This window comes from Microtus pennsylvanicus, chromosome 15 (assembly GCF_037038515.1).
Source record: "Microtus pennsylvanicus isolate mMicPen1 chromosome 15, mMicPen1.hap1, whole genome shotgun sequence".
NCBI lineage: Eukaryota > Metazoa > Chordata > Mammalia > Rodentia > Cricetidae > Microtus > Microtus pennsylvanicus.
The window spans coordinates 9,727,555-10,014,189 of NC_134593.1; the positions used below are offsets into that span (position 1 = coordinate 9,727,555).

At 47.8% G+C, this 286,635-nt stretch overlaps 1 protein-coding gene across 2 annotated transcripts; it reads right to left on the bottom strand.

The window, feature by feature from the left end:
• Window positions 1-17,085: 17,085 nt before the first annotated feature.
• Samd4a (sterile alpha motif domain containing 4A) lies at window positions 17,086-237,150 on the bottom strand. Of its 2 annotated transcripts, XM_075949971.1 has the most exons (12): window positions 236,600-237,150; window positions 103,160-103,678; window positions 68,650-68,913; window positions 57,261-57,370; window positions 54,606-54,692; window positions 46,565-46,883; window positions 43,209-43,294; window positions 37,371-37,489; window positions 33,060-33,261; window positions 31,800-31,926; window positions 24,725-24,808; window positions 17,274-19,785 (listed from the first exon to the last, which is right to left on the bottom strand). In XM_075949971.1, the coding sequence occupies exons 1-12, from the start codon at window positions 236,793-236,795 to the stop codon at window positions 19,757-19,759; spliced, it is 2,142 nt and encodes a 713-aa protein (XP_075806086.1). In that variant the 5' UTR covers window positions 236,796-237,150; the 3' UTR covers window positions 17,274-19,756. The 2 variants fall into 2 exon arrangements, with proteins under 2 accessions (XP_075806087.1, XP_075806086.1); XM_075949972.1 differs by lacking the exon at window positions 68,650-68,913 and having other exon boundaries at window positions 17,086-19,785.
• Window positions 237,151-286,635: the final 49,485 nt, after the last annotated feature.

Here is a 286,635-nt window from a genome sequence, read left to right on the forward strand (position 1 = left end):
ATAAGCATGGCAATTCCCAGACAACCCCAACAGATGAATAAGAAGGCACGTGTTTGGTTTGAAGGGTTGGGGGCTTTGTGGAACATGAAGCCCTGGCCACTTTGTCCAGGAAAAGGTCCAGGAGCAAAGGTGAAGCCAGGCCAGAGCTGACAGCTCTCGACTGAGGTCCTGGGGGGCCAGGCTAACTATAAGAGTAGTAGGGATGTTTGTGGGCTTACTCAGAATTCTACATCAACTACAGCATCTTCCAAATACCTGGGGAAGCCTCCACCCAAACCATCCACACCGAAGAGGCCCTGGAGGCTGAAGCTCAGCAACTCTGGAGGATAGGGAGTCCTTGCTGGATGGAATAGATTTCCTAGGGAATGAATCCCACCCTTCCTTCACCGTGGCCCACCCATCAAACTTGTTCAATCTCGGAGACAAATATCAGAAATTGCATGACGCCTGATACCAGGAACAAAGAAACAAATTGGGAACACGATGTAAAAAAAGAAAAGATTTTAATAAAGATTGAGCCGGCTTAGTGTGTCGAGCTTGCCGCTCTCTTTATTATGATCCCAACAATGATGAAGAACAAGAATGAACAGACCTCTCTGATGTGAATCACATTCCTCAGCCACACTGGAGCACTGATAAGAACAGCAGCTCTTTCCCTGGGGGCTGCTCCAGGGGGGCTTCCGCCCCTGACTCTGCTGGGCAGCCCAGGATCCTGCAGCTGAGGACCCCTGCCCATCGGAGGTTGATGAAAGCAGGTTCCTGGGCCTTTCTTTGATCTTCATTCTGCACATCTAGTGAGGCACTTGAGGATGTGAGCTTCTCCGCAGGCTTCTTCCTCTCATTTCCTCTGCTCCTTTTTATTTCAAAGGATTATAGGCATGTACGACAATAGAATGGCGTGATGGACCCCGTGTGCAGCCAGCTTTAGTGGTTCAAGACACAGCCACCTCCACTGATGTCTTAGTGTTCCTATAGCTGTGATGAAACTTCATGATGAAAAAGCAAGTTGGGTGTACCGCCTGCCTGTACTACGTGACAGTACAGTACTACTCCTGTATTGCGGCACCTGCACTATAGGACCATTCACGAGCCAGACAAGGGCCTGGAGATTTAAACATACACACAGACAAAGACACAGGTCATCCTTGAATGCCCCCTTTATTGCGTCCAGGGGCAGCGTATATAGGGATCCTTAAATGGTAGCCACGCCCCAACCAAACCCACCAGAAACCACCCCCCCTGCCATCAGGAACTCCTGAGGGTCTTGTGCTCAGAGCAGCTGCAAGCCTAACACAGTGTTTACAAGAAATTCAGGATCTGGGGTTCACAGATCCCAACAGTTGGGGAAGAGAGGTTTTATTTGGCTTATACTTCCATATCACCATTTATCTTCCAAGGAAGTGTGGACAGAAACAGGGCAGGAACCTGGAGGCAGGAGCAGAGGCCATGGAGGAGGGCTGTTTACTCGCTTGCTCCCCATGGCTTACTCAGCCTGCCTTGTAGTAAAGCCCAGGACCACCAGGGCAGGGACGGCACCCCCATCACGGGCTGGGCCCTGCCCCATCAATCACTAATGCTCTACAGGCTTGCATACAACCCAATCTTATGGAGGCATTTTCTTAATTGAGGCTCCTTCTTCTCACACGACTTTAGCTTTTGTCAGGTTAACATAAAACTATGTAACACAGCTCGCCCACACCTACAGCATTGGAGCTAAAGCTCACATAGTGCTCCATTCGTAGACATGTCAGCGGGGATGACTGAGACGTAAATGGGGTTTTGCTTGTTTGTTTTACGGCATGGGAGATTGAACCTCCTGCTTCAGCCTCTCAGGCACTGGGATTAGCGATATAGATGACCACAACCCTGGTCAAATTCATTTTTTAAAGTTGATTGTCTCAAGCATCTTGTAGTTTCGCCACCTGTGTTACAAAGAGAAGAGCTCTTCTCCAGGGAGCTTCCAAGGTCCTCACCTGAACTAAGGACAGGGGATGACATCATACTTGCCAATGGGCTAGATGCCAGGTAGACACATTAGTGCTGGCCCCGAGCTTTCCCACCTCCTCTGCTCACTGAGGTAGCTGTAAGCTCCACGTTGGCACACAGGATCCCAATTCTCCATCTCCCCCAGATGCTGACTGGAGGTTAGCTGGGGTTCTCTGACACCCAGAATCCAAGGCTGCTGGGGAAGAGAGTTCTGGGTTCTGCTGGCTCCTTGTTCCACCTGCCCCGGGGTGAGACCTCACATTCAGTCAGTGACATGCTCCCAGGCTGTGTTCTGTCTCCTGCGGGGAGTGAGCAGCCAGGAGGAAATCAGCATCTTCCCCGCGGTCTGTTCCAAAGTTCAGGTGTTGCTGTTAAAGCTGTGAGGAGCCAGGAGGGGAGCTCGAAAGGCCACTCGTGACGCTGTCCCATGATGCGAATTCTTCCCTCAGCAGGGCCGGAGTGAACATGGCTTCTAGGTGGGTGACCAAAGGAGGGTATGACACTCATGGCCTGGATGTCCAAGGCTCCTTCTCTGCCTCCTTGAGATGAACACCCTGCTCTAGGGCCAGCCTGTCCAGGAATGTCTGCTCACTGACTAGACAGACATTGTAGCCCCAGAGTCATGAAGGCACCCTCCTGCATCACGCCTGGCCTTTGCGAGATGATTTTCAAGATGATTTGTGGGCAGCAGCAAAGACACTTGGCATTTGACTAACAAAGTCCCGGTCATGAGTTTGAGGACTTGGTGAGGGGCGTGTACTGTGATGTACTCCGTCCTTGGCTTCCGAGGGAGTCAGGAGGTCCCAGGTTTCATGTCCTCCGTCCACTGGAGGGTCAGCTGGTACGGCGATAAAAGAGATGTTTAATAACAACCCTCAAAACCACAACCACGCATCCTTTAACTCAGCAGTTCCGCTGCGTGGAAGGGTGCGTGTACCAGGAGACACCTTCACTGCCGTGGGTTGATAATGGCAACCAACTCACAGCATCAGTGAGAAGCTCACACGGTTAGTCCATACAATGGACTCTACGAAAGAATGGGGCAGCTGCAGGCATCTGTGATTGCCGAACGACCTTCCATGGTGTTAAGGAGTAGAAAAGAAGGTTTCTGATGATGTGTAGTATCTACCTTTCATGTTTAAAAAAAAAGTAAAACCAAACTGATATGTGCATAAAATATGCATAGAGACATGGACAGGAAGCTAACAAGAGGTTGCCCCTGAGGCATGAGGGTGGGAAGATGTGTTTCAGTGTAGACGCTGCTGTAAAATTTGAATTTGTGACCTATGTATGCATTTAAAGTAAACTGAAGTCAAATCACCTGCATTTATAAGTGGTGTGAGGGAATCACACTGTCCCAAGCCTTGGCTGTAAAATCAGGAAAGCTGTAAGCTGGTGTAGGGGTGAGAAGGGAAGACATGAGTCGGAAGTGCCTTGGCAGGTCATGGGCGTGGGCGTAGTAAAGGATTTGGTGAGTGGGGGTATCCAGGATGGCTTACTAGCTACCTACTAGGACAGGCGCACAACCCAGACTAGACAGCACTCTGGCCTGAGAAGACCGTAATATCTCCAAGGCACAGACATCTTCCTCATCTTGGTTCCCTGCACAGCAGGTGGGATGGGGCCCAGCTAACTTGGTCAGCTTCCAGCAGAGCCCTTTGCAGCCCCCTCCTGGAGGAACTGAGCAGGAGCCAGGCCACACTGGCCACCAGAGGGCACCCTTCTTTCTGGAACGTCCTTCTAGGCTGCCCAATGGTGACATTTGCCATTAGACATTTTCCTTAATTGGTCTCTGTTAGTCCTGGAGCGCCTTGTCATCACAAAAGGAGCTGCAGAACCGAAGGGCTGGGCTGGAGCTCAGTGATGGAGAGCGAGTCTTGCAAGCACGGGGCTCTGGAGTTCCTTCCTCAGCCCTGTGCGGTAGCAGTGGGAAATGCTACCGCAGAACGAGCATGGCAACCGTGGGCTGGGTCACCTCTTGTTTATCTCGGTCAGTCCTAACACACTGTGTGTGCATGCATTGTAGATATTCCTCTGCTACCCCGCGCGGCTGTCTCCAGCTGATGCTGTTCCTCCATCCCGCCGCACCTTCCTAATGCCATTTAACTATTTCTCCATGGGCAGGAGAAGGAAGGACTCCCTGATAGATGCCATAGCCAGGCTCATTTCTCTCAAACGCTCTTTCTGTAGGATGGTGTCCCTCCATCCCCCACCGCCCCTGGCATTCACAGCCTAGTAGTTGCATCCTCTTATAACACAGGGTGGTGGTGTGGGCAGAACTTCCTTTGCAGCTCCCATGTGACAGTATCAAGGAAGTTAGCTCATGGCTTCTGGGTTTCAGCTCTAATCTGCAAGCAGGAACTACAGCACTATTTGTGGCTTCTGAGGGACGCATAGTCTGTGCACAGGCTGCCTGGCCATCGTGGGGGCCTCTTAGATGAGGAGACTGTTGGGAATGACTTTGTAGCTCATGTCTTTGGCCACTAACTACTGATGTGTGGACTAAATAGCTCTTGGTGTTTGCAGCCATGGTGACTAATGTACATTCAGAAAGACATCCAGTATCGTGCTGTTCTAGGTGCTCCGTCTACGCGAACTCTGAATGCCCACTCCACGGTGGGTACCACTGTTTCAGGCACGAAGAAAGCAGCGTATAGAAGGGCTGAGTCGCTCATCCAAAGACCCATGGTGATAGGCAGCAGAGCCTGGGCCTGAACAAGGAAACTGGACACGAGGGATTTGAAGCCAGTTCGCGCAGACTCGCGGCTCTTCCTCCAGATGTCTAGGTAGGAGAAATATTCATTACACAAGAGGAAGCAGACAGATTCCAACACAGACAGCGTGCGTCTGGTCTGCGGGGCTCTTTTGAACAGGCAAAGCAGGCTCAGGATTAATGCTGAACAGAAATGTTAAAAGCAAACCACTTTGATAGAGTCTGTGAGTTGGGGTGGGGTTGGGTCGCATCTGGGCAGGGTGGGGTCTTGCCTGCCAAGAATCTAGGAATCCAAGGACCAGGATGGGACTGGAGCTGGAGGAGCTGTATGTATGTGTATTTGGTGGTGTGCCTGTGTGTGTGATGAAGTATGGTATGATGTGTGACTGCATGGTATGCTGAGATGCATATGTATTTGGGGGATGGTGTATGTTGTGTGAGTCTGTGGTATGGTGAGCTATGGTGTTGTGTTTATGTGGTGAAGTGGGATACGGTGTGAAACTGTTTGCAGTGTGTGTGGTGTGATGCACCGTGGTTTGGTATGTATAGTAGGGTAGGATATCGTGTGTGTGTGTGTGTGTGTGTGGTCTATGTCGGGACCGTGTTATGCCCCACACAGCTGGTGGCTGTGGTGAGAAGCAGCGGCCAGTGCCTCCGCACTCTCTTCCATCCCTTTCAGTGTAGTTTTGTGTGTGTTTGTGTGTATGTGTTTGTGTGTGTGTGTGTGTGTGTGTGCGCATGCTTGTGTGGTCTATGTGAAGGCTGGGTTACACCCCACACAGCTGGTAGCTGTGGTGAAAAGCAGCGGCCAGCACCTCCACACTCTCTCCCATCCCTTTCAGTGTAGTTTTGTGTGTGTTTGTGTGTATGTGTTTGTGTGTGTGTGTGCGCGCGCGTGTAGTCTATGTCGAGGCCATGTCACGCCTCACACAGTTGGTGGCCGTGATGAGAAGCAGCAGTCAGCACCTGCACACTCTCTCCTGTCCCTTTCGGTGTAGTTTTGCAGGCAGCCCTCAAAGACTCAGGCTTGCTGGCTTCCCGTAGACGCTCCAGTGAACCTGCCTTTGAAGGGAAGCCTGAGTCAGAGCAGGAGCGGTTTCTCAGGGCACACCTGCAGGCAGGGCATGGCCCTTGCCAGTGCCTTTGAAGACCGGAAGCTGCAGGTTGTAGGCCAGCTGGAGAGGTGCCATGAAGGAACTTGATGCCCAGGCGCTGGCAGAATCTTACAGAGGTGAGGAAGGGAGAGGGGCTGGAGGTATCACTGCATGGTATAGGTGAGTCAGGTTCTTAGGACATACCTCGTTCAGCGAAGGCACAGTATACTCCCCCAGACCCCAATGACATTCATGTGTGCAGAGAACCGGTTTGTTCTGTAACAGGACAATGTCCACAATATCAGGGATGGGCCTGAGTCAGACGGGAACCCTGGTCCCTCCTCCGCTTTGAGCATCCATGTGCCTCTGTGGAGAGGAAGGCGTCGATGCTGCCCAGCAACCCCAAGTCCCTTTCTGGGCTGGGCGGGCTGTACTTCCCAAGTCCCTTAGAGATTGTTATGGCCTCACATTGTTTTGGTGGTTGAGGTGTGAACAGAAGAGGCACATTCACTTCTGTGGAAGCAAAGTCTTCTTTCCCCCGCCACGGCAAATGGCAATACTCCCACTGATGGCAGCTAGAACAGCTCGGGTCACAGCTGGCATGGGAAGGACGTGTTGCCCAAAGAGAGAGACAAACCTTTTGTGGTTTTGAAGCACTGGTGTTTCAGGAGCAGCCGCTGACGGAGAGGAATCTGACTTCAGTTCAGCTGTGTGGACTCGGGCTAGAAATTCCAGTTAAGGCATCACCCAGGGAGCATGGGCTATACATTCCGGGCAACAAACTCGCCAGGCTCATTGAAGTCCCAGACTTTATAAGACAGGGTTTTTGTGGTGGGAGAGACAAGCTCCATGGAGAGTCAGTGGAAAGAGAAACTTGAGAGGCGGACTGCTTGTCTGGTTCTGCCGAAGATCCTGGAGGCAGGGTGCCTTGGAGCAGCACAACCCGAGAGCTTGGTCTTCATTCACAAACAGAAGTACAAGTGTTTCCTCTTCCCCCGCGTCTCTCGAGGCTGCAGAGGCATTTCATCTCACAGACCGCTTCAAGTGGTTCTCAACCTTCCTAATTCTGTGACCTTTTACTACAGTTCCTCATGTCATGGTGACCCCCCCAGCCATAAAATTATTTCCATTGCTACTTCATAACTGTAATTGTGCTACTTTTATGAATATTAATGTATATGGGTTTTTTTTTTGAGACAGGGTTTCTCTGTAGCTTTGGAGCCTGTCCTGGAACTGTCTCTTGTAGGCCAGGCTAGCCTTGAATTCACAGAGATCCGCCTGCCTTTGCCTCCCGAGTGCTGGGATTAAAGGCGTGTGCTGTAATGTGATGTGCAGGATATTGTGAATCACGAGTTGAGGACTGCAGCCCTACAGGGTGCCTGGCTCTCACATCTGCTGCTTAGTAGAGTCACCTGGATGCCTAGCACCCTGGCACCAGGTTGCAGAATAATTAAACAAAAATCCCTGGGGACAAAGCAATGGAAGCTTTCTTCAGCAAGTTCCAGGAGGGGCTGGGTGGAACCCACTGCTGTATGGCTTCCGTCCATCAGCTTGGGCTGTTTTTGACCAAATGTCCCCTCACCCCCCAACAGACAGCTTGCAGGGTCCTGGTGTCTTTGGCTGCAGTGGCAGTTGGAAAGGGGAGGCTGGGACAATCATGCCAGTGTCATGGTACCCAGAGTACCTATGACATCCCCAGAGCCTTGGGCAGCCTGCCATAGTCACTTCCTGCAGAGTCTGGGACAGACATACCTGGATGCGAGCTCTGCGGATTCTAGGATCTTCAGCGAGTCGCTTAGTGGCTGTGGATTGTTTCCCCGTCTGCACAGTGGAGGTCATCTAATATCCGCCTATCATTTTCTTGAGTTTTATTCCTGTTTTTCCTAGTTCCTTGGGGTTGAGTGATGGATCACTCACTGGAAACCTGCATTTCTGATGTAGGCTCTATTGCTACAATTCCCCTTCTTTTTATTAGGATTTTTAAGACTCAGTGTATGATGTATTAGATACCAAAATGACATTTTTGGATAAAGTGTGCTTTGTAATTCCCCTTGTTTTCTACTTGTAACTCCCCCCATTCCTTCCCTCTTTTGTGTCTCACTGGTCCCATACCTCGTCATCACTTCATGCCACCTTCGCACCTAAGCCTCCTCTAGGAGCTCCCTTACTGGATCCCGCTGGTTTTGCTGTGATGTACCTCCATTCTTCATGGAAAATTTAAATTTCCTTTCTAATTTCTTGTTGATACATTTGTTGTTCAGGATATGACATGATTTCAAGTCTCTAAAATTTGTTAAGGCTTGTTTTGAGGATTAACATATGGCATAACCTAGAGAAAGCTCTGTGTTCTGCTGAGAAGAATACATATTCTGTAGCTGGATGGGATAGTCTGTAGATGCCCGAACAGTCCATTTGGTCTAGGATGTGGTTTAATCCTGCTTTTCTTTTGTTGTTTTCTGTCTGCATGACTTGTGCAAGGTTGAAAGCATGATGCCGGGCCATTGGATAGTACTTATTCCTTCACTAAGATGTATTAACGTTCCTTACTAGGTTTTAAGCACACATACATTTACAGTGCTGTTTCCTCTTGCTAAGGCAACCTATTTATTTCTAATTAAAGGCCTTCCTGGGTATCTTTGTATGCTTTTGATCTGATATGATAGGGCCAGGTCCACCATTTAGTATTCCATTTGTGTGGAATGTCTTTTCTCACACCTACACTTCAATGTGTATAGTCCCCGGGGGTGAAGTGAGTTTCTCATAGGCAGCATGTATTTTATTCATCTTTTTTTTTTTTGATTTTCGAGACAGGGTTTCTCTGTAGCTTTTTTGGTTCCTGTCCTGGAACTAGCTCTTGTAGACCAGGCTGGCCTCGAACTCACAGATATCCACCTGCCTCTGCCTCCCGAGTGCTGGGATTAAAGGCGTGCGCCACCACCGCCCGGCGTCTTTCTTTTTTTAAAAAAAATATTTATTCTGTTTTTATTTCTGTGTCGGGTTGTGTATGGGAGTTCTACAAGTGCACGAAAGGCGGCACCCGATCCCCTAGAGTGCTGGTCTTCTGCAGGAGCAGCCAGTTCTTCTCAGGACCAAGCCCTCTCTGCAGCGCCTCTTCTTTATTCTCTTCCTTTTCCAGCAGTGGGTCTCAAAAAGGGTATCTTTTCCTTCACTGGTTCCTGTTTGATTTATTTGTTATTGTTGCCTTTTGTTTTGTTTTTAACTTTTCTGCTCAGGGATTTCCATTTAATTATTTCACAGTTATTTTCAAGTCTCCTGTGTCTCTGGTCAGAAGGCCACATCATTTCTTTGGGCTTTCTTTAAGCAGTTAGTTTGGCTCTTTAAGCATTTGCATGTATTGTTTTATGATTAGTTTCTGGAATCTTATTTTGCCAACAGATCACATTTCCCTGCATATTTATTTTTAATTGTGTGTGTGTGTGTGTGTGTGTGTATTTTGGGGGGAGGGAAGGAGGGAGAGAGAGAGAGAAAGAGAGAGAAAGAGAGAGAGAGAGAGAGAGAGAGAGAGAGAGAGAGAGAGAGAGAGAAAAGAAGAAGAAGGAGGAGGAGGAGGAGGAGGAGGAGGAGGAGGAGGAGGAGGAGGAGGAGGAGGAGGAGGAGGAGGAGGAGAAGAGAAAGCAGGTACCCACAGAGGCCAGAGATGTTGGATCCCTTGGAATTGGAAGTGGTTCTAAGCCACCTGATCTAAGTGCTGGAAACTGAACTTGGTTTTGAGCCATCTCTAGCTCCTCCCTGGACTTCCTTGTTTTTTCTTTTTTCTTCTTTTGAAGACAAGGTACCTCTGTGAAGTCCTGGATGTCCTGGAACTTAATATTTAGATCAGTCTGGCCATCAGACTCACAGAGAACTCATGCCTCTGCCTTCAGAGTACTGGGATTCAAGGACGATTTTGATGCTGTTGGTGTGTGGTGTTCTCTGCACATCAGAGGGCTCTGTTTGCTCCTGATTTCCTCATCTGGCCTTGCCTGTGGCTTTCCTTCCAGGGATTTTAAGCAGGATGCTTATTTTTCTTCAGAGCCTGCGGTCACTTCTGCTGTTCCATCACTAGATGGAACCTTAAGTACGGGTTTGTTACAAGCCTATGATCAGCTGTTGTCGCCATTTCACTAGTAGAGGACACTTTGAGACCAAGTTTGTCACACATTGCTGTTTGGTGTGCTTTTCAGTGAGTGTCTAAAAAAGGGCCCCTTCTGAATGTGGGCCTGGGTGGGCCCAGGTGCCTTATCACAGGCTCTGGCCTGCAGTCAGGTGCTGTGGAATTTTGCCTGGCTTTCCAGCTCTGATAAAGGTTCTGCACGATTCTGGCTTTCAGCACAGTGTGCTGACACTGAGTTCCAGGGTACAGTCCTGTTTTTCTGTTGTACCCGTTAGGGAGCAGGGAGTCTGCCTCTGTCCCAAGATGGAGGGCCAGTGATGGGGGCACCAGGGATAACAACATAGGTCTGGAGGTTTGGTCAGATCTTGGCTCTGCTTTCCAAGTGCAAGGCCTGGATATTCCTCTTCTCGCCTTCCCAGGTGGGAGGAGTCTACACATTGCATTGCTGGGAGCTAGAGGAGGAAGGACTAGGACACCTCTTTCCTTCCTGCCTCTTCAATGTGTTGTTCATTCGTCTTTTGCAGAATCCAGATTTGGTACATTATCATCTGGTTCCCTTCACACTTCTGAGAGCTTGTGCCCAAAGATCCATTTAAATAGGCGTATCTATGAGATGGTGAGAACCTGAGGGTCTTACTCGCTGACCATCCCTTAACTATGGTCCCTGCTCTTAGTATTTGGGGTATTACTGTCTTCCAAGGGACAAGGATTGACATCTTCTCTCTGAAGTGAATGAGGGAGCTTTTCAAGGACCCCAAAGATCAGAGCAGAGGTATGTCCATGGCTCCATCTTGACTGTACGGGCTATCATGTCCTACTGGGAGAGTTGGGTACCAGTCCCATTACTTTACCCTCTAACAGACACCGTCCTAGGCTCACATCATTCAAGCTGAGACTGGAGGAATGGGACACGGGTGGTGGCGGCAGCGGTGACGGTGGGTATTCTGAGCAGCTCAGGTTTTGTCATGTGGCCACCTCACTTTAACTCTGAACTTCCCCTATGGATCTGAGAGGACCTTGTTGTTGGTGTTCTCTCTTTCCAGGTGTCTAGCTGGTTAGCATCTCATTCTCAGGATGTTGTATGTACAGGAAAGACTTCAAAGCCCACAGCTAACTCTGTGCCCTGGAATCTTAGCCTTTTGAAGAGCAGGTTAACCATGAATGCCTTAGAAGCAGACCTGGAGAAACTGGACTGCACTGCAGGTGAGCGAGAGAGAACCTGGATATTAGCAGTCACACGAGGTTGCTTAGGAGACAGCCTGGCCCAGTCTGGAAATGTATTAGTTCAAAGAAGGCTGCTGGCTCTGTGTTCTCTGCCCTGGGGTTGGCCTGGTGCAGTTAGCAATGGGTAAAGGGAAATTTTCTGTAAAATGTGTCTTTATGATCTCATCCATGTGTGTGCACGTTTGTGTCTTTATGATCTCATCCACGTGTGTGCACGTTTGTCTTTATGATCTCATCCACGTGTGTGCACGTTTGTGTCTTTATGATCTCATCCACGTGTGTGCACGTTTGTGTCTTTATGATCTCATCCACGTGTGTGCACGTTTGTCTTTATGATCTCATCCACGTGTGTGCATGTTTGTGTCTTTATGATCTCATCCACGTGTGTGCATGTTTGTGTCTTTATGATCTCATCCACGTGTGTGCATGTTTGTGTCTTTATGATCTCATCCACATGTGTGCACATTCTGTCTTGTGATGGAGGAGGGTCTATGTGTTACTTTCATTGGTTAATAAAGAAACTGCCTTGGCCCTGATAGGACAGAAAATTAGGTAGGCTGAGTAGACAGAACAGAATGCTGGGAGGAAGAAGGCAGTGAGGTCAGTCTCCATGAATCTCCTCTCCGAGACAGATGCAGGTTAAGATTTTTCCTGGTAAGCCACCTCATGGTGCTACACAGATTACTAAATATGGGTTAAAGCAAGATGTGAGAATTAGCCAATAAGAGGCTACAGATAATGGGCCAGGCAGTATTTAAAAGAATACAATTTGTGTGTTGTTATTTCGAGTATAAAACTAACCATGCAGGAGCCGGGCGGCGGGACACTGCCCGCAGCTCCTACTACAGTCTTGCAAGCTAAGGACTCAGGCCAATGTTAGGAGAAGCTAGGGGAGGTGCAAAACAAAACAACGAGCATAACACCTCTTTGTACTGACCAGATTGGGGCTAAACCCAACAAGAAATGTAGCGGTAAGGTTTAACTGGACAGATGTGAGGTCAGGGTTTGTGGACTCATTCAACCTCACTTAACTGAGCCTGGCAAGTGTCTATGGTACATGTGCAGGTGCGTGCGTATGCGCGCACACACACTGGAAATACCTCCCAAGGACATCAAAGCAAGCCGAGGTACACTGGCTGTGGTCCTCCAGGAGTGCTGCTGTTGTTTGAAGTCCCATCAGCCCTGATGAGAGAGAGATCAAGTCACTCACCAAGTCTCGGATTTTGTTTCTCCTGCATTGGTCTTAAAACAGTAAAAATTTCAAAACAAAACAAAAACCAACCAATCAAAAAAACAACAAATGTAATGTAGTATTAAAACCAAAAGAAGTCCCCTGTGTCAAATATAAACGCAAAAGTCTTTTTTTTTTTTTAAATGTGTGTAAAGTTAAAGCTTTATAAAGTTGCTAAAAGGCTTCCTGGCTGTTTTTTAAAGTTGAAGTAGAAGGCACTTAAGCGTTTAAAATATTCCACAGAGGAAATTCTCAGACATTGAATTCCCAGGTTGAAAACATAGAGGAGCCAGTGTCTGTGGACAGAAGCCACATGGGCAGAGGGAGTGACTGGCCAGGCGGGAGCCTGGAGGACACACTGAACAATCATTTGTTCAAGCAGAGCCTTCAGCCACAGTGATGTCATGCCTGTCTCCCAGTTTTTCCAGACTACATTTCCTGCTTCATAGACACAGACACGAATGTGTGTGAACATGTACACACACACACACACACACACACACACACCACCCTCCATTTTCAATCCACCAGGGCCAGGCGCCAGGGATGGGAATGTGAAGGTTGGAGGGCGGCTTGGGAATAGTGCTCTACAAACGGGCTTGCTTCCAAAGACTTCGGCTTTAGTGGTGACACACCCACACATCCACTTCCCATTTCCCACCTATTTTGTTTTCAGCTTTTAGAGTGACTAACAGCCTGATTGGTCATCGCTCTTGGGCCAAGTTCTAGGCATCCCTGGGACCTGTGTTGAGAGCATTGCTGGCCTGGCTTTCGTTGGCAGCAGAACCCCGACATCCAACTCCTCTTGATTGTCCTCAGAGCCTAGCGAAGCAGAACACGGTGACCTTACAGGAATTGGATAGAATAATCTGTCTGCTTGATCTCATAAAACACAGCAAGGGGGCCAGTGTAGGTTTAATTTTTATTGTACCTCACAAAAGAGTTGGATTGTGTTAAATGGAAAAAGCCAGTAACCATGTGTTGTTCACAGAAGCCCAGATTAGGGGATCCCAGAGCTACTGCTAAGGCCTAGAGGCTGAAATCCTCATGGAAGGGGAGGGGCTCAAGCGTCAGGAGAAGCGGACAGAAATAGAAGGCAGTGAAGCTTGTACACACCTGTTGTCTCATGTCTTAGTTTTCCTTCCTGTTATGATAAAATACCCCAGTAAAGGCAATTTAAAGGAGAAAAGGCTTAACTCAGTTTGAGATTACAGCCCATCACAATGGTAGTTCCAGAAGCAGCAGCTCATAACACTTCTGCTTCCATAATTAAAACAGAGAGCATAGAACATGTGTGTTACCGTTCAACTCCCTCTACATATGCTGTCCAAGATCCGGGTCAGGGAACGCTCACACACCCAGAGTGGGCAGAACTTCCCGTATGAGGCAACAGGCATGTCCAGAGGTGTCTATCAGGTGAGTCTGAACACCTGTGAAACACTCTCTGCAGGTATGTGGTGGGATGCCAGTGGGCCTGAATTGTCTCTGGGGAACAGAGTTCTTCCCGTGGATGATAGATGTGGCGATGGACCAATAGGACAAACCAAGAGAGTGGACTCCCCAGCATGGCCCACTGGGATATGAGTTGGCTTCTTCCATGCTACTATCATGTCTGTTGTTGTCCTTTCTGTCTGCTTAGTCCTGGTTGATCTAGAACTATGTAGACCAGGCTAGCCTCTGCCTCCTGAGTGCTGGGATAAAGGTTTGCTCCATCACTTCTCACCAGTTGTTTCTTTTAAAGTGTGCATGTGTGTGCACACACATGTGTGCATGCATGTGTACATTTGTGTGTGCATGTGTGTGTGCGTGGTTGGAGGACGCATTGTAGAATCAGCTCTCTCCACCATAGTTTCCCCGGGTAGAACTCAAGTTGTCAGATTTGGTGGCAAGTTCCTTTATACACGGAGCCATCTCACTGGCCCAATCCCTTTTCTAGAGTGGAATTATATATCTGTGGTGCCGGGGCATGGGATGCCCTGCAAGCTTTCCTCTGTGGAGAACATTTGTCTAGAATCGAACACCCCCTTGCAAGGCTGCTGCCCAGAACTGTAACCTTGCTGTCAGGCCAGCTGGGGCAGCACTAGCTGCCTCACTGCCCTTCCCTAATCTTGCCTTTCTCTTCAAAGTGAGGTCCAATATTCTCATAGCTCATTAGGGGTTATGGGGGCATTTCTTCGTTTTCAAGTTCCAATTTAGATTTTTTATGTCTCTTAAGCAACTGAGCCTGGAGAAAGGGAGTAGCAGTGTGGTCATTTGTGATGATTTGAATAAAAATGGGCCCCATAGACTCAGAGGGAGTGGCATTATTGAAGGTGTGGCCTTGTTGGTGGAAGTACATCACTGGGGTGGATTTGAAGCTTTCAGATGCCCAAGCCAGGCCCAGTGTCTCTTCCTGCTGCCTGCCAATCCAGATGTAGCCTGCACAGATCCTTCTGCAGCGCGTCTTCCTACACGCTGCCTTGCTCCCTGCCGTGAATATAATGGACTAAACCTCCAAAACTGTATTTAATCCAGCCGCAATTAAATGTTTTCCTCTCTAAGACTTGCAATGGTCATGCTGTCTTTTCACTAGAAATCCTAAGGCCTCACTGATCCAGTGTTAGGCGGGGCATCCTCGGAGAATTTTGGGGTTCAGGTTACAGACGGGAATAACTGTTATCCCATATTTCATTTTCACTCCTCTTTGGCTTAGAGGTCTAAAGACATCAAGGTTGAATCATCATAGGCCAAAACAAAGAACACTAAAGCCAGACTTCAAACCCAAGCCTGTCTCTTTAGACATACACTTAACCATAGGATACTTAGAACTTATCATGTATGTCGTCATACTGCCATCAGAAGTGTGAGAATGGGATCCTAACCGCATGCAGGTGAAGTCCCAAGACTCCCAGGAGGCTGTGGTAAAAGTGCCCCATGTGGCAAAGGCCATCCAGAACAGGAGAAAGCCATGAACACAGCTGCAAAGGTTCTTTGCTTTTCATTTGGGCAAAGCGTTTATTGACTATTCTGGGCACAGGTCAAACTGCATACATTTTGCCAACCCTTCCCTTGACCGTTTCAGAAAGGAGCACATGGTTTGATCAGCTGAGACTGGTTACAAACCACTCAGGGCTGGTTTCTAAGACTTGTCTTGTTTCATTGTTTGTTTTGTTAATAATTGATCGTGTTTACAGAAGGGGGGGCTAAAAAGACACACACACACACACACCAGTGTTACAAAACCTTGTATTAATCATTTCCCTTCGCTCTCAATATAACCATAGGAAATATAGCCGTGAGTCTTAATTCCGGAGAGGAAATGAATAATAAATACACGGTAGCAAGTTTAGACCATGAGGGTGTTGTCACCGTAACAACAGTTGGAAACTGTACACTTGCAAAGAACAGCATCACCAACCATTAGGATATCTGTATATCAGTAAAGCTTTTACATGTAACAAACATGCTCTTTCCATATATGACAAATTTAAAAAATATGCATTGCTTGGCAACATGAACTAGGCAAAAATATTTCTTTGTTCACTAATTTTATACAGGAAAACAGGACAAAAGGCATGCATGTACAATACAGACGCCTGCACAGGGCATGCGACGCAAGAAAGCCTTTTGAAGGTCAGCTTACGTTAGGCATAAATACGTGAGGGTTATATATTAATAAAGGAGGAAGTCTTCTGTTTGCCATTACTAACATTCCTGCTTTCTTCTTGCTCTTCCCAGAAGGATACACATTCACCTTTAAGTCAAGATAAAGGAATTAAAAATAAAAGTCACTTTGCAAACATCTCTGATGAGTTGTAAAAAAGAAAAAAAAAAACCCCAACATTAGTGTTATCACAGCTCCGGGTACAACTTATCCTTCTGCAGGTTCTGTTTGTAATAGGCACACCTGAGTACCCTGGGCAGGATGCTTCCCCCACTCAGGCTGCAGTGGAAAGACATCCTACGGAACCCACTTTCCGCTCTTCTCTAGCTCAGCCCTCAGCCCAGGCTCTGGGTGCACACATCTACAAACCTGGCATCAGCACTAGCTACAAGAGGCACAGAAGAACAAAAGGCCCGGAGGAGACTCCCATCCTGTAAAAGGCAGCCGACGACACCTCAAAAGAAAATCTGGTTTCCTCAGTGTCGCCTCAGAAGGATGGGAGGTGAGGCCCAGCCGCAGCTCCCATCCCGGGTAGCAGAGAAAGACCTTCAGTTCAACCCAGGATTGAGAGCTTGGTGCAAACAGCAGCCCTTGGCAGGCAGACCCAGCAGCATCTACTCTGCTCACTGGGTTTGTGTTTAAAAAAGTGAAACTCAAAAGCGTGTGGCTGGGAGGGAGAAAAAAAACAAAACAAAACAGAAAAACAAAAACCATCAGCAGCAATGTTTCGTGTCTTGTACACAGTTCGTGTGTTTCTTCCTACTGTTTTCTGGTAAGAAAACACTATGAGTAAAAAGCACCAATAAAACATCACCCATGACATTGTAAAACAGCACTGTCCTTCAGACAGCGCAGCAACACACTGCTTAAATCAGAGCAAGGTGGGGGGGGGGGCTATGCAGTGAAATAGATTTTATTCTGAAAGTTTCAAACCTTTACTATTTAATATAAAACAGCTGCGTGGGGGTGTCAATGGGTAAATACAAAAAAAGGCACTGCAGCTTATCCCGACAGGTCCAACCTCACAGTCCCAGGCATGCGACTGTTGCGGTCTTTTTATAAATAAGATTTTTTTTTTTTGCTTTAGGATTTTTAAATTGAGCTGTATACCTGCAGTCAACACAGGACTCAAAACTAGGTGGGGAGAGGCTCTCAAAATCATCAGAAAACTTAAAAAAAAATGAAAACATTAACATAGCAAACCACAACTAAGTAGATAAATCTATACAGTCGATGAAAAATAAGCTTTCCTTTTTTCTTTTTTTTTTAAAAAAAGAATTATATTGTTACTAATAACAGACTTCATCATGGTTACCAGCCATAGCGAGTTAATAAGTAACATATCCAAAATAATATCTCTAATAATCAGATAACCATTGTTTCTATATTCAATGAAGGAATAAATAGAAATTCAGATTTGCAAATACTCTATGGTCTTCTTTGTAAAAGGTTCACGCTCATGCGATTGTGGTCGCAGTCTGGTTTCCGAGTAGCCTGTGTCCTTATGGATATGTGGCAGATCCGAACTCCTTTTCCTTTCTACGAGAAGAGGAATCCCATTGTTCCTCTCTGCTTATCTCCTCAACATTCCTCCAAACACATCCTCAGACCCTCTGGCCTTACCTTTGGCCTTCGACATTTTGAGCTATTCTGCCTTACCTGTGATCCTCCATCCCAGCTCCTTCCCCAACATTGACATTGTATGGAAAAGGGACATGAGGGATGAGTGTTAATGGCACTTGGTTAAAAAAATTTATATATCTATATATCTATATATAAACATGCTGCCTTCTTCTGCACATGAATTTGCATCTCCAAGACCTGGTCCTCAGAGGAGTGGCCTGAATCTTTTGTGATTGTTGTTGTAATGTGTGCATGGAACAGTGTACCCAAGCCTTCTGTGCTCACTGAGAGCTGTCTGTCTACTTCGGTGCCCTTGGCCTTCTGGACTGTAAAAGGACTTTATGATTTCTGTTGCAGCATGCAAGGCTGGGCTAGGTGGACATTTGTAATCTTGACAGGAAAACAAAGTTGTGTGGATTTTTATTAAGGCCTTTAAAGTCTGAATGCCCTTCATTAACTTGAAAAAATAACCATGGGCAAGGTCCGGCCATTTGTACTGTCCGATCCCTTTAATTTTGACTTAGGCATAACTTTTTTATTTTTTAAAGAGGTATCAGTCTCACCCATTTAATAAACAGGCCTTATATTATCTCCGAGATCACGCCTCTGGCTAGGCATTCACACCATCACATTTGCACAACTAATTTTCCAGTACAGTGCACAATTCCTTATGGATTCTAATATACTCCATTGGATCAAATTCTGAAATATTGTCTTTGCTGCCCTTAAGAAATAGAGCGATGACCCCGCGGAGCCACAGCTAAGCCCTCACCATGTTCATGGGTGCATGTGAGTGTGTTTTCCCTTCCCTGTGTAAGGCTGGATAAATCATCCCAAGATACAGCACATCTCTGACTCATGGGCATGGTTAGCCCCACCATTTCTCTCATGAGTTTAACCTTTCCTGCCTCTGCTTTCATAGCCTGCCTTGGATGCTGGAGCCTCTGCCTCTCTGCACTGATTTGATGCTATCGCTGGACCAGTCTTCTCCAGCAGAGATGGAGTGAAAAGGGATACAGTGCCCAGGCTTAGGCTCCGGCAAAACCTCCATGGCAAATGTTCTGAGTCTGAGCAGGCTAGAGGGACCTGCGTCCTCTTGTGTGTCTGTGGAGTGATCCCAGGGGTGGTAGGATGGAGCCTGTGGGGAGGGTGGGATGCAAATCCAGCCCAGAAGGAGGTTGCAAAGTTTATCATTTCTGGGTGACCTATGAGCAAATCCATAACTGATCACATGGCGCCACCATCTTTGTGTCCTTGCCACATCCTCGCCTTCCAAGTCCATCCACACGCTCCTCCCACCGTTCCTCCCACTGCTCCTCCCACCACTCCTCCCTCCTCACGCTGGGAGAAGGCAACTCGAGGCCTACTTGACAGCATCCTTCTTCCCGAGAAGCAGAGCTTGGCAGCCATTTTAAAACACAACCCTGCTACTATTATAAAAATAGATGAAACAAAATGAATCCATAACAATAATCAGTCTTTTACAAAAAACCATAGTATGAAGAGAAGTTCTACCCAAACGCTACGCATTATGTACCCTTTAAAATTCTTATGTAAACAATACACAAATCAAAGTTTATCCGAAAGTTTGCTGGAGGGAATTTCGTCCTCTTGCCCTTGTTGCCACACAGCCCTCTGTCGACTGTTTCAAGTCGGGCCGCACAGAAATCCAGTCAGGGGAGACACAAACCGGCCAGCCGCCATCTTGCTCCGGTCGCTATATCCTCCATCTTCTGCAGCCTGACGACGAAGCCTGGCTTTCGAGAAGGTTCCCCAGGGCAGGGCTGCTACCTCCCTCCTGTGTGTCCTCTTGCAACTCTCTCCCCACCCCATTTCCATCCAGGAAGCCACTAGCGACCCTCCACCCCCTCCCAGTCCCACACGTCCCCTCCCCACCCTGCATACCGTCCCATCCCATGACAGAAACAAATGACAACATGACCAACCCCAGGTCTACTGATATGTTTACAAGGCTGACCTACGCTCTCACAAAATCAAAATGGGCGAGGGACCAGGGGAAAAAGGCTGCAAAGTGTCTTGGAAGAGTCTATGCAACCCTGAAGATGGCTGACACTGGGCCCGCAGCAGTCGGTTTCACGGCCAGCGCGGTCACTCTCATCTTCAGTTTCTAGATTGTGGAGGTCCGGTCAACCCCGTCTGTGAAAAGGAGCCACAGAGGACTAGATGAGCAAAACCAGTTCCGGGTTAGCCCACCGCCGGCAATGCCGCAGCACCTTGAGCATCCTGGGCTCTGATACAACGTCTTCAGTCACCCACCCACGCACCCACGCACACCCCCCCCCAACCCACTGACATTACTGCCCATCTAACATCTGGTAGTACCTTTTTTTTTTTTTAAATATAGGAACCACATTGAGCCTGGGGCCCAAGATGCAACAGTTCCTACATCCCAAGTACTCACATCTTAGAATGTTCCCCAGTGACATATAAATCAACAAGAATGCTCAGAGTGATGATGGTTCTAAGCAACGTGTTCCCAGAAAGAAGGACCATGGAGGGAAGGATGGATGGGTCAGCCTTGGAAGTCAAGGACAGACTCATAAAGACACAAAATGACTTCTTGCCAATGGTGCCGGTAGGAGTATGCTAAGCAGCAAGGGAGGATGGGTAGGGGACCAGAGAGGTGGAATGACGGGTTATGAAATGCAAGGGCTGGAGGTGACCCTAGGTGTAGGAGGAGGGGGTGGGGACCGAGTGGCAGGAGCATGCCTGTAAGGACAGGGAAGGGGCTTTAATAGGAATGTGAGGGCAGTTGTGGAGCCCAAACCCATTTCTTTGGCATCGTTTCTCTCTTCCTGAAGTTCTTGATGAAAGGCCACAAAGAGACCTGCTCCTGCCCGCAGCTGGGCAATCAGGGGGATGGATATAGCTGATTCAAATTCTCCGCAGCAAGAATAAAGGCCAGAAAAGCAAAGGCAGATGCTGCACACATCCAGATCGGAAGCTTGTGATGATTGCCTCCTTGACATGTTAGAGAATCGGTCACATGGCAAGGTGTGTGTCTGTGGCAGGACATGTGCTTCAGAGACTAGAGGCTGTGAGTGACTTAAACAGCGGAGCTGCCTGGCTCTGCCCTGCTGCCCGTTCTCACGAGGGCTCTAGCACGGTCCGCAGAGGCAGACCCAATCATCTGCACACCAAGAGGAGGACCTTGGATGGTACAGGGGAAACTGAAAACAGCAGAACAATGCAATCTCTTTTTAGCTTGGCTTCTCTGGCTGGTGGTCTGATGAAGGGCAAGGGTAGGCAAGGAGGCATGGATCGGTCATTACAGAGCAGAAAAGATGGTTTCCCGCGACTGCTGGATGAGGGCAGTAGTGGGCTAGCTACAGAGTACCTCCCTGGCTTTGGCAAGATCTAGAGGCCATCCAGTGTGGCTAGTTCAATCCCCATTATGGCCAGCTAGGCCTAGTGGAGGGGACATTTTTAGTTACTATGCAGGGCTCAGAGACAAGACAGGAGTGCCTGAGCATTCTAGGGAAAGTTAGGGACCTAGAAGACGTGGAAAGGTAGAGAGTGAGTCCCCTGCAGGGGTTTCCTGACCTCCTTGCTGGCGGTGTCGTACTGGCAATTCTGCTAGCTTGAACTTGGAGGAGAGTTTTTTGTTGTTGTTGCAAAACCTATTGAGATAATTATAGGTCCACATGCATTTGTAAGAAATGGTCTAGCAAGGTCATATGGGCACCGTGTCAGGTCCTAGAGTAGTGACAATTTGCACAGGCGTAACGGGACATTACAGCGAGGACACTGACCTTGACCTAATTCATCGACCTTATTTAGATTTCCCCAATTCTATTTGTACTCGTGCGTGCACATGTGCATGTGTACAGACAAGGATGGACAAGCATATGTGTAAGCTATGCCAATTTAGGGAGGGATTACTTTAAGAGACAGTGGCCCCGCTGGTTTGGGGTATGGGAGCATCAGCTAGCCCACAGGTATGGACTTCTGATCAACAGCTGACTCTCTGCGGTGTCAGCCTGAGCCTGTGCGTAGGGCTCAACGCTCGTAGAACAGGAGTGTGTGCAGAGGCCACTCTGGCATGCGGATGTCCGCCGATATCTCTAAAAGTAGAGCATACTCTTGCTTGGCTCTCCAGCCCACACATTAGTGCTAAATCTGCAGAGTTGTGAAAGGGAGGAACCAGGAGTGTGAAAATCTCAACTAGCTCAGCTCCAAGGCACATGAACTGTGCATTTCAACCACAGGCTGTGTCTTCCAAGGAAAGGCAGATTTACTATTTGCACTTGTGAAAACTGCACACTGACAGCTTCAGGGAGCGCCTCACCCAAGCAAGCACCATAGGATTAATACTTAGCACTGCAATAAATGCCATCCCAGTGCCTTGAGAAAATAACCTGCATAGGATTTCTGCATCTGCGACAGTGGGGCTGGTGAGGCTTAGGAAAGAGGGGGCTGGGAAGGGGAAAAGGAAGAGGGTGAGAACCCTTGAGAAAGGGCCTCAGACTCTGACAGCAAGCTAGCCTGTAGATCCCGGAACCTCTCTATAAGGGGCTTAGAGGTTCATCACGCATGAATACCTCAGGTGACACACCCTAGGCAGAACAGAGTCTGATGAGAGATTTGCAACCCTCTACATGGCAAAGGAAGGCCAAGAGAAAAAGGGCTTAGACAAGAACCCGAAGGGCAGCAGTTGCCAAGGAAACAGAGAAGAGCAGAGACATCAGAGACACTTAAAAGTTGGCACTGTGGACCACAGTGGATGTCATCTAGATACAGATGACTTGACACCATCCTCCTGCATCCCTGCGTCACCTCACAGGGACTTCTCTTCTCTTTTCCTCCCTTCCCTGTTATATGTCTCATTTCTGTCCGTATGTGCACACGTGCATAAGTGCAAGTGTCTGTGTGTGTGGAGGTCAGAGTTCAATGTCAGGGATCTTCATTATTTTCCATCTTATTTTTGAGACAGTCTCTCCTGAATCTAGAGCTCACTCATATGGCTAGACCTTGAAAACTCCAGGGATCTGCCTGTCTCTACTTTCCTAGTGCAGGTACTACAGGCACATGTGAAAACTACCGTGAATAGCTTTTTATATGGATTGTGGGGATCTGAACTCAGATCCTAAGGCTTTTATGGCAAGCATTTTGCCCACTGGACTGTTTCCCCAGCCCCAGAGGAAATTTAATTGTGCTTTCCTCTTGCCATTTGTCTTTCTATAAAATGATTTAATTTGCTGGCGTGAAGTCCCCAGCAGGATTCTCTCCCCTGGCACCTGGAAAGGGCTGACCCCTAGAAACCCTGCCATAGCTGGAGGCCACAGTGCTCCTGTACTGGGCTAAGCCACCTTCAGTTTGATTTACATCCTTTGCCCCTGAGACTGCTTAGGAGGAGGCTGCCTACAAGAAGGGATTGTTGAGAGAAAACAAAAACAAAAAACAAAAACACAGCAATAAAAAGGCTTAGGAGATTAACAAGATGAAAGCATTAGTGAAATCTCATCAGTTCCAAGAGGTATTCCGAGAAAATGGAAGAACTAGCTTATTAAACACACACACACATACACACACACACACACACACATACACACACACACACACACACACACACACACGCACACAAAGCCAAACACAGGCCTGTTCAATGGAAACTTCTGAATGAAGCATATTTGGCATTTTCACTGCTAATGATAACAGCAGCACTTAACTGTTTGATAAGAGCTTCCAAATGCCAGTTATCCGAGGCCCATCAGGCCCTGCGGGGAAGGTCAGGTTTCCTTGCTGACTCACAAGGCAGTACCAGGCTCCCCACACAGCCGGGCACCGAGGGGCAGCAGTACACTGGGCTGTGGACTTCCTGCCAGGGAAGCTTTCAAGTTTGTCCATGCTGTGTTTATGGGCACTTCTTCCCTGGTAAGGCTGTTACTGTCCCATAAATGGCTACACCACAGTTTGTTGATCCTTGTTTGGGTGGTCTCCCATTAGTTATTAGGGGCTGCTGACACAGCAGGGGAGAGGAGCTGGCAACAACTCCCGGAGATGCTGTGGGATGTCCAGGATCAGTGTGACCAGAGAGGTGGAGCAATGGTTTGCAGATAGGGCTCCCTGGATCCTTTCTGTTTTGTCAGGAGCCCTGTAGTGCTGTGGTAGCCCCTGGAGCTCCCTCCTGACATTTAAGTGTGCTGGGGGAGTTCCAGTTCTTTACACTGCTCCATGCAAACCATTTATTTCCTGTATTGTTTTCAGGACAAGATTATATTTTCACACAATCCTTAGCATACATAGATCAAATATCTAAAAGCCAGGGGTGGAGGGTCCTGGGAACAAAATTTTCAGGACGGCAGCTTTTCTACCCACTTCTGTTAGAGGAGGCTCAGCTGGGCCCTAGGTGTGGCAATGGTCCAGATCTTAGGTGGCCCACCATCCAGGCAGAAGAGGACAGGAAGGGGAGGCTGAAAGGGTAGACAGAGGTCATCTCTTCTGCTCCTACCAATTCTCCACAAATGTGCAGACCCCTGAGCTTGGGCCCAAGAGAGCACTGAAGCCCCCCAGGACAGGCATAACGGGGAACTGCAGGCGGGACTGATCAGAGTAGGGGCACTGACTTGGGGAGCATGCTCCTGGCTCTAGTTAAGATGTGTGATTGGACCCAACCCGTGTCTGTCATGTGGCAAAGGGCACCTCAGCAACTTTGGAGCTCCATCATGCAAGCCACTTGCAACAGGGAGATATAAAAACAAGCAGGGGTCTTTGTTTCAAAAATTCTATTTTTAGAGCATGTTGGGATATGCTTGGCCCAGACTGGTCGATCCAGTGCCGAGAGGGAACATATCCAATGCTGTGGGAGATGCTCCCATTAGAAGCCATGTCTTGTGTGTGTCTGACGCCTCCAGCTCCTGCATTTGGCTGGGACCACCACTGTGGGGTTCCAGTGTGTGCTGAGGGGAGGAGCTTCCAGGGACAGTGTTGGTCTTTTTGGCCTCCAGTTCCCTGACTCATCTCCCCACAGCATGAAGACTGTGCAGGGAAGAGGCACCACAGCACCCCAAGGCTGCTCTCTTCCTGTCCCGCCCACCCTCAAGCTGCCCCAGGTGTGTGGTGAGGACACACTGACCTCCCAGGGCATGCTCCGTCATACTGAGGCACAAGGACTCCAGCCTGTTGTTGATGTCAGGTTCAGTCACAGGAAGCTGGAATTCTGCAGAAGGAAGGGTACATTGATTACTGGGACTCCTGGGACAAGGAGGAAGTATCCACGATGCCACCTAGTTCCAGGGCAAGTGTCTAGTGTGCCTTCCCTAGGAGGACACAAGGGGACCTTCAGGGCCAGCATGAACTGGGACCACCTCTGTGGTCTGGTAGATGCCAAGCCTACTGTAGACATAGGCAGCTGGAGGCAAACTGATAACTTAAATAGTCAGAGCTACAGGCCATCACTCTTGCTTGGGTCATGTGATGGTTTTCCCACAAAAATAAGAGCCAACGCCAGCAATGGTCTGCAAGGTCTCCTTCCATCCTGTCCTCAAACTGCTCTGCTCCTCCGTTCCATCTCAGCCCTCTTCTACCCCGGGCCTTTGCACTGCTGTTCTCTCTGCTTCTGGGCCAGCCCACAAATGTTCTCCCCGCTCACTCTTTCCCTGCCTCCATAGCTCAGGGTCTACTGTCTTCCTGAAAGTACCTTCCCCTAACTCTCTTTCCCCCTTTTCCTTTCTTTGTGTCATTAAGGCTGGATGTTGCACGCATCTGCCCCTCCTACTTTAGGGCTGGTGTCATTGGAGCAGGGCTTAGCAACAGTCACCGAGTCTGAATCCTGGCCTATGGAATTCTGCTTCATGGGGAGGAGCAGGTCCAATACACCCAGCCCAGCACATTCCCCTCTGAGGGAAGGACTATATCAATGCTTCTACTGCACCAGCTCCTTTATTGCCCAACAAACTCAGTCCAACAGTCGGGCTCATGAAGACTGGTAGCCCATCAAGACTAGGTAGGAAGCATAGGGCTAGGAGAAGAGCCATCTTCCTGCTGGCCATGGAGGCTGCTGTACTCTTCACCACCCTCAGCCTCTGAGCACGTTGATGGAGGAGCTGAACCCTTACTCCATGGCAGCTCCCACACAGCCACAGACAATCCATGATCCTCTACCATCAGGTCATTCTCCATCTTTCAGGCTCTACTGTCCCCTCCCCACCATGGAAGGCAGCTCTAGGGGCCTTCTCTTGCTGGCTGGGACTCAGTGTCAGCCCCCTTTCCTCCCTTCTCCTGTGGAACCCCGGAATGCCTTTAAGTGCCTAGGACAATCTCACAGACAGCGACAGGGCTTTGACTGCTACCATCTGACTCTCCTAAAACATCCAGCTCTCTCTTCTACCACCAGCAGCCAAAACTACGACACCCTATGGGGAGGAGTGGAAAAGAAGTCCCGTAGCATATGCTGGCAATAAGGCGTGTGCAGGTGTCTGGGGCATACCGACACTGCCACTCCTTTTCTGTGTGACCTCAGGAGATTGTTCCTTTCCCTGGGATTGACTTCCTCCTGGAATGTGGGCCAAAGTTTGGGCTGTTTGCTTGCTGTTCCACTACTACGCTGGTTTGAGGGACAAATGTCGGTGGGTTGGTGAGAAACCAAGTTGAAGCCATGGTTAAACCAAAACATCTGTTTTCATCTAATTAGCTGTAGATTAGCATCTTTCTCTGGTAGGCGAGATGGCTCCGTGTTTAAAGGGACTCTGCACAAAACCTGCATTCCGAGTTTGATCTCCGAAAGGGATCCTCTAGCCGCCACACGCATGCCATGCCATGTGAGCGCACACACAAACATGCACACAACAATAATTTTTTTAAAAAAGGAATCTTAAAGCTCTTCTTTTGCAATTTGCTTTCCCCTCCATCGGCTAATTCAGAGGCAGGTGACGGTCCCGTCTTTCAAATTCTCAGAGAAGGCTGGCAAAACTGGTCAATGTGAAAAGCACCTAGCAGCATCCAGTGACCTTTCTGTGGCAAGTTGCAGCCTTCATGAGGTTTGTAAGGCAACTGAGCTAACTCCTGAGTGGATGGAGGCCTGGGAGCTTTCTAGAGAAGGTGGGAACCGGGAAGGACAGGAGGAGTTTCTCCCGAGCTTAGGGGCTGCCGCTAAGAGCAGGGTTGGGGCAATTAGCCCATCCCTGGGGGAAGAGTATTTTCGTATTTTCATCCATTCATGTGAAAATCATATGCACGCAAAAATTAGCATCCTTTGGGGTGTGAAACCTATAAAATAGAAACAGAATTTTTATATATAGCTAGTTAGCAAATACGGAAGAAAAAAAAACAAACTTCAGCAATTATAGCCATCCATATGCTCAGTGGAAGAGCGCGTTTACTCTCTAGCGCTCCCTTTTAAACAAACACTGTGGAGAGATTCAGATAAATAAAGACGCTCGACATTTGGCGAGAAGAGTCTCAGCTGCAGGATTTCTTGCCAACACGCAGCAAAATGCCATTTTCCAAGCCTGGGATTGCGTGCTTCCAGGAAGGAGGGCTGAGAAACACAGGGCTCTCAGCTCCAGAATCTCCAAGCCGTCGTCCTGGCTGCTCTTTTAGGTGGGGAGTTGGTTTGCTTGCATTGTTTTTGTCCCCACTCCTCATCCTGATGCTCTGGGGAGCTGTGATCTCCACCCCTCTCAGAGCAGTACTGAAAAATTCCAAGTCTTGGAGAAGCCCATATGTTCACATTTCAGAGAACCTTAGTGGTGTAGCATTTTAATTGTGTATTTGATGAAAAACAGAGCAATGGCATCTTGCCACACACATCAGAGGACCAGGTAGATCAAAACTTCTGACTGGCTAGCACCCTTCAGTCTTACTCTCCCCCACGCCCTCCTCAAATTTAGCTCCAAGGGACAATCAGATAATACTGTTGGCTGGTGACACGTAGGTGTCATGCCACCCATGAGAAGGCAGGGGCAGATCTAGCCTCAAGTCCTCAGTAAACACAAGCAGGACTTTCTTGACCCTTCTTGCTCTTCTTCCCCAGGAGGTCTGTTCCTTCGCCTGGGACCACAGCTCTGAGCTGCTGGAACATGAAAAGCCCAAATCTGAATCCCTTACACGTGGACATGATATTACCAAGACTTTGGATCTGGGTGCATATTAGATGTTCAGATTAGGGTAAAGCTTGTGCAAATTTTCTGGAATTTGAAAAACTCTGACATTTGAAACACATTCCTAGATAAGGAATTTTCAACCTATACCAGGAATTCTTCTTTCCCTCATGGTTAGGCTAATTCAAGGGGTTGGTGAGGATTCTGAAAGCTAAGAGTTCAGGGGTAGGGTGGACTAAAAAATGAAAAAACAAAAAGGATTTATTATTAAAAGTTTACATGAATGTGTCGTGTATGCCACATGCATGCAGATGCCCAGGGAGACCAGAAGAGGGCGTCAGATGCCCTGGCGCTGGAGACACAGGAGTGTGAGTGATTGAAAGAGCAGCAATGAGCTCTAATCAGTGAGCCATCTCTCCAGCCCAGCTTCCGATTTAAATTGTGCCTTTTCAGAAGTCCAGCAAGTCCAGAGCACTACAGTCTCAGGCCCTGTGTCAAGAGATCCTGGGAAGATGCCGCTGTCCTTCTTTTCTAGGGCAATGCTGTGGAGTCCACTTCAGAAGTCCACGGCTTACCCCAGGCAGAAATGGCTGCTGGGCCGTGCCACAGGCAGTTTTACAGCACCGTGGGCCAAGTACAATTCCACTGGGACTTGAGATATGCAACAGGCCGGGCGTTCCAAGAGAGCCTGCATTGCCACCTTGCCACTCTCCACCAAGCCTGCTTTACCACACAGCTAAAAGGGCTTCTTCTTCTTCTTCTTCTTCTTCTTCTTCTTCTTCTTCTTCTTCTTCTGCTTCTGCTTCTGCTTCTGCTTCTGCTTCTGCTTCTGCTTCTGCTTCTGCTTCTGCTTCTGCTTCTGCTTCTGCTTCTGCTTCTGCTTCTGCTTCTTCTGCTTCTGCTTCTGCTTCTGCTTCTTCTTCTTCTTCTTCTTCTTCTTCTGCTTCTGCTTCTGCTTCTGCTTCTGCTTCTTCTTCTTCTTTTCTTCTTCTTCTTCTTCTTCTTCTTCTTCTTCTTCTTCTGCTTCTGCTTCTGCTTCTTCTTCTTCTTCTTCTTCTTCTTCTTCTGCTTCTGCTTCTGCTTCTTCTTCTGCTTCTGCTTCTGCTTCTGCTTCTGCTTCTTCTTCTTCTTCTTCTTCTTCTTCTTCTTCTTCTTCTTCTTCTTCTTCTTCTTCTTCTTCTTCTTCTTCTTCTTCTTCTTCTTCTCCTTCTTCTTCTTTTCCTTCTTCTTCTTCTTTTGGTGAGGGTGGCAAGGTGCTGAAGGGGATGGAGTACTCAGAATAGTGTAATGAGATGAATAAGGAAGAAAAGGGGAGGGTGGCGATAAGGAAAAGATCCAGCCCAGGTAGGGTACAGAGAGCCGGTGGGGCGGGAAGGCTGATCACACAGAAATGTTTATGGGGGGTAGAAGAAGTTGAGTGACAAGCTGCACCTGACACATTGCTGCTGGTGGACGTGGGATGGGGTGGGGTGTGCGTGCTGTGGCCATTCTCTGGGGCCCACACATCTGTGAAAAGTTACAGGATCAGATAATATAGAACAGGACTATCTTACCCAGGTGGCCTCTCAGAGGCAGGAAGCGGGATTTGCCCAGCTGCACTCTCGGCTGGGATTTCCCCTACCTCTCTAAGCCCCAGCCAAGCTGTTTGCTTAAGCTTATCAGAAGGCGGGGACAACTGTTTACCACATACTTTAAATGATCTCTATTCTGGCCTCTGTCTGCAAAGTGGCACTCCTCTAGTGGACTCTAATGACAGCCTCCCTGCCCTCGTTCTTTCTAAAGGCATCGCACACTGAGGAGTGGATGGAGGGCACCAGCCCAGAGGGCTGTGCTCCCAAGTGTGCACCAATCATCAGCCATTGCACAGGGAGGCTTGATGTGCAGGGCAGGTGTCCCCCTGTGAAGCGCTGCTTTCGGGAGGAGCAATCTCACCCATCTTGCACATGGGTAGTCTGGTCCAAAAGTGCTTTGCACGTGGTTTTGTGCAAGGGAAGGGTGCCGTTTCCAGAATGCAGGCTTGTGAAGTCTACCTTGCCTGTGTTTTCCTCATGCATCCTGCTCTGGGCTTCTCCGCCCCTTCCTTTTGGTCCTCGTGGGGTATAAGGAGGCTTCATGGCCTCTGAGAATCAGGCCAGAGCTACTCTAAGATCGGCTCTGACTGAAGCCCAAGGGCCACGGGTTCTGGCTCAACAGAAACAGAACTGCTTCCCAAAGGAAGGATCTTTCTCTAGGCAATTTCTGAGTTTGACTTCCAGGTGGAAAAGAACCCCACCTCTGAGCAGCATGGCATTCTTGCTGGGTGCCGCCTGTGTGTTTAGCCCCAGGCCACACTGGTGTCTTAGTCCTTGTCAGGCTCAGTCCAGGAGGCCCTCTGCTAAGTGGTCCTCCTCATTCCAGCAGAACCAAGACACCTGATGACTGTCCAGGTGGAAACACAGCAGAAAGCTACCACCGGTGGTCTCCAAAAGGGCCTGACTATGTAGTCTGGGAAAAAGGGAAGCGCTTGGTAGAACTGAACGAGATGACAGACCATCAGTAAACACCGGGAGGACTCTCCACACTCTCCAGAGATAACAGTCCATCAGAAGGCAATTATCTTGAAGTTCACAAAGTCGACTCTTGTGTAGACCTTGTTGTAGCTCTCAGGTGTTAGAGACATGGTTTGAAGTGGAAGCTTTGAAGATGCTCAAAAGCCGGGAGAAACACATACCCTATACCCGAGACAAGTACTTGGTTTGGGGGTTCACCATGCCCAACTGCCGCGAGAAATACATACCCTATACCCGAGACAAGTACTTGGTTTGGGGGTTCACCATGCCCAACTGCTGGGAGAAACACATACCCTATACCCGAGACTAGTACTTGGTTTGGGGGTTTACCATGCCCAACTGCCGGGAGAAACACATACCCTATACCCGAGACAAGTACTTGGTTTAGGGGTTCACCATGCCCAATTCATTTTATGTTCACGCTCACTCCTAGCTGTGTGAAGATGAAACCCACACTCTGCTTTGCTCATCCACGTAGTCCAGTCTCCGCACATGCCCAGAAGCCCTGAGAAGTCTCCTTAGCTGGCCATGCTGGGTTCCTCTGACTAGAAAGACCCACTTCTAGGTCCCACCCCTTAGGTTAAGTCTGGCCTGGAGGTAAGAGGCATTCCTGTGAAGGAAGCTGAGAACCCAGTTCTTATGGTCACTGTCTGATTGGCAAAGGCCAGGATGTACACTTAGCAGAGATTCTCCTCAGCTTCTTTTCTCTTCAGTGAGGAATTCTGGATCTTGACTGTGGCTGCCTCACCCTTTAACCATCATGAAGGATTTAAGACCTTAAGGAAGGGTTTGCAACGCCCAAGGAAAAACCTTAAAAAAAAAGCCCAAGAGGTTCTAGAGTTCTAATACTCAAAATAAATTTAACTAAGATTTGTGGGAACACGGAAATCAAAGTCTTCTAAACAATTGCTTTTGGGGCATGGTACTCCAGGCTGTCAGGTGGGGTAAGGTTACCCAAAGGCAGGGTGCATCTCTTGTTTGTGCCTGGCCGGGCATCCAGATAGGTGTAGCCATGGCTTCAGTGGTTTGGTGCAGCTCTGAAGCCTAGAGGTCAGAGGGTTCAGGGATCTGCTTGCTGTATGGAATTCAGGCTACTTGTTTTAGGAAGCATGCTCACTGACACCATGTCTCCCCATCTGGCCTTGATCAGTAAGCGAGGGCTCCACTTTTCCAAGGCAGTTCCACAGCGACAGGGACATTCCTGTGTTCTCTTCCATTGTCTTATCTTCTCTCACCCCATCCCCCGCCACACGGAACTCTTACAGGGATACCTATCTCTGATTTAATCAATCTAGGAATCTAGATATCTGACAAGTATCAAAAATATCCCCGTCAGATTGCATCCAGTGCTGGGACTCCAGGCGCTGGCTCCCGGCCAAGCAGCCTCTGCTCTCGCAGCCAGCAAGGCACAGTTTAAAAAAGGAAAGAGTTTTGGGCAGCTCGAAGGAATGTGTGGTGACAGTTGAGGCTCAGCACTTTCCGGCTGGGTCATCAGGGCACCCTGGCCTCCCTCCTGTGTCTGGGAGAAAGAGGAAAGGGATGGCGTGCTAGCCAGGCCTACCTGGTTGCTGGAACAGCAGCATGTTTCGTGGGGAAGTGTGCACGGGCAGCGAGCGGGTCTTCTGGACAGAGCTGTGGGTCCGGCTGGGCATGCTGTTGCTGCCCCCGGGGTTGGCAAACCAGAGGTTCTAGGGAGGGACATACAAGAGGCGTGCATTAGTCCAGACCCCCTGGGGGAAGGGTGGGGGAAACAGAGCTCCAGCCAGAACTCAGGAGACAGCCATCCCAAGAGAGTTTTGGAAAGGGCCATTGTCACCTATTTGTGGGTTTACAGAGATGGTTTAAACCCCTTGAGTGTTCATTCCCAGGCCTTGCTTTAAGCTCAGTTTACCCTGGCTGTCCATTCTCTCTCATTATCTCCAAAAATCTTTTAACCCATTTGTCACCTTTTCTTTTAAAAAGGGGGTGGGGGCTGTCTTAGAAAAGCTCGTAGAAAAGACTGTAATGACTTTAGCGCTCTTGTTGGATTTTCTCTACGAGAGTCCCCAGTTTAGTCCACATAGAGGCGAAAAGATGACTTGGTGCTGGGAGCAGGCCTGCTCCACGCAGGTCCTGTGGCCGAGGAGGTTATCTCTCCTAGACCTGATAAGGGGGCTCTTCAGATTACCCCTCCCTTTGGGAGGGAATGCCACCAGCCTGGTGCAATCTTTCTGTTCTGAAGTCACCCTCTCTCAGGAGAACTCAAGCCTCACACCTACTTGTACATCCCCTGTCCTAAGATCACCCTCTATAGCCCCATGGGGCCAAGGGAACATTGGGGAAAGGCAGCACTGGGCTCCTGGGACAGAGAAGTCATTGTCTATCTCGCAGCAAGGGGCAGCCTCTCAAACTTAATCCTGTGGACTCTCCATTGCAGCTGGGACTGTGGCGAAAACAGCTATTTGTCACATTAAAAAAAAAAAATCAAAGAAAGCTTATTCAATGGCAAGGTCTTCCAGAACCTCAACCTGGAAGGTGGTGAGGTATGTTGGGGTGGGTAAAGATCAAGCAGAAATAGCCGTTGCATGGCTATCTATGAGGGTCCCTGAGATTAACGTGGCACTAGGCCTCCCAAGCAGCAGCCAAGGGTTGTTCAGTTCCCAGGGAAACCACACAAACAAGTGCCGGTCACCTGGGAGGCATGGGCTCAACCAACCTCCTTGGTTTAGATCCCCTGGGGGGGGCATCGGTTTCCATTTTGGAGATTGTCTGGGTTGGGGTCATCCTAAAGCCTCAGACCCCGAGCTTGGTCAACCTCCCTGATCCCCAGAGCAGAACCAACCTGTCTTCCTTGTTTCATGACGGTGGGGTTGGCAGCGGTGTGGCGCTGGTTGGAGCTAACAAATCCACTGGTGCCCAAGAGACCAAGGCGAGCAGAAGGGACATTCCGAGAGGCGATCTGGTACTGTCGTGGGTTCCGTCTGCCCATGCCGCCGCCCACAGAGCTGGCTGTCGGGAGAGAGTTGGACTGCCCAAAGCCACGACTGTGAGAGCAAAAAGAAAGGACCCAGAGCCTCAGTCAAGTTCCACGAGACACAGCACAGGCTGCCAAGGGGCCTCCTTGGGGCTGACAGTTAAGAGATCTTGGTGGGGGATGCCAATAATTGTCTAACATTAAAACTGCATCTAGTATCTAAAAACAACCGTACAGTACATGCTGGATGTTAGAGCTCACACATTACTGTTAACCCGTGAGACAGCCCTATGAAGTAGGCTCCATAACCTTTAAGGCTAGGAAAAAGTCAGAAACCTTGAGAATTTTGCAATTGTGATACATCCAGAAGGGGGCAGCACCCAAATAGGAGCCCAGAAGGGAAACTCATGTATTCTCTCCAGCCTTCTCTCATTCTGGTCTTGTCCAACATGTGGGTCTGCACACGAGGGCATGGTGCCTTTCAAGAAGCCACAAAGCAAAATAGCAGAATCAGTATCATAACGGGATCTGACTCCGTTCTGGGGCTCCTTCATTAGGGCACGGTTCGTTTCCCATCAGGTTGTCTGTAGGCAGTCTTGAATGGAGGACACCATTGAAATACAAGCTCTTTACAGAAAGAAAGGACGGCACGTGTCTTCCACAGCCCAAGTCAAGGAGTCAGCTTTTTCCACAGTAAATGCTGGGTTGAAAGTGGGCAAAAGTGAATGAATGAGCCGTGATGCTCTCCAGCCCTGAGAGCCGGGGCATGAGACGGCAAGAGCTCTGGACCTAAGACAGTCCTGTCTCTTCACTCCCCAGGCCCTTTCTGCACGACGAGCCTCAAGCTGCAAAGGCTCCGCTCTTCGGATCCACGCAGGGGACTGATCCCAGTGGGTCGGATGAGCTCAGCAGGAAAGCACTCATCTCCTCCACCAATCCTGGTTCTGGGAGGCTTCAAGGAATCGGCACATTCTTTCCAAGGGAGTCAGTCAGCTTTATTAGGGAGGGTGGCGTGGACGTGCGTTGCAGGAAACGGCCACTAGGTGGAGCAGAGTTGATCGGTTGCTAAACTGGGGAGTTTTCGCCAAGCTTGTGAGGAGACTGCAGATGCTTCCTTGAGCCAGAGGCAATCCGGGGGGGGGGGGGGGGGGGCTTCACAATACTCACTTCCTAAACCCGAGATGGTTGCGCGTGAATGTGGGGGTGATAGTATCTGAGACAGCAGTGCAAAAGCTCTCAGACTTCCTAAATTTCCTAGGCAGAGAAGGGGCAGGAAAGAAATCGAGGCAGACCGTCTTCTTCCAGGCTTTTGAGGACAAGAAGAGTGTTTCAGATTCCATTCAGAAGAGAAGTCACTCTCGGGTCCTTGGTCTTTCTCTCATCGTCTCTTCCCTCATCCCCCTCAAAAGTGTAAGGTTTTTAAATTGAAAATTAGGGGGATTTTACACAGAGACCCTCTTTTGTAGGGGAGACAGTGAAGTAAATGGAAAAAGTGTGAGTGAGGGGGGATTTTGGTTCTCAGTTCTAAGAACTCTAAGGTCCTTTGGCTTCTGAAGTCAGAATCTGGGCCACCTGGTGGAGAGATGATCAGTATTCTGCTAAGATTCCCCCACACCCCTTATTTAGTGTGACTAGATTTTTCTCACTTCCCTTTTTGGCTGGATTTTTAAAAAGTTATTTCATATGCAAAACAGTAGTAGATGAGTGTTACTAAAATGATTTGCTCTTCTATGAAAGCAATATTGTAGCTTTTATTTAAAAAAAATTCTTTGTCTCAAAAAAAAAAAAAGACAGAGGCTCACTATGTAGCTAGCACAAGCTGGCCTCAAACTCTTGACTTTCTGCCTCAGCCGCCCAAGTGCTGGGACTACCTAGGGACAGACCTGGTTCAAGACAGCATCAGCGCTGCAGGCTGTCAGGGACAGTTGCTGGAGAAATGGAGAACCTGGAGACTCCTATGAGCTGGAACTCAGCAGTTTGGGGGAGGGGAAAGAGTGTTTCCCCACAGTGGGGCGTGTCCTCGAAAGGTTATTTTTACAGAGCCAGGTTTGCTGAGAGTTGCTGCTGCCGACAGCTGGAGTGAACTCTCGGGTCACTTACGACCACTCCACTTAAGGCAATAATTTCGTTTTCTGAGAAAGAACAAAGAACAAACTAAACTCTCCACTCTTGTGCCTCCGCTCTGAGTGTCTAGGCCTTGCCTTCTCTGCTGTTCTGAGCCTAACCTTGCCTTCTCTGCTGTTCTGAGCCTAACTGATTTCCTTTCCTTGGGATACATAAAAAGTCTTTTATAAAAATAACAGTAAGAAGCAATTAATTTGGGATTTGTGAGATAATTTAAGCAGGGGCTTGCCTGCAGTTTCTTTTGTATGGGAGAAACAGTTTTTCAAAACAAATTAACAGTGTAAAAATATCCCAGAGGTAATATGGAGAGCAGGCTGAGCTTCACTGATTTGGCACCATCCTTCTGAGCATCCATAATTGGTGAATGAATTCGGTTTTATCTAGTCGATAAAAGAGGCTCCTGAGAACTCCGACCTGGCAGGCCCCAGGCTGACCCTGACCAGGGGTGCTGGTGGCAATACGGAGAAGCCGAGCTCTGTCCATGTTCCTCCGCCAGTGCCGTGCTCCGATGCGGATCAAGGATACACCCGGCAAACAGCGGCACAGCACGGCACGCCTGAGTTAGTGATGAGAGGAGCAAAGCGCCTGTAAGCCGTCTCTTCAGCTCCTCCTTCAGAATGACTTCCTCTAGGACTGGAGCTCCACAGGGTATGGCCACAGGGCCTGGAGTCTCCTCATCTGGGAAATGGAGCACTGCTTGTAGAAGCAGACAGCTTGGCAGCAGCACAAGGCAATGGAGTATCAGGCCTGGCCGAGCATCCGGGCCATTGAGCAGCCTCGGAGCAGGAGTGATCTGGCAACCCCCAAGGGCCAGCGGCTGGTGAGCTGGCAGTAGTATTAATTTGCAGGCACATCCTTTCTGTGCATAAGTCTGAAACCAGGACGGCCGCCTGGCTCTGCAGTGGCTGGAAGCGCTCATCTGGGGCCCAGCACTGGCTAACTTGATCCAATCCTGGGTGCCTCTGCCTGTCAATTCATCTGTAAACGGAGGTTAATAATAGCAGTTCTACTTCATAGGGTTGTTGTGAGAACAGAACGAATTCATGTGTGTTTTCATGCTCAGACACCACCGGGCACGTGCTGAAGAAACGTCGGCTTAGTAAATAACAGTGTCGTATGGTGGAATGTGATTGCACCTTAATTTTTAGGTAAATCCGTCCTTGAACACGTTTCACACACTCCAGTTGGCCCTATTTCCTTTAAGTGACCAGGCGTACTTGTGCAAATGAGCACCCCCTAAATTTAACAACTTAACTTCTGTATGCGTACTGAGAAATGAATTCAGAACCTGTTAGGTGCAAGTGAAGAAACGGACGTTTGTATTTTTATGTTTGGAAATCCACACAAAATGCTGATTCTCTCTAGGATAGTGGCGTGGTGGCTCTGATTTCCAAATCCTCGCCATCACTGCTCGTGTGTAAGTCTCCCCTCCTTCACCCTTCGCGTCTACAGCAAACCTCCCCTTTGCGTCACATCGCTCATGCTCCTGGTTTCTCACTTTACAGTCATACTAAGGCAACATGCTCTGAAGTGTGACCAGGCTTATTTTTAAACTGCATCCCGGAGGCTGAGCTACTATGAAACATCGAGAATGGCGCTGCTCGCTATTAGACTGAAGCTCAGACCAAAATAGACGAGCGCCGGGCTCTTCACCCCGCCACAACTATAATTAGCTCGTCTGCAGCCAGGAGGGAGACAAGCATTGCACTTCCACTTATGGACAGAAGATCCACGCAGGTCTTTTCAGAGCCCCACTTTGTGGTTCGACCTTCCATGCTTTGCTACATTTATTGAATCATGAGCCCATGCTTCTAAACACATATCAGTATTCCGACCGTGGAAATTGAGTTACAGCTGCCCAAACTCGGCTCTTCCTCTGGGAATGTCCCTCCTAACAGCCTTTCTGCCACCATAGCCTGCTTAGGCGATGTGGTTGTGATTTGGGTATCCTCATGAATGAGGAGCAAGGACCTGCCATGTTCCCGCCTGGACCCAAGGCAGGCAGTGAGGCGCCAGGGAACACCATGCCTTACAAAGAACAAAATCCCAACGTACTTTCTTTGCTGTCGATATCCTGATATGTCTAGAAGGGTTTTCCGAGGGAAAGACCGAAAGAGCTTCTGCACCTGCTGTTTCCATGACAACAATCTTTTTTTCTGTGTCTCGGTAAATGCCTGCAAAAACAAACAGGACATTTAAATGGTTGATGCAGCCTGACACTAGAGGGGAAACATACAATTAATAAAGGAAACCGCCAGCGTCGCCACAGTAGCCTCTCCCCCCACCTGTTTCCAACCTGGTCCAAACAGCAGTCAGCTTAAATTGGAGCCATCTGTGCTGAAGATTCCAGCTCTTTGGCATTGGGAGCACCTGGCTCAGGCATTAAACTCTTGACAACCGTGTTTTCTGGCTGTATATCTGGAAGACCCCTGCCTGTCTTCCCGTCCAATGACTCCTTCCTGGACCCTATTTGTTAACCAAGGATGAGCTGCAAAATTGATTAGGTATTCTAGCTTTGCAGACTCCCTGCATTTTCATAATCAATGGAAATTCTAAGCCACTCCAAAAATCAATCGACTTGATGGTGTATGGTCACTCTGGAGTGGTCTTCAGGGCTTTCGAGGATGGCCGCATTCTGTGTGTGTGGGCTTTTCTCCTGAGAGTTCTAATTAAATAGCCCTGTGAGCTGTGAAGAACTTCAGTACACCAGTCCTAACCTGAACTTCGCCTAGAGCTGAGGGAAGACAGTAGGCTTGATGGCTTCTTGAGTCTTTTAGTAAAATTTGGAGTGTGGGGAGACATTTTGCCCATTGTCCATAATACAAGTCTACCTCATCATCACCACACAACACACATCTATATTGTTTATAGCAAGCAGCACAAATCTATATCACGTTCCCCGGGATGGTCTTGGCACTCACCATAGCCCAGCATCCCAAGCCTCTAATGCAGGGACTCTCAAATTCAAGTACATTAAAATCGCCCAAGGCAACTGTTGTTTGTAGGTAATAGGGTCTTCTCCGATACCCCAAAGCATGACTGAATGAATAATCTAGAAGGTTTCCAGAAAACAGTTTATAGAAAGTACCCTGGCAACTGTGCAGGTAGAGCACTGTGGACTCATAGTGTCCCGGAAGGATGCCATGTCATAGACGAGTCCCCTGCTAAGTTCCAGATCCGAGACTTGGAGTGTAAGTGTGAGGAAACTATTTGGTCGGATTGGTTAGCATTAGGAGTGACAGGGAACACTCCCAAGGGTTTTGTCAATAAGCCATGGAATCCTATAAGTAGTCATAAAATATCACTTAGAGTAACAGACTATGTGATTGCTTTCTAGAAAGGTTTCTTGAAGATTAAAAAAAGGAACGATGACTTAATTTTCTCCTGAGAATGTTTACTCTTTCAGGGATTGTAAACCCCAGGGACCTCTGAGTGTAGAAGCGAAAGGGTTCCACTCAGCGGTGGAAACGCTGTCCTCAGCATACAGAGCCCTTCCTCCTGGGCGACCTCAGTCACATGCCGCGGAGGATTTTCAAGGGGGTTTGCCCAACTCAAGGCCACAATAAGTCCCTGTGGTTGTGTGGCAGAGGCTCTGGTGGAAGGTGAGCGTGCGGCTCTCCTCATGGTAGTAAGGCCCCTGTGGTTGTGTGACAGAGGCTCTGGAGGAAGGTGAGCGTGCGGCTCTCCTCATGGTCCTCCTCATTTGTTGCTGATGCTCATTGACTGCCCATTGGTGCACAGATACTTAGAACTGGACTCAAGGCTGAGACTGATGCTTCATCAACAAAGGCAGGAAATGGGCTCTCTGATTTTGTTAGCTTATCCAGCTAAACGCAGAGGACACAAAATACAGATTTGCTGGCCAAGAAGACTTGGGGAGGGAGGTTCACCCCAGTGAGTCTTAGGAAGGCAGATGGGTAGGGCTCAAATACGCGAATACGTTGATGTAAGTCCGCTCACCAAAGACGTAGTGCTTTCTGGAAATGTGGGTGACACTCACACAAAAGAGCTCTGTGAGGATGAAATTCATCGGAAGTGGATACTACAGATGTGCTTAAGCAAACAGTTCCATGCATGCTTCTTCCTAATGCCCTAACCAGGGGGCTTTGGTCACACAGATGCACCCTGCAGAGTGGTCCATGTAAGTTCCTCAGTGATGACTTCAATAGCCCTGATAGCCCTGAGAGCCCAAATCAAATGGTTTCATTGTCTTAGAACCACAAAACCCAGTTGCACTGGAGCTTGAAGAACAACTGAGTGTCCAAGCCACAAAGGAGTAAGAGGCTAGATGCCTTCCCAAGGATCACATTATGTTAATGACATCTCTCATGGTGGCACATAGCATCTAAGTAGATATGGTGTGGACATCCTCATCCCCAGGACATCACCACAGCCTTTCATGGGTACCAAGTGAGCAACTTTTCCCAGCTGGGAGGCATACAGCAAGTGAGCTGAAGGTAGTTACCTTCACCTGCTTTCAGGGGCCTCTGAAAATGGAATGCTAGCTCTACAAGGTAGCACCCCTTTGTAAGGAACCTGTTAAATAATGGCCACTGTCTCATCCCAACCGCCTCCCAGGCAGTGAAGGAAGATTCCCAGCCTGTAGACTTTCCAGACACTACCAGCTCAAGTCCTCTGCCCATGGTAGGCCCAGGCCAACTGTCTGGAAGAGATGGCCACTCTGAGTCCTGTACTTTACCACTGGGTGAAAAGTCTCAACGGGGAAAACAGCCCATGGCTGCAACACCACTTCACTACAGTGGAACAGGGAAGCGTAGTCTGCCTACTCAGGAAGCGTCGTCTGAGGACTCAGGAATCGAAGCGAATTGGCACCAGAGGGAAAAGGCAGAACTTCCCTGTTCTTGCCTTTACATTAAGCATGTGGGCACTGCTAGAAAGGAAAAAGGGAAAAACAAAAGAGAAAAAAACCACAAGGCAGGGAGGGCACAAGGGTCAGGAGAAGGACCAGGGTGGCACTCCAGGGCCAGGTTAGACCAATCCGGAGGCATGTGTGCAGTTCCATGGAGGCAGCTAGACTCATTATTTGGTCTCATGGGTCTGAGTTAACATGGGCTGAGGTGCAAAGCACCTTTTCTCCTCAACTTTAGAGGCCTCAGTGCTGAGAGTGGACACAGGGAAGAAAGACAAGTCCCCAGTTTGCTTTTACACAGCCTAGCTCTTCTCCTGACCCACTTACCCAGTCCACCCACAAATGTCCTCCTCCAGGCAGAGCATGGGATCCATCTGAACACACATTGGTGTCAGTAAAGTTGTGTCTTTTTTCTTAAAGATTTTTTATGTTTAATTATGTGTAAGTGTCTGTGCGCACGTGTGTGTGCGAGTGTGCACGGGGGATCTCTGCATGTTAGCACGTACACATTAGTGGGTGCCCATGGAGGCCAGGAGAGGGTTTGAGATTCTCTGGAATTGGAATTACAGGTAATTGTGGACTGCCTAATGTGAGTATTGGGAACCCAGCTCAGATGCACTGCTCTTAAGCACTGAGCCATCTCTCCTGATTTAGAAGTCTCTATCACAGTGGTAGGGCTGGACTTCTGGTCTATCACAGTGCTGGGACTGGACTTCTGGTCTACCACAGAGATAGGACTGGACTTCTGGTCTACCACATTGCTAAGACTGGATTTCTGGTCTATCACAGTGGTAGGGCTGGACTTCTGGTCTATCACAGTGCTGGGACTGGACTTCTGGTCTATCACAGTGCTGGGACTGGACTTCTGGTCTATCACAGTGCTGGGACTGGACTTCTGGTCTATCACAGTGCTGGGACTGGACTTCTGGTCTATCACAGTGCTGGGACTGGACTTCTGGTCTATCACAGTGCTGGGACTGGACTTCTGGTTTATCACAGAGATAGGACTGGACTTCTGGTCTACCACATTGCTAAGACTGGACTTCTGGTCTATCACAGAAATAGGGCTGGACTTCTGGTCTATCACGGTGCTGGGACTGGACTTCTGGTCTACCACAGTGCTAGGGCTGGACTTCTGGTCTCAGCTCTGAGACAGTCCTTTCCGCTGCTTGATAGGAAGTGCCCCGGGTTCCAGTTCACCACTTTGAGTTCTGAGGCATGGAAGGGAACCTCACCAGAGGTCTTATCATCACGTATAATGAATGATATAATGACCGTATAATGTCTAATGTCACCCATAGGCTCATGTATTTGATAGAACTTTTGGTGCCAGCTGTGCTGCTGCTTTGGAAAGTTGTAGAACCTTTATAAAGCATGATCTTCTTGGTTCAAGTGAGAGCTGGGGACAGGCTTTATGGGTCATAGACCCATGCCAGTTTTTACCCAACTTGCCTCTGCTTCCTGGTGTAGTACTGAGATAGAAACAGGGGCATCTCAGGCTCCTCACCTCCACCAACAGAAGCTGCTCTTACCTCACATACTTTTCCCACATAAGAAATGAAGTCTGGAAGTGTTTTTCTTCAGGAGTTTGATCACAGGAAGAGAAAAGTAACTTGTACACCTATTTTCCACTTATTTTCCCTAGTACCCTCATGTCATAAGCCTCTTAGGACAGTGGCTGTGCCTCGCTGCTTCCTAAAAGTGTACAGAATTCTTGCCTTCTCTTTTTTCTGTCTTTTTTTTTTTTCCAAGACAGAAACAAGTGTGACATCAGGATTGTAAGAAGCAAAGGGTTAGTTGGGGCCCACAGGGTATAGTCTTGTCTTTTCCTGAAGGAAGGCCTTCCATATGAGCTTCAGTCATTGTCAGTCAGGCCTTGGTTGCTCTGGAGTTATTAGAGAAATTGTTTTTGTTCAGCTAAAAGTCTAGGACTTTGGACTAATTCTTTCAGAGACTGCCGTGCCTGAGTGCACAGCCTAGACAGCTGATCACTGTGCTCACAGTGGCTGAGGGCTCTGGCCGGGGCAAGGGGCTACAGGAGTTCATCTGCCTAGAAAAGGTTCTATTAAGATGAGCACCCGAGAGAGCAGAGGTGATGGCTGGGGTGGACGTGAAGTCGATATGATGGTTCAGCAGCGTCAGACCACAAGAAGGAAGCCTCCAAAAATGGCAAGAGACACTTGTGCCTCTCGGAGATTGAGTGTGAAGGCAGCATGAGGCCAGACCTTTAGGCTGGGCATCTATCATCCTGAGGGGTTCTGATCACCTACAAGTGAATGTGAGGGGCTCTGGCCATCTCGTTCTCACATCAAACCCCAACAAAAGACTTCACTATCCTATTTATTTGGCATGGTATTTCCCCTAATCTAGGTTTGGCATCTATCACTCTTGGAGGCAGGGCACATGCAGAGTCAGTGATGGCTTGCGTTTGAGTCCCAGCTGCCTTTCCCTGTGTATTACTGAGGAATTGCTACCGTCCTGCTCACAGCCAGGATTCATTCAGGCTTTTACATGAGTCTGTACCCTACCTGCCTCCATCTCCTTCCAAAGGTCAGACTGCAAATACAGCTCCTCTAACAACCACAGATCCAGACGGTCATCAGTATCTGCCCTGGTCATTTTCTTTTGTGTGCTTTCTCTCTCTCCCTATCTCCCCCAGTTTCCCTCATTAAAAGACACAATGTGCGATCACACAGTGGGAAGAGACTCTACGCCATGAAGCTGGGTAGCAGTGCTGTGAGTTAGTCACCCCGGGTCACTTATTATTCTTCTGGAGTTTGAAGTTCTTCCCAGGCATCCCCAGACATCGGTGTTCTCTGTCTGGTGAATTCTGATGCCGCGAGAACACACATGCATTGTTTCAGTCAGAGGTGGCCACGGCCGAGTTCTGGTTGAAGCTGTTATTAATGGCCACACACTTGTCAAGAACCAAGCTGCTGCAGACCAAAATGATCACATCATGGAAACACTGACAAACCTCTCTAAGCAAGGAGTGAAACAAGTTTCAGTGAGTTGCTACTCACCTCATGAACGAGACACTTGTCTAAGAGCTGTAGATAGGAACTTATATTTTCCTCATCGGGTCTGGAGACCAGGAGCTGTGTGCACACTGTGGATTAAGAAAAGATGAATCAGAACAATTCATACTGTCCCAACTTCGGGGCCCTGCCTCTTTCAGGACCAAGGCCTTCTGAAGAACGCATGCCCGTGATATTACATAAGGCTCGCAGAAAACACAGGAGGCTCATCATTCCATTGAAGTCAAACACTCAGTTGCCACGGGAGCCCTCACCCCAGGAACCCCTTGGGTTTGTTCCTGTCATACCATTCTATATTAAGCCCTCAGACACAGGCCTGAAGACAGACACTCTGGGAGAAGAAACAGAGGTCTCAGGCTCTGCTTTTGTAGGTGGTTCTGAGTGATGGAACTTCAAAAGCCTTCTGAGCCCTCTGCCACAGCGGGAGAGCAATCCCATTTTATGAATGAGCCCCACGGCCCTCTCCAGGTGGGAAGGCAGTGGCGTTCGTGTGTAGAAGAAGGAGGCTGGTGCCACATTGTGGCTGTGAAGCATGTAGGTGTGCATGCAGCAGAATAAACCTGCCACTCAGTCATTTGCAGGGATATTTCCCCATGCAACACACACATCCATCCACATATGCCTTCACCTACACACTCAAGCCTGTGCTGGCAAAGACGGGGCAGCGTTCGTCTGTGGGGAGAGAACATGGATATGCTAGGTTTCTTTCTTTTCTTTTCCTTCATTTTATTTCATCGTATTGGTTTTTCAATGGGATTTCTCTGTGTAGCTCTGGCTATCCTGGAACTCGCTTTGTAGATCTGAGACCTCAACCTCAGAGATCCACCTTTGCCTTCCAAGTGCCAGGATTAAAAGCATGTGTTACCACACCTGGCAATATACTAGGTTTCTTATGGTTCATGGCCCACTCTGCCCTTGCCATAAAGGACACCTGCAAAAGGAGTCAGAGAGTTGGGTGTCTGTCAATCAAAGCTCACCAAGCTTGAAAGCCAGGGATCAGACCTCACCCCTTTCCCACTCCAAACATCCTGACACAGATCCGCACCAATTCTGTGTCACTACACACAGGCTTTCAGAACAACAGTGTGTGCAAGAGAAACCTGGAAACAGCCTCAAGGGCTGCCCATGGGGGAGCTTGTTAACTAACTTGGGATTTAGATATACAGCGGGACACCGTGCAGCCTTAAAAAAAGAGTGGGGCTTTCCATATTGACAGAAATATGCAAATATGTAATGTTTATGGAAATCCTACCAAGCTTCAGGAGAGAATCTTAAAGCCTGTGTAAGAATGGGCGATTATAGGCCTGGAGAGATGGCTCAGTGGTTAAGAGCTCTGACTGCTCTTCCAAAGGTCCTGAGTTCAGTTCCCAGCAACCACATGGTGGCTCACAACCATCTGTAATGAGATCTGGCACCTTCTTCTGGCCTACAGGCATATATGCAGACAGAACATTGTATACATAATAAATAAATCTTAAAAAAAAAGAATGGACACACTCACAGATTCTAAAGGTTCCGCAAGGACAACCCCACATTCAACAGGAGCCACCCCTGTTTAATATATGGTGCATGCCGAGTGTCAGTTGGGTTGTGGCTTCTCACACAGGAATTACAATGTCAGCTGAGGTCGTGTGAGGAGTTACATCTCCTAGGGCTGAGCCCCACAGTGATCCCCTATGTGCAGGGATAGGAGGATGGAGCTCCTTCAGGTAGATTCACTGTGCAGGTCTTTCCCAGGACCCAGCAGAGCTGAGGGACCGGAAGGCTGAAAAGGCCTGCTCTGGCCACCAGCTCACCCCCAGCCCAGAATTAAAAGGATTTAGGTCCCTAGAAGAATTGTACCATAGGCGGGGTCCGTTTATCTACAAGGTCCAGGGGTCCACTTATTTAAAGGAAAGTGCTGGCATCCGCAGGGAAAGCAGAGAGTAGCGCAGGCAGGAAGGGCGGTGTGACCCACAGGGCCCACTTAGGGTTGTCCTGCCCTGAGGAGGCCACAGTCTGGCCACGGCTACCGTGCACAGGTCCAGCTCCAGGTTGTGTGAATCAGCCTTCATTTCCCGCACCCTGGCACTTACCAGATACCTATCAGCAGGCAGGCCCCATGTACCCTGTGGCTATTAAAAGTGGCCCGATGGCACTAGTTAATGGGGTTAACAGTCAGGCAAATAGATGGCTGAAGTGTAAGTGTCAACTGAGCTAAGATGAGGAGACCAAGGGGCTGGGAGGGTGGGAGAAGGGTACCTCATGCAGCCCAGAGGCCCCGGTAGACTGCCTCAGGCACAGGAAGGCTCGGCTGTGGCCCTTAGAGGATGAGGAAGGAAAGCCAAGGTGAAGGAACCGGAGGGCGGGAAGGAGTGTTTCAGCCAAAGCTGTCTCGTGCAGTTGTGTATGGTTAAACTGAGGAGCGAGACCACAGTCCTGCCTCCACTCAGAATGGATTCTTAGTGTCTCCTTCAAGCCAGCAGGGCCCTGCTCCAGACACAGGGAGCCCATGTGCCTCACCCGGGAGCAAGAGAACACAGACTTCTGGGAGCTCAGCCGCAGAGGCTGCTGAAGTATGGAATGGAGGTGGTGAGAGCAGCTGCCAAGTGAGCCTTTGGGCTTGGGCGCTACCAATGCCGCAAAGGGGAGCATCGTATGGAATTCAGCCATGCTCGGTCTCCTGATTACCATGGGGCTGGAAGGTGGAGAAGCTGAGGGTTTCAAATCCCTAACTCACTCATCTTGGATTCCTTTTCTGTGAAATGTGGCATTTGGGGTTCACCTAAGTCACCTAGGAGAACCACGGATATACAGGCCTCTGGAACACAGGAATTACCAAGTAACCCCAAGCCAACAGTCCAAGGCCACCAGAGCATCCTGTGAGGTGGATGAAAGGGGAAGGGAGGATGTAAACCAGGAGGCAGAATAAAACAACTTTGTACTAAGAGTTGTCGGAGGCCTGACCACTCTCTGAATTACCAGATGACTGGGAAGCCCCAGGGCCTGGGGACTTGGTAGGTTGTGCCACTGGGCTCTGGACTCAAGCTCTGGGGCTTCACCAATTCCCAGCCACTGCTGCTTTGGGGAAGGGGTCAGTGAGGGTTTTGTATCCTGAAGCATCTTTTCCCTACCTTCTTCCCTGAAGGTTCATGGCCCAATAGGTGCCATACTGGAAGGGCTTAGCATGTCTAGAGAAGTCCACAGGCTGGAGCTGAGACCGCCCATTAGGAAAACCCCCTGTTTTCTCTAGGGGGGTTAATGCTGCTTACGGGGACAGAAAGCTCTTTTAGCTCCCCCGAACCCTGTTCCATCCCTCAGGACTCTTGGTTTTGGCTAGGGCTCCCTAGAGAGAACAATACCTTTTCCCATGACTCTTGTGAACTGCCCAGGGAGGTCCCCCTCCGGCAGAGGGGCGACAGCCAGCTCCCCATCGCAGCTGCTGAGCTGGGGTGGTTGCAGCCCCCCGCTGGCGCCGGCTGAAGCACTGGCGGTGACACTGTTGGCCCCTGCGGCACCATCTTTGCCATCGGTGCTGGGGTTCTCCGGGCCCATCAGTGAAGGCTCATGGCGGCGCGCCTCCGGAGTGGTACTGGGAGAGCTGTAGGCCTTGATGGGTGTCAGAATCATCTGATGCAGCTCCTGGAGGGGGATGCGCAGGCTGCCCCCTTCGATGATGTCCTGAGTTAGAGAGGGGACGGAAGTGAGTTCAGGCCCTCATCTCTACTCTCTGCTCCCACAGAACATGTAAGTGATATGTGTGTGTCTAAGTGCACATCTGTAATCCCAGTGTTGGTGAGAGACAGGCTCCCTAAGTGTCTGACCTAGCAGAACCAGTTAGCTCCGGGCTCAGTGAAAGATCCCATTTTTAAAAATGAGTAAAATAGAGCCAGGCAGTGGTGGCACACACCTTTAATCCCAGCACTCGGCAGAGAGAGAGGCAGGCGGATCTCTGTGAGTTTGAGGCCAGCCTGGTCTACAAGAGCTAATTTCAGGACAGGCTCCAAAGCTACAAAGAAAACCTGTCTTGAAAAACCAAAAGGAAAAAATATGAATAAAATAGAGTGAGGAAGACACCTGATGTCAACTATCAACCTCTGCCCCAGCGTGCACACACACACATGCACACGCGTGCACACACACACACACACATGCACATGCGCACACACCACACACACACACACACACACACACGGCTTGAGTACATACCCATGCATACACCACAAACATTGGCTACTTTATACAAACATTTCTATATTCTGAACATTACTTATTAGAAGAAGAAATGAAAGTGGGTTCTGGTAGGGATGATGGAATTTGGACAAGTCCAGGTGGCTTGGGTACTGGCTGGGGTCATCCTGGTGTGAAGGGTATGATGGTTCCTTGTCACCACGTAGCTCCCAGTGCTTATCAGTTCGATTGGTTCTCTCCGGGACCTAGGAAGGACACTGCCTACCAGGGCCCTGACCACAACGAGGCACTTACTGTCGTGAGAGCTCAGAGGAACAAGAATGTGATTTAAAAAGCTTGACACACAAAAGCCCAAAGCATTTCTAAAGCCCTCTTGTGCAGGAAAAAGGCTTGATGGTGTTAATGAACGCAGACTTGAGGAACAAGAGCACTTCTGACCCCAACCTCTCCAGTTGGTGGACCGGACAAAGGAAAGCTGACGGACACAGGCGTGGGGTGCTCCTCAGCTCTGAAAGGCAGCAGACATTGGCAAGCCAAACTCTTTCACTGGGGGAAGGCCGCTCTTTGGGTGGGCTGTGTGTGTAGAAGCGAAGCGAGAATTGCCATTTGGCCTAGTTGCCACAAGTTTTACTTATGAAGGAAGTGAAATTCTAATTAGCTACTAGAACTATCCTAATCCTGCTCAGAGCCACGTATAGTCTAAATTGAAGAGAAAGTCTACCTGTCTCTGCTCCTCAACCCTTAGATTTCGGAAATGTGGCTCTGTAAAGAGGAAACAGGTGGGGCAAGCCAGGGTCACATATGATCTTGCCATGATGCCCCCAGTGGCCAGTGTCACCCAGGTTAGCAAATGTGTCTGAGACACTGTCAATTGCCAAAGAGCTCTTTCTGGCTTGTATCCCATGGTTCTGGACTTCATGGCATACGTGGGAGCTTTTGGTTACACTCAGAGCTAAACTGATGCAGATACACCCCAACTTTAGCTCCTATGCTCATCTTCTGCAGGGGCGGGGAAACAACCATAGCAAGAAATGAAACCTTGCAGATGGCTCAGTTGGTAAAGTGCTGGTTTTGTAAGCTAAAGACCTGTGTGCAATCCCCAGAACTTACATAAAAAGATAAAATTGATTACTAATTTTCTGCTAAATCACCATACTCATTTCCACAGCGGTTGATGAAGAAAATGTGGTACATTTACACAATGGAGCACTACTCAGCGGTAAAAAAACAATGACATCTTTAAACTTGTAGGCAAATGGATGGAATTAGAAAAAAAAACCATCCTGAGTGAGGTAACCCAGAAGTCTGGTACTCAAAAGTGGGTACCAGACATAAAACAATGACCACTATACAGTTCCACAACCTCAGAGCATCTAGAACCCTCTTGCAGAAGCAGATGGAAGCAGATGCAGAGATCCACTACTAACCACTGGGCCAAGCTCCTGGAGCACAATCCAAGTGAGGGAGGAGCAATTATATGAACAAGGGGTCAAGACCATGATGGGGAACCATAGAAACAGCTGCCCTGATCTAGTGGGAGATCATTGACTCTGGACTAACTGGGGAACCTGCACAGAACCGAATAGGCCCCCTAAAAACATCTGTCAGTGGTGTGACCTGGGCAGTATATGGGGCCGCTGGCGTGGGACCAGGATCTAATGTGTGAATTGACTTTGCGGAGCCCATTCTCTATGGAGAGTCATCTCACTCAGTTTAGGCAAGGAGGGGATGGGGTGGGAGGAGAGGCTTGGTCCTCCCTTGATGAGGTCATGGGACAGACCTAGGTGGCTTCCCCAGGGGAGGCCTTACCCTCTCTTTTGAGTGCATGGGGTTTGGGGTGGAGGTGGGGGAAAGTTGGGGGAGAGGGAGAAGAGGTGTGAGGGAGAACTGGGATTGATATGTTAAAAAAAGTATGGGGACAGACATAAAGGACAGCCTTGAGGGGCCATCGGGAATTACAGAGAATCAGCTGGAGAGATGGCTCAGTGGTTAAATACAGTAAAATGGCTTCTTTATTAAAAAAAAAAAGCCAGGTGTGGTAGTGTGTGCTCGTGATCCCAGACCTGAGGTGACAGAGACAGAAGCCAGGTGTGGTAGTGCACACTTGTGATCCCAGACCTGAGGTGACAGGGACAGAAGCCAGATGTGGTAGTGCATGCTTGTGATCACAGACCTGAGGTGACAGGGACAGAAGCCAGGTGTGGTAGTGTGTGCTTGTGATCACAGACCTGAGGTGACAGGGACAGGTGGGTCCTTATGGCTCACTGGCCAGCTAGCCTAGCTTACTCTGTGAGTTGTAGACAGCGACAGACCCTGTCTCAATAAACTGTGACCATCAGGTTACATTCCTGATCTCAGTTGAGTGTCCACAGTGAGCAGCAAGCCAGGAGGCAGTCTGAAGGGAACCGATCTAGTGTTCTCCTTTAGCTGTGGGAATTAATTTTCCACATTGACACGTCTCTATTGATCCTTCATGCCTCAAATGTAATCCTACATTATAAATACAAAGGCAAAATGAAGCTGCTCAATGACCCTGCCTTAAAGCTGCCCAGCAAGGACTTATCTGAAGGCAGGTGACAGGAAGTCAGGCTCATCGGGTGGCACTTCTGAGGAGATATTTCAGGGGACAAATGGGAGGGAAATTATAGTAACATCAGCCTAGCGCTGGCTTACAAGGCCTTGGAAGGGTGCTTGTTTGGCGCCTTTCCTGAGCATGGTTAAAACCATGTATAAACCATCTGAAAGAGAGCTTGGGGGCAGCCACAGTGCTCCCAGAGTGTTCCTGGAATGTCCCTGGCCCCCTCCTTCCCTCCAGGTGGTGATAATTTGAAGGTTTCATAACATATAGGGTTCCTGTTTCTACCTAAATCTGTGCCCTCTCTTCCTCCATCCACCAGCCAGCAGCTGAGCTCGCCAGCAGCGAGGCACTGTGCTACGTGGGAATATAAAGGCAAGTCCTCATCCCTACCCTGAGAGACTCGACATTCCCAAGACTTTGATGGCAAGATAGCATGTGGACAGGAACTCGGGGACAGAATGGGTGATGTGTGATTAATGAAAGCTCAGATAGAGTAATTGGGGTTCAACCTGAAGACCAGAAAAGCAAAACAACCAGCTACTGGCTCTTACCTCTACCTCAGTCAGAAATGGTGATCCTGCCTCCAGGAAACCTCAGAATGAGACTGAGAGCAAGAGCTGTCTCCTCCTGTTTTATAATCCTCTCTAGTTGTGGGATTAAGGGCGTGCACCACCACACTTCTATGGCAAACTAGTGTGGCTCCTGGGATTAAAAGTGTGTGTTACCATATCCTGGTCTGTAAGGTTGGCCAGTGTGACTGCTTTACTTTTCTGATCATCAGGCAAGATTTATTTATTAACATACAAATGAAATACCACTACAAATGGGCTTGCTGGTTTTCGAGTTCACAATCTCTCTTCTCTTTTTACTCTCTCTCTTCTCTCTCTCTCTCTCTCTCTCTCTCTCTCTCTCTCTTTCTCTCTCTCTCCCCCCCCCCCTCTTGTTGTCTGTCTCCCCTCTCCCCCACCCTCATGTATTTTGCATTACTGGACAAGACAAACAAATACATGAAATACCAAGAGATGAAGGGGAGGTGATTTTGCAGGGCTCACCATGAATCCACTCGCTAGGGCAGGTGCACTCCTCTGAGTTCCATTTTCTCAAAAGAGGCCTCTGTCCTGAATGCTTTGTGAGGAGACTGTGGGGCCAGATGCAACGGTGTGCACAAGACCTCCCTTGGCTGTATCCACCAAAGGTGCCTTGCTGGTAAAAGGCATTGTTCCCTGGAGATATTTATCACACAGTGCTATTGAGTTGAGCTACTGTTGCTCTGCAGTGGTTGCCAAAAGCAGGGTCACAGATGTAACCTCAAAAGGCCAAGGTCTGGAATGTCTGAAGAAAAGGCATAGACATCTAGAGAAGCAGCTTTCTTTCTCTGAGCAGGAATCAACAGAACGTGTGTGTGTGTGTGTGTGTGTGTGTGTGTGTGCACACGCGTGCGCATACACACGCATCTCCTAGCTCCTTGCTCAGCATCAAGGTTACAGGCCCAGAGAATGGTTCTGTTTCAGAACCCAGAAGTGTGTTGAAAAGGAGAGACAATGTATAACAGCACATGGGGACATTTATCCTTGTTAAATATTAATACTGAGAAAAAGCTCTTCTGAATTTCCTTTTCCTCTTCTCTCCGGCAGCTCATGAAGCCCACAACCCGGCGCTTATGCGTCACCACACAGCCACACTCGTGCTGCCAGGCTTTCTGCTCTGGATCTCTAACAGTCTCTGGGAACCTCCTCTCTCCATGGCCGCAGTGCCTGCCGATCGCCAGTGCAGAGGCCATGCCCAGTCTTTACAGTCTATGACACATTCACGGACCTCGTTGTGATTCTTTCGCCCTCCCTGGTCCCTCGAGGCAGGGCTCTCAGATCAGCCTCTGTTAACACAGGTCCTCTCTGATGGCACTCCTTCAGCCCTTGTCACTCAGACACGCTCTTGGGGATGCTCGCTCACAGTTGGGTCATTCGTGGCCTGCCATGCCTAGGACTCAAATTTGCTTTGTGGCTAAACCTGCCATTTCCACTTTGGTGTCTCACAGGTGCCGCAGCAAGCTCAACCCCCTTTCTCCCCAGGCCCCCAGTAAGCCCTATGATTCTGTCCCCAAATGCCACTTCATCTAACCCAAACCAAGTGGGGCAGAGGTGGTGGCATATCCCTTTAATCCCAGCACTATGGAGCCAGAGGCAGGCAGATCTCTGTGAGTTCGAGGCCAGCCTGGTCTACAAGCGCAGGTTCCAGGACAGGATCCAAAGCTACAGAGAAACCCTGTCTCGAAAAACTAAAACCCCAAAAACAAACCAAACCATCCGATCCAAACCTTTTAACAATTTCTGGGCTCCTTTCACATGAGTTCTCCATTTCCACCATTTTATCTGGGCTACAGGGGTCCACAGGACCCCAACAGCATCTGGCATCTACCAAGGTGTTTAGGGAAGCTCTCGCTCTGCCCTCAATGATGGCACAAATCACCCTGGGGTGTGAGCTCAGCAGCTACCATATCTTTGTCGCAGTGCACATTCCAAGATGCCCAGGGGCAGGAAACACATACCACTCACAGTTACCCTGCAAGGATGAGCAAAGTGTGTCCAAACATCTGCTTAGCAAGCGTTCGGTAACTGAATGGAAGGGCTTGGAACATGCAGCCAGCAGCTTCTACTGATTATGAACTAGCTACGGGCGGGGTCCCAGCTATCTCCTTAGAAATGTGGGTTCTATGTGAGGTAAGAATGCCAGAGGCAGGCAGGGGTGGTGACATTTCCAACAGCGTCATCAGCCAGGGTTGTGAGAATGCCTCAGCTGAGTCCCTGGGCCACCAGCAGTGGCAGGTGACTAAGAGTTCCCTGCCTTAAACAGCAGTAAAGTTTCGTGGGCACCAAAGGAGCGAGTCGGGACTCAGCCCTCAAGGATGTATTCCCCTGGGGGGACGGCAGAGCACTCAGGCTCCCAGCACACCCTGGGTTAGCTTACTGCGGTCATCTGACAGGCATGGCTTTCCGGTCTCCGGGAAGGCAAAGAGAATGAACTCGCTTTCCTTTTGCTCAGCTGCAGTCATGGTACATTTGGCCTCTTTTTATCTTTTCTACTTCAGGAGATCATGGAGGAAGCATTTTTGTATAGTCAATGTAATTCTAGATATAACTCTACGACACAGAATATCACTGACTTAACTGATCCCAAGTCAAAGGAACATGACCCCTTTAACACGCACACATGTGTACACACACACACACGCACACACACACACACACACGCACACACACACGCACACATGATACATGGATGTCAGCTCAAGGGTGAAGAGCAAGAGAGAACCCTGCTTCTGCATTCACAGAAGCTATTAATGCATTCCTAAAGGATGTTCCAGAAATGAGAGGGAACAGGCTTACAATTTAATCTTCATTCAAAACACTTTGTGTAGTTTCCAATGGACAATGAGTAAATTGGCTTTTTGAATGTTCTCCAAAAGAGAACAGTTTCTTAGATTAAAAATAGCCATAATCACTCTGTTAGACAAGCTGCTTGGCAGAGAAGTTAGCATAACATTAAGAACAACACCCAATCCTCAGGTTTAGGTGGAGAGCTTGCATGTCATGTCTAATTCCCTTTGTTTAAGAGCATGCTTTACCCAGGGATGTGCATGTGAGTAGTTCCTACCTATCTGCCCATGAAGGGATTTTAAAAAGAAATTTTCTGATGCATTTTTGTATGTCTGTTTTTCAAATACAAATGATGTCTCTTGGTACATACTAAATGCAAGTTAACATGCTGTACATAACACTAAGCACACACATATCTTTGTGAATAGCTTTTTAAAAAAATTCTCACTCCATTAAAACACTTGCTTTAGGAACTTGCTGGAGCCCTGCCTTGTCCCTTTCCAAAGGCTTCCTGGGTTTGCTAAGAGATTCACAGTCTACACTTGTGCTGGCAGCTAGTGGGATGCCAGGCATCTGAAAACCGCTCAACTCCAGAACCAACAGACAACATCACAAACAAGGAACTTCTGCTAGTCCGCAGGCATCTTTCTGAGGAAAATGAGCAAAGAAAGGAACTTGGAGCCCGTGAGTCACCCCAGCATGGTGTCGGGGCTCACGGTTGCAGATTGCTGTTGGTGTCGCACTGCTTTGTGGTGGTTCCTGGCTGAGTCGTGGAAATGTCACCTGCTGTTAAGTTGAAGTCTGAAGCCAACTCTAGCTGTGCCAATACTTTCGACCCTCTCCCCACTGGATCCTAAAGTCTACCTGCTAATGTTTGCCACCCCTGGGTGGCTTTCTCTAAAGCAGATGCTCAGGGTAGACAGCTGGAACAGGCACACTGGCATTTCCTGTGCTGCTCCCTCCGTGCCATCCCTTGCTGTGTGTAGGTTGTCTCACCATGTTCTGTGGTGGCCTACAAGGCAGGTGTTATAGACCCATGGAGGGAGCATTAGTTTCACTTCACCCAAGGCAAGCATGGTAGGTCACTAGCAGCTTGGACCCAGAGGGATTAGTTCACACAGCATCCGGATCTAAGGAAGCATGAATAACCAGGAAGTCATATGGACTCCAAGACCTAATAAATTACATCCTCAGCTGGGTCTCTTTACTCTCTTCCCAGGAAGCAGGTGGAAATGTCCCCTGGGCTAATTGCTCACTTACCCTTTCCAAAGACTTCAGGAGATTTTGTCTTTCTTTGAGCTTCTGAATACTGATTACAATTTTGTGTCTTGCGCCTTTGGTAACATTCTGTAATTAAATGCAAAAAATATATTAGAATATCTCATTTTCAAGAATCAGCTTAGAGACTCTCAGAGGCTATGTATTACTTTGTCTTTTTTGTTCCTGCATGTTCACAAATTGACCAATATGCGTTTCTTCTTGTTGATATCACTGTCCTAAACCTCTCCTGACTCCTCTCCTGACTCCGTCTGGCTATAAGCTTGATCATGACCTTCAGGACAGAGAGGTGTACAACAGCTGATTATCCCATGCAACATGAGATTTTTTTTCACCATCTTAAATTATATATATTATTATATAAATTATATATGTGTATTATATTATTACAATATAAATTATATATATATATTAGTTCAGAGACACCTGTCCTCAGGTGGTGCTACTTCAGTCCCTCTTGTTTCCCTGAGACCCCTCTTTGGTCTTTGCGTGCTCAAGGCCTTCCTGCAGCTGCACATCTGCAGAAGTCGTGAAGCCCAGTGCTGCCTGTGTGCACTAGCACACAGGGAATTCCTGTAAATCTGCAACCTTCCTTTTCACTATGAAAAGTGGGATTCATTTCACTCCAGGTAACTGTGCAGAGTTGTGGATGTTATTTTAAACTGGCTACAGCAGTAAGTGAGAGGATTTCATCAGAGCCTTGTGGTGGTCAAGTCTGCACATTTCCCAGTAAAGGATCCTTTTTCTAACCAGGTCCCTAAGGCAAATTTCTGGGGAATTTCTGTTCAGGTGCCACTATTCCAAAATCCCTCTTAGCCAGGGAGGAGACAAGAGTGACAGTGGCATCTCGTCTGGAAACACTGGGGATGTATTTCTGTTTAGCTGTAATTTTCAGAACAAAACGAATTCAATTATTTAGAAAAGTTTGTGTCAGGCTCTAGCACTGCCCTCTATGTCTTTTCTTCTCTTTCTTCTTTCTTCTTTCTTTCCTTCCTTTCTTTCTTTCTTTCTTTCCTTTCTTTTCTTTCTCTCTCCTCTCTCTCTCTCTCTCTCTCTCTCTCTCTCTCTCTCTCTCTTTGAACAACTGATGACTTAGATTCTCTCTCAGCTTTGACCTAAACACAAATTGCTCCTTGAAATAGTTCCCATCAACCCCTGGGATCTCAGGCAGCAGCTGAGATCCAAGAAGTGGTGGGAGAAACGTTAAGAAGTTGACATTGGTGCTTTTGACTCTCTGAGAATGTTCAGTGACTTCAGGCTTTGTCTGGCTCTCAATACTGGTATTTTGCCGAACCTGTAGAGGGGGAACGGAGGGTACTGAATACGAGGAAAGCCGATGTTGGCAGGAAGGCATGCGACTGGACAGGCCATGCCCACATGCTACAATCTCTCTTTCCTGCAGGAGAAATATCAACTCATTTAGAGCACCGTTTTCTTCAAATCATTGCTCAAAGGAAGCTGGGGTCAGTTTGAGACACAAAACAGCATTTTCAACAGGGAGACAAAAGCATCCATTAGCTCTGTTGGCTAGAGCCTGGCATGGCAGAAACATTCCTAATTTGAGGAGCACTGTTGCCTGGTCTTTGGCATTCACACTTGAGGAATTCTGCCCTTTTAGGACTTCAGAAGGGAGTAAATTCTGAGACCTGGATATCTCATTCCCAGTCATTGTCCCATACTATTTGAGCTGATTAGAAGGAAATATTTTAAACAATTCACTCCAATCTCAACTAAGACTAGCAGGATAAATTTTGGAAAAGTGCCATGGAGTGCTGCTCTCCAGACTGTCATGGAGTGTGCTCGGCTCTCCCGACTGTCATGGAGTGTGTGCTTGGCTCTCCCAACTGTCTGCTCTCCCGACTGTCATGGAGTGTGTGGTGTTCTTCCGACTGTCATCATGGAGTGTGCTCGGTTCTCCCGACTGTCATGGAGTGTGCTTGGCTCTCCCAACTGTCTGCTCTCCAGACTGTCATGGAGTGTGCTCAGTTCTCCCGACTGTCTGCTCTCCAGACTGTCATGGAGTGTGCTCGGCTCTCCCGACTGTCATGGAGCGTGCTCGGCTCTCCCGACTGTCATGGAGTGTGTGGTGCTCTTCCGACTGTCATCATGGAGTGTGTGCCGCTTTCCCGACTGTCGTGGAGTTTGTGCTGCTATCCCGACTGTCATGGAGTGTGTGGTGTTCTCCCGACTGGCCCAGTTAGAAGTTAGTGGATATGTAAGCAGATTGGATAAACAGACAAGGAATCTGTCCCTACCCAAACAAGTCCTGGCTCAGTAGAGGGGCGAAACGAGCTAGGGAGCAACGCTCTTTGGAACATTGAGGCAAGGTCACTTCTAGGCAGTGCTGCAGGTTCTTTCTTAGCACCCAGAACTTTTTCTGGTGTATTTGGATCTGTCTTTTCCTAATGTGCTCTCCCTTCCACTAGCCCATGAGTGCCTACTGATCTTTGTCTTCCCCTGAGCTGTCAAGGCAAGAACTTAGGCTTACTTATCATGGGGCCCAGCTAGTACCAGGCAGGTCCTAGATCCAGGCAAGCTACTGAGTGGCTAGGTAAGTTATGGGTCTAAACAAGTTCTGTTTGGGGCAGAACCTCAAGACCCTGTCTCAGGGAAGGGTTCCCTCGAGCATGCACATACCTGAGCCTCCAGTTGACACTCAGTGAGGGCCATCATCTCCTCGTAAGTCATCTGCGAGAACAGAGCAGCGTATTTGTGCAGGCGGAGGCTTTTCAACCAAGCTGGAACATCTGTAGTGCAAGATGCACAAAAAATGGGGAGAGAAATGAAAGGAACAAGAAGAGGTGACAAAAGATGGGACAAAGGGGTGTCAAAAGGTGACAAAAGGGGGGAGAGGGTGATGGTCAGAGGAAAGAAAAAAGAAAAAAAAGTTATTACTTCATTTGGGCAGCAAATGATGCCTCAGAAAGCTTTGGGCTGACCTGACAACCCCACTGGATCCCTTTATTCTACCTCAGAACAGGCATTGCTAACTTGGCGCTGAACATTTCAGGGCAAACAGGAATTCCACATATATATATATATATATATATATATATATATATATATATATATATATATATATATATGTTTTTATGTAGGCTCTTCCAGAGTACCTTTAAAGTTATCAAAGGAATTCACCATAATAAAAATAAAATGCAAAGGGCCACTGTCTTAGCTGGGCTGTTTTAGTGTTGTCTTGGGAGGAACTAACTTAGAACACAGAAAATAGACATGACAGTCTATATATACCTCCAAGACACTTTCTCCTTTTCTTGGCTTTCTTTTTGGAGGCTCAACACAAATCTCCATACGCTATGCCAGCCTCTTCTAGAAGCAGGAAATATATGCAATGGTTGCACCCCATAAATGCCCTGCCTGATGCTTCCTCTGCCTCCTTAGCCCCCCGTGGGATAAAGGGCATCCTTGACTACTGCATTGCCATTGTTGGGGGAGAGTTGCTAGACACTTTTCCAACCTTTGGGATGCATTTGAATGTGTCTTTGACTTCTTTTCATACCAACCCAATAGATCTCACAACACCAAGAATCCAAATGCTACCTGGACCATAGGATGATGGACAGTTCGAGGCACAACTGAAGCAAATCTCAAGTTCAGTGTTTTAGAGTTAAGAAAATTTCTGGAGGGAAAAGCTGCTGAGCCATTGTTTTGCTAATTACAACGAAAATAAATCATTTGCCCAAAGACTCTCAAGTCAGAATTTTTGAGCTGAGATGATCTTCAAAAATGCTTCCAGAATTGTCTTTCCCTACCCCTATTCACTGTACAGATGGCAACATTTGTGCCATTAAATCTAGATCACAGAATAAGAACATGGTCAAGAGGGGACTAGAACCTAGGTCTCCTGAGTATCAGCCCATTCCTACATTGTACCAAATCCTCACAAGAGCTGCGGAGATTGCCAGCAGGAAGTTAAGTAAATAGAGATTGCAAGTCTCCTGAGATTCTAAGGCACTGGGTAAGTGTTATTCATGCTTTCTATGAGGTATTATTGTAGAATATTATTTTAAGAGGTGTTACATTTGCACACAATGCGGAATACTAGTTTAATGAGGCAAAGATGTGCTGCATTCTTTTATGTTGCATTTGTTTAACTCTGTGAAGCTGTGTTACTTTGCCTGTCTAAAACACCTGATTGGGCTAATAAAGAGTTGAATGGCCAATAGCAAGGCAGGGTTGGCAGGCAGAGAGAATGAGTAGGAGGAGAAAACGAAAGAAGAAAGCTCATGGAGCAAGCAAAGGAGGGGGACTCAAGGGACCAGCCACCCAGCTACACAGCAAGCCTTGGAGTAAGAAGTAAGGAAAGGTATACAGAAATAGAGAAAGATGGGGCTGGAGAGATGGCTCAGTGGTTAAGAGCATTGCCTGCTCTTCCAAAGGTTCTGAGTTCAATTCCCAGCAACCACATGGTGGCTCACAACCATCTGTGTTGTGACAACGTCTGGTGCCCTCTTCTGGCCTACAGACATACACACAGACAGAAAATTGTATACATAATAAATAAATAAATAAATATTAAAAAAAGGAAATAGAGAAAGATAAAAGCCCAGAAGCAAAAGATAGACCAGATAATTTAAGAAAAGTTGGCAAGAAACAAGCCAAACTAGGGCCAGATATTCATTAATAATAATAAGCCTCCGTTTATTTGGGAGCTGGGTGGCAGGCCTCCCCGAAAAGCAAAAGAGCCAAAAGAGTAAAAAACAACGCATCATCCCATCCCTACTCAAATTGGTCACAAGATTTTGTACCATTGATTACAAAGTGTTTCAATTGTGAGGCAGTGATGAGCTACCACAGGCATTCAAAGACGGGAGATCTTCCTCTTTTTTCAAGGTTTAGAATAGATAACTAGGGCTGATGGAAGCCAGTCAACTCTGACTTCAGGCTTTGCCCCCTGGGAAAACCATACCAAGGCTCAGGATTGTGGACACAGCAGGTGGCCACCAGCCTGCTGAGGGTACTTGCAGTGGTGTGAGGAGCACAGATGGGGGATCTCTGAGAATGGAACATCCAGCTCTGTTGTTTCAGACTAGAAATTACTTGATTCCATGCTTGGAAGTCCTTCCATCTACGGTGATAAAAGAGAGTTCCCCTGGGACCATCATGAACTGCGCTCAGACAAGCCTTCTCCAGGTGACAGTGCTAACGCCTTAGTGCGAATCACCCTGGGTCATGACTTCAGGACACGCCAGGTTGGAAGTCTTGTACCTGTCGTGATAGAACATCCTGGAGTCTTTTACCAGGCTTCATTCTATGTCACCGAGTTGCTTTGGTTGGACCAGTGCTAACACGTCTGCAGACGGGGTAAGCCTGGATTGCCATGTTGGCCATGTTAACTGCATCTCCAGGCTTCTGGTGGGCTACACGCCATCACTTTGTCCCCAGGCTTTGTGTTTGCCATTCACACTTTTGAAAAGTTCCAAGCCATTGCTCAGAAAACACAACTGTCATGATTCAGAAAAGTCTGGGTAAGCCAGTGTTACACTTGGACACAATTCTTTTCAAATGAAGATGGAACAATTCCATGGACCATTTTTTTTTAAAAGCCAAGCTCCCTAAAGTTCATGGAAAATCCGTAGCTTTAAAGACGTGCTGTAAACTGGGTGCTTTATAAGCCCCAGCGACAATAGGGAAGCATGAGGGGCAACTCTCAGCTCACTAACTGCTAGTTCTTTTCTAGAAAGCAATTCGGACAGCTAGAATTCCCTGGGATAGGCAGGGCTGGGCAAGCTCGCCTCACTCATTTCTTCAAAAGGCAGGTCACTACGTGTAGTTTTCCTGGGAAAGGTTCCTATCCAACTTCACAACGGGATGAGCTAGGCCTTCCTGATGAGCTATTTCCAGGCGTATTCATGGGAAATGCAGGCTCCTTTGACCTCATATTCCTTAAGGCAGTCAGCGTGCTGGTAGAGCGCCTAGCTCAGCGCCATGTGCCTGAGGAAGTCTCTTTCCTTCCTGCAGCGAGGATGGGTGAACAAAGAGGAGGAAAGCTCAGTTCTTAAGAACACAGCCTCCCTGCTCTACAGTAAGAGCCTGTCTCGACAACAACAATGAATCCCAAAAGAACAACAGAAAAGAACATAGCCTACCAACCGCCCTCTCTCTGATTGGTGGGGAGCGACTTTCCCTTGGCAGGGATGAAAACAGAACTCATTAGAAGGGAAACAAGCAAGAGAACGGAGAGCCTTGACTTTCATTCCCACAAGCAGGAGCTCAGTGACTGTGCTGCCGCGTTCTCTAAGAAGTCAGCCAGGCATGAGCTCCAACCAAAGCCTAGACACCATCTTGCCAGATGCAGTGTTGAGAACCATTTTTATTTCTTAGCTTGGATCCCATTCCTACGTGTGAAGCTGTGGCTATGGTTGGAAGATTCAGGTACATGAAAGTCACAGAGGGTGTTTTTCAGAGACGTGAACTATAAATTTGGAATATATTTTTCTTCAGGGTACTACTGTTTAGCTTCATCTATCTAGTTTGCTTCGGTCGGACGTAGCAATGCAGGTCCCAAGCTAGACAGACACCTTCTCATGCAGTGTGAGAAAGAGAAAGATGCTCCTGCTCCACGTGAGGCAGACTTCCCTGCTGGCTGAGGCAATTCTGTTTGTTCAGTGTTTGCTAGGTACTGTCAGCAGAAGTCAGATTCTGTAAAGACATGCCATTGTCATCAAGGAGCTTGTGATCCAGAGAGCACAATTGAGTCCCATGCGAAAACTAGACTAGCTTCAGTATAAGCGCTGGGAATACCCAAATCCGGGGATAGCACAGAACAATGAACACTCGGGGTTGCCGAGGCTGGGAGAGGAAGCTCCTTGCATCCCGCTGCTAAGAGGATGGGCAGCTTGGAGTTCGTTGAGCAAACCATTGTGTAGAGGCCACCTCACATAGTAGGAACATCAGTAGCGAAAGTCAGGGCCACAGAATAGTTAGGGTAGAGAAAATGCTTGGTATGTGGTGGAGATACTCAGGCAGGGGAGTCAGGTGCCTCAGATATGAAACGTCAAAACAAGGAAAGTAGTTTTTGTCCCGTGGATGAAGAAAAACCATAGAAATATGCACCCTGGAAGCATGGGTTACATCAGAAAGATGGTGGTGATCATGGGAAAATGGCTGAAGCATGGTGAGAAAAGGCCGGGGCATGAGTTGTGCTTGAGAAGCGGGGAGGGGAATGACCGGCTGGCAGCTGAGGGCCCTGGGCTGTCAGGAAGTATAGTGAAGAAAGATGGTTCCTTTGGTTCGTGTTTGGTGAGAGGGAAAACAAGTGGAAAAGCCAGCACACCAAGACCACGGGAGAAGGCTGAGCTGGAAAATGGCTCGCCTTGCCAATCTCCACGCTTGCTGGTTCTGCCATGGAAGTCGGTGCAACTACACAAAGGACACTGAGTGAGACTAGAAGAGAGCTGTGGGGAAGCCGTCGGGTGGCAGGCGTTGTGGGCATGGGGTTTCCATCCTTCCTGAAGCTCCTTCCAGCTCTGGTTGCAGGCCATGTCGGTTTATCTTGGATATTTTGGATATATTATCCCGGTTATTTTGGATAATGAGACTATGCATCCATCTTGTACACGTTCTATGGACACTCACAGGTCTTTAGCAATGGGATCAAATTTTATTTTTTTTTATTTATTTATTTTTTAAATATTTATTTATTTATTATGTATACAATATTCTGTCTGTGTGTATGTCTGCAGGCCAGCAGAGGGCACCAGACCTCATTACAGATGGTTGTGAGCCACCATGTGGTTGCCGGGAATTGAACTCAGGACCTTTGGAAGAGCAGGCAATGCTCTTAACCACTGAGCCATCTCTCCAGCCCTGGGATCAAATTTTAAACCATGCTCGTTTCTCTGCCCTTTAGGGTTTGGATACCTTGACCATGGAGAGGCTTTGTGCTGTGTCCTCAGCTCACACGGAAGCTGGGCTCTAGTGAGGATGTGGGCTACTTTCCCCTTATGCCTGCTGCAGATGCCAGCCAGATCAACAAGCCACACGGTGCCCAACCTCAAACGAGGACAAACAAGCTCATAAGGGAAGCAACAGGAAGGGGAGAAGTTAAGGCAGCTCTTTGTCTAGAAGAGAGAAACGTGAATGAACAGTTCCCCATGAGAGAGGTTATTTGTTGGTCCTCTAGGTTCCTGACGACAGAAATTGACTTATTCCTCACAGAGAGCCAGGCTGATATCACACAGCCTTCTCTCTAAGATGTGGGCTGCATTCTTGCCCTCTGAGAAAGAGAAGAAACACAAAGGATGGGCATGAAGGGACTAATACTTCACTGCTGAAGTCAGAAAGAAAGCAAATCCTTCAAGATCAGAGAGCAGCAGATTAGTGACATTGTAAAGTTTGTCTTTTTTTTCGGCCAGAACAGAATGAACAATTTAGTTCTTCCAGGCCCTGAGCAGAAGGAGGATGCGCCTGCCAGGTCCTCAGGAGCTAGATCTTCTTGAGGGGAACTCCTGGATCCTAAGGAGGACAGAGAAGCCCCTCTCATGGGGACATACCACGAATCTTTGAACAAATAAATCTGGGGTAAACGACTTCAAAGAATTAGATGCAAATAGTGAACTAGATTTCTTCCGGGTGCTCCCAAATCCCACAATGTTCCTTGGTGCTGTTTTTTCAATGTTTTGTACTGTTAAAGGGAAGTGGAGGGAAGGGTGTAAAGCCCTCTAGCTGAACATGATACGCCCTCGGCGAGGAGTGGAAGTTAACAGTCCTGAGACCCTTGGATCTAGGAGGAGTCCTGGAATGCACTTTTCAAAGACTTCAGAACTCTCACCTTATCAGAATTAGCACAATTCCAAGCACATGAGGACATTTGTGCAGTGCAGGTCACATGGCGATGTCAGGGAGTTACACACACACACACACACACACACAAACAAACAAAAAAAAATCCACAAAAATGGTGAATTCATTCAAGTTAACTACATTCAGGACAATACCAGGAAAGGCAACGGTCCGAATCTAAGCCAGTCTCCATGACAGCTGAACCAAAAAGTGTTTCACTCGTGTGCCACACCACGTCCATGTCACCGCTCAGACTTTTAAGACGCTCAGGGGCGCTGCATTCAAAACTCTTTTTCCTACCAAGTTTTCTCAGTTTCCTTTTTAAAAAAAGAGTTCACCTCTAAATAATTTCTCTCATTTCCCCTCTGAGAGGGGCCAAGGATCAAATCTACATTTCACAAACAACTACAAGTCCCAAGCCAGCTGTTTGCTAGGGGACAACATATTTTATTTGCTACAGGGAGAAAAAGTTTACTCAAATTTCAGCTGAGAGACTCCCTCAAAAAAGACAAACAATTTTCATAGTCAATGGCTGTCCTCATTCATGGCTACCACGTGTCATTCAAGGTTACTCCAGGCAGGAGTTCCCTCTTCTGTCCCTATTGTGTCCATAGGCACATAATAACCACGTTCTATTATGTCTGCGTCTTTGCTAACGGGAAGCAGCCTGCTGCAAGCCTACCTAGTTGATGTCCTGTGATGAGCTGCCGCTCCCACGGGAGCCTACAGCACCAGTCTCCACCCCCTCATCCAGGCAACTGCTCTTCCTCCAGCCAAGCTTTTCTACTCCTGGAATGCAGTCCTCCAGGGGAATGTCCAACACCCTTCACTATGCCTAACACAGAACCTGCTCAACTGGGCCACGGTCGAGCATGGAGCCCACGGGTCCACTGAGCAAACCTCCATGGGACTGCTGAAAGTTCCCACATTACTGTGGTCCCTCCTTAAGTCCCAGAGGCCCTGCACTGTAGAGGACTTCTCCGCTAGCCCAGGCAGAAACCTAGGTGTCATCCCGAGTGTCACTGGCTCATCACCATTCACGTCGGTTGTCACCGAGTCCTCTCCATTCTGTTTCTCATGGAGAAATTGAGCCACACTCCTCCGTCTCCATTCACATGGCCACTTGTCCTGACCCAGGTTCACTTTCCCCTGTTGCTGAGAAATCCTCCTCCTCTGCACCGGCTCTCAACACTTCCCCTTCCCCCTTTACTTCCCAGACTGCTGTGCTAGTTCCACTTTCTAATGCGAATCTAGGCAGGCGGTTCTTTCTGTTGTAGAAATTCCCTCAGCAATGTCAGAGTAAAAGGCACAATCCTTTTCCAGGTCAAGGATCTGGTTCCTCCACAGCAAATCAAATTCCTGACTGCCTTTAACACCCTAGCCGTAGGTTATGCCCATACTGCATACAAGTTCGCAGTGCTGTTCCCTCAGCACAAAGAACCTTCCCTCCATCTGTACTGCTGGCCAGCAACCACGCCTTTGAGGCTCTGCTCCAGGCCTCACCTCCTTGCCTTCTCTAGAGACTCTTGTCCTGTTTGCAACAGGGCCCATCTTGGTGCTCATTTCAAGTGGAGACAAACGTCTGAGAGACCGAACATCCACAGCAGCGTCCCCACATCAGGTATCTGGGGCTAACATGAGTCTCTTGAGGCTAGAGGAACCCTTACCTCTGCCTCCCACAGCTCAGTAGGTACAGAGATGTCCAATGGTTTAAGTGAAGACAAAACTGAATCAGATTGTCCCCTATCCCAAAGCCACGCCAGGAACCCTGGCCCTCTGATAGAATCAGATTGTCCCCTATCCCAAAGCTACGCCAGGAACCCTGGCCCTCTGATAGAATCAGATTGTCCCTTATCCCAAAGCCACGCCAGGAACCCTGGCCTTTTGATAGATCTCTGGATTTTGGATTCATCAGTGCAGAGAGATCATCATGCTACTATGAGGAGCAGATACGTTCCTTCCCCCACCAGGCTGCCTTCTTTCTAGGAAAGCAATAATTTAGTGATATGAGACTTCCTTCTCTCTCCTACCTGAGATGAGCGCTAAGCAAGTACATTCAATTCATCTGCTACCTGGAAATGACGGATATTATAACTGAGTACCAACTCAGAATCAAGAGTCCTTCTCCTGGGATAAGTCACAGTGATGTTTTTGTAAAGAACACAGAGACCTGAATTTAAAACATAGCCAGCACAGTTAGTCCAAACATTTCTAAGTAGCCAAGTCCCAAGAGATTGGTAACAGAAAAATGTCATATTCTGGCTCAAGTTGCTGTTTGAGGTTCCAAGCACAGTACTCCAGTCCATGCATGGTTTGTCTTTAGCCTTGGGCCCTACAGTCCACCTAAACCAGTAGGATGAGTGTTTGCTAGAGAAAGCAAAACACAGAGATTCAGGAGGAAGCAATTCATCCTCTGAGGACTTATTCTGCATGCTTGACCTAAGAGGTACATTCCCAAAGGAGGATGGTGGCCAAGCTGGCTATTCTGTCCAGTTGAGAATGTAGGTAAGAACAAACCCAAGATTTCAGCCCTGTACATCAGTTGGCTAGAAAGATGAATGCAATTATAGTGGCTTTTATTTTTTTTCCCAATACGTGAAGCGAGAGTGATATGTGTTCCCAAAGGATACGGGAACTCTTCAAAACTTCTACTCCAGTTTCCTTGTTCTTGCAGATCAGACATTTGAAATCTAGAAAAGGAGCCATTTGGTGATGATCCAAGTGCCTCTGCCCCTACCACATGTCCTGGGCACAAGAAAGTACACATGGGGTTCCACAGGAAGAACCAGCTCTTCTTAGATACACATCACTTGATTTCATAGTCCATTAAGAAAGTGGGCAATAATTTGGAAATTTACATGATCATCTGCTCTTAGGCCTGGAGATCAAATGACAAACCCTTGGGATGGGTGTATTAAGGGTTGCTTCTTAGATGTAATTTTAGAAGGCCATGTTGAGTAATCTTGATATAGAGGAGTTCTTGATGGCCACCTCACAATAGGGCTGGGTAAAGAATATTTGTGCTCAACAAATACTGGCCCTGTGCCACGTCAGAATGTGTTTGGGTGTTTGGACATTTCTACTATCTGATATTATCAGCTGAATTGAAAAAATTTCCCCTATAAATAGAATTTATCATCTATTATGTTCCTTCTCTTGATTTTCCCGCTGTTACTTGCTAGTGTCCTTATCCATTGATTTCTCCATCTACTTTCTTTAAGAAAAGCAAGGTCGATAGATCAAAGCAGGCAGAGACACAGGGCTCCTTTATTCCAACCAGTCACCAAAGAGCTTCTTTTTCCTTGATACCTATGTGTTCACAATGAAAATCTTGGATGTGACATTTTGTCTGTGACTAAGCTTGAGAAGACAATTCTCACCAATTCTAGAGAAAGGAGCCAAGTGAGCTGATCTACAGGTGCCCCTTGAGTTCTGGAAGGCATCTGACTTTTATCCGGAAAGCAACAACAACCTCCCTGTCCCCCAAACCAAGCCTATGGAATACTCATCCAATTTCCCATTTTGTTCACATTTCTTTAGAAATAAATGCATTTTCTCTATTTAATTCTTACCTTAGAAACTTCAAACATACATTTGCCCACCCTGGGAGAATGGGTAAGTGCACAAGCCCACCAAACAAGTAAAGAAACAACAAGAAAGAAAATAAAGTAAAAAGAATGAAGTAAGCATATTCAGACACCAGACAGTGAAGCAGGCATTCTCCCCAGCAAACAGCTTATTCCTGAGCTCACCATGTGGGTCTACATGCAAACAGTGCTCCTCTGAGTTACCAATGGAGCCCTGTCCGGGCTGTCCAGATACTGAGCTTCACTGGGGCGTAGCATCACTTGGGTTTTGGTTTTGCCCATCCTCCAACACTATGGTGCAGTCCCCTGAGCCCTGTGAAAGAGGGTTAGCCACCCTGTATGCCAAAATGACCCATTCCATTCAGCTGATCTTAAAGATCCATTTTTATCCCCAGAGGAAAATTTGAAGACACACCCTACTTCCACAGGTCTCTCATCACATGACCATCATGGGAAGGGGCTGGGACAGAGGAAGACTGGAGGTCAGCCTCACTCCCTAAGGTGATGGGCTCCACTTTTCAGCCTCGCTCTCTCTTATATCGGGCACCTGGGAAGATGAGAACATACTCTCTGTGCTAGGTTCCCATGTTGGCAGAGATGAGATCAAGAGCCTCCTTTCGTATAAGGGGAGGGTTAGCAACAGCAAACATGTCAGGAGTGTGGATTAACAGCAGCACAGAAGCCCCACTCAGATCCTGTCTTCAGCATTGTCCCAGAAGCCTGCCTGGCTATTGTCTCAGTGGCTAACATTGTTAACAGCATGTCTCTGATGAGGCTCTTTCCCTAGGGACTTCTAGCCCTCCAACCACTGGTGTCTAAAAATACAGAACACATCCTTTATGAACTCATTGTCGGTAATTGGAAATCTCTGTCTCCCAAGGAGGATCCGTAGGAGAGGGTACCTTGACAGGCAATGTAGGAACATTTATTTAGGTTGCACAATATTTAGGTTTCTCATCAATATGCAAGTCTACTATCAGACTCAAAACACTGAAGGTTTTCACATCAATGAAGCAGATACAGAGAAATGGGCTTTAAGGTTTCTTTGGCCTTCAAACAAAAAAGTAATAAAAAGAAATATTACTGCAATTCTTCATTGAGAGAAAATAAAGTAATCAAAGATCTTTAGTTTGTTTTTCTCAAGTAGTGACAGGTCCCTGGCCATAGCAAGGCAGAGGGTGGATCATCTTGGCGTCTTCTAAGATGGTTCTATCCAGGCTAGTAGGAGCCCTCACTGTCTAAGAGTCAGTGCACAGAAAGCAGACAGAAGGATGCTGACCTTCCTTGCTCTGGCTTTTGGATAGGGGCAAATGATCATTGATCAGTGATCAAGAATCAGAAATACCAGACCTTAGGACTGTGTATTAATGGCAGCTCCATGGTACTTTCAGAGCCTGCCCTTGGCATTGTCCCAAAAGTCTGCCTGGCTAACTCCCCAGCTAACATCTTTATCAACTGGACAGGGGCTCCAAGTCCTTTTCTCCAGAGCCAGCTCTGGATTTCTGGAGGGTGTGGCTCGAGTGCACGGGCCTAAGAGGAGGAGCTGGGCTCCATTTGTCCTACTGACCACCTCTCTTTCCCCTTGAACTCCAGATCAAGGGAGGGAGGGCTTCCTGGTTCCTCGTGTGGTCACTCACCTTTCATACCACTACCTTCTTCTTGGAATGTGTTACGAGCAGTGGTCTGATCTTCTAAGTGTTCACTCCCACCACTTCCTGAAGAGGCTACACTGCTTTGTGGAGACAGGGGGGCATGATCGGATGGGAGGCACTGGGGTCCTCTAGCTCGTAAGTCCTCATGAGACATCCATCCATGTCCTAGAGGCTGGTTTGGCACATTCATGGGTGGGGTAAGGGAAACAGATCGTTTCAAAGGGCTGTGGTGTGCCTGGCCTGAGAGAACTGGAAAAAAAAATAAAATGAAATAGGTTATTCTCCCCATGTTAGCCTGGGACGCAGAATAACCCACAATACCTTTGCACCCTCAGGGAGACCGTGAATAACTCTTACACTCCACGGGTGGTCACAGCGGGTTGACTCGAGTCTGGGGCTGTCCTTCCCTGCTAAAAAAGGAGGCTGCCTGAACCTACATGTAGGCTAGGTTGTACCCTGGAGCCCAGACTTATGGTGCCCCCACACTGGGTCTTCATGTTTGTGAGTTTGGAACTAGTATTATTCTAATCTTATGAATCAGACTTTGAAGCAGCTGGGCAAAGCTGACAGCCTGAAAGTGGCCATTGGACCAAAGTGAACAAAGTGTGTGCTGGACCATGGTTTTTTAAGGAGCAAGAGTGCTATGCCCCACATTGGTGTGGAGGACTTGCAGGGCAGGCAGGCTGCTCACCATCTGGGATCCTTGCAGCTCGGATCTAGCTGCTGAAATTGTTATTCTACACCGAAGTTGGGGAACTGTCACCTCTGAATGGTGGTGGGATCCCAAGGAGGGAATCCAGCACGGACATGACCTCAGGGTATGGGACAGTGGCAGTCCTGCTGAAAAGGCTAATTCTTTTCCCTTGTCCTCAGGGTTAATGTCAAACTTTATCTGGCAAACACCTTCAGGTAACAAGGCTTTCATTCAGAAGTCAGCAAGGCCCGCCCACTGAGCATGTTCAGTCCTTCCACACAGTGGGCAACATCTACATAGCTCCTTTTTTATTTTCCACGAAGCTAGGAAAAAGCAACAAAATGCATGTAGCTGGCCAAATTAAATGGACGGCACTCAAAGGAGGGATTTGAGCAACATCAATGCTGAGGGAGCCCATGTTACCCTTGGTTGGTTTTGCTGGGTGCGTAAAGCGACTTTACAAAATAAGTCTATTCATAACTTTTCTCTCAGTCTATTTTGATTGCTGCTTTATTAATGTGGAACTGAGCCACGTGCATTTTAAACAGTTTCCAGGGAAGCCATTGAATTTCATCTGCAGCTCTAACCCCTCCAATGAGGCATTTTCTGTTCCTAGTTTTAGTCATATATTTCTTTGCTGGCTAGAACGGTGTGTTTTTCAGTAGGTAGACCAGATGGCCCAAATAATGGAAGGCATTATCTTTAGACTGTAGATGGGTGTTGTCTATATAAAGACCAGAGCAGGTGATTACCATGACCTCATCTACAAAATAAAGACCAGAGCCAAAAGGCAGACTGCTGCCATCAAGCATGTTTGGTATGGTCTCATGTTTAGCTAGCGTCATTTTAAGCTTTAGAGTCTAAGGACAACAAGGCTCAATACTTTTAGGGCCAATGTTTCCATTTGGCCTTGTGTATGAAGGGGGACAATCAGGACTAAAAAGTTCTTTTTAACAAAAAGTGTAAGTGGGGGCGCTGCTGAGTTTAACATTTGTAATCTACTTAGGAAATTTCTGGTTTGAATAGATTCTGTTGAAGGCACGAGCGTTTTTTATCTGCCTTAAAGAAATGTGAATGGGACTTTAAAGAAAATGGCCTTATCATGTTTTTATTTTTACTAGAATAAATAATAAACTATTTTGAAAAAGCTTTCTGGAAAATGCATTACTTCCCAATTGGATGAAATTAGCAAAAAAAAAAAAAAAGAACCAAAACAAACAAATAAATAAATAAATAAATAGGAAACAGCAACAAAAATGAAAAGAGAAATATAAAGAAAAGCTAGACATCCAAGAACTTCATTTCATGCCTATCTAGCTATATAGTATTTATATAAAATTGGGCCGACTTGTCTGGAGCCTCCCTGAGTGCTGCGACATTCTGGCTCAGCTCTGAGTTTTTGAATCTCTGGTGAGGACTTCGAATGCTGGTAGCCAGGTATGAGCATGTTTCCACCTGGGGCCTCTTTCACATAGCCAAGATTCAAATGAGTTTGAAACCACAGAACAGGACTTGCCCGAAAGGTTCTCAACCAGAGTACTGGGGCCTGTGGTCGCTAGAATGTTTAGATGCAATAATAAAGTTGAGAATTATTCAAGATCTATGTCTCATGGTTCATGGCTGCTGTTAATCTGGTATTTTGTGTGTGTGTGTGTGTGTGTGTGTACAAATGCGCCACTGCGTGTGTATAGAGGTAATAAGACAACTTGTGGGAGCTGGTTCTCTCCTCCTACCTTATGGCTTCAGGGATTGAACTCAGGTCGTCAGGTTTCCCAACAAGTGCCTTTACCCCCTGAGCCATCTCGTCAGACCCTCATTTTAATCTGGATGCTTAGAATAGTAAAATGCATCTGGACTGGATGGATTACATTGTTAAATGGAGCCGATTTGTTTTCCTGTACCTAAAATCTCTCCGAATCCATGTTGCCGTTCACTCCTGGTGCAATGGCACACTTGGGGAAGCTGCCATTGTCCCAGAATGCCAGCAGTGAAAGGGTTAGCTGGAGATGCTGCCCTCCCTGAACTGGTTTACACGGATTTGCACTGATACTTACACAACTGTGTTTGTTTTCCTGAGTTTAAGTGAAGACAAAAGGGGGAGGGCGTGAACGTGGCCTTTGCTTTTGTCTAATCAGTCCCTTATAGTTAAGAGGTCAGAGACTATTCCTGGTGACTTCCCATCGAAGGCCACCTCCTGTCCATCACAGAGGGAACCCTCTTATGATTCTTCGGGCTGCCCACATTCAGATCCCTCTGAAGTCATCCTGCTGGGGCAGCCCAACAGAACCTCAACACAAAACTTCTGACATTTAGAGAAGGTGAGGAGTTTCCAGCCGTGCCAACGGAAGGCTGTGCAGGACAAATGTCCTCCTCTTCACAGGAAAGCTGAGTCAGGTGGACCGTGTAGGCCTGTTTCTTCACTCTTTTAAGGTTTATTTTTATTTTACATGTATGAGTTTTGCCTGTCTGTATGTCTGTGTGCCATTCCTGTGCCTGATGCTCCTGGTGGCCTGAAGATGGAGTCAGATCCTAGCGACTAGAGTTACAAGCTGTTGTGAGTCGCCTGATATGGTTGCTGGGACCTGAACCTGAGTTCTGTGCAAGAGCAGTTTGTGCTCTCAACCCCTGAGGCATCTCTCCAGACCCCAGCCCTGGGTTCTGATGTGGAGGAGATTGGAGATGGTGGCAGATAACTTTGAGATTAAGATTAACCTGTAGGGGGCCGGACTGTGGTGGCGCACACCTTTAATCCCAGCACTCGGGAGGCAGAGGCAGGCGGATCTCTGTGAGTTCGAGGCCAACCTGGTACACAGAGCTAGTTCCAGGACAGCTAGGGCTGTTACTAAAATGAACCCTGTCTCGAAAACAAAACAAAGCAAAACAACAACAACAACAACCCCCCCCCCCAAATAAATTAGAAAGAAAAGCAAAAGCTAAACCCGTAGGTTTTTATATGCTGTCGTACGAGAGTGGGTCACTAAGACTGGTACAGAGAGCTGTGGGGCCAAAGAGGTGGCTGGGGCCGATCACCAGCAGGGTCGGCCTTATGGGTGCATTTGTCTTAAGAACTCCTCTTAAGCAGGGCCCAGAGGGAGAGAAGATACGGACATTCAGGAAAAAAAAATAATGAAATCAAGTTTTTGTTAGTTTCCTTCTGATTCAGGGTGGGAGAACAGTAAACCAGACATCCGAGAAGTTTTTCAGGCCGGCTGGTGGTGGCTGCCTCAGAATGACTCCGGCAGAGTCCTTCAACGAATTTGCTAGTGGCAGCTGCGCTGCGCAGTTAATGCTTGCTTCAGAGGGCAGTCCCAGAGTCCTCTTCAAATGCTACAGAATGAAGTGTGCCTGACCAAACCCCCACAAGGATCAGGAACCAGCAAGTTCTACTTGAGCTGAGGCCCCCATTTCTGCGGCATTTGTTACTTTCACAACAGTGTGGAGAGGGTCAGCCTGTTAGGGGACGGTTCCCCTCTAGGAAAACTCACGCTGAAATTTGCCCAGGGGAGCGCGATTGCCACTCTTTTGCATCAAACATTGTACATAGTATGGATTGAATTCAGCTTTAGTTTCAGAAGCTCTACAAGAAATGTCAGGTCTGTACTCGTCTGTGTAAGTAGCTCCACAAACACATGCCTTTGGGTTGGCATAACCTGGGGAATTTATATATTCGAGTGACCTGAAAAAAGCAGTAAGCACTGAGTATGTCTACTTGAAATATGGAGAAAGAGAACCAGCTAAGAAGAATATTGCCCTAGAGCAGTCAGGCAGCATGGCAGTGCTAAGGGCATTCTGACCCCATGGTAAACTCCGTTTTGTCACTTGGGGGCAGCCAGCTACTCCAGCCTCTTCTCACCCCACGGTCTCCTCACCTTCTAGCATCTGGGTGTGGCCCTCTCAACACCCTGGAAAGGAGATACACAACAGCTGTCCATGAGTTACGCTCTAATCATTTTCCTGAAAGTCTGGAATTCAGATTTATTTCTCATTTTTTAAGCATGTTTGACTTTGCCTTCATTTTTAATTATTGATATAAAATTTAGGCAGAAAAATTTTAGATTATTTAGGACTCTTTGGAGAATACTAAGTAAAACTACTGTTTCTGCCTTCCAGAGGAAGAAATAAGAAGGCTTGTGGGGGGAAGGAAGGTGTTGGCTACCGGACCACTGTCTCTTTGGTTCGCTGTCGAGGAGATGGAAGTGAACAGTGAGACTCTAACAATAAACTCTCCCAATGTGAACAGACCTTACACTGTGCACCACACTTACCGGCTCGGTCTCACTCCGTGATGTGTAATTTCAAAGAACATTTTTACGAAGACAGACCCCTAACACTTGAGAGGTAGAGGCCTCCAAGAACACATCACTCGGTAATTTCTAATTGAGAGCCGCGAGGCCCTGAAAATCCGTCAGGGGTGAAATACTGCGCTGTGAATTTTATGAGCATATGAACAATTTTGGAATTAATTTGAGATAAATATAAGTGAAAAAGACCAATGCTGGGTTCGTAGCTATTTTTGGTTTTGACTTCATTTGGCTCAGTGGCTCTGAAGGACCATTACTGTTTTAACGGGCGACCTCGGCGGTTAATATTGATGAACTCACCTGGTTCCTTTGCATATTAATCTAGACACTGTCGGTTGACCACTGCTTATGTCTTTATTGACAGGCACTTCCCGGGGTAACCCAGGCCGTGTTAGGAACTATTAGAGTTCCTCCTGGGGTTCTGATCCCCTCATGGTCAAACCAGCCACGACTCCCCTCTGCTCTCACCGGGAGTTTCTATCTCTCTCAGGGTTAGCATTTAAAATCTAGACCGTTGGGGATGTTGGATGCTTATGCTCCAAAGAAGGCAGTAAGTATCCCCATCTAACCAGCATGGTCCCCTCCCAGCTGACCGGGTAACCTGTGCTCTCACCTCAAGGTTGGGTTCTGGGAGTGCAGTGACACAGACAAGACTTTCGAATATTTGGTTCATATATATATTTGATTTTTCGAGACAGGGTTTCTCCGTAGCTTTTTGGTTCCTGTCCTGGATCTAGCTCTTGTAGACCAGGCTGGCCTCGAACTCACAGAGATCCGCCTGCCTCTGCCTCCCAAGTGCTGGGATTAAAGGCATGCGCCACCACCACCCGGCTGGTTCATATATGTTAAACTCAAGATGTTGCCTGTTTATCACAGAATCTTGTTAACTGTAAACTTTCCCCCTTTATTTTTAGTTATGCTTATGGTGCTTTGCTTGCATGTCTGTCTCTGTTCTATGTGTGTGCAGTGCCCAAAGAGGCCAGAAGAGGGCACTGGGTCCTATGGGACTGGGGTTACAGACAGTTGTGAGCTGGGAATTGAACTTGGGTCCTCTGGAAGAGCAGCCAGTGCTTCTAACTGCTAAGCCATCTCAAATTTCTAGATATCCAGGTGATAGAATTTAATCCAATAGCATAATTAAACTTCATAAAAATAAGTAATTTTTATAAATGGGGGAATATGGTCGTAAATGTATATAAAAGTCATTGAAACACATTATTATGTATGATTAACATATTTTAATAAAAACAAAATATAAGTCATTCTAACTTAGGGATTGGAAAGGTTGGATAAGGAGCCCAAATATTTGCATATTGTTTAAAAATATTAACTTACTTCACAAATGAAAGGCCTTGGGGACACCTGGACTTGGGTGACATACGGTGTGTGCACTTGTGGGTTACAAAGCACCACAGAAGGACACCCACGTAATGCTGCTGAGTTCTCCCAAGACCTGCCCTCCCGCTCCATCCAACACCTCAGGACTCGCAGCACACAGTCTAAGTTCTACTGAAGGAGGCCTGTCAAAACTTGTCAAGTTTAAAGCTTAAAAAGCTCAGCCCATATGAAGTTTCAAAACCGTTACTGTTTGAAAGGAACCGGAGTAGGTGGAGCTTCTCTTCCCCCTCTTAAAGATTTACATCTGCTTAGCAAGCATAGTTAGGGTTCTAGCCCATGGGTTTGTCTCGAGAATATGGTTTTAGTGTGTCTGTGAATACTACTAGAAATTTCCAAGTCAAAGAATAAAGTTCTACTAACACTACTTTGTAAATATAATTATAGGTATTTGTTTCTCTCTTTTCCTTTCTTTCTCCTCCTCCTTCTTTTCCTTTTTCTTTTACTGAGACAGGTTCTCACTATGTAGCCCAGGTTCCAGGCTGCCCTCAAATTCATAGAGAGTCACCTGTCTCGGCCTCCTGAGTGCTGGGATTAAAGGCTCCTACCTCCAAGTCAGGCTAAGCACCTTGACCAAGACTCAAGGGTAAGATGATAAGGTGACATTAGACCCTGGATTATTCTTCTTTGTTTGGATTTGTGGTCTGAGGCCCTGTGGTGGGAAGCTTCAGGGAAGAAAACGTTCATAATACTTCAAAAATACAGTTTGAAAACTACAAAGGCAGAGAATTTGATCAATGACATCATGCAAAGAGCCCCACTAGAAGTCACATTTATGGTCATGAACAGTTAAGTAGGAGGAGAGGAGAAGGAAAGAGAAGATAATTAATTGTTAGGTAAAACCTCACATGCTTCACCACCACGGTGTTAGAAAAACAGATCACAAGCACATCCGGGCAGTCAGAAGCCTCAACTCTGCATGCTTGCCCTCTGCTCTTGCCCAAACGTTTAGAAAACCAATGCTTAGAATGTGGGAACACTTGAAGAAATTTCCCATCAGGCTTCAGACTCCTCTTCCTCTCAGGGGAAGAAAAGAAACATGCCACAAAGCAGAGGTGAGGGTGGTAGATGGGGTGTTCCCAGCAAGCCAAGGGTGGAAGCTGTATGCTTTCTGTGAAGAGAAAGTGCCTGTGGAGACCAGACCAGACCAGACCAGACCAGACTAGACCAGACCTGACCAGACCCGACCAGACCAGACCAGACTAGACCAGACCCAACCCAACCTGACCAGACCCGACCAGACCTGACCAGACCCGACCCACCCAGACCAGACCCGACAGGACCGGACCCGACAGGACCGGACCCGACTGGACCGGACCAGACCAGACCTGACCAGACCCCACCCGACCAGACCAGACCAGACCAGACCAGACCAGACCAAACCAACCAGACCAGACCAGACCAGACCAACCAGACCATACCAGACCAGACCAGACCAGACCAGACCAAACCAAACCGAGACTCTAGAAGGAAGGAAAGCTGTAGAGAACATTACAACAAGGTTGACAGGTGCCTATGGCTTAATCTTTTTTGCTCATTAAATCTTTTTTTCCACACACTATTGAAATCAAAGTGTCCCATGCAAGTATGGCTTCTGGAGGAGTCTTTTCACATCATGAGTTCTTGTCACCGTGTCGGTTCTGATTACCGCCAGACGGTTTAGCCCTTGGGTAGAGCAGAGACGTATGCTCCTGCCTTCGTGCTATCACTTAAATATTTGGTTCCTAAGGACTAAATTAGAGTGTTTCTGGCAGACTTTCATTACAGTCTTCATCTTCGGAACATTTCATCTGTCCCCTTGTCAGTTTCTGTAGCGGCAAAGCTGGGTGCCATCCAGGAGAGCAACCCATCTGAGACAACTGCTGCTTGACATCTCAGCATCGTTAGTTGTGGAATAACTTAAACCCAAAACTAACACAGACATTTTATAAAAGTCAGGAGATTCGCATTTGCAATTTTAGTCTCAAGCCAAGTGGATCTGACAGGAGTCGTCTCGGGGCCTATCACATGGCTCCATCAAAACCAGACAGCAGCTGTAAGGTGACATCACTTAAGTAGGTGTCCTAGCACACGCAAGGGGCCATGGCAGGGTCTGCACTGGGCTCACATACTCTCCTGTGTTTTCTTTTTCATTTCTACATGTCTAACTATACAAGCCACCCTCAGGTCTGCCCAAGAGTTTCTGTTCACATAAAGTGATGTCCAGAAATGAGTTCAGACAGAACAACAGACTCTGACTTGTTTTGTTTATGATGCTGGGCAAAGAAAACAATGACAATAAACAGGAGCAAATTTAACCTTCTAGACATTTCCCTTCTAGCTTCCTTACATACGCATTTCAAAAACCGCTGTTTAGAGAAGAGAGTAACTCGGACAGATCCTTTATGGCAACATTTTCCTTTAAACGCTTTCTCAGAGGACGACTCTCAAAATGTACCTGCCGCTCCCTAGCACACCTGTCCGGGCAGTGCACCATTGATATCTATCGTACAGCATTCATCTTGTGCTTAACAGCTCTTCGACCACGGCCGAGTGCGAGACCAGCAAGGCGATCCATGTTTGTTACAGCAAGTAGTCAGGACTTCATGATTGAGTATCTGTCCCAAGGCCGTGCATGGCCAGAATTGCTGAACACATTATCAGGACCTCTTTTAACACCTTGTGAACACCACCACTTGTTAAGAAAAGCCAGCTCACTGCTTGAAAGGACCTAACAAAGAACATTTCCAAGCCCTGTCTACTGGCTATTGTCCTGATCTGAACCACAAGAGCCCCACAAATTCCATATAATAGGAACAGGTGGCTCTTGAGAGCGTCATTCAGGTAAGGTCGGACACTTAGAGCTTGCCTACATCCTACTGCAGCAGGGCAGCCAAGCACAGCGTGTGTTCCAGGATGTCTCTGAGTCTGAAACACTCAAGTTTGCCTTGACCAATCTGCCAGCCTGTTTTCTTCTTTCTAGCCTTAGAAGAAGGGCTATGCATGATTAGAAATGGGTTATGTACTTCTAATTCTTAACTTAGCTTCTCAATAAGAAAATGAGAATAAGAGTCCCAGCAAGGCACTGGCAGGCCAATTTACTGATTAGGGAATTGGCTCTTGTTTTCATTAAAGCATTCCATCTAAATGTCAAATGCAACAATAACACATAAATGACCATTCAAAAGGACCACAATTGGAGCTTACACTGATAATTAGATGATTTTTTTTTTGTTAATTAAGAAGAATTGGACGCTTTAGCCTCTCCTGGCTTCTTGATTACATTTGATTGAATCGCCACACGATTTCAGACAAGTTATCAAGCGCTACATCCCAGTGCCCATTCTCGTCATCGCTGTCCTTTCCCTGAATGCCAAGCCATCGCAGCCTGCCTCCACGAGTGTCGGACCCTGAAGAGAGAGGTGTGGAGTTCGGACAATTGATTTGCTGCAGTCTGTAATCACACATCAGGACTGGGGCTTTTGACTTGGCATTGCGTTTATCCTGTACTGTTCTTCCCTACCCCAGAAAAACGGGGCTTTCATAACTGCTCTAGACACATCTACTTAAATACTGTCAATCTGTCCTGCAATAAGAGATTTCCCCAGGCTCAGGGTTCCTGGCATCATTCAGTCCCCAGGGCAGAGGGAGAATTTGAAGATCCTCATTTCTTGCTGGATAAAGATAGAGAAGGTTGACAAGAGCCTTCAGATCCTGGCAGCAAAGAGAAGAGGCCCTGCAGGCCGCTGGGGTTGGGCTAACCTCAGGTCCCAGCCCTGATCACGAGGTTGAGGGCTCCCTTTCTTCTCCGTCTGTCCCCTTTACCCGTCCTACAAACCATGAAGGTATCTGTTCATTTATTCACTTAACACAGTTTCTTAAACCGGACCACCCCGTATGAGGTTCTGTAACTGAATGTGGGAGCTGCCAAAAGGTTTGGTAGCATTAAAAGTTTTTTCAACATACAAAGGCCAAAACAATTCAAAATCAAAGAGGGAACACATTGGAAGTGTTCCTGGCAACGCTCAGTCATGTCGCGTCAAACGACTTCACTGTGGTCTTGGTTCTGAGGACACAACAGCAGCAACACATCACACACACTACCACACCACACTATACCAACAAACACTGCCCAAAATACCCAGCTCAGATCAGATCAGAGCATTTTCACTGTTCACACACGGTTTCCTGCTCTTATAGAGTGTAATGGTTTACAGAAAATAGATTTCTAATATTTCTTCTTTCTTCTTCTTTTCTTCTTCTTCTTCTTCTTCTTATTCCTCCTCCTCCTCCTTCCTCCTTCCTCCTCCTCCTCCTCCTTCTCCTCTTCCTCCTCCTCCTCCTCTTCTTCTTCTTCTTCTTCTTCTTCTTCTTCTTCTTCTTCTTCTTCTTCTTCTCCTTCTTCTTCTTCTTCTCCTTCTTCTTCTTCTTCTTCTTCTTCTTCTTCTTCTTCTTCTTCTTCTTCTTCTTCTTCTTCTTCTTCTTCTTCTTCTTCTTCTTCTCCTTCTTCTTCTTCTTCTCCTTCTTCTCCTCCTCCTCCTTCTTCTCCTTCTATTCTTCTCCTTTTCCTTCTTCCTTCTTTTAATGGAGCAGCGTTTCACTGTGTATCCCTGGCTGTCCTGAAACTCACTCTGTAGACCAAGATGGCCTCAAACTCACAGAGATCCACCTGCCTCTGCCTCCTAAGTGCTGGGATTAAAGGTGCACACCACCACTGCCCATTCTGGGGAAGGGGAGGAGGGTTAATACAGGCGTTCTTAGACAAATGTTTTGAATCCTAAACAACTATACTTTCTCTTGTAATCATTCTCACCCTTCTGAAACAGGGGATGGGGTGCAGCCCAGGGCCTCTCTGAACATAAAACCCGTGATATACTTTCCCTTAATCCAGAAACACGGTTGTTGAAAGCACAGTGATTCTCAATCAGAAACCAAAAGCATTCTAGACCCAGGGATCAGCAGTGCTGGCACCTCCCAGGACCTTGATAGAAAGGTTGACTCTTTTTTTGTTTTGTTTTGTTTTAGAGACAGGGTTTCTCTGTAGCTTTGGAGCCTGTCCTGGAGCTAGCTCTTGTAGACCAGGCTGGCTTCGAACTCACAGAGATCCGCCTGCCTTTGCCTTCTGAGTGCTGGGATTAAAGGCGTACGCCACTACCGCCTGGTGAAAGGTTGACTCTTAAACCTTTCTCAGGCCTACTGAATCAGGATCTGTATCTCCTCAAGGCACGGGGTGTGTGTGTGTGTGTGCTCACGTTCTAGGTCAAGATAGACTAATTACACACCCAACTTTGGCTTGCTGTCTTGATACTTTGCTCTGTTGATGTTGGGGTTAGACAGCAAGCAAAGTCAACACATGCTGCTGAAGTGTGAAGAACTTGGGAATTCAACTGGAATTCATGTGGTCCTTTGGTGCCCCCGTCCTCCTCACTAATAGCTATCAAGAGCAACACCATGGGATTGCCTGCAGGGAAATTATTTAATATAAACTGATGTGTTTAGAAATTTTAAGTGCCACAGAACTGTTATACCAGTCAGAGTAAGATTAACCTAGAGAAACCAAAACTGGTTACGGAAGAATAAACTCAAAGTACTCGCTAATCTAACGGCATTCATCCTTAGGGAACATTTTCCACATAGAACATTGGCATGAACAGTAGCTCTGATACTGTGTTTCAAGGGTCACAACAGTGGCAGTTTCCACATTTGGGCTGTACACTAACAAACTGCCTGTTCTGTTTTCTTTGCTAGTCTTTCATCTTGGTCTTTTCTTACCTCCAACACGTTTCACAGGGCTCTGATACTGGGTCTGAACTGTCTCCTGCTTCCTAAACAAAAGCCCTGCCACTGAGTTACATCCCCAAACCAACCTTCCATGTATTTTTAAGTGTTCAGTTTTCATATTTATTTTGGAGTACATGACTTACTTCCTGTCCCACTAAACATTAGCGTCCAGGACTTACAGAACCGTGTCTGTCCTAGCATTTATAAGCAATTCTGACTGACTAAAGTTCTAATTGCTTCCATTATAGCCTGAAATTCAGGTGAGATCCGGTTCCAAATCTGGGTGACATCTGGTTCCTCATAAGCAAAGGAAAGGGTTAGAGAGGATGAATTCACCAGACATTTATTAGATATCCACAATTGGATATCTAAAGGCTCTAGAAGCTGAAGACAGTGTTAATGAGGCCACGCAGATCAGTAGATGGTCCCCCATCAATGACCTTTCAGGACGCTCTTAGCACACCGATACAGGGAAGGGTTTTCCAAATGAGTCTAGCTTTTTTTGGACATGGTATTATTTGCCTGGCCATTTTTATTCCTCTGTACCATTGAAAGCTGGCCTGGTAACATGCATAGAATGGCCAAATGGAGATGGAGAGCAAAGCAGCTTCCGCCCTCACTGGGATGGATGCTGGAGAAGACTAAGTGTACTAACTGTATGTTCCTCCTGTTCTTGCTGGTCCCAGTGCTCTCGTTTCTCCCACACATTTCGGCTCCTGTGATGTCACGAATAAAGCCTTTCTGCTCTGTTTCCTCCTCTTGCCCTAGGCTGGGAATATTGTACCATCATTCTTTCAAAGGCACAGCCTTTCCCACCTGAAGGCCACTTTTCTTGGGTCTTTAGTCTCTGAAGAACAGGTCACATGGCAGGGAAAATTACGGTATCAGCTCTCATTTGCTATGCTGATTTCAGGTTAGGTACTTAACACGTCTACACAGTGCTCCATTTAATCTCCATGCACTACCTGATAAGGTAGGTTATATTAACTCTTTCCCTGCACTCCCATTTCACAGATAAGAAATTTAGGAGCAGAGAGGATAAGGAACAAAGATGAGGCCGTGAGGAAGTGACAAGAGTCGGGGTTTAAAGTTCTGTGATTTTCTGGCCTGTGTTCTTAAGCCCACTGCAAACTGTTTCTCATGACACGAAGAACCTTAGGGTTAGACCATCCATCCACCTACCCATCCATCCATCCATGCATCCGCCCGCCCGTCCGTCTGTCCGTCCATCCATCCATCCATCCATCCATCCATCCATCCATCCATCCACCTGTCCATCCATCCATGCATCCATCCATCCATCCGCCCGCCCGTCCGTCCGTCCATCCATCCATCCATCCATCCATCCATCCATCCATCCATCCACCTGTCCATCCATCCATGCATCCATCCATCCATCCATGCATCCATCCACCCATATTGGCTAAGCAACTGCCTTGTGCTAGTCGGATGTTAAAAGGGATGTTGGTAAAGGCCCGTTATAATAATATATGAGAAAATGCCTTTTCAAATGGATTAAGTATTAGTTTCCTATAAAATAGTTTAATTTATTTATTCACTCATTCAACACATAGTATTTTAAATTTTTAAAAATATATCATTGTGTGTGCACATGCATATGTGTGTGTGTGTGTGTGTGTGTGTGTGTGTGTGTGTGTGTGAGTAGAGGCTTCCTAGAAGGCCAGAAGAAGGCATCAGCCCCTCTGGAGCTGGGTTTACAGGCAGAATGGAGCTACCTGTCTGCAGCAGCAACAGGGACTCTGTTGAGCCATGTCCTCAGCCCCACAAACAGCATTTCATATCCTTTATTAAGTCGTCTCCTTCAATCATTTGGGAGCCCACAGTACCTCGGAGCCTTAAGGCAGCATTAACATTCTAAGTAACACTTTGCATAGAGGTTGCTGAAGGAGGTAAAAAAAAAATTAGGTGATTTCAATTTCAATTAATTTGCCACAGCTTCTCAAGAACTAATAAGAATTTCTGAGGAGACAGAAATATACCCTGAATCATGACCCTTCCTTTTAAGGACGATGTATTAGGGAAGCATGTGAAAGTCAAGTAAACCTGTCTCCTTTGCCTGTGATAATGTTCATCTTCGTTTCCTCGGCTGCAAGTGCCCTTCCGTGCAATTCTTTAAAATCTATGGCTGCAAGGAGCACAGACTCCCGTAATTTGCATTAGGCGTCGCCTACCCAACCACACAGAAGTCTCTCATTGCACTTGAGTTTTCCCTAAATGGTTCACAAACTTCATGGGTCTGCTCGTGTGGGTGTTGAGGGCTGAGCTAGGCAAGCAGCTACATAGAAGAAGCCAAACCAGGATCTTTTATTTTAAATGAAATTCTGGAGGAGCACCAGAATTAAGAAACACAACCCTCAAATGATAAGATAACCATAATGTTTTCCTGAAGGAGAAGTCGTGCCTCAGAGATGGTTTCCCTCAAAGTGAACATTCTGACTCACCAGGTAGCAGATGGTGTCGGGGTAGAGATTTACATTCCTTGGTCAAGCCCTCAAGAAAATCAGTAGAGAGCCATGTCAAGGCTTTACTGAGAAGTCGATGTTGACGTTTATATGCCCAATGCAGGCAGTACTCGCAGAATTTTAATGATGGCTCTACATTTTATTTAAATGCTTCAGCCAAAAACATTGTTTTTAGAAGGCTAGAGGTTGTCAGTAACAGTGTAATCTGCCTCTCTCATTTATTTATTCCTGAGTTGTCACAAATGGCGACTCATAGGCTGGGAGTGGGGCTCAGAGCAGAGCCCTTACCTTGCAAGGTTCTAGGTGTGAGTCCCCAACATTAGACAAATATCTATGATTAAGTATAGCATCTAATCTGCCCCTTCTAGCCATTTTATCAGCTAAGGCATCAAAGACCTCAGATATTACAATTGTCCAAGGTCACTCAGAAAACTGGACCCTGAAGCCAAGCCAGGGACACCTGTGTTTGGGCCTTCCTCCAAGGTCACCACACACCTTTGGTCACATCAATGTCATTTAAACAAACAAACAAAACAGAGAACAGGCTTCTGATCTAACGTGGCTAATCTCTGCCTTGGCGGAGCTGTATCTTGCAGAACCCCCGTGCTGAGGTGTGCACATTGAAACCATGCATGAAGCAGAACCTGAACTGGCTAGCTGTCTGGCCCGGGGATTTCCGGAACCAGTCCTGTCTGGTCTTTATTGCCTGGGATTTCACAGGGGCAGCAGACACTTTGTATCTGTACTGCTCGTGTTAGCTTCCTGCTGCCACCTGGTACCTAACTGGTCAGAGGACCCTCCTACTTTGGACCCCTCGTCAGACTGTCAGTCAGCACTGTCTAGGCACTAACCCGGGCGATGCCTTCAGTCAGGTGGCCTCCCACAGAAGACTTCTGCATTGTACTCCATCTATTACCCAGTCGGAATGATATTTATTTAACTTGGATATTTTCTGTGGACTAGAATTGGCCACCATTCATCTATATCTTACGGATAGTGAGCTATACCTCACAGAGGCAGTGTTTCCAGAAATAAGCTATAAGGAAGTGCAGGCAGGAGGACAACCTTCAGGCCAATGCAGCTCCCCATAGCTGGACTTTCAGTAGCAGCTTAGCCTGATTAACAACAGTTTGAGAGGATGATTCCCGGACGTGTTCAGCTTCTTGCTCTTAAGCCACACAGGGCCATCCAGAAATACAGAGCCTTGGGTAAGGAGAGAGGCACACGGCTCTTTTCTTGGTCACTTTGAGGCTGCTTTTACGAATGAAAACCTAAGATAGGAACATGAATACCCTATGTGCTTTATTCTTTCCTTAAGGAAAAAATGACAAGCCTTTAAAACAAGCCTTTGTACTGACTGGTTTCAACATCTGTTCAGGAAACTTCGAAGACTGGAAAGAGGCTTGCATGTGGCCAGGGAGCACGAGGAAGGGAGAACTGGGGCACCCAGAGGACCCCAGAATTGGCTGTTTCCAGGTGAGCGCTTAGAGAGCGTTTTCAGTGGGCAACTGCCCCCTAACAGCCTGCCATTAGCCTGTTCTCTCAGCTCCTTAGAGTGAGCCGTGGGACGAAGGAATGATAGAATCACTCCAGAAGTCAAAATTATGCGGCTCTCTAGGGACAGTGAAGCAAGGACCAGGACAACACAAATCTCTTTACCTTTCTGTCCACAGACACACCTAGACAGAAAGAAAACAGTCAACGAACACAGCATTTGCTTGCAAGATGCCCACTTTCTCTGAGCGTGGGCAGCACTCACTCCCAGAGAACAGGTCAACCAAGCAACCACGCTTACCTTATCTTTGGAATGTATAGCTCAGATCCACATCTCGGTACTGACTGGCCTGACTCACGGTCCATATATCCCCAAAGGGAGGGCACTCCTGAGAAGCAGGGACTTTTGAAGTTTAGCTACTAATGCTTTGAGCTTCTTCAGTTTGCAGCTATGTTCCCGTAAGCAGTGGTACAATGTGGCCTCCCTTTTCCTTTCTCTTTCTTTCTTCTTTCAGTCTTTCTTTCCTTGCACACGCCACCCCGCCCCCACGCTTTGTTGTTCTTGCAGTGAACTCTGGCTTTCGGGTTAATATTTGTATGTGACATTCAGTTGAGGCACTAAAAATGATACCACTAAACTTAGCAGAGCTAACGACGGTGTCACGAGCGCAAAATAACATCTTGAAGAATGATACGCACGTGGAAGCAGCTTTCTCACAGCCCGGCTCCCGAAGGCCTAGCGACTACAGAAAATCCCTCCAAATGCTGAAGCGCTCTCTTATCTTGAGGAGTCTCCCAGCCCAGCCAGTGGATGCAGATCCATCCAGACTAGGCTGTACTGCTTGTGTGTCAGCACGCTCTCTCTTTCTCTCCCCGGCTCCTGGCCATATTTGGGAAGACCACATTCTATGCATTTACAAGAACAGCCAGGAGAGGCCAGACCAAACCATTATATAATGGAACTTTCTACAGCAGAAAACAAAATTCCCTTCGATCGTCCCAACATATGGAGATCTACTATACACACTAGAAAAAAAAATCACCGCCAGGAATGCTTTCCATAAATTCTCTCCAACGTGTTCCAGCTTATGAATGAAGAGAGAATCTCAGGAGATGAGGACTGGAATCTCAGATTTTAAGAGTTCCTGCTGGTGAAGATTAACGAGCTAAATCCACACAATCTATACTACAAATCACAAGTTTAGTCAATGGGGAATGATTTGACTCAAACAGATGGTTTCTGGCAGCTTCTTAGGAATGTAAGCACGAAGTGCGACGCCCATCTCAGTGGTATGTTTTCTGTCAGCGTGGAGGCTGAAGGCTGACAAGGACAATCAGCTCCATTTCCTCCTAACTCCCATCCGTCCCTCTGAAGGAAGCTGATGTTCCAGCTGTGGCAGTGTTCGTGAGCCTCTGGCACCCACGGAGGCTAATCAGACTGTCTTTGGAACCTAGGACTGAGGGGTAGCTCTTGACTTTGGTGCTGGATGGGGCTTTGTGTTGTTTTGTTTTGAGTCTGCAGGGGAAAATAGCCCCAGAGTTGCATGCCCCTGCTCCCACTGTGGAAACATGGCTAGGGCTGGTAATGTGCCTCATAGTTACCAAATCCCTTCAAACAAAGAGGCTTCTAAAAGAATCCCACCAAGTGTGAGGAAGCCACAAATGCAGGGAGGATGGTTTTACATGGCCCGGAATCGAGGTGACAGACAGCTGGGCCTGGTGGGCCTCGGACAGTGAGGGGGTGAGTTCGTGCACTGGAGGACGGGTGTGCACGCGTGAGTGTGTGTGTGTGTGTGTGTGTGTGTGTGAGTGCATGCATATGTCTGCCTGTCTATGTGTGTGTTCAAAGGAAAAAGACTGGATGTGACCTCATGAATCTGTAGTAATCTGTAACTCTAGTAGTTGGGAGGTTGAGATAGACCATAAGAGTTCTAGGGCAGCTTGGGCTACACTGAGAATTTGTCTCACCCCTCACCCCATGTACACATCTCTTATAGCATCTTGTAGAATTCCCCACCTTCCAAGAATTCTACCTTCACTAAGGCCTGGGCCAGCATTTCTTGCCCATATCCTTTTCTTTCTAAAAACTGAGCAGCACAGAGCTATCCTTCCCCTAATAAACCCCAATAGTTTCTAAGTTATCCCTGCGTTCCTTTCCTCAGGACCCCCTCATCCACCTTTCTGCTAGAGACCCTTCCTTCCCTCCTTCCTCCCACAAGCTCCTCCCTACCTTCTGCTTCCTATGCCTTGTAAAGAGGGTGAGAGTGCTGGCCCCGGACTCACTGAGTGACAGAAAGGAAAGTTTCCCTCTCCCAGTCCCAGGCTCACCCCCACCTCCTGCTTCCAGATTCCAGGTAATATTTACTAATTTTCAATCCTTTTTTCAGCACGAAGGAGGCCAGAGTCCTTCTGCTCAGAGAGTAGATTCCGGCAAGGGGTTCTCCCAGCTTTGGCTCACCCCATCTAATCAGCTCACCGGCCTTGCCACCCTCAGGATCACGGTGCTGAGTGCTGATCCTCTTATTCTCTGGGCTGGAGACTTGCCCGCCTTGAAAACAGAACAAAACAGAGAGGATCCTGGGAGAAATCAACCTCGGGCCTTTGGAAATGCTAGGGAGTCCCCGGGAGTCTATGCCTACTCAGAACTACACAGAGAGCGCTAACCCACTGCCCTTTTTAATAAGATGCATTATTGTTCCTGGGAACACTCTGAACTCGTGGGGCTGGTCACACTTCTGTGCCCCAAACCTGTATGCTAATGGGTGACATCCTGCTTCTTAAGGGCGATTTTGATAAATTTACATAATACTCCTCCACTTACTACTCATTAAACTTTATTCCTGTTTGATAATGGACCTCAAAGTCAAAACATTAACAGCTACCTTTCCTTACTTTTTATTCTTCCTCTAAAAGCCAGATCAAGATTTAATATGTCACTGGAGCAACGCTTGAAGGAATCCTGGTATTTCTGGGTCTTTACTTCTTTTTATTATTATCATTATTATTAATTTATGTGCATGTGTATGCATCTGTGCACATGACCATTGAGGTCAGAGAGGCACTGGTTCCCAGATGCTGGAGTTCCAGGCAGCTGTGAGCTGCCTGATGTGGGGGCTGGGAATTGAATTCGGGCTGTCTACAAGAGCAACATTTGCTCTTAACCACTGAGCCATTTTTTTCCCCAGTCAAATACCGGTCTTTCAAGATCTTATAAGGGACTTCTAATTTTTAGTAGAATTGTATACACGCATATGTGTTTTGATCAAATCTATCCCCCCCCCTCCACAGGAAAGACTAAATGCAAGCCTTAATGTCTCAGGATGAGGATGGAGCAGATTTGGGAGCATGAGATTGTGACTTGTGTCTTCTATACCTTGCTCCTTAGACAACTTAGTAGAAGGCCCCTCACAGCCGATACGACTTGACTCACTGCAGCAGAGGGTGGAGGCCTGACCCCTCCACAGGCTCGTGCTCTGCAGGTGTGCCTGCTAGCTGTGGTGCTGTCCTCAGCACCATGATGGCTTTAAGCAGTGGGATCTATGGCGGAAAGAGGCCATCGGGTGAGGCTGTGGGGGTGACAGCCAGTCTTTGCTGAGTCAGTCCCCTTGCTTCATCCTTGTGCCTTGAACAAGACTCACTCCATGCTCCCATCACTCCTCCCCACCCTGCCATGATGGACTGCACCTTCTGAAACCAGGAGGGCCCCCAATTCCTTTCTTCCTTACGTTTTTGTCACATAGATGAGAAAAGCAATATAATCCTATATGAAAAGACTTTGGGGACTGGAGAGATGGTTCAGTGGTTAAGAGCATTAGCTGCTCTTCCAGGGGACCTGGGTTCAATTCCCAGCACCCTCTATAACACCAGTTCTAGGGGATCTAACATCCTCTTCTGGCCTCTGTGGGCATCCATCACATGATATATTGGCACACATGCAAGCAAAACACCCATACATACAAAATAAATTTTTTTTAAAGTTTTAATGACTATGGAGGGATGGATATACCCAAGTTTTAAGAGAATGTACTTAAGTCTTATTCCTATAATTCAATGCTTTAAATGGCTGTCCCAGTGATCACATTTCCATCTTGAGCAGGCCAACTGAAAGATTTTCTAATAAAACTTATCCTATTTTATCTAAGAATAAAGGTGATTTAGTAGTTAAATAATAGCCATGAATATACCTTTAGCTATCAATCAAGAACACCTTGTTGGGGGCTAGAGAGATGGCTCAGCTGTTAAGAACATTGGCTGCTCTTTCAGAGAACAGAGGTTCAAGCCACAACATCCAAATGGCCACTACCTTCTGTGACTGGCTCCAAGGGATCCAATGCCCTCTCCTGGCCTCTGTAGGCACTGCACACATGTGGTGTTCAAACACACCCAAGCAGAGCACCCACACTCAAAATAAATAACTCTAAAGACAACAGCAAAGCAAAAGTCACTGTGTTGTTTATATCTAAATCGAATATCTAAGATGCCATGCATATCCTTATGATTCCCTTTATATGACATTGCATGTGGGTTGTCTCTCATCATCTTATTGATGAGCATGGCCCCTAGTATAGCACAAGAGATGTGTGTGGGCTCTAACAGGGCCACACAGTGGGTCTTTAGGTCACTTGAGGGTGTTCTTCTTGGGAGTGACTAGTGTGGTTTCCATGACGTCCTAGGTATGGTGTGGGATCATGGTCTGTTTATATTTTAAATAAACTCTGATTGGCCAGTAGCCAGGCAGGAAGTATAGGTGGGACAACCAGACGAGAAGTAGAGACAGGTCAAGGAGAACAGGAGAATTCTGGGAAGAGGATGCAGTCCTGACCCTATCACAGAAGAAGCAAGATGTGACTACCTTGCTGAAAAAAAGGTACTGAGCCATGTGGCTAACATAGACAAGAATAATGGGCTAATATATGCTATAAGAGTTAATATGAAGCCTGAGCTAATGGGCCAATCAGTTTATAACTAATGTAGACCTCTGTGTGATTTTCTTTGGGACTTAACAGCTGTGGGAACTGGACACCCAGAGATACACAGAAAACCTCAGACAACACGAGGTAGTTCCCATTGAAGCTTGTCATAGCAGCCTGAGCCTGGCCTTGCCCAGTTCCTCTCACTTCCCTACTGTCGTGTGGCTACTTGCTCCCACAGTTCTGAAATGCCATCTGCTATGAGGTGGCACAGACAAGTGCCTTCTTCCCACATTTGACCCCATGCAGGTGCCAAGCCCTTGGGCTCCCCAAACTGGGGGTTGAGTGAATCTCCTTCTTTTTATTTAAATAAACTTAGCCTGTCTCACATACCTTCACTGGTAATGAAAAACTGACTGGTACCAGGCTGATCAAACCAGATGAGCGCACAAAGCAATCTGTTATAAAAACTTTCAGCTGTGGGAACTGAGCTAGCTCTGCAGATAGAAGCATTTGCTCACAACTCCGAGGTCCTGATTCCTGAATCCTATGCCTTTCCAGGAACGAATTGTCTCCAGAGAGCTGTCCTACATTTGTGTATGTCACCAAAAAACAAACAAACAAACAAAAAAAGTTTAGTTCCTTGTGGGTCTTGCTGAGGAGTGTTTCAGCAACGTTGGGTGAAACTTTCAAAGCAGCCTGGTTTGATCATTCGTTCTGCTCCCTAGCTGTTGTGACGGGATCTGTTGATGACAACGGACCAAACACTTGGACCTCGGGAACCTGTTGGAGGCCTCCCACCATCTTGCTTCTTCTTTAAACATTTAAAAATGGCTGTTCTTCCTCTTTCCAGAGTTTCACTATGTCCTCGACTGGTCTGAACCCAACATTCTCCTACCTCAGTTTCCCACGCTTCCTTATGCCATGGCTTTTTCTTTATTGGCTTAAATGTCATTGAACCTAACAGGTGGGAGAAAGTGGCAGAGGCGGGGTGATCTCTGTGAGTTCAAGGCCAACCTGGTCTACATAGCAAGTTCCAGGCCAGCCAGAACCACAAAGTGAAATTCTATCTCAAAAAAGCAGACTAAACCAAAACAAAATGCACAAAACAGTAACACAAACCAAAAACCTGGGCATGGAAACTTGAGCTTGTAATCTCAGGAATAGGGAGAGAGAAAGAGACACGCAGGTTTCTGGGACTTCCTGGTCAGTTAGCTTAGCTTACTTGGTGAGTTCCAGGCCAGGGATATGCACTCTCAAATCACAAGGTGGATGGCACCTGAGGAACAATGACAAAGATGTCCCCTGTCCTCCAGGGCATGTGCACACCCACATACAAGAACAGGGCCATATGCGTAGTCCCCTCTCTGTCTCTGTCTCTCTCAGATTTACATTCATCTGGCACCTGAAACTTAAATTTGGATGCTTGATCCAGTTATCAGAGCTCTGGATAAGCTACATTCATACTTCTTTTGACATCATAACCTGATACCCGGTCCCCTATGACCCTGAGATCTAACAAAAAACAAATGCAAATTGAAATGTTTTCCAGTTGTTGGCACAGCAGCTAGCATTGGAATAAGGTTCCAAATCTGGTGGACTAACAGAGCTGGTAAGACTGTATGGCTTCACACGAGTTTTAAGATGCCCCTGCTTTTTCATTCTCCCTGCAGGGCTAATCCAACACAAGCTACTGATTGCAGCCAGAACCCATCCTATTTTTAAAGTATGGTAAGGGACGGGGACATGGCTATCTTTCTTGGTAGCTCATCTAGCGTTTAATAATCCTTGCTGTCATTAAAGTCTAAAAAAAATCTTCCCAGATGAGAAGGTGATGGCTCACCCTCATGACCAAAGGTATGCGGTGCCCACAGAGGTTTTGGCCTCCTTCAGGGCAGCAGGGTCTCTGACACAGGAGCCATTAGAAGACTTCTTGCTTACTATGGTATTTTTCTGATTGTTCTTCCTCAAGCCCTAACAAACAAACACTAAGTGTTGTGAGGAAAAGCAGGGCCGCGTAAAACCTTTGGACTCTGGCAAAGGAGAGAGAGATTTGTCAACGGCAATGCTGGTCCTCTGAGAGATCCCCAGGCCATCTTTACAATGTGGTGTGTGTAGGGAAGACTAGTGCCATACCAAAAAAAAAAAATTTCCCCAAAGGGGAAGGAGGCTACAGCTAAAAATACATCATGGCAGCTGTTACAAATGCCTCTCACAGGAACACACCAATTACTTCATTAGCTATCTCTCTGAAAAACAAATGTGGGGGTAAGGAAACTGTGGGATTTTTCAGTTACTCTAGGCTGGTTAGATTTAGGGGAAGAATTTTTCCATGGACAAAAATTATCTGTTGGTAAAAGACACAAAAATATTAATAAAATAATAATGTACAAGGATTAGGCTTTTCCAAATTTTCTAGTGTCCCACGAGACTTAGGGTGGGGACAACCCCCGGCCCATGAGGTGAGCTGGAGCTTCTGTCTCTGGCTCACTAGGCCTGGTTCTGAGTGATCTCTCTCCACTCTCGCAGGCTTGGAGGAATAAGACCCAAATGCCTTGTAGCTTTGTAGGAAAATGTACAAGACAGTATTTGGGAAAGGAAGGGCTGTGTGAGCCAAAGGGCCATCCTGAGACAGCCGGTCCTGCTGCCTATGGGGTAGATGCTAAGGGGATTTTTCCCTTAGACTTTTGGGGCTTCCAAAGGAACCCTTTACCTTAGACCTTCCCCCCTGCCACTGCCTCATTTACTATCAGTACTTTATTTGAGATGTTGACTTGGCAGACCTAAGAGCCCTTTCATAGGTAGAAAAGCTCCCTCCATTCCCCAGGAAGGCAAAGAGCCACACTATGGCACCTGCGCACATGCATGAAAATGCAGGTGCCATCTCTCCCAAGTGAGCATCCTTCTTACCTTTTCCCTGTTTGTTTTCTGAAAACAAAGTTTCAGGCTGGCCTTGAGCTCACTAAGGAGCTGAGACTGGCTTCAAACTCACGTTCTTGTTTTCATTGGGCTGTCGCGGATGGCTTATGCCTTTTAGGCGTCAAGCTTGAAATAATTCTAGATTTATAAGAAACTGTGAACATCTTACAGTCAGTTCTCATGGACCCATTACTCAGCTTTCCCCAGTCACATATCAGAACCACACCATATCATCAACGGCAGGAGACGGACTAATCCAAGCTAATTAAACAATCTAACCAGATAACAAGCTTTACTCAGAGCCTGGCAATTTTTATATACACTCTTTTTTTTGAATGAATTTGTGAATATCCCATGGCTTTTGATTACACGTATCAATTCATATCACTATCTCCCTCTCCAGCCAAGATCCCACTTTCTTTTTTTCAAGCCTTCGGTATTGGAACCAATCTGTCAACAGAAGGCACAAAGAAGAAGAAAAAATAAACGTCACCACGAGAACCTGGCAGAAGCTGAGCCATCAGTCTCGCTGCTAAACGCTAGTGTGTTCTGAGGGACATTTTCCTGTTTAGTTTGGAAATTCATTGCTTTCATGAACTTCTGCCTGCGTGTGAGCCTAGGAACTTAAGCCCCACCGTTCAGCAAACATCTTTGCCGAGATGGGCACAGTCTTTAGGTCTAACGTCATTTCTTATTGAATTATAGTGGCTGCCTAGCAGAGGCATATGGAGGAGGATCCAGAGGCCACATCTGGGCTTAGCGAGAGGCAGCCATTATCTGGGAGGCTCTGCCCTGGGAGAGTGGTGTCCAGAGGCAGGCCAAGAACTTTCCATCTCCAAAATCCCTGTGACTTTTTGAGCTGCACAGTGTTCTGGATGCTGGGAGAGCGGGATAAAGAAACAGGGTCCTTGTTCCTGAGGAGTCCCAGGAGCCGACAACCAGGAAGGTCGGAGGTGACCATGCTGACTGAAGGCTGAGCAAGGGTGCGAAGAGCTCACAGCAAGGTGAGGTGCGAACAGCAGGGATGTGGGGCATCACAGCAGCAGCCCCTCAGCTTTGGGAAGTCACAGAGACCAGCAGTGTTGGTGGGCACTTGTGCCTGTGCAGACTGCCGAGGCCATAGGGTGGCTGGTCCTGGGTGTGCCACAAATCTAGCCATTGTTACTGGTGACTCAGTTGACTGCTGAAGATATGGGTAGAAGGAAGAAGCATGAGGACCTCCCCACCTGGGCTGAAATCCTAGCTAAGGCAGTCTGTGCTGTCCATCAAATTACTTAACCTCTTTGTGGCAGTTCCCTTCTCTGTCAAATGAACACAGCAAACATGTCCACATCATGGAGTTTGGAGGGCTAAATAAATTAATATTTGTGCAAAGTGTTTTAAATCCTAAATGCTATGCCACTGAGTGTTAGCATCAATGTACTTATGTATGGGGGGGGGCGGGGCTGCCAATTTTTTTTCCAATGTGTTCTTTCTACCAACCAGAAAAACATGAATTAAGATTAATAAGACAAACCCTAACAATTGAAACCAGACTGTGAATCTGGGGCGGGGGTAACCAAACGGGGCTACCGGGGCCATTGTGATGTGCAGACTTCCCAGTTTATGCTGGATTAGCAAGACAGGCATGTGTATCCAGACGTAAAGAATGCCAGAATAAAGAGTGGTATCGCATACCTTTGATCCCAGCGCTAGGGAGGCAGGCCTAGGCATCTTTCTGAGTTCTGGATCAGCCTGATACACACAGTAAGCTTCAAGCCAGTCAGAGCTAAATGGTGAGACCCTGTCTCAAAACAAACAAACACCATAATGTCCCAAACAAACAATTACAAGGTAGGACAGTCAACCAGTGCTTGTTATCCCAGGCTGAGGCAGGAGCATCACAAAAGGTGCAGCCTGGGCAACCTAGGAGCCCTGTCTCAGAAGGAAACCAGAGGTTACAAGGCATGCTGCTGGCATGGAGCCTTAGGTTCAGCGCCCAGCCGTCGCCTCCCACCAACGGGAATCAAGGACTACTGCAATTGACTAGAAATGATTTCATGGCACTCCTAGCTGCTTGTTTTGTTTAAAACCAGGTCTAAACTGACCAGCAAAGGGTAGAAAACGGTCAGACAAATAGTCTGGCGCAGCTGAGGTGACACTGACCCCCTCTGGAGGAGGGTAGACGCACCTAAGCTAGGAAACGCTCAGCCTTCCCTGGCGTGGCTTCTCTGCACCCTAGTCTTCCTCTCCCTTGGCAGCTGAAAGAAAGTTAACCAAACTTTGTGCAAAACTGTGATGCCCGATACTTTGAACTTTGCTGCTCCCATCAACTCCCAGTAAAATAACCTGTACGTTCTTTTTTGTTTTGGTTTGTTTTTATTTTTTGACCAAGTTTCTGTGTAGTTCTGGCTGTCCTAAAGTTAGCTCTGTAGACCAGGCTGACCTCCAACTCAGAGATCTGCCTGCCTCTGCCTCCCGAGTGCTGGGATTAGAGGAGTGTGCCACTAATGCCCGGGTAACATTCTTAGTCATCAGGCTGAACAGACTAACAGAAGTCCACATGGTGGCTTGTCTTAGGCTACGACAGGTGATGTCTCATTTGGTTCAGCATCTGTCACTGAATAGGTGAAAATAGGTGGGATAGGACTTAGTCTGGGGCTACCATTTTTGGTCTTTTCCTATTATTTTCCTTTAAAAAACACTGAGTGGCTCTTTTTATCTATTTTTAAATCTCCAACAAATAACATTTTTCTCCATCTCTATGTTACAACGTCATCTAGAAGACAGTATCCAATCAAAATCAAGCTTGGGTCTAGTTCATCATCTGCCTCTTTGAAATCGCTGACTCAACCTTCGATATTCACCATATGCCAAGAGCCCTTGATTTATCTCTATTATCCTTCCTTGATCAGTAGATGATGGCTAATTCCTAGTCCTGTCAATACACCTCACTCAGCTCATCCTTCTCGCTCTCCTCTCTCTCCCTCCCTCTCTCTCTCTGTAGTGTTTCCTTCATTGGCCTCATAAGGCTTTCATCTTCTCTAACTAGGCAGCTCCCATTAGATTGATTTGTGACTTTGCCTTCGTTCCTCTGGCCTCCAGGTTCAGCAGCCCAGGCTGTCAGTCCTTGGTTGTCTCCACCCTGTATTATCATTTAGTCTCATTGCTTTAAATGCTACCCAGTCACTATGCCTCCTTTCCAAATTACATATTTAGCACCTCCTACCACCTCCTCAGCATCTGATTCTCCATCATTCAGGCCAAGCACATCAGCTATGACACTGAGTTCTCCCAGATCTCCTCCGCTTGACCAGTTCAGACTTACCCATGTCAGCTGGAAGTACCGCCATCCTCCCAGGAGTGGCGCAGGTACCCCACCCCACCCCACACCCCCGGGTCACATTGCTGTCGTCTCCTGCGTCCCCTTTACTAATTGTAAAACTGAATGAGAGAGAAATAATGAGACAAGAATTTTAAAGCAGGTGAGCTGGTTGATGTTTTGTCTGCTTTTCACCCATCTAATGCGGCTATCCTGCTTCCAGCCATCACTGTCTCTTGCCTGGATGGTGATGATATCAGCCTCCAAAACGGTCTTTCTGAATCTGTCTTTGCCCTGGTACAGTACGTCCACAGACATAGCAGCCAATGAATTCCTTTAGAATGTGAGCTGAACCACGCCCCTCACCTGCCAAAAAACCCCCAGTAGTTTCCTGCTTTGGTGAGAGCTGAAGTGGAAGTCTTTGTCACAACAGTGACCTCAATAGTGCTTCCTGCCCAGCAATCTCGCCACTATCTACCACACTCCCCTCTAGGCAACAACCTTCTTGTTTGTCTCTGACTAAATTGGGCGGTAAGTCTAGGAATCTTTACCCTAGCTTTGGGGGCAGTAATGCTTCTAATTCCTGCACCTACATCACATCCCAGCAAGGCTTGCCCTGACCAGCTAACTTCATCCCTAGCCACCTTGCCACCTGGACCTAGGCTTCCTTGTTTGACTCTCCCTATGACTTACCAAGTCTAATGGACCATATGGCTTACTTTTATACTCGAATTTATACAAACTAGACTGCCCCACAAGCGATGTCAAGGGGGTCTTATCCACTGATGAGTCCAAGATGCCTCAAGCAGCCTAGCCCTATAGGAGTTTCAATAAACATTGTCTACATGAATGAGCAAGTGAGTCATCAATATTGTTCATCCATGCCAACAATGAATCCTAATCTAATAATTTCACCTGGGAACAACTGCTTTCTTTAATTTTTTAAAATATATTTTGAACACACTTCCCTTATGCCTTTTTACCCTCTCTTTCCTCCCCCTCCTACCCTCCTGTTAGTCCCCTGGCTCTTCTAGACACCTTTCCTATCCATAGATAACTATGATTTTATATATAACTATGATGTGTGTGTGTGTGTGTGTGTGTGTGTGTGTGTGTGTGTGTGAGTGAGTGACGGAGGAAAGTTTCCTCGTGTGTAGCTATGCATTTTTCTTATCCATTATTTTGCTTCTGGACACCTGTTAGTTCTATAATTTAGCTTCTGTAACTAGTGCTATAACATTCAGGAGTGGTTTAGCTGTATTGCATGAAATATCAACTGTCAGGTTTGTTTAATTAGGATTTTAAATTATGTATCTCTGTGTGTTAGTATGTAGTCTGTGTGTAAGTATGTAGTCTGTGTATTAGTATGTAAGTCTGTGTGTTAGTATGTACGTCTGTGTGTTAGTATGTACGTCTGTGTGTTAGTATGTATGTCTGTGTGTTAGTATGTATCTCTCTGTGTTAGTATGTACGTCTGTGTGTTAGTATGTGCACATGAATGTAAAGCCACAGAGGTCAGAAGAGGGAGTTGGACTCCCTGAAGCTGGAGTTACCGGAAGCTGTGAGCTGCTCAATGTGGGTTCTGGGGACAAAACTCCGGCTTCTACAGGAGCAGCAAGCTCATGGCTGCTGAGGCATCTCTCTATCCCCCATCTCTGGTTTTCTGAGAAACCTCCACACTGGTTTCCACAGTGGCTGGACTAGTGTACATTGCTATCAGTCAGCTATAACCACCCAGAATTTTCCTGCCGCTTTGTTTCTTCTCTCGTTCTAATGGTGCTGGTACGATTTCACAGCACAGTCTTTGAAACTCACTGACTTTGTGCCCAATGTTTGTTGCCCATTGGTTTGCTTAGAGGTGACCAATCCCAGTACAGCACTGCTCACACTCTGTTCAGCCTCTTGAGCAGAGCTCGTAGCCCTTCCTCCAGTCTGCTTTCACTGCCCTCCACCCTTCCCCTTCACGACTGCCTGTTTCTCCACTCTTTTCCATCCTGACTGCGCACCCACAACTCCATCCCTCTGCTCTGAGTGAACATTCTTCCCTGAGCTCTCCTCCAGTTTTCCTCCCTATCTCCTCTGCTAAAGCTTGACCCCCTCCACGCCCCCAGATTACAACAATCTTTCCATGCCAAGCATTCATAGCCCTTACAGCCTACTGCAGTCTGAATGTGCGTCCCAGCATTCATGAGCTGGAAAACTGACCCCAAAGCAACAGGCTTGAGAAGTGGGACCTTGGAGAATTAATAAGGTCATGTGGCTTTGCCATTATGAATGAACTAGTGTTGTTTTGTTACAAAAGTGAGTTCAGTCTTGCTTAGCAGCTCACAGCCATTCCTCTCACCGTGAAATGCCATCGGGCATGTAATGATGCACAATAGAAGATGCTCACCAGAGATGGTTCCTCCACCTTTGTCTTACCATCCTCCAGAACCATAAGCCTAACAAACTTCTCTGGTGTGTAACTTACCCAGGCCATTCTGTTATAGCTACACAAAATAGGCCACGACAGCCAACCATTCCAGTAACACTGACCCTACAGACCCTGGAGCAGCCTCTACAGATCATCTGACACTTTGCTTCTCTGGAATGTGTCTGAGCACTAAGTCAGACAGAAAGCAGTCTTTAATTTTCAGTTATGACACTGATTGATACAGCCTCTCCCTGCCATGCAGGAGAAATGCCTTCTGCTTCTGCTTCCCCTGGATTTCAGCAGTCTCAGCACTGGACAGACAGAAACTGTCTGTAGGAGGATTGGGAACCTACATAGGGAAGAAGCCTCAAAGCCACATTTTGGAAGGTATAATGACCTAAGGGATACAAAATTAGTCACTGGATGAAACTAGGTTAAAATTAAAATAAGAGAACAGGAGAGATGTCTCATTGAGAACAGTGCTTGTTGCTCTTCCAAACAGTCTGGGTTCGATTCCCATCACCCACATAGCTGGTCAGAACCATCTGTAGCTCCAGTTCCAGGGTACCTGATGTCTTTTTCTGGCCCCCATGGTTACTAAGCATGCACACAGTACACAGATTTACTTGCAGGAAAAATACTCAAACATAAAACAAAAGCATACATCTTTTTAAAAATTAACAAAACTGGGGGCTGGAGAGATGGCTCAGAGGTTAAGAGCATCTTCCAAAGGTCCTGAGTTCAATTCCCAGCAACCACATGGTGGCTCACAACCATCTGTAATGAGGTCTGGTGCCCTCTTCTGGCCTGCAGGCATACACACAGACAGACTATTGTATACTAAATTAATAAATATTTTTAAAAAATTAACAAAACTGTAAGTATGTGGCTGTACCGTGAGTTACTCCACACTGATTACCACTAACGTGGCTGTACCATGAATTACTCTGCATTGAATACCACTAACGTGGCTGATAATTTGAAAATAGGAAGCAGCAATCAATTTAAATTCTTAAATTCATGTTCTTTTGAGGTAGCAAAGTGGGCTACCTTTGCCCACTTTGAAAGAAGAAAAGCAGCTCTCCAGTATAGTGGGAAACTATATCCACTTTCTCCTGTGGTCGAGTAGCCAAAGTCACAGTACGTTCACAGTCCCCTGGCTCCCGATGGTTGAGACTGTGTAAAAGCACATATACACAGACATTCCATTTTCACTTTCTGATACACAATAAAAAAAAAAACACCTTGTTTTAGGTGATGCTGTCCAGTGTAGATTAGATTAATGTAATTATTCTGAACATATTTGAGACAGGACCAGTTATAGTGCTAAGCAGGCTAGGTTTGTCAAAGACATCTTGGCTTATGACATTTTTATTGGAACAAAGGCCATTTGAGTCAATGAGCACCTGTACTGTGTGCCTTAGAGTTAGGGAAAGATGTTTCTGTCCAGCACACTAGGAACTGAAAACAGGGTACAGACTCTGGACATCACCGTTAGCACTTAGCTCCTGTCCATGCTCAGCAGTTTTTCCCAAGTAGTTATCTAGTGCACACCTACTATGTGCTGTGCTCCCATCTAGTGCACACCTACTGTGTGCTGTCCTCCCATCTAGTGCACACCTGCTATGTGCTGTGCTCCCCTCTAGTGCACACCTACTGTGTGCTGTGCTCCCGTCTAGTGCACACCTACTGTGTGCTGTCCTCCCGTCTAGTGCACACCTGCTATGTGCTGTGCTCCTATCTAGTGCGCACCCACTGTGTGCTGTGCTCCTATCTAGTGCACACCTGCTATGTGCTGTCCTCCCGTCTAGTGCACACCTGCTATGTGCTGTGCTCCCGTCTAGTGCACACCTGCTATGTGCTGTGCTCCCATCTAGTGCACACCTGCTATGTGCTGTCCTCCCATCTAGTGCACACCTACTGTGTGCTGTGCTCCCATCTAGTGCACACCTACTGTGTGCTGTGCTCCCGTCTAGTGCACACCTGCTATGTGCTGTCCTCCCATCTAGTGCACACCTACTGTGTGCTGTCCTCCCATCTAGTGCACACCTGCTATGTGCTGTGCTCCCATCTAGTGCGCACCCACTGTGTGCTGTGCTCCCGTCTAGTGCACACCTGCTATGTGCTGTCCTCCCATCTAGTGCACACCTGCTATGTGCTGTGCTCCCTGCTATCATGGCCAGGACATGGACTTCCTACAGACTGAGAGGATAAGCATCAGGAATGCTCTCATTTTACAAGGGGGAGCTTTGTTCCAAGGAGTTAATAACCCGAGCAAGTTGCAATTAGCAAACTGCAGGTTTAGTTTTAGACCATGGAGGGTATTGGCATTCAAGTCCACCAGCTTTCTACTTTTTCAGGCTGTCTCTCAGGACTTGGTGTGTATTTCATAGACTCATGACTAAACTAATAACCCAAAGGCTTGCAGTTCTGAGAAACATAACTGAACTACCATGGCCATTCAGGGTAGTAATCCCTGAAATTCAAAGCTGGTGTGGCCTAAGTTCTGGAAGGGAATGTTCTAGAAGGGAGATCTGAGATCCTTCATAGTTTCTGCCGATGCTCTAAAACTCCTCTTGTCTTCTAGATAGTTACCTGGTGAAACCTCCAGCCCTTTGCAACTCAAGTACACAAGGGCAAGACAGCCATGGGGGCCATCCTCAACCTTCTCCATTGGGCTGGGCAGTCACTGCTCAAGTGAGTGGTGGCTGACTACAATCTTATAAGCATGTTTTGATGTGGGAGTGTCATATATCAATCTGTTGATTTCATTGGTTAAGTAATAAACAAACTGCTTGGCTGGCCCTCATAGGTTAGAACATAGGTGGGTGGAGTAAAGAGAACAGAATGCTGGGAGGAAGAGGAAGTGAGCTCAGACTCAACAGCTCTCCTCTCGGGGGCAGATGCCTCAGAGAGACGCCATGCTCCGCTCTCCCGGGCAGACACACGCGATTCAGCTCTGACCCAGGATGGACGTAGGCTAGAATCTTCCCGGTAAGCGCACCTTGGGGTGCAACACAGATGATTAGAAATAAGCTAAATTAATATGTGAGAATTAGCCTAGAAGAGGCTAGATAGAAATGGGCCAAGCAGTGTTTAAATGAATACAGTTTGTCTGTTGTTATTTCGGGCATAAGCTAGCAGGCGGCCAGGGTGCTGGGGATGCAGCCCCGGCGCTCTTATCACTACAATGTTCAAATACCGTCGAAACCTGATGCTGAGTAAATCACCTGCAGTATGACATGTGCAATGATCCAAGACTAAATTCGGGATGAATGACAAAGAGCATGCACAGAGAAGATGGCGGGCTGCTCAGAACCTTCATCTCCTCAGTTACCAAGTACTTCTGTGATCATAACTGGATCCTGCCACTCACCCAGGAAACCCAGTCATCACTCTGTTACACAGAGGCTAATAAATGTTGTTCTTGATGGATTACGACTCTGTGAAGGATGCTAACTGCTGCAGACTCTCTTACTCATATGTCAACAGTGCGATTCTCTCCCGTAACTCATAATTTTCCAAGGTACTAAGAGATAAATGTAAAAAAAAAAAAAGAAAGAAACAAAACAAAAAAACTTACATTGTGCCCAAGGGAGAGCACCACCTTCAGTGTTGATTATTCTAGCAATGTGCTATTTGGACTAACATAGCTATACTTTGACATTTCTAATTATTTGAGAATACTATTTAAAGAGTTCTAACAGCCAAAAGACTCAAGTAGCGGCCAAGGCATTGCTGCTCCTTTTAAAGCCTCCCTTATCTTCTTCCATCTGCTTGTGGTGCTGCGGACTGAGTCCATGCCTCATGCACGCTGGGCAAGCACTGTATCACCGAGCTGCTTTCTCCGCGCCTCTTTTCATAGAGGGTTTTTCTGCATGTTGAAAAGCACTTCTGGGTTCAAGCGCAAAACTTTTCCTCCAAGAAAGTTGAGAGTTATCCTGGGAGTTCTGCAACAGTCAGCTATGGGCAAATCAGCACCAAGAGTGCTGTTTGGTGGCAGTCACCCTTCCACAGAACCACTGTACACAGGCATGAGTGGAGGTTGGCCATCTCATTTGGCCTAAGCAGGACACCATAGAAAGGACTCCCAGCCCTCGTGCCCACTATGGAGTGGTCAAGAGAGGCAAGACCGTCATCAGCTCTCCCTTCTCACAAAACATCTCCTGAGCCTCCTTTTCTAACATGTTAGACTGAGAGGAAGGCCAGGCCACAGCACAGAGCAGCATTCTGGTCAGCAGACCTGCTCGGGGACCACCCAACAAACTGAGGGTTCAGCCAGAAAATGCAAGGGGAAGAGACATTCCGGTGATTTTGATTTTTAAAAGAGAAACATATATAAGGAAAGAAGGAGGAGGAGGGGAAGAAGGGGGAGAAGGAGCAGAAGAAGGAAGAGGAGGAGATAATGCACAAAGCCATGAGGCTGGCTGGTCAACCGTGGGTTAACATCAGTTTCAGAGAAGCACACAGTAACTCAATGTCTCTGCAGAGCCCCGAGTCCCAGGGTGAAAGGCATTTTTATTTGTGGAAACAGAACGGTTTCCTTCTTTCACCACAGACTCTCTCTTCTCTCATTTCTTTATTTTTGCTCTGTCTAAACCCCAAATTTGGACCATCCATCATTTTAACCTGCCCAGAATTTTTATCTTTCTAGAGCCAAAGAGCAACAGATTCCAGGTCCAAAGAGCCCTCTCCCACAGCTGGCTGCCACCAGCCCTCTCCTCCCAGGGTTACAGGGTGCTCAGAGCAGACCATGTCAGCAGGACGTGCCACACACAGCAAGTCACCAAACCAGAATGCACTAAAGGGGTTCCAGAGGACTTACTCGTACTTGTGCTGGTTCCAATCGTGTTGATTGTGGTGGGGACGGATGATGAAGAGTAGAGGGGCACGTGGCCATTCTCACAGCCCAGGCTTTTGTCCTGCCAGTTGGAGGCGCTGATGCAAATCCCAGAATCCCGAGAGTTCTGCCACCCATTAAGCCTGTCGTCTGAGTTCTGTCTTTGGTGATAGTAGTGCGTCTGTCCGTAATCCACAGAGTCCGAGCGGCATCGGTTCTGGCTGCCAAAGCTGGTCGATGTACGGTCCTCCAAATGATTTAGCCACATGGCGAGAGCACTTCGGTCTTCTAAGGAAGTGGCCGGGTGGATCAAAGCATAGGACAGCAGCTGTCTGCTCTCCTCAATGTGCTGGTTGTGTTCGATAGAGTGCGCCAGGATCTTGGGCAGCAGTTTCATATACTCTACTTTTGCGTCGAGGTTTCCTGGCTTCAGCAAAGGCAGGTGAGTTAATAGAAGGGAAATCACTTTATCCTTGGATTCCTGTTGCCATTGGTTAATGATTCCTGAAAGGAAAGTACACAGGACACATAAGCAAATACACCCACAATCACACTAAACAACACACTGTAAATTTCTGTGGTTTAGAGTCTCAACTGAGACACCGTGCCTAAATGTCCTCAAGACTGTCTGTGTATGAGACTGGATAACTGTCTTAAGGTTTTCAGGGGCCAGAGACTTCAATGAGATATAGTTCAAACACTCTCGGAGTGTGTAGAAAGTAGAATGTGTCCTAGCCTTCACAGGCCCCACGCTTGATCCTTTGCACCGGGTGTAGTGGTGAAGACCTGTAATCTTGTACTTGGAAGGTAGAGGCAGGAGAATCAGCTCAGCGTTATCCACTACTATTTAGGCAGCATGAACCACATGAGCCTTTGTCTCAAAAAACTAAATTATTGGGACTGGAGAGGTGGCTCATTGTTCGAGAGCACTTGACTTCTTTTCAAGAGGTCCTGGGTTCAATTTCCAGTAGGCACAAGGTGGCTCACAACTGTCAGTTACTCCAGTCCCAGAGCATCTGACATCCTCTTCTGGCTTCCTCTGCACATAGACTGTGCACAGACACACATATAGGCAAGTACATATACATAAACTAAAAATTAATATAATCTCCATTTTTCAAAAAGGTTTAAAAAGTCAACAAATCAATGCTTAGATGTTTTGGGGTCTCTAATTCTCACTCATATCTGCAAAGAGATGACAACTAGTTTGGTCCAACCAAAAAGAATTGGCAGCTGTGTCTTCCTTCTTAGACAAGACCAGGCACAGCCTTAGATAGACAAGGACCAGGCTAAACAAATTTGGAGGAATCCACGGAGTGAAGCAGTCTTCCCGCTCCAAGCGTCTGTTTAAAGTGCCTCAAATGCTGGAGAAGGGACGTGTGTGAAGCTGGTTCAACTTCCTACATAGAAGAATGTCAGGAGAAAAGGACCCAACATGGTGTCCAAACCCTAGCTCTGCCAGCTGCAGCTTTTTTTATAAGAAAATAGAGCAAAGGAGCCGAGCTCAGCTCCAGGGACACCTTGGATCACACTAGTAAATTATTCATCTTTATATGAAGATGTTCATGGGATTTTTTTTATTTACAAATGATATTGGTATGGCTGCATGCATGCAGCACATGTATGCACGTGCATGCTTAAGTGTATGGAGGACCGGGACAACATTGGATGTTATCCTACGGAACATCATCCACATCCTTTGGGACAAGATGTCCCCAGAGATCAACAGCTAGGCTAGGCTGGCTGGCCAGTGAGTGCCAGGGATCCTTCTATCTTTGTTTCTCTGGGGCCAGAATTACAAGCATGCATTGCTATATTTGGCATTTTTTACCTGGGTTCCTGGGATTGAACTTGGGTCCTCATACTTACAAGCAAGCACTTTACCAGCTAAGCTATCCTGCCAGAGCCGAGATCTCTTTGTTCTTGCTGTGACAAAATATGCATCCTAGCCGGGCGGTGGTGGCGCACGCCTTTAATCCCAGCACTCGGGAGGCAGAGGCAGGCGGATCTCTGTGAGTTCGAGGCCAGCCTGGTCTACAAGAGCTAGTTCCAGGACAGGAACCAAAAGCTACAGAGAAACCCTGTCTCGAAAAATCAAAAAAAAAAAAATATGCATCCTAGTAAGCATTTTAAACGCACAGTTTAGTGTCATTAAGGACAGCACAGTGATATGAAATCTCTCTGGAGACCTTTGTTACTTTCCAGATAGAAAATCTCCCACTCCTTTTCCCAGCCTTTGGAAGCCACCACACCATTTTCTATCCCCAAGAACCCGGTTATTCTAGGGACCTCAGTGATTGTCTTTTTGTTTTTTGAAAGAAGGTCGCTCACTCGGGAGCCCTGGCTTGCCTCAAACTCATGGTGACTCTTGACCTCAGCCTCCTCTGTGCTGAGACAGCAGACATGAACCACCCTGCCCAGTTATCCCAACGAACACCTCGCTTCACAGAATGGTTTCCTCAAGGTTCCTGCATGTGAAGAACTGGTCTTTGCTGCTTCCGTCCCTGCCTCATTCAAATGACAAGCGATGCTTGCTGACTGCTTGTTCTGGAGGAGAACAGTCATCCACAGAGCTGGGCATCTCCACTGGCTTTTACACACTGTCTTCAGGCTGGAAGGAGTTAATTATAAGCTGCAAACTCATGGGTCTCATCACAATAATTTCAAAGAAAACATCTCAGTGTTGTGGCTTCATCTAGAGTCCCCTGAAGGTCCTATGTTAAAGACTTAGTCCCCGGTTTGGGGATATTCACAAGGAGTCTACTGGGAGCTTTACTGGTCACTTTGGGGTATGACCCTGAAGTTGATAGTAGAACCCTACCTCAACCTCCTCTCTTTTTGCTTCTTGGCTATCATGAGGGACAGTTTCCTTCAGCAGCCATCAAGGACTGGAATCTTCCAAGAATAATCAACTTTTCCTCTTCTTAAGTGCATCTCTTCTTGGGTGTTGTGATACAGTGACAGAAAACTAACCAACCAATCAGCATGGCAGGCATGGTGTCTAATGGAGGAGCATGGTCTTTGGAGTCAGGCTTGGGACTTAATCCCAGACTTAATTTGCTGTGGGATTTTGTTACATTGCTTAACCTTTTGGAGCCTCCACTGCATCATCAATCAGTCATGGGTGGCACCAACAGTTTCTGCCTCCCTTGGATTAAATGGAATGATGCCGCGTGCATTGTTCCCTCCCCTTTCTCTGCATCAGTCAGACCCATCAGTCAGAGTGATGAGGGAAGTGGCTTTGGAGATTTAGTTTTTTAAACAGAGAAACCAGGGACAACACAAGGGAAACCATTAAAAGCATCACCAACTTGGGAAAAAGAAGGATGAGGAAAGAAAATGAAGTCTTTGCCCTTCTAACAAGAAGAAGTGCTTGTGGACTCTCTTCCTGTGGGCTTTCCTATGATGCTGAAGAGTAGCCGTGTGACACAGAAGCCACCAACCTGAAGACAGACCAAGGGAGACTACAGAGAAGAAATGAGTAGCCAGAATTATGAAAGGTACAGGGGAGTCATGATGGAAGGTTCTAGAATCCCTGTGGGAGAGATGCAACTGAATCCTATCAGGGCTGGGAGAGTACACCACACAGTTTCATAGAAAGATAGCAGCCACATCTAACGCCTGGAACTTTGCAGTACTTAAATTATAGAAAACAACACACTATTGGATTTAACACAACCCTAAAATATCATTTCAACATGTCATCAGTACAGATCATTGGGGAGAATCCCGGACATGTGCTATCACCAACAACATCCCCACTTGAGTGAGCCATGTTTTCACGCTCAGTCAGTGTGGCCAGCATAGGCCAGAGATCTGGATGGAGAGAGGCAGAGGGAGATGACCTCAGGAGGTCCTTCCTAACTCTCCTGTTAGCTAACTGCCGCGGATACAAGAGCTTCCCTGCCCCACTAGGTGAAACCTCCCTTTCAAAGGGGAAGAGGAATACAGCTGCTCTTCTTCTTTTCTTCTTCTTCTTCTTCTTCTTCTTCTTCTTCTTCTTCTTCTTCTTCTTCTTCTTCTTCTTCTTCTTCTTCTTCTTCCTCTTCCTCCTCCTCCTCCTCCTCCTCCTCCTCCTCCTCCTCCTCCTCCTCCTCCTCCTCCTCCTCCTCCTCCCATTTTACCTGTACTTTGTCAGCAAAGACCAGGCACCATTTCCTGGTTTTTGTTGAAGTTTGCAATATTTTTGTTATTTGTTTTGAGACCATGTCTCATTTTGTGGTTCATCCTGGCCTCTAGCTCACAGAAATCCCCCTGCTCCAGCCTCCCAAGTGCTGGAACGATAGGCATGAGCCTTGAGTCTGGCACGCTTTGTTTGATGCCAAGCTTTAGGAGAAGAAAGCTAGTCAGTCTCTCCCAGGCTCTCAAGAGTCACAGGGAGGAAACGGAAAGCCCTAGGGGAAGAACAGAGGGGCCATAAGCAGGGCAGGCAGGGTGCACACATACACTGAAAATTAAATTTGAGAACAACTTTTAATAAAAAAAAAATGAGGCTGAAGAACTTCCTAACTTCCTACTAAACCACTTCCCTGTTTAAATATTCTGCCCTCCCACAAAAGGTCAATCTTAAAAAAAAAAAAATCAAAAACAAAAATAAAACATAAACAGGACTCAAAGTGCAAGCGAAAGACATTATCTATCTCCAGTAAGCACTTTCTGCCAGGGATTAACCCGAGACTCGGAGGGAGGAGACACAGCACAGAAAAGAAGGAAATGAGGTCTCCGGCCCTGGTCCCTTCTAGGGCTGAACTAGCACTATTCTCTGGAATCGCTCTCCAATGGTTTGAGGCTGTGGTGTGGCCAGGAAGACAATGGTGGGTTTTGCTTACCCCCCCCCCACCCCTCCCACCAGGAATTTGGCTCTTAGGCAGTTTTATGAGGCTAACCACACCTACTGGCTCACACTTCTATTGCTATAGCCGTCAAGCTGACAGCTAACAGTATTGAGTGGTTTCTGTGGGCCAGGCTCTCTTGTAAGCCCTGCGCATTTAATTACTCATTGAATCCTCCCAAGGAGCTTAGCCAGATGGGGCGGGGTGGCAGATCTTCTAGCTAACCTTATTTTACTGACGAAGGCAGAACAACTAAGTTGTCATCGGTCCCCTGTCTAGTGAAGAGGCAGAAGGGAGGTAGACAAATTAGCTTACGATACAGATGGTTATCACACTAGAATGTCCGTAAGCTAGTTATTTCAGTATCTGTGCTGGAGGCATTCTATTAACTGTGTATAAATATGTAGCTATAGTGACGCGGCTGTGCAAACATAGGAAAAGGAGCTGCAGAGACAAGGGAGAGGACGTTTTTTGTTGTGGCTTTAGGGTGCTCCTGATTTCTTTTGACACTGGTCCTTGGAAGGGAACCCCATCCTCTTTCTTGAGGGGGTGGGGTTAGTGAGTCGCCCGCAGTAGATGGAGATGGCAATGTGCGGTTTCAGTACCCCCAAGGATGTCTTAGGGTTACTGTTGCTATGATGAAAGACCATGACCAGAAGCAACTTGAGGAGGAGGGAAAGGGTTTATTTGGTTTCCACTGCCAAACACTGATCTTTTAAGGAAGTCAGGACAGGAACACCCACAAGGCAGGAACCTGGAGGCAGGAGCTGATGAGGGCCTTGGAGGGGAGCTGCTTAGAAGCTGGCTTGCTTGCTTGTTTGTTTATTTGCTTACTTGAGACAGGGTTTCTCTGTGTAACCTTGGCTGCTCCTGAAGCTCGCACTGTAGACCAGGGTGGCCTTGAACTCAGAGATCTGCTAGGCTCTGCCTCCCAAATGCTGGGATTAAAAGCTGGGCCCTCTCCCATCAATCATGAATTAAGAAAATGCTTTTAACCACAGTTGGATCTTACAGGAGCATTTTCTCCTGGATTTTTTTATGTTGTTTGGTTTGGATTGATTTTTCAATATATGGTTTCTCTGTGTAGTCCTGGCCATCCTGGAACTTGTTCTGTAGACCAGGCTAGCCTCAAACCCAGTGATTCGCCTGCATCTGCCTCCTGAGTGCTGGGATTAAAGGTGTGCGCCACCACCACCCTGTGGGGGCATTTTCTCAAGTGAGGTTCCCTCCTCTCTGATGACTCTAGTTTGTGTCAGGTTGGCATAAGATTAGCAAGCACAAAGGCCTTCTGGCAATCTCCACCCCCAAGGCCTAGCCAGGTAAAGTGCTTGCAAAGGTGATCGCAGTCTTGTTAGTCTTCACATGAACAGAGCTCCAGACAGCGTTCTGAGGGCCCTGAGCTACAGCTTCACATTTCTCGAGCAGCAGAAACAGTGTGTGGTTATGTATACATTGTTCTAAGTGACCAGCTTTGAGTCATTTGTTTCATGGCCCAAAATAACCAATGTATATCCAAGTGTCTCTAAGGAGAAAGAAGCTTTAGCCTTGTTGCTTTGAATGTGAGGTCCCTCTGGCATCCCTGTCCTGACTCTGAGACAGACACTGGCTTGCTGCTGCTGCATGCCCCCCTCATCTCCTTCACCTGAATTTTCCACTCACCAGCAATGACAGAATGTGAGTTAGCTCCCAGCATGCCTTCAGGGAAAGAATGAACTGATCACGGGGATTGGAGCTACGTCACATGAGGGGATGGAGATTTTTCATGGCAATTTAGCAAGTGGTTTCTGATTATAATTTGGTTTCCTGTGGTGGTCTGCCTCCAGGAGAATGTGTGCTGATTATCTCGATTTTCCTTAAATCTCATCAATGATGGTTCCCCAAGTCAAATTACCAATCCAGCATTCAGGGTCTGCCTCCCTGCGTTCTAGACAGCACAAGGCGGTCTCGCAGCATGAGCATCTATAACAATGCTACCAGAGCGAACATGTCTGCCATCAAACAGAAGCCAGATCCTACATGAGGAGGCTTGGGGCATGTTGGTCAAATCCCGCCAGATGCCCACTGGCCTTCTTTGCTCTGACCCTGTCCCTTCCAGAGAGCTGAGAATCTGTGCTGAGGGGCGTACTCAACAGATTCTCCCTTCTCGGGGAAGAACCAGGAACCCTCACCATTTTCCAGCACTTGATCACCTCTGAGACTCAGTCTCTCCCTGACTCACCCCCACATCAGCACCTACAGGAAACAACTCGGGAAGCTACAGTCCAAAATCCATGAGTTTTGATGACTCAACTCAATTTCCATCCTCTGAGCACTTTCTCTGAGTAAGGACCCAGGTGTGATGGGCATTTAATGTGGGGAAAAGTTCACTGCTTGTAATGTTTACTCCAGTGACATAAGAGTAAAGGAGAAATTGAGAGAGTTCTCATTAAAGACCAGAGGGTTGGGACGCTTTCCCATGATTCTTAGAGTGACAAGTTCAATATTATCACCACACAATCGTATGTCAGTGTTTAAAAGGCTGCAATTGTTAGTAAATTACCCTTAAATTGCTATTTTATTATACCCTTGTTTTCAGTTTAATAACACTCACCATAAAGAGGCTTTCTCGCAAGTGCATTTAGACCATTTGTTCACGCGAGAAACGGCTGGGAATTAAGTGCACACTCGCATGAAGAACTGGCTAAATAAATGTGCCACACAGCAACGACACTAGTGGGTTTTTATGGCTAAAAACTCCTGGCTAGAATTTATGTCACAAACTTGATCCTGGACACACCAGGAACAAGAGGCTTCTGACTTTAGTTCTCAAGCATTTGATAGGGATGTGCACTGACACAGGGCACCCCAAAAATCAGGGTAGAAATGGCAAGTGCAGAGGCCAGTGACGAGCCTCCCACGTCGGCACCTACTATTGTCTCTTGTCTCCCCAATATCCTCTTGAGCTGGGAGAATAATCTGGGTAACAGTGGGGAGGTGGGGGGTCTTCAAACTGTGCTGATACATCAGTTTATCATGGGACATCTGAATATCCAGAATTACCAAGGCCCTGTTGTAAAAGCGGCGCCTTGTGTGAAGGAGTCCGATGCCACGGAGCTTCACCCTCAGTTGTCAAGCGTGCCCACTGGTCCTCTCCTGGCATCCACACCCTGGGCACTCTCCTACACTGGCACCCATCTGTGTGACTAACAGGAGGGGGGCGGAGGTGTCTGGATGAGAAGGGTTGCAGTTTCTACCGTGCTTTCTTTGTTCCCTTGCTGTGGGGGAAGCCAGCGGACAACAGCTATGAAGATGGCTCAGCCGTCTGCAGGGTTCTCTGAACCTGGGCCTCAGGTTAAGAGTCAGAACAGGCTAGGCAATCATGTCGACGAGCCACCTTGAGAGGACTCTCACAGCCCCAGTAAATGTCACGACAGTGATGTGGTCAGAGACTTCAAATCTGAACTACCCAACTAGGTTATTACTATGTTAAGCCATTAATTGGGGGGGGTATTTTTTTTAAAAAAAGATTATTTGTTTTACATATATGTTTCACTCACATGTATGTCTGTGCACCACCCGTCGGGTGCCCTCGGGGATGGGAAGAGATTATCGGATTCCCTGGAACTGGAATTATGGATGGTTGTGAAACATTATGTGGGTGCTGGGAATGGCACCTCAGTCCTTTGGATAGTCAACAAATGCTCTTGACTGCCAAGGCATCTCCCCAGCCCCCAGGAGCACCTGCTTACACAGCAATGGTTAACTAACACAAAACTCAGCCGGGCGGTGGTGGCGCACGCCTTTAATCCCAGCGCTCGGGAGGCAGAGGCAGGCGGGTCTCTGTGAGTTCAAGGCCAGCCTGGTCTACAAGAGCTAGTTCCAGGACAGATTCCAAAGCCACAGAGAAACCCTGTCTCAAAACAAAACAAAACAAAAACAAAAACTAATACAAAGGGCTTCATGATAACTCATAAAAACCAAACAAATAAACAATGCCTGCCAAGGCTCAGGATGTTGTGGAAGAGCTGGGAGGTGGGGAGGAGTGCTGTGAGGGCCTGCCTCTGGACAGCCTCTGGCAGCACCAGGCTTCCCTGCATACAATGAAGACAGCAGACTCGGGCAGGAGCTCATGAGGCTCCACCCTAAAGGAGGAATAATTGCTGGGAGAGGGAGAATCCGTTCATTTTCAGAAGTGTGGTTCCCAGTAGGATGGGCTCCCAGCGCTGCGTGTAGCTCTAGTAGATGACCCCATAGATCTGCACAATCACAGTTAGTGGATTTCTTTTTCTAGGAGGACATGAAGTGGGGTGGTGGAACTCTGAGTGATTCGGAGTGAGGAAATGGCAGGTGGATGTGGCCGTACTTCATGGTCTACACAAGAAAGCCTCAAAGAATGCCACTTAAAAATCCTTCTGCTCCTTGAACTCCCCAGAAAAGCCACGAAACATGACAACCTTTTCTGCAAACATGAGGCCACCAGACTACTGGTCACTCACAGGCACCTGGTCAAGCTCAAAGAGCAGCAATCAGGAATATCTGTGATGGTGCAGTCACCGCTAAAGAGTGGTCGGGAGGGCAGGGTCTCTTCAACAAGGACCTCCCATCCATCAGACTTTCCAGCAGGCCTCGGCACAGCTGGATGCTCCGAGAAACTTCCTGTGTTCCCAAAGTACCCAAGGTCAGCTGGGAACTCATCCTGATGTCTCTCAGCCAAGGACTCGAGTTAGGGTTGTGATTCTCTTTTGGTTTCTGACACCTACTGGCTATTTTTGACTTTTGTAGGTGAGGCACCCATTTCCAAAGAGGGTGAAAAACAAGCCAGTTTCCCCAGCCATCTGCCTGGCTTCTGACCTCTGGCCTGTGAATATGTAGGAAACCCCCACATTTGTGTTTTTAGTCCAGATGTATCCCTTGACCTCTAGACATACAGATTCGACTGTACCCTCCACAGCTCCACTTACGGGGTCCCAAAGCTACTCTCTCTCTCCTCTTCTCCTTCTCTCCTCCTCCCCTCGTCCCCTCATCCCCTCATCCTCCTCTCCTCTCCTCTCCTCTCCTCTCCTCTCCTCTTCTTTCCTGTCCTCTCATTGCAGATATTCCTGATTGCTGCTCTCCCCTCCCCCTTTCCAGATCTGTAATCATTGGTCTAATGTTAGCATCATCACAATATAACCAGAATCTGAACATACTTTGCCATTTTACACCATCACTAAATTTGCTGATATGAATCATAACCGTCATTTTGCAATGATGATCTTTTAAGACTAGTTGATAGGTCACTCTCCAGTTAACTCTCCAGAGTAGAGGTTCCAAGGCTACCCATCTGCTAGGATTTGGGTCCGGCTTCAAGTTGGCCCAGAGGGTCTCATACCACATGGGTATGATGTGGTAGCCCAGAAGTAGTGTGACTTTTAGAGGATAGGGCCATGTCAGAATCTAATTAGATAGCAGAGTGTCCCCAGAAGGAACTGATGTAGTTCTTGTGGGAACCTTCTTAGGACCTATGACAGTGGATTGTAAAAGAGCGTGCCTCGTCCCCTGACTTTCTGGCTCTTTGTCTCACCAAGGGTTCTCCTCCACACAGATGCTTCCCACTATGATGCCATTCACCTCAAGTTCCCACGAGGGGCTCAACCCCCTGGGCTGGACTTGATCTGTTCTTAGACTTTTAGCTTCCAAATCTGTGAGCTGAATAAGCCTCCTTTCCCTGTAAGGTACCCAGACTCTTGTACTTTGCTAGGGCAGTAGAAAATGGGTCAACGCACAATCTCATCATGAGTAGAAGCCGGAGTCCTCCTAGGCCTATAATTCAGGCCCTCCCTGCTTCTGTCCTTGCATTTATTCCATCCTGGCTCCCTTAACACAGCACACACACACTTCCCTGGGAACCCTGTAACACGGCAGACACACGCCTTCCAGGGGACCTTGTAACATGGCAGACACACTCTTCCCTGGGTACCCTGTAACATGGCAGACACACACCTCCCTGGGAACCCTGTAACACGGCAGACACACTCCTCCCTGGGAACCCTGTAACACAGCAGAAACTCCTCCCTAGACCCCCTGTAACACGGCACACACACACCTCTCTTAGAACCTTGGTACTTGGTGTTTTCCTTGAACTCTTTCCCCATGACCCATATGGAGCCTCTATCAGTTCACTTTTGTGCAAATATCACTTTTCTTATGAAATCTCTTGTTCACACTGACTTTGCCCACCTCTCCATCTCGTCTTCTTCTCCCCGATCCCTGGCTCTGCTTTACTTCTCACAGAGCTTAGCCCTGTGTGGCCTCCTGCATGTTTCTATCCGACTTCTGCCCCTCTCCGCTGGAATGCTAGCTCTGTGGGGGTCGTGATGGGACTCACATCGGCCTGTGTCTTCACATTTCCTTCTTAACCACATCTTAATAGCTGGAGATTATTTCTGGCATTTGTCTGGTAATATTTTAGACTGTGATGTTTTTTAAAATTTATTTACGAGTCTGAGTGTTTTGCTCATATGCACATGTACAACATAGGTGCCTGGTACCCATGGAGGTCAGAAGAGAGTGTCAGATCCCATGGAACCAGAATTAGAAGGGTTGCAAGACATCATGTAGATAGAGGAACCTGAACCCAAATCCTCTGCAAGAGCAACAAGTGTCAAGCCATTTCTTCAGCCTGACTTGAAGTTTTTGCTCAAAATGTTATTTTCCAGAAATTTCTTTCAAATAGTAGACACAATTATATTGCAGTATGCTGATTGGTTTTAGCTTTCAAGTCAAATAAGAAAGACATATAAAAGAAAACAAAACGGTTCGGTTTCCAGGTCTTTACTGCACCCCTTCTTAACATTCTGTTTAGGGTGGAAAATTCTACCACAGAACAAAGCAGTCCTTGGTGCTTCCCCTGATTGTCACCAACACCAATTAAAGTAATCCTCACAAGAAAAGATTTGAGAGCCTGAGATAGCAGATTTAAACTTATTTAATACAACTCTTTGTAAATATCTGTTGAAGAAGAGAAGAAAAGCAATCCCAATGGCATTGTGTCATGATTGTTTTATGTCTGGATGGTGATAGTTTTAATAAACCTTCCTAGGAATGGGTCTTTTAAACACATGGAAATTGCAGATGGAAATGCCATTCCCTTCCTCTTGACAACCACAGCAAGCAATTTTGTAAGCGCCATTCACAGAGCTACGGGAGGCTGCGCGTTCGGTAAAGACTTGAGCTTCTGCCCTCATCGATCTTCACCCATCCCCACCAAACCCCCTACACCACAAAGTGATGCCCTGAGGCTTTAAAGTAGTGAATCTCATCTCGTGTTGCCCTCATAAAAAAGGCATGCTTAGAGTACTGCAGGGGACTGGGCACTGTCGCATGGGAAACGCAAGAAAGGAGAATTCTGACAGAAGCCCGGGGTGTCCAGACTCTGCGATGTCCACTACAATGGAAGAGACCTTAGAGCGCACGAAGACCTGAGTGCTTGGTACTGTCCAGCGAGGAGCAGCTGGGACAGCATCTTGGAGGACCTAGCAGTTCTTAAAAGAGCCCTGATAGTTCACTCTTGATCACGCGGGTCAACCTGGACAATAGCTAATTCTCACTATAGGGATTAACCTTAGAAAATATGGGGGACATTGCAGTCAACACGTTCCACCCTGACACTGGGGACCTGCTTTCTAAAATGAACCCAGACTGTCACTTCACTGGGTCCCACACTTTCTAAACCAAACGGAGTTGTTTAACAACAGACAAAATGCCCCATCTGAATAGCTGGGAACCCAATGTGTAAGAGTGAATGTATGAGCCTATGCTACGGCGTGTAATGATATAGAAATTGTCACCAAGGAAAACACATTGATAGCCCCCAAATATGCATATTGAAGCTGTTGATTGTGACCTTTATGTATTATGCATTTAGGCATTAAATCTGAAGTACGTCGACATATAAGTCACACTATGCAGAAGAAAGGAACAATTTTATCAGACGGGGTATCTGAATCTCTGTCACAAACCAACTGTGCACTCACTGAGAAAGTCCTGGTCAGCCACAGGAGCAGAGGCCGTTCTGGAGCACACCCATTTATGCTCCACAGACACAGCCCTGTAGAGGGAGTGAGAGGCACGCTTCACCTCCCTTCTGGTGCATTCCCAAGCTGCTACTCTGGGAATGAACACACAGGGAAGCAGAGAAGGGCCAATCACTGTCACCTGTTACTTGTGCCGCAGACTCACCCAGGTTAGTAGGTTTGCTGGCATATTCAGACTCAAGTTTCAGAATTTTTATTTTTTTAAGAAGGAACCACCTCTAAAAGTTGAAGTCCTGGGGGCCGAGAGCAGCAAGGACACTAGGAAGGGTGAAGATTGGAAAGGCTGTGGGCCTTTCTCTTTGGGCACAGAGCCGAGTGGAGCTGTAAGTCAACAGCTGGAGCAGAGCGCTTCGGACTGACCAGGTGAGGAACCCTCACCTGAGCTAACTTGGTGAGAAACTGCAGTCAAAACTGAGGCCAAAGGTAGAAGGTCTGTGACTCATGCATCCTGAATTCAAGGATGCTGTCTACATTCTGCAAGAAATGAAGATACCAAAACAAGGGGAGGGGAAGTCATGGGGAAGGAGAAAGAAGAGCATGTGGAGAAAAGCAGGCCCAGGCAGCAAGGTCCAGACGTCAGTGAGCTTTGTCTACCCACTTTCAACAGCCCAGGACCAACAGACTCTCTCACTGGGACAAAGACAGAGAGGGTAGATCTGAACGGGAGAGGCTCCTTCCAGGAGACAAATCTAAACGCTATGGTAGAAGCTAGGAGCAGTGGTGACCTCTTTGTCCGGGGTTTAGAAAGTCTCCTACTGGCCCTCACCCTTACCTCCAGTGCTGGGGACAGGGCCCAGCGAGGAGAAAGATAATGCAAGGCTCTAGCCTCACTGGTCCTGACAGCAGCAAGGAGTCGCTTTGTGTAACGGACCTTTTACATCGCCACCTTTAGAGATGGATGTACCTGTCAACTGGACACCTGTCTTCGGTCTCAGTCACTAGAACCTGTCCCTTTCGATGAGGTTGGGAGAGAGCTAAGAGAACATGCTAGAACCATAGAAGCGACTTCAATGCAGATCATTTGGAGAGAATCGGATCACGGGAGCCGAGAGCCACTCTGAGGCTTCCACATTGGGAACCAAGGGCGCGGCTGTAAAAGGCGTTCGCTTTCTGTCGAAAGATCTTCAGCCCTCTAGAAGATCTCCAGTAGCATCCAGTACATTTCTTGGCAAGAAGCACAACCCACCAGACCTAGGTCTCTTGTCCCTGTTCTATAGAGACGGCCTTCAGCTGTTTAAATCCTATTTTTGACATTAGATTCTCTCTGCTGGAGATGTTCCTTGTATAAATCCAGGTTTCCTCCCTTCCACCTTCGCCCGTGCCATCATCCATGGTATCAGGAGAAGATTCTGCTCCCATGAGCAGAATCTCATCTCATTTTCCCATGGTAGCATCATATATCTGGGTTCCATGACTGACCTGGCCAAATGATTCTCTCTCGTCATCCTCTTTCAAAAGAGTGAGGACCTTACTTCCTGCTGTTCTGCTGCTCCCTCCCCTGGGCAACCATGCCGTCTCACTGGACTGGGCAGGTTGAAAGAGATGCATAAGCTTTCCTGTGATAGCTGATGACAACAGTCTGTCCCTTCTCAGGTCCCCTGCCCCACAGCAAAGCTAAGAATCAACAGTAGAAACTAAGGCAGAATTGGCAACGGCGTGTGGGGCCCCAGCAAACAGGACCAGCCTTTCCCTATCAATGTGCCCTAGGCACCTTTCAGCCACACGGCAAACAGATCTCCAGACCATGGATGGGTCCTGCCCCTACTCACACAGAACTGCAGGTGACATGGACGAGTCCGCTGGGGTCTGCATCCAGGACCCTGGTTTTACAAACTACACTCCATGAGCACCTTTTGAGACATGCATTCCCAAGAGCCATTGAATATGACTGGCTATTCTAATGACTTGGTGGGATATGGGGTGGACCCCAAAGTATAGTGTTGTCTGGACTTGAATTCCTACGAAGCTGTAGGAACATGATGTACTTCAGTTATTTCCTCTTTGGAAAATGCAGTCTCTTGACTGATGAGATGCCTGAACTACTAAATCTTGCAGTGTTAGGGGCCGAATCTAGGGCTTTACAGATGCTCTTTATGTAAGTAAGTCCTCTTCTTGTGACCTAATGCCTGAGCACGAGCTATTTAAGTTTTGTAACGGACTGAAGAGTCAATTGAATTATCATAAGGGACTTGTTAGGAACCCACCTCCATGTCCCACCCCAGCTGCGGAAGGAGGACCCTGTTTGACTAGCCTTGCAGATCACTGAGACCACGGCTCATGTTTGCAAACCACTGATGGGAATCAAGAAAAGCAGAGCTCTCCATTCTAGCGCTAAAATTCCCAAGAAAGGCAAATGTGAGGCCAGCTAAGAAAAGGTGATTTTTATTTTATTTTATTTTGGCCAGGAGAAGAGATCAGAGGAATGGCTTCAAGAATGATGTGGACTCTTTTTTTAGAAGTCATGAGTTTAAAACAATAAGCAAGTTATCAAAATGCTATACTATTTCTAAGACAGGGCTGGCCTCCCTGTTTTCCACTCATCACAATCTGTCCAGAGAAAAGGATGGACAGGGAAACTAGGACCACACCTGTCTGGATTTTAGGGCGCTGTACAGTAAAGTGTGACCCAGCCTGGGGTGGCCCACAAACACAATGAGGCTCAAATGTCAGTGCTGTCGTATTTTTTTTTTAACCACAGACTCCCACCCTCCCGCCTCTACATAATCCACAGGGTACAGCCTTGCTCCCAGGAGGAGGGTGGTGATGGGTCTGTAGGAAGCCACGGCAGCCAGAACATTTTACCTCTAAACAGCTGCTCCGGAGAGCCGTCCGATGAAGAAGGATTAGCTCACTGCTCTGCCGATGAACCAGGAGACACACAGCGGGAGGAGCGCAGGTCTCTTGATTAGAGGACCATAATACCGTGCTGCGCTTGAGGGGGAGGACACAGACGCTGTCCAGGTTAGACGGAGCTGGAAACATTACACTTGAACCAGATGGTAGGTGAAAACTGGGCGTGCGGATGGAATGATAGATCACATAAGGGATTGCTCCATCTCCTCCCTCTCCACTTCGTCCTCCTCCTCTTCTCCCCTCCTCTGGTGTGTCTGCTGGGCATAGCTCATCATTATTGGGTGACCACTGGGTATTGTGACGTCAGAGGCATGCTGAGAAGGGGCAGGCAGTGAGGTTTGTTCCGGCACAGGTGGCTGTGGTGTGAACTCTCACAACCTTTCTACGCTCCCTGTCTACCTGACGACCTGACCCCACTTCTCAACCATCTCCTGAACTTACCCTCCCTATTCCGCATGGGAAACCAAGGTACAGGGCAAGTTGCTAAGGTCATTGACCAATATCCTGGCACTGCCGCTAACGGTGTCACGGTCCCTGCTCACTCGTCTGTGCCAGTCGGCTGGAGAGCAGGCTGCTATTATAGAAAGTTTCCACACACCTTCTGTCCCTAACGTTGATCACAAGCATCGCTGGCCCTCAGGCTGTGGTGGCTCCAGCAGGCTGTCACACACTTAGTAAGGCGCTCCATTTAGGACCATGACCACGGCTTGTTTGCACTGGGCATAAATTCACGGCTTCCAGATAGTCTTGCGCTTTCTAATGTCTTATCTCAAATGCAGCTAACGAGGCCTAGCTTAAGACATCTGGAAATGCAACTTGAATTCAAGAAAAATCAGCACTTTAGTTCCCGCAGCTAAACCAGGTGGAAGTCGGAAGGGACTGCTCAGAGCTGGTCACAGTGGTGGTGGTGGTGGGGGGGTGGCGAGGTCTATCTCTTTTTTAATTCAAGTTGGCATTTGCAGCATCAGTGATGAGGGAATGGAAATAAAAAAGGTAATATGGGTCTCCCTCCTTCTCTCCCTCCCTCCCCCCCCCCGTTTCTCCTGTGTGTGTGTGTGTGTTCCTTCCCTCCCCATCTCTCCTGTGTGTGTTTCCTCCCTCCCTCCCCCCTTTGTGTGTGTGTGTTCCCTCCCTCTCTCCCTCTCCCCCCTGCCGTGTGTGTGTGTGTGTGTGTGTGTGTGTGTGTGTGTGTGTGTGTGTGTTTGATTATCCAGGTAACTTGATCCTGATATGTAAAATGTTTAGGGACTTCAGAGAAAAGGGAAGCAAGCCCTTGGAATAAAGCGTGAATGTGGAGAACAGACAAATCACCTTTAGCACATGGGCTGCTCCACTCATCAGGGAACAGATTCCAGGTCCTAAATAAAGCCCCAGAGAGCACACATGGGAAGTTCCAGCTTGTGTATAAAACAACAAATGCGCCAGGACCTAGAGTCATCAACAGCCACTAAGGTGACTTGGTTTCTGAGTCTGCCATAAGTTCTTTCAACCACGTAGTAAATAAAATAAAACTTCATTGTAAATGAGCCTCGGCTGCCCCCCTTGTGACTGCTTTTGCTGCCTCCTCATGTGACTGGCCTCCCAATTTAGCGTGTACCCAACTCCCAATGACCTGTAATAACACTATTCCCAAATTAGAGCTCTCGATTTGACTTGGCTTCGGTTCCTCCCTCAAAGCAAAATAAAGCATCCATTTTCTTGTTTTCACATTCATAAATGCTTGCCTCGGAGTCGCCAACTCAAACCCTGCTCCAGGCAGATTGAGCCCCCCTTACCCACCCCCAACCGGCCACCTTCTTCTTCTGGTTAGCCAAGAGCCCCATGGAAAAACACCAAGAGACAAAAACAAAAACAAAATCAGACGAAAATTCCAAGTAAGTGACATTCGGCTGGAAAAGTGATGATTCACTTGCAAATAGAAACCTCCCTGAATTCACTGGTCTATGACGCAAGGCTCCGGCTGCGACATAAAGGGACACATGAAATCACTCACAATTAAACCTTCTCTGGAAGACTGGAATTCTCTGGCAGGGCCTTCTCAACTAATGATAAGAAACCCCCAACAGTAGCAGAATGAATCTAATTGAGTGGGAGCCTAGGGCATCCCCACCTAAGCTAACAAACCATCCTGAAAAACCCAAGGGGAGTCCTGTCTTCACTGTTCCTCACTCATCCCTGGACCTCCCATAGCCTGGGAGGAATTAGGGCCATGGCCCGGCCACCCTGGAAAGGGTTCTCTTCCCAGTACACACACGGGCATGAAGGACCATGCTAAGGAAGCGGGACTCACCATTTTTCCCAGGATGCTACAGTCCAGGGATACTGGCTGCTGTGCTCTGGACAGAGCTCCCTGATGGGGGAGGGTCATCTGTCTATCTGTTGCTTTCATTGGTTAATTAAAGAAATCTGTTTGGCCTGATAGGGCAGAATTTAGATAGGTGGAGTAGACCGAAAAGAATGCTGGGAAGAAGGGAAGTGAGGCAGACGCTATAGCTCTCCTCTCCAAGATGGACACAGGTTAAGATCCTTCCCGGTAAGCCACCTCATGGTGCTACACACATTATTAGAAATGGGTTAGAATTAGCCAGTAAGAGGCTAGAGCTAAGGGGCCAAGCGGTGTTTAAAAGAATACAGTTTCTGTGTAATTATTTTGGGTAAAGCTAGCCGATGGCTGGGAGCCAGGTGGTGGGAAGCGGCCCGCCGCTCCTATCACTACAGCTCCCCAACCCTGCACAGAATCTCCGTCTAAGCTTCACAGTGTATCAGCCCCTGAGTTCAGGCTCAGACTAGAGACAGCAGGAGATTATGCCCTTCATGCTGGAAGAGAAGCATCATCCTACCCCTGCCCCTCCCACAGGAGATGAAGGCTCAGCTGATATGGCTCCCTTTTCTTCCACTCCCTGATGAGTCCTTTAGGGTATGCAAACTCCCTGCATTAAAATTGGGCTCATAGAGGTGGGTGGGACCTCCTTTACTTGATGTAAATGTCCCCACCAAAGGATTCTTGCCTAATTATCACCTGGACCATAGGGATATCTTCCATTGTCAGAGATGGGACTACAAGATCCCATTGGCCTCTGTAATATTTGTCCAGTTACAAATCTACGATGCTTATGTGTCAGTGCTCACCATAGTCATAGGACACCCAAGGAAACACTCAAACTTCTATCACCCGATAAAGAAAATGTGCAATGCACAATGGGATATTATTCACCCTTAGTAAAGAAGGGAGTTCTAACGCTGGCCGTAACATGGACGAGCTTCAAAGGCATAAACTATGCCCAGTGGATTAAACTAGATTAAGAGGTATAAATAATGTACAATCCCACATACATGCATCAGTTTTCTAGAGACAGAAAGTAGAATGGAAGTTTCTGAGGGTTGGGGCAAGAAGAAGGGGAACTGGGACTCACTATTTAATGGGTACCAAGTTCTTGATTAGGATGGAAAAAGAATTCTAGAGTAGAATAGTACCGGTGACCCCCTCAACTTGGTGAATATAATTAACCCTGGATCTGTACTTAAAAATGGTTCAAATGGGTGGATTTTATGTTATAGGTATTTTATGACAATAAAAATATAGAAAAATAGGTCGGTGCTCCTTTTTCACCAAAACAGTTATTCCGCCAAATCTGTCGCATTAGGCTTAAATTCACCAGCGTTTAAAAATTATTTTTGCAAATGTAATTTGTAGGAATCCCCTCCCCTTGGCCTCTCTCCTCTTAGAACATTTCATGTCTCTGAAAACTGGGTATCCAGAACTGAACCTTGCCCTTGGCTCAGTTGCACCCCGCCCCGGACTCTTGTTGAACACATCCCCTTTAATCCCCAAGTCGAGAACTTTGCCGAGTGGGTCTCCTGGCTCCCTGCTTTGGCTACTAAGACAAAGGAATAGAAATTAAAAGAAGGAACAACCACAACACCCTGGGGCCACTGTCCTAGACTTGGCTCTGTCCCCCAGATGGCTGTGGGTAGTTATAGCTGAGAAGCTAACCCTGAGAAGGCAATGGGACACAGGGCTCAGCTCAGCACACACACACTGGCCTTTCAAGAAATTTTCTGATAGCTTCTGGGTTGTGGGCAAATGGAAATGGCCAGGAGTCTCCATAGCTTCTATACAAGCCCCCAAGACTGAGAAAAGTGCATCCTACTGGATGCAAAGACACACTCCGGACCCCTCGGCCCAGCTGGAAAAGTTATAAAATTTGAGGCAGAAAAGCTTCTTTCTGTTCTTTGAAATCTGTTGAAAGAGCAGCCTGGGTGTTGGTCTCATTCCACAGGATTCAGCATTTCCTGAAATGAACTTCGCACCCCTTGGAAGTGGACTGGTGATTTGGGGGTACCATCTGAAGTGCAGCTAACTTGGTAAATTCGCAGTGTGCAGCTTTTCTAGAAACACTGTTTGTCAAATTAATGCCCCTTCATGAGTAAGCCTTTAAAAAGTTAATTCCTCCCTAACAGGAGAGTGATCAGTGCCTGGGAAAGGCCAGTGTGTGTGTGTGTGTGAGAGAGAGAGAGAGAGAGAGAGAGTACGTGTGTGTGTGTATGTGTGTGCTTTACCTCCTAGTTGGACAAAGCACATGTCAAAAGGGCTGACCAATTTCTTTGTCTTCATCTCCTTAACTTCTGATTTTCTGTTTATATCGGAGCTAATAATAGGCAGACTTTGGAAAAATTTTTTCCAATGCTAGTATTTTGCCTGGAGTTTGGAAAGGCAGAATTGAAAACCACTTTTTTCTAGGAGTCTTTTGGTTTTGGGATTTGCTAGAGAGGTTCCTAAGAACCTGTCCTCTCCTGGAGTCTATGCCTATCAAGACGAGCCAGGGGTGGGCCCTCCTGGGTGGGCCCTCTCCCGCCATGTTGGCCACTTGAGGCTACACACCTAGCAAAGCAGGAGATTCACTATCTTGTGTGGGACAGTCTAGATAGACTTCAGTTACCTGGCTTAGGAAAGAGTCCTCTGCTCTGAAGAATAAAAACTCAACTTCTTCATGGCTCAAAGGGTCACCTTTCCCTTAGAAGAAACTCTTAATTTCCCCGGTCCTCCTCTGTGAAATAGGCGAGCTATAGAAATCTATTTTCTTATGGAAAGTAAAGAAATGAAGGTTTGGGGCGCTCTGTAGGTTAGGTCTGTGTTTGGTGGGCTCTTGGGTAGGGATAAATTAAACCATGAAGTAGTCTTGGTGAAGATTCACAAAAGATTGACAAAAGTCAGCCAGGCGGTGGTGGCACACGCCTTTAATCCCAGCACTCGGGAGGCAGAGGCAGGCGAATCTCTGTGAGTTCGAGGCCAGCCTGGTCTAGAAGAGCTAGTTCCAGGACAGGAACCAAAAAAAGCTACAGGGAAACACTGTCTCGAAAATCAAAAAAAAAAAAAAAAAAAGATTGACAAAAGTCCACCCCAATCCCAGCCCCTTCATCAGTACGGTGTGTAACCCTTTCAGTAAAGAGCATAGGAGTCACAAGTGGTGGCCCTGGGGTCTCCCTGCCATCCACCTGAGACAGAAGTAGGGGCACATGACTCTCTCTTGCCCTGGCTTATTCATACCTGTGTTTTCAGCTTCCTCACAAGGATTACACTAGGGAAAATTTCTCTGCCCTCCATTCCAGGCCCTTTGGAGATGTCCTGGAGTACCCACTCTGGGAGGGGACTCTGGGACTCTGGGACTCTGGGAGGTGGCTGTCTCTCCCAGTCTTCTGCACATAGACCTGTAGTAACAGAGCCTATACCCCCAGAGAGCACCAGCAGGCAGAATATGACTTTCCTGCAGAGGGCCCACCTCTGGCGGTAGTGTGTGGTACCCAAGTGAAAAAGACAACATGCAGGGTCCAGAAAAACCTTGGTTGATTTTCCAGGTACCAGCAATCTTTTCTTTAAGATTTATTTTTATTTTTATGTGTATATGGCTGTTCCGCCTGCAGATAGGTCTGTGTGCCGTGTTTGTGTAGAGCCCACAGAGGCCAGGAGAGGGCATCAGATCCCCTGAGACTGGAGTTACGGATTGCCGTCAATCACCACGTGGGTTCTGGGAATTGAACCTGGGTCCCGTGGAAGAGCAGCTAGTGCTCTTAACTACTGTGTTAGACAGGCTTTCTATTGCTGCGAGGACACACAATGGCCATGCCAACTCTTCTAAATGAAAACATTTAATTGAGATAGTGGCTTACAGTTCAGAGGTTCAGTCCATTATCATCATGGTGGGGAGCATGGCAGTGTGCAGGTCATGCAGGGAGATATGGTGCTGGCTACATCTGATCAGATAACAGCAGGAAGTGGACAGGGAAGAGACCTCAAAGCCCACCCCCAGAGTGACACATGTCTTTTCACGAGGACACATCTACTTCAACAAGACCATACCTCCCAATGGTGCCTATGAGTTTGTGAGGGCCATTTACGTTCAAACTACCACAACCATTGAGCAGTGTTCCAGTCCTAGACACCAGCAATCTTGTAAACAGTGGGAATTAGTCATTTTTCTTTATGTCCAGCAGGCCTATTACATACAAGGCAGCTTTGGTCAAATATAAGCCACAGAAAACCTCAACACCCTGGCCGACCTCTGTTGCAGTGAAGGGGGACTTTCGTCTCAGTTCGCCTCCGTTTATGCTTTACAGTGCATATTTATCCTTCATGGCATTATTTTTTAATTTATTATTTTAAAGACTGAATCCATAGCACCTGGATCTAGAGCAGAACATTGTGGAGACCCGACCCTGTAGAAGAACCGGGGTCTGAATAAGCAGGTGTTTAAAATACAGCCAGTGAGCAGCAGGGGCTGTCAGTAAGGTGGCTGGGACCTGGGACATGCTTGAGATTCACAAAACGAGCCCTCAGTGGCTCTGTGCAAACCGAGGAAGGTTCAGAATCTTAGCTGTTGGTTACTTGGCAAGCACAGCCAAGAGAAGACCCTCCATTTTTCTGCAACTCTCTTGTATGCAGGCCCGACAGGGGAAGACACAAAGGCCATGCGGGAGAGAAAAACGGGATGGGATAGCAATGAAAGAGCAGGGGCAAGAAGCTGATGGAAACTGAGAAAGGCCCAACTGCTTCGGTTGCCTCTTTGGCCGTGGCTCTCGGCACAGCTCAGGACTATCCTTCTGTGAGCCACCGCAGCAGGTTCTGCAAGCACACAGCAGCTCCCCACTCCCCCAGCATTAAAGGTGGTTCTGTGATGTCCTTTCTTCATAGAGATTTGGGGAACCACACACCCTCCCTCTCTGTGCATGTTTGAGCTCTTCACCCCAACAGTCCCCATCAGGCCAGCCCTGGAACCGGCGATCGCATGTTATGACAACATAACTATTTTGTGGTCTCTCTTCAATAGCTAAACACTTCCTACTGAAGTGGGATAGCGTGTCCGTCATAAATCCTTCCGCCCTCTGGAGCAGTGTGTGTTATAGCTCATTCCTACAGCTTTTCTTCTGGGAGATTCCCAGCTCACGCACATGCTCTCTGTCTCTGTCTCTGTCTCTGTCTCTGTCTCTCTCTCTCTCTCTTTCTGTCTCCCCTCAGAGAAGCTCTGCCACCTTTTGCGCATTTTTTATTTGGCACCCCATTTATACTGCATGAAGTCAAACTTTTCTAAAATTACAGGCAGCCCCCAAACCAAATGATGGGTACACCCAGCCATTGTTCACTTCTCAATCCCTCAACGTCTGATGTACTAATAACATCTACTAAGGGTGAAGTGGTGTTTTTAAGAGGTTGAAAAATCTCGTTCCAAACATAATTACTTCTCATTTTCAAGATGAATGTGACTGGAGCTGGTGGGGAAACTGAGGCTCACTCTTGTTCCTTAGCAGGACTAGTGTCCACTGCCTTTCCCTGAGGAGGCTTAGCTGCCACAAGGGATGACCTGAGAGCTTCTTTTACACTTTCTTGGTTTTTCCAACTAAGGAATCTAAACATTGACTGACATTAGGAATCTGCTAACACGAGAAGCACATTGCAGCACGTCTTCACAGCCGTGCAGAATGAAATTCTGAAAACAAGCAAGCCGTTGCTTTCTTCCCCTCTTCTTGGCTCCGCTGGCAGGCTGTGAGGGAACTGGGTGTGTCAGATGAGGACTCTAGAACATACCATTGTGATTATCTAGCAATCATAACAGCCTTGCTGGCACTGTCCTTCAAGAAGATTAAAATCATGAGGCTTCCTTTGCATCTCAGCAAGCTTCTGAGGTAAACAGTAAAGTTAAAACATAAATGATGTCACCAGCTATCAGCGAAACTAATTTCTTTGCGTTCTCTCAAAACCTCAACGCTGGAAGCCAGAGAAAATGCTGAACTGGAGATTTCAGGAATTCGTCTCAACTATCATTTTTCACTTTTCTGGAGAAGAATGTTTAACAAATTTGGATGAATTTAAGTTAGAAAGTTAATTCCCCCCCCCCTTTAAATAACTATATCAAAGAGTAACCACATAGAAAAAAAACTTCAATGCAAATAACAAGCATAAACATTATCTTAGCAAACAGTCCAGAAATACACACAACACAAGAGCCAGAGGAGGACCTCAGCACTGCACAGCACCAGCAGGAGGCCGCTCTGCCACACGACCCGTGCTTAGAAAGCAATCTTCTGCTGGGTGGGGCTGATGCAAAAGCACTCACAATCTTATTGATTTTTATTTCTTGAGGAGTCGCTTTTGTTCCAAACAGAAAAGCTGGTTGTTTTAATTAAAATCAACACTACTTCTTTCTTGTATAGTTCTTCATCTACAAACTTATAAAGGCTAAAAATGACTTTAGAAAAGCCTGGGAGATTCCTAGCAGATATAGCCTGGGAGGAATGGGGGAGGGGTGGGGATGAGCACACACCATGTATGAACTGAAGAGATGGGTGTGGCCCTAGGGAATTGCAAACCTCTGTTCCTTCTTGTTTGTACACACATATTTGGCCCACAATTGTTTTACTTCCAAATCCTCCAGGTCACTCCAGGTCTTGTCTGAGACCTTCTTGGCAAACCCTGAAGACTATCAAGTGGAGGGAAACACTGCCCTTCAAATATCCTGAGGTTTTGACTAGATATGGCTCAGGGCGTAGAAGGATGATGGGGCAGAAGCCAAGAAGATGGCAGATGTTTGGTTCTGCTTTGTCTCCTGATTTAATACAGGACCTCAGGGACATAGCAGAAGGTTTTAGTTCTGGAACACACAACGCTTCTCTCTCTCTCTCTCTCTCTCTCTCTCTCTCTCTCTCTCTCTCTCTCTCTCGCATGTTCGTGTACATTTCTGTTTGTAGGAGTGTGCCAAATCCTCAATCACTCTCCATGGTATTTTTGACACAAGGTCTCTCACTGAACCTGGAGTTCATAGATCTGGCAAGGCTAGCTGGCCAGGGAGCTCTGGGCATCCCCCTATCTCTCCTCAGTGCTAGGATGGCAGGCACATGTCACTGTGGACATGCCACTACCAACACCAATACATGGGTGCTGGGGATCTGAATGCAGGTCCTTCGACCCTGGGGAATGAGCCATTTTCCTAGACTCTGAAAATGTAATTTCTTATGCCTCAGTGTTCTTGGGTAGAGAAGAAAGGGAGACTTTTTGCCACAAATCACCTCCTGTGACGTTGTGGAAAAGAATGGTTGGTGTGCCCAATGACTCAGTCCTGGTCTAATGACTGACATTCATTCTGAACATCCTCGTCCAGAGTTCGTTTTCTATGGGCTAAACCTCCACTGCTACCCAGGTCTCACAGCATCCATTCATACGGGGCTTTGCCTGACATCTCACATCTGGAATTGGGAGAGCATTCTTAACCATTCTTGGTGGCAGATGGGTATTTTTAGCACTTTTAGAAAAGATTAAACTGTTTCTCATCCAATTCATTCCTCATAATATTAGCACTTGTGTCTTAAGAGCACGCAGAGGGAGCTATTGTCAGAGAGGACAGGAGCAGAATAACGTGGCGGAGCTATAAGGGATATGTGCATTCTCTTCTGCTGAAAATGTCTTCTACATACCGACCTTCCAATGAGCGACTTCAAAATATCCCTGCTCCAGTGGGCTGTAAATTCACCAAAATCCAACTTTAAATACTTGAGCATTTGTATCAAAGGCTAATGGGGAAGTCTTATCTGTGAGTTTCGTCAGAGTCCTGCTGGTGCTGCTAACCTCTGGGTGCAAGTTCAAAATAAAAGACATGTGTCAGGGTGACCTGTCCTTGCTGCCCTCATTTCTTCCTGCCGATGAACTCCTCTTCTGTCACAAAGAGGAATGACCTTTGGGATAAGTTTGTGATCCAAGGGGTTGTCACTGTTCAGGGCTTCCTGTTTCCCATCGTGTCCCCATGGATCTCCCACAATCTGGGTGACGGCACTCCAGCAAACAGCCGAAGCAGGAAGGTCACTCTCATCTACCCCCATCTTTCCCTTCCCCGAAGCAGGTCTTAAACCTCATTCCAAAGAACTGCTCCACACCAGGGCAAAGAAACACAGCCATCCTCGAAGACACAGACATGCCTGGCAGAATCTACACAGACCGACCTTGTGAAGCTCCCACCCCGACTATTACCACGAAGCCACATCCCTTCTCTCCCAGCTTCCCTTGGCATATTGTCCTCTCTTCAACCCTAACCATCAAAACATAGCGGTTTCCCTGATTCTGTGTGTCTTTATTCCTGCGTCACCTAAAATAGGTTTCCATCAATTTCCATACTTTCCTCTTAGTAAACTATTTTTAAAAAGATTTTATTTGTATGACCATTTTGACTGCATGTACATGTGTGTATCATGTGCATGCCTGACGCCCTGGAAGGTTGGAAGCGTTGGACCCATTGGAACAGATACCGTGTAGGTGCTGGGAACTGAACCTGGGTCTGTCTGTAAGAGCAGTCAGTGCTCTTCACCCTTGAGCCATCTCTCCAGCACGGATTCTATCTGTTGTTATTGGAGTTTCAATTATGAGTCCAGTGATGGAGAAGGAATATGTTTCTTTGTCCCTATATTAGATAGATATGTGTAGGTAAAGATAGATAGATTGATAAGTAGGTAGATGATAGATGATTGATAGATGGATGGATAGATAGACAGATGATTGACAGAACGATAGAGTTATTGAATATGAATTGCCTGCAGGACATTAGAGACTACTTTAAAAGCATTCAATAGCAGAGTAAACTCCAGCAGACTAATTCAATAGACACAAATACTCTTTCAACAAAACATTCCAATCTATGAGAGAATTTCCTCCTTCTACCAAGGACAAATATTTTACAGTGCTTTATAAGTCTAATTAAAACAACATTGTGGTATCAAGCATGTGTGGGTTACAGAAAGGAACAATCCACCCCCAAAAATCTTCCTCCCATCATGCAGACATGGAATCCGAGGTAAGAATTATGCGGGGACCTCGGAGACTTCTGCTTTGTTTCATTAATATTCACGTATCCACTTGGTAAGAACGGCAGCTCGGCACCACGATTTCCATTACAAAACCCCAAAACGCCAGGAATGAGTCATGGTATTGTGCAGTCTGGGCAGTGTACTGATTGTCTGCATTAGCCAGGCATACATCCTGACAACTTCCAGGAGAAGAGCTGAATGAGTCCGTGTCAGGAACAAGCCACGGCAGTGACTATGGACACGGAGGAGCTAGGGGACCAGGAACTGGGCTTTTATTAATGTTTTGCTGTCTTTAAATAGAAACATTCAAAAATCCATTTCATCACTTAGAGCAAAAGAAATTTTCAACTCAATTACTACTAACTTCTTTATTTACTTGTGGGGCTGGGGTTGGGACCTGGGGTCTTACTGCTGAGCTACCATCTCGTCCCCACCCCATTTTCTAACTTTTTGTCTTGAAATAAGGCCTCACAAAGTTGCCCAGGTTAGCCTTGACCGTGTTCTGTATAGAAGGTGGGATTTGAACTTGGGGGTCCTCCTGCCTCAGCCTCCCGAATAGAATTACAGGATTCTCATGGTTTTGTTTTGTTTTGTTTTAATCATTACTTAGTTGGAACAGAAGCATAGCTAAGAAATAAATTTAAACCTAGTTGTAAATCAAGGCGCTGGATGATAGAGCCCTTCTTGGCACTCAATCAACTGCCTTTTTGCATTCTAATTCTGGCAAATTGGATCCATATCTCTTTAGTCTAACACTGTCTTAAGAATTTGCTCAACTATGCATAAAATATGAAGACTCAGAGCATTATATTCCTGGACCACAGAGGAAAGAATTTAGCATATTTTATAGGCCTAGAAATTTCCTGACAAAGCGGAAATATCAAAAGGGTTCCCAGGCATGACGGCACACACTTTTAATCCCTGCACTTTTGAGGCAGAGACAGGAGGATCTCTTGACCTTGAGGCCAGCCTGGTCTACAGAGAAGGTTCTAGGGCATCCCGAGCTACACAACGATACCGTTTCAGAAAAGAACAAACAACAACAACAAAGTGTTAACACTTCTAGAGAATTTGTGAGCACACTTGCAGTTTGAAACGAGCATGTTATGATGGTTCTGAAACGGAGCAAATGAACAGGGTTTAAAGCCAGAGGGAGTGAGTGATTAATGCAGCTGGCTGCTGGGAGCCTGTGTAGCTCTCTTCCAACACGGACCACGGACCTGCTACGGCAGGCAGCAACATCTTCATCTCAGACAGCTCTACTCAGGTGTCTTCTGTCTTTCCTAGAGTTAAGCCACAGCTTTGCTGCCCGCCCCTCTGGAATGAGTGGGGTGGCCTCCCATGCCTAGTCATAATTCAGCATACACAGATGAATAGATCATGTGAGCTCATTTAAGGGACCCTCTCCCAATTCTCTAATCTTTTATGTTGAGATGATGGTCAGTGCCTATTCAAGAGAGTAAAAAACTGGGCTTTCTAAACCTTATAATCAAGGATTCTCTATCCCGAATTTTCCAGCCACTCACGTTCAATGGACTCTAATGCTCCCCAAACCCCAGAATATCAAAATAGGTACATTAAGATGGCTTCACTAGCACCAAGCATGACTCTAGCCTTCATAAGCACAGGGAGTGCAGGCTGTGACGGTCGCCTGCCTCTGAATATCTCTAGCTGCTGAAACTTGAGAAAATCTTAATTTGGCATGACACCTCTACTAAATTGCTACCAGAAGCAGTCATTTGGATTAAATCGCAGCACTAGAACTCACATTTGGTGACAAACTAAAAGACCCAAAGCTCCCCATCGCTGAATCACGGGTCCCGTGTTCTCGCATTCTTACACAGTCAGAAACGCATGGCAAACGAGTAGATTTCAAAGGCTGCCTCCAGCCGAGTGTCACAGAAGTTCTGTGACTGTGGGGCTCATGAAGTACATTGCATGTCTACGTCTATGGTAGCGATGCGGCTGCCTTCTAACGTCTCTGTCCTGCGTATTAAGCTCAGCTAGGTAGATGTTGCTAGAATCACCATGGACCCCCAGTCAGAGGGTCAGCCGAGTTCCTTCTCATGTTCTTGACATCTGAAGATATCTATAGAAGACCAGACTCGGAGCCGGGCGATGGTGGCGCACGCCTTTAATCCCAGCACTCGGGAGGCAGAGGCAGGCGGATCTCTGGGAGTTCGAGACTAGCCTGGTCTACAGAGCTAGTTCCAGGACAGGCTCCAAAGCCACAGAGAAACCCTGTCTCGAAAAACAAAAAACAAAAAACAACAACAACAAAAAAAAGAAGGCCAGACTCTGTCTGTGCATTCTGTTGGCAGTGACCACATCCCTGCGTCAGGAGCCAGGCTCTAGGCCAATGTGATGGCCAGGAGGAAGGTTATGTTAACTCAGCATCCAAGGGACTTTAGAGAGAACCTATGGCTTTCTCTTTTGCTTCATAAACTTCTGGGCAGGTTTTAACCAAGGTTAGATTTTAACCAAGCTTCATTTGTAGTATGAATTTTAAAGAGAAACCCATGTAGGCCTGGAGAAGTGGCTCAGTGGTTAAGAACACTGGCTGCTATTCCAGAGGACTTGGGTTTGATTTTCAGCACCCACATGGTGGCTCACAATGGTTTGCAATTACAGTTCTAGGGGATCCTATGCTCTCTTCTGGCCACCAAAGGCACCAGGCATGCATATGGTATACCGACATATGTGCAGGCAAAACACCCATACATGTAAAACAACTATACCTAAATATCTAAAAATAAATATAAATAAAAAATAAACACATCCAGATTCTAAAGGGAAGGAAGGAAGGAGAGAACAAAGGAAGGAGGAAAGGAAGAAGGGAGGGAGGGAGCCTCTGCAGAAAATGCACAGCAGAAGAGAAACACAACGTAGCAGCAAAGGTCTTGTCCTCTGCCTAAACATGGAATAACTTCCCTTGGCAGCATGCTTGCTGCCACTGGAAACTGTTTACTCCTCAAAGGAGAGAAGCTTCTTGCCAAGCTTCCTGCGGAGGCTGCAGAGACCCAGCCTTCCTCCGCAGAAACTCTTCCCAAGAAAGAGGAAGCCAGTGCCAGAGTGTCCTATCTTGGCATTTCTTGTAGGATTTCAGTAGGATGTTAAAATGGATTTAGGTCACAGTGGGGAGAAGCGAATGAATCTCCCTCACTCCCCTCCCTTAATTCTATGTCCCCAAGCTGGGCTTTTTTATGACTCAGACAGAAGCTCCGTGTTGAGAAGCATCAGATATTTCAAGTAGGAGAGAGTGGCCTTCAGAGCTAAGGTCCCCAAAAGAATCCAATCCAGACCCAGGAGCTAAGGATTAATGTCTGTTAATGTCTACGCAGGCTGAACTCAGACATTTGATGAACCTTCAGGTCAGTCAATGTGATGGTCAAGAGGAAGGTCATGCTAGTTCTTAGACTCTGCTGCCTAAGGGCTCTTTGAACTGGCAGTGCTGAAGGGTCCACATCCCAGGACCTTAATAGAGAGCCCCACCCCTGTGATTCCCCAGCATCCTGGTAGCGGTAAAGACTGCCTGGATTTCCAGTGCTCTTTCTAGCAGCTGAGAGGTTAACAAAACGAGTCCAGGCTATGAGTGCTAAGCAGCGGGCAGTCTACTTTGTTGACACTAACTCCAAACCTACGGTCAAGTCCAAGGTGGCCATTACTTCTTCACTGACCCCGAGATGTTTCTGGTGCCTGTATTGTTTTCTAACTTTGGAAGAAGCCCCAAATAAGGATGACTTTTGGTTCAAGGTAGGAGCCATGACTATTTATATGACCTCACTCCTTCTTACATAATATAACAAACAGGCCTCTTAAGCCTGAAACAGAAAGAGCCAAATTCCGCCTTTAGACAAACATGTGCTGATCCCATTGAAGTCAGGGTGACTTGGCTCTCACACAGCTGAGGGCAAACTCCCTTGAGCAAGGATGCAGTGGGCAAGTCAAGGTTTCCCAGCACAGAATCTGGGACTCTGAAAACAAGCTGCTGGAGGAGTATGAAGAAAAAGTCTTGAAGACCCTAAGCAGCAAATACTTTCCGTCGTGGGAGAATTAGCCTGTCTCCTTCTCATGGTGACAAGGTGACCCTGGAGAAAGCACACCAGTCTCCTCTCTCCAGGGATCCTCCTCTTTCTGTAAGCTCTGATGCAGGTGAAATGCAGTCTGGGTCAGAAGTCCACTCCCCCATTAACACTGCTGTTTTCCTCCTCCACTTTCTGAAAGATGCACAGCCAGCCTCAGAGCAACAAATGACTTTAAACTCGCGCTAGCCGGCTCATTGCCCCCACACTACATACAGACATTTTATAGTAATTGGTCTTGATTTGCGTCATACATAGATTTACTTATGTACTTTCTTGTTCCCAAAAGAATTTTAAATGGCATACATAAGGTCTGAGGGACTGCCCCATTGCCTCATAATGTTTAAAAAAAATGTTACTCTTACAAAATAACTTGGATTTTTTGTAACATTTTCTTTCTTTTTTTTATTTTCCATTCAAAAATTTACACTTCCTCCCCTCCTCCCATTCCCCTCCCACTCCCACCCTCCCCCTCTACCCTCCCCCTCCCTCCTTAAGAGAGGGCAGGAACCCTGCCCTGTGGGAAGTCCAAGCCCCCGATTTTTTAAAATCCATGGTAGCTTTTTTTACAGTTAGAGTTGAAAATGATCAAGTCTATTGCTCAAATTATCCAATTTTTAATTTTCAAATAAATTTGAAGATTCTCAGGGAATCTTCTTGGGGACACTGTGAGCCTGGTCCGGCCTTTGTGATATTCCCCTGAGCCTCATCTACAGATATGCAGAAGGAAACACAAGGCATAGGTCTCCATGTGTGCGAATGATGGTGAAGTCTCCAGAGGGCGAATTCCTCACCTCTGTCCACCCCAGTGCATCCTCCACCTGCTCTGAATAAAGGGGACTGCGTTTAGGTGAGATTTACACACTCCAAGACTCAGAAAATAAAACAGCAAGTCAGCAAAGCTGAGTGTACTCTGAAGAAAGTCAGTAGTAGCGGGTAGCCATGGGGTAATGTCTTCTACTCCCCGCCTCCCTCTTCCTGCCCATCTCCCCACCCTGCCACTTGACCTCTAATACACGCATTTGCCCTGCAGTCAAATTTCCAACTTGGACACTGCTGGACCCTTTCTTGAGATATCCATTCAAGCCTGAGTTCTGAGCTCTGATTGCCCAAGCTTCAATGTCATGCCTGCCGACACCTGGTTCGTTATTACAGCTGCTGGCACTCAGACATAGAGGCTTTCCCTGAGATGGGTTTGGATGCTAGCCTCATTCACGCTGACTGCTGAGTTCTAGATGACTAAGCTCATTTCGCATGTTCAGTAAAGTCCAAGACTCCAGTGTTGCCATTCAGGACCCTACAATCGTGTTCCAGTTTCCTAACCAACCCTCGCCTTCAGTATAGACTCTGCCTTGGCTGATACGAAGGACATTGTCCATCTCTGCTGCAAGAGCAATCCTCTATCTGACATTTGACAAATTTAAGGAACACTAAAAAAAGACTAACAATATGTCTGGTGGGCTCCAAGAACTCTGCGTATCTCGCTGGATCCTCACAACTCCGGATACTGCTATTAGCCCGTTTTGGTTTCATTCATTTATGTTCATTTACGGTGTTGTGTGTTTGTGTGTGTCTCCGCACTGGAGTGCACTGACTGCCACAGCATATATAGAAGTCAGAGAACAACTTGCAGGAGTCAGTTCTCTCCCCCTGTGTGGGTCCTGGGGATCAAACTCAGGTCATCAGGCGTGGTCACAAGTGCCTGACCCTGCCAAGCAGTCTTGCCAGCCCTCGTCCAGCTTGAAAGATGAGGAGGGAGAAGCCTAGAGATGAGCCCTAGCTTGCTCATTGATTTCTTCTTCTCCATGAGTTCCATGCCTTAGTTGTAGCTCTTTTATGTCCTCAGTATTTTGATCTTTGTAGGCTTTTCTTCTTTCCTGATAGGTGTGAGGCTCATAAGAATCAGAATCCACACCAGATTCTATTTTGACGTTTATGGTTCGCCTACTTTGCTCACGCTGGGGGCCAGGCTGTCAATATTAGTGTGTAGAAAGAAGGAAGCAAGAAAGGGAGCCAGAGTCCCTTCAGCTAAGGGACTTCAACTGGAATGAGGAGACACTTTGTTCTTACCCCTGTGTGGTTGCTGGGTTTGCATCCCCATTCGTAGGGAGATGACCGGGACTGTGCTCAGTCTCCCTTTGCTCTGTCCACATACAGGAGTAGTGGCAATGACAGACTGGCAGGGCTGGAAACCGCAGCGGTGACAGCTGCAATTATTGTACAGCATGGACCAGTCACTTTTATCCTGTACTGAAATCCTGCACACTTGACCTTAGCACTCTTACTTTATAGAAGGGAAGTAGATGCAGCGAGGCTCAGTCATTTGGCCAAGGTTAAAAGCTGTTAGAACACAGTAAGGAGTCTTGAACTGAGCTCTGCCACGCCAGGATCAGTCTGGCTACATCCACTATACAGCAGCATGTCTTTCGGCTCCTGTGGGGCCAAAAAAAAGGCTAGTCAGCTGAAACCATTCATTCTGCGCTTCCTGGATACTCTTTGTGGCTGGCCTTTTAAGTGGAAAGAGACATTCTCTCTCTCTCTCTCTCTCTCTCTCTCTCTCTCTCTCTCTCTCTCTCTCTACTCCCTCCCTCCCTCTCTCTTCCTCCTCCTCCTCTTCCTCCTCTTCCTCCTCCTCCTCCTCCTCCTCCTCCTCCTCCTCCTCCTCCCCCTCCTCCTCCTCCTCCTCCTCCTCCTCCTCCTCCTCCTCCTCCTCCTCCTCCTCCTCCTCCTCCTCCTCCTCTTCTTCTTCTTCTTCTTCTTCTTCTTCTTCTTCTTCTTCTTCTTCTTCCTAGAGGCCAGCTGAATTACACCCTATTTCCCCACAATTCAAAGCGTCTAGAAACGCAATGGATGGTGAATATAGAAAAAGTGCCAAGGCAAGAGTATGAGAGGTGACTCAGTTGGTAAAGTGTTTGCTTCAGGAGGATGAGGACCTGCATTTTGGGTCCCTAACATGCATATTAAAAAAAAACTGGGTGCTTTAGCATGGGCCTAGCTGTGATCTCAGTACTGGGTGCAAGCAGAACTTGCTGGGAGCTTGCTGGCTAGTATAGCTGATTCAATATGTTTTAGGTTCGGTGAGAGAACTTGTCTCAAAAACAAGACAGAGAGTGATGAAGGAAGACATCAGACAGACAGCCTCCTCGTGGGTGTACTCAAAGACGTGTATGTACCCCACACACATGCGGACACACAGTAAGACCGTCATGAGATGACGGAGCCCATGGGAGTGGGGAGGCCCTCAGAGACTTGCTTGGAGTCAAACAAGCAGAGAGAGACAAATGTTTTGTCAAAAAAACAAAGCTCACTGTGCTTCATCAGCCCGTGAAGCTGTTTGGCTGGATCACAACCCTCAAGGCACACACAACATGGCCACAAAATGAAGTCCGTGGTCTGGGTGTGATCTGCATACTTTTCCGTACACAGGAAAGTGATTCCCGTTACACCTAGGGAGGAAACAGGCAGGGAATCCCTCAAAACGCCGCCCACTTCCTCACGCCCCAGTTCTGACTCATCAAGCCTGGAGTGTAATTCTGCTCTTGCCTGAAGTCATGGTGCAGCGCTCTGCATGCGCTAGCAAAATCATCTTTCATTGCTGCTAGGTGACAGCCCCGTTCTCTGCCTCTTTCCACAGCTACCATCAAGACCGACAGAGGCCTACGGCTGGGAACCAGCGCTGGCACAGGATTAAATGCAGACCAGAGGCCCCATTAGGTGTTCTTTGTCAGCCGACTTCAGCCCAGCCTAACCCTGAGAACCCAGTTCTGGTCAGGATGACCGCGAGGGCATGACAGCTTTCCTTGAGAGCCTGATGTTCTAGATGGCCCTCTGGGAACAGCAACAAGGCGACTTCTCTGAGGAACGCTATTTGGGGACACGCTGACTATTTAGCAGTCCTTTTGCTGAGGCTCCTGTGATGAATGGATGTGTGCAGGGGAAAATGTGGGTGAAGGGTTCGGGGAGCACCCTGTTTGTTCCATTCTGACAGATACCCGGGTAGTTACCATAACTACCATGCAGCCCTGCCGGATCCCACTTCCCCTCAGAAGATTTGTAACTACATTTCTCTTCAAATTAACAGAAGTCAGAACATGACAACCTAACCAAAATCTATGCTCAAAGCCCGAGGAGACAACTTGATTGGCAAAGGGCGTGCCAGGCTACCATGAAGAGCTGGGGTCCAGCCCCATGTTAAGATGCCCAGCTTGGCTCATCATACCCATAATCTCCATGCGGGGAGGAAGGAACATCTAGATCCAGAGGTTCACTGGCCAGCCAGCCTTGCTGAATAGGCTACTTCCTAGCGTCTTAGCGGGCATGAGGGAAGAGGGGTGGTTCAGAGAATAAACCGAGTGCCCTAAAATGCCAGCCGGTCTCACTGCATTTCCCTTCCTATCTCCTCTAGCTTTCTTCCTACAAACATCTATCCAATATTACAAGACACAGTTTGGAGACAGAAAGGGGCAAACACTGCAGGAGGAAAACAATTACTGGTCTGGAAGTTGTGGGGAAACTCAGACTCTGGTCTCATACCCTTCTTAAACACAGTGACCAGGATGGGCAGTAGATGTGCCCAGGTCCCTAGGGCAGCTGATGGAGGAACAACGGAAGGCTCCGACATCTCCCTGATGACTGATGGTTTGGGTAATGGCTCCTTGGAACTCCTCTATCTTGCTGTCGCCTGCTGTTAAAGGATGTCACCAGCTTTTTTAGGAATTTGGGCCATCTCAGAGGCATCATAGCCTTCTCCTCATCCCTAAAGCAGGTCAAGTGTTGTAGGTGACAAGAAGTGCTTCAAGAGGAGGCAGGATCCTATCCAAAGGCTGATGGAGTATGTGGGAACTGGCAAACAGAACATCTTAGCTTTACCCGGGGGAAGGAGCTAGGAGAGTGGGAGGGAAACACTCATCAGTTTGCAGCAAACGGGTATGTGATAAAATAATGGGCGGTCCTTGAATCCACTCATATCAGAATAGCATCGTGCGGAGATGAATCTGGTGGTGGTCCAGGGGGGGCTGGGTAGCAGGAAGGATGAGAGAAGACAGCATCTCTCGTAAGGAATGAGGAGCAGAAGATGAGAGGCAGGGACCAGATAGACCTGGTTAAGGCTCCCAGACCCTCTCCTCTCTGATGCAGTTGTCTCAGTTTCAAAGGATGGGCACCGAAGCTGCACAGAGCACAGTGCCCACCACATGCTAAGGCACCTGCCAGCTTGACCTAGAAGGCAGAGCCACAGTTCTTTTCAACGGTGACAGAAGAAAGTCAGCTAGTTACTGGTGATGCGAACAGCAGATGACGGCTAAGGGGCACAATGGAGCCGTAGCAGTCCTAGGAGCGAGGTGACAGGAAGTTTCTCCTGGTTCCTCAGTCAGATCTTCATTCTGGTCACTGTGCTTACGGAAGGCATGGACAGGGCTGAGGGGGACATAAAACCAATGGTCTCTTTGTACCCAGAACTTGGACATACAAACACGAGTTCTCAGAGGAAGAAGCCTCGTTTCTAAGCTCTACCTGCTGTCGTGTCAGAGCTGGGGTCTGCTACAGCAGCCAGCGGGCAGCCAGAGGGCACCACCAGGCCACCTTCAAGATAAGGAATCGGGGCCAAGGTCATTTGGTCAGCAACAGCTGAGCTCAGAGTTAAGAACTTCTTGGAATTGGAAACCTGTCTCGTGCCCTAAATGTTCCCTGGGATGTTTCGCCTCAACTGATTTTTAATAGCTTGATCTAAAATTTCGTTTCAAAATAAAGAGCATAAACCTAGAAATAAAATAGGCCTTCATACCTGTGCTATTCATCATCATCATCATCATCATCATCATCATCATCATCACTATTACCATTACTACGTATGTATATGCAGGCGGCACCTGTGCATGAGATTGATGCTAGGTTTTATTCTATACCACGTTCCTGTTTATTTTTGGCCATAGGTCCCTTACTGCACCTGGAGCTTGCTAATGAGCTAGGCTGACTAGCCGCTAAGCCCTGCACATCAGCCTGTGGCCACATCCCAGCACTGGGGTTACAGGAACTCACCTCTACACTCATTTGTGCTTTGGGTCCTGGAGATCTGAACCCAGGGCCTCATGCTTACAACATCAAGCACTTTCCCCATGACGTCATCTGCCAAAGCCGGAAATCCAGCTCGTTGGTGAGAAGTACTGAAGTTGGGCCTTTCATGAAAGCCGAAAAGTTGGCTTGGTCTTGATCTCTTAGTTAACTTGTAAAATGTCATTCTGACAAGGAAAGAATAGGACCACTAAAAAATGTCACACTTGCCAGGCAGTGTTGGCGCACGCCTTCAATTCCAGCACTCGGGAGGCAGAGGCAGGTCAGTCTCTGAGTTCGAGGCCAGCCTAATCTACAGAGCTAGTTTCAGGACAGCCAAGGCTACACAGAAGAAACCTTGTCTCGGGGGAAAGAAAGAAAAAAGAAAGAGTGAGATAAAGAAGAAAGAAAGCAAAGAAATACGTTGCACTTGTTAAATTTTTCTTAAAACTAAGACTTTACCTCTTGGGTACCTTCTCCTAGTTCTCAGTCTTGGGGCTGGTCTCATTCCTCTAACACTTGTAGAACAGTAGCAACTAGAGGGTTATGCTCAGTGCCAATCACACATAGTCTTCTCAGTTTAGGGCCTCTGACAGTGCATGCTATTTATATGCTGGCTGCATCTGGCTCAGATGGAGGCTGATACAATGATAATAAATACAATAGTCATGCGAATGGCTAGCAGAGGAGTGGCCAGACAGCAAGGACAATCCTGCTGCGCCACCGCTGCTTCCCTTATGTGGAGGTAGACAAGGAGACATAGATCTAGAAGCTCGCACCATGAGCATTGCCATAGAGTGCAGCTGCACGGGGCACTTCCTGTAGAACCCACATTGACCTTCCTGTCCCCTACATTCATATCCAGAATGCTTGTGGGGTTCCCCTAAAAATCAGTTGCTATTTTCTACCACATTCTGTAATGAGCAGAGGCCACTCTTCCTCAGACACAGATAAGATGGCTGAGTTTCCACCAGACGACCTAAAAACAAGGTCTTTTACTAAACCTAACTGAATAAAACTGGAAGCAATTTGTCTCTTAGGTAACTCCCTGCGTCTGGAGCTTCATTCTCTGACCCGCTGCTTCCTTATTACCAGAGAGAGACACTACTGCTACTAAAAGCAAGGAAAATAAGATTTCAGGTTAAGACAGTCTCTTCTGTTAGCCTGGAACATCCCTCAGCTAGCTCCCTCAAACCGTTCTGAATTCAGGCAGCACACCTCCATTAGTCTAGCGCTAGAAGATCCTCCAAGATCAAGGTTCATTAGAGAAGGTCAAAGGGCATCCAGAAGGATGTCAGTTAGCCAAGAATCAGTGAGGACCAGGAAATGCAACCAGTGTCACCTGGAATCTCCATGGCCACCCCTCCTTTCTGTCGTCTACTCCATACTGAGACCAAGTCCTCGGGGTGGAAGACATTCATGCTGAAAGCCTGGTCAGATGACACAGCAGTGGATTGTGGTGTTGTACAGAAATTCAGAGGAAGCTTTTCTAGTTACTCTGGCAGCCATCAGCTGTTCCTCCATTAATTGGGAAAAAGCATCTGCTCTGCTCTAGAATAAAGCACCTCAGAAAATCCAAATTAAGGCTGAAAGGGGTGGGCTGGAGATGGCAGGCCTGTGCTTTCCCACGAAGCTTATGTTATGGCATACTTATCTTTGGGATCGGCATTCCCTGAGTAAACAGGAATCCAACAATCATACCTGCTTTATGGTTCCAAGCATGCCACATTAGCATAAATCACAGCACATTCATATGGTGTTGGTTGTGAAAGATAACAACCACCTCACCACGAAGTTCTCAGACACCTCTGTCATGATCTAACATCTACAGACATCCGTACCTCTTCCCCTGCGGATGCACTTTAAACACAAACCTGAAAGAGAATATGGTCTCTCCAAAGTGATTTTTGTTTTGTTTTCTGAGACAGGGTTTCTCTGTAGCTTTGGAGCCTGTCCTGGAACTAGCTCTTGTAGACCCAGGTTGGCCTTGAACTCACCTGTCTCTGACTCCCAAGTGCTGGGATTAAAGGTGTGTGCCATTCACAGTGTTTTTAAATCAAGAGAGAAGAAACTATCTTAAAACACATTGGACTTTATGATACTTCCTTTTATATAAGTGGGTGCTTTTATATTAGGGGCTTAGATATTCAGGATTGAGACGTCATCCTGATGAATTGTTCCTGTTATGAGTATAAAGTGTCCATCTCGATCTCTTCTGATTGATTTTAGTTTGAAGTCAGTTTTGTTAGAAATTAGTATGGCCACACCTGCTTTTTTCTTAGGACCATTTGCTTGAAAGACCTTTTCCCAACCCTTTACTTTGAGTAGATGCCTGTCTTTGTGGTTGAGATGTGTTTCTTGCAAACAGCAGAATGTTGGATCCTGTTTTTGTATCCAATCTCTTAGCCTGTGCCTTTTTATAGGTGAATTGAGACCATTAATATTAAGTGATATTAATGACCAGAGGTTGTTTACTCTGGTTATTCTTATTGGTTTTGGTAGTAGAATTTGTGTGTCTCCCTTCTTTGAGTTGTGCTGGTGAAGGGTCGCTAGATGCCTCAGTTATTGTAGGCAGTGTTGGCAATGTTGAATTCCTTGGGTTGCGATTTTCCTTCTATTACTTTCTGTAGGGCTGGATTTGTGGCTACATATTGTTTAAATTTGTTCTTATCCTCGAATGTCTTGTTTTCTCCATTGATAGTGAACGATAGCTTGTCTGGGAATAGTAGTTTGGGTTTGCATCCATGGTCTCTTAGTTTCTGCAGTACCTCTGTCCAGGACCTTCTGGCTTTCATGGTTTCCATAGAGAAGTCAGGTGTAAGTCTGATCGGTTTACCTTTATAAGTTACTTGACCTTTTTCCTTTGCAGCTCTTAATATTCTTTCTTTAAGCTGTATATTTTGTGTTTTGATTATTATATGGTGAGGGGATGTTTTTGTTTGATCCAGTTTGGTGTTCTGTATGCTTCTTGAATATTCAAAGGAATATCTTTCTTTATGTTGGGGAAGTTTTCTTCCATAATTTTGTTAAAAATATTTTCTGGGCCTTTGAGCTGTGACTCTTCTTCTTCTATTCCTATTATTCTTCGGTTTGGTCTTTTTATTGTGTCCCATATTTCCTGAATGTTTTGTGATGCGAATTTGTTGGCTTTGCTGTTTTCTTTGATCAGTGCGTTTATTTTCCCTATGGTGTCCTCAGAATCTGAAATCTCTTGTATTCTATTGATTATGCTTGTTTCTGTATGCTCTGCTCGTTGACCTGGATTTTCCATATCCAGCTGGTCCTCAGTTTGTGTTTTCTTCCTTGCTTCCATTTCAGTTTTCAATTCTTGAACTGTTTCCATTACCTGTTTGATCGTTTTTTTTCTTGGTTTCCCAGGGTATCATGTACGTATTTACTCATTTCTTCAAACTTTTTGTTATACTTCTCATCCATTTCTATAAGGGCGTTTTTCACATGTTGTTTAAGGGACTCTATTGCTTTCATAAAGTCAATTTTTTCCACTTCTTCTGTGTTAGGGTGTTCAAGTCCTTCTGTCGTAAGATCATTGGGTTCTTGTGTTTTCGTGTTGTTTTTCAGATTATTGGGTGAATATTTGCCTTGGTGCCTGCCCATCTCCTCCTATCGATGCTATCTAATCCATCTTTTAAAACCAGATCAGGTTTCTCTGCTGGCCAGGGGCTCCTCTTACAAAATGCCCTCGCTCTGTTTGCTGGCTCCTGCCGGCAGCCAAGATCCCTCTCACCCCTTAGAAGGGTCTTCAGGAACAGGACCAGGCTCCCCGTTTGCCAGGGACCTTGCCAACCAAAGGTCTACCTCTTTGATTTAATTGTAGTGGGGCGATCTGCTCTCGTTGCGCGCTGGTCCCTGCTGCCTGCATCTGCACCACGCCGATCCCTGCCGGTCCTGGCCACCTGCGGCGTCTGCGGCATCTGCTGCCACCTGCAGCGTCCTATAATACTTCCTATAAGATCTCTCTCACTAAATCCTAATCTCACTCCAGGAGAAAGAGATATGTGAGCGAAGTTTTGCTAGGGGTGTGGCTCAGTTGTAGAACACTTGCCAGGCACGAGCAAGGCCCTGGGTTCCACCCCCAACACTGCAAATATAATGTGTAGCTTGGTCTTTCTAGGGCATGGTTTGGTTTTCCCTTGCTCCTTTCAAGCCGGAGATGACATCTCTCTAGGACAGGGACTGTGAAGGGCACTCTGTCATTCCACTCCCAATGGTTCTCCTTTCTTTATTTCAGAGTCAGCTCAGAGGGGTACTTCAGTTCTTTGAAATCAGCTTCCTTGCTTGGGGAAAGAGGAGGAGAGAGGAAGCAAAGGGGAGGAAGGGGAGGGAGGGAGAAATGTGTACGTCTATGAGAGCCTATGAAATGGTTCTGCCCAGCTTCTCTCAGTTAGCACGGATCCCAGGGAGCAGAGGTCTGCTTTTCCTCCGTCCGGCTCAGCCCTTGTGTCACGCACACATTGTAGGTGTCTTGCTGCGGTTGGAGGGCCTGAATAGCTTGTGCAACACAGCTGACTCTCATCACTATGAAAACGACCCTTGAACTCAGCACAATCAAGATGGCTACAATGTCACTTAACATGTCTGAAGCATATAATCCTAAGAAATTTATTCTCGTACTTTAAATATACACATGTATATAAATATATGAGCTTTTGGTCATTAACAACTTGGTCAAGTGACAAAACCTGTTTTAGGAGAATGGCTCACTGTCTGGGACTCTCTATCATCTTTCCTAATTAAACTCAGCAACTGTGCAGAATCTGCCTAGATTTTATGCCTTCGCCTCGATCTGAAGGCTTGTTTGTATTGAACCTGGCCCATGTTTTAAAGAAAACTCACCCATTAATTAACAAGTCTTTCCAAGGCCACCACATAGTTGTCATATAAATGGCTCTTCATTCCACGCTCCCACTTCATTTGTTCAAACATTCTTAGGTTAGATGTGTTAAACAGAGCAAGAACAACTGGCGAAAACAGGTTTTGGAGCACACAACTGTCTACAGTCTTCCAGTGGTGCTGGTGGGATAGCACAAGGGTCCCTGGGGAGCAATGAGCTCAGTACACCACAGATAGAAGGCGGATTGGTTAATGGATTGCATGAATTTTACTGTACCTCATCTGGGACTCGAAAAATAGCTAACGATCTATTCTAACACTAGAGGGAGGGAGGGAGGGAGGGAGGGAGGGAGGGAGGGAGGGAGGGAGGGAGGGAGGAAGGGGAGAGGGAGAGGGAGAGGGAGAGGGAGAGGGAGAGAGAGAGAGAGAGAGAGAGAGAGAGAGAGAGAGAGAGAGGAGAGAGAGAGGAATAATGGAAGGTGTATAGCCTGATGGCTTTCTATAACCTTGAAGAGTGATTTTTTTTTTGTCTGTTCAATTTTTATCTTTAGACTACCGATCTTCAAAGATGGTCAACACTGCTTTTAACTGAGCAGAAGCTGAAAGGCAGAATACAAACCTTTCTTTTGGGGCTATGTTTCTAGTGCTTCCTGCGGTGCGGAGGTTCATGCTGTATTTTGAGATTCTGTGACTAAAAACTTTAATCTCTGAAATTCTGGCTGAGTTGAAAAATGAGCTTTAGTTGCCTTGGTTCAGTAGGTGCACCCCAAGTCCACTGGATTACCTATTATTTGCTATGACACAGAGCTCAGGAAAAATATTGGGGTAAAATCTACTGAGACTGGATTCCATGTCAGTGTTGAATACATAGAGGCCATTTCAAACCCCTTGTAGTTAAAGAATTAGCTCTTGGGTTTTATTTATTTATGACTTAGTATTTACATCCTGTCCACTCCCCAGAGGATGTAAGGCAGCTCAGCTCTTCTGTCCCACACACCCCTAAGCATTTCAGTCATCTCTCTCATCCTGCTCTGCCCAACTTCAGCTGAGAAGTTCTCCCAGTGTGATCAATTAACTTGGACTCCTGTGGTCCAGACCTTCCTCCGACAACAAAGGCTGTGCAAAGGCAGAGTCTGTAACCTTTGGGTAGCTTCCTGGTGTAAGGAGATGCCCTGAAAGTGCAGGAAACCCTGGCGGAACTTCACAGGGCATCCCCTTTGGTGTGCAAGGCCTCTCAGGAGGGTGGCACAGAGTCTGAAGCTTACCCATGAAGCAGCCAGTCGTTAGCAGTGCCGTCCCCATGCAGAGGGAGTGGAGGCCATGAGGATCCTCCCTTCTTCTGTATTCATTCCTATCAAGTCCAACTCAGAGTCAGAGAACCACCACAGGAATCATTTCAGTCCACTATTGATCCTTCTGGGTTTCCTGGGTACCTGAACTAACTGTGCCACAACTTTCCACCTGCCAGATGTTCAGAGACCCTTGAGTGACAGCTGCCACATGTGGTTGTCAATAAAAGACTGGAGTGAGTGCCCTAGTGCTTGGGAATCATTTCTGTCTCCCTTCTCTGACTCCTCAAGCCCTTGTTCTCGGCTCTTCCTCACATGAGGAATCTCAATTCTTACTCAACATCTCTTTTCTCCCCAATAAAGCTCTGCATGCGAGCATGTAACATGCTAATGTAAAGTCTGGTACCTGGTTAGTGGTTACTAAGGTAAAAGATTGTCCCCAGTAGAGATGCTTCAGGCCAGCTGGAGATGTTCTGGTATTAGCAGGGACATATCTGATATACACCATCCACACTCTCCCATGAATCCTTCCTTCTGCCACCAAGAACAGACATCTGGGAATAGCGGGCTGAATCTTTGTGTGTGATATGCAGTCATGGAATAGCGTGAAGCCAACATGCATGTACAAAGTGAATTCATGACTCACAGGTTCAATAAAGACCGGGGTCAGTGCCCAAGCAGGACCTAGGCACTGCCATTGGCCAGGGTGGGTGTGATCTTCAAAAGAGCACTTGAGGATACTCTTTTTGAGGGTCTGCTTCAGCTCTGTTTTTCTCTGTTAATTAGCACTCTAGTTTAGCCACCTAGCTAACCAATCACACACTTTAAACACAGCAGATGCACCACGGCACAGAATTGAATTCCATGGAAATAAAAAGGTACCAAAGGAAACTCTGAAGACCTGAAATAGGAGTATGAAAAAGATAGTTTTCTAATAGGAAAACGCAAGAACATTTGTATCTCCTCTATATAAGAGTGTATGTAGACCAAAAGATGAGATTTGAATTGACATTGCCTATTTATGAATCACTTCCAGAACTGGAGATGTAGCTTACAGAGCTTGCACATTGTGCTCAAGGCCATGGGTTTGAGCCCAAACATTGATATATAGAAAGATGGAGAAATAGATAGATAGATAGATAGATAGATAGATAGACAGAAAGATAGATAGATAGATAGATAGATAGATAGATAGATAGATAGATAGATTTTCAAATTATTATTACAGTCTGCCTTAAGACTTTGAAAAGCTTTGGGGGTGTGCTTTTACTGAAGCCTAAGTCCCAGATATTTGGGCAAAGAGTTAATGGTGGTTCTCACTCTCTTTTTCATGAGACAGAAGGACTGACAGAATTTCCAGGGAAAGACAGCCCTTGAGGTGCTGAAAAGTGATCCAAACAGCATGCAATTGCTTGATTGATGTGCCCTCTCCGTGTCTGCACACGAAAATCTGGGTTTTAATAGGCAACTGATCTTGAAACTAACAGGACTAGAGACATATGCTTGAATATCAAGTCTATGGCAAGTCTTTCAAGGTTGCTGCAGGTGGATAATCATAGAGGAATTCCACTTTATAAATGGTTGTATGCATGCTGTTCATGGAACAGCTGTTAGACATGAGATTCTAAACAAGAAAACTGGAACTCTTAAATGGAAATTTTCTCCAGGTTTTCTATAAAAACCCCTAAAATAGGTAAGTCAGCCAAGCAGAAAAAGGGGTTGTAATGACTCGATTTTCCACAGGCAGAACAAAGTAGTCAATCTCCTGTGGTTGTTCCTGCACTGTCATTCTGAAGAAAAAGACAGTTAATGACAATTTCCTTGACTTATGTCCCTGACCCTTCCCTTCCTGGAACAAGGGGCCCAGCTTCTCAGGAGTCTGGTTCCCTCAATTAAAACACATGCCTATATCCCATGATCCTCCAAGGACGAAAGGGGTGTTCAGATGAGTATCAGTGAAGTCTCAGAAATTAGATCTGCCAAGACCCTGGGAAAGGGGGAGTTCAAAGAAGGACCCTTCTCAGTGGTCCATATTCCTTCTAAAGGAATTGGAACATCTGAGCTGTGTCAGGGTGTCCGGCAATAAAGGGCTTCAAGAGAAACTAGGCAATGCTGTAGCATGAGTATTCTGCCCACGACATTTCCAGAGTTCAGTGTTGGTCACACTAAACTCTAGGGCTTGGGGCTTCGTTAAGGTGCAATGCCCCCACAAATGTGTGCTGTACCTCATTGGTTGTTGATTTATGGTCCAGGTAAAGGAAGGGTTCTGAAAGAAGAAATCTCAAAACACCCCCCCCCCAGATTTAACAAGATGACCCTGATAAGAATGAATGGAAACATCCAGGAAGGAAGATGTTCAGCTCCAGGACCCAGGGGACTGACTGAGTCAGGAGACTTTGGCCGGTATTTTTGGCTCTGACTCATTTGAACATACTCCGTGCTGGTGGTCCCATCGGCTCTCACGCATAGCTGAGTTACTCCAGTGAATGGGACAAATGTTAGCATTTACCTAGGGAATAACAAGGCTGTAAGAGACCAGGAAATGGCCATGTGGAATTATAGCCACAAGAGTCTCCTTTTGGCATTACAGTCAGGACAAGTTGTCATCTTGAATTCCAGGTACCACCAGTCTTGCCTGATTTCTTGCTCCTGATGTCAAAGTCTCAGAAGTGCTTAATAAGGCGGGCACCCACAATTTATAGGTACACAAACTGAGCCTCAGAGAAGGCAAGCTTCTCGGCCAAAGTAACCCCAGTCCGTGCAGAGGTGCCCAGCCTGTCGCCACCTAGGTGACACTTAGTTTTAATTACCAGCTTGGGAAGAGAACCTCAAAGAAGGGTTATCTAACTGGGCTAGCCTGTGGTGTGTCTGTTAGGGATTGTCGGGTTTAAATGAATTGATGTGGGAAAACACAGTCCACTGTGGGTGGCCCAATGGTTTAAGAGCAGAGGAATGAGAAGAGCGCAAGCAAACAAGTGAGCATACAAGCATTTATTTCTCTCTGCTCTTGCCTGTGGCTGTGCAAAGTTGCTGCATTGACGTCCCTCAATGGCCCATGACCTGGGCTTATCATAGTAACACAAACGAAATTAGGTCAAAGAGTAACTGAAAGAAGCTGAGGATGACGTAATAGGAAAAGAGGAGAAAGGCTTGCGAGAGCACAGGGAAGGCTGGATGACGCTCAGCTGGAGCCTCTGAGGACGGATGATAGGGGAGGCGCCAAGTGCTGACCCCGTGACTGCAGACGATCATAAATAGCAGAGAGAAGTCAAGCTGACAAGTGCTGGGTGAGGAAGGTTGGCTCCCACAACCTCGGCACGGGTTGGCTGCCACTGAGTCGGTGGCCTCTGCGGAGTGTCCGACAAGCTATGAGTATATGGATCTGGGTTTAGCATGGGGCCGGCTAGAGGTAAGGCCAAGGGCTGTCATTTACTTAGAGAAGAGTGAACCTTTGTCGTAGTACAGACAGTCACAGAGACACAAGCTTGCTGGGCCCTGGTAAGGAGGAGTCTAATGTGTAATTAAAAAGCTATCTAGTTACTTTATCCTTAAGCTCCTTTCATGACTATTTCATGAATTTCAATTAAAGATTATTTTTGATTGCACTAAATGCAGTTTGTCACCGTAAGACTAGGGAGAAAACTGCAAAGTGATCCCACAGTAGGTACCAGAAGCATCTAAAGATGGGATGTACCCATTCCTCCAGAAGGCATCCTGATTGGAGTCAAGCTGCTATTGACGTCCACTGTGAAGTCATTAGTTGTCCCAGGGAAGGGGAAATGAGGGAAAATCTGGTTACTTGTTGCTTTGCCCTTTGGGCTCGGAAAGGCGCTCAAGAATCTCACTTCATCTCCCTCCTCTTACCTGTTTCAGAGGTCAAAGGTCAGCTGTATGTGTGTCTCATCTGCACCCAGCGTCGAAGAGAGGGTCATGCGCAATGTATTAGGAGTGACAGAGCCTCTGTACATAAACCAAAGTCCAAACTCGAGGAGCAGAGACCAGAGAGTGGTGAAGCCTGGCTAGGAGCACACAGCACTCACAGAACCTCTCTGAAGCTATGACCTGGAGAGAGGAACTTCGGAGAGCTTCAAAGCAAAGTGTCCCTTCGTATGTGACCAGGGAATATGCAACCAAGTGAGAAAAAAAAACCGAGGAAGGATGGTGTGATCTATTGAGAAGATGGAGGGTGTCAAAGAGAAACTGAAGGTCAGTGGAGACATGAATTCAATGGTAACGAAAGTTAAAAAGCTAAGAAGACTCCAAGCCAGGTTGGCTGGCCTCTCATCCCAGTACTGAAGAGGTGGAGGTAAGGTTAGGAACTTAAGGCCAGTCTTCAATACACAGTGAGTTCTAGGACAGCCTGAGAGCAGAAGAACCTGCTTCTAAAAACAAACAAACAAACCAAGCCCAAACAGACCAGCAGACAATGACCCATTCTGCCTGCCTGATTCTTATTCACACGTCCCTTCCAGCACAAACTAACTCCAGCCATACTGTAGTAATATCTAGTATTGATCACCAAACACCAATCACTCTTTGAAAAGACCTTTACTTGAACTGACTCCTTTTCTTGTGAAAACAAACCTATGGGGATGTGACCAGGGCTGGGGAACTCACCGCATGCACAGGACCCTGGGCTTGATCGCCAGTGCAGGAGAGAAGAGAAAGAAAGAGTAAACTCAGTCCCATGCAGCTCTGGGGGTGCAAGGCTGGATTCACACCCAGGCGTTCTGGCTCTGGGACTGCCCAAGACAAGAAGCATGAGCATCACTGGCTGAGCACGGACGCGGCACGCTCAGATAGCCCCAGATGCTGAAGTGCATCACCCGCTGAGCACGGACGAGGCATGCTCAGATAGCCCCAGATGCTGAAGTGCATCACCCGCTGAGCATGGACGAGGCATGCTCAGATAGCCCCAGACGCTGAAGTGCTGCTGCATGCATCACCTCCTGCAGTCGCCTTTCCACACTCTTCATGGAAATCAATGTGCCGGGGACTTAAGGCAGAATCGTTCTCCTACTGATATCAGATGATTTTGTTTCTTGTGCAGAAGGCTTGTGATATGACCATTTAGCATTGCTGTTTTTAATATCCTCGCTTCAAGATAAAAGCTAACAATGAGTTGAGCCTATTCAATTAAAACTATGACTAAATTATTTTAGATTTATTCTTCATTTAGGAATGATTTGCTTACATGTGTAGATGTGCACCAGTGTGTGCCTGGTCCGAGGTCAGAAGATGGGGTCAGATCCCCTGGAACTGGAGTGACACCATGTTGGTGTAGGGACCAAATGCAAGAGCGGCCAGTGCTCTAAACTTCTAAGTCATCTCTCCAGGGTTTATTTGTTTTCAGGGTTTTTTTTCTTTTCAGCAGGGCTTGGTGACTCTCAGGACTTGATGGGGCAAGCCTCTGTTAGCTGGAAGCTAGCCTGGTCTATACAGTGAGTTCCAGATCAGCCAGGGATAGATAGTAATATCTGTCTCAAAAATTAAAAACATAAAAATAAAAAAATAAAAACATCAGAAAACCCCCCAAAATCATGACTTTGGTTTTGTTAGATCACAAAACCCCACAGTGTGAAAATGCTGGCTCAAGGGAATCCACGCCTTCGGTTTTGTCTGGCTTCAACCAGGAAAAACTCAGAAAACTAAAGGGCAGTCCCCCAAAAGCTCAAATGTGTCCTTGTAAAGATGGATCTGACCTCAAGTTACTCCCCAGCTCCCTGGGGGCTGCTACCAGTAGGAATTCCCTGTCCTTCCTGTCCAAGCTGACACGCTGGGCAGAGTTCAGGACGCAGCTTTGAATGCAGTTTCCTGATTAAAGGGAGACTCCAAGCAGGCAGGAAGGAACTGGAGCTTGAGTAGTCTATGTCCTCATCATTCACCACTTCTTAGGAATGAAAACATCAACAGAAATGACCTACAGCAAAATACCATTCCTGGGAAAATCCCCAGCCACCCAGTAAGGGAGCTGCAGCTCCTGTGTCTTCGCACAGCAAAATGACACATGCATTTCCATCACCTCACAGGACAGGATTTTGTTTTGTATCGAGACAGGGTCTTACTATGTAGCTCTGGCTGGCTTGGCACCCACTCTGTAGACCAGGCTGGCCTCCAACTCACAGAGCTCTGCCTGTCTCTGCCTTCTAGGGGCTGGGATTAAATGAGTTCATATCACACCCATCATTTCAATAAAACTCTTTCATACCTGCGTTTGCTACCGCTAATGGTGACTGAAAGAAGGGTTGTCTACAGGAAGCTAGACACGGCATCCACAGGAGAATGATGAGGTGTGGACCCTGAGAGGTGTCAGCAATGAGGGGGACTTGATTCTGCTGCTAATGCATCTCAGAGTCTCAGGGGGACTCAGTTACGGTGCCACAAAACAAGATGAGGGTAAACTTTTCAGACTCGACTCGTTGCCTGACGATGAAGCAAAAGCTGCCTTCTTGAATCAAGGGCAGTTGTGCCAGGCTTTTTCTTTGGGGCCTCCAACCAGTTCCAAAATCATGACATGGGGACTTCTTATTAGTTATGAACGCTCAGCCTAGCTTAGGCACATTACTGGCTAGCTCATTTGACTTAAATTAACCTGTTTCTCTTTCTCTACCTTTTGCCTTGGGTCTTTTTACTTTTCTTAATTCTGTATATCTTACTTTCACTGCTTCTCGGGCCTGTCTGTCTGGCCACTGCCTGGGTTCTTGCTCTGGGCATGTTCCCTTCTTTTTCCTCATTCTCTTCTCCTTCTTCCTCTCGTTCTCTCCTCTCCCAAGCCTACATTTCTCCTGCTTATTCTCTCTGCCTGCCAGCCCTGCCTATTCTTTCTCTGTCTGGCTATTAGCTATTCAGCTCTTTATTAGAGCAATGAGGTGCCTTCGGCAGGCAAGGTGAAGCAAAGGCAACACATCTTTACACAATTAAATGCACATCCTTACCCCATTGTTTAAATGCATTTGTTCAAATGCAGCATAAACAAAAGCAGCACACCTTTACACAGTTAAAGCTAATATTCTGCAGCCTAAACAAATGGAACACACCTTGGCTCAGCTAAAATAATATTCCACAACAGACAGTAAGAAACAATATTAAGAAAAGGTCTTGGGACCAGACCAGCGAGGTGGCGTGAAAGGTAAATGCACTTTACCTCAAGCTGGACAGCCTGAGTTCAATCCCCAGGGTTCCCCTGGTGGAAGAAGAGAATTCGCTCCTGTAAGTTGTTCTATGTCTTTAACCATGTGCCGTGGCAAATGCTGCCCAACCCCAAGATAAAAATAAATACTTAAAAGGGGAACTTTAAAAAAAAAAGAGGATAGAACACGAAAATGTGTCAAGACCCTGACTAGATATGAATGAATAGAAGCTGACAGAACAGGGCCTCAGGGCCATTTCTAGAGGGCGGGAGAAAGAGAAGGGAGGGAGAAGGGAGGCAGGGAGGGGTGTGGCAAAGGTCTAGCACACGTGAGATCTTCCAAGTCTCAAATTGATGTGAGAGCCAGCATTAGTGAACAGTCTCTGAGACTCACAGCAGAGGAGGGGAGGGGGGAAGCCCAGAAGAGGAGCAGGATACAGGAGAAAGCAGAGGGTAGCATCGGCACTCTTATGTCAGGTTTTGTTTTTTGTTTTTTTTAATTAGAAATAGGATTTAAGCCTCACTATTCGCTGTCCAAGTAAAGGGAACAAAATGAAGTATAAGAAATTAAGCAAAAAATAAAAAAAACCATATCTCTCAAAGCAACCAATATCATACTATTTGCTACTATGTGAATTCAGATGTAGTTCATCTGTACACAGAGATGGAAAGGGGAAAAAAAAACTGCACAAAGGGTTCATAACCTTTCAAAGACCAAAAAAAGATTCCAGGCTAAGCTATCTAGAAATAGAACATTTTGATTACCAAATAAAAACTAGGTCAATAAGATAATGGATGTGATTTAAATGAAAATCACAGTCTTTGTAGTGGGCTAAAAATGGTGTCAGTGTCACAGCAGAAAAAGATTATAATTAAGTGTATTTTTAAACAGCAGTCCCCACCCCAGGCCGACAAAGCCCAGCCTGACCACCAGGATTTCTCCACATCATCGCAGAGGAATGTGCGAGCAAGCCACAAGTTGGTCGGAAGAATGTGGAGTTTCCGTATACTCCAGAAAACCCCAAAGGACTCTGGTTAGCTCCATTCCTCCATCCGTAGGTCACTGTTACTCATTTAGAAAGGAAGGGACGGGAAGGTTCACGTCTGACTGTGTCTGTCATTCCTTTACCATTTTTTTATTCTCTGGCTGGGAACCTGCAAAAGCAAGCAGTAGCTGCCAGAAGTCTCCAGAATCTACTGAAACGAGGGCCTTCGGGAGAATTCCAGATGGGTTAAGGAGGTGGAAATATTTGGTAAGAGGCTTCTCTACGGGGAAGACAAAGGGTGAGGGCCTTCTCCTGATTTTCTTTCTGCAGCTGTGGTGTGGTGCTATGGAAACAGATGCAGTGAACCTCTGGCTTCTTCCCGACAGGGACAGGAGGAGCAGGGTGAATCACGCAAGGGCTGATGTTGTAGGTGTGAAGGCAAACACCAAGGGAGCAGCTGCCATGTGTCCTGGGATGTTTGTGCAGCAGGCACGGCCATGGAGGTGGTTTGTTTAACGTGAAACTTCGGCGATGCTTCCAAATGTAAGAGATACCTTTAAACAAAGTCGAGCCAGATACTGCTTTCTGTTAACATGTTAGGTGAGATGACGTGAGCGAGTGTGTAACTCTGTTAACATGTTAGGTGAGATGACGTGAGCGTGTGTGTAACTCTGTTAACATGTTAGGTGAGATGACGTGAGCGAGTGTGTAACTCTGTTAACATGTTAGGTGAGATGACGTGAGCGTGTGTGTAACTCTGTTAACATGTTAGGTGAGATGACGTGAGCGTGTGTGTAACTCTGTTAACATGTTAGGTGAGATGACGTATGTGTGTAACTCTGTTAACATGTTAGGTGAGATGACGTGAGTGTGTGTGTAACTCTGTTAACATGTTAGGTGTGTGTGTAACTCTGTTAACATGTTAGGTGAGATGACGTGAGCGTGTGTGTAACTCTGTTAACATGTTAGGTGAGATGACGTGAGCGTGTGTGTAACTCTGTTAACATGTTAGGCGAGATGACATGAGCGTATGTGTAACTCTGTTAACATGTTAGGTGAGATGACATGAGCGTGTGTGTAACTCTGTTAACATGTTAGGTGAGATGACGTGAGCGTGTGTGTAACTCTGTTAACATGTTAGGCGAGATGACGTATGTGTGTAACTCTGTTAACATGTTAGGTGAGATGACGTGAGCGTGTGTGTAACTCTGTTAACATGTTAGGTGAGATGACGTATGTGTGTAACTCTGTTAACATGTTAGGTGAGATGACGTGAGCGTGTGTGTAACTCTGTTAACATGTTAGGTGAGATGACGTGAGCGTGTGTGTAACTCTGTTAACATGTTAGGTGAGATGACGTGAGCGTGTGTGTAACTCTGTTAACATGTTAGGTGAGATGACGTGAGCGTGTGTGTAACTCTGTTAACATGTTAGGTGAGATGACGTGAGTGTGTGTGTAACTCTGTTAACATGTTAGGTGAGATGACGTGAGCGTGTGTGTAACTCTGTTAACATGTTAGGTGAGATGACATGAGCGTATGTGTAACTCTGTTAACATGTTAGGTGAGATGACGTGAGTGTGTGTGTAACTCTGTTAACATGTTAGGTGAGATGACGTGAGCGTGTGTGTAACTCTGTTAACATGTTAGGTGAGATGACGTGAGCGAGTGTGTAACTCTGTTAACATGTTAGGTGAGATGACGTATGTGTGTAACTCTGTTAACATGTTAGGTGAGATGACGTGAGCGTGTGTGTAACTCTGTTAACATGTTAGGTGAGATGACGTATGTGTGTAACTCTGTTAACATGTTAGGTGAGATGACGTGAGCGTGTGTGTAACTCTGTTAACATGTTAGGTGAGATGACGTGAGCGTGTGTGTAACTCTGTTAACATGTTAGGCGAGATGACATGAGCGTGTGTGTAACTCTGTTAACATGTTAGGTGAGATGACGTGAGTGTGTGTGTAACTCTGTTAACATGTTAGGTGAGATGACGTGAGCATGTGTGTACATAAACTCCTTCATAAGGAGATTGCCACCAATCCCAGAAATCTCTGAATAAGGTATCAGTGTGACTACATATAAATAATAATAATTCAGAGAAGCTTGTTTTCTAACTCCTTCATGGGAGTACATTTTTATTAGTAAATTCATTAATGTACCTATTCTTTAACATGTTTAATTCTAACCCCTGTCCGTCCAGTCCCAAAGCGTTCATTCATGCTTGGGAAGCATGCGTGTGCCTCCCATGAAGAAAATCTGTTCAATGACAATTGAACCTGGCAAGTGAGAGAGAAGCTGAGAACTTATTTCACAAGGTCAGTCATGCAGCATTGACCTCTGGTAATCATTGTGTCACGTGACCTTGTTAATGTCTGTCCCCTCCTTTTTACTTTGAGCTTCACAGTAACAGTAAGGTGACAGACTCCTAATCGGGAGTGCCCCTCTGGCGTGGCCAAGGGAGCTTCGAACCCCAGTCAACCCGAGGCACGTGAGATAGCTCACTGTAGCAGCCCTGGAAAATTATAAACCAGGAGAATGGCCAGCATCCTGGACAACTGAGCTCATCCGAGCTCTCTCGGCTATTCTTAGAGCTCTTCCTAACAACAGGAGTTCTTAGGCCTCCAAGTGCAAATCATGGCAAAGAGAATCTGTGGCAAGCAAGGGCATGGGAAGCAAGGGAACCTCGTGAATACTCAGAAATCAAGGTGTCAACTCTGAGTAGAGCACTCAATGTACAGGATTGTAAACTCTTAAAGGGCACAGGGAAAACTCGAAGAAAGGTCAGTGGCAGCCTGTGACCTGGGGCGCTGGCTCCATGGATCCCGTGGGGGAATTGGATTATTTCCCTGGGAGGGAAGCAAGAGGATCAAACAAGCACTTCATGGGGAAGACCAGAGCTTGTGCCGGTGCAGAAATGACCCCAGAGCCGACTGTACTGCTGTGGGAGAGTCCTGCTCCTGAGGTGCATTTGACACCTTTGGATTCTCAGACGGAAGCAGCGGTTGGGAGCTGGAGTAAGGAGTGTTTGGGGTGAAGAAGCAGCAGCTTGAGCGCATGTGTCAGAAGGGGAAGCCTCTTCCATACCACTGGCCCACGAGCTGAAGCTGGAGTGTGCTCAGATACTGACTATTGATGCCTGGAGACCTTCAACAATGGGGCCACTGTGGTCAACACACACAGAGAGGGGAAGTCATGGGCTGATAGCATAGGACTTCTCTTTCACCAGCAGGTCTCACGGGAGGAAATCTAAGTGTACCTGTGTAGGCGACCATTATTGACATTTCAGGAGCAGGCCTGGGGATGCCCTTAAATCTTTTAATGGGTGAATGAATGTTTTGTGGCCAATAATTGAGATTTTGGAGTTGAAATGTGGTGAGGAATTATTGGGTTTTTTTATAAATGATAAAAGGTTTATTTATTTTTAAAAAGAGTAACACTTTCATATTACTTAGTTTTCTATTGTTGTGTTTTTAAAAAGAAACATGACCAAGGAAACATAGACAAAAACATTTTTATATGACTTATGGTTCCAGAGGGTTGAGTCCGTCATGGTGGTCAGGCATGGTGGAGGGGCAGGAAGCTGAGTGCTAACATCCTCAACCACAGCGCGAAGCAGAAAAACCAAATCAAAAGGAAGTGAGGCTTTAAGGTCTCAGAGCCCACCCCCAAGGACATTCTTCCTCCAGCAAGGCCACAGCTCCTAAATCCCACCAAACAGTGGTACCAACTGGGGACCAAGTGTTCATATGTCCAAGACCATAGGGAACATTTCTCCCTCAGCCACTATTTTAGATTTATTCTTCATTTAGAATAAATGTGTGGAGGCCAGAGTTTCTCTGTACGTGAGTGAATGCAAGTGTGTTTGTGTGCTGTGTGATGATACATGTGCAACATGGAGACATGTGTGTGGAGGTCAGGGGACAATTTGTGGGCATCTATAGGCATTGTCCATCTCCTTTTGGAGGCAGGATCTTTTGGTCTGAAGCTAGCCAAGTAGGCTTGGCTGGCAGAGTAGCAAAATTCAAAGATCTTTCTGTCTCTATCTCTTCAGTGATCTGCCTTTCATTGTGTGTGTGTGTGTGTGTGTGTGTGTGTGTGTGTGTGTGTGTGTGTGTGTGTTTTGGGTACCCATGGACGTCAGAAGAAGGCATAGGTTCCCTTGGAGCTAGAGTTACAGGTATTTGTGATCCACCTGATATGAGCCCTGGAGACAGAACTCAGATCTTTGGCAGCAAGAGCTCTTAATTCTTCAGTCATCTTTCTAGAACACTGACACATTTTTTTTAAAAAACATGGGTCCTGGGGATTGAACTCAGGGCCTCTCGCTTGCAGAGTGAGCACTTTTCGTATCTAACTATTTCCCCTAGCTCCTCCCCCCACCAGATCAGAGTTTCTAACATGATAGTCTGATGGATTCAGGTCTTGGTGTTCTTTGTCCTTTTGACTTTGTCAGATGAGAAGTAGTGACAAGCAAAGGGACGCCAGGAGGGGGAATTATCTCTGGGATAATCATCAAGGAAGGGTTCTCCAAGCTCTTCCTAGTTCTCTATCGGCACACTGTAAGTCAGTAACAATCATTTGAAAAAATCTTGCTTTTTAGAGCAAACATTTGAATGGTTAAAAACGTAAACGGCCTAGGAATAAACACCAACTAGAGCAGCCCTGGCTGTTTCCAGAGTTGAAAACTGGGATGCGACATGTCGATGGGAAGCCCACTTGTGCAGAATCACAGGCAAGACGACTGTGTAGGGCAAGTGCTCACAGGCAAATGAGGAGAAGCAGAAAACGTTCCCCTTTCTCAAATGAACAAATCTTTTCCTCAGCACACATTTCTCCTGAATTCTGACATTTATACTGGCTTGAAAAAACAATTTAAGTCAACACTTCCCGCTCTGTTATTCAACCCCGAGGCACGAAGTTTGATTAAATGGCCCCCAAATACCTTCACGTATGAAGAGCAGGTAACAGTTGACTTGCCCTGTGACAAAGTCATTCTGTCATGTGACTTCACCCTATAGCCTTGGCTGTACCTCACTGAGCCTAGAGTTCTCTTTCACCAACCCCCCCACTCAGAACCACACGGAAACGCTTGACTGTGCTGCTGCCTCCAGGCTCTCGATCCCGCTGTGCTGGTCTCAGCTTTCAGGTTTAATAACGGCATGTCCAGGATAGCTTGTTCCTCCCCACGATTGATTCCCTTCCTCCAAAGGGAGACTCTAGCTTCATGGTCCCTACTCTCAATTCTCTTGACATTTAGCTTCTCTTCCTCCTCTGGCTCCTCCCTTCCCTCCAAGACCCGAAACCACGAATTCCCACATCCTAAGAAACACCAGGGTCACATCTTCAGTTGTCTACATAGCAGCCCCACTCCCGCCCCAAAGTCTGATAGGAAACTGGTTTAATGTGCTCAAAACATGACCTTGGGAACTCACTCAGCATTTCTCAATAAAAAAACAACAACTGATCAATTCGGAAAAATAATTAGAGTCACCCCAAATGCTTTTTCTTCCACACCATATAGCTCATCCACTCAGCTAACAGTTAATCCTGTTAACTGCCTTCCAAGTGGCTCTCCGGACACTCTCCCCTAGTCCCCATAGCCAGCGCTGCTCTTCTGGTCTGGGCCATCGCTGCACCTGCGACAGGAACACTTTGAGCTCACAGGTCCTCTAACTTGTTCACTGGCCTCTGGAATGTATTCAAGTGGTCATTCACACAGTTCAACCACATTCTCCCCTTTCCTTCTAGCACCTTCTAAAGGCTTGTCATTGCACAATCCCAAGGTTGACATAACTTGCACAGCTCCTAGTGCCCCTAGAGTCAATAAATTCTCCTGCCGAATCTCGTTTCTTTCCCTTCTTGCCTTGCTCACCCTAGTCCAGGCATGCCGACGGTCTTTCTGTAGCCGTGTGTGCATGGATGAAATACTGCTTAGAAATGTTACGTTGATCCATCTACCAATCCGTTTCTCTGATACAGCCCTGAGGCTAATCCTCTTTCAGCTGCCCCTACCTTCTTCATGTCTCCATAAATGTCCCGTGAGCTCTGATGAAGGATTCCTTCTATGCTCAGGTCAGGTCCCTGGCTTGTGGCTGGCTACTGTCTCTAATCAACTCTCCTGTCTCCTATGCCTTGTGCTGTTCAGTTTGGGTGTTCATGTGTGGCTGTTTAGATGATAGCTACTTAAAATTAAAAAGCTCCATTCCTCAGCAATATTAACCATGCTTACACGTGGCTGGTGGCTACTGAGCCACAATATTATTCTGTCCTATCAACACAGAGAGTAATCCTGGAAACGACTCCTTCAACAGAACCCCATAACAGAGTAAATCACAAACCCAACAAGTCCTCTCAACCAAGCTGTTTTCCTGAGGCATTAGGTCTTACTTTCAAGGAGCTCTGAGATCCACCTCCAGTTTTCAGAGGAAAATAGAATATATGTCCCATGCCCTAAACTACATAAACACAATTTTTATTTCGGTAGCCTTTTTTTTTTGCTGTGTAATATTTATACACTAATAACATTCAGTTTCTACCTCTTCAATCCTGGCTTGGCTGTTATGTCTTTTCTGTGCCAAACACAGAAAACTCTTTAAAGAACACATTTTAATAAAGACAAAAACACAGTAGGAAGCATTCAGGCTTTGGAGTTTCCCAGGCTAAATCTATGCTGAAAATCATTAACCCGGGGGTCATGGGACCTCTCAGGATCCTCAGGAGAAGCTTCCAATTTTTCAAAAAAGGTAAGTTTTTTTTTATAAAGGTAATTAAGTGAACTTACACCTGTACAATCCTTCAGCAGTGGGCTATACTTGGCTTCTGTCATTGATGCTGCTGTGGACGGTGCGCCAGTTATGCGAAGAGTCAGAGACAAACTGAAATCCCACACGAGGAGGTTGAAAGTGTGTGGAAAGAAAGCTCAAATGTAACTTCTTGTCAGACAGGGTCAAAGGGGTGCCCTCAGCGACAATGTAATGCCTACCCCTTCAATATCAAACCTTGGGAAATATCTTTGAGAGTACCATAAATTGTGTAGAATTCCCAGTCCTTTGGAAAATTTGTCTCAGGGATGGCGAACCCCCGCTTGGCAAGTTGAACAAGTTTCCATTCCTTAAATGCAAGAAGGGTGATTTTACTTTAAAAGTGAAATGTCTAAGGGATGTGGTTAAGTGGGACGGAAATGGCTAACCACACCACTCTTTAAAAAAAATTCTAAGTTACCACAACAATAACAGGGAGGGGTAAGGCTTATAACCCAAAGCAGACGAGAACATGGCTCTCACTGAATGAGTCTAAGTTCATCATCTCACGGGAAAATAAGACAGGCACATGCCTTCCACATCCTGAGAACACGTTTCCCTGCTTTCAGTAGCTGAAATTCGGATGCGAATATATTTGTCCACGACAACTATAAACCAGAACAACTTTGTCGTCGACTCTTCCTATGCTGTGGCTTCTGTATGATCTGGACCAGAGTGCTCAATGTGTGCAGCCTTGAGCACCAGCAGCAGCTGGACCTGCTGCAGCAGAACGTTATCAGTTGCCCAGGCTGTAACATATGCACAGCCCCACCCCCTAAGGGATTCCTGGGACCTCAGTGTGACGTCATTAGGCCTCTTCATGGACAGGTGATATTGAAGACATCTTTACCTGAGTCTCACCTGTATTGACACATACCAGGTTCAGCCTATTGGAGTGAGATCTGATTCCCTGTTGTGAAAATGAACGACATCATTTATGATGTTAAGCAGAGCCTAGGTAATGGGATCTTCGTAATCTCAGGCACCCAAAGGTGAGCTACAGGGACAAAACTAACCTAACGATTACTTATTTTGTCTGTCACACAGAATGGAGCCATGGAAAACTTGGCTGAAAATTATGTGGATTGATTTACTTGGCCTTTATAATAAGAATTGCTGATCTATGGTGATAGATGAGCTAACATAAAGGACAGAGAAACTCCGTTAATTCAGGAAAGCTCCATTAACTTCTTTCAAAATCCCTTTTAGAAAGGAAAAGAATTACAAAATTATTTAATGAAACCCCACTGGCTATATGACAAACTAAGAAAAACGAAAAGACGCAGGGCCCCTTCTTCAGGTGTCTTGTAAAACAGAATATTTCTATGATTTTTGATTTTTTAAAAAACTTTGTATGCTTGGTGCTTTGCCTGTGTATATGTCTGTGCACTATGTGGGGGTCTGGTGCCCTCAAAAGCCAAAAGAGGGCCTCAGATCCCGTGGCCTGAGAGTTACAGACCATTGTGAGCCACCATACAGATGCTGGTAACCAAGCCTGTGTTTTCTGGAGGAACAGTCAAGGCTTTAATCATTGAGATATCTTTCCAGCCCCAAGACGTAATCCTTCTAACAGTCAAACTCAAGAAATGGCCTCGTTCTTGGCTGGCCAAACCCAAACAGAAGGACATAGCAGGACTTAGGAGCAATAATGCCTTTGATGACTTTTTTAAAAAAAATTAGCACTTTGCTAAAAGATCCAAAACAAAATGGAAATTCTTTTTAATACTTCATTGCATCTCCAATGTTGACAGTCATATTTTCACAATTCAAATGTATTTCCCAGCAGAGTGTCATATTTATTTTTAGTGGAAGAAGTAAAATTCAATATGCATAAATTTCATGTCTTGTGTTTTCTTAAAAACAGGGTTTAAGGGTTTTTTTGAGGAAGAAGATTGCTATGCTCTTTTTAATTAAGATAACGGAAGGAGTCATTCATAAATCCTTGTAAAATATGTGCTGCAGAAGTTGAATGCTGGGCCGTTGCTGAAAGGAGAGGATGTAACTCTCAGGTCTGTATAGCTTGTGTGGGGCAGCACAGGCTCGTACCCTTTCTCCCTAAGCCATCAGGTCTTATAGTTTACATAACTTTGTACACATTTTGTACAATTTAAAAAGCTGTACCAGAAATAACATTTAAGTAACAAATCTGCACTATGGGTCATTCACCTTGGTATCCATTTCGTGGAATGTCACATAAAAAGGTCGGCCGAAAGAGAAAGAAATCAGTAAAGTGAAAAAGGACCCAAGTTTGATCCCCAGAAATCCAGGCATGGTGCTTGCTGTGCTTGTAATCCCAACTCTGGGGAGCAGGAGTCAGGAAGATCTCTGGAGACTCCTGGTCAACCAGTCTAGCTGACTAAGACTTCATGTCTGACACCAAGGTGCACAGCACCTGACGGACGATTTCTAGCGTCCCTCTACATGCGCGCCTGACACGCACTTGTACACATGCGTACATGTCCTCACACACACACAGATCCTTGGGTAACAGCTGGAGGGAACAGTTCATCAACTGTGGTGGACACTCACCAAGGGTCACAGTACTCTCATGTGGAAAGACTCATTAGCATGACAGTAGAAACCAAAGCCGCCCTCAACTCTTTGCTGTCACGGCTCACACCCTGTTAAAAGTCAGATCGTCTTGCCTGTCACAATTCCTGCAACAACGCTCACATGTTCAAGATCGGAAGTGTACTCATGAGTACAATACACTTTTACAGACTTAAGGATCCACTGGGACCAAATTCAGATGCTACCACCCAGCGCCATTAACAAGTAGCCTGTGTGGTGGCAGACAGAGGGAAGGGATGAGATCACAGACTTGAATGTTGTCTGCCCAGGTCTGATCCCCTCCGGTTATCAGTTGCGGAGCCATGATAACAACTACGGAATCCCTCGCAGCATTTGATGGGATGTTCTTTTCTTAGAAGACTTGTGTTTACAAGTCTCTGACAAAGTACACATCTTGGTATCTTTCTCCCTCAGAATGACAAAGTTCCCTCACGCAAAAGTCGTGCTTTGCCCTGCTTATGGTTGGGAGTCAAAAGCACTTCCCAGTAGTTAGCTCTCAAGTGTCCTGGACACAAAAATGACCTTGTGCTGCGTACCCTCCCCCCCCAGCTGCCACCAGGAACATTTGTCTTGATAGTACTTCCTGGCCCCACCATGCTGCCAGATCAACGTACTGAAGCCTGGGAGCCCTCCACTAAGACCCTCTTTTCTTCTGTCCTTTGGTGCAAAGGCCCCTGTTCTCTAGGTTAAAAGTAAAAAGAGAGAGAGAGAAAAAAAAACAAAACCCTGTGATTAATTCTCTTTCAAATCTAAAGGAAGTAGTTTTCCACTCTTGTCTCTGCAGATGAGAAGAAATCGAATCCTTTTGACCTCCTTAACAAAACATTCTTCGAAGGCACACACAGACTGGGTAGGAACTGAAGGTTTAGACATACCTGACTAATGTCTGACTGCACGTGTCTCCAGTGTCTTTAACACCACAAAACTCCCAAGAGCACCCTAATCCCTGACGGCCAGTCTAGGTGAAAGTTAAAGTGGTTAAGCACATTGTCAAAACACTTCCAGAGGATTTCGAATATGTCATCGGGACTGGCGACAATGTACTGAGAGTTCCCATGTATATATCTGAGACTAGAAGACTCCCCAGCTCAAATCTGGTATTTCCGTAGAGGACAATCACGTGCCAGTGTCTGGCTCAGCAACATGGTGGCAGTTAAAAGCGCAGCTTTGGAGCTTGCAGCCAATCAAGGGTGTGAGGCTTACACTTGTTGTCAACTGTGCCGACAGGAAGATTCACTGTTTTCCTTGACTTCCAGGAGCGCAGGTCTACTGCAGGAGTTCCCCAATTAGGGTGTTCTGGAGCCCGCCTTTCTGCGTGTTCCCTTTCCTGCAGTTCCTTCTCAAACTCAGGGATGTTGAGCGGGAGAAAGTGAAGTAAGCCAACGAAAGCAAGGGTTTTTGTGGGTTTGGTTTTTGGTTTTTGGCAGGGGGGTGGGGTGGGGGTGTCTGTCACAGGGTAAGAGCTTGTTTGACGACCTGAGGACAATGTCAGGCCTTTGATGGTTCGGGGCCTTATGGATGGGAAAGGAGTCTCTCAGGAGAGGCATTGTCAAGGAGACTAGAGGGTGAGGGCAGCAACACCTGCCCCTTCCCCTTTAATCCCAAAGGAGGAGTTCTCAATAGACAGGGTGCCCTGCATTGTACTTCCTCCTGCAGAATGACTATTCACCTCAATAAAGCTTTATTTGTATTATAGTGACCTTTGGCTCTACATCTAGTGAGATGCCAGAGAGGAAGTTCAAGGCCTAACCAGGGAGGACTAGACATACACACTCAGAACTAATATCTACCATTTGGGGGACTTAGAGCTTGTTGGCTTCTTGATAAAAATTTTGGAAAATTAGAGGCTATTGTACACACACACACACACACACACACACACGACTCTGTATAGAAAACCAAAACAAAGCTATACTGGACTTGGAGTCAGAAGACTTGGGTTTGGGAACTGGGCTAGGCTCTTATTGATTGGTTGTGTTAAACCCAACACAGTCTTTCTGACCTGGATGGTTTTCAAATGTAAATTGGAAGGAAGTGTTGGTGCCCTGTGGGGCTGTCCTATGGATTAAAGATAAGAACTTCTATAACACTGCTTTCAAAGGCTCCTCCAGCGAATGGAACATGCCAGAAAAGAAAGCACAAAATGATCATCGTTCTACAAAAGGGGCCCTGAACATTGTGGTGCAGCTACTGCGGAGGCTGAGGCAGGAGGATTCCAAGTTCAAAGCTAGCCTAAGCTGGAGTGAGTTCAAGTCTAGCCTGAGTAACTTAGAGAGACCCTATCCCTAAAGTGAGGGGACTTCGGGTGCTGCTTAGTGGTAGTGCTTGCCTAACACACACTAAGTCTCTGGGTTTGATTGCAAGTACTGAAAGGGAAAAACAGAAAGCAGAAATTGGAATCACATTAGATTCAGAGGAGACAGAGGTCGTGATCTGTAGGATCTAAGAAATGATAGGGTAAGATCAAATACCAGGAGGATCTTGCTTGTAGACCCAGTGTCCCCTGGGGATGTTGGTCATGAAAGAGATACTGGTGATGGGGCCTCTACCGGGTGATGGTGGCATATTGGGCATTCTTTTGAGTACTTTATATGCATTAGTTATTGTGTGAGTATGAAAGACAGAGAGGAGACAGAAACAGGGCGAACTGGCACTTGTGTGTGAAGGCCCAAAGGCAACCTTAGGTGTCAGGCCTTACCTTGTCTGAGGCAGGGGCTTCTGTGTGTCTACCAGACTAGCTAGACCTGCAGGCTCCTGGGATTCTCCACCTTGACACAGGAGTACCAGGAGCACAGACACACACTACTGCACCATCCTTATCTAGGCTGCAGGGATTCCAAATCGCTTCTCAAGTCTGCAAGGCAAGTGCTCCACCCCCGGAGCAAGCAACCAAGCCTACACACAGTCTTATCCTAAAGACAACTCTACGAGGTGATTAACACTACAGGGCCCATTTCCCAGGTGAGAAAGCTACCAGAGGATGGGGGTTCAAGCCCTCATCGAGGGGGAGTCCTTGATATGCATTTTCTTTTGAGCAGATTGTTCTTTGAGAAGATGAAAGTCTCAGGAAATAAAACACGGAGGCTTTATTCCGTAGGACTGAAAGAACGCAGAGGGGCGAAGAGAGAGAGTGGGGTGGTGGGAAGTTCCAGACACGGGGAAGAAACCTGTAAGAACCCTATTATGAAGAGGGCATTCTTTATCAAGGAGACAAAAAGTCGCCTGTGTGAAAAACGGTCAGTAGGCAGCCAAAAATGTAATTGTTGAGAAAGTGATGCAGACACACCATGGCATTTTCCCTCACAGCCTGCCCGGGGAACCAGGCCCACTAATCAGCAATAGTCTCATTCTTAGAGGCATGACCTGCTGCTGTGACAATTGAGGGCTGGAGCTGAGGGCACGCTGGGGACACTCCTGCCATTCCTGAGGCCTCATGCTACCTCTGTGCAGCAGCGCCATTCCTGTGAGTGGTGACAGAAGAAAACAGCTAGAGCTCGCTGTCACCACCAGACTGCTAATGAAAAGCAAAGTCTGCAAACAGAACCGCCAGCGTCTCCACAATCATACGGGATTGTCTGAGAAACCATCAGTGTCTACAAGGACCCTTTAAATCCCAAACTTAGGTAAGATACAGATCTTTATGGTTATCAATTAAAGTCACAAAACCAGGGGAGAGTGTGGAAATCCCCGGAACAAATACAAAATTGTCAAGTGCTGAGAGCAAGGTAGGAGGTAGGGTGTAGACATCCAAGGATAGAAAAAGGCAGTGGTTACAGGTTTGGCTTTATTCCCCTGGGGGAGCAATAACAGGAATGACTCTTCCCTGGCTTAGCTGGATAGTGATCTGAAGACATACTGCAAACAAAATCCTAAAGGCATAAATATTTTCAATCAAATACAAATATGTTCCTCCAATTTGTGAATTCATGTAGACTTTCTGGTCAGACACAGTCTATTGAACATAAGCAGAATCCCAAGGATCTGGGGTCTTCAGGGAGAGTCAATAGCAGAGTGCCACGTCTCCCCACATCCATGTCAAGAGAGCAGACAGAAGGATTGGGAACCAGCAAGAGTGTGAGTGTATTTGGGTTTCAGTTAATGTTCACTTGACCTCCCTGCCCATGACATCTCATTGAGATAGGCAAGTATCAGGCAACTAAGAGAGTGACCGACCTGAGCGTTCCAGTTTGGAATCCCTAAGCAAAGGCTATGCACTCAAGCAAAGCACTGACCGACAGGCCCTGAAGGTAAGAGGGCCCCTCCTGGAGGGACATGAAGGGCAGTGCTGGGTCTGCCCACGGGGCCACTTGGCTACTGCTGCTTTATGTAGCCCCCGATGGTGGCTGTGACAAATGTCCCTACACATACAAGTGACGACCTTTCCACTCCTCATCTAGCTCTTTCAGCCCTGACTGAAGCCTCGGAAGGGCCCGTGGAGGGTGAGACGCTTTAGGGATGGGTGGAGGATACAGGTGAGAGGCACACGCTGGGTCACCCCAGCATATTTCCCATGGTCAAGCCTGCAGATGAGAGGAGATGGCAACAACAGTACCATGGCGACTACGGCAGCACTCCGGAGGACTCTGACTGACTGCGTTTGTGTATTGCTTTGCAATAAAGGCCATTTGTTCAATAACAGGGAAGAAACAGAAAGTGAGAAGGATTAATGTGCCAGGATCCAGGTCCATAATCTCAGAGAGGCAAGAGCAGTGAGCCCAGTTGACTGTGTCCTCAGCACTTAGGAAGCGCAGAGTGTAGAGACAAGACCACTTCTGTGCCCCAAGGTGAAGAAACATAAACATGGCCAGATTTTGAAAAAGCAGTAAGTTCCCCAAAGCCAAAACAACCTGATCAGTACACAGAGGGGTTTTTCTTCAACAGCGTTTAAAAATCGAGCTGCCAAGTGTCTGCTCTCCCAGAACAGCCGTCAGCAGTGGATTCAAACAACAAAATGAACTTTATATTTTCAAGCCTGGCTAGAAATTATTGTAACTAGCTCCCATGATGATATAAATTAGTTTGAGGACTCTGTCATAACTCATGGTGTACTCGATCCCGAGACAGTATAGGACACTATAATAAATGACTCACAATTGCCTGCTCAAATTTGCCTGTTGTTCAAAGAATAATGTTTTGCTTATAGATGAATCTGATTTTAAAACAGAAGCTGAGAGTTCATCACACCTTCTCCTTTTTCTTTCATGTTTATTTGAAAAGAAAGAACATATTTAAAGCTAAAAGTCTACAGTAGCCCTAACTCGCATATCCTTTCTCCAAATGCCAGTCTTCTAGAATTGTTCAAGGCAAAAAATATGGACGTACCCAGGGATTTGTGGGATTGACAGAGCTAACTCTGCTTGACAAATGGAGAAGGTTCCACGCCCACCATGAATGGGGACCATCAGGTCAGTATGCTCCTCGGACCAGCTGCTGTGTGCACCGTGGCTCTCTGGTACAGCCCCACAGATCACGAGGATTCACAGTTGCTCAAAGCCTGTGGCATTCACCAAGTGAGTGGCTGAAGGAAAGACAAGACTTTGTTGTGCTCTGGGAGAGCAGAGAGAGGCCTCCATATGTTGTCATAGTCTCCTTGCTATAAAAATAGCCTTGGGGATTGATAGCGCTTCCAGGAAAGAAGGAGGAACAGAGGGTGACCATTTGGCAAGTGATTAACAAGGTGGAGGCTTCCTGCAATAACTGGCCATCCCAGTGCCCAAGATCATCCTTAAATAACAGTTAGATCAATTACCACAGAAGTTGTGGGGTCTGTGTGCTGTTTATTAGTGGATAAGGAATTCTTAATAAAAACAGCGAGAATTCAAGAGGTCCTGAGTGGCACATGAAACAAAGGAGGAAGACATTTTATCTGCTTGGGATCCCAAAGGGCTATTTAGGACTTGTTTAATGTAGCCAGAGTCACAGAAGGGTCAGGGGAGCATGGCTGTGTTGTTCAAAGCGCTATTTCCACCCTGCTCATCTCTCCGTGCCTTGAGAACCAGACAGCTGGAGGGAGATGCCCCTTCTCCAGGGCAGGCGGCTGATGTGATAATCAGGGCTAGGAGGCCTCTCTCTACTCCTCTGCATTTCCACCCAGTGCTGGCTGCTCAGGCTCCTCCTGGGTGGCAGAGGAAGTCCGTACTGTACTAGTAACATGGATAAACAATGCTCCTTTGACATTCTTCTTGGCTTCTTAATGGTCTGTGTATCCTGGCTTCACGTCAGCCGCACTGGTAACCCATGCTAATTCCTACACCTCTTTCTGATTCTTAGTCTGTGTCTCGGTTCTTCGTCCTTGTCTTTGCTGTCTCTACCCTCGATCCTTTCTGAGCTCCTGTGGTCCCTTGTCGTATAGAGAGTTAAGATTCCCAGATTTAGTTATCTACCTTGTTCACGCTGCCTCGAGTTCCAGGCTTACATCTCCAACTGCCTACTCAACACTGGAGCCTGGTGCTACCCCTCATCCGTCTCAACTGGGGCCTGGTGCTACCCCTCATCGTCTTTTCAGAACTCCGTCCAGGCCCTTTGCCCTCTCAGTCTCAGCTGGTGAAACCCTCCCCCTTCCGGTTGCTCAGGCTAAGGACGCGGGGATAATTCTTGACATTTCTCTCACACCCGGGATTCAATCTGTCAGGAAAGGCTGATGACTGCCCTCCAGATTCAATATCTCTCCAGAACACGATCATTTGCCACCAAAAGTGCCAGCTAAGGGTGAGCCACTACCATCTCTCTTACTCCTCCAACCTCTCAACAGATCTGCCTAGTGCAATAAAGAGTTGATTCTCATCCTAAAAGCCAAATTATTCCACTTTTCAGGGATAAGGGGTAGGGAGATGGCTCCCTCAGTAGAGTGCGTGAGGACTTCGGATCGCCAGCATCGCCATAAAAAGCCTCCCCAGTGGCAGCTTAACCCTGAAATCCCAGTGCCAGGACAGACAGGAGCATCCCAGAGGCTTAGTGGCCAGTCAGTGTAGTCAGCCAGTGAGCTATATCGGTGAGAGACCCTGTCTTTAAAAATAAGGCAGAGAGGCTATGGAGGAAGCTGGGACAGTGGTCTCCAGTGTGGTTCCGAGTGCATGAGCAACCTTCTCTTAACTGTAAACCAATCTCCTGGAATCCTGGGTTCTTAGTACCTTTCTCCTCTGAGGCTCAAACCATGTGATTTCAAACTTTCGAACTGCAACACTCTACCTGCCCTTTTATTTCTACACAGCGCTTCTCTGCTCCCACAGACCCTGGGGGACATTTCTCTGTGCTGGACACTGCCTGCCATTCTTTGCTGTCTTCCTCCTTGCCTCCAAGAAGACAGGATATTTCTTTTTCTTTCTCTCTCTCTCTTTTTCTTTCTTCCTTTGGAGGTGTCCCAAGGGCCTGGACCTGTGCCTGCTCCTCAGTGGTTGCTTGTAATTGGCTGTCGCTGTTAGAATAAGATCAATTGAACTTGAGGTCCTGGCCTTTTATCTTTGTGCTGCTGAAGCATTTCTGTTTTCTTCATCTGAGTTATTTAATTCCTAAGATTGTTTTATGTCTTGTTCACTCTACATTTCATTATATAGACATTTATGAGCTATTAAGAAACAGGATTCATTTCTCTCTACAAATGTTCTTGAGTAACAAGTTCCAGGGTCCAAACAACATCAGAGAGTTGCCCAGGGAGAAGAGAAGAGATTCTGGTACCAAACCTTAGTTCTTAGCCCTGGGAACCAGTAGCCTAGAGAAAAGCTTCACTCAAGAGTTCCGTTGCCACCACCACTGGAATGGTGTCGGTGTCTTTTCAAATTCTTTTAAAGTTTTATTCTTCAGTACGTAAATAACACAAGTGTTTCCATACTGTCAGGTGGATGAATATTATAGTGTAATGTCTCTCTTGACATTTACCCAACCCCACTTTGCTTCTCAAGGGTCTTGTTTCTGTTCATTCAATCATTTCATTTGACAGTATTTAATGGCTATCTACTATATGCAACCTGCTAAGGACATGGTAGGAAAACAGAAGAAAAAGGCCTCATCCCATATCTCCAGCCTTCCCCAGCTCAAAGCATAACAAAAAAAAAGCTGACTTTATTTAGCATACACATGCAGACACACACACACACACACACACACACACACACACACACACACACACCACCTCTTATTCAAACCACCACAGGGAAATGATTCTTTTCATTTTACAAGGAAAGAACATTAAAGCACTGGTAAGAGATTATTATCCAAGGTTGGACTCTGGTAATGGCAGAGCCAAGAGAGCACCATAGTCTTTAAGTTCTCGTCTGTCTCCTTGCCCTTCTCCCAGCCCTTTGTACCCAAGCCAGCAGCCAAGTCAGAGGCTAAATCCCTCCATGGCCATCATAGGCTTCCTTCCTTCCTTTTTTCCTTCCTTCCTTTTTTCCTTCCTTCCTTCCTTCCTCCCTCCCTCCCTCCCCTTCCCTTCCCCTCCCTCCCTCCCTCCTCCCTTCCCTTCCCCCCTTCCCTTCCCCTCCCTTCCCCTCCCTTTCCCTTCCTTCCTTCCTTCCTTCCTTCCTTCCTTCCTTCCTTCCTTCCTTCCTTCCTTCCTTCCTCATCATGACCTCTTTATGTAGCCCAGGCTGGGCACAATCTTTCAGTGATATTCCTGCCTCTACTCCTCAATGCTGGAGTTACAGGGATGTATTCCACCACTAACTACTGGTATACTTTTTAATCTTTGAGTATGTAAGGGTCATTCCTACCTTGAAGGTCATCATCTAGGATTTAATGTCAATGTGACATCTGCAGAGTGGCCTTCCTTGGTCACTCAAGCTAAAGGATTCCCATACCTTCACCCGTCTACCCAGCACTATATACACTATGGCTGTGACTGTGGATTATCACACCTCTAAAACAGTCAGATGGCAACATCTATCAAAACATAAATGCATGTGCATCCTCATTTAAGCCATAATTTCTACCTCAAAATTTAATTCTAAATATAAACATGTTCATGTGGGAAATTATATATCAGCATTATTTTTTTTTTTGCTGAATTGCTTTTAATAGCAAAGGCCTGTCAATGGCCTAAATGTCCATTAATAGGGCCCACTTTGAGTAGGATTGAAAATGCATTAGGTACTTTCTATGAGTTGAGCAACCGCTTCTGTAGTTAAGTACCATTACATACCCTATTTTATATGAAAAAGCACTAAGGCATAGAGAAATTAGGGTATTTACCCAAGATGCATAGCTGAGAAAAGGTAAATTGGAAGATCAGATCCCATGCTCTTGATCTCTGTGCAAAACCACCTTCCAACACACATTTCTTCCTGACGCCTCTGCCACTACTAAAAAGACCCCAGGTAGTATATGGGCTATTCCCCAAGACAGGCGGCTAGGGGGAAAAGTGCAATGGATATTGTGCACACCAAAGCAAAAACATAGGAGAAACAGTGGCAAGGTAAGAAGAGTAAGAAAAACAGCTATGCAAGAGGACAAACTCTGGGTGAGGGCAAGCGTGGAGAAGACCCACAGTCTGCTGCACAACTGTGCCTTCTGATTTTTGTTGCATGTGCACAAACATACACATACTGTCTGTTCAAACAGTAAGAGTAAACAGATGGCCAGGCTGAGGGTTTTCCAAAGGCAAAAGGAACATGTGCAATACTAGCATACTGCCTGTGGCATTTCTTTCTCTGTCCATTAGTAAATAGCTTGTTTATTAGTGGTTACTTCCTTACATCTCCATTAGAGACATCATCTAAAGTTATTTGGGTTTTCTCTGCAGGGCTGAGGAGGCAGGGCTGTTCACTGCCCTTGGGATTCAAGCTCACTAGACCCTATCACAACTGAAGCTGAAAAGAACAGGGGGCATCTGCCATACAGTTCGGTGGCACAGCTCCAACACTGCACATCCTCACAGGAGTACTGCAGCCCCAAGGAAGGATTATGAGTGCAGGAACTGGGAGTTGAGAGCCGCTCAAATAGTCAACAGCACAAGGGCCCTTTGAATTAAAAGTGCGCCAACACTGTTAGTGTGAGATCTAGTAAATTTCTTGGTATGAAAAGTTGAAGTTAAAATCTTGAACGGAAAACCATGAGAGACTGCTCTACTCAAAAGTCAAGAAGCTGATGGAACACTATTCGGGATGAGCAGGATATGGAACGAAAAGAAGTTAATTCAAGCCTTTACGAATGGAGAAATCTGCCGGGCAGTGGTGGCACACACCTTTAATCCCAGCACTCGGGAGGCAGAGGCAGGTGGATCTCTGTGAGTTCAAGGCCAGATTGGTCTACAGAGTGAGTTCCAGGACAGGCTCCAAAGCTACACAGAGAAACCCCATCTCAGAAAACAAAAAAGGAAACATTTAGAATCGCTGTTTGGGCATATATACGATTTCAGTTGTGTTGAAGCAACTGGCAGTTTTGAAAATGGTCATTTGTCTCCTCCATGTTTGAAGGCAGACATGTGATCCAGTACACAACAAATGAGTCTGGGAACAGGACCTCAGAGAGACAGCTGTATACCCGTGTTCTTAGCAGCCTTACACAGTGTGAGCAACCTGAGTGTCCACAGGTGGGTAACGGGCAACGAAAAGGCAGTGTGTGGCTACCTTGGAATATCACTGTCTTAGGGTCTCTATTACAGTGGAAGAGACATCATGACCACGCCAACTCTCATGAAGGAAAATATTTCATTGAGTTGGTGGCTTACAGGTCAGGGGTTCAGTCTATTATCTTCATGGTGGGGAGCATGGCGGTGTACAGGACGAATGCAGCTGGCTACATCTTGACCGGAGGCAACAACAGGAAGTGGACAGAGACACTGAATGAAGCTTAAGCAAAAGAGGCCTCAAAGCCCGCCCCCACAGTGACGCACTTCCTTCAAGAAGGCCACACCTACTCCAACAAGCCCACACCTCCCAATAGAGCCATTCTTTTTGAGCTGGGGGGAGTTCGGGGGGGGGGGGGGGGAGGCAATTACATTCAAACTACCACAATTACTTAGCCTTAAAAGGGAAAAATATTCTAACACATTGTGTAATATGGATGAATCTCAAGGGTATTATGTGAAATGAAATAAGACACAAAGAAACAAATATTATATGACGCTACTTACGGGGTGCCAAGAGTAGTCAGATTCAAGAGGCAGAAAGCAAACGGGATGGCCGTGTTGAATACATGTTGTGTGGGAACCAGAGGATGGCTTCAGGTGTCAGACCTTTGTTTGAGGGCAGGTCTCTCGCTCCTCCCTGCTGCGTAGGTCAGGCTAGCTGGCCCACAAGCTCCTGAAGATTCAGCTCCCTTGGCCGTCTTGCTGCAGGTGTGCAGGAGATGCATGACCTGCCTTGGCTTCACCCAGGCTCTGGGGAGCTGAGCTGTGGTCCTTTCAGCTGCCCAGCAGGCACACTATCTATGGAGCCATCTCCCAGCCCCTGGAGTTAATTTTTAATGTGTATCTACAGAGTTTCCATTCTGTAAAATGAAAAGGGTTCCACAGGGGATGGTAGTGGTGGCTGAACAGCACTCTGCGTCTTCTTGTGTTGCTGAACTGTATACAGAAATAAAAATCAAGCTGGTAGGCTTTATGTGGATTTTATCACAAGTTTTTAAATTTAAAAACTTTGCTCCAAGATATGTCAATATACTTCAAAGAACAGAAGCTGCCAGAAGATGCTTAGAATGCCATCAGATTAACAAAAATCAAGCTAATGCTTGTGCACAGGAAGGAGATCAAGTGTGCAAATGCTACTCCGAGGGAGTGGAGAGACAGTGTGCACTCAGTGAGTCTCAGTCTTGAAAACATGGGTCAACATGGACATGCCTGTACTTATTAGCTCCTCAAGGTAGCTGTAACCAACTACCACAAAGTCAGGCAGTGGTGGCACACGCCTTCAATCCCAGCACTTAAGAGGCAGAGGCAGGAGGATCCCTGAGTTTTGACGCCAGTCTGATTTATAGATCGAGTTTCATGACAGCTAGGGCTACACAGAGAAACTCTTATCTAAAAAAACAAACAAAACAAAACAAAAACAAATTCCAGTGGGGTTGGGAGATGGCTCAGTTGGTCAAGTGTTCCTTGTGTGGTCATGAGGACTTGAGTTTAGATCCTTAACATAGACGGGTGGTGGTGGTGCACACCTTTAACCCCAGCACTCGGGAGGCAGAAGTAGGCAAATCTCTGTGAGTTTAAAGCCAGCCTGGTCTACAGAGTAAGTTCCAGGACTAGCTCCATAGCCACTGAGAAACCCTATCATGAAGAAATAAAACCAAACAATCAACCAACAAAACAAACAACATATCCTTAATATATTTGTAACCATAGTGTTGGGTGGGATGGGAGAGGGGAGGTAGAGACAGGCACATCCTAGAGCTTGCTGACCAGCCCTTCAAGCCAAAGCACAGAGCTCAAGGTTCAATGAGATGCCCTGCCTCATAAACTAAGAAAGCAACACAGACACCCAGTACCAACCTCTGGCCTCTATTTTTCTATATGTGCAGACACATACCCACAGACCATGCACAAAATGTTTTCTAAACTACCGAAGTTAGGGAGATAGTGAGTGCTTGCCATGCAAGCATGACAACAGGGGTCCAGTCCCCAGACTCCACACTGGAAAGAGCAGGGCATGGTGGGACATGCTTGTGATCCCAGCACAGGGACGGTGGAGACTGGAGGACCCCTGTGGCCTACTGGCTAGTCAGTCTAGTCCAGATGGGCCAGCTATGGGCCAGAGAGAAACCCCATCTTAAAAAAAATGGTTCACAGTGACTGGAGAGAACACAAATACCTTCATATATACATACACGCATAGTAAACACTGCAGGGCTAGAGATAAAGCTCAGGAGTAGAGAACTTCCTAAGTATAAACGAGGTCCTGTGTTCAGTCTTCACCCAAGAAAGGGAAAATTAAAATGTCCAGCTCAAGCTCCCTGTATAATCCTGTCAAGAATGAGCCCTCAAAAGTGTACACTTTGAAGTTCTGAGCAGTATTGTGAAAATTAAGATCCTGGATTCAGGAGGCACTGCGACGGTTCAAATCCCAGCTCTGCCACTTGCCAGCTGCATGATCTCCAGGAAACTCACGAACTTCTCTGTGCCTCAGTTTCCGTATCTGGAAAGCAGCACTACGTAAAGCAAAGGGTCGGGAGAATGAAATGAACCACACCGTTCCCAGAACCCCATATGGGGCCCGGTAAGCAGTCAGTACGAACAACTGTTCTTACAACCACCCCAGTCTACGCACTGAAGACGGCCTTGGGAAACATCGGTGACGCGGCACCTTACGCTGTGCCACCCACGCAGTGACAGCCCTGTGATGGCTTGCGAGGCACTCTACTTCACGATTCACTGACGTGGGGTTAGATATTCTCCCACACAGGTATCCCGCTCCCTCCTCATCCAGCCCCATCCCCAGTGTGCCTCTCAAGCAGGGCCACCTAAGCCATCCGGGCGAAACGCCTGGCGCTACACATGCAGCCCAAAGGAGGTGTGCGCAGGCCTCAGGCACCGGCCTCCCACTTTCTGCGATCAGGGACCTATATTTGGATTTTGATCTCGGCCTGACTTGCTGCTAAATCTGTATCCAGTTAATCTTACAGGGTTGTGGGGGAGGAGTCATGTTGCCACGGCAACCCAACAACTCTGGGCAGAGAGAGAGAGAGGAAATAGAATTTCAGGACCAGAGACCACCAAAGGACTCCAAAATGCCTATTTTTGCCTTTGTATCACACACACACACACACACACACACACACACACACACACACACACAATGAATCTTGGTTTGCTAAAATAAACAGACTTCTTTTTTCTTTTTTCACAAATTTCCAACCATTGACAAAAAGAAAAGCCTGCTTACACAAGCAGTCCATTCACATGCCATTCCTAAGAGGACAGAAACTCAAATCCACACTTCATTCAGCTAGTCAGGAAGTCAGCTGGTTCCCTGCTACCCCTCCGGGCATGAAGCAAGCAGTTGTCTGGTCTGGGTTTTGTACATAATATTACTTTTGAACTGCAGTTCACAAACACACTGGCATCCAGACACAAGTTGAACTTGGGCCTTCTCGTCGACTGGTTTGAGGAGCAGGAGGGAAGCAAAGACTGGTGAAGGAAACTGCCTGGAAAACAACCCAGCAAAGTCACCGTCCGGGAGAGGCTCCCCCACCCACGCAGGGATAGCGCCACTCACACAAAGTCCTGAGATCACTGGGACTCTGGACATTTTGGGGTACCACTAAGGAATATATCCACGCAGTCTATCACAGTCAAGTAATTGCAAGCCAGAGTTTAAGACTGTGTTCAGACATTTGGAAGGAACAGAATCTGACTGATGGGATGAAGCGCTCCAGGGCACCTCCGGAATCGGGGACAGTGCTATGGATGTTAAGCTTCCTCTCCACAATGTTGTGAACAGCCTCCACCACACACTTCCACTGACAGAACTGCACTGTGTCATGCCCGTTATGGTGAACTAAAGCTCTCTGAAGCTGTGAGACTAAAAACACTTTTTCTCACTTAAATCGCTTTATTCAGGTATGGCAGTCAAAACAATGAAGTGGGGGCTGGAGAGATGGCTCAACAGTTTAAGAGCACTGACTGCTCTTCCAGAGGTCCCGAGTTCGGTTCCCAGCATCCATGTTAGACCATCATAATGGTCTGTAATAACAGCCACAGAGGATCTGAAGCCTTTGACTGCTGCTAACTATTTTACCCATGCGCAGGCGCGCATGCACACACACACACACACACACACACACACACACACACACCTACACATAATTAAAAATAGTAAAGATACATCTTAGGAAAATGATGCCAAAGTAACTGATTAAAAAAAAAAACATATGGGCAAACAGGAGAAATAAGCTACAATCCGAGGAACAGCCACAGACAGTCAGGTCCTCACTTGACACTGCCACTTAGTCAGTGATCCAGGCTGTTCAGTTGAAAGGGTACAAGGTAAAGTCCGCGGTGCTGATCTGAGTCTTTAGGAGGCACGATGAAGTCACACCCATGACCGTTTTCTATCAACTACTAAGCACCAAACAGTGCTGCTTCCCCTAGGATCCCAACTTGACTGTAGAGAATGGATGTCTCCTCCCCTACCACCAAAAAAAAAAAAAACCAAGTGTAATTGAAAATCAAAAGGTGCTAAGCAATCATGCACATAGATTTCTGACCAAGTTCCAAAAGCAGGTTTTAGAAAGAGCTGGTCATTTTGGATAACCAATGCAATCAGCTATTAGCAAATCATCTGCTAGCCCTCCAAAGGGACAGCACCTGCGGGTGATGGACCTGTTCTTCTTCAGTGGCACCAATGCTATGAGTTCACCAGCGACTGTGAATGAGATCTGCAAGGACTATGCCTCAGGGACTTTGAGTTTGTAGGAAGGCGATCAGATCCTTGCCTCACCCACCACCCACGTCTCCACCCCATTCACAGCATCGGAACTAAATTAGAACTACTCACTATCTCGACTGGCATTTTAGAGATCATTAAAATATAGACCAGCCTGAGCCAGATAGCGGTGGTGCGTGCCTTTAATCTCAGCACTAGGGAGGCAAAGACAGGCGGATCTCTGTGAGTTCAAGGCCAGCCTGGTCTACAAGAGCTAGTTCCAGGACAGGCTCCAAAGCTACAGAGAAACCCTGTCTTGAAAAATCAATATATAAAGAAATACAAGATATATAAAGGGGAGATTCTGACAGACGGGGGCTGTGTGTTAATGACCCTGTAAAGGGTGCATCCAGGAAGCTGAAGCAGAGACATTGCTTTCTCTGAACTCCTGAAATCTAGTGTCTAAGGTCAAGACAATTCAGGCCTGCACACACAAAATGCGAGCAGCTGTATGCTGGCCGTCCAAGAGGGAAGGCCCACCAAACGCCCAGAGGTGGTGAGGTGCTAATCTAACTTTGTTTAGTGTGGCTTAGAAACAGCTACAAGTTTTTACCTAGATGTCAAGAGGGTTCCCTCATCCTCCCTAATGCTGCGACCCTTTAATACAGTTCCTCATGCTGTGGTGACCCCCAAGCATAAAATTATTTTCATTGCTACTTGATGACTGTCATTCTGCTACTGCTATAAATTGTAATGTAAATATCTGTGTTTTCCAATGTCTCAGGCGACCCTTGTGAAAGGGTCATGTGATCCCCACAGGGGTCACAACCTACAGGTTGAGAACCCCTGCCTTAGAGGCTAGCTGTGGGAAAACCTTCAAAAGGAGCAAGCAGTGGCCACGAGAATTTCAGGAATAGGGATGAGGCTGCACCCTGGAGTTCAGAGCGAGCTAGCTCGAGCTTTCAGGTACTTTCTGTGTATTTCTACATTTCACACGGCTTCTACTTGATTCTGGGCCTCTTTCTCTAAGAACACTCCCCAGTATGAAATAGTTTTTTGTTTGTTTTAAAGATGTGTGAAAGAATTTACCATTTTATCCTGTAAACATCGCCTGCCGATCGGAGTCACAGCTTGTCAATAAACAAGGTCTGGGGGACTCAGACAAAGCGAAATGCTTTCTTCTGAAAGGAAACATGTTTTTCCTATGCTCACTGTTGGGTCTGTCGAGCGGCTAATTACAGAATGGCAACATTCCATTGCGTTCCCTACAACCTCACATCTAGGAGAGAAGACTAGCAAAGGGACTGTTGTGAGGTGTGAACCAAGCGAGGGAGGCAGCTGCTCGGAGAGCCATGGACTGTCTATCCATCTGTCCATCGTCCATCTGTCCATCTACCAGCTAAGCGACAGAAGGGAAGCCCAGGACGCCGCTTATCAAAATTGTGCCTCACTCGATCAAGTTGGCAGAAATCCTTAGAAAAGAGCAATGCACTATTATCTGCACAGCAGGGCAGGGGTGCCTAACCTCTTGAAACCTTTTTTTGGTGGGGGAAATGGTGACTGGAGGAATTGGAAAGGAAAGGAATGAAGAAAGCCAGGCATCAAAAACCTCTAAATGCTACGAAAGCAAGACTGTGCCATATTGTCCTAGTGGCGTGCGTGGAGGAGGCCTAGGCTGTCGCTCTTCCTGCAGAGCAGAGACAGCTGCTGTCAGCTGTGTCTCAGAGACTGTTAGCTGACAAGATCCCTACACTTGGACAACACTCTGAAATACTAGATTTTATCTCATGCCTTTAAATATTTTTTTCTGCATCTCTTTGCTGTTCCCTCCCTGTTTCGGTCATTTGGGGTCACTTTTACACACACACACACACACACACACACACACACACACACACACACACACACAGTCTCTCTTCTCAGGTTCTCCTGTACATTACAAAGTAGTTGTGAGAATTGCTAATTGAACTCAGTCATTAAGAAACTTCATAATTACATTACCATACAAGTGAAACATGGGCATCCTTCCTGTTGGCCAGTCCTCAGTCTGTTTACAGCCCCAAGTGTCCTGAGAAGGAAGGCCGCAGGGGCTTTCCGGGTCTCCACTGTACATAGGTAGGTAGGTGGGCAGGTAGAGAGGTGGATGAGAGACAGACAGTAGGCAGGTAGATAACACATACATACATATATAGCTAGATACAAAAATAGGTTGCTGGATTGATGATTTGTATTCATGCCACGTGTCTGCTTGCCCAAAATCACAGAGGTTGGTATTGGGATGTTATCCTCCATCACTCCTCCACCTTAGTTTTTGAGATAGGGTTTGTCACTGACCTGGAGTTCACCCTTTCAACTAGACCAGGGGGTCCCAGGGATCTGCCTGCCTCTGCCTCCTAGTTCTGGGATTATGGACATTGCAAAGAAGCTATGCCTGACTTCCTTGACATGAGTGCTTATGATCTGAACTCCTGTTTTCAGCTTGCACAGCGAGGACTTCATACCCTAAGTCTTTTCCCTAGACCCTTGTCCTGGCTAGTTTTATGTCAACTTGATTGACACAAGCTAGAGTCACTGGAGAGGAGGGAGAAAATGCCTCCACAAGATCTGGCGGTAGGCAAGCCTGTAGGGCATTTTCTTAATTAGTGATTCATGGGGGAGAGCCAGGCCCACTGTGAGTAAGGCCTCCCCTGCAGAGGTAGACTTGGTTCTATAAGAAACCCGGCTGAGCAAACTAGGAAGCAGCATTCCTCCAGAGAGTCTGCATCAGCTCCTGCCTCTAGGTTCCTGCCCTGTTTGAGTTCCTGTCCTGACTTCCTTCAGTGATGAACAGTGATGAGGAAGTATAAGTCTAATAACCTTTCCTTCCCCAACTTGCTTTGGTCAGGTGTCCCATTGCAGCGGTAGTAAAGCTAACTAAGACAGCCCTTAACTGTAGGCTTTTAGTTAAACCTCAGTGAGTACAGTATTTGTGCTCAGATTCATGGTTGCTGAAATTTCTTGTTCCTCTCGAAATAGATGTCAAAACAGAGTACATTCAGAAGGTCTCCGATTGGTGCTGCGTGGGTGCCACAGTCCAACCAGGGTCTGTGTAAGGTCAGTGGAGGAGTTCAGGGGAGAGGTATAGAGCCTCTCAGAGATGCTGTGTCCTTTCTACACCACACAGTGATGTGTAAATTACCATGACGGTAGCGGATATGATAGAATCATAATCGAATTGATGGGAATGTATGAACTTTAAACTAGTTCCTTTGAGATGACCCAAATGGATTGCCTCGTCATGCTAAATTCTTGTCAAAACAGAAGCGCCACCTGTCACTTGTCTTCCTGGTCAACTTACTGGAATGAAGATCCTGGGTGGTCATGATCCTTGTCTTCCTAAAGCTCCAGGAAACGAAAAGAAGAGCACTGCAGGCTGAGACTCGGAGAGATTGGTGTGATCATAACAGCCCCCCAACTTGTGATCCCCAACAGTGTTCAGCACATTTCCGGTGGGTACCCATACCGATCTCAGAGTCAGTTAACCTGAGCCCAGGTCATCCTGTTTGTCCCACAATCAGTCCTAACCTTTCTTTCTTTCTTCCAACAGAGTCTGCCATCAGCTTTCCAATATCTGAAGATACTTTGGAACCATCATTTGTATTTTTTCATGTATTTCCGGATCACTTCTTAACAGAGTCGCCGTCAGTTACCGGTGTGTGTTGGCTGCTTGGAGCCTCCTCCTGGTGCCCCGGTACTCTCTGGTCTGACTCATACAAAAGTTCTCTCACCTGTTCTGTGTCTTTTAAAAATGGAAGTGACTTTGAGATAGTAAAAATAACATTGGAAAGCCCATAAGGATTCCTCTGAACTTCCCTCAGGAAGCTGGAAGTCAGAGAAATAGCCTCAGCTCCCAGGCGGTCCCAACTATATTCCGAAATACTGCCTTTCTGGCCGAGGCCTGTGGAACAGTCATGTTTATTCCCAAACAACGAAGATCATTTTGAGACACTATCCAATGGGTTCAATCTTTGGATCAATTAATTCTACAGCTAGACAATTAAACCACTTTCATTTTTCAGGTGGCATTTACACCTGACACCTTAAAGGGGCAGGGCTAAATCCTCGGGCGTCAATGTGCAGACTCAGGGCTCTTACCGAAACACCGATTCTGACTCACAGTTCCGGCGCAGGGCCTGGGAGAAGCAGATGTTACTAATACACAGAGCATGCTTTGCAAAGCAAAGCCCCAGATGCCAGGGCTGCACCATAGTTAAAAGGTGAACTGGGGCTGAGGCCAGAAATCAAGCTTCACATCCGGGTCAGCTGAGGAGGAGCCGGTCGTCCCCTTGCTGTTCCGGGGCAGAGGTCTTCGCCCCGGCATGTCCTCAGAAACAAACACATGGAGCTCTGTCTGCCCTCCCTCCAGTCCTCGGTGTTAAAGCGGGGTTTCCCAAGCTGCTGTGGGGTTTATCAAGCCACAAAAGACAGCTCATTTGAAGATAGAGCAGAAGCCCACTTCCTATGTCCTGCCCACACGACAGGCCATGAGCAGCCCCTTCGCCCATGAACTTTCTGGTCACAGGAGAAAGTTTCCCTTAGAATTCTAAGTGGTTGCCAGGCAGTGGTGGCACCTTTGATCTTAGCACTCAGGAGGCAGAGACAGGCCGATCTCGGAGTTTGAGACCAGCCTGGTTCACAGAGCAAACTCAGGACAGCCGAGGCTACACAAAGAAAGCCTGTCTTGAAAAAAAAAAAAAGCAGAAACAGAATTCAAAGTGGGAAAGAGATGACCATAACTACTGCTTTCTTGAGGAAACATGAAAAATAATACAAAGAAAAAAAAGCAACCCTAAACAATTATTTTCTAATTTAAAAGAAAGCACCATAGTCACATAAACAAAAGAGCTTTTCACCATATTAACAAACCTTATCCTGTCACTGCCACAGAAGGACTCCAATCTGGAAAAAATTAGCATTTTTCCCCCGAAATAAGAAATGGTGAATGAGTAGAAGCCTTTAATACTCAAACAATCAACAAATGCTTCCTTTCCCCTAGGAAAAAATACCTTCTAAGAGAAAAAAAAATGCTTTACCCTCTTTCTCAATTTCATGAATAACATAAGAATTGCACAGCGAACAAAATTATTATTATTATCATTTGTATGTGTGTGTGTGTGTGTGTGTGTGTGTGTGTGTGTGTGGTATGTAGTGTGGGTGTGCATGCGGGTGGAGGTCAGAGGTCAGTGTTGCCTGGGCTTTTGGTGTGCGTGAGGGGCTGTTTTTGACAATCTTCTACCTTATTTTCCTGAACGAGGGTCTCTCGTTGAGGTAGGTCTCACGATTGTGGAGGCCTGGATTACAGCTCGAGGCCCCCTGCGTGTGCAGAAGTGCAGTGCTGGTTGAGCCATCTTGCCACCTGCAGACTATTCTTACAAGATGGACGGCTTTGCTTCCCTTACGTCTCCCCTGCTCTGCTGACCTATCTGAGAGGGGCAGGAGCTGTGCTGGGACACGCTATTAAAATTAGATGGCCGTCCCGCTTTCTCCCAGGCAAGTCAGCTGATGGCACCTATATCCTGTGAGTGGTAGGGGCCAGACCTATTTCTTTGGATGGAGCCCAAACTGGTCCCCGATTATCATAGAGTTAAGAATGGTCTTGAATTTGTGATCCATCTGCCTCTATCTCCCTCGGCTGGGATGCTAGGCATGTGCCACGATGCCTGATTTATTCGGTTTGGGGGGGATGGAACCCTGGGTCTCACGTATGCTAAACAAGCACCAACTGAGCTGGAACCCCAGACCCCCGGGTTCAATTCTAAAGTTATAATTAAATTTCCTCAGGAACACCACAGCTCTACCACGTGTGTCTTAAGACTTCCTTCCTACCTGGTTTAATTCCAGTTTAAAGAAGTTCAGGCCTAAAAATAGTGCAACGCATTCTGCCTGGAGAAGCTGACTCTCGGCTGGCAAGGCGGGACCGGCGCTGGGTAACGTCTGTGCATTCATCGTCATCCGACTCATTTGGGGATAACCACAGGCACGTGCAGGAGGTGGGCTCTCACCACTGTTCTGACGTCCTGGCGTTGGAGGACCAGGCTGACTTAGTTCCCACAGTGATAATAGCCGGGACTTGCATAGGTTTATTTTCCCTTTCTATTCTATGTGTCGTTCTGGACAGTTCCATTTGCTTTATCTGTGTTTTTTTTTTCTTTCAGAACAGTCAGGAGGTGGGCTCTGATATGAGGCCTCTTTGCAGATCAGTTCTGGTTCTACAGCTGCTGTGAGACCCAGGACAAGTTAAACTCCAGGCCCTTCATTCCACATCTGAAAAACAAAGACTCCAATAATGGAGACTCCTAAGGCGCTGTAACACACAGCCAGAGTAACTGGCTCTATTAAGCTGGATTCCTGGTAGAAGAAAGGGAAGTTTTAAGGTCAGTTAGATGACAGATGTTCTCCTGGTATTAATAAAAAGAACTCTTGCAAGCAGAGAGAATAAGTATTTTAAAAAATAAGGTTTGCCTACTGCTGGTTTTGACTCAAGGGTTAAGAGGAAACAGCCCCAGACAAACCGTGATCACCCCCAGATTGTGCAACACGCTGCGTGTGAAAGTCCCATCGTTCCCACCAAGCGTGCAGAAGGAACATCTGCCCCGCCGCCCCACCCCACCCCCGTGCTAAGGTACATCTCACAGAAAGAGGAGGGGTGAAATCCAAAGATTATCCTTCCATCCCAGAGGGCTGAAGAATTCCAAGAATGCTTTAGGAGGGGGTAGAGAGGAAGTCTTGATGACAACTATATCTGAATACCAGAACCTAACTTGGACTAAGTCACACGTTGGCTTAAAAGAAATGCCAAACAGTTATATCAATAAGTAGATTATCGTTCTTAGCAATTTCCCCATTTATAAACCAATCTATAAGTCACTGCTAACAGCAGATTTGGTGGCAATGATATTCCCATTAGAAATAATTCCCTAAATCAACTCTCAAAGCACATTTAAACTGATATTTTCTCAACCACAGGACTCTTATTTTTTCTATATGAAAAACCATTTTTTTCTGCCCATTTTGTTTAATCATGTTTTTAGAATGTTAGCCTTATTAAATAGTTAGCCTTAGGAGAAATTATAATGCTTCACAGAGACTCAATGCATAGTGAGTAAAACAGTTTTTCTTTCCTGCCTGAGACATCTTTAAATAATTTTCCAAAGGACAAGTGTTAGCTTAAAAATAAAACAAACAAGGAAGGGGAGGGGCAAGCATCTTGTCAGCCATTGGTCAGCCTGAGTAGCAGGCAAGAAGCAGCCTGAGAAAATAACCTTGGTAACTGTGCCCAGCTCTCTCAGACTGCAGACCAACCTGTCCCCAGAAGGAGCCATTAAATCAAACAAACGTTTGGAAATATACTCAAAGACATATTTATTCTAACTCAGGCTAAAATTCTCCTCCTTGGTATGAGGGAAGATAAGTTTGATAAATGTTTCGGTAAAAGGCAGGCTGGGTAAAACTGTGATTTCTCAAAAAAGTCCAAGGCATTGATTTCCTTTGTTATGGCACCTCGGTAGGTAGCATTTAAGATCTTGAAGTCACGAATTTATTGCCTTATGCTTTTAAAGCACTTGGGGCTGGGTAAATGTTTTCAGCAGCACATTGCTTCCCTGGGCGCATGGAGGAAGATATATAGGCTGTGCCAATTGCTCTGGTGTAAATGCTCCTAACATAGCTTTACCAAGGTGGTGTGCTGCAAAAAGCCCTGCCCACTGAGCCTATGGCAGCCAACACCACTGGAACGGAGTCCGTGGGGAATACCAGACAGACCTGAGCCAATTTAAACCTGAGCCGGGCCATACCGGAGCCTTCTTTCTGAAGCCATCTTTCCTTCCAAAGTTGAGGCATTTGGTTTTTTGTTCTTACAGTGTTTGTCACCAGAAGATTAACAACGTTGGAAACAATCAATTGCAAAGCCCTTGGGAAGAGGGCTGTTAATAAACAGAATGACTCCCTAATCTTATCTTATACTAATCCTGTCCAACAGCTCAGAGCCAGGCCTGGAAGGAGTCACCTGTCTTGATGCCGCCGTCAGGAAGGCTTTAGAGTCTTGCCTACACAGTGCCCTCATCAGTAAGCTTATGAAGACAGAGCTAACATCACAGTCAAAATCAAGCACCCAACTGTAAGGAATTTTACGAGCCAGGCACAGTGTAGCCTCAGGGGAAGGACCCATTTGTTCCATGTGATCCAGGCCCATTATAATATTGTCCTCAGCAGGGACTGATTATGTGCATGCATGTGAGCGTGGTGTCTGCGTGTGTGTGCACGGATGCATGCATGCGTGTCGAGGAGGTGTGCTCACCTCTGTGTGTATACGGGGAGACCAGAGGCCAATGTCAGGTGTCTTACTGCACCTCTCTCCACATTATTTTTTGAGTCAGATTCTCTCGCTAACCTTGAGCTTGTTGTGAGGCCAGACTGACCGTCCAGAAAGCCCAGGATCCACTTACCTCTCTCCCCACCCGACCGTGGGGTTATAAACCCTTGTCATTAAGATGCCATTATGTAACAATTATCTAAATTATTCTATTATTTAATAAAAACTCAGAGGTCAGTTATGGGGTTCAAACCTTATTGATCAGAGAAGCGGCAGAAAAGTGGCCAGTGACCTCCTCTCTGTCTCCTTCCTCCATCTAAAAATATGTGCATCTTCCTAAGCCCCTCCCTACTACTGCCAGCGTCTCTCTATATGTCCTTGGTCCTCCAAAGGCTATTTTTGGTCGGCTAGTAGCTAGCTCCACCCTCTGATTCCAGGTGAACTTTATTGGCACGGCGGTGGAGAGGCAGTGTGAACAATTCTGCTGCAACGTCATTCATTAGGCTTGGGTTTTGCACGGGGGCTTGGGATCTAAACTCAGGGCCCATGATCGCATGAGTGGGCGTTTTTCTCTCCTCCCCAGCGGGCCTGACTGTCTAGCCTGTAGATGATGTGCAAGTGTCAATCATAGTTTCAACAGCTAAAGAGGTTGAATGACTTCCTAAAATTAATCCAACAGTTGCTGGGGGCATGGTGGTTCACGAGGCGCCAACCTCTCTGAGGATCTATAGGTAGTTAATGGCTGCGGGGGGGAAGGAGGGACAAGTTTTCAGTGGTTGCCTGTGCAGCTGTAAACATCTCCTTACCTATATACCTGTGAGTAACTCCACTTGAACTCATTTGCTCGCTCTCTCTCTCTCTCTCTCTCTCTCTCTCTCTCACACACACACACACACACACACACACACACACAGAGAGAGAGAGAGAGAGAGAGAGAGAGAGAGAGAGAGAGAGATGAAAAAGGCATGAAACTAGAAGGGAAGGTTGGTTGGGAAGAAGAAAGAGCTAAGAGGGGATAGTGGGGGAAGAAAATGATCAGAACACATTACGTACATGAAAAGTCATGATGAAAAGCATCGTTATGTGAGGTTACTATATTAAATAATTAAAATCTTTTTTAAAAATTAATTATTAAATCAAAAATCTCTTCAAAATGACTGTATGCCACAGCAACGCCTAGAATACCAGACATTTGTTTTCTCTCTCAACTTCAAAGACAAAAATGTGAAGCCACAAGGGAACTGGCCAGACCTAAGATGCCTCCTGTTTTCCTCCGAAGACCAAGGCAGGGACCCCTCTCCCCTCCAGGCTCTCCTTGCATAATCCTAAGAAACCAAGCTGGAACTTCTGCCACTGAGTGGAGAAAATGGCCCAGTGTTTCCAGTTCAATCGCTCTTACAGTAAAGCTCGTTTGTCTGCACTAACAATAGGTTCTGCTGGTGATTTGTGTAGCTTGATGCATAGCTGTATTTATTTTTGTTGAATGTGCCAGTACAATTGTGAAGGCACAGTCCCTGTTTGAGAAAGAAACAGAAGCCCCCATCTTTCCCTGTCCGCAACGCACTGCAGAGAGCATTACCATATTTAAACACCATCACACTAATTAAATATTTAATTTCAAAGCCTTTGAAATTCCCGTGATTTATAAATATATTTTTGCTATTTATCAGGGTCTTGAATAAATTGTTTGACACATTAGGGAAGGAAGGCATATTGGTTGGGAGCAAACTGCAATCCTGGCTTCCTCATCTTTTATGAACTCACATTCAAATACTTTCAAAATTAAAGGTCACTGTTTCTCCATTTCTACCTTTGGAAATGACTCGGTGTCTAAGGACACTTGCTGGCCAGGCCTGGAAATCTGAAGTCTGTACCCATCTCAGAGTCATTCTCTGGCTCCTGGATGTGCTATGGCAGACACACATATGTGCGTGCACACATACAATAACGCCAACAATTTTTAAAATTCAAAATTGTCACATTGTGTATTCTCACTTCAGAGAATTGGAGTAAAAGTAATTACTTGATAGGCATTAAATTGCATTGTCAAAACAAAATATCTCACACAGGGGCCTGTAATCCAAGATCTTGGGAAGGCGGAGTGGGAAAGTCAGGAATTCAAGAATATTGGTAGCTGTGTAGTAGCTTCAAGGCCAGCCTGGGCTAATTGACACTCTGTCCCAAAACAAACAAATAAAACAGAAGGGAAACTTAAGCAAAGGGACTCATAACAGTTAAATTCCCACACTAACAAGTGAGGAGCCGTGACCAGAGCCAAAAGGAGAACAATTTGTTCTGGGTGACTGGGACATCACCTTGCCAGCCTTGGTTGGGGCTTAATCAAGAGCGAAGTTTCCCACACTGGCAGGCTCTGCCTGGCAGAGTAGCTCCATTAAACTCTAGGACACACATAATCTCAGAGAAAGATGCATAGCCTTGATTAGCAGAACAGACTTTCACCGTAGCGGGGTGAGCACATTGGGGTGGTGCGTTGTAGGTGGTCTTTCTAAGGCAGGCTGTTCATCAAAGCCTCAAGTTCTAAAGATCAAGAAGAAGAAGAACCCGGGCTGCAGACGTAGCTCAATCCGTAGAGAACAGGCCTAGCATGTAGGAAGCCCTTGGTTCAAACCCCCAGCGTCCAAAGCGGGTGTGGTGGCACACTGTTGTCTCAGCACCGGGGAGCTAGAGACGAAGGTTCAGGAGTTCAAGGCCATTCCCACGCAGAGTGAGTCTGGCCAGCCTGGGCTCCATGGAATCATGTCTCAACAAAACGAAACAAAAATAAGATATAGGCATTGTGATCTAACTCAAGAGTTACAAGACCCCGCCCCCACCCCAGATTTAAGGAAGTAGTAACACTGGGAGGTCTGAAAGAGAATAAAGATAGGTGTAAAATAAAACGTGTGGGCGCAAAGAGAGCAGAGTAATTTAGAACCTTCCTTTTGCAGAGCTTAACACCCAAGCCTGCAGAGGAGCTGTGGGTAGAGGCAGCTGCCTGCCCACAGTTCTCTTTCCACAAACTGTGCTTTCGTTGTCACATGGGGTATAGCATTAACTGCGAGGGAAAAAATACATTTCACTTAAAATTTGAGTACAAGGAGATTTTATTTTTGTACAGGAGATTCCTAACAAGAGAAAAATCTTCCTATTAATCTGCTTTTATGGGCAGGAGAGGCTTCCTATATGTAATAAAAGGATGCAACAAAGCTATTTAAAATATAGTTTTGTCTTTTGGTTGTTTGGTTGTTTGGGTTTTGGTTTTGAGACAGGGTTCTCATTACATAGCTCACCTTAACTTCAGATTTATAGAGATCTGCCTGACCCTGCCTTCCAATTACTGGGAATAAAGACTGGAGCCACCATACCAAGCTAAAGTGTGTTTTTAAAGCTCTCATGTTAGGTAATATTTGAACACTTCAAATACGAGTAACACCATCTCTTTCAAGGAAGTAACAATAAAAAATGCATATAACAAAAAAGAGCATTGATATTACCCAATTACAGAAGGCTTCATGTTCTAAAAGTTCATCTATAAATAGGTTATGTGGAATCTGAAAAATGTCTTCAAGAAATCTGCTAGAAGGGAAATCAAGAACTTAGGAGAGCCCACAAATATGTGCCTGGCCCACATGATCAGGAAACATACTGTGTCCAGAACCTTCCAAGAAACAATTCAGAGCTTTAACCTAAGGAGTGAGCTACATCTCCTGGAGACGTCCTTTGAGCTTGGGCCAGAGACAGCTGCCCAGGTACACATCCACAGAGGCTTCATACTGCTAAGAAATGGAAGGCCATGAGGGAGCATCAACTCCCATCACGCGATCTCAGGCGTCCCTGGCATCTCTACTCCAGAGTCCTTTTTGTGAATAGAATGAAACAGTAGGTGACAATCACACCGTAAACAACAGGACCCTCCACCTCTCCAGGTGACAAGCACACTGTAAACTACAGGACCCCTCTACCTCTCCAGGCAACAATCACACTGTAAACTACAGGACCCTCCACCTCTCCAGGTGACAATCACACTGTAAACTACAGGACCCTCCACCTCTCCAGGTGACAATCACACTGTAAACTACAGGACCCTCCACCTCTCCAGGTGACAATCACACTGTAGGCTGTAGGACCCCTCTACCTCTCCAGGCAACAATCACACTGCAAACTACAGGACCCCTCTACCTCTCCAGGTGACAATCACACTGTAAACTACAGGACCTTCCACCTCTCCAGGTGACAATCACACTGTAGGCTGTAGGACCCCCTCTACCTCTCCAGGTGACAATCACACTGTAAACTACAGGACCTTCCACCTCTCCAGGTGACAATCACACTGTAAACTACAGGACCTTCCACCTCTCCAGGTGACAATCACACTGTAAACTACAGGACCCTCCACCTCTCCAGGTGACAATCACACTGTAGGCTGTAGGACCCCCTCTACCTCTCCAGGTGACAATCACACTGTAAACTACAGGACCCCTCTACCTCTCCAGGCAACAATCACACTGTAAACTACAGGACCCTCCACCTCTCCAGTTGACAAGCACACTGTAAACTACAGGACCCCTCTACCTCTCCAGGTGACAATCACACTGTAGGCTGTAGGACCCCCTCTACCTCTCCAGGTGACAATCACACTGTAAACTACAGGACCCCTCTACCTCTCCAGGCAACAATCACACTGTAAACTACAGGACCTCTCCACCTCTCCAAGTGAGGGAGTCTTCGGTGACAAATGACTCAGAAACACCAGTAAGTTTGGTGGATAAATCCAAGGTTTAAGGAGAGAAAGAGATGGGGGTGGGAGGGGGATAAAGCAGGAGAGAATGAGGGGTGAATGAGAGGAACCAGGACTCTGAAGTTCTGGTCCACACCCCTCTTACTGGAGTCACACCTCAAACCCTTCCTCTACAAGCCAGCACACCTGTCATGTCTCCAGACAGACAGACAGACATTCTGCAATGACTGGGCTGAACCAAGTCTACTGGGTCCCAACACAGGCCTCACCTTTGACCTGAGGGCTTCATCATACAAATGCCCAGCCCACCAGCTTCCGTGTCACTGGGTTTCCAACTGGGGAAGCCATGACACATCTCTCTGCTCCTTCCAGGAGCTGTGCCAGAGAACTTTTTTTTAGGAGACAAACAATGGACTCAATGTGGCGATGTTTGTAAAGCTTCCTGCTCATTGGGCCAAAAGGGCATCCCTGCTTGTCTTTATTAAGTATTATTGGCAACCTGAGACATTTTATGGAAAGAAAATAAATAGTAACTAAATGTGCCCCACATGCTTCCAGACTTGCAGTAGACATTCAGTCAGAACATACGGAAAAGAAGTGGGAGGTACCTCCTCTCCTTTCTCCTCCTCTTCCTTCACTCTGTGTGTTTGTGTGTGCACGCACGCGTGCATGTCTTCCTTCACTCTGTGTGTGTTCGTGTGTGGTGTGTCTTCCTTCACTCTGTGTGTGTCTTCCTTCACTCTGTGTATGTGTTTGTGTGTGTGTGTTCGTGTGTGTGTGTCTTCCTTCACTCTGTGTGTGTGTGTGTGTGTGTAGAAGCCAGAAATCGATTTCAGGGGCCCTCCTCTGTGTATTGCTTTCGACCTTCTTTTGTAAGCTAGGATCCCTGAACCGTAAGCTCACGGACAGAGCTACACTAGCTAGCCACTGTGTTCCAGGGATCCTCCTGTCTCCATGTCCCCAGAGCCGAGTGACAAAAGCATAAGCTTCGGAGCCTTGCTTTGCACACGGGCAAGGGATCAAACACAGGATCAAACCAGCAAGCACTTTCCAACCGAGCTGCATTTCCAGCCCACAAATACTTCTTAAAAGTTACTTTTGAGTTAGACAGGCAGGCAGTGGTGGTGCACACCTTTAATCCCAGCACTCGAGAGGCAGAGGCAGGCAGATCTCTGTGAGTTCAAGACCAGCCTGGTCTACAAGAGCTAGTTCCAGGACAGGCTCCAAAGCTGCAGAGAAACCCTGTCTTGAAAAACAAAACAAAACAAACAAACAAAAAAACAAGCAACTTCAGAAGCATTTATTAGTTTATTTTTAAAGAACAATGTGTATATTACATTAACATAAATGACATTTTTTGTTAAAACTGTATTTTTCTGATGGGGAACAATGGGAAAGGCCAGCGTTTTTACATTTTTGTAAACATTTGTCATAGCTCTCTTAATTGAAGTCAGCTAGAGTGCCATGCCTCTTGCATCCGGTCTGTTGTGCCGTGTTGTTTAGTTATATTATACAAAGAAAACCCAGACTCCCAGAACTGGACTTGGACAATGGAAGTGTTCAATAGTTCTTTGGGTAAGTATTGATGGTCTTGATTGGTAGACACTAAAATTTGACAATGTGTTTCCTAACGTCTGCATCAAAGTCCTCTCTGGTAAAGCTTTCGCCTGAACATTCAAGAGATAATCAGAGGGGCAAGCAAATGTCTTCATGTTGCAAAAATAGATTTGACTTTTCAGCTCCTCTGGAAGAGCTGTAGAGGCCTGGGCTCTCGAGATCCCAGGTTTGTGGTGTGTGATTGTGGAGGAAAGTTGAATTCTAGTTTCCTTTCAGTTCTTTGGTGACCAACACCATGACCCAAGACAACTTAAGAAAGGGTTCATTGGACTTAGAGAGGGAGGTCAGGGTAGGATCTTAAGGCAGGAACCATGGATGGATGGATGGATGGATGGATGGATGGATGGATGGATAGATGTTGCTTGTTGGCTCACTATGTGATTTGCTTATGTAGTCCAAGATCACTTGCCTAGGGATGGTACTACTCACACTGACACTCCTGCATCAATTAATAATCAAAACAGTCCCCAGCAGATACACCCAAGGGCCAATATGACCAAGTGAACTCTTCCATCAAGGGTTTTCTCTCAGATGACTCAAGGCTGTGTCAAGTTGATAATTTAGTCAACTGGGACAGGTGGCATTGTGTGAAAGTTGTGGGAGCCTAGGCAGTTTGGATGCTCAACTTACTAGACCTGGATGGAGGTGGGGGTTCCTTGGACTTCCCACAAGACAGGGAACCCTGATTGCTTTTCGGGCTGGGGGGTGCTTAATTGGGTGAGGGGGAGGGAAATGGGAGGCGGTAGCGGGGAAGAGACAGAAATCTTTAATAAATAAATAAATTTAAAAAAAAAAGAAGCAACACAAAACAGCCGCAAGGCAAATGAGCCCACCTCAGCTTCCTGGGATCTAGACAATAGGAGCTTAGAGCTCCAGCCAGTCTGGGAATGCCTCTCCAAGAGCGTGGTTTTTATGAACAATCCAAGAGACCCTTTAGGAACACTGCAAGGACACTTCTCATGTATCGTGACTGTCCACAGTGGCCCAAAGTCAGCCTGGCAGGCCACACATCAGGAATTCTTTACAGCTAGGCTTTGAATGTGCCCATGGTTTTGACCACTTTGCCTGGGGATGCTGCTCACAGAAACGTTAGGCTGGAGGAAATGGATTGTTGGGTGCATTCCTGGAGAGATGGATCCCGGAAGCTCCTGGCCTCCGATTCCTCATATCCAGCATGACAAGAAGCTCCAAAGGCAGGATTCTAGGGCCAGGAACTCTACTCTGCCGTGATGGACTAACTATACCCCACAAACCATGTTTAGTTGTTTCTGTCAAATATCTGGAGAAAAATAGCCAACAGAGAGGGCTCAGGGACATTAGGTCATAACAAAGCCACCCCCTGCTTTGGTTCATCTGAACCTGGTCTCCACTCCCTCTAGCTGTTAGAACCGGAGTGTGTATTTGCCTGCCTTGGCTCTGACTACCCTCGAGGGCTGTGACTGTTTCTGCTATTGACTGCCATAGGCAACCCCTGCTTGGTCCTGCCTGGCAGCTTTAGCCCCTCGTATCTAAGAATGGGGACCTTGGTATGAGGATGGGTGTGAATCACCCTTGAATGGGTAATATAAGAAAACCAGTGTTTTTTCAGCCTTCTTGTGTGATTCCAGTCCTCCCTCCCCCGCCACCTTCTTATTTCACGACAGAACATGGGACTAAGTCATCTTCGTGCTATTAGTGCATTTAGGAGCGAGGCTGCTATAGTAATTAAACTAATGAAGATGACCCCGGATTGAAGAAACAGCAATTAGAATCGACAGAACAGGAATTAGGGGAAATGAACACATTCACATGCAAAGAAAGATGAGGTTTTTAAAATAAGAGATAAAATTAATAACAGGCCAAATTGTATCAAGCCGGAAAAAGCTCCTGCAGAGTCAAGAAGATGAGATGACGTATGGGGATCAGTCCTTCCAGTTCTCACCTCCTAGTGAGAACAAACGCGACGGTGGCGCGAAGGTGGCCTGACATGGGAAAAACAGAGCACTTCCGGGCGGACTAAAGGAAAGTAAAAAATTCTAAGAACCTGGCTGGGCCTCTAAAATGTAAATTTTCCTTGTATTTTTTTAGTTATTAGCTGGGCTTTTTCCCCTTCCTGAACATAGTAACTGCCTCTGAAAGACCTGGTTCAAATCCTATGAAACCCCACTCCTGTGGTTCCCTCTGTTGCTAGCCCAGCTCATCTCAGCAACGGCAAGGGCAGCTCTGGGCTTGCAGACGGGGAGGCAGGGCCACAGGGAACACGTCCTCCAGTGGAGAAGACTTGTCCACATATGTGCGCGCGGGGGGAAGCCAGAGGTTGATGCCAGGCATCTTCCCCCACTCATCTCCACTGTACTGAGGCAGAATCTCTCCCTGAACCCAGAGCTCACGGGTCAGGGTTCTCCGACTAACCGCCTTGCCCCAAGGCTTTGTCTGACTCCTGAGTACTGGTATTACAGACGGCTGCCCAGCGTTCATGAGGGTGCTGGTGCTTCTGCTTGTATGGGAAAGGGTTTTGTCCACTGAGCCATCTCCCCAGCACCAGGTTCTCCCCTAAGTCCCACAAGCCAGAGACAGAGGGACAAAGTATAGCGGAAGGAAACGTCATTCCAAGCCGTGGTGTAGGTTCAGATGGTTCAAATGGCTTCCTAAGACTGGGGGTGCCCACTTTCAAAGGCCACTGTGTCCCAGGTGAGGCTTGCTCACCTGAATAAGGGCTGCGTGGAGCATCAAAGGCCCCTGTGGGGGCAGCAGGGGTGTCTGAACAGCATTGTTCTGATAGGGCTGATGAATAAATAGGGGACGCTTTAATAACTTTATTAACACGTATCTTTATTAATCCAATTTTGAGTGTTTTACGGGTTTTTTCTTTAGGATTTCTATGTCCAGCCACAGTTCAATGCTTCCTTTTACAAAGCACATTTCTGTGCATTGTTCTGCAGTATATAGCCTTGAGCAACTATGATTAGCGTGGTTTCTAATGTAGAAATTAAATATGCTGTAAACTCTAATTAGCTTCATGCCGGGCTTGGAGCATGTTCCTAGGTAAGGCATTAGAAAGAGGTAAGCTATCGTAGCTCTTAACAGCTTTTTGTTTTACTCCAGTTCCACAGATTTAGTGGAGAGACACAGAGAGAGACAGAGAGAGAAGCCAAACTTGCTTTCTCCACCCAAGCACGAGTGCTATTTAGCTTTTTCTTTTCGACACTTAACCCCAAAGAAGGCCCAGAGCAAAACCATTTCAAAGCCATGCCAGATACAAGCTGTGTAACCATTGGCTATCTGCGGCTTCAAGTGTGAGGGAACCATCTGGGGACGGAGAAAATCAGAATGGGCTTTTACGGTGAGAGACTTTATCAACGGTGACTTAGCGCAAATCACCAAGAGCATTGGACCGTGAGAACAATCTAGCTATATAAGCACAGAAACAAGGCTCAAAGGACCCTGCTCCAAATAAGTACTTCTCGGAACAGGAGCGGACAGAAGAGTGTGGCTGTCGGCCACGGTGGAGCCAGGTCGGGCTGGCTGGGATCCTCGGCAAGGCCTAAGGCCTCCGCGGTATAAAGGGCAGTGTGTGAGCTCAGAGCAGAGCGCCTTCCCTCAGGGGCTCAGGCTCAGCACTCATTCCGGCAGTAGTGCCTCTCACCACCTCAAGCCGTCGTGCTGACTTCCGTTTCCTTTCCATTGGAGAGACGGCCCTTAGGTTTATTTGGAAAAGAAAATGCAACAAAACACCCTTACTTGTTTTGGAAACTTTTAAGAAACAGAATGAAAGTGACCTAGTTCTGGAAGAGAGGTGTCATCTTGTAGCGAGAAGCACACCAGGCTGCAGAGAGATGAAAAGATAGAGAAACCCAGCAGCTGGCTGGGGATTGAAACTACGGCACATATCACCGACCCACCTGAGATGTTCCCATTCACATCTGTAGCACCCAAGAGTCAAAGGATTGAAATCAAGCCTGGCTAGGGGCTGGAGGCAGGGCTCTGTAATCTCAGCATTCACCAAGCTGAGACACAAAGTCACCAGTACAAGGCCAGCCTGGCTACATAGTGAGTTCAAGGCTTCAATCCTGCAAATAAGTTCAACCTCTTCAAGATATTCTAAATGATTCTGCCAACTTTTGTTATCAGTCTGGCTAACTGCAGATGAATTTCTTAACAGTCAAGAAGGGTCTGCTCATGATAAACATGGGACAGAGAAGGAAGTGTGGTGTGACCCAGAAGAGCCTGTGATAATACACTGGCCAATTGCACAGCTGTTTCTTCTATGTTCATGTCCTGGGCACCACATCTTACTCTCCAGATGCCATAAATTAGCCCTACTTGAAAGTACCTGGGTGCGGACAGGTCCTTGCTAGTGATCAAAGGGGACACAGACTCCCTCCCTCTGTGATCATGCTGCAATTGTATATATTCCCCGCCCACACCCAACATGAATGACACAGTTTCAGGGCCTTCAAACCCCACAGTTGTCACCTTGCTGTGCTGAATGTCATCCTGCAGTGCTGAATGTCCGAGGTCTGGATTTTAGCACCACTGGACTGGAATCAAAGTGTCAGCCGAGCTGGCTCCTTCCGGAAGCTCTGAGGGAGAATTCATTTCCTTGCCTTTCCCAGATCCTACAAGCTACTCACATTCCTTGGCTTGTGGCCTCATCCTTCATCCTCAGAGCCAGTAAAGGTGGCTGAATCTTTCTTACATAGTACCTCCCTGACACCAATTCTTCTTCCACCTCCCTCACCCCCTTATGAGGACATTGGGAGGATATAAAGTCTACTCCAATGATCCAGGATGATCACCCTATTTTAAAATTGCCCAAGAATGTTTACTCTCTCTGTAGACTTACTCCTCCTTTCCGCCAACATCCCCCAGCTCTGAAGAGCAGTACACAGACAACGGGTGAGAAGTCACTGTTTTACCAACCACAGGTACCAAGGATAAAGCAAGTATTTTTCCATCTTTAATTCTTTTACCAAGGCATTCTGAGTCATGGAAGATACTTTTTAACAAGGGATTTGGCATTCTCCCAAAGCGGTAGATTCAGGACTTTCTTGGGTGGTGACTGCCTAGGTTTTGTCACTTCACACCGGTGCAGGGTGAGGCTAGGGAACTCACAATAAGACCCCTCTCACCTCCCTCCTTGTCCCCCCACCTGTACTTTATGCTTTGTTTTCACCTAAGAAAGCCACAGCCTTCATCTCGCACTGAAAATGAAGGTGAATCGCTCAGCTTAGGTGCCTGTCCCTAGCTAGTCCATTGTAGGAGAAAGTCAGCATGACATTCCCATGTGATAGCAGCAGCTACTAAGTGCTGGACATTCTGGTGCAATGGCAGCACCTACTAGGTGCTGGCCGGCACATTCAGGAGCTCTTAGCATGTTTCCATGTTTCCTGGGAAACTACAGAAGCCAACTATTTTCTATTATTAGTTCCCCTTTCCTGATAATGCCTAGTTGAATGTGTCTTAAAAATCTGGAGGCATATAGAGCAAATGAGCATTTATTGCGGCAGGTGAGGATGTGAATTAAGGCAGAATTAAGTTTTGTCCTGGGTATCTATGGTCTGAGTGCTTCCCGGTGCACTTTGTCAGGTCCACGCTGCAGCTGGGCCATGCCTGCCAGGAATCATATGTCCCAAGCTACAGCTGAGCAACGGGCTTCATGAAGTCCATTCTGCTGGCTGAGATCACACAGCATGTGGTAAGGCCTGGGACCTTCAAACCTTAACTCAGGCTGCTTTTCTCTCTTCGCGCCTGTCTTCCAGATGTAACCAGTGAGGATCCTTTCCCGATGGCTGGCTTCTAGGACAGCATTCTGCGACTAACTTCTCCGCCTCTTCTCACCCTCTCACATACCTTAATTCTCTCGGTCACAGACGTCACCCAACTCTCTCTTCACCGCCTTAACAAGGGCTCTTCTCACATGAGGATGGGTCTGCCCACTGTGGCACATATAAGGGATGTCTTCAGATGGCCCCCTCTGTCTCGTTTCAGCTGCTCATCAGGAGCGTCTAGCTGGGGTCCTAGTCACTGCTCTGTAGCTGTAGACACCATGACCAAAGCAGCTCTTATAAAATAAACCATCTGACTGTGGGCTTGCTTACGGTTTTGGAGAGTTAGTCCATGATCATCCCAGACAGACACAAATGGGAATGGTGCTGGACCAATAGCTGAGAGCTTTACATTCTGACCCACAAGGGAAGCAGCAGAGAGAGACAGAGACAGAGACAGAGACAGAGACAGAGAGAAAGGCCGGGCCTGGAACGGGCTTTTGAAACCTTAAATGTCACACCCGGTGACACATCACCCCCAACAAGGCCACACCTCCCAATCTTTCCAATCAGTTCATCAACATAGAACTAAGCATTCAAGCATCTGAGCCTAATTTAAACCCCAACATTGGGTGATGTTGTCTGCACTCTGCATCACGCTCTGACCTCGGCTTTGTCCCCTCTTGCCGGCCCTGGCACCAGTCTCCATCCCGCTGACCCTGAATTCAATTCAGATGTACCTCTTTGTGTGCACTCTGTCAAGGCAGTGTTACGGGGTACTAATCCTTTCACACCAGGATAAGAAACTCCCCTGGGCCTTGTGGGCTCCCCTCTGGCCAGCTACTCCCTGCTCTCCTAAACCCGCCTCTACCTCTGAAGCAAGCTTGAGGCTTCTCTTTTCCTTGCGGAAAGGCTAGAAACGGGTGATGGTGTGATGAAGTCCGAACAGCTTCTTCCGCAGTATTTCTCCATGAAGAGAAAAACCAACCCATGGTTCTCTCCAGCCACACGCTAACGGGAGGGGCAGGAAAACCCTTTTAAGGACTAAGTACCATATAGCATGCCAACTTCAAATTTTCCCAAGCCATTAAATCTCTGGATTTTTTGAAAATGAAAATTTCCTAGAAAAGCGAAAAGGTGCTAAAGGAAGAATGCCATGCCACAAGCCTGGTGCTGGTTCTCCATCAGGGAAAGCAACCGGCCTGTGCCCTTCATCTTTGCAAGGGTACAGCACCTGCCCCGGGGAAGTGCCCGGCAGCCTCACCCCCACAGCCTGACAATGCAGGGCAAACTCCCTTCCCAGCTCTGACTGCCTCCCACAAAGGCACATGGTGGGAGCAGGCACATGCCACAGACCCAGAGCACCCAGCAACATGCCCAAACAGCTTGTAAACATCAAGGCTGCACAAACTTGTGCCACCATTGGCAAGGCACGCACCCTGCAGCCTGGAACTCTTGCCCATGAGGGTGGTACCAGGGTAGAAGCACCACTGCAGGAATGCACATGGACACAGTGATGGATGGACGCCCCCTCCACCTCCACCACCGCATCACCAGCATTGAGACACCGCTGTCTATCCTATTCCTTAGAGGAGAAAGGGCAAGTTTATGCTCCTAAAAGGCAGGGCTGCTCCTTAATGCCTTTAAAAAAATAAATAACTTCTTCATCTTCCTGGGTCTTAGAAGATGGGCAGGTGAAGAAGGCCACCTAATGCTCACCTGTCAAAATAGATTCGTTGTTATTTGATTTTAAATTGTATTCTGTCTCTACCAAAGCAATCAGAGGAATGAGGGCACCTGCTCATAAATACCCAACAGCGATGCTATAAGCATTTGGGCTCCTTAGAAAGTCTTTAGTGTAGGAACAGAGCAGGCTCAGAAGGTACCTTTCTCCTACAGCTTTGACAACCTGCATTCAATCCTTGGAAATCACCGAAAAAGCCAGATTCAGTATCCATATCTGTAACCCTATCCCTCCTTCAGTGAGGGGGGAGACGAGACAGGAGAATCACCTGGAAGCTTGAAGACTAGCTCACCTGGAGTCTGCAGCAAAGCAGAAGCAGAAGCAACAGAAGAGACCCTGCCTCAGAGTAAGGCGTAAGAAGAGAAGTGACACCCGAAAGTTGTCCTATCTTTCACATATGTGCCTCAAGACATGCATACCCATACTTTCACATACAGAGAGGGGGAACACGGGGGGGGGAATGACACATGACCTGCACACACACACACACACACACACACACACACACACACACACACACACACGTCTGTAGTGAAAATGATCATTTGTAAGAGTTTTTGAAAGTTATATATACACCAATACCATTATTTAAATAAAATACAGTACAACTCTCAAGTATCTGTGACACTAATCACAATAGTCAAAAGCAAACAGTGTTGGCTGTAAAGCCAGGCCCCATCAGGGTGAGCCTTCGGTGGAGCACTCCTGTCAGTGTTTGGGATCACCATGAGCTCCCCTGCCCCTTTCTTTTTCTTTGCTTTTGCTGTTTTGTTTTGCTTTGTTTTGAGACAGGGTCTGTGTGCATAGCCCTGGCTATCCTGGAACTCACTAATGTAGACCAGCTGGCCTTGAACTCAGAGAGATCTATTTACCTCCTGAGTGCTGGATTAAAGTCCCGTACTAGTACAGCCAGCTTTCCCTGCCTCTTTGAAAAACACCACCATTTAATAGCTACTGAACATCCCTCACTTTGCTGCTTTCAAAACTCAGAAGGCACCTACTCTAGGCTTTTGGAATGTTAGATGGTAATGAAGAACCCACATCAGAAATAAAAGAGCAAAGCTTCAGCGCTGCACAGACTGCCAGCCACGCCCCCACTGCCTACAGAGTCGCCCTGGCTTTGGTCTCCGGCTCTTCGGTTTCTCCGGGGCTGGGCTGGTTTTCCACCTCGTCTCTACAGCAGAAGCTTCATTCATGGTCTACATCTTGTGCGCAAGGATCCATCGTTGTTGTGAGGGAAATGAGAAAATTCAGCTCATGAAGACGCCCAGTTTTGTGAGCAGAATATTTGGATGTATTGAAGATCAACACCAGAAGGGGTAAAATCAAACTGTTCTAAAGTTTGGATGAGGAAAAAAAAAAGAAGTCTGAGAATTTGGGCCTGAAGGTGATTCAGCCACTGCCACTTGGTGTCCACAATTAAAACATGGCAGGGCACACACCAACAAGTTATCTGAGCCCATAATGAGCATCTACAAAGACAGACACGTCAGACACTAACTACCATCGTTGCCTTCTTGGGCTGCACCATCTTGCTGGCATTCATAGCAGACAGTGTCGCATATTCTTGTGTGTGATATGTCTTATCATTTTATAAAGATTACAAGTCCAGCAGAAAATGTACTTAAATTAAAATGTACATGTCATGTAGAACATAAATTTAGGGCTTAGAGTCCTTTCTCTCTTCAATTTAGAGTTAGAAATATCTACAAGAGTTTGTAAGTTAGATCAATCTAATGCCTTCTAGTGATGATCCACGAATAAAGCTCTATCTTGCATAGCACATGAACTTGTTTAGAGCTGGGAGCTCTCGTTTTAAACAACAGATGTATGTCATTTTGTGTGTCAGAGCAGTGACCCTAAGCCCCTCCTCCTGACGCCATGCCAGATTCTTTCCTTCTTGACTCAGGAGCTGCTTTCCAATCACCTCAAGCTTTGCAGTAAAGACACAGACGTAATTTATATTTCAATAGTAAATCTGGAGAGAACGTTATCACGTGTTTAAATGGCCTGGTTTAAAGGCATTGTGGAAAGCTTGCCTCCTTGCTGGACCAGCACCTTGTGAGGTGCACAGGGCGAATCACAAAGGTGGTGGCAGGAAGAAAGCGTCAGAACAAAACAATGGAAGCAGAGGGGTCTTCTCTTTCCTCAAGCCTTCAAAATGCTGGCTATGTAAAATACGGAAGAACCCGAAGTGTCCCAGGAGTGGACTCTCCACATACACCAGTCCCGAATGGTCCCACTACTCACTCCGAGGGCTGTACTGACAACAGGGATCACTTTGCTCCATTGTTCCATGGCTATGAGCCAAACGCCTGTTCAAACAGTTTTAAAACTCAGTGTCAGGGCTAGAGGGCATAATGGACGTCAAAGCTGTACAAACTGGCTTCCAGATTCAGCGAGGCATCCTGAGGGGTCGAACGCCAACACTGGCCAGCTTTCGCCAGCTCTCAGCACAAGGGAGCTGTTACTAAATCACCAGCAAGCTCATTTAGGTCAGAGTTAAAAATCTATACTCATAAACATGCCTGGGGCACTATACATATTCTATCCAGCTTTCAAGTTTAATTATATTTGAGCTAATGAAAGTAAGATTTAAATGTAAAGAAATATTTCAAAAGAGTAGTGATGATACAGCTAGTTTTGCTTACTACTAAATAGATCAGCTTTGTCTTGGTGGGGGAGGCCCACCATATATTAAAGGAAAATCCAGCAGTCTCAGGTACTATGTAAACTGTGCCTGTAATGGCCTCTTCCTCTCCTCCAGCCCCAGCTGTGGTCATGCTGGTTAATGGCGCTGGCCAGCCCCTTAACCCAGGATGACTACAGGGGGTGGGCATCTGAGTCAGGCAGCGGAGACCCACACTAGAGATCATCAAACTCCAATGGGCAAACAAATCAGCTGTAATTACAAGACCCCAGCTATATCTACACTGCTGGTCCCAGTCCGACCTTCCAGGATCCAGACATTTAGTCTGACAGACGTGATAAATAGCCCAAGAGAAAATAAGAAGGATTTGTGTCTCAGAAGCTTCCTAGTTCTTGTGCTCCAGAGGCTGGGGAGGAGTCTGTCTGTGGGAGTCCCCCGGGGGCCTCAGGAGGCTCCTTCCCTTCCACTAGTGTCCACTGGTTTCTGTCCCATCCCACAAGACTAGAAGACACCAAAGAAGGCACACTCACTCCCGAAAGGCCCTGCTGGACTGTTCTAGGTCGCTTCTGTTACTTGGTCTTCTTTTTCAGGGGTCCTCTAGCCACAAACACATTATTCTAGATTTAAAATGAGCAGCATATCAGCTGATTTCCCATGGGATTTGGGCCTGCTCTACAGGGGGAATTCCCATCTGGTACTGCAAACCTGGTCAAAAGCCTGCAGCCAGGAGGCCATACCGCCTTAGAGGGACAGGAATTGCTACGTGTGTTTGCTCCATGGATACGCGGTTTCCATCTTCTTTGCCTGGTCCAAGTTTTTGTATTATTTTTCTCTCCACTATGATTACTGGCTATTTATGGAGTTTTCTTCTTTCTCCAGTGGCCTGGGGCTCTCATCTCATTCCAATGTCTTTAAGGTACGCTAGCCAGATGTATGAAGTTTGACAGCCCCGTTCCTATAGCTCTTCTTACCAATAACGACCTAAGAATGGCGGGGATGGGCATGAGAGGGAAGTTAGGATCTTCACTCCAAGTTGATATACTTGATTTCTACCCGGAACCCAGCCCACCATTTTACCCAGACGCGAATGTCACGGGCAATGCCTAACACCCAACACTGAAAGTTCTAGGGGAGCGCTTGGCGAGGCAGGTCACTCTTTCAAACTCAGTATAGTCCACTGACTACTCTAGTTCTTACAATGCACCCGGAAGGGTGCAGGGGTAACCCATGGGTTTGTATAGAACTGAAAACATTTGCGCAATAAGCATTGAAAGCAGATTGTTTTACGGTGCTGCCAGTGTTCCGTGATGCCACCTTCCCCCTGTGTTGCTCACAGGTTCAATTTCCTCTGCAGCCAAGCATGAATGCATCAAAAGGACAAAGACGTTCAGAGGGAAGCAGGAGACAAATGCCAAAGTCAAATCCATGTGACCAGGATAATAATACCGGTGGGGTCATTTTATTTAGACTCTGGCCTCTACCTACTTCCATAACGGATTTAAGATGTCTTAAAATAAACACATGCACAGGATAGCTGAAATAAAGAAAAGACGAGCTAATCCACATGGAAGAAGGAAGGGATAACCACCAGGAAACAGACAAGAGCGCTATTATAACGAAGGCTAATTCTGGCTGAGCCTTTAGGAAACCCAAGCTGGAAAGGAAATGCAACGGCAAATGGGATCTTGATTTCATCAGGAAGCGCGTGGACTCATCAGTGGACACCATCATCTCTCACTCCTTACATCAAAGAGGAACAACTCCTGAACGGTCTCCCCACCAAACGCTAAGAGCCAGAAAGGACAAGTCCAGCAGAGCTGAGGACTCAATTTGCCCCTTCAGCTCCTGGGAGGAGCCAAGTTCAGAATCTGAAACGCACTCTGGAAGGTTTTATGTTTCCACAGCTCCCCAGCCAGTTAGCGTGTCTTATGTGGTCCTTTCTCTGATGCTAACAGGGCGGGCCCATCGCTCATGGAGAAGTCAGAGCAGCTGTGGCCTCACCTGTCCTGTAGATTTTCCTCCTCGAGCGAGAGACCCTGAACAATGGACACTGCTGATGAGTGCCAAGCACAGCCTGGCTCAGCTGCCGGTCACTGTGCTTGGGAAGGCGCAGAAAGCACAGAAAGGGACGCCTGCCCTCGGCTGTCACAGGCAAGGCACAGACTACTTTTTATTGCTTTTATTAACATGCCGGTTATTCCAAACCGTTATGTGTGAGATACCAATGCAATGTTTTCGACACCAGAGGAAAACCATTTTAGTCTAGAAAATTGAGGGCAAAGGTGATCTGGTGGCCAGCTTGGTCTCGGAGATACTGCAGTACATTGCTAGTAGAATAGATTCTGGGGGGGACTGAGAGTCTGTGGTGAACCTCGGACAGAATGCCCAGAAGCTGGGTCAGTAAGTGTATTAGCTGAACTTAGCAAACAAGCAAAAAAAAAATAAAAGGAAAGAAAAATAATCAATGACATTAGTAACAGACTCTTAGAAAAAAACCTACCAAGGGCCTAATTGCATGTGTGTACCAGGAATGTCCTCTCCTGCCCTCTCTCTCTTTCCTCTCCTCTTCTCTTTCTCTTCTACGTCTTCTTTTCTTGAGACAGTCTCACAGTCTTGGCTGGCCTTGAATTTGAACTCCCTATATAGTTAAGAATGACACTGAGACCCTGGTGCCCCTGCCCCACTGGTCGACAGAGATGACTGGCCGGTACCACTCACCTGGCTTATGTGATGCTGAGGCTCAAACTCAGGACTCTGTGCACGCCAGGCAAGCACTCCCAAACTGAGCTCTATCCCCAGTCCAAAGCTGAAATATTTCCTAAGAGACTGTGTCACCAGGTTGCATGGGTTTACAATGAGATGTACTCAGAGGGAGCGACCTTATTTCCCTTTGCTCTGCAGAAATCGAGTGGCTAACTTTCCCCAAACCAGAAAATGAAGGTTTTGTTGTAAATTTAAAAAAAAGAAAAAGGAAAAAAAAAACCTGGACGCGGCCTTGCTCCCTGGATTCTCATCAGCTGTAGTTCCTTCCTCCAGTCTGGCAGCTGGAAACGATGTGGGACAAGGTCAGGAGGAGAATTAAAAGCCAGAGGAACTGGACAGTAACATATGCCTCCTCTCCCCAGATCCGGGACTGTACGTTCATAGTCTCCCCAAGGTTTTACCTCAGGAGGAGAGAGGCACGGGGATGGAGTTACTGACTGCACAAGGAACTGCCCAGAAATGTGAAGAGAGAGCAGGAAAGGAGAGCGCACCAGGGAATCCCTATATGCACCGGGGAACCCCTAGGCAGACCCGGGAACCCCGAGGCTCCCACGCTCTCACCCTTGCCGCCCTCGGCACACTTGCCTGGGACTCTGCAGCTTTAACGGGTTTTACATTTTCCTCTGTGTTGTTACCTCATCCAACTCTTCACAATGATCTTAGAGTCAATTGCAGTATTTTCCCCACTAACTAAAGGGCAAAGTGGTCCTTCCCAGCGCGCAGCCAGAGAAACCACGGTGTCCAAACTGGAGCTCGGGTCCTCCCGGCTTCAAGTCCTCACCCCAGACATGAGAAACAGTTCCTTTAACAGAACGCAAGCAGCATCGCGCTTTTGAGACCAGGTCTCTCTGCCCTCGGGCCTGCGAACTCACTACTTAGCCCGGAGCTGCCCTGGATTCTTGACCCTTCTGCTTCTGCCTCCTGAGAACTGAGAACACAAGTAAGCGCCAACATGTGTATAGTGAAGAGCTTGAACCCAGGGCTTCAACGCATGCCAGCAAGCACTAGACTGAGTTACATACCCAGCCCGCTACAATATTTTTTTCTTTGATTTTACAGTGCAAATTAAAAAAAAATGTAGGGAAATAAGTAGTAGGCCTCAGCTATTACATGTATAAGAAAAAAAAACCAAAACCCAGAAATTTAAGGTACTGAGATGGCAATGATGGTGATGATGATGATGATGAAGATGATGATTTTGGTTTGTTTTTGTTGCTATTTTCAAGACAGGGTTTCTCTGGTCATCCTGTAACTCACTCTGTAGACAAGGCTGCCTGTGAACTCTGCCCCTGCCCCCCCGCCCCGAGTGCTGGGATTAAGGGCGTGTGCCACCACGCCGGGCACTGAGATTATTTGTAAGGGAGGATTGCAGGCACGTCAAGCTGTAGCGTCCGTGACAGCAACCACAGCTGGGGTGTTACATATGGTATGAGTAGCACTTCTTCAAACTGTACCATCACTGCGTACATGAACGGCAATTTGACAAAGGATCTAAATGTCTTAGAAGTAAAAATATTATTTGAAATGTCTATTAAAAATTTAAATATGTACTCCCCCCATTTTTTATTTTTTGAATTTGTGCTGGACGCCATAAAGGCAATTCCACACAAGCATAGGAAGTTCCCAATGGTGCTGTCTGCTTCCCGGTGGTGCTGGCTGCGCTCACAACCACAGATGGCCCACCTTATCTCAAGGTCCGGCTTGTTTTGCTTCATTTCGCCGTTTTGCTTTGCTTTTGCCATGAGCCTGTGTCCTTCAAAATCAGGAAAACAAATATTTTTGAAGGGCAGTGAAAAAGAGGAAGAATAACTTTAGACACAGCAAATCTGTTTTCTTTTTCCTAAAAAGTCAGATGACTGTTTCAAAATATGTGTATAAAGGGCTGCCAGGATGATTCGTGAAGCAAGAGCCCTTGTCACCCGGGCCTGATGGCCTGGGTTCAATGTCCTGCACCTGAAGAAAGGTGGACGAGAATGGAGTGCACAGAATTGTCTTCTGGCCGTCACAGGGATATACAGGCATACACACACACACATTCAGTCACTCACACACACTGACACACACACATACACACTCAGTCACTCTCATACACAGATACACACACTCTCACACATACACTCACTCACACACACTCTCACACATACACACACACATACACACACACTCACTCACACACACTCTCACACATACACACACACATACACACACACTCACTCACATTGCTAGTAATAATAATAAATAAAGTGTAAAGTATTTAAATGTATGTAAAACTACTTTAGAATGATAAAAAAAGCAAGACCAACTTCTCTGCCATAATCTCTAATATTTTTGAGATCTCCACAAGATTGACCATCTCATACTTACAAAAATGTTCATGCTTGCTTTTTAATTCATATACAGCAAGTTGGAAAGCAGGGTACAAACATTGTTACTTCCTTGTGTGTGTACATAAAGCATTTGCAGAGGACAAAGACTAAAGCGGTTATGGCAACACAGGACGAGCCTTAGTGGACGATACAACATAACTGTGCTAGGCCAGGACTCTGGATCCAGACTGAGCACAGATTTCTCCCTCCTTCCCTGAACTACTGCTCTACTGAGGCCAGGGACCACAAACTTGAAAGATAGAGGCAAAGTGAATCCAAAACTCCAAAGGGGAGTAGTGGGATGAAGGTGAAGAGAGGTGAGCCCAGCTCTGCAAGGGCCCCACTCCTTCTAAAGCCCAGCAAACTGTCCCACCTGGAACAACCACAGCAAATCTACTTTTCAAGGAAGGCTTAAGAGTCAGATTTCAACATGAACCACCCTAAAGTCAGCATAGTTTTGAGTGAGCTAAGCCACTCAGGAAATGCTAGGCTGTGCTCTTTTTTCAAGTTAACTTCACTAAACACTTTAAACACTCATCTTAATCGAAGTACTTAAATAACCAAATATCATTCATTAAAAATCTACTTTGAGAGACATGTAGCTAGGCGGTGGTGGCTCATACCTGTAATCCCAGCACCAGAGGCAGAGACAGGAGAATCTCAGAGTTCCAGGATGGCCAGAGCTACACAGAGAAACCCTATCTCAAAAACCAGAAAGAGAGAAAGAGACCCTCAGATCCTCTTATGACATCCCTTGGTTCTTTGCATGTAATTAAGGAGGTGACAATATTACCAACTTTAGTAGAGTCATTGGAGTCCCTGGAACTGGAGTTACAGGGAATTATGAGCCACCATGTGGATGCTGGAAACCAAACTGCGGGTCCTCTACATCAGCAACAAGTGTTCTTAACTGCTGAGCCATCTCTCCAGCCCCAACAGCTACATCTCTGCATCGGAAACCCAACTTCTGTCCTTCCGTGGTTGATAAATAATTATTCTGCGCCATAAGCTATGCTCAGTCACAGAACTCTAAAGTTGTATGACTTGATTTTGCTCACACTTCCCCGTCTATCTGAAGTATGACAAGACTCTCTCCTATGTGACGAGATCCCTGTCACTTTCAAAACCCAGCCCAGAGGTCACTTCTAATGAGCATCGTCTCATCTTAACTGAGTTTCTCGAGACTGGAGTCCTCTTGTCTTTACAGTTCTGCTTACCAGTTGAGGTCGGGGGATGGTGTTACCCATTGTATTAAAGAAATAAATGAGTCTTATGTCCACCGTGCATACCCCTGTTACTTAAATTCCAATGCAAATGGTGAGCTCAGAGTTACTGCAGTGTTGGTACAACAAGACTAGTTTAATACCTTACACTTCTTCTTGAGCCAGCCATCTCGGCCTAGAGCCCTATCTCAATACATTCCCCATAGGACCATTTCCCACCACTTCCATGTCACCTGCCCACCCAAAGTTGTCATTTGCCTCATCCAATAGAGTTCTTTTTAAAAACAAAAGTATTTTCGAAATAATTTAAAAAAAAATACATTCTTAAAGCAAAAGTCCAAGCACACACTGAATCTCAGTCACCAGTACAGGGTCCCTCTGGATAGCAACAAAAGCCTGGGTTTTGAGCCCTTTCTGCTTTTCCTCCATCACAGTTCTCCACACCTGAGGAGTCCTGTCCTGTTGTTAGTGTTAATAAAGAGGACCATCTGCTCTCTTACACTTCAGAAGTTCAAGCACTTACTGCTGTTAAAAAGTAGCCTTTCTGTTTCTTGCCTTAGACAGATTATATGCCGCTATCGAGATTCTGACACTCAAGATGCATTTACCTGGAACTGGGAACAGGGCTCCCTTGGTAGGGAACTCTTCACTTAGGAAGACCCATTTTCTGTGGTCCACGTCTATCATACATTCCTGGAAATCTGCTTTTTTTCCCCAATAGCAGTCTTATGCTATTTGCATCAGAGAGGAAACAGACATTTTCTGCGAGTGGGTGGGCACATGAGTCATCTTCCTAGGGGTAGGTAATCCTCAGATATCCCACCAGAACTGGTACAGTGGGCATCCTTCCCGCATCCCCACGGGGACTGGTGAACTCACCAGGTCGGCTTCCACCCTGAGGATCATCCTCCTGTGACTCACACCAGACCAGATCAAAGCACACCAGCTCTCCAGTCTGGGAAGGAACCCCTCCAAAGAGAAGCTGCACACAGGGCTTCTCCACTTAGATGCCAGGCGTTCTACATCTTAAGCATCCTTGGTAAAATAGGGATGTGAACCCATCCCAGGAGAACACTGGTGCATACTGCTTTCCAGCGCCTTCAGCTTAGATGACACTCTCCCAGCCTTTAAAGGAAAACCAGTTTTCAACCAGGATTAGATATTTGTAACTTTCGCGGGACAAAGGTTTCAGTCTGTTACCTGTCCTTTCTCTTCAGACTGCTTCCCATGCTCCCATCAGCCATGGGAAGGTGCTAAAAGCCACCTTCCTGCATCGCCCGTCTTCAGTGTTAATTTTCTCTCTTCAAAAAGCATAGACAAGGGGCTGGAGAGTGGTTAAGATCACTGATTGCTCTTCTAGAGAACCCGGGTTTAATTTCCAGCACCCACATGGCAGCTCACATCTGTCTATAACTCCAGGGTCCAAGTAATTCACACAGATATACATTCAAGCAAAATTCCAAAGCACACAAAATTTTAAAAAAATTAAAAAGCAAACTTTGTTATTACAACCCATTTGAGACTCATTCTAACTTATACAAGAAATTCTTGATCAATAGAGAAAAGAAAAATGATAACAAAACAGTCATAGAGTATAGCAAAAAAAATCTACAAAAATATGAAATTAATGATAATCAAGAATTAGTCAATTATACAGAAATTAATTAGGTTTCTAAGAAACAAGCATAATAACTATGACCAGGAGGACGGAAGCATAAACATTTATAATTAGAGAAAACTAGAAACCATCTAAATCCTCAGTAACAGATGCACAGCTGAGGAAGCCGGGACCATCTAAGCACTGCGTGAGCTGCACACCCCTTATGCTGGTTGTGTTGAAGTTCAGTGCTGGTACTTAGGGGGCCACGACAGCACCGGACCTTTGCATGTTTTATATATTTATTTTCCTAACACCAGGGATCTAGAAAGATGGTCACAATAGAGCATTAAGCGAAATGTGTAAGAAGAAAAAAATAGCAAAACGCAAACAAAAAACAAAATATGAAGTTTCCATTTTTCCCAGATGTGAACATAGAGCAGACAGTGATAGGTACATGCCATTGCGTGTTAGACGTAAGAGGTACATGCCACTGCGTGCTAGACAGTGATAAGTACATGCCACTGCGTGTTAGACGTAAGAGGTACATGCCACTGCGTGTTAGACAGTGAGAGGTACATGCCATTGCGTGTTAGATGTAAGAGGTACGTGCCATTGCATTTAGACAGTGAGAGGTACATGCCATTGCATGTTAGACAGTGAGAGGTACATGCCATTGCATGTTAGACGTAAGAGGTACATGCCATTGCGTGTTAGACAGTGATAGGTACATGCCATTGCGTGTTAGACAGTGATAGGTACATGCCATTGTGTGTTAGACGTGAGTGCCCCTGGGAGGGCGGGCAGTAAGAACAGCTTTCTTTTCCTACTTTGATACTCTTAAAAACAATCTTAGCAGGGCAAGTGTTCAGTTGAACAACTCGCAGAATGGAAGGTGGGAAAAGACATGTACTGGGGGCAAGACCGTAGCACCCCAACCATGGCCATGAACTGGTTCTCTCTAGAGTTTGTAGACACTAAAAGAGGCGGGAAGACTGGCTGGTGGTGGCGCACCCCTTTTATCCCAGCAGTTGGGAGGCAGAGGCAGGTAGATCTCTGTGAGTTCGAGGCCAGCCTGGTCTACAGCGTTTGTTCCTGGATAGGCTCCAAAGCTACACAGAGAAACACTGTCTTCAAAAATTAAGTAAATAAATTTTTAAGAAATGACTGGCAGTTGGAACTGGCAGGCTGAGAGCAGTTGACAAGCTAACTGAGAAGAAGGCTTCACTGGAGGAAGGTATCAAAAGCTGCCAGGCTCTAGATGGGTGCAGGAGGAGGAGCTCCTACAGATGCTGGGTGTCTCTGAAGAGAAAGAAAACCTCAGTGCTGCAGACTTGGAGAGAATGTCACCAGGCTGTCAGGGGAATTGGCTCTGATGGTGGGCGGCCCTCAGAGAGGAAGATGGAGGGACGGCAGCTTGAGTTTAAGGTACACATGGAGAGGGAAGAAAATGGGACACAGGGAGAAAGCCACAGTGGTAAGGCCGGATTCAAAAAGGACAGTGGCCCCTGACACACGATCAGGTGAGAGGGACGCTTCAGTCACCCATGTGACCATGCCCCTTGGCCACAATGAGATGAAAATCAGAGATTGTATACGCCAAACAGTGTATGATTTTAACCAATCATTGTTGTGACCACACTGAGTTGGGGAAAGAAAAGGGAAATCATTCATAAGACTATAACGTGCATTACAAAAGCACATATTCAGGCAGGACCGAGAAGAGACCTCATGTTGTGGCCGGATCCCTGCCCCTAGGCTACATCCCTGAGATTGCTGTGCATCAACTTCAGCATCACAAATAGGGAAGGTATCGTGAGCAGTGACTTCTGGAAAGGTCGCAGACAAGACAAAACGCAATCTCGTCTTCATTTTAATTGTGCAAAAACTACTTCTGCTTGCAGAATAGGTTCTCCATACACACGGATGGTTGCTCATAGCACCCTGCTTCACGATAGTCACCTGGTAGACACTCAAAACTGGAGCAGGATGTGGGAAGCAACAGCTCTGAGCCTCACAGAGTGGCTCACATCCTTGGCCCCGCCCACCATAGGCCAATAACTTATCCCTTAACATTGTAAAAACCAAGAGACAACACCACAAGTCTGTACAGACCCCTGGACGCTAGAAACCGCCTTACTGCGAGCACCTGAAACAGCGTCACTGGCTTTCTGGCCAAATTTCTCTTTTGCATGACAATCTCACGCATTGCAGGGTATTACAAATCTCCGTTACTTTGTGCCAGAAACCAGTCATTGTGATGCCCCAGACAGCTCCGACGCATCCTCTTTGGCAACCACCTTTGAGGGGGCACTGAATAAGGACCTAGAAGGAATGAGAAAACACACAAGGCCTGAGATAAACTCTAACCCTTGAGTCCTCTGTGAGGCAGCGCTCAGGAAATTGAGGCTCAGAGTCCTGTGGTTATGAAAGCAGAAGAAACCTGTGCTGGAAGACGCTTGTGCATTGCTGGCATCTGCCGGCTTTTCAGAACCTGAAGCTGCCTTTGCCACATCCAGCAAGAGCTACCCGCTGAACACCACACTAGCCCCTGTGCTGGGAAACATGTGGCTCACACGTTACCCACATGTAGGTTTTTATGTCACTCACGGGAAAGTCATGAAAATAATAAAATGTCACTTCTTCGAAAGACTTGGCACAACTGACTAGGTGCAAAACCGGCTTGGTGGGAGAGAGGAGGAGAAAATGCAGAGACACAAAGAGACGGAAAAGGGAGGAAAGCTAGACTAACCAGTGTCTCCTTGCCTTTGACAGTCCAGCGCCTCTGTGACAGCGGATTTCAGAATTTCCTGCCCCTTTACCACGAACAGTGTCAGCCACGCCACAAGCGTGCACACGCTCAGGACATTAGCTGGCTCCACACCTACATCTCGGGCTGGGGGAAGAAGTGCGCACGAACCCAGCACCCTCTTAGCAAGGGCGGAAGTTCTGATAATAAACAAATGAGTAATGCCATAGGTCACATGGCAAAGAACACTTCAAATCAAGTAATTCAGGATGAGCAACACATTGAAATTGGTGTAAATAAGGCCAAGCTCCAAAAGGGGGTTTAGAGAGGCTGCGGGGTGGCTGTAGGAGATACAAAGGCACAAACTAGAGAGACCCAAAAAGGTGAACCACGTAAGCATCAAAGGCAGCCAATCAGAGGGAGTATCTGCCTCAGATGAAAAATCCAGTCGATATCATGATTCACAAACCATGCAGAACAAATCAAAGCCATGGGCTTTGCTTTCCAATTATGGAAGTGGCTATGTCCTACATCTAGGAGGATGGCTTCTAGCCCAGCGTTTGTTCTTTCTTACAGAAGCTAGAGCTCTAAATGTGCACTAGACAAGAGGCGTAAGTGAATACGTGGATAAACAAACGTTACTGAGTGTGTAAGGAATGAATGCCAGCCATCTTTATCCTTCCCATAGAGTACCACTGGCTGATGCTGACATTATCAACTTATTAAATAATTCTGCATACTAGTGAAGTCTTGATACTTACATTGATAACATGATTTAGATACAGAAAATATTTTTAAGTACATCAATCACGTATATCACACATATTTGGAATGATTGGTCCATTTTAACCCTTGTCTTATCACTAACGTGCCTTCAATTGGTATTAAATGGACCAAACTGTAAAATCATAACTCAGATAAAACACTCACTTGAATGCCGGGCTGTGGTGGTGCACGCCTTTAATCCTAGCACTCAGGAGACAGAGTCAGGTGGATCTCTGTGAGTTTGAGGCCAACCTGGTCTACAAAATGAGTTCCAGGACAGCCAGGGTGGTTACACAGACAAACCCTGTCTTGGAAACAAAACAACAGCAAAAACAAAAATTTTAAAAAGAAAAACCCACTCATTTGAGTTCTTTGATATAGTCTTCAAACACATATGTAAATACAGAAATTTTATAATTCTTAACATACTAAAATTGTAAATTCAGTGATTCAAAAGCTCTTGTGGCAGGAATAATCTAAAATTCAACCAATTACCTCGTCCTGTGATCAGAACACCAATCATGGGACATGGGGAAAACATAAACTTTGGTTTAGTTTGGTTAGTTTATGTTGGTTTGGTTTATTTTATTTGGGTTAGTTTGGCTTACTCTGGCTTCTGACACAAAGTCTTTCTATGTACTCTAGGCTAGCTTCAAACTCATGGTGATCCTCCCGCCTCAGCTTCTCATGTGCTTGGGTTACAGGTGTGTGTCCCTTACGCCCACCTGAATACAACTTTTTAATTGAAGCATTGCTTACTCCCAAAAATACATTTCTTACCAACAGACAGCACACAAGTTTTAAATTTCCAGACAATATGTGTGTGTGTCTCCTTGATGAAAGTAAAGATATATATGACAAAGAACTAATAAGTTAACAAAAATGCTGCAACGGAAAAGGAAACAGGAGAATGAACACAAACTGTCACTGGACCGGAAGCCATGGGAAAGGCCATCAAGAATTGCAGTGAAGACACTGGTTCCAGCCAGGCTTTCCTCGCTTCCACAGCAGCCACTGTCGGAAAGTGGACAAGGAGTGAGCCTCCTAATCACGGGAGGATGTCCTGAGTGTTCACGGGAGGATGTCCTGAGTGTTCACGGGAGGATGCCCTGAGTGTTCACAGGAGGATGCCCTGGCCTCCTGAGTGTTCACAGGAGGATGTCCTGGCCTCCTGAGTGTTCACGGGAGTATGTCCTGGCTGGCCAACCCACATCCAGAACTGTTCGAATGCACAGCCCGGAAACTACACCTACAGGCACTTGTATCTGGAAGTCATAGCTGTACTTTAAAGGACTTTTACTATAGTATTCTTAAAAAGAAAACAAAACAGAAATAGCCCGCGTGTCCAAGCCTGGGGTTTGACTTAGTAAACACGGCACAGCTATAACACAGAATGTCACGTGGTCATTTAAAATGTTGTTGTAAAAGGTTTTACAACAGTCATTAAAATACTAGCGCTTTTGTGAGTATAGAGGGCAGCTTAGATATAGTTTTCACTAAATTATACACATATATTCTGTGCAATATGTTCGCATGATTAGAATATTGTGGGCTTGTATAAAATACATGTGTTTATGGCAGGAAAGAAGAAGGAATATGTTTAACAAACTGAAAGCTATGTGATTTTGTGGTTTTATCTCTTGTGTCAGTTTTCTGCCATAGAATGTGATTCTTCCTGTAAGAATGTGGTCTTTAAAAACAAAACAGCCGTTCTAGATCCTCTCTTAGGATCTGACTTACACACGTTGATCAATTTCTTTTTAGTGCAGGAGACAGTGTTAGCAAAACTGACTTCTCAGGAAAAGCTCATGGGGATATATATGCACACAATAACACTTAATAAAGGACAGAGGCCAAGAATTTGAAGGAGAGAGAGAAGGGATAGAGGAAAGGGAAGGGAGAAATGCAATTATAATCCCATTTTTTTTTAATCTGAAAAAAAAAGAAAGAAGTAGCTTTCGTGCCAAAACCCACTTGATCCATTTAACACTTCAAGTTCTTTATGCTATGATCTTATCTCGTGTAAACTTAGAACAGAAAGTTTATTTTAATCAGAAAACATAGTAATTGTGTTGCCAAGAAATTGGGTACAGGATTGTAATGGAAAGATCTTTCATTTCAAGTCATTAATTTATGCCCAAAGTGAAATAATAGCCCTAACATGGTTATCCAGTTGATTCTATGGAAGACGCCCCACTTTGGGTGCCTACTAAGTATAAAGTACTCTAAAGATAGTTAACTTGACAGTATCCTCTTTCAGGGCTTCAGGCCTGAGATCAAAGAAAATTTCAATCCTAAGAGTTCATCAGAACAGTTTCCCTAAATCTATAGCTCGGAGGAGAGTCGGCCTCTCTGTCATGTCCTGAAGACCCCGGCGTTTTCCCCTCAGCTACCACACTTGGTCAGAAAAGCTTTCTCTCCCCACACCACACACATAGGATGTCACACCGGGGACCCACAACTCAGCACTGGAACACAGCTGCCAAAGAGGATGTCAGTCTAACACATAATCACAACGGGACGGAAAGCCATGCAGCATTTCATCTGAATCCAATTGCTGCGAAAGCCAGCCGACTGGAGCCACCTGTTACATGTCTAAACCAGCCCCTCTCTTAGCAGCTCAACAACAAAATGCTATAAATATTCATTCCTAAGGAAATTGCTCAAGGGCCGCTTTTTAGAGGGAGGTTATTGGTGGGACAGCTGATAACAGGCCGGTTATTTTTAAAGACTGCACACTTGCATGTTAGAAGGCCCGGCTGTTGAGAACATCATAATATACTATTGCTATGTGGCTGGTGGAAATTAATCAAAAGCTTTACTAGCTGCGAGAGCCTTGGAGCCTTTATATTTGATGTAAGGTGTAATGCAACTCTGAAAGCCAAAGCCAGTTCAAGTCTACACAACACTTGCCTGAACCGGGGCACACCTTTTCAAAAGGTTTCCTGAATAGTGAGTGTTACAAATAACCTCTTTAACCTCCTGTAAAAACAGCCTCGCTTTTCAACAGCTGTCAAAATAGATTCCAGTATCCATTTTACCCCACAGTGTTGGGAGAAGATCTTAAAATTGCCGAGGAGTGTCAGGGTGTGGGTGACTTCATTTAAAATGTTCCTCCAGCGACAGAGAAATGGAGAAAACACAGAAATGTGATCCATCAAAGGAAAGACAGAGACCATGCTCAGCTACACATAAAGGCGGGCCCTGTGTTCATACCTGATCAGGTATGTCCTTCACTGCAGACGGGAACCTCTGCTGTATGCGTAGGGATTCAGGACACTGCTACTATGGGATGGAATCGCCAGATTCAGTCAGGGAAAACACGGGCACTCCAGTTAGCTTCACTTTACAGCAATACCATGGGTAATGTCTTTTGGTTTGGGTAGAACTGTTCCGCGGTATTCATAGGCTATCTGCACTTCGCGGTTAATCGGAGTTCTGCTGTTTCTCCGGCTTCCACACAGAACAATAAGGCATCCAAGCCCTGCCCTCCCAGATCCAGATCCACACAGGAGCTCTGGGGGCTAGCTAAATGGTTAAAATAACGACAGCTTAACTTTTCCCTTTAAAAATTCTTTCAAACCGTACAAAAGCTAAGTCTGTAGTATAACTGACTTTACCTTTCAGGGAAATTATCAGCCCTTAATCTCTGTCACTTCACATAGAGATAGAGTAAGTCTGAAAACACCACGTCCCTTCACAAATGAAGACTTCATGCTGCATCTGCTGGTAACGACATTCCTAACGTGACCGAGGCGCTACAGTAGGAGGACATTGATGATTGACAGAAGGACGTGTCCTAGTACACAGTTCACATTCAAATGCAACACATTGTTCCAGTTCTGTTCCTTATGGTCACACTTTTCCCATCCAGGATCCAATCTAGCCTCTGAGCTTGCTCTTCTTATCTGTCATGTCTTAGTGGCTTCCTTCACTCTGGCAGCGCCAATCCCAATGCACTGCCGTCACCATACCAACTGCACAGCCGTGATGTAAGAAGGAGGTATGGGAAGGTCAGGGGACAGACGGGTGCCTCTTTCTTTGTCTTATGCAAACCATTCTGCTCTATCCAAGGACTGAACTGCTAAGGAATACTACATTCCTTTCTAATTCACAAAGCCTAACGAAATAGTAGAATATTAAACACAGGAGCTCTTTTTCTCCTTCAGTGGGGAAAATAAGAGAGAGGCTTGAAACACCAAAGTAGCAGATAGTCTCCTCCAACCCTTCCTGGTGGGAGTTCTGACCTAAGTGTACGCATTCTACTGTCACCTCAGCCACCAGCAGCACCCTCCAAGCCACAGGGACTCCAGCTTGACTTGACCACTCTGAGTTTCAGTATTTTAACTGAGCTCAGATCACTGGCAAATGCCACAATAATCTGGAAAATGTGCTAACACAGCCTGTTCTGCCCCCAAAACGATGTGAAGATAGGAAGGTTTTGTTTAAACAACACAAAGACTACTGGCAAGCAACTTTCCACTCTCACAACCTTCAGAGGAAGGTGCAGGGAGAAATAATAGCAAAGAGTAACACGCGAGGCACAATTATTTTCTCTTTTAGCTGAAGTATGCAAAAATACGTAAAGGTCTTCCATGAATGGTTTTAGGTTAAATAATAGCTTCTGCAAAGTGTTTTTGTTTTACAAGCAATTCTTTTAAATAATAACAAAAAAAAATTTAAGACTGCAGACCACTACCCGATGTCTGAATTGCATCCTTTAAAAGGCTCCATGTGTACCTATATTGGGGAATTTATAGGCAGGGACTCTTATCATAACATGTGATTTTTGTCTAAATTTCCTCTAAAGAATTCCATTTTTAATTTTTTGGAATTATTTCTGTGTGTATGAATTTTCTGCCTGCATGCACCTTTTGGATCTCTTGGAACTGGAGTTAGAATCGTAGTGAGCCACCATGTGGGATCTTGGAATCAAATCCAGGCCCTCTGAACGAGCGCCAAGTTCTCTTGACTACTGCCTTCTCTCCAGCCCTATCTCCTTTAAAAAGAATTCTTTAGCAGTGATCTGAGTCCTTTGTCCAGGAAGAGCATGTGCACATACGGCGCTAAAGAAAAGCATAAACGTGGACCCAAAGTTAACTCTGATGGCTTACAGGGGGGCTAGCCTGTGGGAGCGCTAGCACACACAGTTTACAGTCCCAGCTGAGCAGCAGACCCAGGCCCACGGTCACCATTGTTCATGAAGGGAACCGTGTTTCCAAGAGGAACCAAATGCAGTATCTTCCTTGTTCCTTTTGAGCACCTGCCTTGCTGTCAGCCTCCTTTAAAATAATAATAACAATAACACTGTACAGTCTACGAAGAACCGGAACTAGATACATGTATAGTCGTACTGGTAGGCCTGTGTCTTCTGCAGACGCTCCCTCTCACAGACGAAGCGACTGAAAACAAAAAGTTGTACAAAATTTATAAGGTAACATGTTTATAAGTCAAGAACTCGAGCCTCTATTTTCTTTTCTTTTTTCTCTTTTTGTTTTTGTTTGCCTGAGATAGGATTTCTCTGTGCAGCTTTGGAGCCTATCCTGGAACTCGCTCTGCAGACCTGACCAGGCTTCCTTCAAACTCACAGAGACCTGGCCAACTCTAACTCCTGAGTGTTGGAATTAAAGGCATGTGCCACTGCCGCCTGGCCTCAAACCTCTATTTTCATCTAGTCTTTATTGCACCCTTCTTGATAACAAAGTCGCCTTCTGCATATTTTTACATCTTTAAGCCTCTCTACTCCCTCGCCATCTAGATGGCTAGTCTCTTCAGAAATGGAGCTAGTTATGACATTTCTTTGCATCATTTTTCCCCTTACATTAACAAAAACATAGCTGGGGTTGGTTGTGATGGTACACGCCTTTAATCCAAGCATTTAGGAGTCAAAGGCAGGCATATCTCTATGAGTTCAAGGCCAGTCTGGTCTACATAGTGAGTTCCAGGCCAGCCAAAGATACATAGTGAGACCCTGTCTCAAAACAATGTACTGAGATGGTCTGCACATCAGATAGAGGATAGGGATGGAGGATAAACTAAGACCCAGTGAAACCAAGCTGTAGTGAACAGAATCAGTCTTCTGAGAATGCTACACAGAGGAAATGCAAGCGGCTGGCCAGGCCCCAGGAGGTGAGGCACACTGAGGTGGAGCCAGGGTAATGAGGGAAAAAGGTTGGTTGACCACATCCCCACACAAATAAACAGGAGTCAGGATGTGCTTATGCAGTAGATGAATGAAATCCCCTCCCACAGGCAGCAGGCAGTCATGAATGACACCCAGTTCCTGCTGGGATCTAGGCTAACGTCAGAATGGCTGAGTCAGATTCCGCATAAACCCGGAGGACATTACTGGAACTGTGGATAAAACATGCTAAAACCCAGCCAAGCCTTCCTACACATCACTCTGCAAACTCAAAATATGAGGGCTCGTTGTCGTCCAATAAAAACGAAACCTGCGGGAGCTGGCAAGATGGCACAGTGGGTGAAGAGCTTGCTTTGAAAACTCGAAGGCCTTAGTTCAGATTTGCAGTGCCCACATTAAAATCCGAGTCTGTTTTCTTCACGCTGGAGGCAGAGACAGATGCCTGGAGCTCATTGGCTGACCAGTCTAGCTCAGTCTGTGTGTGAACTCTAGTTCAATAAGAGACCTTGTCTCAAGAACAAAACAAAAACCCAAAGTGGGAGAGATGGAGGAAGATACCTATATGGATGAAAGCACATACATACACCTCAAAACTCGTGCGAGCATGCACACGCATGTGCACGCACACACACGCACACACACACACAAATCTTCAATTTATCACGAACAGAGAAACAATGGCGACTCCTGGAAGCATCTTAAGATCAGTTTAGTGAAGGTTATCTTTGGAATGTGAGTGAACAGACCCTCTCTCGTTCCCAGGACAGAAAGGTATTCAGTGTGGCAAGAGACAAGCATGAGGGCACCGTCAGACGTCAAAATCTAGGTCACAAGTGGCTAGGAAGCAGCTGGAAATGCAGCAGTTCTTTTCCTACCAACAGGTGCCCATAGCTGACCTTGATCCGCCTTCCCAAATCCTCAACAAAAGGCTGCAGCAGAAATGGTCTTGACCAACTGTTTGTGTAACACGTCTTTTACATTAATAGTCAGAAATGTCACACCATTTACAGGCAAGAGGAGAGTTCGTTTTGATTTATAGCTCTCAAACTAGTGCCGTTCCCCATTCTAGGCCCTAAAGCCATCTCCATCGAATCCAGCCATTCCTACTTTGTCAAAGCCAAGGACTCCTGAGCAACTGAGTAACACATTCCTTAGTCTTTCCTCAGACTTGCAAAGCCTGTTTCCCACCCAAGTAGAGGCAGCAGAGATGTCCAGTCCCCTTAAAGAAAGGAGACAGCTAGTGCCCTTTATATTGAAAATGGAGGAGGAAAAGGAAGAGGAAAAGAAGGAGGAAGGGGAGGAAGAAGACTATTAAAAAAAATAAGAGGCCAAGCTACATGGGATAAAAATGGAACACACAGAGAAACATTGAAATGGGCAAGTCCAAAAGAAAAAAGAATCCACCCAAGATTAAATACTTAAAATATTACAGTGAACTATTAGAGGCTAATATTACAAATTCTGAAGTATTTTTTCTTATTTATTAATGCTGAAGATTGAACCCAGGGATTCACTTACATAAGCTGAGCTAAATCCCCAGTCTCTGTATTGTTTTTTAAATGCCAGCATTTTTGTTTCCATAAGAACCAGAAAGATCTTCAGCATCCGTGGGCTGGCATTTTAACATGGGATCAGAAGCATCCCGGGGACCTCCAACCCCCTGAACCCTGTTTCCATGCCTAGCATCCTGGGGCCCTCCAACCCCCTGAACCCTGTTTCCATGCCTAGCATCCCGGGGCCCTCCAACCCCTGAACCCTGACTCCATGCCTAGCATCCTGGGGACCTCCAACCCCCTGAACCCTGTTTCTATGCCTATCATCCTGGGGACCTCCAACCCCCTGAACCTTATCTTCATGCCTGTCATCCTGGAGACCTCCAACCCCCTGAACACTGACTCCTGGAGACCTCCAGGCCCTTGGAGCCTGTCTCCATGCTTACCAGATGGAACTGCTAGACAGCAGTTAAGCACTCCTATGTACCAGAGTCCTGTCTGGGAGCTGAGTGCATTATCTACTGTAATAGATTGCTTTAATTTCCCACTACTGGTTCTGCTCCTTGTACCATTCATCCTTTGGATAATTGGAGAGAGCTTGTATCCACTCAGTGCTCAGCACACACAAAGTGCTAAGGAAAATGAAAAAGAGAATGGAAAGGAGGGGTGGTGGGAAGGAGAAAAGGAAAGAAAAAGACACCAGTTTTGATTGAGCCTTCCTCAAGCTGAAACCCAAGTCTGACATCTGCAAACGCTGAAAAGTGACTAGCGCCAGCAAACACTCAAGCCAAAGCAACACTATTCCATAATCTCATCCTATCCTTCCTTAGAGTGGCAATCCTACTCTTTAGCTGACCTAGCTAACCTCACTGCCTACTTCAAACGAGGACAAATTTACTCTATTGGTATAATTCACAGACCACAAGCCACACGTCCATGACCCAAACCACCCAGAAGTATAGCAGGAACATACTAGAAGCCATTTGATGACGCTCATATTCTCTTTGCTCCTGCCCTTCCCTTTGTTGTTCTCTTCCCCTCAATAGTCTTGTTCCTCTCTTCTTTCCTCACGACTCACAGGAGTTATAGAATCTTAAACTCAGAAAGGACTTTAGAAGTCACCCAAAAGGTCACAGCTTCTTTTCTTAATAAATAAGCCCTGATTCCTGCAGCGGGTAGATGCAGGGAGCCTGTCTCTAAGTGGTGTGATAGAATGACTGGGGTAGTAGGTGAGTAACTCAGGAAGGTGCTCGACACAGAGCAGGTTCATGAGGATGAGCCCATCTTGGTTAGACGTTTCTCTGCCTAGCCCAAGTCTCCTCTTTCTTGGTTGAAAGCCAATCTCCTCTTTGGTGTATCCAGGGTCTGGGCAGCTCATGCTGAGATAGCTGTCCACTATTTTGAGCCAGTTGTTATCCAGACAGAATTCAAATCCTCTCCTTCAAACTAGTTCCCCAGTGACCACTCAAACAGTTCCTGCTCACCTTCTTTTCAGTTTACTTAGGTTTCCAAGTAGGGTTTCTCACCTCTCTCTCTCCCCCTGGCCACATCCTGATTCACACATTTTCCCCAAGTACGCATCCAGTGCTGCACCCAGCCTCCAGGGATGGACTGACCAGCAGGGCCTAACTGTTCTGAATACAGCAGCTGTATTGGAGTTAGGTAGGAGGCAAGCGCGCTGTGACACTATTCATGCGTGGGTCCACATCTACCTAAAGCTGGAAGCTCCTTCATGGCTTCTACTGATGATCATTGCCTCCCCCGAGGCTTAAGGGATGCCAGTGCGGAGTTGCTTTTTACTATATTCAACTATTTGGGGGTCACACTTCTGCTACCCAGTCCTCAGCTATGCCTCAAAGCTTCTCATCCTTCTAACAAATACACTGTCTCAGTGGTGCACATGAAAAAATGTGTAGGGTTTGGTGTAGGAGTTCTGTCCGCTTATGTGTTGCTTTCATTGGTTAATAAATAAAGAAACTGCCTTGGCCTAGTTGATAGGGTAGAAGTTAGGTAGGTGGAGAAAACAGAACTGAATGCTGGGAGGAAGAAGGGCAGAGTCAAAGGGAAGCCATGGATCCTACGCTTGGGATGGACGCTGGTTAGAATCTCCAGTAAGCCACTGCCATGTGGTAATACACAGATTAATGGAGATGGGTTAAACTAATATGTAAGAGTTAGCCAATAAGAAGTTAGAGCTAATGGCCAAGCAGTGTTTTAATTAATACAATTTCTGTGTGATTATTTCAGGGCTAAGCTAGCCCAGCGGCAGGGACGAACAAGCAGCCCCTCTTACAACAGGAGTTCTCTGCTGTAGAGTTCTCTTGCTTCCTGGCATGAGACACCTGCAGACATGGATGTCTGCACCATGTCTGTGCCAACCCAGAGGTGCAGAGACAACAGCCTGGGATTACTCTAGACCCAGAGAAAAGGGAGACCAGTATACCCGCCCCAGACCCTGACCCTTGGCCAGTTCTAAAGCATATTCCACATGGCTCCTTTGAATCTGTGTGGGAAACGAAGCCCCAGCTGTCCCCGCAATGAGCAGCTCCATCACAGGCCGGGCAGGTTCTCTGTCCTTCTCTGTTTCTCTCTTCCTGGCTCCCTTTCCTGTTGTCTGGGATCAGTGTCCAAAATAAAGCATCTGTATGGGCAGCCCTTGCCTTGGGCTCTGCTTTCCTGGAGCCCTGGGCTAAGTCAGACTCCTCTGGCAGGAGAATGATGCTGGCCGTGTGTGCCCTGAGGCACTGCAGTAGAGACCTCCCTTCAGGCTGACAGCCACCAGAGCTAAGCCTTTCTAAGGCCACGCACTAGACCCAACCATCTCAACTCTTCATCTGACTCATCAGGAAGTGGGGGCTTTGTCAAAGCTATGGTAAAACTTAAACGAGAGACGCCCACCAGAATTCCTGTGACTGGTCGGAACACAGCAGCCTCTCAGTGATCGCCCTCTTCCCTCTCTCCCACCACCCTGCTGAAAGAGAAATGACATTAACCCTGCATGGCACAGCCTTCTCAGTCTTAGAAAACCCAGGCAGTTCCCATTTCTTTACTCAGGGTTTGCAAATTGTGTGTGTGTTGCACACATAAGTGCACATGCAGAGGCCAAAGGTCAATGTTAGGTTTCTTCCTCTATCACTATCTAGCTTTTGTCTTTTTTTTTAAGGTTCTCTCCCTAACACTGGTACTTGCCTTTTCGACTACACTGGCCTAGCCAGAGATCTCCCAGTACCCAACTATTTCCTCCTCCCAGTCTGGGATTCCAGGCATGTAGCTCACTTTTATGTAGGTGCTGGGGACCGCCAGGTTCTCATGCTAGTACGAAAAGCGCTTTATACACCAAGTCATCTCTCCAGCTGTGCAAAGCCTGGTTTCAATGCCCTTCTGGAGGAATCCTGCCCGAGAAAACGTGCACCTTAACAATCCCAATGATGCACAGATCCTACCCCTCCTCCTCTACTTCCTCTCCTATTCTTTTGGAAACAGGATGTTTCCAGGTAGCACAGGCTAGCCTTAAATACCCAGTCTTCCTGCTTCAGCCTCTGGGGTACTGGAATTACAGGTATGCAACACCAAACCCAACTGCTCCTTCCTTTTCCATTTTCAAACTGGAACTATCACTAACCCATAGGCTTTAGTGCTACCTTTATCCTGTCACCTCTTCCAAGAGTACATCAGCATCATCACTGCAGTCAGCTCTTGACTGCTGACGTCACAATCGGTTCCCAGGAAGACACGGAAATTCATGCCGTACCTAGCAACACTACGTATGTATTTATGCTGTATGTGTCTAACAGATTCTACTGGAAGATCAGGATATGCCATTTCAGAAATTCTAACGACCACTGTGTGAGTGAAAGCTGAGGAAGTGGGATGAGATTCCCCCCACTCTGGCCTCTGGAATTCACATTCTTGCTCTCTCCAGCTCACCCCTGCAGTCCCCAGTTTTTTTACTTTAAATGTAAAAATCATCTGTTCAGGAGCATCGTTGTCTATGACCGTGATGCTATCAACAGATCACGTGTTTTGTTTTCCTATGTGTAAACATCTTTGAGATCATGACTGCTTTGATGGACCCAGAAATCATCCCGCTATGTCTCATCAGGAGCATGAAAGTCCTGTAGAGGACCATCAGAAGGCTCAGAAAACTCAGCAGAGTCAGTCTAGAAGGCTCAGGGCAACGCCACAGCAGGGCCCTGTTTTGTCTTCCTCAACTGTAGCCTCACTGCGAGAGGCAGGCCCAACAGCCAGAAAATGAATGATGACTGGGGGCCGTATATAAAAAGTTGGGCGGTGTAATGAGTGATCACACAGCAAGACTAAAAGCACACCTGGCTGGGTGCCTGTGTGTCTGAATAACACGCGAAACAGATGGCGGGCCAGCGATTCCATTGTACGAAGCACACTAAGATCACCGGTATACTATATACTCTTGAAGCGAAACAGCCCGTGAGGATTCACAAGGCCCGCCTGGGGAGCTAGCTGGGCATGAATTTCTAGTTAGGACTGACCACAGAAAGTCCCCAGAAGCACCCTGTCCTGACCCTTCCACCCTTACCTTCCAAAGATGGCTGCCCAGAGGAAAGGATTTGCTTCCTTCGGTTGGTGAACCTACCATAAAGCTGTAAAGACTTGGTAAACCACCTTTCTCGTACAGGGCAAGCTCAAGTTGTCACAAGAATGGTGACTGGTTTAGAACACACACTAGGACAAAGATGCTAACGGCTGAGAGACACTGGGTAGAATCGCACAGAGTGGAGTGAGAACTGTGCTTAGGGGAATCTGGTCCCAGTCCCAGAGCAGCTGCTCATGACTGGCAACCAATGTCCCATCTAGGAACCTGGGAAAATCACAGTTTGTGGCCACAGATTTTCAAACGTCCCTCAGAGTTGGGACACCCATTTCCCATAAACTTCCATATAAGTTTACATGTGCAAATGAAAACCTTTGGAGACACACCTGAAGCTTGAACACCACTGCATCAAACCACCTCTGCATTTCCTTACCTCTGTAGTACTGTGTTCTGTGTGCTCAAAGGCAGACCCACAGACCTCCAGCACCAACAGTGCCAGGGGGATCTCAGAGCACACAAGACTGTGACCTCACCGTGACCATCCTTAGTCAGAGTCTCTGTATCAAGCCCCAGAATGAATTTGCCTGTATATGAAACTTGGAGAAAGATGAGCCTAGGCCACTTCCTCTTTCCTGATCAATGTTTTAGAAGTTGTTGCTTAACACTGAAGTCCTAAACAAAGTTCCCTGCAAAAGCATTACCCTATGAGGAACCATGGGAACCAACAACATCTCAGACTTTCAAGGACCTTCAGAGAGAGTTAAAAAATAGAGAATCAGATGTTTTGTTTTCTAACATGTAAATATCTTTGAAACCATGAATGCCTGGGTTAACCCCGATATGTCTCAATCTTCCCTCGCTAACATGTTCATCTGTTAATGGCCATGATGCCTGTCCTTGAGGTGGTGCGTACATGGAGTCTCTCTTTGTCTGTGTGATTTTCCTAGTGAAACTGACATTAGACATACAAAAGAGGCAGATGTTATGAACATTAGGGCACATCTTCCAAATACTATACATCCATTCGGCTTCTTGCACTACCCAAACCACCCAGTCTTGCCCCTTCAGTAGAGTCCAGTTTGGTTCTGTGGCTAGAATCATAACACAGAGCAGTTGTTTACAGTGTAACTATTACATCTGTGTTTGTTTTCTCTCCACAACTTGAGTGGAAGCTACTTGAGATGAATTACTACCAGGGCTTCACTACTTGGCAAAGAAGCCAGCTCTTGGGTGGTTGGGGAGTTTGTGTGTGAACCTGGTCCCATAGTTTCTTACTGTGCATTCATCTTTGGCACCATCCAAATGATAGTACCTAGTGTATAGGAAAAGGCACGGACTCATGTGGGCTTTATCCAGTAAACTAAGATGGTAAAACTGTATTACACTTGATATTTGGAGTAGGAACAAAATCCAAGGACTAGCTTCTGAGATCCAAACTGTCCCAGGCTTCTACAGAAGAGAAAGCCAGTTCTTGGGCATTCCACACTGGCTTTGGGGGGAAGGGGGTCAGGCTTCAGGACAGAGCCTGAATCTTGACCAGCATACTAAGAGAGAACATTCGCTCTAGATCTGAAAGTTCTGCTTTCTTTGGGAGAATCCTGCCTCGGGCAGCTTCCACAGAGGCAAAAAATAGCTCAGAGGAGACGCCTGATTCGGCATCTTAATCTGTGACTGTGGAATGAGTTCTGTCAGGCCTCAGGAGAAGTGATCAGGGGGGATGAAAGGGCAGGGACAGGCTAAAAACTCAAGTAGTGATTATATGAAGAAAAACACGAAGTTCCAAACTCCCCATTTTGCCTGGCAAATAAAGTGACATGGGCACTTGGTGAATGACTGACCATCTTCCAAGTCCTCTGCTCTGAGCTGCCCCTTCTCCTCAGAATCACACCTCTACGGGACTCAGGAGCATTCGTTTGGTTACTTCTTAGCCCGCCTAGCCTGCAGTTTGCCCTTGCTTGTTTACGCAGACATAAACAAGCCCACTTGACTGCTCTGAAGTCTATCCTGTATTTGCTTTGCTGAGCTGGATTATAATATATTCTAGCTGCTGAAGTCAGTGATACCCACAGCAAATAACAAATCCAAGTCATTCACAGCACAGGGTGAGACCCTCATGTGAGACTGGCTACAGTTTGCAGTTGTAACTTGCTGGACTATTCCAAACCACCACAAAGAAAAATGACAATACGCTATCTTAACTGCATACCATACAGAGGCCCTGTCTGTGTATTCTCTTAACCTAATGAGTTCTTTACACAGTCACAGACTGAAGAAAAACAAACAAACAAACATTGATTATTGGAAAAAGTAAGTCGGGGCTACAATTTTTAAAATATCCAAGCTAAAACACAGAAGCTGGAGCATGCTAGCCACATCTTTCCAGTAGGCCCCAATATCTTCTTGATAATTTTTAAATGCAGAAAACTCCATTGATAAATTTGGACTAGCTGAACATAGCGGACAATGAGGAAGAATGGGAACTCAAGAACAATCGCAGTGGGTTTTTGATCCTACTGCACGTACTGGCTTTGGGGGAGCCTAGGCAGTTTGGATGCTCACCTTATGAGACCTGGATAGAGGTGGGCGGTCCTTGGGCTTCCCACAGGTCAGGGAACCCTGATTGCTCTTTGAGCAGATGAGGGAGGGTGACTTGATCGGGGGAGAGGGAGGGAAATGGGAGGCGGTGGTGGGGAGGAGGCAGAAATCCTTAATAAATAAGTAAATTAAAAAAAAAAGAAAACTCCATTGAAGAAAATTTTTTATGCCAATTCCATATAAAGAAAGGCAAGTTCAAACCAGAAGGATAAAGCAGAACCTTCTTGTATCCTTAACTGGGAACTTCTAGACAATGAACAATGAGGTTTATTACAATTATCATGAGAAAACTGAAGCTCAGAAGTTAACTTAGTAGTCTTGTCTGGTGGATCTCAAATTTGCACTCCAAGAACCGTCTGTAAGTCTGCCTGCCTGTGGGGATAAATAAATGAGCTTAGGAATGACACCTTACTTTTCTCTCTAGCTCAGGCCTTCTTTCTTCCCTTTACAGTGATGTTGGCAGCACCCACACTGCCCTGAGACAGTGGCGCCTATGGAAAATGCCAGAATCAAGTTGCCTCTCTTCCCCTCTTCTGTATACTGGGGGATGAACATGCATTCCAAGTCAGCTTTTCCCCACAAGTGGAACACAGACAGACAAGCACAGCATACACACCACACACATGCCCGTATGTTATATACCTCATACTACCTATACCTCATACTACACACACCAACATAGCACAATAGTGACACCCACATGCCATACATAACCCTATAGACACCTCACATACCATCGCAGACCCGCTACTCACACCCACAGTGCATGTGACATTCTTAGCTGCATGTACAACAGGCCCACATTCCTACACATCACTCATAAAACCCACACAGCATAGTACTCACACACACACAACATACCTACCCCTGCCATACGCATACACTAGCCACAACACACAAACAAACTCGAATGCCACACCATTTACATTCCACACCATACATACACACACAACCATACACAACTCACACACATCATATGCCTACCACACACACCACCAACCAGTTATGTACATCATATATACACCATACTATTAATAAGCCATGCACTGTGATACACCACATACATACTATCCACAAATGCCACACATCCGTACACCACACGGCACATGTACATACCACACACAAATCTACATATCATACTACTCACACCCCCATGCCATGCATGCATGTTGCACACACCACAGAACCCATATAACACATGGACACATCAAACACATTATACAATCTACAATACCTGTACCACATACGCCCCTCCCATCTGTGAGCCCCTTCCCTCTCCCTTCCCAGCATGCCCCTGCATATGAGTCCACCTGGGCTTTCAGTCACTTCTGCAGAATGAACTCCAAACTCTTTGGCTGGCCATACCATGCACGGACACCATTTTTGTTTTGAACTTCTGCACCCTAGAGCTGGGCTACGGTACGCTCACAGGACAGTTGGACAAATGCTGTCCTCTGCTTTGCTAGTGCCTCTTTGCCTCCTCATTGAAGTCTTCTCTATGTAGAACCAGTCCACAGCTACCACTCCAGATTCAACTCAACACGTATCCAGCTCAACCAAGTCGTCTCCGCTTTTGCCGGAGCCCCTTGCTGCTTTGTCCACCCCACCCCTCAGTATGCCTCCTTCCGTATGTTTTATGACCATACGTACGTTTCAGCACCTGAGAGAATTATTCACTCAATACTGAAAACAGTTATTGTGTACCAGACACTGGAATACAGCAGCCTATCTCTGTTTTCCCGCTGCATAGCATTGGACCAGGGGAATCCAGGCAATCAAAAAGTGTTCGTTGAGTGAATGCATTAAATTAAAAAAAAACTACAAATAATATCTTATCACATCATCAAGAAAACCCCCTCTGCTGTTCTCTTTTACTCTGTTAGCAATCTTGAAAAGTCAATTGAAGAGAGAAAACAGCACACCAGCACCATGCGAACCCAAAGCCACAAACCCCACAGGACCAGCGTCTTCACCCACTAATGACAGCAGATGCACGGCAGGAGTGCCCTCCATCCATTCTTGTCTTGAGCATTCCCACTTCAGAGAGTCAAGTCTCTGGTTTTTAATTAGAGGTAAGCAACAATGTTTCTTTTTTACATTAACTTGCTATAAACGCACCTAATTCCCCTCAAAATATATGCTATTTGTGAATTAAAAGTCTTTATACATTAACTTGTAGATCGTGATTTATCATTCACTTTCCTCTGACAGAAAGCAATTCAAGAACAGACGACAGAAAGGCCTGAACAGTGTCACATAATCTATTGTTCTCTGCAAGGCTTCGAGGGAAGTTGCAGACGTTCTAGCTTGCCATTATGTTAGCACCCAACCCCCTGCTAGTCCCGGAAACTGTCGTTATAAACAGAGACCAGCAAAGTCACAGTGTGAACCTATGCTGGCTCACACTGAGCCCTTATTTATGGTCATGAGGGTTCTGGAAACAAGCAGTTACTTAGAGGGGACATGACCGCCATCCTTGACTAAGTCTGTAGCGCAGAGGCAAAACAGTTGAACAAACCAGGGGAACCGCATTGGTCAGCTTCCATGACTGTAGCAAATGCCTGCAATGGTCAAGTTATGATGAGAAAAGGTTTGGCTCACAGTGTTGGAGGTTTCCATCCATGAACAGTTAGTTGGTTTTGCTGTCGTGGGCCCATGGTATTACATCATGGCAAAGCAAAAACATTCACCTCAGGGTGGGAGAGCCAAAGAGAAGAAGAAGGGGCGCACCCACTATTCTCTCCCAAGGGACACCCTCCATGATCTGGAGGCTCCCACCAGACCCCTCTTAGAGGTTCTACCACCTTGCAGTGTTTTCAGTCTGGAAATCAAGACATGAACACTTAGACCTTTGAGAACATCACCCATCAAAGCCATAGCAGAAACTGAGCCAACTACTTCTTCGGGTCTCTGGTGGTGATGAACCCAGGGCAAAGAATAAATCAGCAAGTCACTAGATTCTTTTCCCCCTTGGTTTTTCAAGACGAGGTTTCTTTGTGTAGCCTTGGCTGTCCTGGAATTTGCTCTGTAAACCCTCAAACTCATAGAGATCCACCTGCCTCTGTTTCCCAAGTGCTGGGATTAAAGTCATGCGCCACCACCACCCAGCCACTAGATTCTTAAGGAAGGAAATGAAAAACACATCCCACAGATCTCCAGTGAGCCATGTTCAATGTGCAGCCTACTCAAAGTCATTTCATAGTAACGCTTTTTCTTTATGATCATAAAATAAAGCCTCAGGTGCAATTTTGACCCTCATCTGCTAAGTTTAAAATCTCCAGGCACAAAAAGAAATGTGCATATATTTTAACTGTTGATTTCAAAATGAATGATACAGGATGACTCGGGTTTGGGAAATCTCAGCCGTTCGACGGATGAGTCACTCTGCACAGCCTAGCTCTCTGAATTGCTGACGTGCGCCAGAACAGTTTGGAGGTTAATTACCTCGAATGTAAATATTCTCTGTGTATACTGAACACTTATCTTTTTAAAGAACGTGTTTTAAGAGTAGGAAACTTTTGGTACATTGCTGCTATCGCCAGGAGGTAGAATGAATTATTCGTTTGTATCATTACGTAGAGATGAGCCTAGAGTCAGTCAAGAGTGCCTCGCTTCGGAGTCCCAAGACTTCACTCAGGAGTTTTGATCCAGTTCTTAAGTCTGAGTTATCCTTGAGGTCATGTTATCTGGAGTCACTCTTCACTGCTAGTTACGGAGGTCCTCACCCTCTTCTACATGTGTAACTACGTAGATCATTATTTAGAATGTTTTAAGGGTTGTTATGCACCTCAGTTTGATAGAGTGTTTGCCTCACATACACAAGGCCTTGAGTTCAGTTCCCCCGCACCACGTAAGCCAATATGAAGGCACATGACCTCTGACCTTAGCCCTTAGGAAGACCAGAAATCTAAGATGCCTACACAACAGGTTCCAGGCCAGGCTGGACTACACAAGGCCCTGCATCAGAAAAGAAAGAACCGTGTCTAGGAAACACTATGTTCTGAGAAAGTCTATACATTTTATACCATCTTCTCTGGTTGCTAAGCAGATTCTTTTGCCAGCTCCCTGGTCCTTGGCTAAATTCCAGAGAAGCAGAGAAGAGCAACAGGTTTGCTAGGACACAGCTGGGGGCTCTTTACATTCTCCACCCTGGGATGGCCCGCCCTCACGTCACCTCCAACAACACCGTGGCCGCACGGAAGAACAAGAGCAAAAAGTGTCCACGCAGGAAAATATTTAGATTGAAAGATTAATCCATAAACTGGAAAATTATTCCTATCACATGTAATGGTTTCATATTTTATATTTCTGCATCATTTAGTAGCCCAAATTGGCCAGTATTTTACATAAGTATTTTCTCAGTTTAAGAGAGAAAAATTAACAACTGTGCCTCAAAAGCAGACAGAATTTTAATTATTTTTGTTTGTTAAATTATAAGATTTTTTAAATGAAGCCATTTATTTTTAGTATCATACATCTAATTGCTTTACTTACTCGCTCGATAGCTACTATATTGGAAAAAGTCCTCACCATTACTCAACGGGAAAAAAATGCTGCATCCACTTCTAAATAGCATAAAGACAAATTATTGTTAGTTTAACCAGCCCCTGGGCTTCCTGAACTCAAGCATTGAACATAAATGACTGTACTTAGATTCCCTGCATTCTACAAAAGGAGAAGTTTACATAATCCTGTGTGTCAAGTCCAAGGAAGCCAGCTCAAGCAGGTGAAAAGCTATGTGTTGACTTAAGGACAGAAGTGAGGTGGGCAGATCATTGGTCACCCTGGTCATGCGTCTACACCCAGGGGAACGAGGTCGGCCTTCAGCTATTTATAAATGTAGCATTCAAGCTTGAGCAAGGGGGCCCAGACACTGCCCTTCTGAGTAGCTGGTCTGGCCTGCCAGGCTGGGGCTGAGTGGAGTCTTCCCTCAGAATGACCCTCCATACTTGGCAGTTCAGGGTCCTTTGGATGCAGTCAGGAAAAGGCCTGCAGGATTCCTAGCTCCACTTCCACCCTATGATTCTATATAAGGAAACATCCCATTCTACGGTTTTCAGCATCGTAAGCGCTGTATCAGGCTGGAGGAATGAGGAAGCCACAGGCTCTCCTCTGCCTGTCCTAAAGGCTCACTCACTTCAGCAACCTCCAATCCTTGCTACCCAGGACTGGACCTTGTCAACAAACGGCAACCAGGACCCCCTAGGAGTCTGGTAGACTCCCAGCTAACAGGGAGCAGCTGGAAGAGGACCCTGCCTTCTTTACTCTGTATTAACACTGGGGGCTCTGTTCACCCTCCTGCCGCAGAAAAAAAAAACAAAGAATTTCCCTGCCCCCCCAAATCACAATCACCAGACTCTCACACCCCCATCCCCAGCCTCCCCTTACTCGAGATATAATTTATAATCACCACCCATAATGGCAGATGGCAAACCGCTGGACGCTCTGACTATATTTACTTTCTGTGTCGTCGCTGTGTCTGTAAATACTAAAAGGTTACTAAGAAACAATTCTGTTCTGTTCCTTAAAGTTTCCTCACAAAAGCCACACACTGTGGAGCCCAAGCCATGCCTGCTCTTCCCACAAGATCCCTTATCAATGCGGATAACGTCATGACCAGTAAGTGTGGCCACATCACAGCCACGCTGCAAATGTCATTTTGACAGCCTATAGTGTCACCTACATATTATTCAGAAGACAAACCTCTAAAACAGTGCTATCCGTGGGGGTTGGAGGAGAATGAATAATAAAATTGCATTTTCAGGTATTCTTACAGCCTGTCTGAGCTCGGCGACTGGAAGGGCAGTCCCTAGCTTCCTGATGTATTGCTGAAAATCAACGAGCCACGTTACCCGAAAGGAGCGGGGGGGGGGGGGGGGGTTGGCAGAAAATCCAGACTCTACGTGACCTGACTTACTTATTTCCAAGGAAAGCGCAGGAGAGAAAAAAAAAAATCAATCATTCATGCTACCGTAGCTACCACACGGAATGGACTAAGGAGTTCACAATGGACAAAACCCCAAAGCGGACAGAGGAGGTGAAGAGGAACAGGGTCGGCGGCAGATGCCCAGAGCCCCGGGGGCCAGTAAGGATGAGGTCCCCGCGGAGTGGAGGCCGGGGGGCGGGGCCCGGGAGGGAGGCGGGGAGTCTGGATTCTCGGGGAGCCACGGCCACGCACTTACCCGGGCTGTTGGCCTCTCCTTCCAGGACGTGTAGCTCGGCGCAGTCGGCCAGCGAGTGCTCCAGGCAGAGCTGGAGGAAGCGGGCCTGGGTCTGGCTCACGCGCTTGAGCAACGACAGCAGCGCAACAGTCTGCTCGCACTCGTTCCAGCCCTTAAACCAGCCCGCCAGCACCCCGACCTGGTCGCGAAACATCATGGTTAGGGGGCCGCCCTCCGTCTACGAAGCCTCTCGGCGCCCCTGCCCGCCCCAAAGTTTGGCGGAGCCGCAGCCCCGCGGCCTCCCGAGACGCGTTCCGGTTCCAAGGTCTCCGGTGCCCGGGCGCTGCAGGTACTGATTCGGCTCCTGCCTCTCTCTCTCTCTCTCTCTCTCTCTCTCTCTTGGTTCAGTTACGTTCCGGTGGTTCTGGTTGATTCCCCAGAGAGGGTGACAGACAGTAGCACGGCGATGTTTCTTTTGTAAAAAATAGCGATTACAAATATAAATCCTTCACAAGGCACAAAACTGGATGAAGAATGCCCTTTCCCCTTTTCTTGAAGCTTAAGGATGGTGATTTCCGGCGTCCCGGGGTCTTCTCCCCGCTGGGCGGCAGCTCGGACCCTTCACACCCGCATTCCCAAACGGCAATCACTACTGAAAAGACAGAAAGAGCTGCAGTGAGACCTCGGCCCTCGGAGGAGAGCGTCTAGGGGGATCTGGGCACCAGAGGGAGCCCGGTAGAGGGGGTGTGTGGAAGCTAAGGTTGGGGGTGTCCCGTGGAGGCAAGTCCCCCAAATTCCAGCCGGCCCCTCCACACTCGGATGCCCAAGCTATGCTATTGCACAGCTTCCTTCCCAGGTGCGGGAGGAGACCCCGCGGCTTCCTGTTGCTGCGGCTATGACCCGCTAGTGCTCCCTGCACGCCCCACCCGGGGTGGCCTCCAGGGCTGTGTCTGCGAACGCCAGCACCAGCAACAGATCCTCCCCGCGCTGAAAACTTGCAATGCGGCTGCGAAGGGGCGCGGGGGTGGGGTGGGGGCTAATGCAAAGCAGAGGCGGTGACAGAAGCAGCCAGGGTTCCAGCCTCCTCCTCTCCTCCTCTTCTTCCTCCTCCTCCTCCTCTTCCTCCTCCCTCTCTCCTCCTCCCTCCTCCAATTCCTCCCCTCCCTCCCTCCTCCTCCTCCTCCCGGAGAAGCAGCCGTACGGCTGCAGCTCCATCTACAGCAACAGCCAGCATCTCCACCGCCAGGCTCCCCTCTGGATTTAGGCCGTGAGCAGCCGCTGCGACAGCTGAGACAAAAATAAACTCTCCCTACCCAAAGCTCGACAAGGCTCAGTCGGAGCTCTCACTCCCCAGCCCCGCTCCAGCCCACCGGGGAGGTTTCCCGGGCCTGCTTGGCCCACAGCAGTCAGACGTGTGTGTGTGTGTGTGTGTGTGTGTGTGTGTGTGTGTGTGTGTGTTCGCGCGCGTGTGATTTAGGCATCCTGCTCCCGTCCCCGCCTCAGCCTGCGGGTCGGAGTGTCCTCGCCCGTGGGTCCCAGGCCCAATGCGAAGCAGTTGTGGGAGCACGCCTTGCTCGGGGACCGTGGGAGCACGTAGTACTGCTTTCCAGAGCGGCAGGGCGGTCCCGGTGGGGAATGCAGATTCCTCCCTCCGGCATACGCCCCCCCACCCCAGGATCGCAAAGAAGAAAGTTAGGTTTGGGGGCTCTACCGTCCCACCCTAGCTCTGGTGGCGCAGCGAGTAGGAAAGACTAACCACCCGGCCCTCTGGGGGCCGCTCGCTTCCAACATCTGCCGCCTAGAAGTTCTGAGTGGGAGTGCGAAGTCCCCTGGTAAGGGTCGGAGGGACCGCTGAGTGCCTCGCCGGAGGCAGTAGGAGGGACGCTCACCTCCACTCGGCTCATTCCTGCGGCTTGGGGCCCTGCGCGCGGGTCCAGGTCCGGGGCAGCAATCAGCGGGGTTGGGGGCGCTCGGAGCGCGGGCTGCGGGCCATGCCGTCGGGGCTGGTGGCGCGCGGAGAGTGCGGCGCTGCGGGTTCGGGGCGCTATCGCCGCCGCCGCTGCTGTCTCCAGTGTCGGCTCGCGAAGGACTGAGCCGCCCGGAGCTCCCCACATGCTACTGATTAACATACACCATTACATCATGGGCTTGGCAGGGAGCGCCCGAGCGGGGGGAGAGGAACCCGGGCGGCGGCGGCGGCACGCGGGGGAGTCGGGGGAGGATCCCCGGGCCCGGCGGGCGGCGGGCTGGGGGGAGGGACGGATTCCTAAGCCGGGACCTTAGAGGAGGTGGGAGCCAAGTGGGAGGAGCGGAAGAGCACAGATTGGAGGATCTGCAAAGCAAAGCACTGAAGTTGGGAGAAGGGGAGGGGTCCGGGAGAATTCCTCCTTGCTGCCACCCGCGAGTTCTACAGCGGCCGGGGCACCGGAGCCGCCAGAGCTGGGACAGGAGGGGACCCGAACGGAGCTGGAGCTGGGACTGTGCTGCCACCCGCTGCTCGCAATTGGGAATGTGGCTCTTCTGGTCCTGACCCTTTAGCCCAGCTGGTAGCTGATCGGTGTGGACTACCCGGAGTGTGGACACCGGAGTTACTATCTCTGGGGGCTTGGAGGGGTTCCTGGGATCTGGGATGCATAAGGTGGCAGAGAGCGGCGAAGGACACAGCACAGGGTTGGATGTGCCTGGCCATAGGGCTCCACTGGGCCCTTGGCCAGGAGAGGCGGCGAGCTGTGCCTGATGGACCACCCTCGGCCAAAGGCGGTCGCTGGATGCCCTTTGCTTTGCGGTGTCCAGGTCGCGCTCTCGGGGAGAAGGCCGACTTCAGGAGTCCCATCTCATGCTATGCCTGGCGCACGGCTGTGGCTCATGGCCTGGAGCTGTGGCCCTAGACGCCCTGGGTGACAGAGAGGCGGGGCAAGGCCACCTGTCAGTGCTGCCGGGTGGAGGGGGAGGAGGTGGAGGCGGACAGTGGGCAGCCTTCACCTGCGCCTGCCTCGGGCGGGGGCAGAGGCTGGGCGGGCTTTTATTGCTTGAAGTTCTAGGATGCTGCGTAGAGAGTCACCTACTACCAAGAGCCTGGGCCAGGCTCCCACATATGTGATTGACTTAAAACACCCTAAAACTTAAACATCTCTGCACCTTCTAGTGTTCACAAAGAGGACTCAGTCGAAATACAGCCTGCTTTCAAGGTAAACGCCGAGCCCTAGAATTTGTTTTCCAGCGACTTGGGGCCCATTTGTAAAAGAGAACTGGAAAAGCAAATGTGGGCCCCATATTCCGCCTGCCCTGAAATGGCGAGCACAGTTTTTGAAGGTATAATCAAGAGCTTATTCCTCCATCTTTCAACTCCCGCACTTGCATCACGATTTCCAATCCTTTATTAGTCTCCTCCACAGATTTCCTTTCTGCCGTGTGTAGGTCCTGTCGGAGTGACAACTCCTACCATCTGTTAGGGTATTGAAAGGGCTCGTGGGGCGGCAAAATGTTTTGCCAATGTTTCCATCACAACTGAGCTAGTGAATTTTTTAAAGTTCATTATTAACCCCCCAGAGGAGGCATCTGCATAATTTGATGAGTAGTTTGCTCTATTTGGGAAACATTAATCCCAGAGTCAGTATTTGACTTCTGATTTGTTTTGTTATTGTAGAAGCAGGAAAACTTTATAAAGCTTTTTATCCAGCATGCCAACTATTCCTTGGGAAATGGGGAAGACGTTGAGAGATGGGACCTCGCGGGGCTAACTCAGCCAAGGCAAAGATGCTCCTCATCTGGGGCTTTTAGCCGTCTCCGCTGTTATTTAAAAGAAAAAAGAAAAAGAAAGATACACCAATAACGTAATTATTGTCAGCTGCTACCTCAAACAAGGATGGTTAAGGCAGAGGGGCGGGGCGGGCGGGGGGGGGGGATTGTAGTGGCAAACACTCGAAGAAAGAAAATGGTGCCATCTACCGGAGAAGAGTAGTTCTTACAGCAGCCTTTGACCTAGGAACCGATGGCTTTGCTAGTCTTGGAAGTCTTGCGGTTCAATACTATTTTGCATTTTCCCTCCTCCTGGGGAGAATCTTGGGAGGGAAAAAAATTGGTGCTTGCTTAGTAAATAATATTCCTGGTCAACAGCTTAAGTGTTCAAGTGTTTAAAAGATTGCTGGGTCCAGAAAGATCGGTTCCGTGTTTATCAGTGCTGCAGAGGATTTCTGAGTATTGTTTTATCACATATCCTTGAGGACATGTTTATGTATTTTTCAGTTCAAAATGCTTCTAGAAGAAATAAAATAAATTGGGCGAGATGGTTCAGTGGGTAAGGCGCCTGCTGCGAGCAGGAGGACCTGAATCCTCAGAGAGGAGCTTTTCGGAGACAAGGGGATGTCGAAGGCCAGTCTGACCAAGACAGTACGCTCCGGATTCAGAGAAAGGTCCTACCTCTCCAAATAAGGTGGGGAGCAATAGAAGACACGGCATAGAGCAAGGCCAGGGGACTTATTCTCAAGAACAAGTGCCAGGTCCTAAAGAGGAAATACCAAAGGTAGATGGCATTTTCATCCAACACAGAAGTTTGTGTGACACAGGATTATTTATTATATAAATAAATAAGTAAAATCTACATTGCTCAATTTATGTGATTATTGAATAGACTAAGAAAACATATACATGAACATTCAATATTCATTATATATGTGTCCTAGGTATGATATTACCCTAAAAAGTGATTTTTTTTCTCAATATGGTAGGATCACTGAGGATTGTTGTCTTCTTTCTCTGTCTTTCCCACAATAAATTAAAAAACAAAAGCAAATTGCTGCATGGGCTCATGACTGCAGCCACACAGTTAGAAGACGTCCTGAAGAAATGCTGGTGACGACCAAGGAGAGCACTGTCCTGCAGATGGGAGGAAAGAGCACTGTCCTGCAGATGGGAGGAAAGAGCACTGTCCTGCAGATGGGAGGGGGAGAGCACTGTCCTGCAGATGGGAGGGGGAGAGCACTGTCCTGCAGATGGGAGGGGGAGAGCACTGTCCTGCAGATGGGAGGAAAGAGCACTGTCCTGCAGATGGGAGGAAAGAGCACTGTCCTGCAGATGGGAGGGGGAGAGCACTGTCCTGCAGATGGGAGGGGGAGAGCACTGTCCTGCAGATGGGAGGGGGAGAGCACTGTCCTGCAGATGGGAGGGGGAGAGCACTGTCCTGCAGATGGGAGGAAAGAGCACTGTCCTGCAGATGGGAGGGGGAGAGCACTGTCCTGCAGATGGGAGGGGGACAGCACTGTCCTGCAGATGGGAGGGGGAGAGCACTGTCCTGCAGATGGGAGGAAAGAGCACTGTCCTGCAGATGGGAGGAAAGAGCACTGTCCTGCAGATGGGAGGGGGAGAGCACTGTCCTGCAGATGGGAGGGGGAGAGCACTGTCCTGCAGATGGGAGGGGGAGAGCACTGTCCTGCAGATGGGAGGGGGAGAGCACTGTCCTGCAGATGGGAGGAAAGAGCACTGTCCTGCAGATGGGAGGAAAGAGCACTGTCCTGCAGATGGGAGGGGGAGAGCACTGTCCTGCAGATGGGAGGGGGACAGCACTGTCCTGCAGATGGGAGGGGGAGAGCACTGTCCTGCAGATGGGAGGAAAGAGCACTGTCCTGCAGATGGGAGGAAAGAGCACTGTCCTGCAGATGGGAGGGGGAGAGCACTGTCCTGCAGATGGGAGGGGGAGAGCACTGTCCTGCAGATGGGAGGGGGAGAGCACTGTCCTGCAGATGGGAGGGGGAGAGCACTGTCCTGCAGATGGGAGGGGGAGAGCACTGTCCTGCAGATGGGAGGAAAGAGCACTGTCCTGCAGATGGGAGGGGGAGAGCACTGTCCTGCAGATGGGAGGGGAGAGCACTGTCCTGCAGATGGGAGGGGGAGAGCACTGTCCTGCAGATGGGAGGGGGACAGCACTGTCCTGCAGATGGGAGGGGGAGAGCACTGTCCTGCAGATGGGAGGGGAGAGCACTGTCCTACAGATGGGAGGAGGAGAGCACTGTCCTGCAGATAGGAGGGGAGAGCACTGTCCTGCAGATGGGAGGGGGAGAGCACTGTCCTGCAGAGGAGGGGGAGAGCACTGTCCTGCAGATGGGAGGGGGAGAGCACTGTCCTGAAGAGGAGGGGGACAGCACTGTCCTGCAGAGGAGGGGGACAGCACTGTCCTGCAGAGGAGGGGGACAGCACTGTCCTGAAGAGGAGGGGGACAGCACTGTCCTGCAGAGGAGGGGGACAGCACTGTCCTGCAGAGGAGGGGGACAGCACTGTCCTGCAGAGGAGGGGGACAGCACTGTCCTGCAGAGGAGAGGGAGAGCACTGTCCTGCAGAGGAGGGGGACAGCACTGTCCTGCAGATGGGAGGGGGACAGCACTGTCCTGCAGATGGGAGGGGGAGAGCACTGTCCTGCAGAGGAAAGGGAGAGAGCACTGTCCTGCAGAGGAGGGGGAGAGCACTGTCCTGCAGAGGAGAGGGAGAGAGCACTGTCCTGCAGAGGAGGGGGAGAGCACTGTCCTGCAGAGGAGGGGGAGAGCACTGTCCTGCAGAGGAGATGGAGAGAGCACTGTCCTGCAGATGGGAGGGGGAGAGCACTGTCCTGCAGAGGAGGAGGAGAGCACTGTCCTACAGAGGAGGGGGAGAGCACTGTCCTGCAGAGGAGGGGGAGAGCACTGTCCTGCAGATGGGAGGGGGACAGCACTGTCCTGCAGAGGAGGGGGAGAGCACTGTCCTGCAGAGAAGGGGGAGAGCACTGTCCTGCAGATGGGAGGAGAGCACTGTCCTGCAGATGGGAGGGGGAGAGCACTGTCCTGCAGAGGAGAGGGAGAGCACTGTCCTGCAGAGGAGAGGGAGAGAGCACTGTCCTGCAGAGGAGGGGGAGAGCACTGTCCTGCAGAGGAGGGGGAGAGCACTGTCCTGCAGAGGAGAGGGAGAGCACTGTCCTGCAGAGGAGAGGGAGAGAGCACTGTCCTGCATAGGAGGGAGAGAGCACTGTCCTGCAGAGGAGGGGGAGAGCACTGTCCTGCAGATGGGAGAGGGAGAGCACTGTCCTGCAGATGGGAGGGGGAGCACTGTCCTGCAGAGGAGATGGAGAGAGCACTGTCCTGCAGAGGAGGGGGAGAGCACTGTCCTGCAGAGGAGAGGGAGAGAGCACTGTCCTGCAGATGGGAGGAGAGCACTGTCCTGCAGATGGGAGGGGGAGAGCACTGTCCTGCAGAGGAGGGGGAGAGCACTGTCCTGCAGATGGGAGGGGGACAGCACTGTCCTGCAGAGGAGGGGGAGAGCACTGTCCTGCAGAGGAGGAGGAGAGCACTGTCCTGAAGAGGAGGGGGAGAGCACTGTCCTGCAGAGGAGAGGGAGAGCACTGTCCTGCAGAGGAGAGGAAGAGCACTGTCCTGCAGATGGGAGGGGAGAGCACTGTCCTGCAGATGGGAGGGGGAGAGCACTGTCCTGCAGAGGAGAGGGAGAGCACTGTCCTGCAGAGGAGGGGGAGAGCACTGTCCTGCAGATGGGAGAGGGAGAGCACTGTCCTGCAGATGGGAGGAGAGCACTGTCCTGCAGAGGAGGGGGACAGCACTGTCCAGCAGAGGAGGGGGACAGCACTGTCCTGCAGATGGGAGGGGGAGAGCACTGTCCTGCAGAGGAGGGGGACAGCACTGTCCTGCAGAGGAGGGGGAGAGCACTGTCCTGCAGATGGGAGGGGGAGAGCACTGTCCTGCAGATGGGAGGGGGAGAGCACTGTCCTGCAGAGGAGGGGGACAGCACTGTCCTGCAGAGGAGAAGGGGGAGAGCACTGTCCTGCAGAGGAGGGGGAGAGCACTGTCCTGCAGATGGGAGGGGGACAGCACTGTCCTGCAGAGGAGGGGGACAGCACTGTCCTGCAGAGGAGGGGGAGAGCACTGTCCTGCAGAGGAGGGGGAGAGCACTGTCCTGCAGATGGGAGGGGGAGAGCACTGTCCTGCAGAGGAGGGGGAGAGCACTGTCCTGCAGAGGAGGGAAAGAGCACTGTCCTGCAGAGGAGGGGGAGAGCACTGTCCTGCAGATGGGAGAGGGAGAGCACTGTCCTGCAGATGGGAGGGGGAGAGCACTGTCCTGCAGATGGGAGGGGGGGAGAGCACTGTCCTGCAGATGGGAGGAGAGCACTGTCCTGCAGATGGGAGGGGGAGAGCACTGTCCTGCAGAGGAGGGGGAGAGCACTGTCCTGCAGAGGAGGGGGACAGCACTGTCCTGCAGAGGAGGGGGAGAGCACTGTCCTGCAGATGGGAGGGGGAGAGCACTGTCCTGCAGATGGGAGGGGGAGAGCACTGTCCTGCAGATGGGAGGGGGAGAGCACTGTCCTGCAGAGGAGAGGGAGAGCACTGTCCTGCAGAGGAGGGGGAGAGCACTGTCCTGCAGAGGAGGGGGAGAGCACTGTCCTGCAGAGGAGGGGGAGAGCACTGTCCTGCAGAGGAGGAGGAGAGCACTGTCCTGCAGAGGAGGCGGGAGAGCACTGTCCTGTAGAGGAGGGGGGAGAGCACTGTCCTGCAGATGGGAGGGGGAGAGCACTGTCCTGCAGAGGAGGGGGAGAGCACTGTCCTGCAGATGGGAGGGGGAGAGCACTGTCCTGCAGAGGAGAGGGAGAGCACTGTCCTGCAGAGGAGAGGGAGAGCACTGTCCTGCAGAGGAGGGGGAGAGCACTGTCCTGCAGAGGAGGGGGAGAGCACTGTCCTGCAGAGGAGGAGGAGAGCACTGTCCTGCAGAGGAGGGGGAGAGCACTGTCCTGCAGAGGAGGGGGAGAGCACTGTCCTGCAGAGGAGGGGGCAGAGCACTGTCCTGCAGAGGAGGGGGAGAGCACTGTCCTGCAGAGGAGGGGGAGAGCACTGTCCTGCAGATGGGAGGGGGAGAGCACTGTCCTGCAGAGGAAGGGGAGAGCACTGTCCTGCAGAGGAGGGGGAGAGCACTGTCCTGCAGATGGGAGGGGGAGAGCACTGTCCTGCAGATGGGAGGGGGAGAGCACTGTCCTGCAGAGGAGGGGGAGAGCACTGTCCTGCAGATGGGAGGGGGCCAGCACTGTCCTGCAGAGGAGGGGGAGAGCACTTCCTGCAGAGGAGGGGGAGAGCACTGTCCTGCAGAGGAGGGGGAGAGCACTGTCCTGCAGAGGAGGGGGAGAGCACTGTCCTGCAGAGGAGGGGGAGAGCACTGTCCTGCTTAGGAGGGGGAGAGCACTGTCCTGCAGAGGAGGAGGAGAGCACTGTCCTGCAGAGGAGGGGGAGAGCACTGTCCTGCAGAGGAGGGGGAGAGCACTGTCCTGCAGATGGGAGGGGGAGAGCACTGTCCTGCAGAGGAAGGGGAGAGCACTGTCCTGCAGAAAAGAGGGGAGAGCACTGTCCTGCAGATGGGAGGGGGACAGCACTGTCCTGCAGAGGAGGGGGAGAGCACTGTCCTGCAGAGGAGGAGGAGAGCACTGTCCTGCAGAGGAGGGGGAGAGCACTGTCCTGCAGAGGAGGGGGAGAGCACTGTCCTGCAGAGGAGAGGGAGAGCACTGTCCTGCAGATGGGAGGGGAGAGCACTGTCCTGCAGAGGAGGGGGAGAGCACTGTCCTACAGATGGGAGGGGGAGAGCACTGTCCTGCAGAGGAGGGGGAGAGCACTGTCCTGCAGAGGAGGGGGAGAGCACTGTCCTGCAGATGGGAGGGGGAGAGCACTGTCCTGCAGATGGGAGGGGGGAGAGCACTGTCCTGCAGAGGAGAGGGAGAGCACTGTCCTGCAGATGGGAGGGGGACAGCACTGTCCTGCAGAGGAGGGGGAGAGCACTGTCCTGCAGAGGAGGGGGAGAGCACTGTCCTGCAGAGGAGGGGGAGAGCACTGTCCTGCAGAGGAGGGGGAGAGCACTGTCCTGCAGAGGAGGGGGAGAGCACTGTCCTGCTTAGGAGGGGGAGAGCACTGTCCTGCAGAGGAGGAGGAGAGCACTGTCCTGCAGAGGAGGGGGAGAGCACTGTCCTGCAGAGGAGGGGGAGAGCACTGTCCTGGCAGATGGGAGGGGGAGAGCACTGTCCTGCAGAGGAGGGGGAGAGCACTGTCCTGCAGAGAAGAGGGAGAGCACTGTCCTGCAGATGGGAGGGGAGAGCACTGTCCTGCAGATGGGAGGAGGAGAGCACTTTCCTGCAGAGAAGAGGGAGAGCACTGTCCTGCAGATGGGAGGGGGACAGCACTGTCCTGCAGATGGGAGGGGGACAGCACTGTCCTGCAGAGGGAGGGGGAGAGCACTGTCCTGCAGAGGAGGGGGAGAGCACTGTCCTGCAGAGGAGGGGGAGAGCACTGTCCTGCAGAGGAGGGGGAGAGCACTGTCCTGCAGAGGAGGGGGAGAGCACTGTCCTGCAGAGGAGGGGGACAGGCACTGTCCTGCAGAGGAGGGGGAGAGCACTGTCCTGCAGAGGGAGGGGGACAGCACTGTCCTGCAGATGGGAGAGGGGGAGAGCACTGTCCTGCAGAGGAGGGGGAGAGCACTGTCCTGCAGAGGAGGGGGAGAGCACTGTCCTGCAGATGGGAGGGGAGAGAGCACTGTCCTGCAGATGGAGGGAAAGAGCACTGTCCTGCAGATGGGAGGGGGAGAGCACTGTCCTGCAGATGGGAGGGGAGAGCACTGTCCTGCAGATGGGAGGAAAGAGCACTGTCCTGCAGATGGGAGGAAGAGCACTGTCCTGCAGATGGGAGGGGGAGAGCACTGTCCTGCAGATGGGAGGGGGAGAGCACTGTCCTGCAGATGGGAGGGGAGAGAGCACTGTCCTGCAGATGGGAGGGGAGAGCACTGTCCTGCAGATGGGAGGAAAGAGCACTGTCCTGCAGATGGGAGGGGGGAGAGCACTGTCCTGCAGATGGGAGGGGGACAGCACTGTCCTGCAGATGGAGAGGGGAGAGCACTGTCCTGCAGATGGGAGAAAGAGCACTGTCCTGCAGATGGGAGGAAAGAGCACTGTCCTGCAGATGGAGGGGGGAGAGCACTGTCCTGCAGATGGGAGGGGGAGAGCACTGTCCTGCAGATGGGAGGGGGGAGAGCACTGTCCTGCAGATGGGAGGGGAGAGCACTGTCCTGCAGATGGGAGGAAAGAGCACTGTCCTGCAGATGGGAGGAAAGAGCACTGTCCTGCAGATGGGAGGGGGAGAGCACTGTCCTGCAGATGGGAGGGGGACAGCACTGTCCTGCAGATGGGAGGGGGAGAGCACTGTCCTGCAGATGGGAGGAAAGAGCACTGTCCTGCAGATGGGAGGAAAGAGCACTGTCCTGCAGATGGGAGGGGGAGAGCACTGTCCTGCAGATGGGAGGGGGAGAGCACTGTCCTGCAGATGGGAGGGGGAGAGCACTGTCCTGCAGATGGGAGGGGGAGAGCACTGTCCTGCAGATGGGAGGGGGAGAGCACTGTCCTGCAGATGGGAGGAAAGAGCACTGTCCTGCAGATGGGAGGGGGAGAGCACTGTCCTGCAGATGGGAGGGGAGAGCACTGTCCTGCAGATGGGAGGGGGAGAGCACTGTCCTGCAGATGGGAGGGGGACAGCACTGTCCTGCAGATGGGAGGGGGAGAGCACTGTCCTGCAGATGGGAGGGGAGAGCACTGTCCTACAGATGGGAGGAGGAGAGCACTGTCCTGCAGATAGGAGGGGAGAGCACTGTCCTGCAGATGGGAGGGGGAGAGCACTGTCCTGCAGAGGAGGGGGAGAGCACTGTCCTGCAGATGGGAGGGGGAGAGCACTGTCCTGAAGAGGAGGGGGACAGCACTGTCCTGCAGAGGAGGGGGACAGCACTGTCCTGCAGAGGAGGGGGACAGCACTGTCCTGAAGAGGAGGGGGACAGCACTGTCCTGCAGAGGAGGGGGACAGCACTGTCCTGCAGAGGAGGGGGACAGCACTGTCCTGCAGAGGAGGGGGACAGCACTGTCCTGCAGAGGAGAGGGAGAGCACTGTCCTGCAGAGGAGAGGGGAGAGAGCACTGTCCTGCAGAGGAGGGGGGACAGCACTGTCCTGCAGATGAGGGAAGCCTTCAGAGGAGGGAGAGCACTGTCCTGCAGAGGGAGGGGGAGAGCACTGTCCTGCAGAGGAGAGGGGGAGAGCACTGTCCTGCAGAGGAGGGGGAGAGCACTGTCCTGCAGAGGAGAGGTGAGAGAGCACTGTCCTGCAGAGGGAGGGAGAGGCACTGTCCAGCAGAGGAGGGCGAGAGAGCACTGTCCTGCAGAGGAGATGGAGAGAGCACTGTCCTGCAGATGGGAGGGGGAGAGCACTGTCCTGCAGAGGAGGAGGAGAGCACTGTCCTACAGAGGAGGGGGAGAGCACTGTCCTGCAGAGGAGGGGGAGAGCACTGTCCTGCAGATGGGAGGGGGACAGCACTGTCCTGCAGAGGAGGGGGAGAGCACTGTCCTGCAGAGAAGGGGGGAGAGCACTGTCCTGCAGATGGGAGGAGAGCACTGTCCTGCAGATGGGAGGGGGAGAGCACTGTCCTGCAGAGGAGAGGGAGAGCACTGTCCTGCAGAGGAGAGGGAGAGAGCACTGTCCTGCAGAGGAGGGGGAGAGCACTGTCCTGCAGAGGAGGGGGAGAGCACTGTCCTGCAGAGGAGAGGGAGAGCACTGTCCTGCAGAGGAGAGGGAGAGAGCACTGTCCTGCATAGGAGGGAGAGAGCACTGTCCTGCAGAGGAGGGGGAGAGCACTGTCCTGCAGATGGGAGAGGGAGAGCACTGTCCTGCAGATGGGAGGGGGAGCACTGTCCTGCAGAGGAGATGGAGAGAGCACTGTCCTGCAGAGGAGGGGGAGAGCACTGTCCTGCAGAGGAGAGGGAGAGAGCACTGTCCTGCAGATGGGAGGAGAGCACTGTCCTGCAGATGGGAGGGGGAGAGCACTGTCCTGCAGAGGAGGGGGAGAGCACTGTCCTGCAGATGGGAGGGGGACAGCACTGTCCTGCAGAGGAGGGGGAGAGCACTGTCCTGCAGAGGAGGAGGAGAGCACTGTCCTGAAGAGGAGGGGGAGAGCACTGTCCTGCAGAGGAGAGGGAGAGCACTGTCCTGCAGAGGAGAGGAAGAGCACTGTCCTGCAGATGGGAGGGGAGAGCACTGTCCTGCAGATGGGAGGGGGAGAGCACTGTCCTGCAGAGGAGAGGGAGAGCACTGTCCTGCAGAGGAGGGGGAGAGCACTGTCCTGCAGATGGGAGAGGGAGAGCACTGTCCTGCAGATGGGAGGAGAGCACTGTCCTGCAGAGGAGGGGGACAGCACTGTCCAGCAGAGGAGGGGGACAGCACTGTCCTGCAGATGGGAGGGGGAGAGCACTGTCCTGCAGAGGAGGGGGACAGCACTGTCCTGCAGAGGAGGGGGAGAGCACTGTCCTGCAGATGGAGGGGGAGAGCACTGTCCTGCAGATGGGAGGGGGAGAGCACTGTCCTGCAGAGGAGGGGGACAGCACTGTCCTGCAGAGGAGAGGGGGAGAGCACTGTCCTGCAGAGGAGGGGGAGAGCACTGTCCTGCAGATGGGAGGGGGACAGCACTGTCCTGCAGAGGAGGGGGACAGCACTGTCCTGCAGAGGAGGGGGAGAGCACTGTCCTGCAGAGGAGGGGGAGAGCACTGTCCTGCAGATGGGAGGGGGAGAGCACTGTCCTGCAGAGGAGGGGGAGAGCACTGTCCTGCAGAGGAGGAAAGAGCACTGTCCTGCAGAGGAGGGGGAGAGCACTGTCCTGCAGATGGGAGAGGGAGAGCACTGTCCTGCAGATGGGAGGGGGAGAGCACTGTCCTGCAGATGGGAGGGGGGGAGAGCACTGTCCTGCAGATGGGAGGAGAGCACTGTCCTGCAGATGGGAGGGGGAGAGCACTGTCCTGCAGAGGAGGGGGAGAGCACTGTCCTGCAGAGGAGGGGGACAGCACTGTCCTGCAGAGGAGGGGGAGAGCACTGTCCTGCAGATGGGAGGGGGAGAGCACTGTCCTGCAGATGGGAGGGGGAGAGCACTGTCCTGCAGATGGGAGGGGGAGAGCACTGTCCTGCAGAGGAGAGGGAGAGCACTGTCCTGCAGAGGAGGGGGAGAGCACTGTCCTGCAGAGGAGGGGGAGAGCACTGTCCTGCAGAGGAGGGGGAGAGCACTGTCCTGCAGAGGAGGAGGAGAGCACTGTCCTGCAGAGGAGGGGGAGAGCACTGTCCTGTAGAGGAGGGGGAGAGCACTGTCCTGCAGATGGGAGGGGGAGAGCACTGTCCTGCAGAGGAGGGGGAGAGCACTGTCCTGCAGATGGGAGGGGGAGAGCACTGTCCTGCAGAGGAGAGGGAGAGCACTGTCCTGCAGAGGAGAGGGAGAGCACTGTCCTGCAGAGGAGGGGGAGAGCACTGTCCTGCAGAGGAGGGGGAGAGCACTGTCCTGCAGAGGAGGAGGGAGAGCACTGTCCTGCAGAGGAGGGGGAGAGCACTGTCCTGCAGAGGAGGGGGAGAGCACTGTCCTGCAGAGGAGGGGGAGAGCACTGTCCTGCAGAGGAGGGGGAGAGCACTGTCCTGCAGAGGAGGGGGAGAGCACTGTCCTGCAGATGGGAGGGGGAGAGCACTGTCCTGCAGAGGAAGGGGAGAGCACTGTCCTGCAGAGGAGGGGGAGAGCACTGTCCTGCAGATGGAGGGGGAGAGCACTGTCCTGCAGATGGGAGGGGGAGAGCACTGTCCTGCAGAGGAGGGGGAGAGCACTGTCCTGCAGATGGGAGGGGGGCCAGCACTGTCCTGCAGAGGAGGGGGAGAGCACTTCCTGCAGAGGAGGGGGAGAGCACTGTCCTGCAGAGGAGGGGGAGAGCACTGTCCTGCAGAGGAGGGGGAGAGCACTGTCCTGCAGAGGAGGGGGAGAGCACTGTCCTGCTTAGGAGGGGGAGAGCACTGTCCTGCAGAGGAGGAGGAGAGCACTGTCCTGCAGAGGAGGGGGAGAGCACTGTCCTGCAGAGGAGGGGGAGAGCACTGTCCTGCAGATGGGAGGGGGAGAGCACTGTCCTGCAGAGGAAGGGGGAGAGCACTGTCCTGCAGAAAGAGGGGAGAGCACTGTCCTGCAGATGGGAGGGGGACAGCACTGTCCTGCAGAGGAGGGGGAGAGCACTGTCCTGCAGAGGAGGAGGAGAGCACTGTCCTGCAGAGGAGGGGGAGAGCACTGTCCTGCAGAGGAGGGGGAGAGCACTGTCCTGCAGAGGAGAGGGAGAGCACTGTCCTGCAGATGGGAGGGGAGAGCACTGTCCTGCAGAGGAGGGGGAGAGCACTGTCCTACAGATGGGAGGGGGAGAGCACTGTCCTGCAGAGGAGGGGGAGAGCACTGTCCTGCAGAGGAGGGGGAGAGCACTGTCCTGCAGATGGGAGGGGGAGAGCACTGTCCTGCAGATGGGAGGGGGAGAGCACTGTCCTGCAGAGGAGAGGGAGAGCACTGTCCTGCAGATGGGAGGGGGACAGCACTGTCCTGCAGAGGAGGGGGAGAGCACTGTCCTGCAGAGGAGGGGGAGAGCACTGTCCTGCAGAGGAGGGGGAGAGCACTGTCCTGCAGAGGAGGGGGAGAGCACTGTCCTGCAGAGGAGGGGGAGAGCACTGTCCTGCTTAGGAGGGGGAAGAGCACTGTCCTGCAGAGGAGGAGGAGAGCACTGTCCTGCAGAGGAGGGGGAGAGCACTGTCCTGCAGAGGAGGGGGAGAGCACTGTCCTGCAGATGGGAGGGGAGAGCACTGTCCTGCAGAGGAGGGGGAGAGCACTGTCCTGCAGAGAAGAGGGAGAGCACTGTCCTGCAGATGGGAGGGGAGAGCACTGTCCTGCAGATGGGAGGAGGAGAGCACTTTCCTGCAGAGAAGAGGGAGAGCACTGTCCTGCAGATGGGAGGGGGACAGCACTGTCCTGCAGATGGGAGGGGGACAGCACTGTCCTGCAGAGGAGGGGGAGAGCACTGTCCTGCAGAGGAGGGGGAGAGCACTGTCCTGCAGAGGAGGGGGAGAGCACTGTCCTGCAGAGGAGGGGGAGAGCACTGTCCTGCAGAGGAGGGGGAGAGCACTGTCCTGCAGAGGAGGGGGACAGCACTGTCCTGCAGAGGAGGGGGAGAGCACTGTCCTGCAGAGGAGGGGGACAGCACTGTCCTGCAGATGGGAGAGGGGGAGAGCACTGTCCTGCAGAGGAGGGGGAGAGCACTGTCCTGCAGAGGAGGGGGAGAGCACTGTCCTGCAGATGGGAGGGGGACAGCACTGTCCTGCAGATGGGAGGGGGAGAGCACTGTCCTGCAGAGGAGGGGGAGAGCACTGTCCTGCAGATGGGAGAGGGAGAGCACTGTCCTGCAGAGGAGGGGGAGAGCACTGTCCTGCAGATGGGAGGGGGAGAGCACTGTCCTGCAGAGGAGGGGGACAGCACTGTCCTGCAGATGGGAGGGGGAGAGCACTGTCCTGCAGAGGAGGGGGAGAGCACTGTCCTGCAGAGGAGGGTGACAGCACTGTCCTGCAGAGGAGAAGGGGGACAGCACTGTCCTGCAGAGGAGGGGGAGAGCACTGTCCTGCAGATGGGAGGGGGACAGCACTGTCCTGCAGAGGAGGGGGACAGCACTGTCCTGCAGAGGAGGGGTACAGCACTGTCCTGCAGAGGAGGGAGACAGCACTGTCCTGCAGAGGAGGGGGACAGCACTGTCCTGCAGAGGAGGGGGAGAGCACTGTCCTGCAGATGGGAGGGGGAGAGCACTGTCCTGCAGAGGAGGGGGACAGCACTGTCCTGCAGATGGGAGGGGGAGAGCACTGTCCTGCAGAGGAGGGGGAGAGCACTGTCCTGCAGATGGGAGGGGGAGAGCACTGTCCTGCAGAGGAGGGGGACAGCACTGTCCTGCCGAGGAGGGGGACAGCACTGTCCTGCAGAGGAGGGGGACAGCACTGTCCTGCAGATGGGAGGGGGAGAGCACTGTCCTGCAGAGGAGAAGGGGGACAGCACTGTCCTGCAGAGGAGGGGGAGAGCACTGTCCTGCAGATGGGAGGGGGACAGCACTGTCCTGCAGAGGAGGGGGACAGCACTGTCCTGCAGAGGAGGGGGAGAGCACTGTCCTGCAGAGGAGGGGGACAGCACTGTCCTGCAGATGGGAAGGGGAGAGCACTGTCCTGCAGAGGAGAAGGGGGACAGCACTGTCCTGCAGAGGAGGGGGAGAGCACTGTCCTGCAGATGGGAGGGGGACAGCACTGTCCTGCAGAGGAGGGGGACAGCACTGTCCTGCAGAGGAGGGGGAGAGCACTGTCCTGCAGAGGAGGGGGACAGCACTGTCCTGCAGATGGGAGAGGGGGAGAGCACTGTCCTGCAGAGGAGGGGGAGAGCACTGTCCTGCAGATGGGAGGGGGAGAGCACTGTCCTGCAGATGGGAGAGGGAGAGCACTGTCCTGCAGAGGAGGGGGAGAGCACTGTCCTGCAGAGGAGGGGGAGAGCACTGTCCTGCAGAGGAGGGGGATAGCACTGTCCTGCAGATGGGAGAGGGAGAGCACTGTCCTGCAGAGGAGGGGGACAGCACTGTCCTGCAGAGGAGGGGGACAGCACTGTCCTGCAGAGAAGGGGGGAGAGCACTGTCCTGCAGAGGAGGGGGACAGCACTGTCCTGCAGATGGGAGAGGGAGAGCACTGTCCTGCAGATGGGAGGGGGACAGCACTGTCCTGCAGATGGGAGGGGGAGAGCACTGTCCTGCAGAGGAGAAGGGGGAGAGCACTGTCCTGCAGATGGGAGAGGGAGAGCACTGTCCTGCAGATGGGAGAGGGAGAGCACTGTCCTGCAGAGGAGGGGGAGAGCACTGTCCTGCATATGGAAGGGGGAGAGCACTGTCCTGCAGAGGAGGGGGAGAGCACTGTCCTGCAGATGGGAGGGGAGAGCACTGTCCTGCAGAGGAGGGGGACAGCACTGTCCTGCAGAGGAGGGGGACAGCACTGTCCTGCAGATGGGAGGGGGAGAGCACTGTCCTGCAGAGGAGAAGGGGGAGAGCACTGTCCTGCAGAGGAGGGGGAGAGCACTGTCCTGCAGAGGAGAGGGAGAGCACTGTCCTGCAGATGGGAGGGGGAGAGCACTGTCCTGCAGATGAGAGGGAGAGCACTGTCCTGCAGAGGAGGGGGAGAGCACTGTCCTGCAGAGGAGGGGGAGAGCACTGTCCTGCAGAGGAGGGGGAGAGCACTGTCCTGCAGAGGAGGGGGAGAGCACTGTCCTGCAGAGGAGGAGGAGAGCACTGTCCTGCAGAGGAGGGGGAGAGCACTGTCCTGCAGAGGAGGGGGAGAGCACTGTCCTGCAGAGGAGGGGGAGAGCACTGTCCTGCAGAGGAGGGGGAGAGCACTGTCCTGCAGAGGAGGAGGAGAGCACTGTCCTACAGAGGAGGGGGAGAGCACTGTCCTGCAGATGGGAGGGGGACAGTACTGTCCTGCAGAGGAGGGGGAGAGCACTGTCCTGCAGAGGAGGGGGACAGCACTGTCCTGTAGATGGGAGAGGGAGAGCACTGTCCTGCAGATGGGAGGGGGACAGCACTGTCCTGCAGATGGGAGGGGGAGAGCACTGTCCTGCAGAGGAGAAGGGGGAGAGCACTGTCCTGCAGATGGGAGAGGGAGAGAGCACTGTCCTGCAGAGGAGGGGGAGAGCACTGTCCTGCAGATGGGAGGGGGAGAGCACTGTCCTGCAGATGGGAGAGGGAGAGCACTGTCCTGCAGAGGAGGGGGAGAGCACTGTCCTGCAGAGGAGGGGGAGAGCACTGTCCTGCAGAGGAGGGGGATAGCACTGTCCTGCAGATGGGAGAGGGAGAGCACTGTCCTGCAGAGGAGGGGGACAGCACTGTCCTGCAGAGGAGGGGGACAGCACTGTCCTGCAGAGAAGAGGGAGAGCACTGTCCTGCAGAGGAGGGGGACAGCACTGTCCTGCAGATGGGAGAGGGAGAGCACTGTCCTGCAGATGGGAGGGGGACAGCACTGTCCTGCAGATGGGAGGGGGAGAGCACTGTCCTGCAGAGGAGAAGGGGGAGAGCACTGTCCTGCAGATGGGAGAGGGAGAGCACTGTCCTGCAGATGGGAGAGGGAGAGCACTGTCCTGCAGAGGAGGGGGAGAGCACTGTCCTGCATATGGAAGGGGGAGAGCACTGTCCTGCAGAGGAGGGGGAGAGCACTGTCCTGCAGATGGGAGGGGAGAGCACTGTCCTGCAGAGGAGGCTGACAGCACTGTCCTGCAGAGGAGGGGGACAGCACTGTCCTGCAGATGGGAGGGGGAGAGCACTGTCCTGCAGAGGAGAAGGGGGAGAGCACTGTCCTGCAGAGGAGGGGGAGAGCACTGTCCTGCAGAGGAGAGGGAGAGCACTGTCCTGCAGATGGGAGGGGGAGAGCACTGTCCTGCATATGAGAGGGAGAGCACTGTCCTGCAGAGGAGGGGGAGAGCACTGTCCTGCAGAGGAGGGGGAGAGCACTGTCCTGCAGAGGAGGGGGAGAGCACTGTCCTGCAGAGGAGGGGGAGAGCACTGTCCTGCAGAGGAGGGAAAGAGCACTGTCCTGCAGAGGAGGGGGAGAGCACTGTCCTGCAGATGGGAGAGGGAGAGCACTGTCCTGCAGATGGGAGGGGGAGAGCACTGTCCTGCAGATGGGAGGGGGGGAGAGCACTGTCCTGCAGATGGGAGGAGAGCACTGTCCTGCAGATGGGAGGGGGAGAGCACTGTCCTGCAGAGGAGGGGGAGAGCACTGTCCTGCAGAGGAGGGGGACAGCACTGTCCTGCAGAGGAGGGGGAGAGCACTGTCCTGCAGATGGGAGGGGGAGAGCACTGTCCTGCAGATGGGAGGGGGAGAGCACTGTCCTGCAGATGGGAGGGGGAGAGCACTGTCCTGCAGAGGAGAGGGAGAGCACTGTCCTGCAGAGGAGGGGGAGAGCACTGTCCTGCAGAGGAGGGGGAGAGCACTGTCCTGCAGAGGAGGGGGAGAGCACTGTCCTGCAGAGGAGGAGGAGAGCACTGTCCTGCAGAGGAGGGGGAGAGCACTGTCCTGTAGAGGAGGGGGAGAGCACTGTCCTGCAGATGGGAGGGGGAGAGCACTGTCCTGCAGAGGAGGGGGAGAGCACTGTCCTGCAGATGGGAGGGGGAGAGCACTGTCCTGCAGAGGAGAGGGAGAGCACTGTCCTGCAGAGGAGAGGGAGAGCACTGTCCTGCAGAGGAGGGGGAGAGCACTGTCCTGCAGAGGAGGGGGAGAGCACTGTCCTGCAGAGGAGGAGGAGAGCACTGTCCTGCAGAGGAGGGGGAGAGCACTGTCCTGCAGAGGAGGGGGAGAGCACTGTCCTGCAGAGGAGGGGGAGAGCACTGTCCTGCAGAGGAGGGGGAGAGCACTGTCCTGCAGAGGAGGGGGAGAGCACTGTCCTGCAGATGGGAGGGGGAGAGCACTGTCCTGCAGAGGAAGGGGAGAGCACTGTCCTGCAGAGGAGGGGGAGAGCACTGTCCTGCAGATGGGAGGGGGAGAGCACTGTCCTGCAGATGGGAGGGGGAGAGCACTGTCCTGCAGAGGAGGGGGAGAGCACTGTCCTGCAGATGGGAGGGGGCCAGCACTGTCCTGCAGAGGAGGGGGAGAGCACTTCCTGCAGAGGAGGGGGAGAGCACTGTCCTGCAGAGGAGGGGGAGAGCACTGTCCTGCAGAGGAGGGGGAGAGCACTGTCCTGCAGAGGAGGGGGAGAGCACTGTCCTGCTTAGGAGGGGGAGAGCACTGTCCTGCAGAGGAGGAGGAGAGCACTGTCCTGCAGAGGAGGGGGAGAGCACTGTCCTGCAGAGGAGGGGGAGAGCACTGTCCTGCAGATGGGAGGAGAGCACTGTCCTGCAGATGGGAGGGGGAGAGCACTGTCCTGCAGAGGAGGGGGAGAGCACTGTCCTGCAGAGGAGGGGGACAGCACTGTCCTGCAGAGGAGGGGGAGAGCACTGTCCTGCAGATGGGAGGGGGAGAGCACTGTCCTGCAGATGGGAGGGGGAGAGCACTGTCCTGCAGATGGGAGGGGGAGAGCACTGTCCTGCAGAGGAGAGGGAGAGCACTGTCCTGCAGAGGAGGGGGAGAGCACTGTCCTGCAGAGGAGGGGGAGAGCACTGTCCTGCAGAGGAGGGGGAGAGCACTGTCCTGCAGAGGAGGAGGAGAGCACTGTCCTGCAGAGGAGGGGGAGAGCACTGTCCTGTAGAGGAGGGGGAGAGCACTGTCCTGCAGATGGGAGGGGGAGAGCACTGTCCTGCAGAGGAGGGGGAGAGCACTGTCCTGCAGATGGGAGGGGGAGAGCACTGTCCTGCAGAGGAGAGGGAGAGCACTGTCCTGCAGAGGAGAGGGAGAGCACTGTCCTGCAGAGGAGGGGGAGAGCACTGTCCTGCAGAGGAGGGGGAGAGCACTGTCCTGCAGAGGAGGAGGAGAGCACTGTCCTGCAGAGGAGGGGGAGAGCACTGTCCTGCAGAGGAGGGGGAGAGCACTGTCCTGCAGAGGAGGGGGAGAGCACTGTCCTGCAGAGGAGGGGGAGAGCACTGTCCTGCAGAGGAGGGGGAGAGCACTGTCCTGCAGATGGGAGGGGGAGAGCACTGTCCTGCAGAGGAAGGGGAGAGCACTGTCCTGCAGAGGAGGGGGAGAGCACTGTCCTGCAGATGGGAGGGGGAGAGCACTGTCCTGCAGATGGGAGGGGGAGAGCACTGTCCTGCAGAGGAGGGGGAGAGCACTGTCCTGCAGATGGGAGGGGGCCAGCACTGTCCTGCAGAGGAGGGGGAGAGCACTTCCTGCAGAGGAGGGGGAGAGCACTGTCCTGCAGAGGAGGGGGAGAGCACTGTCCTGCAGAGGAGGGGGAGAGCACTGTCCTGCAGAGGAGGGGGAGAGCACTGTCCTGCTTAGGAGGGGGAGAGCACTGTCCTGCAGAGGAGGAGGAGAGCACTGTCCTGCAGAGGAGGGGGAGAGCACTGTCCTGCAGAGGAGGGGGAGAGCACTGTCCTGCAGATGGGAGGGGGAGAGCACTGTCCTGCAGAGGAAGGGGAGAGCACTGTCCTGCAGAAAAGAGGGAGAGCACTGTCCTGCAGATGGGAGGGGGACAGCACTGTCCTGCAGAGGAGGGGGAGAGCACTGTCCTGCAGAGGAGGAGGAGAGCACTGTCCTGCAGAGGAGGGGGAGAGCACTGTCCTGCAGAGGAGGGGGAGAGCACTGTCCTGCAGAGGAGAGGGAGAGCACTGTCCTGCAGATGGGAGGGGAGAGCACTGTCCTGCAGAGGAGGGGGAGAGCACTGTCCTACAGATGGGAGGGGGAGAGCACTGTCCTGCAGAGGAGGGGGAGAGCACTGTCCTGCAGAGGAGGGGGAGAGCACTGTCCTGCAGATGGGAGGGGGAGAGCACTGTCCTGCAGATGGGAGGGGGAGAGCACTGTCCTGCAGAGGAGAGGGAGAGCACTGTCCTGCAGATGGGAGGGGGACAGCACTGTCCTGCAGAGGAGGGGGAGAGCACTGTCCTGCAGAGGAGGGGGAGAGCACTGTCCTGCAGAGGAGGGGGAGAGCACTGTCCTGCAGAGGAGGGGGAGAGCACTGTCCTGCAGAGGAGGGGGAGAGCACTGTCCTGCTTAGGAGGGGGAGAGCACTGTCCTGCAGAGGAGGAGGAGAGCACTGTCCTGCAGAGGAGGGGGAGAGCACTGTCCTGCAGAGGAGGGGGAGAGCACTGTCCTGCAGATGGGAGGGGAGAGCACTGTCCTGCAGAGGAGGGGGAGAGCACTGTCCTGCAGAGAAGAGGGAGAGCACTGTCCTGCAGTTGGGAGGGGAGAGCACTGTCCTGCAGATGGGAGGAGGAGAGCACTTTCCTGCAGAGAAGAGGGAGAGCACTGTCCTGCAGATGGGAGGGGGACAGCACTGTCCTGCAGATGGGAGGGGGACAGCACTGTCCTGCAGAGGAGGGGGAGAGCACTGTCCTGCAGAGGAGGGGGAGAGCACTGTCCTGCAGAGGAGGGGGAGAGCACTGTCCTGCAGAGGAGGGGGAGAGCACTGTCCTGCAGAGGAGGGGGAGAGCACTGTCCTGCAGAGGAGGGGGACAGCACTGTCCTGCAGAGGAGGGGGAGAGCACTGTCCTGCAGAGGAGGGGGACAGCACTGTCCTGCAGATGGGAGAGGGGGAGAGCACTGTCCTGCAGAGGAGGGGGAGAGCACTGTCCTGCAGAGGAGGGGGAGAGCACTGTCCTGCAGATGGGAGGGGGACAGCACTGTCCTGCAGATGGGAGGGGGAGAGCACTGTCCTGCAGAGGAGGGGGAGAGCACTGTCCTGCAGATGGGAGAGGGAGAGCACTGTCCTGCAGAGGAGGGGGAGAGCACTGTCCTGCAGATGGGAGGGGGAGAGCACTGTCCTGCAGAGGAGGGGGACAGCACTGTCCTGCAGATGGGAGGGGGAGAGCACTGTCCTGCAGAGGAGGGGGAGAGCACTGTCCTGCAGAGGAGGGTGACAGCACTGTCCTGCAGAGGAGAAGGGGGACAGCACTGTCCTGAAGAGGAGGGGGAGAGCACTGTCCTGCAGATGGGAGGGGGACAGCACTGTCCTGCAGAGGAGGGGGACAGCACTGTCCTGCAGAGGAGGGGTACAGCACTGTCCTGCAGAGGAGGGGGACAGCACTGTCCTGCAGAGGAGGGGGACAGCACTGTCCTGCAGAGGAGGGGGAGAGCACTGTCCTGCAGATGGGAGGGGGAGAGCACTGTCCTGCAGAGGAGGGGGACAGCACTGTCCTGCAGATGGGAGGGGGAGAGCACTGTCCTGCAGAGGAGGGGGAGAGCACTGTCCTGCAGATGGGAGGGGGAGAGCACTGTCCTGCAGAGGAGGGGGACAGCACTGTCCTGCCGAGGAGGGGGACAGCACTGTCCTGCAGAGGAGGGGGACAGCACTGTCCTGCAGATGGGAGGGGGAGAGCACTGTCCTGCAGAGGAGAAGGGGGACAGCACTGTCCTGCAGAGGAGGGGGAGAGCACTGTCCTGCAGATGGGAGGGGGACAGCACTGTCCTGCAGAGGAGGGGGACAGCACTGTCCTGCAGAGGAGGGGGAGAGCACTGTCCTGCAGAGGAGGGGGACAGCACTGTCCTGCAGATGGGAAGGGGAGAGCACTGTTCTGCAGAGGAGAAGGGGGACAGCACTGTCCTGCAGAGGAGGGGGAGAGCACTGTCCTGCAGATGGGAGGGGGACAGCACTGTCCTGCAGAGGAGGGGGACAGCACTGTCCTGCAGAGGAGGGGGAGAGCACTGTCCTGCAGAGGAGGGGGACAGCACTGTCCTGCAGATGGGAGAGGGGGAGAGCACTGTCCTGCAGAGGAGGGGGAGAGCACTGTCCTGCAGATGGGAGGGGGAGAGCACTGTCCTGCAGATGGGAGAGGGAGAGCACTGTCCTGCAGAGGAGGGGGAGAGCACTGTCCTGCAGAGGAGGGGGAGAGCACTGTCCTGCAGAGGAGGGGGATAGCACTGTCCTGCAGATGGGAGAGGGAGAGCACTGTCCTGCAGAGGGGGGGGACAGCACTGTCCTGCAGAGGAGGGGGACAGCACTGTCCTGCAGAGAAGGGGGAGAGCACTGTCCTGCAGAGGAGGGGGACAGCACTGTCCTGCAGATGGGAGAGGGAGAGCACTGTCCTGCAGATGGGAGGGGGACAGCACTGTCCTGCAGATGGGAGGGGGAGAGCACTGTCCTGCAGAGGAGAAGGGGGAGAGCACTGTCCTGCAGATGGGAGAGGGAGAGCACTGTCCTGCAGATGGGAGAGGGAGAGCACTGTCCTGCAGAGGAGGGGGAGAGCACTGTCCTGCATATGGAAGGGGGAGAGCACTGTCCTGCAGAGGAGGGGGAGAGCACTGTCCTGCAGATGGGAGGGGAGAGCACTGTCCTGCAGAGGAGGGGGACAGCACTGTCCTGCAGAGGAGGGGGACAGCACTGTCCTGCAGATGGGAGGGGGAGAGCACTGTCCTGCAGAGGAGAAGGGGGAGAGCACTGTCCTGCAGAGGAGGGGGAGAGCACTGTCCTGCAGAGGAGAGGGAGAGCACTGTCCTGCAGATGGGAGGGGGAGAGCACTGTCCTGCAGATGAGAGGGAGAGCACTGTCCTGCAGAGGAGGGGGAGAGCACTGTCCTGCAGAGGAGGGGGAGAGCACTGTCCTGCAGAGGAGGGGGAGAGCACTGTCCTGCAGAGGAGGGGGAGAGCACTGTCCTGCAGAGGAGGAGGAGAGCACTGTCCTGCAGAGGAGGGGGAGAGCACTGTCCTGCAGAGGAGGGGGAGAGCACTGTCCTGCAGAGGAGGGGGAGAGCACTGTCCTGCAGAGGAGGGGGAGAGCACTGTCCTGCAGAGGAGGAGGAGAGCACTGTCCTACAGAGGAGGGGGAGAGCACTGTCCTGCAGATGGGAGGGGGACAGCACTGTCCTGCAGAGGAGGGGGAGAGCACTGTCCTGCAGAGGAGGGGGACAGCACTGTCCTGTAGATGGGAGAGGGAGAGCACTGTCCTGCAGATGGGAGGGGGACAGCACTGTCCTGCAGATGGGAGGGGGAGAGCACTGTCCTGCAGAGGAGAAGGGGGAGAGCACTGTCCTGCAGATGGGAGAGGGAGAGAGCACTGTCCTGCAGAGGAGGGGGAGAGCACTGTCCTGCAGATGGGAGGGGGAGAGCACTGTCCTGCAGATGGGAGAGGGAGAGCACTGTCCTGCAGAGGAGGGGGAGAGCACTGTCCTGCAGAGGAGGGGGAGAGCACTGTCCTGCAGAGGAGGGGGATAGCACTGTCCTGCAGATGGGAGAGGGAGAGCACTGTCCTGCAGAGGAGGGGGACAGCACTGTCCTGCAGAGGAGGGGGACAGCACTGTCCTGCAGAGAAGGGGGAGAGCACTGTCCTGCAGAGGAGGGGGACAGCACTGTCCTGCAGATGGGAGAGGGAGAGCACTGTCCTGCAGATGGGAGGGGGACAGCACTGTCCTGCAGATGGGAGGGGGAGAGCACTGTCCTGCAGAGGAGAAGGGGGAGAGCACTGTCCTGCAGATGGGAGAGGGAGAGCACTGTCCTGCAGATGGGAGAGGGAGAGCACTGTCCTGCAGAGGAGGGGGAGAGCACTGTCCTGCATATGGAAGGGGGAGAGCACTGTCCTGCAGAGGAGGGGGAGAGCACTGTCCTGCAGATGGGAGGGGAGAGCACTGTCCTGCAGAGGAGGGGGACATCACTGTCCTGCAGAGGAGGGGGACAGCACTGTCCTGCAGATGGGAGGGGGAGAGCACTGTCCTGCAGAGGAGAAGGGGGAGAGCACTGTCCTGCAGAGGAGGGGGAGAGCACTGTCCTGCAGAGGAGAGGGAGAGCACTGTCCTGCAGATGGGAGGGGGAGAGCACTGTCCTGCATATGAGAGGGAGAGCACTGTCCTGCAGAGGAGGGGGAGAGCACTGTCCTGCAGAGGAGGGGGAGAGCACTGTCCTGCAGAGGAGGGGGAGAGCACTGTCCTGCAGAGGAGGGGGAGAGCACTGTCCTGCAGAGGAGGAGGAGAGCACTGTCCTGCAGAGGAGGGGGAGAGCACTGTCCTGCAGAGGAGGGGGAGAGCACTGTCCTGCAGAGGAGGGGGAGAGCACTGTCCTGCAGAGGAGGGGGAGAGCACTGTCCTGCAGAGGAGGAGGAGAGCACTGTCCTACAGAGGAGGGGGAGAGCACTGTCCTGCAGATGGGAGGGGGACAGCACTGTCCTGCAGAGGAGGGGGAGAGCACTGTCCTGCAGAGGAGGGGGACAGCACTGTCCTGTAGATGGGAGAGGGAGAGCACTGTCCTGCAGATGGGAGGGGGACAGCACTGTCCTGCAGATGGGAGGGGGAGAGCACTGTCCTGCAGAGGAGAAGGGGGAGAGCACTGTCCTGCAGATGGGAGAGGGAGAGCACTGTCCTGCAGATGGGAGAGGGAGAGCACTGTCCTGCAGAGGAGGGGGAGAGCACTGTCCTGCAGATGGAAGGGGGAGAGCACTGTCCTGCAGAGGAGGGGGAGAGCACTGTCCTGCAGATGGGAGGGGAGAGCACTGTCCTGCAGAGGAGGGGGACAGCACTGTCCTGCAGAGGAGGGGGACAGCACTGTCCTGCAGATGGGAGGGGGAGAGCACTGTCCTGCAGAGGAGAAGGGGGAGAGCACTGTCCTGCAGAGGAGGGGGAGAGCACTGTCCTGCAGAGGAGAGGGAGAGCACTGTCCTGCAGATGGGAGGGGGAGAGCACTGTCCTGCAGATGAGAGGGAGAGCACTGTCCTGCAGAGGAGGGGGAGAGCACTGTCCTGCAGAGGAGGGGGAGAGCACTGTCCTGCAGAGGAGGGGGAGAGCACTGTCCTGCAGAGGAGGGGGAGAGCACTGTCCTGCAGAGGAGGAGGAGAGCACTGTCCTGCAGAGGAGGGGGCGAGCACTGTCCTGCAGAGGAGGGGGAGAGCACTGTCCTGCAGAGGAGGGGGAGAGCACTGTCCTGCAGAGGAGGGGGACAGCACTGTCCTGCAGAGGAGGAGGAGAGCACTGTCCTACAGAGGAGGGGGAGAGCACTGTCCTGCAGAGGAGGGGGAGAGCACTGTCCTGCAGATGGGAGGGGGAGAGCACCATCCTGCAGAGGAGGGGAGAGCACTGTCCTGCAGAGGAGGAGGAGAGCACTGTCCTGCAGAGGAGGGGGAGAGCACTGTCCTGCAGAGGAGGGGAGAGCACTGTCCTGCAGAGGAGGAGGAGAGCACTGTCCTGCAGAGGAGGGGAGAGCACTGTCCTGCAGAGGAGGAGGAGAGCACTGTCCTGCAGAGGAGGAGGAGAGCACTGTCCTGCAGAGGAGGGGGAGAGCACTGTCCTGCAGATGGGAGAGGGAGAGCACTGTCCTGCAGATGGGAGGGGGAGAGCACTGTCCTGCAGAGGAGGAGGAGAGCACTGTCCTGCAGAGGAGGGGGAGAGCACTGTCCTGCAGATGGAAGGGGGAGAGCACTGTCCTGCAGAGGAGGGGGAGAGCACTGTCCTGCAGATGGGAGGGGAGAGCACTGTCCTGCAGAGGAGGGGGACAGCACTGTCCTGCAGAGGAGGGGGAGAGCACTGTCCTGCAGAGGAGGGGGACAGCACTGTCCTGCAGATGGGAGGGGGAGAGCACTGTCCTGCAGAGGAGAAGGGGGAGAGCACTGTCCTGCAGAGGAGGGGGAGAGCACTGTCCTGCAGAGGAGAGGGAGAGCACTGTCCTGCAGATGGGAGGGGGAGAGCACTGTCCTGCAGATGAGAGGGAGAGCACTGTCCTGCAGAGGAGGGGGAGAGCACTGTCCTGCAGAGGAGGGGGAGAGCACTGTCCTGCAGAGGAGGGGGAGAGCACTGTCCTGCAGAGGAGGGGGAGAGCACTGTCCTGCAGAGGAGGAGGAGAGCACTGTCCTGCAGAGGAGGGGGAGAGCACTGTCCTGCAGAGGAGGGGGAGAGCACTGTCCTGCAGAGGAGGGGGAGAGCACTGTCCTGCAGAGGAGGGGGAGAGCACTGTCCTGCAGAGGAGGAGGAGAGCACTGTCCTACAGAGGAGGGGGAGAGCACTGTCCTGCAGAGGAGGGGGAGAGCACTGTCCTGCAGATGGGAGGGGGACAGCACTGTCCTGCAGAGGAGGGGAGAGCACTGTCCTGCAGATGGGAGGGGGAGAGCACTGTCCTGCAGAGAAGAGGGAGAGCACTGTCCTGCAGATGGGAGGGGAGAGCACTGTCCTGCAGATGGGAGGGGATGCACTTGTCCCTGCACCTCCCAGGAACCGGGACTGAGCCTCTTTGGCTTCTTCCTTTAGTCTTGTCCTAGCATCAGGAGCCAGCCTCCCTGCCTCAACTCTTAGCTTCCCTGACAGCTCAGACAACATTCACATTTCAGATTCTTCAGGTTGGTAGATAATATAGAAAGATTCCAGGTTTTGAGCAATTTCTGCTCCTCTGGGCTTCTAATTTATCACCCAGTCACTAATGTCTACAACAAGAAGCACTCAGAAAATACAAGGCATCTATGCTGGACAAAGTAGAAGAGGCACTGATCTTTTGACCCACTAATTGAAAGCCTGAAGTATATTTTTGCTATACATGTACAGATGTGTGTGTGTGCACACACACACATGGTGCATTATCAAGTAGATTGGATCAAAGCAAGCCTCAGAGTTGAGAAAGTCCAAAAGAGTCAGGCCTTCTGCCAGGAAACAAAGAAAGATGCTGTAAATCTGTTACCTTCCCAGCCTGAGCCAGTATTACCGGGATGAATTAGTTTAACTGAAATGGGCAAAAAAAAATTTAAAAATATATAATTTATTTATTTATTTATTAAAATTTTCCACCTCCTCCCCACCTCCCATTTCCCTCCCACTCCCCCTCCATCTCCAGTCCTAAGAGCAGTCAGGGTTCCCTGCCCCATGGGAAGTCCAAGGTCCTCCCCGCTCCATCCAGGTCTAGGAAGATGTGCATTCAAACAATCCAGGCTCCCACAAAGCCAGTGCATGCAGTAGAATCAAAACCCAGTGCCATTGTCCTTGGCTTCTCAGTCAGCCCTTATTGACAGCCACCTTCAGAGAGTCTGGTTTGATCACATGCTCCATCAGTACGGGCAAAATTTTAAACATTAATGACATCCAGTGGGAGGCAGGTGTATAGATATTGTTTATATCCATATGGCATCTGGAGAACTCCATGTCTGTGTGATGTAAGTTCATGTTTATTTTGGCAGTAGTAGGTAAAACAAGGGAAGAGGAGGGACTCCTCCATGCTGTAGCGCATGTCGGTGGCAAGTGGTATCTAAGTTAGAAAGATCCCTTTTGGATTACCTGGTAATACAAGTTTTAAAGTAAAATTTTGCCTTACACCATCAGTATTGAAGTGTAAGATAAGCAAAAGAAAAAAAATGTAATGAGTCTTTCTTTGTCTTGCCAGCCAGCTCCCAAATATTGACGTGGAGACTTTTATTAATCATGAAAGCTCAGCCTTAGCCTAGGCTTGCCCACTGGCTCTTATAACTTAAATTAACCCTTTTATTAATCTACATTCTACCGTGTGAACTTTATATCTCTCTCATTCTATGTGTCTGACTCTTTCCACGTCTCCATGGCCTCTCTGCCTCTCTCCTTCCCAGAGTCCTCTTTGTGTGAAGAAGTCCCACCTATCCCTCCTGCCTAGCTATTGGCCATTTAGCTCTTTACTAAACCAATCAGAAGGTGCCTTGGCAAAGACACATCTTCACAGTGTACAAAAATATCATTCCATGTACAAAAAAAAAAAGAATCGTATTTAAGTGTCATTTGAAGTAACAAAAAAAATCAAACCATGGGTCAGTAAACTATCAAATTTCCACCTCCATGCTCCAGTTTTCAAAAGTAAGTTACATTTGAAGACAGCGCCTCCAAACGCAACAGACTGACGGGCACAAAGAAGGGCAGATAGGTAAATTAACGTATGATAAAAAATATAGCTGTGGTTGTTTGGATGTAATTGGCCCCCTATAATCTCATAGGTAGTGGCACTATTTGGAGTAGGCGTGGCCTTGTTGGAGGACGCATGTCACTGTGGGGGTGGGCTTTGAGGTTTCCTGTGCGCAGGAAACCACCCAGTGTCTCAGCCGATTTTCTGTTTCCTGCAAGATGTAGAACTCTCAGCTACTACTGCAGTACCACATCTGCCTGCCTACCTCCATGCTGTCTGCCATGGCGATAATGGCCTGAACCTTTGAAACTGTAAGCAAGCTACCCCAATTAAATGTTTTTGTTATAAGAGTTGAGGTGGCCATGGTGTCTCTTCACAGCAATAGAAACCCTAACTAAGACAACAGTCAAAATAGTAAGTGTAGAAATGGGTGGTGAATACCATTCAATTCTTGCAACTTCTCTGTTTGGAAGTGTTTGTAGAAAGGGATTTAAAAGGGATGAATCAATAGAATACAGGTGGCCTAGAAAATCATGTTCCAAAATCTGCCCCATAATTCTAGTTTTGTGATTAAGAAGCCATCTCAAAGGGCTGGAGAGATGGCTCAGCAGCTGAGAACATGAACTGTTCTTCCAGAGGACCCTGGTTCCATTCCCAGCACCCACAGAGCAGCTTACAACTGTCTGTAGCCTTCACACGACATACATTCAGGCAAAAACAGCAATACACATAAAACAAAAATAAATACATTTTTAAAAAGTTATTCCAAATGGGTAAAGGTTTTTTTGGGGGGGTGGGGTTCAAGGCAGGGTTTCTCTGTCTGTTCTGGAACCCCCTCTGTAGACTAAGCTGACCTCGAACTCACAGAGATCCTCCTACCTCTGCCTCCCAAGTTCTAGGATTAGAAGTGAGCACCACTACTGCCCAGTGTTGTTACAGATTTTTAAAGAAATTTTTCAGCCATTTGTGTCAGAAAAATTCAAAACCACTTTGAAAGTTTATCTCACCCCAAGCTGTGACCAAGAAAACTGACAAGTGATTCCTGGAGACGCAGTGACGTAAGAGGAGATTCATTCACTGCTGGGAGGATATGAGCTGTTAATGACCATGGAAACTAGGCTGGAAGTCTTTCAAAGTGGAAAACATAACTACCGTGTGACCCCGCCACACGACCCCTGAGTCTATCCGAAAAGACTTCACCCTACCCCAGAGATGCCACATCCGTGTTTGCTGCTGTCCCATTCATAATAGGGGGGGGATGGAGCCAGCCTAGCCGTCCCTCAACTGACGGCTGGATAAGTAAAGCAGGGCATATATGCACATGGAAATTTTATTTAGTTGTTAAGCAAAATGAAGCTATGACATTTACAGAAATAATTGCTGGAACTGGAAAAGATTGTATTAAGCAAGGTGAACTAGTCTCAGAAAGACACAAACCATCACTTGTACCACATAAACTGGAAAAGAATAGGGATGGATGGGGGCCCAGGGGGAAGGAGGGAGAAAAGAACAGGGAAGAAACAACCAAAGCAAATTTTTGAAAAAATTTGAAAAATGTCTTATATGGGTTTCTATCTCTGTGAAGACACCGTGACCACAGCAACTCTTATAAAGGAAAACATTTAATTGGGGTGGCTTGCTTAAAATTTCAAGGGATTCAGTCCATTATCATGGTGGGGAGCATGGCAGCATGCAAGCAGATGAAAGGCAATAGGAAGTGGTGTCAGGGTCACTCTGAGTAAAACTTGAGCAAAAGAGACTTTAAAGCCCACCCCCACAGTGACGCACTTCCTCCAACAAGGCCACTCCTAGTTCCCAAGGCCACATCCTGATAGTGCCGCTCTCTTTGGGAGCCATTTTCTTAACCACCACAAGCACTATAATGAAATTTAATTTTCTGTAAGCTAATAAAATTATTTAAGAAGAGAGAACACCAGTTATAGGCTGGAAATCCCGGCTTGGATGTCAGCCCTATCACTAACTAGCCCAGTGGCTTCATATGAACCACTTCCTAACCTGAGCCTCGGTTCTATTGGTAATAACCAATCTCATTGTCATTATGACTAATAAATACCTCTGTGTATCTACATTTCTTAAAATGGTGCCTAGAAAATGCTATCATTAATTACCATTGCTTGAAATAGGGTGAACGGATGGAGAGGAGCAAGCTCACGTGTGTCTCTCGCCATCAGAAATATGTGCGCAATGCGTGTGGGATGGAGAGAGAAGCATGGTATGGAGCGTTGTATATTTATTGTTTTAACATTGAATGCAACTGTATGAAGAAAAATCTGACAACTCCAGAATCAGGGACAGGCTCCAAGATAGCTGACCTGCAGGAATAGTAAATTAAAAGAGACAAAAGTCTCATAGCAACCATAAGCAGTGTGTGCTTTTCTGTTGCATGCAGATTTGCAAAAATAGCTATAAGAGACATTTTGGGGGCAAGTGGGAAATTCTGAGTCTAGGCTGAGAACTAGCTTAATTAAGACACTGCTCTTGGTTTCATTGACTGTGGCCATGTCACTGTGGCTATAGAGAACATCTCTTCATCTGTTAAGGAATCTTATACTGAGGTGAGGGTAAGGGGGTGTGATGTTTGTCTCAAGAAATAAAGATGAAAGTGATTGAGAAAAGGTACCCTACATCAACCTCAGGTCTACACACAGAGACACGCCCACATGCACAAATGCACACACCCACACACTAATAACTGAAAAGTATTGTTAAAGGTTTTGGGGAGATGGCTCAGTGAATAAATAAAGACCTGACTTCAGATCCCTAGCACCATGTTGAGGAGCTGTGTATTTGTAATCCAGCCCTAGAAGGCAGAAATAGAAAGATCCCAGCAGGTTTCCCTGTCCAGACAATCTTGCCCATTGTGAGCTTTAGGTTCAATGAGAGACTCTGGGTGAAAACCTAAGAAGGAAATGAACAGAAGAAGACACCCAACATTGACCTCTGACCTCCATACACATGTGCATACCGAAGCATATAGCATCTACACAGAGGGGGAGAAATGTGTGCGCTAGGCAAGCCAGCACAGTCCTTTAATCTCAGTACTCTGGAAGCAGAGGCAGGCAGATCTCTGTGAGTTCGAGGCCTATGCAAAGTTATTTTGTCAGATTGTATGCATGCGTGTTTCTACATCTGTTTAAGACATTTTGTATATTGATACAGTTTTAGGATATATTTATCATATTGAATATATTTCTACTTCTCTTCAAGATACTAACACATTTTTTACATTTTGAGGTCATTGTCCTCCTTTACTGCACAGTTGTTTGAAGATTGTTTAATATTCTAATATGAAGTCTCAGTCTTTAAGTTACATAGGTATTAAGTATTATAGGTCAATAGTCATTCATATTTGTCATACTTATTGTCAGACTAATTAGGTTCTTTAGGTACATAGAGATTGTATTCTATCAAAATAGGTAATCTTTGACCACTTTAAAGATCTGTAGAACATGGCATTTAAATAACTTAGGGTTCTGTTGACATGAGATACAATTGCTCCTGACAGCACCTATTTATTCCTGAGAGAATGTTGAGCACTGAAGACACTCCATTTGGAGCTTGTTTTCTTCTTGGCAAATCTGGTCTTTGGGCAAGGAACTGCCCATACATCCACCACTAACAAAATGCATGATGTCCAGACAGGACAAGCAGGATACAAGAAAAAATACTGCCAAACCTTGCCAACACAGGGTAAGATGGTTCTAAAAATTTTCCTGCCTCAGAAAATGGTCTATTAGTTACTCTAGGACTTAGCCAAAGTTGGTTGCTTTAACATTGCAAATGAGACTTTGGGTGATTGCCCAGGTAGCCAGTTGTCTCTGTCATCTACTGCACATTTTGGAAGCTTCTTGATTGTACTTCCTGCCTACTCAAGTAATATTGTCTCCCTTCTCAGGCTTTCATTGGGGCTGAAGATTAGATAGTCGTAGTTACCTTCCTTTTATGATCTAGCCAAGCCTCTTCCAATGTAAGACTTAGACCCCTTAGGATAGAATGATTATTAAAACATTTAGTATATGCTCCTTGCTTAATATTGTTTATGCTAGTTATATTCTAATTTTGTACTTGATATCTGTTCTTATTAATGTTGATGGTATTCATAGCTTTTCTTCTTCTGTGGAAACAAGAGCGAAACCCCTTCTCCAATGTAGCACGTCTCCTGGTTTACATTGTGAGGTCAACACATCCTTGAAATACACCGGCTGATTTAATTCATAAGTTTTTTCTGTTATCCAATGTCTTTCTGCTTCCATTGTTCCTTCCTTATTAGCGCTAAGAAAATTCAAGATTAGTAAAGCATTATACAATCTATTTCTGGGGGTATTTTCCATCTCTTTCTGTTTGTTTAGCATATCCTTTATAGTTTGATTTGATCTTTCTATAACTGCCTGACCTGTAGGATTGTTTGGTATACCATAATATGCTTTATATTACAATAATCAAAAAAACTGTTTCATTTTCTTAGACACATATGCTGGACCATTGTCTGTATTTATTTGTGCAGGTATACATACGATAGCTGTAACTTCTAATAAATGAGTAATTACTGAATCAGCCTTTTCTGAGCTCAAGGCAGTTGCTCGTTGAAAACCTGAATAAGTGTCCATGGTATGGTGTACATATTTTAACTTTCCAAATTCTGTAAAGTGAAACACAACCATCTGCCAGATTTCATTCCTTTGAGTACCCTTTGGGTTACTCCCTGATGGTAATGTTTGGTTATAGAAAGAGCAAGTAGGACATTTCTTTATAATCTCCTTAGTTTGGTGCCATGTAATAGGAAACTCTTTCTTTAAACCTTTTGCTATTGACATGATGTTTTTATGAAATTCTGAGGCCTTCAGCACCCTTCCAATCAATAATCAATTTCTGCATTACCTTGTGCTAGAGGATCTAGCCAACCCGTATGGGATTGTATTGTATTATGTATTTAGAACAAAGCCTATTCCTGATTATGTCTTGAACCTGAATGAATAATTAAGTCGATTCTGTATTATCTGGTATAAAGTCAGCAGTTTCAATATGCAAGACTACATTTTCTGCATATCGTGAAACAGTAATTATATTGAAAAGTTCTTTAAAATTCCTTAATACCATGAGAATAGCATATAACTCTGTCTTTTAGACAGAATTATAAGGGCTTTGTTCCACCTTACTTAATTCTTCTGATTTGTAACCTGCCTTTCGTGATTTATTTGCATCAGTATAAAATTACAGGCTCCAGTTATTGGTGTGTCACATACAGTTTGGGGAAGAATCCAAATAGTTCTCTTTATAAGGTTAATTCTATCACTTTTGGGATAATTGCTATTAATTTCTCCCAAAAAATTAGCACAAACTCTTTGCCATGGCTCACTGTCTTCCCATAATTTTTTGATTTTATCAGTAGTAAAAGGCATTATAGCTCTGCTGAGTCTATACCTGCTAGTTGACAAAGTCTCAATTTTCCTTTTTCTTTTATCATTAATTCAGAGAATCTTTCCACATGAGCTTTTAATTTTTTACTTGGCTTATTTGGTGAAAGAAAGAAAGAAAGAAAGAAAGAAAGAAAGAAAGAAAGAAAGAAAGAAAGAAAGAAAGAATACATTCTAAGGTATCTTCCCTCTGCATTAAAATTACTGTAGGGGAAATTCTGGAAGGCAATATGACTAGAATACAATTAAGATATTTATTCACTCTATCTACATTTGCCTCCTGTAATTTCTCTTCAACAATCATCAGTTCTTTTTCCACTTCAGTTGTTAATTCCTTGGTACTATTTAAGTCTTTGTCATCATCTAAGGTTTTGTTTAAATGAATTATTAGATCAGGTGTTATTCTAACAGCCGGTCATAGACTGGAAATGTCTCCTAACAGTCTTTGAAAGTCATTAAGAATCCACAATCAGTCTCTCCTAATTTGTGCCTTTTGTGGTCTAATTTTTAAACCTATTTTATAACCTAGGTAATTGACAGAATCTCCTCTTTGTATTTTTTCAGGAGCAATTTGTAATCCCCATTTAGGCAAAACATTCTTTCTAAAATATCTGCAATTAAATCAGATAACAAAATATCATCTATGTAATGGTAAATTATAGGAAGTTGCTTACTTATCATTTCCAATGGCTGACTTACAAAGTATTGGCACAGAGAACGGCTATTGAACATTCCCTGTAGGAGGATAGTCCACTGGTATTTCCTAGTAGGCTGAGAATTATTATAAGCAGGCACTGTGAAGGCAAATTTTTCTCTGTCCCTTTCTTGTAAAGGCATAGTGAAGAAACAATCCTTTAAATCAATAACTATGAGAGGCCATCCCTTTGGTAACAGAGAAGGCAGCGGAATTCCAGTTTATAGAGGACTCATAGATTGAATTACCTTGTTGACAACTCTTAGATCTGTCACCATTCTCCATTTTGCAGATTTCTTTTTAACAACAAAAACAGGAGAATTCAAGCCGGGCGGTGGTGGTGCACGCCTTTAATCCCAGCACTCGGGAGGCAGAGGCATGCAGATCTCTGGGAGTTCGAGGCCAGCCTGATCTACAAGAGCTAGTTCCAGGACAGGCTCCAAAACTACAAAGAAACCCTGTCTCGAAAAACCAAAAAAAAAAAAAAAAAATAGGAGAATTCCAAGGACTGGTAGATTCTTCAATATGGTGACTATCTAGTTGCTCCTGTACCAGCTGTTTTAAAACTTGCAGTTTGTCTTCTGTTAAAGGCCACTGTTTAACCCATATTGGTTTTTAAAAGCAAGGATGTTAGTACCTCTGAAGATTTGCTATCTGCTTTGTGTTTTTGTACAGTCTGAATGACTTGTGACCTTTGTTTATAATACCTTATAATATCCTTCCCAGAAACATAAGTTTTTGGGACTGCAGGAATGTTAATCTGGGTATCCCATTGCTGCAACAGATCACGACCCCATAAATTCACTGCCATATTAGCTACATATGGCCTCAGCCTTCCTTTGTGTCCTCCTGGTCCTATGCATTCAACCCATCTTGTGCTTTGTTTCACTTGAGATAGTATTCCCATTCCTAGGAATTGGCCTCTTAAAGAGGCCAATTCAGATACCAAAATTCTGGAGTAATGATACTCATGTCCGTACCCATGTCTAGTAATCCCTCAATTACAATGCTATTTATATGCACTCTTAGCTTTGGTCTCTGATCATTTACACCCAAAAATCACACCCCAACATGGTCCAGCCTCTTAAAGGCTATTGGCTGAAGGAGGTTCCCCATCACAACTCAGGGTGATTTCCCAAACTTTTCACCCTGGATCAGGGTGTCAGGGCCTGCCAAGGGATTCAAGGAACTACTGACAGACAGAATGTAGGTAGGCCACATCAGAAACCAGCTCTGCTAAGACAGAAATACTGAAAGGAGGGTAGGTAAGGTCCAGGCTTGGGCTAACCTGAGCTCAGAACGTATCAGTATTATTCAGGGTGGACATTCCACTGAAAAGCCAGTGTCCTGTTAGGCCAGAGCAATGTAGTGAGTTCCTGAAGCCATTTCCTGAATCACTTGCACATTTTTACACCAATGAGATCACAGCCTCCCAATGCTAGCCAAAATCTGTACTGCTTGTCAGCTGGGGGGGGTGGGGGGACATTGACTGGAAATCTCTGGGAATCTGTTTACATTCTCACCTTCTTCTTCTTCTTCTTCTTCTTCTTCTTCTTCTTCTTCTTCTTCTTCTTCTTCTTCTTCTTCTTCTTCTTCTTCTTCTTCTTCTTCTTCTTCAAGATAGGATATGTAACCCCACAGGACTGGCCTAAAATTTGCTATATAGACCAGACTGGCTTCAAAGTCACAGAGATCTGTTTCCTTCTGTCCTCCCAGTGCCAGGATTAAAGACACATACCACACCTAGCCCCTGTTTACATTGTATATGAAAGTTCTTACCACAAAATAGTTTCAAATCTTCAGTTTCTCAGCTTGGAGTTTTCTTCCAGATGAAAGATTCTTTGAAGCCATATTGAGGAGCCATGACTATGCTGGGGAGTCAAATTAGAATGTGGGTTGGCTCAATGCAGGGGAAAAAATTCCAACTTTTTTATTATGCTAAAATATGTACCTTCCTCTAACATTTCTGTTTTGTTTTTGTTTTTTGAAACAGGGCATTGCGGAATATTAGTTGAAGCTGTGTTACATTTGTTTATGCTGTTGAATATTTGTTGAATGATGCAAAGATATGTTGTATACTTTATGTTGCGTTTGTGAACTCTGTGAAGCTGTGTTACTTTGCCTGTCTAAAGCACCTGATTGGTCCAGTAAGGAGCTGGCAGGAACCAGGATAAGTGGGGCTGGCAGGCAAAAAGGATAAAATAGGAGAAGGGGAAGGAGAGAGGATGCCAGGGGACAGCCACCCAGCTACATAGTCAGCTATGGAGTAGGACATAAAGAAAGACATAGTGAAAAGTAAAAGCCCAGAGGCAAAAGGAAGACAGGATAACTTAAGAAAATCTGGTTAGAAATAAGCCAAGCTAAGGCCAAGCATCCGTAAGAAAGAATTTAAAAATAAAAACTATAATGGAGTTTCTCTGTGTAGCCCTGGCTGTCCTGGAACTAGGTCTTAGACCAGGCTGGCCAAGAATTCACAGAAATCCACCTGCCTCTACTTTGAGTGCTGGGATTAAAGGCATGCACCGCCACTTCCAGGATATTCTTAAGTATGTATATTCTTAATACATCCCTTAAGTATGAACCTGATGGCATAAAGTCCACTTGGAGTGTTGTGCAGCTTTTCCTCATCCAAAGCAGCAGCTCCACCCCCTCTCTGTACCGTCCACTCCTCCAATCCTGATAGCCACCATTCTGCTTTCCATCCCTGTGAATGTGAACTCTCATGTAACTGGAATGCTACAATATTGTCTCTTATGGCTGGCATATCACAAAGTTGCTCATGCTGTAACATGTATCAGGACCTCATTTCTTCCTTTCTGCCATCTCCAATCCCTGGCTCAGAGAGAGGTGCAGACAGCAGACACTCAATATGCAAGGCTGTATATTCATCTGTCCCATGAAAAAAAGTTTGATCATCTCTTCCTAAAATTGAGTCTGATAAGAAGACCTACCTAACTCTAATTTTTTCAAGCACTTAGATACATTGTCTTCTTGACAGATTTGTAAACAATACAACTCAAACCAATTAACTGATAAAGTTAACCAAATTCAGGAAAACATAAGCAAATGAGGCACAATCTCCAACACAAATGCAAATGGATTCACACTTCTTAAAAATAAACAAATGTGTGAAGCATTAATTATAATTTTTACAGCAGAACATCTCATCATGTGTCATAAACTATCAAATAAATGCAGTCAGAAGGTTAAGTGTAAGTACTGCAAATCCTACTTACAGGATCTATGTGGGTCAGGATCTAAGGAGTGGGAATGAGAGCTCACTATCAGACTGACACAAGGAAAGAAGTAGAAATTGCTCCTACCGGAAGTCGTCAATTCCTTCTTCTGATCATGAGCCAAGACTTACCTGTATGTGGTCAGTCACCTGTAATCCCAGCCCTCAAGAGACTGAGGCACGAGGGTTGCAAATTCCATGCCAGTCAGAAATCTGCAATATGGTGGTATAGTTATCTATGTGGCAAGGCCTAGTCTCAAGAAAACAAATAACGGAAAAAGAACTGACTGAATCTTCTCCACCTGAAAGTGAGACTGACATGTGCCCACAGTTTTCGGTAGCTGACATGCAAAGAAGAACAAACTGAAAGTTATCATTGGAAAACCTAGCGATCAGAGTAAATGACAGCCTCTGGACTGTGTGACTGGAGCAGCTGCTGACAGGCACAACGTTCCCCTAAGCAGACACTACTGTTGCCCAGAATTCATTAGATCAAACAATGACCAATCCTTCATAAAGATTTCTGTCATTATAAAAATAATGTAACACAATGAAATTACAAAAAAGGGGGGGTTTGTCTTAGTTCACAGTTTTAGAGGGCTCTGCCCATGACTGATAGGCCCCGCCCACCGCTTCTGGATCATGGTGACGCTGCACCCCACAGTGAAGCACAAAACAGAACACAGTCTGAAAGGAAGTGGCTAGGGTCCTACTGTCCTGTCAAGAGAACCTCGACTCAGGTGATCTGAAAACTTCTCATTGGGGCTCACCTTTTTCTTTTTCTTTTTTAACTTTTTTTTAAAATCTGGTCTTTCCAAGTGCATGCTTGTATGTAGTATGTATGCATGTATACATGAATGTTTATATGTGTGCGTGTTTGCATAGGTACGTGTGGAAACCTGAAGCTGATATCAGTCTTCCTCCATTGATCTCCAATTTGTTCACCCAGAGTTTCCAATATAGCTAGCTGGATAATCCTTCAGTCCTGTCTTAGCCTACCAAGACAGGCTGCCACAGCCATCAGGAAACAATAGTGTTGCTGGGGTCCCCATGCTTGCAAGCCATCCGCTGTAGCCACTGAGCCATCCCTCCCACCTGTAGCTCCCACCTTTTAAAGGTTTCATAACTCTAGTAGTGCTGGCTTGAGGAACAAGCTTTCACCACTTGGAACCTTGGTGATACAACATCCAAACAATGGCAGACCATTCTTGAGGTGTTCCCCACCAGACTGCCCAGTCTATATTAGATTTTATTGCAAGATTTTCTAAGCCATGGTTAGACTAATGCTCACTGTGATTCCTCCTGCAAGTAGAGTATATGGTAATTCCTAAACTTACTTCAGTCTAGAGCCCATAGTTCACAGGTCTTGTTGTGGTAGCGTTGTCGAGCATGTATTTTGAGATAATAGATTAAAGCCATGAAAACGAAAGAATTTGGAAGCTGCCCATACAGTTTGATGCTAAAGCACCATGTACACATAGGACAGGCATTGTGGAAGGGCAACTGGAGTTTAGATGCTGTGGTATTTTGAATATAATTGGCCCCCATAATTTTATAATCCTGAAAGGTCATAGGGAGTGGCACTATTAGGAGGTGTAGCTTTGTTGGAGTGGGTGTGGTCTTGTTGAAGAAAGTGTGTCACTGTGGGAGCAGGCTTTGAGGTTTCCTATGCTCAGGATACCTCCCAGTGTGTCAGTCAACTTCCTGTTGCCTGCAGGATGTAGGACACTTGGCTATTTCTCCAGCATATGCTTGCCTGTGCGCCGCCATGCTCCTTGCCCTGATGGACTGAACTTCTGAACCTGTAAGCGAATCACCACAATTAAATGTTTCCTTTAGCTGGGTGGTGGTGGCGCACGCCTTTAATCCAAGCACTTGGGAGGCAGATGCAGGCAGATCTCTGTGAGTCCAAGTCCAATCTGGTCTACAGAGTAAGTTCCAGGACCGACTCCATAGCTACTGAGAAACTCTGTCTTGAAAACAAACAAACAAATAAAACCAAATGTTTCCTTTCTAAAAATTGTCGTGGTCATGGTGTCTCTTCACAGCAATAGAAATCCTAAGACAGACACGCAGATGTGTTTAGTCTGCTACCCACAGGCCTCATGTACCCCAGGGCAACTATGAATGCTGCCTGGCACAGAATCATAAAACATTACATAGGTTTGTGTGTGCGGGTGTGTGTGTGTGCTGATTTTATTTGTAACTTGATTATGAAGCTCTTGAACGTGACCTTTGCAGAAGACAAGATGGACTCACTAAAAGGCTGCCCATACCTAGGAGCCTGTACTTCTGGCAAAGTGAACTGGTTTCAAATCCTATTTCTCCCACCATAAATGTATGTTAGGAGCTAATTATTTAATCCACTTCATTTCAGTTTTCTGTCTACCTTAGTAAATTGTTCCAGGATTATATGAGAGTATATCAAATCATAAGGATTGAAATCCAGCCAGAAGGCATTTATTTTATGAATTTATGAGATTATGAATGTAGAATTGATAACTGGAAAACATAGTAGTTGCAATTGCAGAAAACCATTGCCAACCACAGAACTGAGGGTCCAGCCAGGCTGACCTTATAATGTTCTCTCAAGGTCTGTGAAGAATTGTGTTGGGATTTTGATGGGGATTGCATTGAATCTATAGATTGCCTTTGGTAGAATTGCCATTTTTACTATGTTGATCCTCCCAATCCAAGAGCAAGGAAGATCCTTCCATTTTCTGGTGTCCTCTTCAATTTCTTTCTTCAAAGACTTAAAGTTCTTGTCAAATAGATCTTTCACTTCCTTGGTCAGAGTTACCCCAAGATACTTTATGCTATTTGTGGCTATTGAGAAAGGTGATGTTTCTCTGATTTCCCTTTCTGCTTCTTTGTTCTTTGTGTATTGGAGGGCTACTGATTGTTTTTAGTTGATCTTGTATCCTGCCACATCACTGAAGGTATTTATCAGCTTTAAGAGTTCTCTGGTAGAGCTTTTGGGGTCACTTATGTACACTATCATATTATCTGCAAATAACAAAAGTTTGACTTCTTCCTTTCCAATTCGATCCCCTTGATCCCCTTATGTTGTCTTATTGCTATTGCTAGAATTTCAAGCTCTATGTTGAAGAGGTATGGAGAGAGTGGACATCCTTGTCTTGTTCCTGATTTTAGTGGGATGGCTTTGAGTTTCTCTCCATTTAATTTGATGTTAGCTGTCGGCTTGCTGTAAATAGCTTTTATTATATTAGGTATGAACTTTGCATTCCTAATCTCTCCAAGACCTTTATCATAAAGGGGTGTTGAATTTTGTCAAATGCTTTTTCAGCATCTAATGAATGATCATATGGGTTTTTTCTTTCAGTTTATTTATATGGTGGATTACATTGATAGATTTGCGTATGTTGAACCAGCCCTGCATCTCTGGGATAAAACCTACTTGATCATAATGGATGATTTTTTTGATGTGTTCTTGGATTCAGTTTGCCAGTATTTTATTAAGAGTTTTTGCATTGATGTTCTTGAGTGAGATTGGTCTGTAATTCTCTTTCTTGGTTGAGTCTATGTGCAGTTTTGGTATCAGGGTAACTGTAGATTCATAAAAAGAGTTTGGTAATGTTTCTATTATGTAGATCACATTGAGGAGTATAGGTATTAGCTCTTCTTGGAAGTTTTGGTAGAATTCTGCACTAAAACCATCCAGCCCTTGGATTTTTTTGGTTGGGAGGTTTTTGATGATAGCATCTATTTCCTTGTGGCTTATAGGTCTATTTAAATTGATCATCTGGTCTTGATTTAATTTTGGTATATGGTATCTATCTAAAAAATTGTTCATTTCTTTTACATTTTCCAATTTTGTGGAGAACAGGCTTTTGTAGTAAGACTTAATGATTCTCTGAATTTCCTCAGTATCTGTTGTTATGTTCCCATTTTCATTTCCGATTTTGTTAATTTGGGTGTTCTCTTTCCACCTTTTGATTAGTTTGGATAGGGGTTTGTCAATCTTGTTGATTTTCTCAAAAAAAAAAAACCCATCTCTTTGTTTCATTGATTCTTTTAATTGTTTTCTAAGTTTCTATTTTGTTGATTTCAGCCATCAGTTTGATTATTTCCAGTCTTCTACTCCTCCTGGGTGATTCTGTTTCTTTTTTTTCTAGAGCTTTCAGGTATGCTGTTAAGTCTCTAATGTGAGCTTTCTCTGTTTTCTTTATGTGGGCACTTAGTGCTATGAACTTTCCTCTTAGCACTGCTTTCATAATGTCCCATAGGTTTGGGTATGTTGTGTCTTCATTTTCGTTTAATTCAAGGAAGACTTTAATTTCTTTCTTTATTTCTTCTTTGACCCAGGGGTGGTTCAGTAGTTGACTGTTCAGTTTCCATGAATTTGTAGGCTTTCTGGGAGTAGTATTGTTGTTAAATTTTAACTTTACTTAATGATGATCTGATAAGACACAGGAGGTTACTGTGGATGTTTACTTTGTTACCGAGTATGTGATCAATTTTTGAGAAGGTTCCATGAGGTGTTGAGAAGAAGGTATATTCTTTCCTATTTGGGTGGAATATTCTATAGATGTCTGTTAAGTCCATTTGATTCATTACATCTGTTAGTTCTCTTATTTCTCTGTTAAGTTTCTGTCTGGTTGATGTATCCATTGGTGAGAGAGAAGTGTTGAAATCTCCTACTATTAGTGTATGGGATTTGATGTGTGATTTGAGTTCTAGTAATGTTTAACGTTTCTTTTAGATATGTGGGTGCTTTTATATTAGGGGCATAGATATTCAGGATTGAGACTTCATCTTGATGGATTGTTCCTGTTATGAGTATAAAGTCCCCTTCTCCATCTCTTCTGATTGATTTTAGTTTGAAATCAATTTTGTTAGATATTAGGATAGCCACACCTGCTTGTTTCTTAGGTCCGTTTGATTGGAAATCCTTTTCCCAACCCTGTGAGGTAGTGTCTGTCTTTGAGGTTGAGGTGTGTTTCTTGTAACCAGCAGAATGTTGGATCCTGTTTTTGTATCCATTCTCTTAACCTGTGCCTTTTTATAGGTGAATTGAATCCATTGATATTAAGCAATATTAATGACCAGTGGTTGTTAACTCCAGTTGTTTTTTGGTGGCAGTGTTTGTGTGTTTCCCTTCTTTGACTTGTGTTGGTAGAGGGTTATCAGATGTCTGTGCTATTGTGGGTGTTGTTTAGCTTCCTTGGGTTGAGGTTTTCCTTCTAGGACTTTCTGTAAGGCTAGGTTTGTGGATTTGAATGGTTTAAATCTGTTTTTGTCATAGAATATCTTTTTTCTCCATCGATGGTGAAAGAAAGCTTTGCTGGGTATAGGTCTCTTAGTGTCTGCAGCACATCTATCCAAGGCCTTCTGACTTTCATGGTTTCCATTGAGAAGTCAGGTGTAATTCTGATAGGTTTGCCTTTATATGTTACTTGACCTTTTTCCTTTGCAGCTCTTAAAATTCTTTCTTTAGTCTGTATGTTTTGTGTTTTGATTATTATATGGTGAGGGGATTTTTTTTTGATCCAGTCTATTTGGTGTTCTGTAAGCTTCTTGTACCTTCATAGGGATATCCTTCTTTAGGTTGGGAAAGTTTTCTTCGATAATTTTGTTGAATGTATTTTCTGGGCCTTTCAGCTGGAGTTCTCCTTCTTCTACTCCTGTTATTCTTAGGTTTGGTCTTTTCATGGTGTCCCAGATTTCCTGGATGTTTTGTGTTAAGAATTTGTTGGATTTGATGTTTTCTTTGATAAGTCTATTTTCTCTATAGTATCTTCAATGCCTGAGATTCTTTCTTCTGTCTTTTGTATTCTGTTGGTTATACTTGTCTCTGTAGTTTCTGTTCGTTTACCCAGATTTTCAATATCCAGCCTTTCCTCGGTTTGTGGTTTTTTTTTTTTAATTACCTCCATTTCGGTCTTCAAGTCTTGAACTGTTTCCTTTACCTGTTTGATTGCTTTTTCTTGGTTTTCTTGGGTGTCTTTGAGGGACTTATTAATTTCTTCTAACTTTTTGTTTGTCTTCTCTTCCATTTCTTTAAGGGAGTTTTCCACTTCCTGTTTAAAGGTCTCCATCATTTTCATAAGGTTACATTTAAAGTTGTTTTCTTCTGCTTCTTCTGGGTTAGGATATTCAAGTCTTCCTGTTGCATATTCGCTGAATTCTGGTGTTACCATTTTGCTTTTTTGGGTGTTGGAGGAATTCTTGCATTGGTGCCTACTAGCCTCTTCCTTCAAATGAGGCCAGCAGAGTCTTGGCATCTTGGTCCAATCTTTGCTGTGGCTGACTGAGTACTTGGGAGTTTTTCTTGGTCTGCCCTCTCTTAGGTCCCCTCAGCACTGGAGCAGGCTCTCAGATCCCCCCCCCATTCCCTGCCCTGAAACAGGATGTGTTTGAGGATTCCAAGGACCTCACAGGCAAAAGGCAAGGCGGGCTTAGAAGCAGGGTGGGTTGGGGGCAAGCCCAGCAGCAAGGACAGTGCCAGCTGGTTGGCCAGAAAAGCTAGGGAGTTGTGGAGGGGCCCCTATATTCTGGCCCACTGGTAAGGTCCTGGAGAGTGGGGTGTCCAGTTGTCCAGGTTTGTGGGCACTGGCTCACCTCTCAGATCCCCTCAGCACTGATGCAGGCTGTGTTGCAGTGTTCCAGGGACCTCACAGGCGAAAAGGCGGGCTTGGGGGCACAGTAGGATGGGGTAAAGAAAGCCCAGTAGCAGGAACACACCCCACTGGATGGCCAGAAAAGCTTAGGGAATGGGGGGGGGGCTAGATTCTGTCCCCCTAGGAAGGTCCCAGAGAGTGGCGTTTCTGGCTTTCCGGCCCTGTGGCCACCAACTCACCTCTTGGGTCTCCTCAGCATGTGAGCAGGCTGTGTTGGGGGTTCCAAGGACCTTGCAAATGAAAAAGCAAGCTTCAGGGCAGGGTAGGATGATAGAAAGAAGGCCCAGTGGCAGGAACACTCCCTGCTGGCTCTCTGGTCCCCTCAGCCCTCAAGCAGGCTGTATTGGGGGTTTTAAGAACCTCGTGGAAAAGGCCAGCTTGGAGACAGGGTGGGATGGGGTAAAGAAAGCCAGCAGCAGGAACACACCCTGCCGGATGGCCAGAAAATCTTAGGGAATTGGGGTGGTGGTGGTGATGAATTCTGTCCCCCTGGGAAGGTCCCAGAGAGTGGCACTTTCGGCTGTCCAGCCATGTGGCCACTGACTCACTTCTCTGGTCTCTTGCAGGGTATCCAAGGACCTCGTAGACAAAAAGGCAGGCTTGGGGGCAGGGTGGGATGGGAGAAAGAAGGCTCAGGCTGACTTTATAAAAATGTAGCAGTTTGAGGGCTCTGCAGAGCTAAATCGCTGCCACCTCTGACTGGAAGGAAGTTTGCTGCTGAAGTGGGCAGGGTAAAGGGTCCTGAGGGGGATGAGAATAGCTGTCATCTGGCCAGTGGCTGCTTCTAGAGGTGACCATGACAGAGACTGGCACGATGCTCTAGGGAGCAGGAAACAAACAGGAAAGGTGTGGCTGTTGGTGGAAAAGAGAGCAAGGATGATTCATCCTCACTGTCACACGCGTGTCTCCACACGGGCAACACACATACACACGTAAATACCATCCCACACGCGTGCCTCCACACACACATACACACGTAAATACCATCCCACACGCGCGCCTCCACACACACATACACACATAAATACCATCCCACACGCGCGCCTCCACACACACATACACACGTAAATACCATCCCACACGCGCGCCTCCACACCAGCACACATGCAAACACCATCACACGCATGCCTACACACACGCATACACATGCAAATACCATACACATAAGCAAAAAAGGATAGATTTGTACAGAAAAACAAAAGCCTAGTTGCTGGCACAGCGCAGAGCCTTTGATGCTTGGAAAACATCTGCTCTTTATTCTTCCTCCTGAAACCTGACCCGGTCAGGCCTGTACATGCTATATATTTGCAGGATTTCTGTGAGACAGGGTTAGATTAAGTGCCTGGAGTGTCGAGAAATTCAACAAAACGAACAAGGCAGGCTTGGCATTACATCTCACCATCTCACATGTGAAGGGTCTAAGATTGAGCTGTTTTGTTTTGTTTTTCAAGACAGGGTTTCTTTGTGCGGTCTTGGCTGTCCCAGAATTAGCTCTGTAGACCAGGCTGGGCTCGAACTCACAGAGAAACACCTGCCTCTGCCTCCTGAGTGCTGGGATTAAAGGTGTGCGCCACTACTGCCCAGCTAAGACTGAACTCCCTATTTGCTTCTCTACTCTTCCCCCAATCTCATCCTCCCTCAGGCTTCGAAAGTATAAGTCAAAGCAGGTCATCTCCCTGAGCTCACTCCCCTGCCTTACTTTCTACTGTAGAGAGGACCCTGGCTGCTCACACCTGCCCTCATTCCGGGCCTGCCTGTCGACCCCCACCACCATCACCACTGCCGTCCCACCACACACACACACGCGCACACACACACACACTGCTCCTTCTTGCTCACTTGGTTTCAGTCATGCATGCCTCTTCTCTGTTCTTAACACCTTACAGTTCTTTCTCACCTCGGGTCTTGATGCAGTCCGTCCTCTGTGCAAATGGCTGTGCCCCAGCTCTTGTTAAGGCCTTCCAAGAAGGCATTTCAGAGAGGCTTTCCCTCGGACCACTTTTAACTACAGTTACCCCACACTGTTCCTTTCATAATATGTAACACAAAATTGTATCGTCTTTGTTTTCTCTGGCTGTTTAATGAGAGGCATGGATGGACCAACCCACTTTCAGACAACCAACTCCCTTTCCCTTCTACCCACATGCGTGGGGGCCACAAAGCCACAGGCCTCTGGTATCCTGTCCCCTTCCAGAACAGTAGATGGGCCAAAGTTCGCCATGTGAGGATTTGCTGGATGAATGAATGAATGAATGAATGAATGAATGAATGAACGGAAAGATGGGTTATTGAATAACCGAGTAACACAAATGAGATGGAACCTAATCACCAGGGCCAACAATTAAATGGGAAAAGTGGATGCAGCAATCCATTTTTAAAAATTGATATTATTATTATTATAATGAAATATCTAAGGTTAGGTAACCTTTTAAAAAAAGATATTTTAGTCCAAAAGTTCTAAAGTTCTGAGGCTCACATCTGATCATAGCTTTGTTGAAAGGGGGTCTCCAGGGATTACATACACCACATGGTACAAGGGTGGAAGCGTGCATGTGTGTGTGTTCCATCCCCTGATCTTTATTTCGTAACTTTTCTTAGATGACCACCACAATTCAGTCATGAGGGATTGATCTTGATGACTTTTTCCAGTCATTTTCTTTTTTTTTAATTTATTTATTTATTAAAGATTTCTGCCTCCTCCCAACCACCGCCTTCCATTTCCCTCCCCCTCCCCCGATCAAGTCCCCCTCCCTCATCAGCCCGAAGAGCAATCAGGGTTCCCTGACCTGTGGGAAGTCCAGGTCTAGAAAGGTGAGCATCCCAACTTCCTAGGCTCCCACAAAGCCAGTACGCGCAGTAGGATCAAAAACCTGTTGCCATTGTTCTTGAGTTCTCAGTAGTCCTCATTGTCCACTATGTTCAGCAAGTCCGGTTTTATCCCATGATTTTTCAGACCCAGGCCAGCTGGCCTTGGTGAGCTCCCGATAGAACATCCCCATTGTCTCAGTGTGTGGGTGCACCCCTTGGGGTCCTGAGTTCCTTGCTCGTGCTCTCTCTCCTTCTGCTCCTGATTTGGACCTTGAGATTTCTGTCCGGTGCTCCAATGTGGGTCTCTGTCTCTGTCTCCTTTCATCGCCTGATGAAGGTTAATATTCAGGAGGATGCCTATATGTTTGTCTTTGGATTCACCTTCTTATTTAGTTTCTCTAGGATAGCGAATTATAAGCTCAATGTCCCTTATTTATGGCTAGAAACCAAATATGAGTGAGTACATCCCATGTTCCTCTTTTTGGGTCTGGCTTACCTCACTCAGGATAGTGTTTTCTATTTCCATCCATTTGTATGCAAAATTCAAGAAGTCCTTGTTTTTTACTGCTGAGTAGTACACTAATATGTATATATTCCATACTTTCTTCATCCATTCTTCCATTGAAGGACATCTAGGTTGTTTCCAGGTTCTGGCTATTACAAACAATGCTGCTATGAACATACTTGAGCATATACTTTTGTTGTATGATAGGGCCTCTCTTGGGTATATTCCCAAGAGTGGTATTGCTGGGTCCAGGGGTAGGTTGATCCCGAATTTCCTGAGAAACCGCCACACTGCTTTCCAGAGTGGTTGTACAAGTTTGCGTTCCCACCAGCAATGGATGAGTGTACCCCCTTTCTCCACATCCTCTCCAGCAAAGGCTATCATTGGTGTTTTTTATTTTAGCCATTCTGACAGGTGTAAGATGGTATCTTAAAGTTGTCTTG

What these genes read in the sequence shown, in the direction of transcription:
- Samd4a (XM_075949971.1), bottom strand. Translation starts at nt 236,795, where the DNA reads ATGATGTTTCGCGACCAGGTCGGGGTGCTGGCGGGCTGGTTTAAGGGC. An exon ending in TGGAACCAGCACAAGTACGA is followed by an intron (nt 68,914 to 103,159) that starts GTAAGTCCTCTG and finishes TTTTTTTTCCAG; the next exon opens with TTCTCTCAGGCCAGGCACAC. An exon ending in ACAAGTGTCTCGTTCATGAG is followed by an intron (nt 37,490 to 43,208) that starts GTGAGTAGCAAC and finishes TTGTTTTTGCAG; the next exon opens with GCATTTACCGAGACACAGAA.